A 225,022-nucleotide genomic window follows, 5' to 3' on the forward strand; every position below is an offset into this window, starting at 1 on the left:
ATAATCAATTTAATATATAATGAGAAAATATAGTACACTAACATAAAAAAAATAAAATAATGTAGTATTATAAATGTTACATATTAAGATTTAACAAATCGAATTTCTATCTTTATCTCTTAAGATTTGAGATATATCGATGAAAAATAGGTGAAGGATTCTTCACGGTTTAGTTTTAATTTTGATAATTGTTGAAAATTATAGTTAGAAATTAGTAGAAAAAAAATATTAAAAATAAATAATTACAAAAATGCTATTAAGGTTTTTAGGGTTGTCCAGCGTTTCTTTCTTCTGAAATGCTAAATCCCACACGAATTTTACCAAATCCTACACACAATTGAAACTATTTCTCCTTCTCTACCTTTCTTCTTTTTCTCTAACTTTTTTTCACAAAATCATACACTAAAAACGTCCCTAGCATTCCAAATTCGAATTTGAGCAAAATCTTCACGTGTCCAGGCTAAAATAAAGTTGGAATTTGAGAAAAAAAAATCGAATTTATATGAATTTGAATAATTAAAAAGGCTTAATGAAATTGAATAAATAATAATAAAATTGAACTCATTTTTTTATGATTATTCACGTAAAAAATTAATGAATTTTGGGTGAATTTGATAAAATTATCTTACAGAGAAGTTAAAAAAAATATGAGTATAGAGAGAATTTTTTTTAATTTATGTGTGGGATTTAATAAATTTTAGTGTGGGATTTAACACGCCCCTTCTTTCTTTTATATATAAGATTTCAAAGCTTTAATATTATTATTATTTACTATTTTCTTTATAATATATTATATTATAGATGTTATCAAATTTTATTTTTTTAACAAACAAAGTCTTTATTTTTAGGGGTAATTTAGTCTCTTCCAGTTTTCTATTCAAGGGGTTATGTACCTAATTTTATACCATAAGGGGGTCATGTGTAAATTGTCAAAACCACAAGAGGGTTATGTGACTAATTTCATACCATAAGGGGGTCATGTACAAATTGTCAAAAGGGGTTATGTGCCTAATTTCATACCATAAGAGGGTCATGTACAAATTACAAAACCACATGGGGTTATGTGCCTAATTTCATACCATAAGGGGGTCATGTGCAAACTGTCAAAGCCACAAGGGGATTATGTCCCTAAATTCATACCATAAAGGGGTCATGTGCAAAATATCAAACTACAAGGGGATTACATGTAATTTACCCAATTTAATATATGGTTGTTTTAGTTTTGAACTTTAATAAACGTTTTAGTTATTATTTAATTTCTTAAGTTTTATGAATTTAGAATAAACCAATTAATGTATATTTATAAATAGATCTACATACACAATCAATTAGACAATTGAATCACTAATCCATTTATCTTAGTCTAGTACCATCAATTAATATTTGGCATGTATAAATAATAGAGCAAATTACGGCCGACCCCTAAAGTATGGTCAAATTATGAAAAAATCTCTCATATTTGGATAATTACAACAACCTCCTTAACTATATGAATCTTCTTGCATATATATCATTATGGTGTCAAATTCAACATAATTTTCAATATACCGTGGCATGTTCTCTAGTTTGTACTCGTTTGTGCAAAAATGCAGTTTCCGATGGACCACAATCTAATATTTGCAAGCCAAGAGATACATCTTCTGATTATCTTGTTTTAAAATATGGAGCTCGAATGAGATAAAATAGATACAAACTGGTGAATATACAACATCGTCTAGAAAATTCTTAGAAACTTGACACTACATAGATAGACGTGTAAAAAAGTTCATAATTGAAAGGTATCCGTAATTATACAAACATAAATGAGGTTTTCGTAATTTAATTTTATTTCAAAGGCCGCCGTAATCTACACTTAATAATATTGAGATGAAAAAGGAAAAAAAAAATATATATATATAAAGTAGTTCATCACTCATTTTCAACGGTCATAAACACACACCAAATTTTAGTGTATATAATTGAATTAAGACAGCAACATGGGGTTTGACAAATGTCATACCATTGGTCCACTTAGCCACACACTACCCAGATTCCCAAAACTATGATACAGATAAGACTCCATTTTCCATATCTCCATGTTTCTTTTTTGTCTATTTAATGGTATCAAAAACCATAACCGAATAATGCTTTAGGTAAGTTATTTCATTAGGGTTGCAACGAACTATTAGTTTCGGACAGTGGTTGACATGGTTCTCTCGATATTTCTTGAATCCTTATTATTTTATATAAGATTTTTAAATTTTTGTCTACAGTAGCATTAACAGTCCCGCGAAAAAACAAATATAGTGCGTATCGGTCCCCAAGACATGAAATTTTGTCCTCTGATAATTGTTTTCATGTGTGTGGCTGTAATTACCAATACTACAAGGACCTTAAAATTATTTTAGCATAGCTAAAGGGTGTATGTGTAATTTACCATATATATTTAGGCTCAATACCGTTGCATATAATTCAGCTTTTAGGCCCACTAAAATAAAATAAAGTAAAAAAAAAAAATTAAAAAAAAAATAAAATAACGTCTCTCTTATTTTTCTATATGAATGATTCTCCAATCACTACCCACTGAAAGATCCAAAGAAGAAGAGGAGCAAAAAATGGAAGCCCTATTTACCGAATTCTCATTCCTCTCAGACGAAGCGCTAAACGACAAGAGATTCGATCCGTCCACCATTGAAGACCTGATGAAGCTCTTCGAGGTCGAATCGTACAAGGCGTGGGCCAATCTGGAGCTCGAGAACGACGACGAGGTCGATAAATCGCAGAACTACATGGACGCGGCCGAGGATTACCTCGATTCGGTTATGGACAGCGCCATGGCGGAATTCCACCAGTTCGAGGAGGAGATGAACAGAGTCTGCGAGGAGGAGTACGGCAGCTTGGTCGGCGCCGCCGAGAACGCTCGGAAATTGGGGAATAATTTGGAGAAGGCGGCGACTTTTGCCTCCAGAAAGTACGTCGAGGCTGCCGTCAATTCCGCCGCCGCTTCGATGAGATCTGCCGTCAAGGCCATCTCTTCCCACTCCAAAAAGGTTCACCCTTCCTAGATTTATTTAGATTCGGATTTTTAGATTCCGTCCAACCAACCCCTGTATTTTGATTTTAGTGTTACTCTCTCTCTCTCTCTCTCTCTCTCTCTCTCTCTCTCTCTCTCTCTCTCTCTCTCTCTCTCTCTCTCTCTCTAAATGTTATATATATATGATACTATGTTTAGACATGTTTCAGATTTTAATAAATGAATACAATTTCGAAGATTGAGTAAAGTTTCGGAATCAGTCTTGCTATTTTAGTTGCTGTTGATCTTTGCTTAATTTGTGACTTACCTGGCTTGTGAAATTGAGATCCCTTCGGAAGTTAGCCGTAAGTGGAATTTGTTGATCTGACGAAGACGAATATAATCGAATCGATTCAAGAAACGGACGAATATAATCAATTCAAGAATTGTATAGTGAATTAACATCTTGACTGTTGATTTATATTTCATTTTGTTCATTTGCATGATGAAATTGAGATCGAGTTCGGCATTTGTGGAAGATGTTGATCGAACGACAACACATATAATCGAATCGATCCAAGAATTGTATAGTAAATTGAGAGTTATTCGAGATCTGTTGATATCACAAAAAATGAATATAATCGAATCGATTCAAGAATTGTATAGTGAATTGACATCTTGATCACTGATTTACATTTCATTTTTGTTCGTTTGGGTGATGAAAATTGAGATCGTTAGAGATCGAGTTCGGCATTTGTGGATGATGTTGATCGAACGACGACAAATACTGATCGAATCGAACCTTCTGAAACTTGAATTAGACAATTGTCAGGAAATGGCCTGAACCATTAATCAATCAGATTTATTCCTTCTTTTATTGTCTAGGAAACTCCTATGTATGTAGTAATTGGATTCCTACAATTGTAGATATATAAATTTTGAAAAATTAATGGATGCAACCAGATGGAACTGAATTATTATGTATTAAATTAAAGATGGGCTAGACCAAGGGCAAAACTTTCACTTTTAAGTTTTTTATGAGCTCACGAGTCGGATCGATAATTTTTTTAATTATAATAATAATAATAATAATAATAATAATAATAATAATAATAATAATAATAATAATAATAATAATAATAATAATAATAATAATAATTATTATTGATGCTGCTCAAATGCTAATTGGGCAACCCAAGAGTCCTTGAGCCCACAAAGATAGAGAATGCCGTGAGTCCTTGCCACATGTCCGAGGTAGTCGAAGGGTCTGCTCCGTTCGTTAACCTACAAAACAATTGAAACACTAGATGACACGCCGGGTTTGGCCCGGCGATTATCCTCCGACGCTCAAGTCAGAAGATGTATTAATATAAGCAAATAATAGTAATTAATTAATTGCCGAATTAGAGTGTACATTCCTATGTGAAATGACACATACATTTATAAGTTGATGAATAGGTAGGACTTTTGTAAAAATCCGATGTGGGACAATGTGTTGTCATTTTTAAAGGTAAAAAGTAATCTAATTGAGTTTTGACACACAATTAGATTAATTGGGCCTAATCTTAATTAGGTTAATGGGCCTATTTATGATTAGACACATCATTAAGCCCCCACTTTCAAGTTGGGTCATGGGTTTGTGAGCCTAGTTGGAAGTAATATATAAGGCCTCCCACGCACTTGTAGGGTTTTTTGTTTTTTTTTTTTGTATTCTTGAGGTTTCTTCTTTCTGAATTGTGCTAGCGAGATCTAAGAATAATTGGCGAACTTCCAAAGGTATAAATATTTTTTGCAAATCCTCACTTTTTTATTCGAGGCCTTGTGTCGTTGGTTATATCCGTATTTTGTTGTTTGGAGCCTCGAAATTGCGTTTGATAAAGGCGTAGGAATTTAATGTCGGGTCTAAGGTTGTTGGACGAGTCTAGCGACGAACTATGTGGAGTTAATTCCGAATCCGATAATTTTGAAGTTGAGAATTCGAAAAATCCTGATAGCCGGGTTGAAAGAGGTCGAAATTTGGAGTCCGGGAGTACCAATTTTGTGAAATTCAGAGTTGTGAGCGAGAAGTTATGTGCGAAACAGTGTAATGGTTCGTTGTTCGAGGAAAATTCCAGTACTGGCGGCTATGGCATCAAATTTCGTGCCAGAAAGGAGGAGGTGACGTCAGCCCTGGTTGGCGTGACGTCACCGAGAAATCCGTGCAGCTGGGCGGTCGGCCGGGTCAACTCGGGCGGACCGAGCGAGTCGGGTGGGTGAGCCGACTCGGGCAGGCGGGTCGGACCGGTCGGCCTTTGCAACTCGGTCGGGTGAGTCGACTCAAGGGAGTGAGTCAACTCGGTCAGGGGAATCGGGCGAGTCTACTCGGGCGACTGGGTTAACTCGGGTGGAAGTGGAGTGTGACGTCACGCTGACGTCACACAGAGCGGGGCAAGGGTCTGCCGCGCGCGTGGCGCGCGTGGGCGGTGACCGGCTGGAGCGCGTGGGGCGCGTGGGGCGCGTGGGAACAGCTGCTGGGAGCTGTTCCGCGCGTGGGGGCGCGTCCAGGGCGTTTCCGGCGCGTGCGGAGCGCGTGCAGGGCCGTTCGGAGCCCATTTTTTCCGCCGAACACCGTGTTTCAGCTCCCAACTCTGATGTGGGCCCGGAGTTTCGTTCCGTGGAGTTAGAATGTAGCGATCCTGAGACTTGGGCGTGGTCTCGACGGATTAATGTTTTTGGGACGAACTTTTCTCTAAAAAATTCCGTGCTCCGTGGGTCGAAGAGAAGACGTGAATTCGAGGTGGACGAGAGTGTGTTGACCGATGAGGAGAAAGAATTAACCGATTTTTCCGGCGGTAGTGTTTCTGAGGAATATTCAAGAATATGTTCCGAATTAAATTTCGACTCTTCCTTTAGAGTTGGTCAACTGCCCGAGATTCTGGACTATCTACGTGTCGAGCATGCTATTGAGATATTGGTTCCGTGTAAGGGGGAGAGATGTTATGCCCCTCCTGATGGCTACTTTACGGTATTCCTTGCATCATTTTCGGTTGGATTCACTTTGCCACCTGATCCGGTTCTTGTTCAAATTTGTCGAGATGTCAAGGTAAGCCTCAGTCAATTAACGCCGAATGCATTTCTTTACTTCAAAGGATTTTGTCATCGCGCTGAGTCTGAGGGTTTTCCAATATCGGCGAATTTATTTCACTCCATGTTTCTTGTGAAGCCGCTGAGAGATAAAGCTCCTAATTTTTATTTTCATCCTCGGTCGAAATGCAAGTTTTTGAAGAAAAATGATAGTAAGTGGGGGAGTTGGAAGGAATGGTTCCTATACGTGCGGAATGATTGGAAAGTTCCTTCTCTATGGGGTGAAGTGCGTCCCGTTGAGTGGAGTAATGAACACTTTAGACTCAAAATGGATTGTATCGGAATGGGTTTTTTTGATTATTTCTTCGACCCTTTGACTTTATTTCTAAGGGTAGAGGAGTTGTGCTGTATTGATTGCTCCGTTATTTTTCTTTATAGTTTTCTTGAAGCTAATATTGTTGTATTTGCTGTTTTAGTGTTGTGCAGGTGAGACTATGAGCTATAATGATTTCAAACGTCGTTGCATGAACAATGGTTCCTCGAAGCCTGTGTCTCGAAACACACCGCCGGCCTCCAGGCCCGTGGCAAGGGAATCGGGAAGAGGCACTGCTGAGGATCGAAGTAGTGGGAAAAAACCAGTCCATGGGGTGGGACCGTCACGTGGTCCGGAGGTGGTTGTGAAGAAGAGCGCTGGAGCCTTGGATCCCAAATCCGCCGACAAAGGTCGTCTTGCTATTGTGAGTGCGTCTCCGCTGCCTTTGAGCGAGCTCAAGTCCCCCTCCGCATCCGAGGATACTCGTGTCGCTCCTATCGTCGCGCGTGAAAAAAGGCCTCGCACCTTAGGGTTTGAGGAGTTGGTGTTACCGCCCGTTAATGCATGGAAAGGGAATTTTGTTGCTGGTGTTGATAGGACGCAAAATGGCGGTTCGGTGTTTGACGTTCTTGATAGCGCCTTGGCCATGGAGAAGGTAATGGGTTTCCCGACGGAGTTTGATTCGACTCGTCTTGCCGGGAAACCTCTAGACGAGATGATCGAAGGGTTGGTGTCCTCCTTTGCTCGGGTTAGTATCGGATTTATCATGCACCTCTATATTTGATTTATTATTACTTTTAATAATAATAACTCCTGCCCCTTTTATTTATTTATTTATTTATTTTTTAGACTATGACTTTCGTGCCCTTGATTATTGATCGCGGGAGGGGCTTGGAGGTTGAGCATGCCAAGATGCAAGCAGAGAAGTTGAACGTTAATTCGTTGTATGCGGGTGTTCAGGGTGTCAATGCCTCCCTTCGCTCAGAGATTGAAGGTTTGAAGAAGTCTCTGGATGAAGAAAAAGGCAAGCTGAGTGCCTTGGAGAAGAAATGTCAGAGCTTGGTGACACGTGCGGATGATGAAAAATCGGCTCGTCTGAAGGCCGAAGCTAGGATTGAGGATCTGAGCCTATCTTTGAAGAATGAGAAGACTGACGCGCTTTCTTTCATGGAAGCCCATAAGGGGTCGAATGACGTCTTGAAAACGCCTTTGGGTTTGATGGTGGTGGACAAGTTCTTAGGGAGCGAGTCTTATATCGAGCTGCGGGATAGTTATGCTAGTGGGTTTTTTGCGGAGATCGTGCGGGATATCCGTGGTCAAGTTCGTGCTACAAAGCTTGTCCCAGAGGCTATCCTACGGGAGATAGAGCCGAGCGTTTTGGAACTTGAGCCAGAAATTGGGGCGGAGAAAATTGGCGCCCTGGTTGAGGGTGACGAGTTTGATGAGATGCCCGAGGCTGCTGGAGCTGAGAATGCTAGCGTTAACCCGACTGCCTAGTAGTGCAGTTGTTTATCTGTTTCTACTCGCTTGAGAGTAGTAGTATTTCCTTTATGACTTATTTTTAAGACTTTAGTCTTTTCTATTTTTTTTTATTTGCACGTTTTTGCTTTATAAATGGAATTTTATTTTTGTTTTATTCCCATTTCGCAATTTTCGTGCTTTTTTGGTACTTAGTGGATGATCAGTCCCCCAAGTTTTTATGTAGGGGCTCCGCAGTTTTGCCATTTTTTCTTGATTTAGCATTGCAGAGTCCTTGAGAATTTGTTTTCTCTATCAATTTAAGCTTTGGGGAGCGAGATAACAAAGTTCGAGTTGGCCAGACTCTTATGATCCTTGATATCTTCCCCTTTAGCTTTAATCAATGATATATTTTTTGTTTGAGTGTCGTTAGGTCACTCTTTGAAACAAGCACTGCATAATAATAACAAAAATAATAATGAAATTAAAATGGTATAAAATATTGAATTGAAATGACATAAAGTAGAACGGTTGGGATGGGCATTATGCCTCCACTTAAAACATTTTATTTATTTTTATGTGGCAAGCGATATGCCGCCAACTTATTACATAATTTAGAGCGTTGCGGCGAGCGGTATGCTCCCGACTTATTCCATAGTTTAAGCATCACAGCGAGCGATATGCTCCTGATTTATTATTGAGAGAAAAAAAGGTTGCACGCCTTAGGTGCTAAACGAAATACTTCTTCAAGTTCCCTATCACTTTTCTTTTGGAGGAAATCTACCAGTTTCGCCTCCGTTTCGGGCTCAAGGTTGGTTCCTACTCAGAATAGTTTATCTTGATCGCCCGGAATTAACTCTACGCTTTTCAGTTCTTCTACTGCCGTGAGCCTCGTGCCGCTGGCTTCTTGATTGGTCGAGGGGGTGATGAGGTTGTCTTTAACAACCATCACCCATTTTCTCTTTAGGAAATTGGGAGGGTCATCCCCCTCTCCCACTTGCTTTTTGTTCCGGAGTTGAGGTGCCCTCAAAGTATTCGCATAACACTCTCGAGCTACGCGTTGATCGCCTACGGCTTCTCCAATTCCGTTAGTCGTAGGAAATTTCAACTTCATATGATATGTTGATGGGATTGCTCTGAAGAGGTTCATACTTGGCCGCCCCAAAATTACGTTATACGTTGATGGTGCCTTGACGACCAAGAAGTTAACCGTGTTTGTTGCCCGACGTGGAAATGAACCCAAAGACAAGACTAGGGAAATTTCTCCCAAAGCTTCGACGGCGTGTCCTGCAAAACCCACTAGGGGTGTTTTCACGGGCGCGAGTTTCGCATTGGCTATCCCTAGCTTTTCAAAAGCGCCGTAATATATAATATCAGCCGAGCTACCGCCGTCTACCAAAATCTTCTTCACCAAGTAATTGGAAATTGATGCTGAAATGACCAACGCATCGTTGTGTTCACCACGTGGTCCTTCGAGATCGTCGTCGCTAAATGTAATCTCTGGGCTTGGGTGATGAACATGGTAAACATGTTCTGTCGGACGTTCTGTCGTAGAGTACGAGCCTCCTGCAGCCCGCATTGACGCGCGTCGTGCGCTGGGGGTATCACCACTCGAGGGTCCTCCGGAAATGACTGCAATTATTCCTTGAGTCGGAAGATTGTCATCCTCTCGATCTTTCCGATCGTTGGGATGTTCTCCTTTCTGCTGGAAGTGGGGTTTATTTTTGAATTTCTGGTGTCGCGGGGTATCCACGAATTCTCCCAGGTGTCCTTTCTTAAAGCATTCGTCAGTAGTATGGCCCTGATCTCGATGGTACTCGCAGTATTTTTCCGATTTTTGCCTTTTTCGTATTTTCTTTCATCTGTCTCGGGGGTTGGACTAAACCTTTCTGCTCCGCTACCATCCACACATCCATGAGTTTTGCTTTTAAGGGGGTGAACTTTGGATAGGTAGGGGCGGGGTTCGAGCGTCCTTCTTCTCTCCTTTTTGTATCATGGCGTTCTTCTTCGCGCCTCCTCTTCACGGGGAGCCCCATCTCTACAGCCTCCTCTATCCGGATAAATTTCTCCGCGCGGTTCAGAAGTTCATCCAGAGTTTGCGGGGGTCGGCCTGCGATGGATTCTTGGAAACGAACATGCTTCAAGTTATGTTGCAGTATGTCGGCTAGCAGGTCGTGGTTAACATTGGGCACCTCGTGTACAGCTTTGACGAACCGTTGTACATAATCCCTTAACGGTTCTCCTTCGCGATGTTTGACTTTGAAGAGGTATGATCCGGTTTTGACGTATCTCTTGTTGATGGAATACTGGCTAAGGAAGCGTTCTGATAGTTGGCTTAGACCATCCAAGGATCCTCCAGGTAGACCGTTGAACCAAGTTTGTGCTTGATCAGTTAAGGTAGTTTGGAAAATTTTGCAGTAGGCGGCGTCGCTGAGGCCGTAAAGGTCGATCTTAGCGAAGAAATTGTTAAGGTGATTCTGGGGATCTCTTGTTCCATCGAATTGGGGCAGATTGGGGATCCTAAATCCGAGCGGTAAAACTTCCTCCATAATAGCCGGAATAAAAAGGGCTTATTCGGGCGGGGAGTGTTCCAAACCGAGCGGTTGATCTTGAAGCTTCTTGTCGTGGGCTTCTCGAATTACGTTTGTTACCATTTTCGCGGTGCCTTCTCGTCTCTTCAGCCCGAGAGTACCTACTCCCATGTTCGTCTTGTGGGGAGTTGTCTCGGCGAAAGGAACGTCCGTGATGTCTATCGCCTCGAGGCTCATGGCGTGTAACACTCGGCCGAGAGGATCCACTTCTTCCTCGGTGGCCTCGCGCCGCTCTCTCCCTTGAAGGAGCCCGTTGCCTAAGGGGTCGTGGTGATCGACCGCGCGTTTCTCCTCGAGGAGCCTGGTCCGAGGCTGAGCTATGCTGAAGCGACCGGGGCTGGGCATACCTACGGGGAGCCCGTTCTGAAGAAATGCTTCGGTCGCTAAGCGATACCCTTTCCTCAGAGTCGTGGAGTTCTACGATGGGCGGGGTCCCGTGGACGTGAGCGGGTTCCGAGGGGTCGCTCTCTGAAAGAATCGGCTCTTCGAAATCACTATGGCCTTGGGCGCTAATGTACTGAGCTACTGCGTCCGCCGCTGCCCAAGCCGCTGCCTTGGCCGCGGTCTCGTCCATCATTGCTTGCAACTCTTCCGTCGTCATTTGGATGATTGGCACTGAAGGTCCCGCCGTGTTGGTTGCTCCCGCCGTCCTCTTTCTTCGAGGCGGATCCGGGATCCCACCGCCGGCTCCTTGCTGAGGCGGATTAAGGCTACCTTGACCACCTCCTCCAGTGTCACGTGATCGAGTTTGCATTCCCACAGACGGCGCCAAAATGATGCTGCTCAAATGCTAATTGGGCAACCCAAGAGTCCTTGAGCCCACAAAGATAGAGAATGCCGTGAGTCCTTGCCACGTGTCCGAGGTAGTCGAAGGGACTGCTCCGTTCGTTAACCTACAAAACAATTGAAACACTAAATGACACGTCGGGTTTGGCCCGACGATTATCCTCCGACGCTCAAGTAAGAAGATGTATTAATATAAACAAATAATAGTAATTAATTGCCGAATTAGAGTGTACCTTCCTATGTGAAATGACACATACATTTATAAGTGGATGAATAGGTAAGACTTTTGTAAAAATCCGATGTGGGACAATGTGTTGTCATTTTTAAAGGTAAAAAGTAATCTAATTGAGTTTTGACACACAATTAGATTAATTGGGCCTAATCTTAATTAGGTTAATGGGCCTACTTATGATTAGACACATCAATCATTATTATTATTATTATTATTATTATTATTATTATTATTATTATTATTATTATTATTATTATTATTATTATTATTATTATTATTATTATTATTATTATTATTATTATTATTATTATTATTATTATTATTATTATTATTATTAGTATTATTATAAACATACTACATATAAAATATAACAATAATAAATACATATAAAAAGATCAGTTTATTATGTTAACGTATAATTATTTTCGCCAAATCTACAAGGGTTGGCTCGAGCTCGACTCCATTACATTCTCATCCAATTTTTACACTATATAATATTGTATATGCTTATTTAGCTCACTCGATTTATATTATTTAGCTCACCAAATCATGAAAGAATTTCCACGAAATGAAAACTCAAAAGCTAAACTGTATTTTGTGCAATTATGGTCACTCGCAAGTAATTTGTGATGTCTTGCATGATCATATTTTGAAACACAACTTCAAAGCGTTTAATTAACTGTTATAGATATCTATTTATTTAGTGCTTTTTTTTTCTTTTTTCTAAATTTCCTCAAGTAAATTTTGTGATTAGGAGTGAGTCGGAATCTAAAAAAACGACCGAGAGAAGGAAAAGTGATGGTGATTATGAATATGGCGAAATCTAAAAAGACGACGAACAAGATGTTTTTACGGTATCTAAAACATAGAAGGTTTTCCATGATATGATAATCTTGTATACAAAATACTTCATTCATTTCAAAATATCTTTTATCTTTATAATTTTTTATGGTTTCATATTATTTTTTCACTTTAGAATATGTTTAAGAAATATTTCTTTATATACAAAATATTAGATAACAAAAGTCATATAATAAATATTTCTACAGAAATAGAAAAGAAGCCCAATACTCGAAAGCCCATAATCCAAAAAGAAGCAAATCAGAAGAAAACTAAATCTGACCATTCATTAAAATCAGCGATGAGGATTGAAAGGGGGCCCACCTGCTCTGTTTTCCTTCGTGTATCGCAGTCCCCATCTCTATCATCACCACATCACTAATTTATAAACCCTTTCTCGTCTTCTCTCTCTCTCCACATCTCTTCTCTCTCTACAAGCAAAGGATCTGACGACAATTCTTCTATCAGATTTCAGCGATAATGTCTGAGGTACTGTTCCTAATTCCTTTTATCTTCAGTTTAATTGTGTAATTTGATTGTTTTCTTCTCGAATTTCTCTCTTCACTTACCTTGTACTGCTCGATTTCTTAGCCGGTTTGATTGCTGAGTGGTTTGATTTGTTTTCATTAGTTCAATTGAGATTGAATTTTTCATGGTTTTGCTTTTGATGTGCTGATGATTTTTTTTTTTTGGGGGATTTTGCAGGAATCAAAAGCTCCTCTGGTTCCTAAAGGTGAGAATTACTTGTTACCAGATGTGTTTTTTATTTTTTTCTTTTCTATATGCTTATCTGTAGTGATTGGGACTAAATTTTTGATAGAGATTGATTAGAACCAAAGATGAAATTCTGAGTGGAAAATAGATTTTAATTTTGTTTTAAAAGAAGCGAAATATTCGACTGAGTGGTTTTTAACTATTTGAAAATTATGTTTCTGCTATTCAGAAGAGAAGGCTGCTGCGGGGAGTACGGCTTCAGCAGAGGCACCGCCTGCGCAGAGAAGAGCAGCTCCAGCACCAGCACCAATACCGCCAGTTGCCGGAATGCCAAATCCATTTGATTTCTCAGCTATGTCAGGATTGCTTAATGTATGTATTTTTCCTCTTTCATCTCAGGCTTTTATCCATAGCATGTTGAGCAACTCAGTATGTTGTATGCTGTTCATTCCATTTTGGTGAAGGAAAAACTGTGCTGGAAACCTTATTAAATCTCGATCACTGAGCTTTTGCACTAATGGTTACCTAAGAAAAAAGAATTGTTTGAACTATTTGCTCAGGTTTAGGTTTCTATTCTGTTTTTGGCAGATCAACCTGTCTAGTGCACTACTTGTTCTCATTAGACCTTCTAAACAGAAAAGATGACTTTTTTTTTTTTTTTTCGTTTCAATTTTATTTTCTGTTGTGTTGTTGTGTGATTGGTAAATTATGATCTCGTTTCAATTAGAATGACATTTATGTTTTCGACCCACATTAGCAAAACACATCGGAAAACAGTCTTGCCCTTTTCTAAAACATTTTGTATGTAAGAGAAAACAAGGGATTAAGTTTTGAGATGCTTGTTACACATGAAAGAATTGTAGCGTTATATTGTGGCATATAATATCACAGACCACTTCTTTTTTTATTCCTAAAATTCCTGTTTGTGTATACAGTTAAACCTCTATAAATTAATACAGCCGGGACTAGGGAAATTCGGGAAATTCTATTAATTTATCGAAATATTAAATTACCGAGTTAATAATTTAGCATGTTCTCACCAAGTTGGGACCGGAAGAATATATTATTTAAGCGAGGTTATCAATTTATCGAGGTTCTATTGTACTTGGCAATGATAGTCTGATGGTGCTCTATTCTCTGATTTGTTTTTTACCAGGACCCAAGCATCAAGGAATTAGCCGAACAGATTGCAAAGGACCCTTCTTTTAATCAGATGGCGGAACAGCTTCAGAAAACTTTCCAAGGTGATGCAGTTGAAGAGGGTATCCCCAGCTTTGACCCTCAACAGTATTATTCGACGATGCAACAAGTCATGCAAAATCCACAGTTTATGAACATGGCTGAGAAGCTTGGTAGTGCATTAATGCAGGTAGTTCTTTGTTTGAAATTCTCACCTGCTCTCGTGTAAAATATAGTATTATCTGAGATGTAAATGTCATTAGTAGTTTATTGTTCTTACTTTATCCACAGGATCCAGCCATGTCTGGCGTGCTTGAAAACTTCACAAATCCTGCCAATAAAGACCAACTTGAAGAACGAATGGCTCGTGTCAAGGAGGATCCATCTTTGAAGCCTATCCTTGAAGAGATCGAGAATGGCGGTCCTACTGCAATGATGAGGTCATACTTCTTTTATTGGTGTTTATAATTTGATATACTTACAGGGCGTATTAATTTCTTATGAGATAATAATTTGTTGGATAGTATAGTTATAGGACCAACCTAACTGTCTTGTATTTTTTTATCGGGGTTCTGTTCCATGTCAAAGACGTAAATATTCTTATGGTGAATTCTTACCTTGTGACGAACCTCTTTGCCCAAAGAATCCCATCCTGAAACATGACCTGATGAACTACTCTCTTGCAGTCCCAACTCTACTTTGTCAACATACAATTACAGAAATGCTAACCTGCGTTTTGTCGATGCTTATCTCACATGTTCCTACTTCCTAATTTCATAAGTTTAATATTTTCCTTTTTTTTCCCCCCAAACATTTTGTTCCCGTACTTATTTTATTTTCAGAAACGGTTTCCTGATTTTTTATTTCGAAGGTAGGTTGTGTATATTGGGTGAATGCCACATATCTATGATTCACTACGACTTTGATTTCGACTTATTACCCTAGCAGTATATGCATAAAACTGTATTGCATCTTTCTTGAAAAAAACATTAATCAAAATTTAATATATCATCTAAAGAGGTTCTGTAATTAAATCTTGAAGAATTCATTTTTGTGATCAGGTACTGGAATGATAAAGAGGTTCTCCAGAAGTTGGGCGAAGCAATGGGATTCGCAGTCGGTGGAGAAGGTGCCACATCTGCTGGCGATACTGTTGAAGACGAAACAGAGGAAGTTAATGATGAGGAATCCATTGTTCACCACACTGCTAGCATTGGTGATGTGGAGGTATGTCTTTGATTTATACTGCACCGAAATCACAAATATAAATATATATATATATATATATATATATATATATATATATATATATATATATATATATATATATATATATATATATCCTGGGTTACTTGTTAAGATCTGATATTTTCTTGGAAGTGTTTCTAATCTTTGACAAGTGTATTAACTCTTGGCTTGTTTTTATGGAACAATAGGGCTTGAAGAAAGCCCTTAGTGAAGGTGCTGATAAGGATGAAGAAGACTCCGAGGGAAGGACAGCGTTGCATTTTGCGTGTGGATATGGCGAGGTACTTTATATATTGGAAAACGAGTTCTATTTTTCATTTACTAGTACTATGTGGATTGTTGTTTTTAGTCAAGTATATGAATGATATTTTGTCCAAACTCAACCCCGATTATTACACAACCGTACAAAGCAATGCAGTAGAATTCCAAATCTCGAACACAAGATAAAACATGTTATATCCAATTCAATCAATCTTATCAATCCCGTCAACATTTTCAGGTCAAGTGTTCTCAAATTCTGCTGGAGGCAGGGGCAAAGGTGGACACGTTGGATAAGAATAAGAACACTCCTCTCCACTACGCAGCCGGTTATGGCAGAAAGGAGTGTGTCGAGCTTCTGTTGAAAAACGGCGCTGCTGTGTAAGCGTTTTTGCTTTTTTAGAAAAAAACTCATCCGACCTTTCTTTGAATATGAATTTGAATTTGAATTTGAATTTGAATTTGTGCAGCACTCTTCAGAACCTGGATGGAAAGACACCTATCGATGTTGCTAAACTAAACAACCAAAGTGACGTGCTGAAGCTACTCGAGAAGGATGTGTTTCTATAAGTCGTGATTAAGTCGCGTTTTTTATATTTATTTATATGAGCCATTGCTAACTTAAACCTTGTTTTCTTGAAATGATATTTTGCTGGTGTATGGTTTGCCATGTTTGGATTCACTTTTATTTGATTTCATTTCATCAGCTGTATTTCCAGGCATGTGTGGTGTTTGTGTTCACTTCCAGTCGATAATTAATTTGATAACCATAGTCGGAGTAAGATAAATTTTAATGAATATTAAAATATTATCTTAAATATTAAATGAGTATGTAATGATTCTATTTTGATGTTTAGCGCTGGAGTTGCTTGCGTGATTATATATAGTATGCACCATATAAATACTTATATATGTTTTACAACGACACAGATAGTGTACAAATCAGGTGGATCATATTGAAATTAACACTTAGAAAAAGAAAATCGAAAGTAAACACCAGTATAAATTCAGTTAAAAAATAAAAAAATAGGAATTTTGAAAATTAGAATAAAATCAGTAGTTCCAAAAATGTGTTTTTTAAATTGAAATTAACGCTTAGAAAAAAAATTCGAAAGTAAAAAACCAGTATAAATTCAGTTAAAAAATTAAAAAATAGGAATTTTGAAAATTAGAATAAAATCAGTAGTTCCAAAATTGTGTTTTTTAAGATCAAAATCGACGTAATTCAGATATATATATATATATATTCCAATAAAAAATTAAAAACAATCAAAATTGATTTTTTTTTATTCGATGGCTAAATTTGAAAAATTCTATTCCAATTTGACATCAATGAAAATAAAAAATATGTTGGACTAGAATTCTTCATCCCAAACAAGTCTTCTAGATATTGCAAATTCGTCCCTCTGCAATTTCTCAAAGCTTTTTTAGGGTTTACTTTTCGCGTCTTCCCAACACCGTGATTGCAGTGCACGAACGCCGATCTCAATTCCTAATTTGTTCGAAGGTTTTCTGAGACAATCGATTTAATTAATATATTATCCATTAATGCATAAATAATCGAAGCTTCAAAGGGTTCTGATTTTGTTTTGCTAATTTGATGTGCTTGTAAAAACAGGTTTCAGGTTTAATCGTGTTTTCTCGTATTTTGCAAAAGCAAAATTGAGATGGCTAGAGACAGGGAAATATCTCGGTCGCCGCCGTACCGGAGAAGGTACTCGCCTTCTCCGTCTCCGGTGAGGTATGGACGCCGGAGCCGGAGAAATAGAAGCAGATCCCCTTATTCTTATAGCAGGTGATACCCTTTTACTTACACCTGCTTGTGTGTGTTATGTAACAGAGGCTTGTATTTTGTTTACATTTGCTTTACAGGTTTATCTCTGATCTCAATTACTAACAATCAAAGAGTGTGTGTGTTAATCTGTGATTTATTAGAGGAATGGAAGTGAAGACTGAAAAAACCATGGAACAACATCTGCCCTAATTTTGTATCTATAGGTGGCGCTGCCGATGGTCTTATGTAAATTGATTCGACACTAACAGTAATTGTAATATGTTTAAGTTTTGTTAATGTCAATTATGTTGAGCAATAAGTTAATAGGAGTTTTAAGCTTGTTTTTCATTGTGAATTTAATGAAGATAGAGAGACTACTTAGTAGTGTAAGTTAATTAAACTTTAATTTTAATGGTGTCAAGTTACCGGATAAATTTGGAACATTTGGAGTTCAACACGTTAGGAAAGTGGAACTATATCTTTTCTGCCGAAACCTTTGTTAAGTAAACTATGTGGATCTGTTTGATGATCTCGAGTCTTTCTGGACAAGCATGACTTAAATTGTTGCAACATTGTATGTAATAACGCTCATTGTGTTGGTTTTATTTGTTTTAGATGATCTAGCAGATGCTTATGGATTGTGTAGCTTTGCTGTCCTAATGCCATGTTGCTGCATATGAGAGTTTTCGCTTTCCACAGCACTTTGATGTTCTACATGCTTATTATCGTTGTTGATTTGATGATCTGACATACTTTTCACCAGTTTTCCGAAGAAAACAAAATGCTAAATTGTAAATTATTATGCTCGAGATAAATCTTGACACTGGGAGTTTTTCTATGTATATAAATATAAGAATTCAAGATTATTTTCCTTAAAACTTACAGTTAATAAGATAGTCAAGTTCATTGATGTTCGAGAAAAAAAATAAAAAAAAAACAATGGCTTCCCTTTTGACTGGGAAGTCAGCAGGTGATAGGTGCCGATGGGTGTCATTTCACTGCTCGATTGTGATATTAGCGGTTTGTTATGGAGCACCCACTGTATTCTTTGCAATATATGAGGTAACTGTATGTGCTTTCAGTATAGATGGTGGGTTTGGAAACTGCAAGGCCAAGATTGGGAATATGGTAGTGCTCGATATGTCCATTTGAAACTCAACTATTTTATTGTATTTTACAGAGGAAGAAGTCGTTCATTATCTCCTCAACTCCGCAAAAGTCGCTCTCCCACTCCAAGACGTCGTAAAACTCGTTCTCCTGCACCAAAGCAAAATAAAAGACAGAGAAAAAGGAGTACCTCATCATCCCCGCTAAGTGCATCTCCGAAGGTACATGCTGGTGCAAAAGAGACGGAAAATGCGAGTGAAAAGTTGAAAAGAGAGGCAGAGGAAAGGCAAAGGTATAAATACAACCACAATTTCCTTTCGTGTTCTCCTTTTCCCCCGATGTGTTTTTTCTCTTTCTTATTTGATGTGCTTGTTCATTTGTTTGATTTGCTAAAATTCTGAATTGTTTATTATTGTGAATACAAATGATAAACCTCTAAAACGCCTGGAGATGCACAACATGGTTTATTTAGACTGGTGACAGATTGGAACTTCTTTATACGATTGTTTTAATGGTTGGATCCTGGCATAGGCTGGATGATCGTTTATATTTTAATTACTGACGAGATACTTGATACTTGTTGGCACCTTTTTTTACTTATCTATATTTTTCCTCTTTAGTTGTTATTTTTTAAAACCTGCTTGCTTTCTCGCCTTTCGTTTTCTTTTGTTATTTAATCCCTCTTTTGGCACATTCTGCATTCCGAGGTTATTTTTACTGTTCTTCTTAAAATTCAAAGTGGTGCCTTCTTTGTGGCACATAGAAAAAAGACTAAGTATTCAGAGAGGATGACTTGATAGTTTTTATGGTTGCATGTCTCTTTGATCTACATGTCTATCACAAAATTCAAGTTTGAATATTTTTTTAATTCTTTTTATTTTCTAGAGCATCAAAAATATTTATTGTTTCAATACCATCCTTTTGAGTTGTGTTATCGGAAACATTTCTGGCAACTAATAGTCCTGTACTTTAACTTGACCCGTACCTACTATTAAAGAAAACAGCTATTACATTATTACTTCTTCTTTCTCTCTCTCCTTTTTGTTTTTCTTTCAATATGCTTTGTCTGAAATTATGCGCTTATCTGCATTATGATTCCCTTTTTTCATTCTCTTTTATTTGATAAATTGTTATGATTGCCTTTTCCCTGTTCAACTCATTTTTATCCTGCATGCAAAACTACTACATGCTAAAGAAACTTGTTACTCAAAAATAACTTGGAAAGAGAGCTGCATTGGAATTAGAGCTTGTTTTCTTGATTTCAAAAGTAGCTTGTGCTGGAGAAGTAATTAAGTATGATTATTATAGCTAATCTCAACTAATTTGTGAAATAAGATTGTTGCCCACCCCAACTAATTGTGAAATAGGCTTGGTGGAGAGGAGTTTGGTTCGGTTTATTCCGTAACATTTTCATTCAGTGCACATAGAATGGCATTCAGGGACTTGTTATTGCAATTATGCATGTCAATGCAATTTCCTTTGTTAATATTTCTGCTACAGCAGCTGAAGTATTTCAGGAATTAGCATTAGAACTGCTGCATTTCACTTGACGCTCTTCTCCACAGGATTAATTGAAGGAAGTTTCTGATATTGTTTATTTTGATGATCCATTTGGGTGCCTCGTTAATCTACTCTTGATCAGATCTGAACTGAAATATTTTGGATCAAGAATCAGTTATTGGTATGCTTTAAAAGCGTAAGCATGTATATTGTATTGCCTTCTCCAAACTGGAGGTTAGTTGTCATTTATTTTGGTTATGAACTTAAGGAATAGAAGATTGTGGTTTGCTTTTGAGCACCTTTGATTCTCTTGAGAACTCAGTCTTTTGGTCAATCTTATTTTTTTCCTTTTTTTTTTGACATGTTGTACTGTAATTTCCAGGCGTCAAAAGGAATTAGAATTAAAATTAATCGAAGAAGAGACTGCAAAGAGAGTAGCAGAAGAGATTCAGAAAAAAGTTACAGAGAGGTTGAATTCGGAAAAGATCAAGCTTGAAATAGGTAAGCTTCTAGAAGAAGGCAGGAGGAAACTTGTAGGTGAAGTCGAAGCTCAACTTGAAAAAGAAAAAGAAGCAGCTCTTGTAGAGGCTCGTCAGAGAGAGGCTAGTACATCTATTCTTCTATTCTACTGTTAACTCGATTGACATTGTTGCAGTTATATTTCAGTTTTATATTATTGGTGTATTTTGGTATGCCTAAGAATTCTTGGGTTATTTTATTTATAATTATTTGATGTGGGCAATATGTATAATTACGTACAGGAACGAGCACAGAGAGAGAAAGAAGAGATGGAAAGAGTGATGGAAGAGAATAAGAGGAAGGTGGAAGAAGCTCAAAGAAGAGAAGCTTTGGAGCAAGAAAGAATGGAGGTCGAACGGTATAGAGAATTGGAGGAGCTTCAAAGACAGAGAGAAGAAGCTTTGAGGAGGAAAAAACAGCAAGAGGAAGAAGAACGAGCGAATCAAGTGAAGCTCTTGGGCAAGAATAAATCCCGGCCCAAAGTTTCGTTTGCCCTAAGTTTTAAATGATCGGTACTCGTTATTTCCCTCTCTCTTTTCGGTTGTATTGGTGTGAGAAGAATTTAAAAAAAAAAAAAAAAAAAAAAGTAAAAATCCTATCTATTGTCAGCAAGTTAATATCACTTCTGGTGATTGATAATATTTGTTATTGTTTTATGTCAATTTTTTCTTTTTTCGTTTTCTTTTTTGGTAATGCGTATTTCTTGCATTTCATGTTTTGTGTAAGATTATAATATTTAGGGTAAATTACGGCATCCCTCATGTTGTAAATATTAGATTGTGATGCATCATAAACTGTATTTTTGCACAAAATGAGTAGAAACTAGAGAATATTTCACGGAATATAGAAGATTATGTAGAATTTAACACAATAAGGATGGACGTGCATAAATAAGGATGGACGTGCATAGTTAAGAAGTGGTTGTAATTATTCAAACATTAGGGTTTTTTTCATAATTTAACCTTACCTCAGAGGTGGACGTAATTTACGCTAATATTTAACAGTGAAGTACTATTAACATTTATTAACTTAAATTGCATAAGTTGAATTGGATATTGTAGCTAGGTTAATATGTTTATCTTTTTTTAACGGTAACAAAAATATAGATAAGATAAAAAATATAGATAAGATAGTTTTAGTTAGAAATGCATTATATAAAAAATGGTGTGCTAAATTTCACAATAAAATTTACTAAATCCCACACATAAAAAAAAAAAAAAAAAAAAATCTCTCTACTCATATTCTCTGTAGCTTCTCTTTAAGATGATTTTATCAAAGTCATCCAAAATTCGATATTTTTTTACGTTAATAATCATAAAAATTGAGTTCAGTTTTAATTAATATTTATTCGATTTCATTAAGCCTATTTAATTATTCAAATCCATATCAATTCGATTTTTTTTCCTCAAATTCCAACTTTATTTTAGTTTGAACATGTGAAGATTTTTGTCAAATTCGAACTTGGAATGCTAAGAACTGTGATTTTGTGAAAAGAGTTAGGGAAAAAGAAGAAGGGTGAGGAAGGAGAAAAAAAGATTTTAAAGAGATAAATATTTGTAGTTATGTGCATGATTTAGTAAAACTAGTGCGTCTGTGCGTGATTTAGTATTTCGTATATATAAAAAATGTAAATGCATTTTGAATATTCTTACTAACTTAAGACAAAATTGACCAACGCATTTCCAAGGGACCGCAATATGTAATTAAATTCAGGCAGTTTCTTGTGAATTAGTGTGTTTGTGTGTCTGTGGTTGAGAATTTGATTATGGGCCCAAAGATATATGTAACAAGAAATAGTAATAAGATAAGACAAAGCAATTAAATGAATCAATGGAATCAAATGACATGCAAGAATTAGTGGCGTGAATGAGCTGAGTCGGCTCGATAAGAGCTTATGTTCGAAATTTTCAAGCTTGGTTTCTGTTTATAAAAATAATAATAATAAATAGTTTTAAAAAAAACCCAGTTCATTTTATATTTTTTTTATTATAATGTTGAAAAATGACATTATTAATAATAAGAAAAAAAAATCGAATGAGATAACGCTCGATCTATAAAAGAAAGCTCAAGAGCTGGAGCTCGTCAAATTGGACTCCAGCTCGAGCTCGAAAAATTTGGCTAACTCAACTCGAGATCAGCTCGTTTACATATCTAGCAATAATGACCTAGTTGATGGAGTAAAAGAAAGGTGATCTTTACTCATCCGATTTACTTTGTTATTAACAATATGGATCCAAAAAGTGATTACCTTTTACTTAATTGTAGGACAAGTTATTCTGTGTGTTTGCAAAAACTTTTGAAAAAGAAAAAAATATTTTTAGAGAAGTTTGTCCATTGGTTTTTTTTTTTTTTTTTTTTTTTTAAATATATTTTAGTTTAAAATAACTTAGAGAAGTAAATAATGGTATTGCACACCCTTCAAAAGTGATATTGAGCTAAAAAAAAAAAAGCTCAAAATCACTTTTTCAAAAGCTAAATATTTGACAATTAATATTTCAAAAAGTGATTTTAACAAGTAATCATAATTTACCATAAAATAGTAATTTATAACAAAAAAATATATAAAATTGACAATAGTACAGTTCAAAAAAAGAGAAGGAAAAAAAAAATAAAAAATAAATTCTGAAGTCTTGATTTTATAACCTAATTAGGTCCATAGTCAAATTGAACAAAAAGAAAGCAAATTCAGAGTCAGTCCTTTTTCATTTCTGATTTCTGAAACAGAAAAACAAACTGATAAATTGCCACCCCCCTCCAATTACACCCACCCCCCACCCACCTATACATACAATGTATACGTACACAAGAAACGACACTCATATCATTAAGACATGATTGCATGAAGTGGGACCCACTCCCCTGACCTTCTCCACATTCATCGATGTCGTCTTGTCCCCTCACATTTATTTGGGCCCCACCGAAGTTTGTTTCTGTGTGGTTTATTATTTATTTAATTCAAACCTAATACTATTATTTTTGAATTTTCTCTAATTGTGAAGTGTGTAAAATATTTATATTCATTGTTAAATTTTCTCAAATTATTTTTTCATATTTACAAATTGCGAAGCGTAACGAATAGTAAATCGTAAAAGTTTTATTTCTATATCACTCCGTAACGAGTAGTAAATACAATAAATTAATAACATCGATTAAATAATAGTTTCTCTCGGTCCCGACTCAGTGAAAACGTGTTAAATTATTAACTCGATAATTTTATAATTCGCTAAATTAATAGAATTTCCTAGTCCCGACTGTATTAATTTATAGAAGTTTAATACGTAATTTGAAATGTTAAATGCCGCTTCAATTTTACTAGTACCTTTTTGACCTCGAACGTGAGTTTAACCAATTTCTAATTTGATTTTAGCAAAAATCGAAGCGCATAAACTGTGTTCCTTTTAATTAGCTTTATATTTCAATTTGAATCAGCTATTGGATGTCGTTTTACAAAATTATGCATGAGCAACTTAACTTTTGAATTTTAGATGGTTCGTTAAAGTTGTGAGCATTGTTCATTAATTCATTCATATCTTTTTCATCCAACATCTAGTTTTGGTATTTCAAGTTGCATAAGAAAGCCAACTTAAAAAACCGCATAATTACTTATTTTGAATTTTGTCAAATTCAGCCTAGAAAATGGTCAGGCTCATGTTTGAAATTGAAACTATACTATTCAAATTGAATTGACATTTATCACGTCTCACAAGTTACTTGAAAAATACTTGTCGGGCCTAGGGACCCAGGGTCCTGAAGCGAGGAATTTCGACTTTTTGGAGAAAAACATATAATACGTTCAAAAATATATTAAATTATAATTATGATATATATATATATAAAAAAAAAATATGTGCAATTATTTGTGTATTTATTGTATTAATTAAATTGCATAATATACTACCTCACTATAGCATCTAACAAACAACCGCATTTAATCCCAACCGCTCCTCATCCAAAACCCATGCATCTCTTACGTTGATATCGTGACCCCAAACCAACCAATCACATTACGCTTTGACCGCTTTTTCCTCACTGACACGCAGTAATTACTGCTGCTTGTGCTGTGAGCCCTATATACTCACGCATGTACCACACGCGCTTCATCGTCTGTCTTACCCATTTTGGATCCCGAGCTTCAAATCAACGCGCCAATTAAACGCGTGGTTGACGAACTTGGAATCTTTGTTTGGGTTCTCGTTATTCGGGTAAATGGGTTTTTTGTATTCCGGGTCCTCCGGTGCCGCTGACAACCGGGTACGTTTTTTTTCCCTTCTTTTTTTTTTTTTTTTTTATAATTATATGTTTTTTTTTTTTGTAAATTTGGAGTGCTTTTGATTTTTTGGTAAATAGCATTTAACTCCCTGTAGTTTGAGTTTTGTGCACATGACCCCTATAGTTTTAACTTTCTGCACATTGACCCCTATGTACTTTTAATATAAACACATAAACCCCCTATGGTATTCCACTTGGTAAACAATCAACCTCATTAGGAATATGTAATTCTTGAAAGTACAAGGAGATTATGTGAGTATATTAAAATACAAGGGGGTCTTATGTTATATTGAAAGTAAAAAGGGGTCTTGTGCTATATTGAAAGTAAAAGGGGGTCGTGTGCAGAAATTTCAAACCATAAGGGAGGTAAGTGCTATTTATCCCTTTTTCTTTTCCTTTTCAAGTTTCAGTATGTCCAAACAAGCCCTTTAGTTTTGCTAAAAGCTGCTTATGTTGGGATAAATTGATAATTAACAATATTTATTTTTCTTTTTGTAATAATATTATCTTTTCAATTCAGCCCCCACAAACTTTCTCAGCGTAGTTTCAATAATTTTGCAATTATTGCATGTTTTTTTTTTCCCATAAATGTACAATTAGTTTTCCTTCTCTTTTCTCTTGTAGAAAGGATTAATTAATTAATGCTACTTCAATATTTCTCATTCGTTTACTTCTCTAATCATTGATAATATGCATTAAATAGTCAAAAATATATTAATTAAAATATTTCGGATTGTAAGAGATAGGTGAAAATTGGAAAGAGTATTTTTTAATTAACCCGATTTTGATTTGAATATTTTCAATTTTGGAGTTGGAATTTCTGAGATTTTGATCATTTTTTCCCGGTTTTTTTTTTGGATTGATATTGGAGTATACGTGTGAGGTTTCGTTTCCCGTTCGCCTACTCGAAAACATTGGATGCTATCAAATAGGAGTAAAGAGTGGGTGGGGCATGTAGCTCATTAATTTTTTAAAATAATTCCATAAAAAATATCGGAAAATTTGAACTTATAATATCAATATTATTATGTATTTTATATTATAGGTGAAAAAAAATGAAGCTGATTTCAATTCAGAAAATTTCGATTTTGGAACAACTTTAATTTTTACATTCCCTAATTCTAAAGTAATACCCGTGTCACAAAGAATTGCATAACGAATATAAAAGATCAACATTATGTGAAGTAACTAAAAAAGTTTGATCGGCCAAAATTCAAAAAAGAAAATATTAAATATTGAAATCATAGTAATACGTCACTCGGTTAATTCCATGTATACATCACGAAATAAAGAGACACAAATCATTAATTATAGTCCAACGCCCCATCGTCCGCGTACACAAATTCGTTAGATCAAAGCATTACACGTGTTAGAAACAATTACCTAACGTGTATAAAAAAACAACGTTATGTAAAATTCACCGTTACACAGAGTAATAAACTAAAAAAATGTTTATAAATCACCCAATATCAGAGTTTATATGAAATAAATAAGGCATAATTAATAGAAGAAAAAAAAACACTACACATTAATGAATTAATATATATATATATATATATAAAGATTTTTTTAGTCTATAATTATACTTGAAAAACAATATATAACTATCTAAATACAAAAATCTACTTATATAGTTAATTTGTACATAAAATCTTAAAAAAAAATTCTGCAGCAAATAAGCTTGATATATTGATAATGATAATAAATGATTTATTTATTTATTTTCTTGAAGATTTAATATTTAACGTCAATATTCTTATTTAATAATTAATATTTGTTTTAAAAAAATAAAAAATAATATGAGTTGGAAAGTGAGATGAATGGTAAATATGTATGGAATTAGTTATTAATATTATTGGGTAGTAGAATTAATAGAGAGTGTGTTTGATATGAACCACAATCAGCAACCACGTTGCACCGACCCCCACCCCCACACCCCCCGCCCCCGCCCCCCCTCGTCCAAGAAAACCATCAATTATCTCTCTCCTATAAATCAGCAAGTTTCTGCTAGGGTTTTCACCAGACAAATTAATACATTTATCATCTATGTATTATTAGCTAGAAAGAAAACCCCCCTCTCTCTCTCTCTCTCTAGATCTCTCTCTCTCTCTAGAGATTATATATGAAGGGAGAGTGGATGGATTGATAATGTAATAAAAAAAGGGGCCGGAAGAAGGGTTTGTGTGGGATGTTGGCTGGCTCGATGCACACCACAGTTTTATTCATTCTTTCTTTCTCTACCTAAACTGTGATTTGTATCGGACCAGGCTTCATTCCTCTCAAATCCCCTTTTCTTCCATCACAATTAATTGTGTTATATATATATATAAATATATATATATATATATATATATATATATATGGCTATATGTGTTCTTGGTTTAATATTCTCATTTCTGTGTGTGTGTGTGGATTTGTTTGTTTGTTTTTGATGAATTAATGATTAATTATATTCCTTTTTAGGTACATGGGAGTTTTCTTTTATTTTAATTCCTGTGGATATTGTTCTTGAAAATTAATGATTTGTGGTCTTGAAATTAATAATAATATTGTCAAAAGACTGGATTGATTAATTAACATGTTTTCTTGTGTTCTTTGTTTTATTTTTATGCAGGCCAATGGGATGTGATATCAGATATGTATATGCAGCAATTGATCAATGATTTGATTATTCTCAGATGCAAAGTCATTGCTGCTGCTTGAAATTAAATTATATATATTGATATATTAATTAATTCATTTTATTTTATGTTAATTATTGTTGGATTAAATTCAGTCAGTTTTGTAAAAAAACTTTTCATTTTTATTTTAGCATGGAATTCTGTGTTAAATTTGTTTCCAGGGTTTGAACAGGCAAGGGTAGTAGTAGAGTACTATACTACTAGTAGCTATATATATATATATACATATATATATAGTGGAACTAGGGTTTGAAAGAAAGATGAACAACATCCCTATATATCATTTCATTTCCACCTCTGTTGACTTGTTCCCACTTTTCTTTTCCACTATTCTTTTCACCCCCTCTCTCTCTCTCTCTCTCTCTCTCTCTTCTCTCTCTCACACACTCACACACTAATCACACACACACACACAAACACATCAAAGCCTTTTTAGACAAAACACACACACAGTGACACCAAGAAAAGACGTATATATATGTCATATTAATTAATTAATTGATTGTTTTCATCTCCAAGAAATACAATATTAAATTTTTTTTTTTTTGATAATTAAGAAATACAATATTATACTCCATATATATATATGAAAAAAAAACAATAATAATAAAAGAGGTTGATAGAAAGGGTAGGGTTAAAGAAGAGAAGAGAGAGTACTGAAACTGTGACACTACCTCTAACAAAACAGTAAATGCAATAAATGCATTTTTTGCATTTAAATCAATTTGGAGCATCTGATGCCCAATTTCTGTGACTTTTATTATTATTATATTGGGAACCTAACCCACCAATTTAATTCCATTTAATTTACACATTCAACCTGTGACATTATGTTACCAGCATCTTTTTCTAATCACCCTATGTATACAGAAAATTTCAAAAAAAAAAAAATTAAATAGGAAACACAGAAGTTGAATGCAAGAGTGATTCGAAAGTGTGACAAATAATTTAGAACAATGTTTCTTAAGTGACAGTTAATTTGAAACAGTTAATTAGGGTTTTATGTTTATAGGGTAAATTACGGATTACGGTCACCTCCTGAGGTAAGGTCATATTACGAAAAAACTATTTTGTTTGGTTAATTACAATCGTCTATCAAATATGAATCTTCTTACACGCCCACTCTTATAGTGTTAAATTACGGATTAGAGGACATTCTGTGAAATGTCCTCTAGTTTGTACTCATTATGTGCACAAATGCAGTTTCTTTTTTTTTTTCGAGAAAAAATGCAGTTTCTTATGCACCACAATTTGATATTTATAAGCCAAGAGACACATCTAGTAATTGTTTTGTTTCAAAATGTGGAGCTCGAATGGTGTAAAACGTGCATAAACTGGAGAATATTCCACATAATTTAGAAGATTCGACTAAATTTGAATGCAAGAAGATTATAGTTAAAGGATGGTTGCAATTCCCTGAAATGAATTATTTTTTTCTTGGTAGCCGTAATTTACTCTATATTTAAATAGAAGATATTAAAACTGTGGGACTAACATACAAACTCTCTTGTCCTAAGTGCCTGAAAATCTCGATTTCAACGACGAGTCTACAATTAACAAATCTTATACTCGAATTTTCAAATAATAAATTAATCTTTAAATTTCATCTTTTAATATAATAATTTTGGCCTAACGCTTCTATTTGTCACATTTATTTAGGCTTTTCTGAAATCTTAGCATCTTAAACATCATATACGTTACTTAGTCAAACATTAGCACGACTTCTTGATTTCTTCAAATATTTGACTTGCGTCTGTCTAAGCTCTTCAAATGAGCATTATTTTTTTTTTTTTTTTTTTTTTTTTTTTTTTTTTTTTTGAATATATGTTCAAACGGGCATAATTGATCGACACAAATGACAATATAAACGGACACACGCCCACATTTAAATAAGAAAAGAAAAGAAAATAAAATATATAATTTCGGTCACCTAGTTAATGAAATAATAGAGTGTGTGGTGTGTGAAGTACAAGAGTAAATTTACTCGGTGCACGTATATGTTTGCGGACTCAGTTTGTCGAACAAATAAAATGATAAAAACAATTTCAAATAACTGCTAGTCACATGAATATGTGATATCTCAATTTTTATGTTCTTCGTATGCATTTAATATGGGCCTCATTGTCCAAAAGCCCATATTGTATTAATAGTCGTATACAAAGCCCAAGAGCAGTTCAGGCTCAAGGTCGTCTCACCCATTCCAACTGCTAAAACCTACCAAATAGTTGCACATACGGTATGTATGTGGAAGTGGTGGATGTGACTACCTTTGGCACAATGTCATAAATATGGGCGGAAAGCCTGCACCGTGACGTGAACAAAAGAGGCCCACCAATCAACAACGAGCTCGCTTCGGATAGATAAGAGCAATCACGGAGCGACGACCCAGGTCTTAGTGAGAGGAAGCAGATCGTCTTCAGTAGGTAAAATGAGCTCGCAGCAAGTCACGTCACCATGCACGTGCATCGTAACTTGAGTAGAAAGGCGTTCTACACATTCCTATGGCAAGTATAAATACAAATGTGGAATACAAGGAAAAACAGGTTTCTTTTCTCCATACACTACATTAAATACACTATTCCGTTACCTCTACGAGAAAGAGATCGTGTTCCACTCTATCCGACTGACTTAACCGTTGGAATGCTAACACCGGAAAAACTCTCTTTTTTGCAGGTCTCCTAAGGCATCCTAGGGCAATTATACTCTCTCGATCGGGCTTTCCTTCGTCTTGAGCTTCTTTTTGTCCCCAAAGCCCATTCCATTTTATTATTATTGCTAGACCATTTAGGCTTCATCGAGATTTAAGATCCACAATAATAAATCCAACAAACTAATACGAATCTTCTACGTCACTTTACTTTCTTATCTATGCTCAACTTTTCAAATACATGTTCACTGCAGTTTCCATATGTAATCTCCAACACCACATCTCTCTCATAAACACATGTATAATATAAAAAATGATTCGAACGAAACGATAAAGACACATCCTTTTGTTTCTAATCAACCATTAGCATTACTAAGCTGAGAGATTAATTACTTAACCAAGAAAACATCAACTCAAGAATCGAACGAATCTCAAACACAGCTAACAATATGCAGACATAACATTGAAGTCCAGAAGTTACATATATATAGATAAGGTGCATATATAGATTACTTAACAATACAATTGCCAAAAAAATTACGCGTAGCGACAAGAAGGCAGGATGTGTGATAACTCTTTTAAGGTTGAATGGGAAACATTCTCTCTAGGAAAGTAACAAAACGTTTCGAATAAAAACTTGGCTCCACGGCAGAAATCGCAAGATGATCATACTTCAATGACTTACATGCATGCTCTATTTTCTTCTTCATATTGTATTCCTGTAATATATCGATTATGCCAAGGTAGAGAACAACATCGTACACCTCGAAGAGCTCAACTTCAGCCGAGTCTGTCTCGGCCTGCATTAGTTTGTGATTCGCCTGAGCTGGCATGTTCACTCCTAGTTGCACTCTTAACCTGAAATTGCAGGTCGTTTTCTTGATCATCGTAAAAGAATTACAAGTAGTGGTCAGAATATGGGTAATTTATCGAGGAATTTAGCACGGACGTGATTACCTTCCAGTACCAGGTAAAAGAAGATCGGCTTCTTTATTACCAATAGAGTAGGCTTTTAACGCATCTCCTCGTACGTGAGGGCCTGGAGCAGTACTGACAGAGGTGGGCTCGTGGGTTACTAAGAGCAAAGCCCTCGGAGGAATCAAGAGCTCTCCTTGTGAGATCACACCTTCAAGAATCAGAGTGAGTGATAATTAAGAAAATTGATACAAAATAATGAAACTTAAACCCGACACCACATTGCAAGACATTTTTCACCTAACAACACTCTGCATATGCATGCAGATAACCAGTCAACTGTACAACTGTATATACAAGTATAGTAACAGCTCATAGACGTGTTTTCATACAAATATATCATATGCGGTAGCTTAAATCGGGCCACGCGGTAGCTACCCTATCCGTGAAGCGATGAACAGAGATACATAAACACATAAAAATTTAATGATTAGTGTTGAAAAATGATATCGTCAGCTAAAATATACGAGTAGTTACTTCTTGTTCAAACTTCAAGCCTTAACATACACCACAGACTACACGGAGTCAAAACCAATAGTGCTATTTAAAAAGCGGTACTCACCGTCAACCATGTGGTTCGTATTCTCGGCCTGCTCTGCATCAGGAGGCTCTAAAAGCGATTTTAGATGTTCAGGAGCTCTAAAATGCAAACCCAGGAGAAGGCTATAATCTATGATTTGTTGAGATTCCAAAAACCCACAGTCTAGAGAGATTTGTCTGCAAAAAAAAAAGAAGTAGAATAAAAAGATGCAATCCTACTGTTTACACGGGATAAGCAGAAGATAAATCTTAACTAAACTCGAAGACGAAATATCCACAACTTTTCGCAGACTACATATACTACTTTTGGGAGACGAAGATCACTCTGTTTTATCAGCATTAAGAACACATATGTCGGTACAACAGAACCAACATGCCAAGCTTTTCAAATTAACTATCATAACCAATCATAAAATATCCCGTCAGATTTCTTGGTGACACGTGTAACTAGTTATCAAAGAAAATAGTAACTTGACTGAAAATAATTAGCCAAGAGAGAGAGAAGGAAGTTACTTAAAAAGTGAGTCGCGCAACAATCTATCCATATGAAACTCATAATTCAAATCAAGATCTTTCAGTGTAGTGCTCTCATCAATCTCGTCTTTATTTGTAAATCTCCCCTGAGACGAGCCCTTCAAATCATAACGACGATGTATACGTAATTCAGTGCAGAACATATTCCCCATGACTACAAAGCGGACCTGCACATTAAAATTATTACCATCCTAATGAAAAAATATCCAGACAAATCACAACTTTATAGTATATACAAGAAAAGATAAACTACTAGTAGGAAGAGAGTAGATTGCATTTAAGGATGGTAAACAACCTTTTTTCCATGTCTCAATTGTATCCTGTGTGCCCCAAAGAATTTAGTAATGAGGGTATTATCATATGCTTGTACATGATCATAATAGTGAGGCAGCATCTTCAATAACACCTATGCATCATTAAGAACAAGCACCATCACTTAATTTTCAAGGGGAATTCATTAAGCAAACTAATAGATTTATTATTGAAATGCATGAAAATAACGAATTCTATTAGTAAAATGGAACAGACTAACTGAGTAGATTTAATTGTATATAGCAATGATAAAATTCCATGCACTTTTCAGGATAGGTTTATAACAAGTTCTTGCGGAACGTGTGTGTGTGTGTGTGTGTGTGTGAGAGAGAGAGAGAGAGAGAGAGAGAGAGAGAGAGAGAGAGAGAGAGAGAGAGAGAGAGATAAACAATCAGAAGGAGATACATAGGATGAACTAATTCCATTTGTTTATACCTTCAGCTCAGATTTTTTCAACGTCTTAATCACAAATCTATCATCATGAGAAAGATAGAAAAGGCTTCCACTTTTTCCAGGTGACGAGAGCTCTCTTAGACCATCATCACCACAGATAGACATCATATAGTCTGCAGCATTTAGCTTGAACAACTCTCTCAGATTCCTGAAAATAAAATCCGGGCAGTGCAAAAGTCATTCCAAGCGTCTGACTTAAAAGTGAGAGATATAAATTCAGACATTCCATCAATTACCACTAAAGGTGCTGCCAGAACGCAGTTCACATAAAATAGCAGACAACAATCTGAGCGGGGATAAAACAACAACAAAGTCAAAATATGACCCGTACGCACAAAAGACAGATAAAAATGGCTGGGAGGAGAGCACATGAATATTAGATCTTACAAATTTTTCCATAACGAAAAAACTGAAAGACGACTCTTTATGGTCTAAAACGACAAAAAACTCACAAACTAACTTTTCTGGTTAGCAGGGTAAGAAATAGTTTAATATCCATCAAAGAGGATTAACAGAAATTTTCAACACAAGGCTCAAGAGATGAAATGATGTAATAGTCGATAAATACCTGAAGACCATGGGGCAGTAATCCTTCCAGTTGAAGTCGATAGAATTGTGTGGAGGAGTCAGTTGGGTACCCTTTCTTGGAAAAAACATTTTTATTCTAGCTTGCTCTCCAAAATCAGACGATCTGACTTCTCTCATAGGAACTGGTGTAATCTTTCCAACAGTATACCTGTCAACTTCATATAAGACTTAAGTAAGGTATTCCACTGCTAGAACATCAAATAGCAAAAGATTGATAGACGCAAGATCTTATTCTGCATACCTGATACCAAGTTGCAAGCTAAGCATCAGATAATGGCTTCTTTGTCCTCTATATATGTCCATGCATGATGTCCCTTTCACTTCTTTCGAGAATTTGAGCCGTTGCTTACTTTTGTGAGAGAGTTTAGTTATATTTCTAATCCTTTCTTTAATAAGGACTCCTTGCATATATTCTCTCTCATAGGCCAAAGTGCTATTATCTGCAAACTCGGTTCGGCCATCGACAGATACGACTTGTGTTTTCTCATCCGACGTAATTTCTCTCATAGAACCAGTGCGGCTAAGATCATCAGGTGATGTAGTTCCATGCGAAAATCGTGCGGAATCCCTCCTAAAGCTAGACGAAATCTTTTCAGAAAGGGTCCGGTTTACACTAGGTAAACCAGATTCCTCCGACTCGTTTGATAAATAACTGTGCAGCTGTCTCCTCCTCTTGACTTTGTGTCCTCCGAGATTAAGTTTGCTCAGATGCTTATTTCCAGCACGATAGAATGTTCCAGGTCCATCCTTCAGTCCTTTAGACCATGTTCCGAAATAGTAACTTCCATCACCAAATCTGTACAAGCCCGACCCGTGCCTCAACCCATTCGACCAAAATCCATCAAAAATATCTCCGTTTAACCATTTCATAATCCCTCTACCAGACATTCTTCCGTTTTTCCATGTTCCAATATACACATTGCCACTACTCCATGCATACCTACCACTGCCTTCATGCACTCCCTCTCTCCAACAACCGTCGTAAATGTCTGAATTTCGATACTGCTTCCTTCCAATGCCATGTTGAGAGTTCATCTTCCAAGAACCTCGGTAAAAGGACCCTTCAGAACCAGTAAAAGTTCCAAAACCATGAAGGTAACCCCCCGAAAAATCACCCTCGAATGTAGCTTGCGAAGGCCAATATATCTTCCCTTTTCCCGTCATTTTCCCTTCTATCCAGTCGCCCTCGTAAATTGTTCCGTCCAACCATGTGTATTTACCTTTTCCATGTGGAGTCATTCCCTTGACAGCACCAAGATATACATCTCCATTCAAAATAATTTTTTCACAACTCCTATAGATAAAAGTTACGAGTGCATTGTTATCTAGTCCACTATGAAAATAAAAACAAAATCCTTCATATTATTTGAAAAAACGACTACATAAAAAAGGTTTGCTGTTCGTACCTCTCCTCAAGTTCCATGACAAACGGCAATTCCTAGTTCATTTACCTGCAGAAACTTGAATGTGCAACAAAGACAAAATCAACGCAACTTCACTTATTTTCCCATATTTTCCTATCTATAGTGAGATACTGCATCAATAATGCATAAAATTTTCATGCGATATATCTAAGACTTGTTCAATTAAGTAATCGGCCAAATTTTATTTGATCGGATCAACTCATAAGAGATAAATTATTACCTGCCAAATTGCATTTCTCCCATGTTCACCGAAACCGACACCCAATACTCCACCTAATCCCTGATAGAGAAGTCAAACAACAATACTTCATGAAGCAACATTCATTAAATTACGACAAAATAATTACCGAATCCTTAACCCCACAAAAAGTACCAATTACCAAAAATGAAGAGTAAGGATCAAATGGTTTTTCAACATTGATACGCTCAATCAAACAAACAAACAAAAAAAAAAAACTACAATCTGTTCATATTAAAGCTATAATCCTGCCAAACAGCCCCTTGTACAAACTACGCACAGTATTCAGATACGAAGTTAAAACTTCTCAGAATCAAAAAAATCAAATTAACCAGCAAATTAATCACCAATTAACACTCGATTACTCCATCTCAAACGCTAATTATATGTATTAATTAATTACACGAATTAGGAATTGAAAAAAACGCTCACCGTAGTACAATCAAAATTCGATCTCCAGCAAACAGTTGCAAACTCCCAGAAGCGAAGAACTACTCTGTAGATTTGGTTTTGATTTTTTTTTTTTAATCCTTTTTTTCCCGAACAGGAAATTAATTAATTTAAGAAAATAAATAATCGAGTATTATTATTATTATTATTATTATTATTATTTTTTCCAGCCGTAACTAACGAGTGAAGAAAGGCTCAATAATTAGGATGAGGGCGGGATTTTATAGAATTCGGAGGGGGTGCAGACGTGGCAGACATGCAACTCGTGGGACCCACTACCTCGTGCCGTTATCACGTGGGCCCCAGTTGAGTAAAATGTTTTGCTTGGCTGGCTGTACCGACAGTAACGTGCGACGCGTTGTAGGGGATTAGTGTCTCTGTAGAGAAGTATCTACCACGTAAAGCATATGGTCATATGATATCGCCAGCAATTTCTTTAACTATTTAAATATTAAAAAAAGAAAGTAATTAAATCGGTGATTTTTTTTTTTTCTAATTATTGATTCCCACTATTCGAAATAATTCTCAATCATTCATTCATCCACCTAATAATTGGTCTAATATAAAGTAATAAGAATACATTAAATTATTTACAATGTTGATTCATAAATATATATTCATAAATGTTGAGTTATGAATATGTTTTTATTAATTTTCTATCTTGATTATAGGGAAAAGAATTATCATTTTTTTTAATTTTAAATTTATTTAGAATAATACTTTCTTTAAAATATAAAATTGTCCACCTAACCAATATATTTAATAATAGTTTCACACCCATGCATGACTCGAACGTAGTCTGAATAATTCATGACATGTCACATTTAATTAAGTTCATTTTAATTTCAATATTTAATTAACATGCAGCCATCCAGTAATTTAAATATTTATTTTTAATAATCGAATAATGAGTATGGTACGGAAATAAATGTCATATCATATATATATATATGATATGAAGATGAAGATAATGCGTTTGCTCTATCTCCGATGGGCAAACGCATGAAGATGAAGATAACGAATCTCAAACTTCGGAAGAAGTAGATAAGGTACGAGTTTCGGCAGCTGAAACTAACGTTCAAGCACTGGAATCAGCACCAAGTTCGAAGAAAAAAACTAAATCTCCTACTAAGACCAAACGAAGGCCGGGTCGACCGAGAAAAGAAATTCATATAGAAGCACCACCGAACCCCGTTGTTTCTTAATGTCTGTTCTTATCTGGAACATTAGAGGTGCGGGGAACCCGAAATCCCTTCTATATCTTTTAAAGATAATTACACAACGTAAACCACAAATAGTTGCTATTTTGGAGCCTAAACAACAAGTTAATAAAATTACAAAAATTGCACAACAGATTGGTTACAAGAATTATACTCATGGAAACCCTCTCAATCCTTATATATGGGTGTTTTGGAGAGACGAGGTGAATTGGCAGACGTTGGAGATTCATCCTCAATGCCTTACTGCGGAAGTGGTGATTCCAAATATTTTTTCTGGGAAGATGACCTTCGTATACGCTAAATGCAATCGGCAGGAACGATTACCTTTGTGGGATTACCTATCTCATCACAGTAGCACTTGTCATGAGCCTTGGGTGATTGGTGGAGACTTTAACGTTATCAAAACTCTAGATGAAAAGCAGGGAGGATCGAACGCACATATGCCGGGGATGCAAGATTTTAATGACTTTTTAGTTGATGCTCGCTTAACAGATGCAGGTTTCGTGGGTAATATCTTCACTTGGAGTAATAATCAACGGGGTCAAAATCGCATTTGGCAAAGATTAGATCGAATTTTGTTGAACGCAGAGGCTTTCACTGCCATTTCGGCCAGAGTGGATCATCTCCCGAGGCTGGAATCTGACCACTGCCCATTACTTCTCAATTTTGGCCAGCTGCAAACTAAGCCATCTCGTTTCTACTTTCAAAAAATGTGGACGGAGCACCACAATTACCAAGATTTTGTTGCCTCTTTTTGGCAACAGATTATTCCTGGCGGTCGTGCTAATTTTGAGAGTAAGTTGGCCAACCTTCGCAAGGCTCTTAGAAAGTGGAATTGGGAGGTTTTTGGGAAACTCGAGGATAATATTTCTTCCATGCAAAGTAATATAGCGGATATGGAAGCCCGTCTTTCCCATGCATGGGAAGATGATTTGTTCACAGAATGCCAAAAAACAAAAACGGACCTCGTTCAACAGTTAGAATGGGAGAATGCACTTTTGGCTACCAAAGCTCGAGTTAAATGGCTGGAGGAAGGAGATCGAAACACCAAATATTTCCACACTCGGATCAAAGAGAGAAAGAAAAGGAATCAGATTACCCTCAAGCTCGACGACGGTTCCTTCACGTCAGACTGTCAACTTATAGGGGCGAAAGCATTGGCCTATTTTGATGATCTTTTTCACGCTACTCCTTACCATCTTGATCAAGATCTGTTCTCACATGTAGAAGCTAAGGTTACTACAACAATGAATACTAAACTTTGTGAAATCCCAGACGAAGATGAAGTTTACAAGGCTATTAAAGATTTGTCACCGGATAGTGCTCCCGGGCAAGATGGTTTCACAGGTTACTTTTATGTTCGATGTTGGAGTATAATCAAGGAAGATTTTATGCTGCTAGTTAGTGGCTATTTTCAAGGGGACTATCTCTCGAAATGCATGTCCACTACTCTTCTCTTTCTTCTGCCGAAGGTTTCTAATCCGGAAAACCTTACTCAATTTCGGCCAATCAGCTTGGGAAACTTTGCTAGCAAGGTTATTTCCAGAATTATTGCTTCGCGATTAAACGCAGTCCTACCTCAGATAATTTCGGAAGAACAATCAGGGTTCTTGAAAGACAGGAGCATCCATGAATCGATTGCTATAGCGCAAGAATTGGTTTCGGATATCGACCGAAAAGTTGAAGGTGGAAATATTATATTTAAATTTGACATGTCTAAGGCCTACGATAGATTGGAATGGAGGTTTTTGCTTAAAGCCTTGCACGCCCTGGGATTTTCACACCCAGTGTGCGATCTACTATATAGATCATTTTCCAATATTTGGTATTCTATATTAATTAATGGGGAATCGTACGGTCATTTCAAATCTTCCAGAGGAGTTCGTCAAGGTGATCCCCTTTCTCCACTTTTATTTATCATCGCCCAAGAAATTCTCACTCTCAATATTAAACGATTGGAGGATCAAGAACGCAGTAAAAAGTATAAAGTCCGTCGAGGCTCGCTTCACATCTCCCATCTTTTTTATGCGGACGATATGCTTTTATTCACCAATGGCAGCAAAAAATCGGTCACGAGATTAAGGCACATGCTAAAAAAATACGAGGATTCGTCTGGTCAGCTGATTAATTTGGATAAGAGTGGATTTTACACATCTAAGAGGATCCGAGATACTAAAATTCATCTCCTTAAAGAATGGACTGGCTGCACCCATAATTCGTTGCCGTTGAAATATCTCGGGGTTCCAATATACAAAGGCCGTTGTCTCGTGAAACATTTTGATTATTTGATCCAACAGGTTCAACATCGGCTGGCAGGATGGCAATCGAAGTTACTATCGTTTGGTGGTAGAATTACATTGGTACGTTCGGTTCTTTTTAGCCTGCCCACCCACACTCTTTCATCAGCCGTGGTTCCCAAGCAAACCATAGTCAGAATGGAGAGGCTTTTTCGTAAATTTTTATGGGGTAAATATGAAGGATCTGGGATTAATTGGATCAATTGGACGACTATCTGTCAGCCGAAAGATGAAGGTGGCCTTGGTTTTCGCTCATTGCTAGACACTAAGAAGATTATGGCGGGTAAGTTGGCATGGCGGGTCCTCGAAGGTAAAACGCTTTGGGCTCGGTTCGCCAGAGCAAAATACGGGTATGACTTTCAAAGCCAAATTCCAGCTCATGCTTCTTTACTGTGGCGAGAATTATTCCCTCATCTACAACTCTTGGAGAATTATAGTAGATGGATCGTGGGAAAAGGGGATATCGATTTTTGGAGAGATCGTTGGATCGACAATGAAGGTCTTGATGAAACTCAATCTATCTCTTTCAGGGAGGCTAAGGAACAGCCGCAACAATTTACTCCTCAACTGCAGCCGGAACAACAAACGATCTTCGATCTTATTGAACTGGATGAGAGGGTTGAGGATAGATTAATCTTCACAAAATCGATTGCTGGGAATTTTAATGTGGCTGACTATTGGGAGTTGATCCGTTCCAAAGCTTCTCCGAATCCTTTGGCGAAAAAAATTTGGCATCCTAAAATTCCATATAACATAGGTGCATTTTTCTGGAAACTGTCATATGGAGCGATCCCGGTGGACTTGGCTCTTCGAAGGCGGGGCTGCATGACTCCATCCAAATGTCGGTGTTGTGCTGCTCCTAAGCAAGAAAGTCTTTCTCATTTATTCATTCAGTCGGATATTGCTCGTGGTGTTTGGAGTAATTACGCACGGATTTGGCAGAAACCTTATGTTTATGGATCTATGAAGCATCTAGTTCAAGTTTGGATGGTTGATGCTAGTATTAATACTCAAGACGGTTTTATGGAGCTTGGTACTCTCATGTTCGGTTGTTGGGAGATTTGGAAAAGTCGGTGCAGGGCAATCTTCGAGGATACTCCGATGAATACGACCACTATTACTCGAAGTATATTCTCACATCTTCGAGCTTTGAACGACGCTTTCTTGGGAAAACGCCCAATGAAACTGATGGGTCGCCTCATAATCCAACAATTAAATTTGGAGGTTAAGCCACCTCCATTGACTAGGGGCAGCTGGATAAAGTGGAACCCTCCGAATCCACTTCAAGTCAAGGTCAACGTGGACGGCTCAAGAAAAGGGGATGAATGTTCCGGTGGTGGGTTAATTCGGACTCATGATGGATCTTTTATTCGAGGTTTTTCTAATTTTTACGGTCAAGGTAATCACATTCTTGCAGAAGCGCAGACAATTCTCGATGGGTTGCGAATTTGTCATGAGATGGGTTTTACACAGGTTAAAGTGGAGTCAGATTCCAAATTAGTTATCGATATGATTTATCATAAAGCCATAGTTGCATGGGAGTTAATTTACGTCATCAGATGCATTAGAAGACTTCTCAAGGACGATTGGCACGTGATGCATATTTATCGAGAGGGTAATCGGGTGGCAGATGGGTTAGCTAAGTTGGCTCATGAGCACAAAGAGAGGAAGCTATTTAAAGTTGTAAACGAACTTCCTCGCTATATTAGACCTTTATTACTTCACGATAGGATTGGAATTCCTCAGTTTCGTAGATTTTCAAGAAGCAAATGAGGGCGCAAATTAAAAGCAAGGCAGGCTGGTGGAATTGGCAAGCAAATGCATTTTTACTAGCAACTTGGGTGGGGGTCATTCTTGCAATTCCAGCAAATATTGGGATAATGATGGTGAATAGGAAGAGCATTGTTCGTCAGGTGATAATGGAAGTTGGCAAAGAAGATATTTTGGATAATTACATTAGTGGCAACAAATGGGGGCAATTATGTTATTTTCGTTTTTTTAGCTTTATTAGGCAGCTTTATAGTTTATTTCATTTTAGCCCCATTTTAGGGCCTTTTTGTATTAGAAAGGTTAGGGTTGCCCCAGACTTTTTATTACCATTGTAGGGGTACTCTTTTACCTTGTGTAGGCCCACAAGGTTTTTAACGAGGCCCCAAGTCTTTCGATAATAATGGAATAATAAAGTTTTTTCGGCCAAAAAAAAAAAAAAAAAAAAAAAAAAAAAAAAAAAAAAAAAAAAAAAAAAAATATATATATTTATCAAATAATGGACGGCTGTGAATTAACGATGCCGCGAATATATTCTTAACATAAAACTACAAATGAATAACAACGTTAATTTTTTGCTCCATTTCTAACTTATTTATTTATTTTTTATTTTTTTGGTCAACCAATAAGAATTAGATCCTTACAAGATGAGCCAGTAGGAATTTTTTTTAGTTTATTTTATTTCCACTTGCCATTTGAAATATCTTGGTGGAAAATAGAATACATTTTCCTTTTAATATCAAATTACACTTTGTTCCAATTAAAACAATTCATCGAATTACACTATTCAATATTTAATTTAGGGTTCGTTGTCAAAATTTCGATTCTTTCAAAATAATTCAATAATGTGGCATCACAACGATAATACATAATCAAAGTGGTTTTCAATTTTCATTAATTCGACCTCTCACTAAACACTATGTAGTAGATATTCCAATACTATTTAAGTGCGACTTTAGGAATTTAAAAATTGAATTAGTTAACGTAATAAGTTAAACTTGAAACCTACATTTTCGTTAGGTCAGATACGAACCTCGTGCTCAAATTTGACTAAATTAAAAAAAAAAACATTATAAAATTGGTGCAAAAATATTAAATTATTCAACTCGATTTGTTTTTTGGCTTGGTTATAATTTGTTCGAAGTCAACATTCGACAAATCATTCAGCCAATTTCATTACATCAACAAATTAAAATTAATTCAAACAAACTTAAGCATTAAACTTAGGCCAAAAATCAATAAATTTAATTATAATTCTAATTCAATTAGCATATGAATTGGGATACGTAACTAAAACATGTAAAAGTTTGGTAAAATGGTGGTTGAATTGGTTTTGAGAAAAAAGGCAAAGAAAAAGACAATAGGACAAAGACACTCAAAGAATTTAATGAAAAAATATATATTAATTTAAAGTATATTTACTTTTTGTGACATAATTAATGTATACATATTTATAGTTGAGATGAGAATAATTTGAAATTGAAGATGGCACTGTGGAGTTATATTCCTCAAGCAAGTATTTAATTTCATCTGATTATTATTATTTGATATATTCTTTTTTTTTTAATGATTTTTAATGTAATCTTGGTTTATATGCATGCAGTATCTGGTTCCATCCTTTTCTTTGACGCTCATACCCAGATGAAAATGAACTATCATGTTCAAGTTGGTACTAAATACAATAAAATTAGAAATAAAAAAATAAAATAAAAAATAATAATAATAATAAAAAAAAAAAGACAAGACAATCAAATTCAAGGAAATAGATTTAGGCCCACAAAATAGATGGTCTCCTTATAAATATCTAAAAATTTGTAATAATTGAAGAGGGCTACTTGATAGTTGATCCATATATAAGGATTTTTGTGGATGGACTTGCAGATTGTGATTTCTCATTGATAGATTGTGTCGTGTAATTGATTTAATTGACTATTATGAATTACCATAAGATTATAATAATTAGTCCTACGACTCCGTTGGTTTTTATCCACCAATTGACTCATTACCGACCATATTTTTAGGTGGATAATCAATTTTTACTGACCCACTGAATCGGGTCAAAAATTTCAACCAACTCATCTATAATGGGTCGGGTGGTGGTTTCTAATAGTATCAGAAGTTGGTTGACCGATAATTATAGATCATCCAACTATATTATTAAAATTTTATTAAAAATATAAATAAAGGCCGTGTTTTCTTTAGTGGTTATTGAAATTATCAAAATAATTAGTATTTTAAATTTTAAAAGCAATCAATAAAGGAAAAATACCTAAATCTTCAACAGTTTCTTTATGCTCAAGCTTAAACAAAAAGTGCACATAACTCCACTAAATCTCTTGTACATGTTTGAAATTACTTTGAATTCCTAATTATATTTTTTCATTAAATTGTTATTCATTATTTTGAACTGATAAATGATTATCGCGCCGTGGCACTATGCAGAATGTGGATATTTTTACTCCAAAATTTTATTTTATTTAAATTAACTAGGTTGCGGGTATAAACCATCAACCGACCCATTCCGGAACTAAATATTCGGTTGCCAACCATCAACCGACCCACAAAGGTTAGGTCGGCAACAGTTTCCAAATTTGAGCAAAAATGGTTTGACGAATGGTTTGGTTTTTAGGCTAGTAACTGTTAAGTGTATATTTTTACACTTTATCGTATCTTTTTATTTGAGCTTTTGGTGTGTTTTAACGATAATTGGTGTTTAAAAAGTTGATTTATTGTATTTAGGTACAAATTGAAAAATTGGAAAAGTATGGGGTCAAAACTGCAATTTTGGCAAAAATATGGGTCAAAAGTGAAAATATCAAAATTCTGAAGATTTAAAGCTGAGACCCCGTCCCAGTTTTAGTTCAAATTGTGAGACCCCCGTCCGAGACTCCGAAGTTGCGCAGTAAAGGAATTTTAATTGCACAAGGAAACTGCCTTCTTCCCCAAGTTCTTCACCCTATATAAGATCAAGCCAAGCACACAATTAGGCATCTTTTTACGCAATTTCAAGAGCAACAAAGCAATAACGAAGACGAAGAATTCGAAGACTCCAAGCAAGGATTTATCGTCTATGATTTATTTTATTTGCGTTTTTGCTTTAATCATGCGTAGCTAAATTACTTGTTTCTAGGATTTTATTTGGAACCCTATGTGGGATTTATGAACCCAATTCTATGATTTTATGCAAATTTTAATTCCAGATTATTTCTTCTACTTGTTTTATTAAGTTCATGAAACTGGCCACTTTATGCGCTTTTATGTTATTGTTAATCGCATGAATCGGAAGATCGGGTTAATAATTAGAACTGTGGTAGAAGAGCTTTTGTGGTATTAACATAGGAATATAGTTAATCTCTTAGGTAGTCATTATTGAGATTTGTGCTTAATGCTGTGTTCTAGAATTAATTGCATAGGAATATAGTAATTGAATCTAGAGGATTAGAATCGTAATACACGCGGAAGCGGGTTATGATTATTTTAGCATCTCAGGTTAATAATCCGGGTTAATTGCTTGCATAATTGAAGGAATTGGGGGAGTAATAATCACACAGGGGGAAGAATAAAATCCTAGGCTTGCTTATCTTGATTAAATCTTCGTTTTAATTGCTTTCTTGTTTTTGTCTTTTTAATTGCTTTAGTTTAATTTAGTTTATTAATCTTTATTCGACTGTGTAGGGTGGGCTTGATAATAATTGGTAAAATTTAGCGTCTAGGATTAAGTAATTAAATATTCCCTGTGGGTTCGATATCCGGACTTAATTGTCCACTATATTACTTGTACGATACGTGCACTTGCGTGTAGGTTTTCGACCAACAGTAACCGACCGACCCAACCCAGTCCCAGCCTTAATAATAATTAATATGGGTAATTTGCTAACCATCTATGGGCACTATCTTAATCTATTAGGATTTTGCTCACATATTTACAAATTTGATTTGAGAGTGGAAAAGAATTAAAAATAATAATAATTTAAATAATTACGAAAATGACATTAGAGTTTTTTAGATTAACAATCAAGTCTATTCTCAATGGTAGTATTAATAGATCGTGGCATTCCACAAAACAAATTGTATTACATAATTTGTTTCTTTTTAAATGTTCGTTCTAACGATGTGTGTGTGTATATATATATATATATATATATATATATAAAAGAGAAAGAAACGCTGGGCAACCCTAAAAAACCCTAATGATATTTCTATAATTATTTATTTTTAATATTTTTTCTCTACTAATTTCTAACTATAATTTATTATTTTTTAACAATTATCAAAATTAAAACTAACTAGTAAGAATGCTACCTTATTGCTATTTATGTAATTATTTATTTTTAATATTTTTTCAGTACTAATTTTTTAACTATAATTTTCAACAATTATTGATTTCCTAATTTTCATCAATATATCTCAAATCTTAAGAGATAAAGCTAAAAATTCAATATAAATAATGCTACATTATTAAATTTTACTATATTAGTGTACTATATTTTCTTATTATGTATTAAATTGATTTTTTTTTCACTATTTAAGGGAAAATGCTAGTATATATAATATTCACAAATTTTCTTAGGTTACAATTTTAATGAAAACAACAAATTATTTTATCCGAATGTACATGACATTATTGATGATATGGGCCTAATTGCTTTAGAAGCCCACTTAATAAACTCGCACAAAAAAGAACATAAGCCTAGGCCCATGAAAAGACAGCGCATTCCCAGCTTCATACACATTTTTCATGTGAAATAGACGACAGCTGATATACGTGATTGCATTCGCAGTTGCGATAGAGGCGAAAAGCCTCCAGTAATGTAGATAGGAAGAACTCCCCCAAGAGATCCAAAGAAGGGCGAGCTCGACCACGAACTTTTCTCCCATATGCGAATACTCCTCTCATGAGCTAGTCCAGCCCGCAACGCTAAACGAAGGTTCGCCTCCTATAGGCAAACAACTCAAATAAGTCGTGTCACCCCCACATTGAAGTAGGGGAAAAAGAAGATGGTCTCACCGGCTCACCCATTGAGCATGTATAAATACAGTCTTTTTTTTTTTTTTTTGATATTATGTATAAATACAGTCTTGAGGTACAAGAAAGATCCATTACTATCAGCTTACTTTTCCCATTGCATATTGTTCCCTCCACTTAGATTTCGATTAACTTGATCGTCGGAGTGCTAAAGCGGGAGACTCCTCCCAGCACTCCCTTTTTGTAGGTCTCGGGGCTTCTCAACACTTCTAAGCTATTACCCTCCTCTATTTCTTATCTTGGCCATATATGCTACATCAACCGACATGTTAATGGAACGAGAAAGAGAAGAAAAGAAAATTCACAAATGGACAATTTTGTCATATAAAGACTTTCTCCCCCCAAAATTAGTAGTATTGAATAACTACTTAAACGTCACTTAAAAGAAAATAGAGACAAAAGTTATTCACTTATGTATAAATATAATAAATTAAATTAGAAGACCTTCCAATCCATTACATTTAATTAATGAAATAATGAATCAACATATTTGACAAATTGATGAAGTATTGGATTACATAATTGATTGAAAATTAGATACACATTTTTCGTCTGTTACCGCTATAAAGTTCGTTTAAAAAAATAAAATGAAATATACACAAAAAATAAGTTATTCAAGCTCGATACATATTCGACTCGATTAAAATTCGTTCGATGTTCGATAAAAATTTAAAATGAGTAGAACGACTATTCATTCGACTCGACTCAATTCGCTTATACTTCTGAGTCATAACTTATTATATTTCTAAATATATACAAAATTCCATTATCCCAAAATTATATTCTCAAAATTCCAGTTACCACTTCGCCATACTCATTTCTCTCCGTTTAAGACTTTCTTAGGTTATTATTCAGCTCTAATGGAGGTTTCCTTTGTGCTGGGAAACGGATTCCAACCCGTATCTTGTTTATCCACAACCCGACCCGCCAAAAATTCCAAACACATCCCCGCAACCACATTTGCATCGCCGCCGCCGCCGCCGCAAAGAGTCGCGACTCGTGCACCTCCGAACGGCACAGAAAAGCACAGTGGAGCACCGAGAAACCCGACGAATGCCACCAGAAACCTTCCGAAGAATCTATCCGCCTCACGTAAAGCGAGAGAATCAGCAATTACTGATATTCAGGATTCTACCGAATTGGCATCTGCTCTTTCGAGGTTTCGTTCTCTAGGGTTTTCCTTATTGAAATTCACTCCAATGTATAGTTATGAATTACTGAATTTGTGAAGATGCACATTGATTTGCTGTAGTATTGAGCAATGTAGGTTTTTGAATAGATTCATACTTGTGACGTCATATGTTGTTTGGTTCAGATATTGCATGGAATTTGAATTTTACTTCCCCCTTTTGGCTTGACAGATATAATAGGGTTATTTTGTAAATAAGAATTAAATTAACCTCTTTATGGATATTGAGCAATACATTGGACTAAAAGGAATGGGAAACGATAACTTTGTTTTCTGCTTGCAGATCAGGAGAAGTTTTGAAGGCGCAAGATCTGAATATCGTGTTGCGTCATTTCGGGAAGCTATACCGATGGAAGGATCTTTCTCAGGTTTCAAACGATTATCAACTTCTGTTATTTCTTTCCGTTATTTTTTCTTTTGACATGGTGTTTGTTGCCTATTCTAGTTCTCTTGTTATTGTGTGTGACGCATTGGGGTTTTATAAAGTGTAAGTTGCAATCTGTGTTTTCATCACTGTATGTTGCTAAGATATTTGCCCGTCTTTCTTCCTTAGTGGTTTTGTGTTGTGGCAAATTTTGAGATTGAAGTAAATTAGACCTTTGAGTACTTATGTATACCTTATGCAAATTACACAAAATTGATGATTATAATTCAGTTCAGAAGTAATTGTGTGGAGTGTTGTTCACTTAGTTTGGACAATATCAGTCTTTTGGTTAAGTTCAAACAGTCAACAGAAGCACAAGCTATTTTTAGGTAATTATTCGTATATGTTGTAGAACAGTTACAGCACATATCAGGCGTGTTTTAGCTTCCATTTAAATCTTTGAAGATCTTCTCACTATCTCCCTTAGAATTATAACCAGACTCATCGTAGTTGAACACCTTAGTATTCAACTTTCGAATGACCAAAGATTGGCTAATCTCTATAGAGAAAATGGATCGAGTTTGTTAACGGTTTTTAGTTCTAGGTATGGTTTAGCATTTTCACCTGATAGAGCAGCGGTGATCATGCAAAGTTATGTTGAAGCAAACTTTTATCCTCTTCATATCAATGCTTACTATTCAGTTTTTTTTTTTTAAAACCACAAATCACTTCCTTTTTATTTTGGTAATATTTTTAGATAATATATTTGCAGCTTTTTAATTGGATGCGGCAGCATGGGAAGACTAATATTGCTTCCTACAGCAGTTATATAAAGTTTGTTGGGAGGGATTCTAATGCTACAAAGGCTGTAGAGATATACAACAGCATCAAAGACGACTCCACAAAGACCAACGTCTCTGTTTGTAATTCCACTTTATATTGTCTAATCAAGAGTGGCAAGTTTGAAAGCGGCCTTAAGCTATTTAATCAAATGAAGCAAGCTGGTTTAGTACCTGATATTGTGACTTACAGTACGGTATGCTACTCCAATCTCGATTTTCTGAACAAAATATTTTGGCAATTTCGGCGGAACCACAGTTTGGTTTTTTTTTGGGGGGGTTTTTTATTTGTTCGTCTACAAAAATACATATATAGAGATGTTTGCAACACACCGACACACACATACACCTAGTTATTGTATATGGCCTTATAATTGTGATCTTCTGTATCTTAGCTACTTTCAGGGTGCACCAAAGTTAAGGGTGGTTACATCAAGGCAATGGAACTGGTTCAGGAAATTAAGTGTAGGAGGTTGCAAATGGATGCTGTAATATACGGAACACTTATATCAGTTTGTGCTTCAAACAATCAACGTGAAGAAGCAGAGAAATACTTCAATGAGATGAAGAGTGAAGGTCATTCTCCCAATGTCTTCCACTACAGCTCTTTGCTAAATGCGTATGCAATTGATGGGAGCTACAAAAAGGCCGATGCATTGATCGAAGAAATGAGATCTGCTGGTATAGAATTAAATAAGGTGTTTTTCCACTTCTATTATATGGAACTACTCAATGCTAATACTAAGTCACTAATATAGCATGATTGTTTAGTACATTTCTATATTATACGTCTTTTTTTATTAGATATGCATACTTCAATGGATATAAAAACTGCAAAATGTATGTGCTAATTATAGTTATAATTAGCTGGCACCTTTTCCTTTCTTTTAATCTGTACTTAAGAGTGGCAATGCATCTATTTATAAATATCCGGCGCACATCAGTTCAAATTGTGGAATTAATATCTAATTATAATTATTGTAGCATTTAGTCACCAAGTTTGTTGTGCATATAATTCTTTTTGCAGATTATTCTAACAACTCAGCTGAAAGTATATGTAAAAGGCGGCTTGTTTGATAAATCAAGAGAACTACTGGATCAACTGCAAGCTCTAGGCTATGCTGAAGATGAGGTAACCTTGCATCTACATATATGTTTCTGCTAAAACTTAAAATGATTACATATAGACCAATATATCCACATACACAATGCGAGTTTATTAGTGTGTCTGGCCTTAATTTTTTTTTTTTTAATTTTACTTGTCCTCTTGTATTATTAATTTGGTAACTAGTACAAGTTTGCTTCCGTTTGACATGGTCGGAATGATGAAGATGTTAATTAACTAAAATAAAACTTAAATATTAATGTTAATGCTGGTATTATTACGAAAAGTTATCAAAGGGTGTACTTGAACTCGTGTTTTTACCAATTCCTTGGAAGCTGCACTCATTTTGGTAGTTATTATATTTGACAAAAAAATATCAATTCTTCATAACTTAATATTATTTGTTTACTGTGCCATGTCTGAATTGATTGCCCAGTTAGAGTCCACCACGCGAACACCTTTTTGACGAAATATCAAACATTTTAGCTATTTATGCCAATATTTTTATCATATTACACATAGTAATAGTTGCCACATTTTGAAGTTTTTATGGTATCAAAAGTATGTGAAAATCAATACTATAGTCTTGCCAAAGAATCAGTACTGAAAATCAAGTGAAGTGTTGGAATATGAATCAAATGGGTGCGCGTACCTAATCCCTAATTCCTGCAGATGCCGTACTGTTTACTGATGGATGGCCTTGCTAAATCTGGGAAAGTTCCAGAAGCCAAATCACTTTTCGACGAAATGAGGCAAAAAGAAGTGAAAAATGGTATGCATTTCTTTACTTATCTTGTAGGTTTTGATAATTTGATCCTACTTAATAGTTTACTTATCATACTAATTACATTCTTTGCTTAAAACATGTGTAGACGGTTTCTCCTACAGTATTATGATTTCAGCCCTCTGCCGCAGCGGGCTCATCGAAGAAGCAAAGCAGTTGGCTTGTGAATTTGAGACCAAGTACGACAAGTATGATGTGGTTATCTTGAACTCGATGCTCTGTGCGTATTGTAGATCGGGAGAAATGGAGAATGTGATGAAGACGATGAAGAAAATGGATGAGTCAGTGATTAGTCCTGATTGGAACACCTTTCACATTTTAATAAAGTATTTCTGCAAGGAGAAGTTGTATTTGCTCGCCTATCGTACGATGGTGGACATGCACAAGAAAGGTCACCAGCTTGAGGAGGTAAAATAAATTGGATGCTTCATTGCTCAGCCTCGCTCGATCTTCTTATTATTGCCTTTTCGTATATTTGCTGTAGGGCCGGAAATATCACTTTCGGAAAAACTCCATTTTTTTCGGAAGTGAAACTAATTCCAATTCCTTTAAAAAAAAAAAACCGGAAAAATCAGAAATCACAATTTTGAGAATTGAAAATGAAAAACCTTGTTCCAAAATAATAAATTTTCGCAGCAGAATCGGCAGAATTTGAAGTTTTCAATTTTTAGTCACCCATAATATAACACACATAAAAATAATGATATTATAAGTGCAGTTTTTTTCTAAAAAAAAATCAGAATTTTCGGATATTAAAATCAGGATTGGAAATCGGAATCTAATGTTTCTTCTAATTTGGTTCCAAAAAATAAATATGGAAAATTTGGAAATCGGAACTTTCAGAATTTGGAATGAAGAATATTATTCCAAAATCGAAAATATTCAGATTGGAATCGGCAGAATTCGAAAATTCCTTTCCAATTTCTTCTGCCCCTAATTTGTTGTATTTTTTGCTTAAGATTTATTTAACGTGATTAGCTGATGAGGATGCTTCTTCCGTTTATATTACTGTTATTAGATTTTTGCTTCCTGGTGGAGTAATAAGAAAATCAACGGTCCATTTCTATTAGTAGGCGATTGTCATTTCCTATTTGCACCTGCAAAATTGGTATAATTGTATTTATCTGTTTAGTATCAACCAACCAAGACTAGTTTTTTTTTTTTTAATTATATATATATATATATATATATATATATATATATATATATATATATATATTGTGAAAATTACATGCATACATCCTTGCAATGCGTGGAACTATATGAATTTTTGATTCATGTATTCTGTTTGCTCGAGTGAAATAATTAATGGTCGAAGTTTCTAATAGGCTTTCCTTGTACAGGATCTCTGTGTTTTTTTGATCCATCATCTCGGTAAAACCGGTGCCCATGCAGAAGCATTTTCAGTGTACAGTATGTTGAAGTATAGCAAGAGAACAATAAACAAGACCCTTCACGAGAAGATTTTACATACTTTACTCGCGGGTGGGCTTTTTAAAGACGCATATGTTCTGGTGAAGGTATGATTCTGTCACGACAATTCTTCAATAGCTTATTGATTCCTGTTGTATATATTGATAAATTTATTGACATTCTTCAGGACAATGCGAAATATATATCTGAGTCTGCAATTAGGAAGTTTACAACTACCTTTATGAGAAAAGGCAATATAAACTTGATAAACGATGTGATCAAGTCTATCCACAGCTCTAGTTACAAGATTGATCAGGTAATCATTTAATTACTGAGCCCGTATAGTACTTTATTTCTTTTGATTCTGATTTTTGCATTCTATTTCAGGACATATTTCACATGGCGATTTCTCGTTACATTGAGCAACCCGAAAAGAAGGAACTGCTTCTTCATTTGCTACAATGGATGCGTGGTCAAGGCTATCCTGTTGACTCATCGACGAGGAATTTGATTCTCGAGAATGCCGAGTTGTTTGGACGCAATTCTATTACAGAAATATTGTCTAAGCATTATGCAGCGTCGAAGAGATTTTGAGAGTTTGGAGTTTCAGGTATGCACAAAGGCTATTCTCAATCCAAACCTTCAATCTGTGGACTTCGTTTTTTTTTTCGTTATCAAATAATCTTAACGTGTTATATCTTGTTCATACTGCCTTTTTTTGGTTGAACTGTGCAACAGATATATTCACAGTTTAATTCTGCCTACAAGTGATACAATATTCCTCTTGAAACGAATCCTCGATGAATTTGCTTGTGGTTGGGAATGTGGCCTTATCAAAGTCTCCCTTGTGAGCACAAGAGCTTTGGTCTCTGATTTAAGTTATTTTCACGCTAATTCTGCGCAAGGTACAACTTTCTTATACAAGTTGATATTTCAGAAATATCAACTTTCTTATACAAGTTGATTTTCCCTCGTGATCTATCTTTTTTTTTTTAATAAGTGACTGATCTATCTCGAGGATATGAAAAAAACTTGCTATTGTTTCTAAATAATCGAACTTCTTAATTATTTTTCAACTGCTTACTCTGCATTGCCTCCAGTTTAGGTACTGTAACAACTACGATAAAAAGTCGTCGCCAAGTTGAATTCTAGAGATGAACAGTTATCAGATCAATGATTTTGCATGGGAGAACAGGTTTTTCCCGACCTACAAACATATGCTGAAGATACAATTCAATATTGGTATTTAAGAACAAACTATATGTCACTTCTCTTCATTTTATAGGTTCTTGTAAAATATAGAAATATGTAAAAACTTCTCTATTTGTATATATTTGATTCAGCTATTACGAAGTGTTTCAGTTTCAGTAACGCAGACTCGGAAGGCAAAAATTAAAAGAGACCCGTTGATTTATCTCATCACCATTTGTTTTGTGATCATGTAAAGAAAGGAATTATCTTTCAATGGTTTTTTTACTTTTCTGTCAAAGATGTAAAATGACAGGTGAGATCCAACGGTCCACATTCAGTGATCAGCAACATCAGGTATCTCAACAGGGTAACTGTCTATACAATCTGACCAAGCATTTCTCACATCTGTATCAATTTCCGAAACACACTCCCAAACGGCACTGTTACATTTAAATCCACTCCCAAATCCAATCTGCCAGACCCTATCCCCGTTTTTCACCCTCCCCTTTGCCTCGAGATACGCCAGCTCATACCAAACAGAAGAAGACGAAGTGTTCCCAAATCTATGCAGAGTCATTCTAGAAGCTTCTCCATCCTCCCTGCTCAGCTTCAGTCGCCCCTCCACTGCATCAATCACCGCCCTGCCGCCAGCATGTATGCAGAAATGCTCAAACGCCTTCTTGAAATCAGGTATGTAAATCTCTCCTCCTCTCTCCCTATTCAAGAACTTGCACTGAACAACCGACTTTAAATATAATAACATCTCAGAAATCGGCAAAACCCTCGGCCCTAATTCTGTTATATTCAATTTCAGGGCATTGGCCGCCACATGCAGAAGTGACCTCGATAGAGAAACTCCCACTTCTCCAGTATCATCACTCTGCTGATAAACGGACTGGTAGGCCCTATCATTCGAACCCATATGTGTTCTGAAAAGATATCTGAGTTTGTACTTAGCCCTCGATTGATCTTGCTTCTTGTTGGATAACAAAACCGCAACACCCCCCATTCGAAACAGAGCGTTGGCCAAAAGCATCGACTTGATATTACCATTATACCCACTGGGGGTCACGGCCTCCATGCTCAAAACAAGAGCGAGCGAGTTTTTCGACACTTTTAACAAATCTTTAGCCAATCCAACGGCTACAAGGCCAGCCCCACACCCCATTCCAGAAAGGCTGAAGCTTTTCACGTTGCTTCGAAAACCAAACTTGTTTATAACAGTGGATGAAATCGAGGGTGTGGGGCAGAAGATGCTGCAGTTTGTTATGAGTATGTCAATGCTTTTGGGGTTGACTTTGTGTTTGTCGAGGATTTGGTCAACGGCGGTGAAGAGTACGGTTTCGGTTTCTTGGCGGGAGAAGGGGAGGGAGTTATCGAGCGGGATGCGGTGCAGGGAGAGTGGGAATGCGGACTCGTTTCCGATTCCCGATTTTTCTGCCATTTTGACCTGGAAGTCAATTGTGTCCCTCGGTTGGATGCTGTAGATTTCGAGGTGTTCGGCGAAGTTAGCCATGGAGACACGGAGGTGGGAAGGGGGGCGGTAGCAGATGAAGTCGATTAGGTAAACGGGGCGGGGTTTGGTGGAGAGGATGTAGATTAGTACGAGGAAGGTGATGGTGGCTGCTATTATGAGTGGAGGGTAAGTGAAGGTGGGGATTATTGAGTTTTCTGAAATGACTGACATTTTTTTTTTTTGATAATTTTTTTTTTTGAAAAGGGAGGTTGATTAGCAAATTTGCATAAGCAGGATCGTGTTATTTAATTTGTGTGTGATGGTCATGGATGTTGCATGTTGGGCTTTATTAGTGGCGTGCATTCTGGGTTCGTGTGCTGCTTCAAATTGGCGTCAAGCTACAAAAATGCTTGATGAACCTACTTCTATTTTCAACTACTTTTTTTTTCTTTTTTTTTTGAAAGAAATGAATTTAAATCATGCTACAAATATAACAAATTCAAGTTTTAAATTTTATTATCCAAACAAACTAGACTAATTTGTTATTGTTATATGAATTTCTTTTACATTTGGAAAAGTATTTTTCATTCCAATTTTCGATCGGATTTTAGATCCACATGTCTCGATTGTTTTTTGAAATATATAATTTGATTTAATAATAATATAATTTATATGTAATATATGAATACTGAAATGACAAGTAAATTATAACCTTAGAAAATATTAATCGGTACCAGAAATTCTATGTTGCATTTTTCCTGCGTAATCGCCGATGGAACGAACTGCTGGAGGTTCATCCAATTTCGATCCCCTAAAGGCAAGTGCGTAGGCTATGGAATCCCAAATAGAGCTCCTTTGGCTCTAAAAAGCTGTTGTGCTTTTATATAAATATATAGTATATACACCGAGGGTGCAGGTGCATTTTCGCTCTTTTGAATTTTCTTGCATTTTTCTATAAACTTTCGAAAAAGATGTAAAAATATTGTGAAGATTCGCTTTATATCCAAATTTGGAAAAATAGATTATAGACTAATGTAATTTCTAAAATTCTCAAAATTCATCGATTCCAAGGCGTTCCGAAATTGGAATGCTGCATTTCGATTTTTTTGGAATAAAAATTGGAACCTATTTTTTACTTTCAAAGATATTTGGAAATTTCTCCGGAAAAAAAAAAAAAAACATTTTCGATCCATTCTATCCGAATTCTAGTCCATAGTAATAAAATTGTACCCAATGTTACATGGGGTTGTCTAGGGTCCGAGAGGGTCGTACTTCTCGGACCGTAATCACCCAATAAGAATGTGCCACGTAGGATTAGTACGTACCCAGTAAAAAAAATACGATACCTGCCCTATAATTAAAATTACATAAAAACCCTTAATACTAAAATTTAATTATAAACTAATAATTAATAACTAAAAATGATTACAAGCAATAATGAGCATAAAATAATAACATAAATATTGTTGATTAACTTCTTCGTCAATGTTTCTGCGTTCATCCCTGTAAACCTTTCTTCCTCTCTTCCCGTCTCTCTTCTTCCGGGCGACGATTGAGCCGCTCTCAACATCTCTTCTCCGGGCAGAGACCCTTCATCCACAAAATTTATCTCAAAATTCGAGGCACCGCGTATGCCAGAGTGAGGAGGGTCCCTACGATTCAACCCTGAAATTGGTAACTACTGGATTGGTTTCCATTTGTTTAGTTATATCGTTTCCACAATTGATTTTATTATGTTTTGAAGAAAATCATTGTTTTTTATTATCACTTTCAAACTTTTGTACTCCGTTACTTAATTGATTGCGTGAATTTTTGTGATGAACGAGAACTGTTTGCTAAAAGTCCTGAATGAAATGGCCATTAAGTGGGCTGGAAAATATTGGGGTCTGCCTTTCTTGTTCAACTTGTTTAATTTCTCTCATATGTGCCCCATTATCTGCTTCATTCTTTATCCTCATCAACTACATTGGCCTTGTGTTCTCCTTCAACTTTTCTTCTCTTCATCTTATTGCATCACCTGCTGCATAGAGAATTCCTCATTTAAAGTAGCTCTTCAATTCCATTTTTTTTTTACTTTAGTATGAATCGAAGTATGATTGTTATTGTGTGGTGTCGAATATGAGTAATCAAATTCGATGTTGTTGTTTTGTTTTCTCTAAAGTCTATGAATGAGCTTAGGATCAAGATAACAACTAACTTTTCGTTTTCAAAATATATGTTGTTCTCTTTCTTACATGATATCTCTCTCATAAATGTATCTCTTCAAAATTCCATCATTGATGATATCTCCTAATATGGTAGAAGTAGTGAAGATAAAGGTGGTTTACTCTCATGGGAGCTTGTGAGAGAATATTACATATGGTTGGCACAACTGGTGATTGTTCCTCCCATGATGAACATGCAATCATTGTTTTCCAATATTGAATCGCCAAGGGAATACATATGTGATCAACAAGAAATTGAAAGGAAGATTAAGAATCACAATCAAGCAACTCCAAGACGATTGTTGCATAAATATCGAAGAGATGAGGTTGTGCAGTTTTAAGTATGGAGTAGTACTTAAGGGGATGTGATAAATTATCTGGTGATATAAATTGAATGTTATGATGTTAGATATATGTTAACCACTTGTAATTTATGAATGCTAATACTACGTCTGTTGTATTGATCATGCTGAATTGAGTGCTCACTTGTTCGAAAGTAGGGGCAAGAACATGCAACGTTTTATTTAATTTGTCTCTTTTTAAAAATTTATCTAATTAAATGAACTTATTGCATTACGTAAGATGCTAATTCATCTCAGAAAAAAATAAATAAGAAAAAGATACTAATGGATTTAATAAGCTTAATTCAGACTTCTATTTTCAAAGAAGAAAACTTATTGTTCTTCCTTCCATTATTCAGTAAATTTATGTGGCATCTGTGCATTTTTTAGTATTATTGTTCTCTTCCTTATTCAAAGAAATTTAGTCTTAGTTGTTGATAAAGTTAAAAATATAAATGAATAACTTGGTGTTTAAAATTTGAATACACTCATACAGTAAAGTACAACTCTCTACCTCAGTTCCTCATGCTCTTCTGCCTCACCTTATATAAAATCTTACTTGCAAAAACACATATACAATCGAGATCATAATAAATATTGCAATAAATCTTCGCAAAATGATGCATTTTCATGACTATATTTCTTTGATTATTCAAAACGCATGCATGTCATAAGGTTTAAGTTGTTCTACAAACTTTAATTACCAACAAAATGATTGATGATCAAGATGATGATAAACACATGATTCTATTAATGACTTTTTATAGTATTACACCGAGGGCAACAACTAGACGATTTTGTCAATCCTAATGCCCAAGATATTCCAAAATATAAATTAAATGGCGTGTGTATATATATATATATTCGAATCTGGAACAACGCACATCCTAATTCAAACCACATTTCTATAATTTAACTAATTAATCGGAATTTGAACCACATGAAGCATCAATGGTTGCAACCTCGAAATTCTCCATTCCTCCTAATAGGAGCAGAATATTTGAAGGTAAAGTTTTAGTAAAAACAAGCTACTTCATTTTCGACAGCACGAAATCAAGGGTTGTCATCATCCATGGATACCGAGCAAAATGGGCTTTGTTGGTGCCTCACCATCACAATTTTCCAATAGTTCGATTCTTCACTCCTGAAATAGTGAAATTAAATTCCACAAAATTAGTTATTGTACACGTACAAGTTCCATCAACGTTAAGACAAATTAAACATATTTTTATTTGAAATTTATTTGAAACCCAATACAAATTTACTTAATAACCAATAGAACAAATAACAGTTCTCAGGCCAAATAAAGTACTAGTTAGAAATGCCAACCAACATGAATTAACAAACATTATATTTATCACACAGCTTAAATATCCCTCCTTAATCAACAAGATAAGAAATCTTTGCACAAGAAGTCCGGGAAGAAAGAGGATTGGTCACAAAATTGAAAGGAATTCTGTTTTTTTTTTTTTTTTTTTTTTTTTTTTTTAAATATCACTCACCATATTTCTCAATAAATTTCTTGGTTGTCTTGGCTATCAAAAAAAAATCGAGAGGGGCGACGAAAACACGTAGCAGCGCGAAGAAACCCTAGATTCATCTTAATCTGATGACAGGTTCTATGGCGAGGTTGACGAAGGTTAATTAAGGAGAAAAAAATATCTAGATTTGCAGAAAGTTTGATTTTGATTTTGGGGAAAGACATTTGGGAACTTTTGATTTTATTTAACGTGTAATTTTGTTGATTATGATTATTATAATGTTATTTTAATAGAGATTTTAATTAATTTGTTTTAATCATATTCTTAATTCATTGATTTGAGAATATACATGGTTAATTAAGTAATTTATAGGAAGTACGATGTGTGCATAGGAAGTACGATGTGTGTACGGTGGTGTACGATGTGTTTTTACTAGATTCGTACTTTAATTTTTAAATTTCTAGTGTTGTACTAGGTCGTACCAGGATCGTACACAAAATCAATGGATGAGATTAAAATTTAATTATTTTAAACGCACCAGATTAAATATTTTATGGTCCGAGAAGTACAACCCTCTCGGACCCTAGACAACCCCATGTTACATTATAAGCTTATATTTACATTTTAAATATAAGCTTCAAGCCTTGAACACTGTGTTAAAGATTAATTCATCTCAATTTTATTGAAAGCAATCTCACAGTAGCAACTAGCAAGCACCGGCGCCGAAAAATGACCAGTCGTTACCCGGCGCCGATAACCCCGACCCGAACCCGCATAGGATGGATAGGCATCGGCGTTATGGGCGGTGCGATGGCCTCCCGCCTCATCGCCGCCGGATACTCCCTCTCCGTCTACGCCCGCACCCCCTCCAAATCCACCCCCCTCCTTTCCCTCGGCGCCACCCTTGCCCACTCCGCCGCCGACCTCGCCGCCTCCTGCGACATTATTTTCACCATGATCGGCCACCCCTCCGACGTCCAAACCCTAATTCTAGACACACTTATTCCGGCCATCACTCCCGGCACCGTCATCGTCGACCACACCAGCAGCCACCCCGCACTCGCCAGGCGAATCCACCTCTCCGCCCTCGAGAGCCGCTGTCACTCCGTCGACGCCCCCGTCTCCGGCGGCGACGTAGGCGCTCGATCCGGCAAATTGGCAATTTTCGCCGGCGGCGATGCTGACGTGGTGCAGTGGCTGAAACCCTTGTTCGATGTATTAGGGCAAGCGACCTATATGGGGAGTGCCGGGAAGGGGCAAAGCTGTAAAATCGCGAATCAGATCACCGTGGGTGGGAATCTAGTGGGATTGAGTGAAGGATTGGTGTTTGCCGAAAAGGCCGGATTGGACAAGGTTAAGTTCCTGGCGGCGGTGAGTGGCGGCGCCGCAGGGTCCGCTGCCATGGAATTGTTCGGGAAGAGGATGATTGATAGGGATTTCAGGCCCGGTGGTTTCGCGGAGTATATGGTGAAGGATTTGGGGATGGGGGTAGATGTGGTTTTGGAGGAGGAGGAGGCGGCGGCGGTGGTGGTCCTGCCCGGAGCGGCATTGTCGAAGCAGTTATTTTCCGGCATGGTGGCGAACGGAGACGGGAAGTTCGGTACGCAGGGCGTTATTACCGTTATAGAGAGAATCAACGGAGTTAATCACGATTAAGGTTAGACGGAAGCTCGGTAACGAAATTTTTGGTGTTGCATTTTCAGTTGAATGAATCTATTGAATTGTGTTTATATATTGCTAGAATGAATTGTTCATTGAAAATATAACTAGAAACTTTTGTTACTGCTGAAGATTTTTTTTTTTTTATTCAGATTCTTGTTGCATTGCGTTTGTTATTGGCAACTAATATGCTAGGCAATTAAGAAAATAATAGATGATATTTAGTTCAGAATCAAGCATTGATATTATACTATATTCATTTTTACATTTTGAAATTTATTATTGGGACAATTTGCTATACAACCATGTACTAGAATTTTCTTTCAAATAAGGGCAAGTCACATTCCGCATTAAGTTAACAGCCCCCGCCACCAACCATTTCAGTATTAATGATCGGACCAAAATTTACCTTTCGTAATTACTTGTTGAGTGACAATTATGTAATTACTTGATGAGTGACAATTCTATGATTATTATTGAATGGTAGTTCTATAATTACTTGGTGAATGACAGTTATGTAATTACTGTTAGACGACAGTTCTGTAATTGTTTGTCGAGTGACAGTTCTGTAACTACTGTTGAGTGGCAATTCTGTAATTATTTGTTGAATGGTGGTTATTACTGTTCAGTGGCACTTCTGTAATTACTGGTGAATGGCCCTTTTGTAATTACTAGCCCGAGTGGCAATTATGTCGAAATTTACTGAATGGTTGTTATGTAATTATTATTGAGTGACCGTTCTGTTATTATTTGGTGATTGACAATTCTGTAACAACTCGTTGTGTGGCAATGCTGTAATTATTGTTGAGTGATAGTTCTCTAATTATTTGATAAATGAAAACGACAATTCTGTAATTACCTGATGGGCGACAGCTCTGAAATTACATGCTGAATGGCAGTTCTATAATTATTTGTTGAGTGACAATTTTGTAACTTAAAAAGAAAAATATAATTTTTGGGATTGGTAGATGGAAACGAAACCTTGTCATTTCAGGAATTAATGGCACAAAGAAAAATGGGAAAGAAACTGGAAGCCCAAATACGCCGAATATGTATATACCCGACAAAATCAGCATCGGGAAATTTGAAGTCCGCAACAGAGGCGAGCCGTACGCGTAGGTGGCAGAAGCGGCGGCGTCGATCTCTGCTGCGGCGTGGCTCTATTGATCGCCCGTCTTGGACAACGAGCGGCGCGACGGTGGCGTACAAGCTTCAAGGGAGACAGTGGCGGTTTTTGTCGATAGAGAGGTGAGAGGAGGTGTTTGTGTGGAAAATGAAAAACAGTAAAAGTGGAAAAGAAATTCGCCCGCGTTACTTTTTGCTGGAAAACGAATGAAACGGTGTCGTTTTGGAGGCATTTTGGAAGGAAAAAAAAAAGAAAAAGAAATCGGAGAGTCGCTTTTCAGGAGCACGACTCGTATATAGTAATTAATTCATATGAGCTAATTGGATGGAACCCCTTTGTAATTTCAAATTGCTATTAAAAAAATTAGCACATACCCCCTTATGTTATCTTGTATAGAGCATGCTGCCCCTTTTGTTTTTTTTCAAAATTGGCTGTTGACTTACATGCAATGACTAATTTACCCCTACAAAGGAAAAAATGAAAATTAAAAAAAAAAGAAAAAGAAAAAAGAAAAAAAATAAAAAGAACACAAAAGAGGCTGCAAAAGAATGAAAAAGAAGACAATTCTTCATTTAAATCATCAAGAACACATTTATCTTCTTTGATTTTTAATACTTCTCAGTATTAATGCCTCACAACTCGCTAGAATCAAAGTGTTTGTCCGGAAAACATTTGCCCCTATCGAATCTACTTCGAACCAAGCCCCCACCTTTAGAACTTGCTGGAAGATTTGATCGGAAAACGTCTGCCCCCGTCAAACCTACCTTGGACCAGCCCGCACCCTTAGATCTCGCCGGAAGAACTTTCCCGCATTCGCCGTTCTCGCCAGAAAACCATGGTTGAAGGACGCAAGGGCTGAAAATCCTCCATTATCGACGAATGCCGGAGGGCTGGGATTCTTCAAGAACTTTGCGGTGGCAAAGAGAAATTTGCGATGGAGGAGGGGATAGTCATGAAGGCGAAGAGGGAATAACCTCTGCTATGGACGGTGTCACCGGCGAGAAGAGTGGAGGAGGCGATTGGTGGAAGGAAAGGGGAGGCGGTGGAAGAAGAAATTTGGGAAAGAAGACGACGTATTTATTACTTCAGATTTTTTCTTTTACTTGTTTGTTTTAAGAAATTTTGAAAATTGCAATTTAATCCAAAAGAATTAATTGTTTATATTAAGCATCAATTAGATTTATCTTTATTTATAAAAGAACTTCAGAAGGTATTTTTGACTTTTCATGTCAGAAAATACATTCTCAGTCGTACAATTCGCATGTGATCACAGGACATGTTTTCAGGGGCTTTTTGCTTTGACTAATTTTCATAGGGGGTTTATGCCAATTTTTTTAACATAAGGGTCTTTTTAGCCATTCTAAATTACACATGGGTGGTTTTTGCAAAATACTAAAATGCTATTCATAGAACATTTTTTACCGGCTTGCAGTGCGACTTTATTTCATTTGTAACTTTTCTTCAAAAAATTCAAAATCCTCTCAAACCCTATCCAAGGCCCTTTGAATTCCTGCGAATTAAACGAGCAATTCAACAACGATTTAAGGTAAAAATCGAACTCGAAATCTTTAATCCAATGTTTTGTAGTAGTATATTAACAAATTTCGTCGAAAATCTATACGTTTTCAGTATTTCGAAGAAATTCGAAACTTTTCTGGAAAAAAATTGCGTTTCGTGTAAAAAATCACGAAATTAAAGGGCTAATTTCGTGATTTTTTCCACGAAATTAGCAGGATTGTTTGTTTTTCTTACGTTTCGTGCAAAATCTTACGAAACAAAAGCTTACATTTCGTGTGATTTCTCACGAAATTAAAGCTTTTGTTTCGTAAGATTTTGCACGAAACGTATGTGTTTATGAAATTTTGCAGTTATTTCGTGGAAAAACACACGAAATTTGTGCTTTTATTTCGTGAACACAAACACAAAATGTAAGCATTAATTTCGTGTATTTTTCCACGAAATAACTGCAAAATTTCAGTTTTTTTTTTTAAGATTTGTTTTATTTATTATTATTATTTAGACTGACGTTAATAGTGTCTTATTTAACAGATGGCATGCAAAGGCAAATCAAAGGCAATTATGCGAGCAGTTCGTGAAGAGGCTGAGCATCAAGAGCTCGAGCGCGAGCGCATGACTATGTCTACAGGACGTAGGCGAGAGGCTGAGAGAGCTGGTGAAGCCAGATCATCGGTTGCACATCCCGATGTTGGGTCTTCTCGTGCTATGGAGGAGGAGGAGGAGGAGGAGGATGCTGTGGACCCCATTCACGAGACTGAGGTTGTTGCTCATGGAGGTCGTGGAGGTCGTGGAGGCCGAGGACGGGGACGTGGAGGTCGTGGTGGTCGAGCTCATACTCGAGTCAATCCGGATGTGCTAGATGGTCCATTTCCCGGTGGCCCGCGGGATCCGTCTTTGATTCCGAGTTTCAAGTCGCACGTAGCGGCATATATTTGAAGGGAAGAAGTAAGTTAATTACTTGTTTTAATTTTAATATTATAATTTTTGTATCTTATATTAAAATATTTTTATAGTTGATTAATTAATATGTTTTCTAAATAAATGATTGCAGGAACGTCCGGTTGGACGAGTGGAGTCCCGTATCAACTCCATGAACCAATTCAACTACGAGAAGATAGCAGCTGCCCTAGAAGACATAGATGTATTCGTAGACAAGCATTTTCTGCGGATGACCGGTTTGTATCCCCTAGCCCGATGTTATTTACCGCGCATAGATGGTCCGCTGTTGTTTGCATTCGTGGAGCGGTGGCAGCCGGAGACGAACAACTTCCATATGCCGTGGGGAGAGATGACTATCACGCTCCACGATGTTCAGATGATTCTAGGTGCCAATGTGGATGGACGGGTGGTCACGCCTAGGTACGACGAGGCCATGGAGCGGACAAATTGCGTGTATTTGTTGTCCGAGGTATTAAACCTCGATTTTGAGGAGATTGATGAGACATGGAAGCATGGGGCCCCCACATGGAGGGTGATACAGAGATAGTTGCTGATGCCCGACACGCCCATGAGACGTCGAGTTCAGATATATCTGGTGTTTCTCCTCGGATCGATTTTATTCCCCGACAAGACATGTGATAGGGTGAAGCCGTGGTATATGCACGTGCTCGAGGATTCAGTGCTTGATCATGTAGGCACGTATTCGTGGGGTTCGGCATGTTTGGCCAATCTATACAGGGAGCTAGGTATATGCAGTCGAGCACAGTGATGAGCTTGGCGGGTTGCACCACCCTTCTTCAGATAAATTTTAATATATTTTTGTACTTATTTTGTTCATAATGTTTTTAAATTTATATATTCTCTATGTTTATTTGCCTAAATATTTTTAAATAAATATTGCAGTGTTGGATATACGAGTATTTCCCGAGATTCCAGCCGCCGGAGGAGAGCGAGCGGTACCGCGAGTTTCAGCCTCGATGCAAGAGGTGGAACACGCCGCCAAAAGCGGGCACGGTCGAGCATATTCGAGGTTTACTCGACAATATGACAGCGGATGATGTAAGTTTTTTATATTTATGTATTTATATTTTTTTTAAATATGAATTTTTCGATTTAAGTGTTTATATTTTTTTTAAAGATGAAATTTTTCGATTTTATGTAATTGTAGTTTGTTTAAATATGAATTTTTCGGTTTATGTTTGTAGTTTGTTTAAATATGATTTTTTTTATTTATGTATTTATATTGTTTTTTGTTTAGGTCGAGTGGCTACCGTATGGTCGGGATATACACGAGAGTATCCCTCGTACGTTGTATCATGGCACGATCCAGTACATGTGCGTCGTAGAGCCGTATATGCCTGATCGTTGCGTCCGACAGTTCGGGTGGGTTCAGTATATTCCGCGCGGCTTGATTCCATCGATGGAGTCATGTTCACGCGGTCCCAAAGGAGGTGCATCGTACAAAGTCAACTACCCATATCCGGGTGGTATGTGGGACATGGTCCAGGCTCATTCCATTCGTGCCAACGTATACAAGACGGCACGACAACGGGGGAAAGTCGACGAGCACTACATGAGTGGTACACCGATCGGACTCATCTGAAGATCAACAACTCCGACGTAGGCCCGACTCCAGTGCATCGAGAGAATGTGAGGCCACCAGATCAACCGGCTTATTACTAGATAGTACGTGCATTGTACCCGATCACCATGAGCACTGGACCGGACTGGATGCAGCAGTTTGCCGATCTACGTGCCGACTTTGGAGATATTATGCAGCCCGCCGCCCGATATATTGGCATCGACTAGGACAACGACAACGACGACGACGATCATGAGGTGCAGTCGCCGAGGAGAGCGAGGCGGTAGTTTATCGGTTTTTTTTGCCAGTTATGTATTTTTATGAACTATTTAATTTTAAAGTTTATTTTTATTATTATTAGGAACTAATCATTTAACTAATCTTGTTTATTATTATTACGAACTATTTAATTTACTAGTTTGTTGTTTTGTATTTTAATTCACTAGTTTTATGATTTGAATTTAGAAACTACGTACAACTTAAGCAATTAAAATACACATTTAAACAACCTTACAAACAACCTTACAAATTTAATCATTCCAAACACATATGTTAAACATATAAAATGCAAAACACAACGCTACAAATTTAAATATTCCAAAACATAAATTAAACATTAAAATGCAAAATTAAAACAAATACAAATTTAAACATAAGTTAAACTTTCAAATACCCGGCAGATGGTTATGATTACCACTACTCACACTCAATCGCCATAATCCATCCTCCGTTGATTTTTTGCCAATTAACCTGAACGGACAAGAACGTTTCTTCAATAGTACGTGTCGTCCAGATTGATATCTTGCACAAGTTAAATTATGATATTTTTCTGATTTACAATGATTAATCAGTCGATGATTATGACTAATTGTTGTGTCTTTTGCCCACATAATTAACGCTTCTCTACTATCACACACAATACCACGTTCAAAGAAGTGACTATGATCGTGAGATTGTTCTTTTAGTTCCTGCATAAATATTTGAAATTAAAAGACACTATTTAAGGGATTTCGTAGAAAAAACATACGAAATAAGAGCTTCCATTTCGTCGGTTTTACTACGAAATGTAAGCTTTAATTTCGTATGCTTTTCTACGAAACAAACAACAAACGAGTTTAAGACATATTTCGTATAGTATTACACGAAATGGAAGCATATATTTCGTGTGTTATAACACGAAATGTCTAAAAACGTTGGAAATGAACAAAAAGCGTGTATTTTCACCTCAAAATCGAAGCCGTTGTCATCCATGTCAATAATACTTGTGCTCTAACTGATATTGGTCGAAAAATGACTGAATTTGAAAAATTTCAAGAATTAAAGGTTGAGAGTGTTTGAAAGGGGGTTTGGATAAGATTTGGAAAAGAAAAAAAAAATGAACTATTTTGCACTGCAAGTGGTAAAAACCGCACTGATAATAGCAAAGCCCATGAAAATATCAACAACTAGTACTAGTACTTGTAGTGGGTAATTCATTCACGTCCAATACATTTCAATTCACGTGCTCAAATGAGTTATGAGCTACAAAATGTCAAAAATCGAATATAACGTGGAAAAGTGTCTCAACTCCCAATATCGTTTTGTTGACACGGCTCTTTTTCATTATTTAATTCTTTTTATGCCAGAAAAATAATAATAAATAGTAATTAATCTTTAATTTGTTTTGCTATAAATAGGCATACCATCGTCAATTGCTTATTGTGTGTAATATATAATATATACATATATACAGTTAGTTGTGTTATTCCATGGAGTTGAATCTATCTCCCCAGATGGCTGACACAACCATATTCGAAGGAGATGGCGGCGGATACTACATTTGGACGGATGCCAAGTCGTCTCCGGCGCTGGTGGAGGCGGAGCTCGCCGCCGGAAAACTAGTTCTGCAGCCACGTGGCTTTGCTCTTCCTCACTACGCAGACTCTCACAAGATTGGTTATGTTGCTCAAGGTAATTTATGTGATTGGTTGGTCTTCTTTAGATCCCCGGTCAACGATTGTTTGGTATGATCGTTGACTTTTTATCGAGTTATATTCTACCATATAAACGTATGAATATATATATATATATATATATATATATATATATATATATATATATATATATAAAAGATGAAAAACTATCTAAAGTAATATCTAAAAGATCTACTGAAACTATGTTCGATAAGATTAAGGTGGTGTTTGCAAAATCTTTTAGAAATAGATTATGAGCTTTTTTTTTTTTCTCATATATATCTGTTTTAGGTGTTTGTAAAATCGATTTTAGCTTTTACTTCTCTTAAAATAAGTTGTTTTAAGCTATAATTTTAAAAGTAATTCATGTACCTGCTTTTTCTATATAAATTGATATCGCTACTTTTTTTAATTTATAAAAAAAGGCCCAATTGCATTTTAGAAAAGTCATAGTTGACTATATACATTTCGTACATAATTCAATAAGTTTTGATTAATACTTTTAGACCGCGTTTGGATTGAGAGATTTGAAATGAATGGATTTCGAAATAGTCGGAAGGATTTGAAATGACTTCAAATGTAAAAAAAATCTAAAAATCTCCACAATTACTAAAGAAAATAACTAAAAATATGAGTTATGGATCTAAAATTTCTCGGCGAATGATTAAATCGAAACCGAATCGATCAATGGATTTGTTGCTACGGATGAAATCCCTCCTTTAAAAAACGTTCAATGTAGGTACATGCACCGTTGGATTGGTATCGCCAACCAACTCCGAAGAGAAAGTCGTCATAATCAACAAAGGGGAGGCGATTCCGGTGTCCGCCGGGACTATTTCGTGGTGGTTCAACGGCGGAGATTCCGACGTAACCCTAATATTCCTCGGCAAAGGCAGCCAATCGTACAATCCAGGACAATTCAACTACTTCTTTCTCACGGGAGCCATTGGTTTAATGGGAGGTTTCTCGACCGAATTCATCAGCAAAATTTACAATTTCGACGAATCGGACTTGCAAAAGCTGGCGAAGAGCCAAGTGAATCCGTTCATTATCAAGCTTGGTCCGGAAATAAACATGCCCTCCGAATCCAATTGCACCGTTGGAGGATACGTTTTCAATTTCGAAAACGAATTTTTTTCCAACGCGAATACTATTGAGATGACGGCCGATAATTTTACGATGCTCGATAAAATTGGGCTTAGTGCCGGTGTGGTGAAAATCGAGCGCAACACTATTATGAGCCCTTCTTACAGCACGGATTCGGCACAAAGACTGTTTTACGTCACGAAAGGGAGCGGTCGCGTTCAAATCGTCGGCCTTAACGGGACCCAGTCGTTGGATGCGATTTTGGAGGAAGGTCAGATATTTGTTGTGCCCAAGTTCTTTGCTGTAACTCAGTTAGCTGGTGAAAATGGATTGGAATTCTTCTGTGTTTCGACTTCTCCGAGGTAAATCTTGTTCGTGCATGCACTTTTTAGCTCGAATTCGTTTGGCTAAGCTTATTTTAAATATCTGGTGATTTTTTTTTTTCAAGAGCTGATAAATTTTTACGTTTTATTTTTAAAATTATTTTTAAAAATATTTGGATAATGAATTTATAAGTTGATTTTACTCATCAAAAATGTTAAAATGAAAATGTATAACTTTTAAAAAAATATTTGAATAATGAATTTATATGTTGTTTTTACTCATTAAAAGTTCTTACAATGAAAAGTTGTAACTTTTTAACAAATATCTTATAGGCTCTCCAATAACTTATTTCTTGATTTGTTGAAATCATTTTTTATTAAATTAGGGCAAATTACGGTCACCTCTGAGGTATGGTCAAATTACAAAAAATCTCCATATATTTTGGTAATTGCAACCACCACCCCTTCAATTGTACATTGTCTTACGAAAATACCCCGAATTCAGTAGATAAATTTGACACGGCAAAGGGGAACGTGTAAGACAATACACAGTTGACGAGTGATTGTAATTACCCAAATAATAGGGGTTTTTTTTCGTAATTTAACCTTATTTTCGGGAAGTGAGCGTAATTTGCCCAAAAAAATACCACGCATATTTTTAAAAACTTATAAGCTGTTATACATCTTATACGCTGTTTTTAACAACTTATATACTTAGCTTAATCACACTTCACTATGTTGTTTAATTACCTCATTGCTCGCCAAGCAAGCAGTGAGTTTTAATAGATTAATTTACTTAGCTTTAAATCATATAAAAGTTTATGTAATAACAATTAAAGTAAGCGTGTGAGGGACCAGAATACCAATAAAAAACGTGTTTTTCGTTACTTGAAGAGAAAAGAAAACAAAAAACGTGTTTGATTGCAGGCCGGTACTGGGGCAGCTAGGTGGGATCGCATCGGTCTGGAAAGCGTTATCTCCACCGGTTCTACAGGCGGCACTCAGCATTTCTCCTGATTTCGTCAAAGATTTCAAGTCGAAGATTGAATAAAAAACGTTAACACGATTCTCTCGATCTTTCGGAGACACGTCTTTGTTAATTTAATTATTTTTAAATAAATTTATGATGAACCGTGGATTCTATTTCATTAGAAAGAGCATGTATTTGGGGAGGGTGTGTGTGTGAGGTATTTGAATTTTAGTATCTATTGCATGTAACAAATTTAGGAGTTATGCAGAAATTTTAAAAAAGATGAAAACAATTTCATCCTTGAAGTAATATTTGATTTTATTAAGGGAGGGATTTTTTAGACATTTCACGTGTAATACAAATTTTAATTTGATAAACAAAATGTCTTAATGACTAAATAATTGAAGTCCCGCGAACAATGTGCTTCAAGAAAACATTGGAAGGAAAAATCGTGATTTTAGTTGGTTGCCACCGGATTTGAATGTGGCCAAGGTAAGCTTTGATGCAGCAATCAATGAATCTAATGGGATTGTTGGGCTAGGGGCTATCGCTCGATCACATATGGGGTGAGTGTTTGAATTGGTCTTCGATTTGTCTTAGACAAACTCTTGATCCTACGTAGTGGAATTGACTGAGAATTCAAAGTTGTCATTGAAGGCGATTCCGACGTGGTTGTAGAAGCGATATTCATAGTGTGACAGACTCGTTTGAGACTTTTTTCGGCACGGCATATTAGGAGGTAAAAGAATAGAATTGCACAGAAAATGGCTCGACTTTCTTTAGAAGGTTCGTGTAATTTAACAAATTTAACTCATTTGGTTCTAAATATTGTACTAATGGAGGTTGTTTCTTGAATAAAAGATTCATGATAGTTCTCAAAAAAAGAAAAAAACATAGAATTTAAAAAACCTCATTTAATCAGAATTAATTCGATATAAGTAATCAAACGAGGCATAAATAAATAAATAAGGTTGGTCATGTAGTTGGTGTGCATTCCAAACGAGGGGAATATTGTGTGACCATGAACTATAAATTAATAGACATTAGTAGGAATATTTATTTCGTTCCATCCCCAATAATTGTTGCCTATTAGTTCAATAAGTGTTGGGCAATTCAACAACCGGTTTATTATATGCTACACTGGATTAATATATCGGTATCCGATAAAATTCACCAGAGTGTAGCATTTGTCGTTATTACTTATTTGTGCCACTAAACCCTTAAAGTAATATTATTCACTCTCCACAATTATTTGTCCCACAATCAATTAAATATTCGCCACCAAAATAACGTGCAAAATTGTCCCAAGATTTACAATATTCTTTTTTTAAATTTAATTATTGTCCTTCGTACCTAATAAATAGGCATATAATCGGCCAAGTACTTCCAAACACTAATTGCCATCTGAAATTATCAATTGTGCATAATTGAATATAATGGAGTTGAATTTATCTCCTCAATTGGCTGACACGACCATGTTTGAAGGAGAAGGTGGTGGTTATTACGTTTGGACGGCGGCTAAATCTCCGGCGCTTGCTGTGGCGGAGCTTGCCGCCGGAAAACTGGTTTTGCGGCCACGTGGCTTCGCTCTTCCTCACTACTCAGATTCTTACAAAATTGGTTTTGTTACTCGAGGTAATAAGTTTCTAACTCATAAAATAGGGTAATTTACACCTACACCCCTGAGATATGTTAAAATAACTTTAAGGTTCATGTAATGCATATTTGTCCCCATGATATGAAATCTTGGCTCCAATAATTGTTTCAGGGGTGTGTCTGTAGTTACCAATATTACAGGAACCTTAAAGTTATTTTAGCATATCTTAGGGATGTAGGTGTAATTTATCCCATATAATATCCTAAATAATTAATAATCACTATTCATAAATAATAGATTAAAAATATATCGCACAGTTATAAATAAATAGAGTGATCCTCCTAATCTAATTAATCAATTTTGTAACATTAATTCTGGATCTATGTATATAACAGGTACATGCACTGTTGGATTGATAGCACCAAATAGCCCACAATTAGAGAAAGTCATCATATCCATAGAAGGAGACGCCATTCTCGTACCCGCCGGAACTATTTCGTGGTGGTTCAACGGCGGAGATTCCGATGCCACCGTAATATTCCTCGGCAAAAGCGGCCAATTATCTCACTATAATCCAGGGCAATTCAACAATTGCACTGAATTTATCACCAAAATATATGGTTTAAATTTCAACGAAGCTCAACACCACCCGAAAAAACTGGCGAAAAGTCAAACAAATGCATTGACTATGATTGTTAAGCTTGGTCCAGAAATAAAGATGCCATGTCAATCCAATTGCAACATAGGAGAATATGTTACCAATCTTGAAAACAAAATTTATTTCAATGCTAAGAATACGTTAGTGGATGGATCAATTAATAACGGTGTCGTTCGTGCGAAAATGACAGCTGGAAAGTTCCGTTTGCTAGACAAAAGTGGGTTAAGTGCTAGTTTGGTGAAACTCGAATACGACATCGATGGTGTTATTAGCCCTTCTTCTTACGATACGGATTATTCAACACATCGAGTCTTTTACGTCACGAAAGGGAGTGGTCGTTTTCGAGTCGTTGACTTTAGTGGGGCCCGATCGTTGGATGCAATTTTGGAGGAAGGTCAACTATTTGTTGTTCCCAATTTATTTGGTGTAGCTCAGTTAGCAGATGAAAATGGGTTGCAATTTTTTTGTGTTTCTAGAACTCCAAGGTAATAATAAATTACAAATGGTAACTATTGAATGAAATAAATTTCAATTGATGCAAAATTGTACCAAAAAAAAAAAAGAAAAAAAAAAAAGTTGTTAATCAGTGTACTGTTGGAAGTAAGTGATTGAATGAGAGAGTTTTTATCGAAATAATAAACACAGTCAAAATTGTAACCGTAAATTATTACTTCATGTGTTGACTTTACGGGGTGGATTCGGGAATCCCAATTAGGGAATTCTAGAATAGAGTGAGGACGAAAATTGCATCGATTTGGCCTTCTTGTACTTTGGTTCGATATCACTTTATCCCATTCTACTCTCTATTCATCGATTTGCCTCCTTGTACTTTGGCTCGATATCACTTTACCCCCTTCTACTCTCAATTGCATGATTTTCCCCCCTGTACTTGAAAAATTATCTCAATGTGGCCCTCGCCGTTAGTTTTCAGACCTTTGACCCTTAACACCGTTTGATCTAAGTTTGAAAATTACAAAAAAGTCACCCCTCCCAGTTTAAATAATTATTAATAAAATAAAATAAACAAAAATAAATTGTGGCTGGCGTCATGGACTATGTTTTCTCGCTGTCTTGATTTTTTGATTATTTTATTTTTTGTTGTTTTTTGTTTTTTATTTTATTTTTTTATTTTTTTAATAATTATTTAAACTGGAGGGGTGATATTTTAGTAATTTTCATACTTAAATCAAACTGTGTTAAGGTCAAAGGTCTGAAAACTAACGGCGAGGTCCACATTGAGACAATTTTTCAAGTAGGGGGGCAAATCGATGCAATTGAGAGTAAAAGGGGGTAAAGTGATATCGAGCCAAAGTACAAGGGGGTAAATCGATGAATTGAGAGTAAAAGGTGGTAAAATGATATGAAACCAAAGTACAAGGGGGAAAAGCAATGCAATTGAGAGTACAAGGGGGTAAAGTGATATCCAGCCAAAGTACAAGGGGGTAAAGTGGAATTTACCCAAATATAAATAAACTTACTAAGAGCAAGACTGAAAATTACAAATATACCCCAATATTAATTTAGATATTATTAATTCAAATTAGGTTAATTGCTATTGCAAGTCCAAAAAAAATAAAAATAAAAATGAAAAAACGAGGGGGAACTCATTCCCCCAACAAAACCCCAACCTCTTCTTCTTCACCCTCATTTTACACATTTTTTTCCACAAAAAAATTTCCATATTCTCCAAAACCCTCATCACACAAAAACCCCTCAAATCTTACTAAAACTTGCAAAGAAGGACATTATGGATACACAAGATATAAATATGGAGGATTCTAAGGTCGAAGAACACAAAGGGGTAAGAAATATTGTACTTTGTGATCGTTTTTCTTGTTTTTCGCACCTCATTTCATGTACAAAAAATTCAACGTGTACATGTTGAAATATGCACCGAATATCGACACACCAGTGTCGAAAAATTCAACATAAATCGACACTCTTTAATGTCGAATTATATTGAATTTTCGACACTAGTGTGTCGATATTTGGTGCATATTTCGACACTGGTGCGTCGATTTTTCACTGTTACAATTTTGTAACCAAATTCCCATTTTTTCTTGCTTTTCGTGATTGTTGTAGTGGGGTTGGGGCAATAACAGTTGCAGGTGGGGAGGTTCTAGTGGTTGTCGACTGCAACGGCAGGAAAGGTGGTGAGCTTCAACGGCGATGGAGCGGCGGCGATGGGGTGGCGGCGAGTCTGCTGCAATTGATTTTTTTTTTTTTTTTCTTCCCTCCTCGTTTTTCAATTCTGCTTCTTCTTTCTTTATTTATTAATTTTTCTTTTAATTTGATCTTACAAAAGTAAATTGATAAAAGGGTATTTGTTTTGTTTGTATTTTATTAAGGTTATTATAGTCTTTTTATACTTAATTTGATAAAAAAATTAATTTGGTTTTGCCCTAAGTAAATTTTGTGATTGCAAATAGTCTCTTCCAATTGCAAAACCCACCCCATTGCCACCACTATATGAGATATGCAATTTAAGGGTGTAATTTGCCAATTTTAAAATTGAAGGGTCTAAAGAGACAATTTATATTATGTTAGGGTGGCAAAACGCAATTCAACCAAAAATTTCCTTCCCATTTGAATTTCAGGCATATTTTACTTGTCGATATCGGGTCAACCCGATCCATTTGAAAAAAACCCCGACTCACTGAGAAATTGAATTTCTCACTCTCAAGGCGGGAGAATTACCACCGCCCACCGGCCCACGAATCCACTTTCTCTGTAATCAGTCGCCGGAAAAGCTCGAACTCTTGGCTAGAACTCACATCAGTTTCAATCACCACCGCTGCAAGCGAATTGTGAAAAAAAAATGTCGAAGTTCGAGTACCCAAGGCTCCCCCGCCACGAGATCATTGCGGTACTGGCCGAATCCCAAATCGCCGCCGTGTCGGAGGCGGACCTCCTCCACCCCGACCCCGACTTCATATGCAACCTGTACACGCACATTTTCCTCCACATGGACGCTCTCCAGCAGTAAAATTCCCAAACCCTATCTCCTGCTTTTTTTTTTTTTTTGGATTCCTTAAATTGCAAACGATTTGTAACCACCGTAATCTCCAGGGAGGATCCGGGGCAGGTGGAATTCGGGGCGCTGGAGCAGCTTGAAAACCCGGATTACCATGCGCACTCAGTTCAGGTCATTAATTTGTACGAAAAAATCCGAAAATTTATCGCCGCCGTCAATTGCCCTAGAGCCTTCACTCCTAAAGACTTGATGAAGCCGGAGACTGAACGCACGGAGCTTTTTCTCGGCGCCCTACTCAATTTTCACCTCCACAGGTTAAATGCTTTACTATTTCGAGGAATTTGTTCATTTTCAGTAGCTTGAAATCCTGTGTGTTATTTGTTTTTTTTTTTTTTTTTGGTTAGACACACGAAACTGAATCTATTGAAGCCAATTGGGGATGATTTGGATGCTTTTGAGGAGAGACGAGTAGCCGCTGAAGCTAGAATATCACAGGTACCATTGGGAAACTGATTTTTTTTGCAGATACTTATGTTGGATAAGTTTTATATGCATTTACTTTTTGAATATCTCAGTTGAATGCGGAGATAGCAGAGTGTGAGGAGTTGAGAGAGAGTGAATTGCCGCTTATCCAAGAAAAAAAATCTCAAAACAAGGAACTGCATCAGACGGTTTCAGGTCTTAACAAGCATCAAATGAGCTTGAAGACTTCACTTAAACAATTGAAGGAAAAATGCAAAGAAATTGACGACAAGGTTTGCCTTCTGTTGGCTTGATGTTTTTCTTTATTAGGTTAAGATTTTCGACTTTTATTATAAATACTCTTGATTCGTTGACGTGGATTGTTGTTCGTTACTAATCTTTATAGTAAGCATTTGCCTTTTCTTATCAGATATCTAATGCTGAATTTGAATACGTTCAAAGTGTCCAAGAAAATGCCAGTTTACGTTCAAAACTTGTCCAGTCACCGGACAAACTTCAGGTATATTGTCAAATCTCTGTGAATTCTGCATAGGGATAGAAAAAACTTCCACGAAATGAAAGATAGTTAGTCTAATACGTTAACAAAGTTATTGCAAACATTTTGTTGTCACAAAGAAATATGCTGCTGTGACAGTAAGGGTCGTGCTGCTTCTGTGCGTTCCAGGATGTATCAGTGTTGAGACATTATAATTAACAAAGGCATGTGTTGTTAGGCACCAGAATGCATACGAATTTGCATCTTTACTATGTGTTTATGACTGTTTGTTGTCCCTGTAGGCATGATCTTTTTGACATAACTAAGCATGATGTATATAGTTCTTCGTTTTATAGATGTCTAAACTCTCTAGTTTTATCGATGCAGCGTTATTTTTTGGTTTGTATACTTTTTTACGTCATGAAATCCTGCAAGATGCATGTTTGTGACGAATTTATTTGCTGCTTTCTTGTCTTGGCGTTTATACTTTATTAAGTTCCCTTAGGTAGTAAAGCTAGGTAAAAAAAAAAAAAAGAGACCGTATTGAAACATTTATAACCTGACTCTGGCGAGCGATGCATCTGTTTTCCTGATTATTTTACAAATTGCAGAGGGCTTTGAAAGAGAAAAAATCGCTCCAAATTGAGAAGAAAAATGCTGAACGAGCTGCAGTACAATCTTTTCAGGATAAGACTGCCACACTTGAGGCCTATGCTAAGGTGTTCTCCCTGTAGAAATATCACATTGCATAGTTTGACCTTCATAGCAATTCATATCTTCGACAGCAGCAACTGTAGAAGCTTACAGATTTTGTCATTTTCTGTTGCTCCATAGATTTACTCCATTAGTTACATTTATGACCGTGCTATGAATGCATTCATTTAGTTATAATTATTTTTTGAAATTTTCTTTTCCCTCAGGCTTGCAAGAAAATGTCCAAGCAATATGCTCAGATGCAAGCTGTGCAAGAGCAGGTTTGTCAGTCAAAATATATATGCTTCACTATCTCGACTTCTTTCCCTTTTGGTTGTAAATTTTTTTATCAAAACAAGAGGGGAAAAGTATAATGGAAATAATTACGGATCCCTACTATCAAACAGGTAAATTCTGCAAAGTCGGTTGATAAAGATGTGAAGGTCCTCAAAAGTAAGCTTAGTGATGAAGGAGTTTTGATTAAGTCGCACGAAGCAAAACTTATGGAACTGCAATCAAAAGGTAGCCATAGTATCATCTGCTATAATAATTGCCTTTGCCCTTTCTACTCTGCTGTTTTTTCTTAAGTTCACTATATAAATCCAGCCGACAAGTTAAAAGAATTCAAAAGGCAGCTGGAAAAGGAGAGAGCTCTCCACCATGAGGAAGGGAGCAAAGAGTTAAATAATGTGAGATTAGAAGTGGAATCAAAAAGGCATGCATTAGAATTGAGTCAGAGAGAGGTGGAATCGATAGTTGCGGAGGTATTATTGATATTTCAATCGTTTTCACTGGTTTATTAGCTATCTGATTATCTAGTTTTCAGTTTAATATGCTCGGAACATTTTTTCAGGCGGAGGCTATAACTTCAAAGAAGAGAATTGTAAAGGAGGAGGGAGAAGCTAAAATGCTGCAATTAGGCCGTAAATTTGAAGAAATTGTGACAGAGGTACATTTATTCGTGTTCTTATTAACTATATCTAGTTCTCTTCTATTATTAAACGAATTTGCTTTATTCACAACCCTATAGTTTGTTCGCTACGTTAGGATAATTTTTTCTAGCTGATTTACTTTTTCTCCGAAGGTGTTGCGATATGACATGCAGTATATTATTCTCTTCATGAGTCGTAGAAGTAGACTTTCGTAGTATATCTGACGAGATATAGTTTGTATATATTATATTCAATATTCAATTATTTTACGGTTATTATTCGAGTATAGCTAAGCTGACAATTGTGATTACCTATGCAGTTCGAAAACTACTACAAGTCGATGAATAACTTGATGCCGATGAATGTACTAGACAAAGAAGTCGTTCGTGGAAGGAGCTGATTTTTTTATATGTGCACTTGGTTAATCTATCTATGGCTGGGCGCCCATGGTAGAGCTTTCACTTTACTATACCTCACTTCTGAGTTGTTATTTAACTTATTATGTAAGATAGTTTTTTTTTTTTTTTAAATTGATTTTGTGTGTTATTACAGCACATTTAAATAAACTGCTAAAAGAATCTTGTATTATATTGAAACTAATAGATTGTAATATATGTGTGACTGTTTGTGTAGTGTATTCAATCTTCAAAATTCTCAATTTTAGGCAAATAATTCAAATGTGTCATTAAATGAGAATTGTTGTCTTAGAAAATGGCAGCAACTTTCTTAGCCTTTATTTAGCTTCCAGGATCTAAACTAATTGCCAAAAAGCATATAGTTAATTTTGTCAATCATACTAAATTTATTTTCATTTATTCAGATATATTTTAATCACATAAATATGACCTTTGTCTCTCTACTTTATCTTTTTTTTCTTTATTTTTTTTTTTCTCTTTTCAGTTTGAAAAATAAAGCACTAAAATTAGTAAAGGCAAACAAGTAATGAACAAATAAGTATTAAAAATCTCAAAGTGTCTGCTGCTCCTTCCGCCGCTCCGCTCCGCCCTCCGCCGCCGTTCAAAATGCCAACAGAGCGCCTCCGCCTCATCCTACTAACCCTCACACTCTCACTCTCGTCGGCGGTTCTCGTCGGCTGCCACTACTTCCCCTCCACCCCGTCCGCCGCTTCCCAGTCCGACTGGAAATCCGCCCGCGCAACCTACTACGCCGCCGCGGACCCCATCGACGCCGTCGGCGGCGCGTGCGGCTACGGTGACTTATCCAGGAACGGATACGGCAAGGCCACCGCCGGACTCAGCACCGTCCTCTTCGAGAAGGGCCAGATCTGCGGCGCCTGCTTCGAAATCCGCTGCGTGGAGGACCTCCGGTGGTGCATCCCGGGAACCTCAATCATCGTCACCGCCACGAACTTCTGCGCCCCCAACTACGGATTCGACGCCGACGGCGGCGGGCGGTGCAACCCGCCGAACTCGCACTTCGTCCTCCCAATCGAGTCGTTCGAGAAGATCGCCATTTGGAAGGCGTCCAATATGCCGGTCCAGTACCGGAGGATCAGGTGCAGGAAGGAGGGAGGGGTCCGGTTCAGCATGGGCGGCGCCGGAATATTCCTGTCGGTGCTGATTAGCAACGTCGCCGGCGCCGGAGACGTGGCGGCGGTGAAAATCAAGGGCTCGGTAACGGGGTGGCTTCCGATGGGGAGGAATTGGGGGCAAAATTGGCATATAAATGCGGATTTGAAGAACCAGCCGCTGTCGTTCGAGATAACGAGCAGTGATGGAATCACACTTACTTCTTACAATGTTGCCCCCAAGAATTGGGATTTCGGACAGTCTTTCGAAGGTAAGCAGTTCGATTAATTCCTACTGAGTTTTTTGTGCGATATTTTTTTTGATGGGGAAGAAAGAGAGTGTTCTGTTCAGTTCAGTTCAAGTCTGGTAATTTATTGTATAATAGTAATATTGGATGTTTTTGTAGTGTATCTCTTATTTTCATTATTCTAATTGTCTAAAATGTGTTGGGGTTTTTTTTTGACATTTTTTTGGGTAAATTATAATCAACCCTGACCTAAGATTAAATTATGGAAAAAAAAAAATCATTTATCTTTGAGTAATTACAAGTAATCCTTTAGTTATGTGTTGTCTGACACTTTATCGTTACAATTTCAAATTTACCTATTTAACGAGGTGTTTTTTCATAAGACAATACATAATTGATGGGTATTTGTAATTATCCAAACAGTAATCTGGTCTTACCTCAGGGAGTTGGCTGTAATTTGCTGATTTTTTTTATTTATGGTTTGATCACTTGTAAAGTAAAAACTTGGCACAAATTCTTGGAATGGTTTAACTATGTAGCTAAGTTTTCACAATGAGACAAGGGCTCAACTTGGAATCTTCAGATGGATTAAAATTTACAAAAGTTAATATTTCATGAGGCTCATATTATTGATTCAACTGTTATTCCGTACTAGTGTGAATACCAAAAATAACACTACTCGTCAAAGTTAGTGTATGATACGAAAAACGAAAAACAAAAAACAAAAAACAAAAAACGAAAACTTTTAATACGATATAAAAAGTCATAGTGAGATGCATAGATGTAATTTAAGAAATAAAAATATGTTTTAGATAAAATAATCGAACGGAAACTTTTAATAATTGATATGTAATATGATATAATTCAAAAACTTAAAACTAAAATTCAAAGTACAAACATCAACAATTAAAAGTTTTTTTTTCTTTTCTACTTTCATGCTCGTTTTACCTCGTAATAGTAATCCGGATCGGCCATTGAAGTTGTTGTTATAGCTTGGCAACAAATTTGTCAAACGACCTTCAGATCTATAAATTTTGAATTTTTTGATTAGAGAGAGTTTCGATTTTTTTAGAAAAGTAGAAGAAAAAAAAACGAGACTACCGCAACATATAAACCAATTCCAATCTCAGTAAAAATCTCGTTGCAATAGCATTTCAATAAAAATAAGACAAGGCTACTTCTTTATAATCTCCAATTTTAACCGATTTTGAATCTAGTAAATAAAATTTTGGTCAAACTCGTGACAAATAACTAGTCTATTGTGTAGTCTGGTTTCAGTGCACTTTAGGTGACGAAAGTTGTCTCGACAATTAAAAAAAGAATATACAACAATAATTAACTAGTTTTCAATTCAATCATTGTTTACATAATAATAATTTCGTGTCTCAAAAATTCATTCAATTTTCGTTGCGAAAAAATGGCTGAATTACAAAAACTTCCCTGAGCTTAGGTTAAATTACAAAAAGACACCCCATTTATCCGTAATTACCAAATTCATAATTTCCCAAAAGAAATATATATATATCATCCAATTCATAATTATTCCCGCCATCCTCCCATTTCCATTCCCATCCTCTCCAATTCACAGACGCTGCGCAGTGGAAACTATAAATTCCTCCATGAAATGGGAAACCCAAGCTTCTGTAAAGCCGATCACGGGTACCATTTTGGAACCTTTCTTCAAACCGCCACAAATCCCAGTCCAACCCTCCTCTTACGCCGCCGTTTTCCGGGCATTCACCGGCAAAAGCCTCCTCAAACAAGGTCAGCAGCTCCACGCGCACATGCTCATCCGCGGCGTCAGCCCAACCGCTTTCCTCGCCGCCAAAATGGTCGCCATGTACGCTAGCTCCGGCGACATCTCCCCCGCCTCCCGCATCTTCCACTCCGTTCGAGAACCCACTACGCTGCTGTTCAATTCCATCATTCGCGCCTACAGCCTGTACAGATTTTCCGGTGAGACTTTGCAATCCTTTGCGCGGATGCATTCGTCGAGTCTTCGAGGGGATTATTTCACCTACCCGTTTGTTCTGAAGTCCGTCGCCGACTTATTCCTCATCCGTTTCGGAAAATGCACTCATGGTTTGATCGTGAAAGATGGGTTGGATTTCGATGTGTACGTGGGGACTTCGTTGATCGATATGTATGTGAAATGCGGTGAATTGAGCGATGCACGTAACGTGTTCGACCAAATGCCTGAAAGAGACGTGTCGTCTTGGAACGCGTTGATTTCAGGTTATATGAGAGACGGCACCTTCGAGTTAGCCCGTGAGCTATTCGACAAAATGCCAGTGAAGAATATCGTGTCGTGGACGAGTATGATTTCTGGGTACACTCAAAACGGGCTTGCCGACAACGCTCTGCAACTGTTCGACGAAATGTCGAGCCAAGACTCAGAAATGAAGCCCAATTGGGTTACGATTATGAGCGTCTTGCCAGCATGCGCACACTCATCCGCATTAGAGCGTGGCAAGAAAATTCATAATTTCGCCCAAGAAAAAGGGTTGGATTCTCATCCTTCAGTCCAAACAGCACTCGTCGGAATGTACGCCAAATGTGGCAGCCTAGCCGACGCTCGGTGGTGCTTCGATAGAATAAAACCGAACTCGAAAAACCTGGTTTCTTGGAATTCGATGATCACTGCATATGCTTCTCACGGGCTAGGCATGGAGGCAGTCCAAACTTTCGAGGACATGATAGAATCTGGTGTGGGCCCCGATGGAATTTCGTTTACCGGATTGTTATCCGGCTGTAGTCATTCCGGCCTAGTAGATATTGGATTGAGATATTTCGACTCAATGAGTTCGGTATATCTTGTCGAAAAAAAACACGAGCATTACGCCTGCGTAGTGGATCTTTTGGGGCGTGCAGGAAGATTAGTGGAAGCTTACGAACTTATCTCTCGAATGCCAATGCAAGCTGGGCCGAGTGTTTGGGGTTCTTTACTGGCTGCCGGTAGATGTCATCGTAATTTAGAGATAGCGGAATTAGCTGCGAAAAAGTTGTTCGTTTTAGAACCGGAGAATAGTGGGAACTATGTTATACTCTCGAATATGTACGCAGAAGCTGGTATGTGGGAGGAAGTTGATAGTTTAAGGGGCGTGCTTAAATCGAAGTGCGTGAAGAAAAATCCGGGGTGTAGTTGGATCGAAATGAACGGAAAAGCCCATTTGTTTCTTGGAGGCGATGCTTCTCATGCACAAACGAGGGAGATTTACTCGTTTCTTGAGGAACTTCCGGAGAAGATGAAGGCGGCTGGTTACGTACCGGATACTAGGTTCGCGTTGCACGATATTAGTGAAGAGGAGAAGGAGTTTTCGCTAACGACGCATAGTGAGAAATTGGCGATTGCGTTCGGGCTGCTTAATTCGAAGGGTGGAGAAGTTCTTAGGGTGACCAAGAACCTTCGGATTTGCGGGGACTGTCACACGGCGATTAAATTTATTTCCAAGATTTACGATCGGGAGATTGTTGTGAGGGATGTGAATCGTTTTCATCGGTTTAAAGAGGGGTCTTGTTCTTGTGGCGATTACTGGTGAAAGAAAATGGAAAGTCTGCAAATTTCGTGCGGGCATTGAATTTCGCCTATTTCGGTCGATTTTAGAACAATGTTTTTTCTTTTTGAATTGCAAACATTTTGATTTTCGAATTTCCGATACAATATTTTCTTGAAAGAAATTGCAAAAATTATATTTAACTCAAAACATATGACAAAACAAAAAGTAGTAATCATCAATTTATTATTTATTAGCTTCTCATAAAACAAAAAACAAATAATGCAACTAAATAAAATGAGAGGAGTAATAATTTTAATTTAATATAATTTAATTAATTAGCAGGGAATTTTACAAAGACAAGTATCTTTAACAGAAGAAGAACAGCCGCAGATAAAATAATATATGTTAGGACCAAAGGTGTCTAGGCATACATCTGCACAGTGTTTTGATTCACAATTTTGCATTGGTATTTCCTTTATGCATTCTTCTTCTGACTTCATACCTATAACCAAATTAATAAATTAAATTAAAAAAAAAAAAAAAACAATCTTGAATAATTTCTTATTCATTTTTAAATGGTAAAACCCTTGAGTAAAATTATTGATTTTTAATTAAAAAAAAAGAAATTGAGATTTTAAATTAAAAAAAATTTCAATTTTCTAATATAAACGAACATTCCTTCTCGCACATTAATATAAAAAAAAAAAAAAAATCTGGCTTCGCCACTGAGAAGCACAGATCTCGTATTTTGTTTAGATTCTGCAATGCAGATCGAATCATCGTCCGTCTTGAGAATAAAAATAATATTAAGATTGTATAGAAAAAAAATAATAACAAGAGTAGAAATAAAGATTATAATGTGGGATTGGCAAGAAATTAAAGCACAAAATATATTATAAAAAAAATTACTTGGCAAATTTGACATGATGATTAAGCAAACCATCAAAATTGTTGCAACTTTCATTGTTTTCTTCTTTATTTATTTGTTTATTTTTGTGTGGAATAATTGGTTTGTGTTTCTCATGTATAAGTACTAGAGAGAAATATTGACTGTTGAGGCAATTTAATTTCAAATTATATAACCTTAAAGGGAATTGCACCAATTTAAATATTGAGACTTTGACTAGCTAATACACTTAGAATGAACTTAATATAATTAATCATTGTGTAAAATTGCAGTAATTTGCTATGGGATATTATTTATACAAAGTAACTACGGTGTAGCGTGTGATGAATTAGGTGTTGGAGATATTAGTATTAAATGATACATTTGACTAATAATTTTAACAGTTCAAGTGTATCAGAGTTAGGCCAAATGAAATACAAATTAGACCTACATACAAATATATTTCCCCCTTCACAACTGAAAAAAGTACAAATCAAAATATTTTATGCTTAAGTAATATTATTTTTTTACCAGAGAAAAAAATTATATTTAAATTTTTTAAACCAATAATTTTATTTGCATAAATAAGATGTTTCTCTTAATTATAAAAAAATATATTCACAAACTTCTCTATTTCTTTTTTCTGAAAAAATAATATATTAATAATGTTTGTGCTATGTTTTTTTTATGCAAGGAACACCTCGTTTCTACCAACTGAAGAAGATTATCGAAAAATTATTTCAGCTCCTAAATATTTATTGCACGTTCAAGAATTATCTTGAGATGATTCGAGTTAACTTATTATTACCTGCATCAGATATGCACAATACCACATGTAACAAAGGTACAATATAATTTTTGGTAAACTAATTAAATATAATAAAATAATACTAATTTATTTGGTACCGATATATATTATTATTTGCAGGGCATTTTACAAAGACAAGTGTCTTTAACAGAAGCAGAACAACCGCAAACAAAATAATATATGTTAGGACCAAATTTTTGCAGACATAAATCTGAGCATTTATTGGATTCACAATTTGGCATCTGCAGTGGCTTTGTGCATCCTGGTTGTGAATTCATACCTAAAACCAAAAACAAATAAAAATATATATTATATGTTAAAATAGATATTCATTATAATTTATATATAATATTTATTCATTTTCAAATGGTAAAAATTCATTATTTATATTATCGCATAAAAAATTCGGATTTCAAAATTATGACTGTTTTAATTTTCAACTTTTTTTTTAGAGAGAGAAGTGACATGCAGTCAACTATATAGGTGCACTGGATAAACCTACAATCTCGTGTAAATCAGACTGTGCTAACCATATGTGATAATCAGATTCGAACTATAATAATACCTACTATCGAATTTTCTAGATAGCTATATAAAAAAAATCATATTAATAGGTAAGAAACAAACAAATTTGTTTATGAACATATATAAACATGGGATCAACAATAAATTAAAGCATAAAATATAAACAAATTACCTGGCAAATTGGCCATGATGACGAGGCAAAGCAACAAAGTTATTGCAACTTTCATTTTTGTTCTTCTTTTTTTTTTTCCAGAGAGTTGATTTGTGTTTTTGGACAATTAATTTGACATTATATATTATTGTATGGCGCGTGGGAAGTAATATTAAAGGAAAATTCTTCAGCGTGACTATTGGAAATATTTTATTTACTTTAATGTATCTGTTTATTCTTAATTTTAATATTTGTTTGATGTTATTTCCATCGTTTATATATTTAAATATGGAATTAACCAAGTATGGGAAATACTGTAAATCGATTCTATTGATTTTATTTTATTTCGATTATTTTCATTCTTAAAAAAAATAACAAAACCATATTTTGAATTGATTTAAAAAAATTAGCGCAAAATTTGCTGAAGCTGAATTTAGGAGAAAAAAAATTAATAAAACAAAAAAATAAAGCTGAATTTGGGAGGAAAAAAATAATAAATATGGGGTGAGAGAGGCTCGAACTCTCGACCTCAGGATCACTCAACAAGCTATGAGACCTACGCGCTAGCCAACTGCGCCACCACCCCATGTTGTTACAGCAACAGAGCTTTTCTAATTCAAATGTTTCATATTCGGGACTAACATCAACAAATTAAAGTAAGCACTTCTACAATCTCTTTCCTCTAATGGAAAATATAGGACATAAATTAGTGACCAACTTTTTGTATTAGCCAGTTGTCACATCATAATTGGAACTGGAGCCCCCTCGGACTTGTTGTTTGGTCGTTTACATAATTGTTCGATATTCACTTTTACTTTTATCCCTATAACGATGTTTTCGGTAATTTGAACGCCTTTTTGAATCATTTTATCCATCCCGATATAGATGATTTTGGCTCTTTTGTGTATTGTCTTGTTCTTTTAGCATCACAAACAATTGTTTTTGCCCCTATTTTGCATTAAAAAAAAACGAGAATTATTCAATGCACATACCTGATGTACGATTTTCGTCGATGAAACTTCTGTACAATTTCAGTACGGTAGCGTAGCATTCAGTGTATAGGGCATTTTGATAACAAAATCCTCCCCTAGCTAAGGTATGTACGATGGACTTAACCAAATACTTGGCTCACAAATGAAATATTTTTCAACAAATAGACATGCGACGATTCCTGCCTAAACGACAACAACGGGGCATAAAATTTCACATTCACTATTCGTCAGTGGAAAAATATCGAGACTTTCAACTGAAAAGTATTTGTCTGAACGAGGGTGCAGTTTGTTATAATGTACAAGTACTACTGTATTCGTAGTTAAAAAAGTATTAGTACTCCGGTAATTTCTACCTCTATCATATTTTAAGTACATTTCTTCCCCCACAGAAAATCGCTACATCTTTATTTTGATTCTTCCACAGGAACAACAGCATATGTACACTCGACATCCTCTACATTGTTGCCATTTTGTTTAACCTTGGTCCACGATATTCTCCATATCTGTAGTAGAGTGACCCTGTAATGAAAAAATGTTAAAAGAAACTCATCAATACACGAACCACGAAAAAAGGGCATCAATGGCAACAAGTTATAACATAAGCAATAAAATCCGGCATCTTCATTTTGTAGCTTAATTTGACTGTGCAAATTCCTTACGTGTGAAATTGCATACTTTAAGCTATCGTAGTTACAATTCCATAACTTTTCATTGCTCTTTCTGTTTGAGGAGAATATCTTTCAATTTAATCATTTCCATCACTACTTATATTAAACTCGACAAAAACTCGTCTTCTAGTAATCAAAAATTATTGACGAGCATCGTCACATAGTACATGTCACAGCACAGGGCTACTCAAAGAGGGCATCGAACAGGGGAAAAACGAGTATATACCTTTCTTCTGCAATCTCCCTCTTTGCAAGCATTATAGTCAAGAATACAGGAACCATAGCAGCACATAAATGCTTTATCGTGTGCCCGCTCACAATATGGAAAGTAAAATTATAAATAGGTTTGTCGGCTGCTTCTTCAATCTTAGCTATGAGATAGAACCCTGAACATAAAATCAAACCTCAATCAGCATGTCATAAACCCGTAACACGACTGTAGCATTAAACAATACAAACCTGCCGCCCAAAGCCAATATGTCGAGTGTGTGTACATAGGAGGCAGTAGTATAGCCATCGCGGGAATTACTATACACGGTACAAACTGGACCACAGCATAAGGACGAAGGTCGTCGAAAAACCTACAAACAAAGAGTAGCTAAGTAGTAGTGATGAAGAAATGTACTGTAACAATCTGTACGAGGTCTTTATTTCAAGTGTGAAAACCAGTTAACGACCTCCCGTTTTGTTAAAATTTGATATCATAAATAGGCTTAACAGCAAAATATGTACCGATAATATACTAAAATTTGTAGATTTCAAGAAAAACGAACCGGCACACTGCTTTACCAAATAAAATAAACAAGATCATGTATCATTACTGACAATGGCATCTTCTCGGATTATATAATCATGCTTACCGCCAATAAACAATGCTGACTATACCGGCCAAGATGAGGGGGACGATGGACCAAGTTCCTTTACGTTCATCCACTCTTTCAATAATAAAGATCGCGATAATAGATGTAAATGCCACGGTCATCTATGAACATCAATCAGATTGCAAGTGTCAAACATAGTTTATATCTAATAACTAAACACGATAAAAAAATATGGCAAGTAATGCAGTTCAGAGTGATGAAAGCACACCGGCAAGCGGTCCCACACAAGGCGAGCATCATTAGGCTCTAGGTGATAGTAAGCTGAACCAAAAGCAACTGCTGCCACACCGATGAAAAACACTGTCCAACCGCAAAGCTCACCCTGAATGCTTTATGAACATCCACACACAAAGAAAATTGTAACATCGAAAAATTGGTAATAAATGACCACAGAATTGAGCAAATTCGCCGTGATAAGTTTTTTTTTATAATTATACCTTAGCTTAAAGTAGTTCTTGTAATAGCAAAGTACAAGGCCTATTACACCAACAACCAAGAAGGGGAAGTTGGAAATCACATTCAGCGCATTCGGAATTCCTGAATAAAATCAAATGACAAACAAAAGCAGCATGGTTTAGTAACTACGACTTCCTTGAAACAGCTACAACAATAATTAACGACAATAACAAAAACAAATGACGTCAGAAACTTTCCCAAAAAAAAAGGAATCAGAGACGACAACAGAATTCGTATATTACGATTAGTGGACGGGTTGAAGGGTAGAATGGTAATTTCAAAGGAACACCTAGTTATGGGCAAAGAGTGGAGTAAGCTAGAATATATTCCCATATGTATCCTCATTTGGCAAGTGCACTGAAACGGGTTTGGTGTCTGACCTTATACAAATTTAGGGCATTCTAGTATAGGATCATACGTTCTTCTCGTTGTTCGAGCAGTTAACGGTTTTGCTGTTTCTACTTTTTTCGTCGTTAATTGTTGCTGTTTTGTTCTTTCGTTGCTCATTCTTGCAGTTTTGTCCTTGTTTTTCCTTGTTTCTCTATCATAGATGTAATCAGAAACCTCGATTTCCAAGTAATATTCACTTGTTGGTTTCCTCAATTGGTTCCTTGTTCAAGATTACTCAGTTGAATTGAACTCATATTCACAATTCATAAAACTCTCTGATCAGGAAAAGAAAATGGAAAAAATCATCTGCATATATCCTACATGAACATAGCAAACCCTTAAATAAAAACCTCAATAACCAAAATAAATAAGGCAACAAAACCTGACTACAGAGACAAACGGACTATAAAAAAAAAAAAAACTACTAAAAGTCAACGAAGAAATAAAAATGAGCAAAATAGAGTAATCAAAAAAATATGAAAGAGAGAGAAGTCGGAGACAGGAAAACAAAAAAAGTTACCGAGGAATTGACGCTGGTCGGCGAAATCGTGGTATTCCTGGGACTGAGGAATTGCCGGAGTGACTAACATTAGAACTACGAAGCAGACGATTGCGACGCCCCATACCAACGCCGTCCGTTTCCTCATCTCCTCCGAGAAGGTGAGAGAGCCGATCGCCGTAAATTGATACTGAGAAATTCTAATTTGCGAGACTGGTTCTTCTTCTTCTTCTGAGAAAGTGTGGAGAGGAAGGGGAAGAAGAGGTAATTTCGCGCTTTCGCTTTCGTCACGGCAGGGGATCGGGTTGACATAAAGTCGCTACTGATAACAGGTCATTGTTTTAGTTTTACTCAAAAGGCGCGTGACCCACCCCGTGTTGAACTTTGGGTTTTCGATAGAGTTCAAAAATCTCTAAACTTTGCATTTTTTTCACCGAATCTGAAAAAAGTTGCACGAGTATACTTGAACTCATTAAATTGTTGCATCCGTGACTAAGAAGTATATTTTAAGCTAAATTGGCTCGTAGATTGATTGCACACGTGAAAAATAAGTGGCGATTTCGCCAATTGACTCATTTTCGTTGAAAAATGAAAAATAAGGGGCAATTGCGGCAAAGAAAGAACCACCAGCCGGCGGAACAACCGGCATCGATTGGTCGGTGGGCAAATTTTGAGACCGGAGCACCGGCGAAAAAACCAGATTCTCTTGCCTTGTGGCTTGAAAAAGTAGGGGTTTGAGAAAATTGTTTGATACATGGGGGAGTGAAAGCCATTGATGGTGTATCGGTCGAGTGGTGTGCGTGCAGCCTTCTTGGTTAATTATCAACAACAATATGGCACGAAGAGCTAAAAACTCGATACTGCGGCTCCCCTCATTGTGGACTGCACCGATCCCAGGTTGTATCAAAATCAATATTGACGCGGCTCTCTCTTTGGTATAACTTTTCATGCGATGAAATTTTTGATTTTAAAAGGATGGACGACAATTGTTTATGAAGGCGATTGTTTAGAAGTTATCAGCGTCCTAAAGTTCAGTGAAATATCTACTATTTCATATAGAGCTTTTCTCAATGAGTGTTTCAATATTTTAGGTTCTTTTTCGAGTTGCACTTTTTGGTTTATTAGACGGAAAATTAATATACATATTTTGCTATTTGTACAAAAGTTGTCTGCTTCCTAACAATTTAGCTCCGCTTCCTCTTAAAAATGAGCTTACACAAATAATGGCTTCTTAAATAATATAGATGACCAATTATGAGTAAAGTGTTGAAGATGAAAAAATATATCAAACACTAAATCAGACGATAGAACAAATAATATCCCTCCATGCCATTTTAATTGCCTTTTTGGGTTAATTTACACACATATTAAGAAAACTAATAAATGTGCATGGATTCTAGAAAAATCATAATAAAATGACTAAAAAACCACTTTTGTTAAATGTTTAACCATTAATTCTCTTATTAGTAGCAAGGGCATAGTTGAGAAAACACAATAAATATTTCACTGGAATCCTGATGTGATAATTATTTTGAAATGAAAAAAAATCTATAGAAAGACAAATAAAAATAAAATGAGAGGGAGTACTACTAATGTTATTGGACTTAAAATTAAATAATATAATTTAAGAGTAGTAAATCCCTAAATAAAGCTCCATATGGGCCATAATTACAATTTTGGCATAATTACCCGCCCCAACAGAACAACCCCCAAAAACCCGTCCCCACAACTCCGCCCCCACTTCTCAGTAAAAACCCCGCCGCCGTCTACTCCTTCCTTGTATATAAAGCAAAGAAGGCGAAACCCTAGCCTCCCCCTCTCTGTCACGCAGCAAACACGCAGTGAGTGTGGCAATGGCGCAATCTCTGGAGCTTCTGCTGATACAATTTTTGATGCCGGACAACGACGCCCGGCGGCAGGCGGAGGATCAGATTAAGCGGTTGTCCAAGGACCCGCAGGTGGTTCCCGCCCTAGTCCACCACCTCCGCACGGCCAAGACCCCCAACGTCCGTCAACTCGCCGCCGTTCTCCTCCGCAAGAAGATTACCGGCCACTGGGGCAAGTTATCACCGCAGCTCCGCCAGCTGGTGAAGCAGTCGCTCATTGAAAGCATCACTGTGGAACACAGGTTCGGCCTCTGCAATCTTATTTCTTATCATTTTCAATATCACTGATTAGTTTATTATTCTCGTAAGAATTGTTTTCTGCGAATTGGTTAATTGGATCAACTCGTCACAGCCGTTGGATGGAATCACTCAATTTTTTGTTTGAGTGCTTCCTTTCAATTACTTAGTTGAAATTGATTCACTCTGAACTTGAACTCTGGTTTTGTTGATAAAGTCTGTTGAAGGCAAAATCTAAATTTTTAGCATTTAAATAATAATAAAAGAAATCCGTTCCGACTGCAAAAATCGCCGTGACGTCTACCAACCAATTTAGTACTACAGATAAATTGATGGAGATAACTTTCTGCATTTCTTATCCTTTTCAGATTGATAAAGTTGTGATCTTTTGTTTTTAAATGTGGTGTTACTATCGTAAATTTTTATATGTGGTTGGGGTCTGGTGATCTGAATGACTCATGTCTTACCGATTTTGGCAGTCCACCAGTCAGAAAAGCTAGCGCAAATGTGGTGAGCATCATTGCAAAATATGCTGTCCCATCTGGTGAATGGCCTGATTTGCTGCCATTTTTATTCCAGTGTAGTCAAAGTGCACAAGAAGAGCATAGAGAAGTAAGTTATCACCCTTGTGTTATTACGCAGACTTTCCTCTGAAGTCCCCCCTTTTTTTTGTTACACTACCATTTTCTTGTTCGTTGTTGTTTTGATGTATTAGTCTTCCAACTTATTGATGTCGACCTAGATATTAATATTAATATGTATATATATGTATTGTTGTCACCTTATGTCAACATGCCCATACGTGTTGATTTCTTCGAGCTTATAACTTATTCCAGATTTTCTCATTCATTTGTTACTCCTAGGTGGCATTGATACTTTTCAGCTCCTTGACCGAGACAATCGGGAATTCGTTTCGACCATATTTTGCAGATTTACAATCTCTGCTACTTAAGTGCCTACAGGATGAAACCAGTAATCGTGTTAGAGTTGCTGCTCTCAAGTAATGTTTTGCTTGAAAATTTGTTTGACGTTCTTAATTCAGTTGAAGATAATTGAGCAAGGTACTTACACATTCTGCATTTTGTGGTATCAGGGCAGTTGGTTCGTTTTTGGAGTTCACTCATGACGAGACAGAAGTGGTGAGTTACAATTTTCTCTGCACTGCAAGTTACTTTAGATAATGGTTATTTTTGTGTGTTCCTATTTGTGCTAGAATTGTATTTTGTTACTCCTACTAATAATTAGGACAATGGTCTTTGCTACCCATTGTGAACAATAAAATCGTACCTTAATGAAATTGAGGTGATAGGATTTTTCAGTAACATATTTTTCACTGTGGTATCTGGATGACAAACTATGGCTAATGATTGTATCTTACAGATGAAGTTCCGAGAGTTTATTCCCAGCATTTTAAACGTATCGAGACAGTGCCTTGCTTCTGGTGAAGAAGATGTTGCTGTGCTTGCTTTTGAGATATTTGACGAGTTAATCGAGTCTCCTGCTCCTCTTCTTGGAGATTCTGTTAAATCCATAGTTCAGTTTTCTCTTGAAGTTTGTGCAAGTCCTAATCTTGAATCTAGTACCCGCCATCAGGTTAGCAGCACCGGTTATAATATTTTCTGTCAATTTCATCGTTCTACTCTTTGAGGCTAATACTTATCTTAAAAACTGATAATGTACAAAGTGTTTATGCCTGATTTGTGGCCTGACTTTTGTATGATCCTTATTTGTTAGGCTATACAAATAATTTCCTGGCTTGCAAGATATAAATCGAACTCACTCAAAAAGTACAAGTTGGTTGGACCAATACTGCAAATTATGTGCCCGTTACTTGCAGAATCAACTGACCGGGATGAAGATGATGATCTTGCACCTGATCGTGCCGCTGCAGAAGTTATTGATACAATGGCTATAAATCTGGCAAAACACGTCTTTCCTCCCGTTTTTGAGTTTTCTTCTATAAGCAGTCAGAATGCGAATCCGAAATTCAGGGAAGCTGCAGTTACAGCTTTAGGTGTTATTTCAGAGGGTTGTTTGGAGTTGATGAAAGGCAAACTGGAATCTGTCCTTCGTATTGTCTTGGGGGCTCTTAGAGATCCTGAACAAATGGTACGCGGGGCAGCATCATTTGCACTTGGCCAATTTGCCGAGCATCTGCAGCCAGAGATAGTATCTCACCACAACATTGTTCTTCCATGCATGTTGAATGCTGTAGAGGATGCATCAGATGAAGTTAAGGTAAAGACGTAATTACAGCCTTTAATAGGTCTATATTGTATTCTCTCTTGCTTAACCTCATAAGAGCTTTTGCTCGTGTTTTCGAACAACAGGAGAAGTCATATTATGCATTGGCAGCATTTTGTGAGGACATGGGAGAAGAAATTCTTCCTTATCTAGATCCTTTGATGGGAAAATTACTCGGTGCTCTGCAAACTAGTCCCCGTCATTTGCAGGAGACATGCATGGTAACGCGCTTGTGCATTTTGCGATTTATTGTTTTCCAACCTGTTAGAAGTGTCGTAATTCTCAACATTTTCCTCGCTGTTATTGTAGTCTGCAATCGGTTCCGTTGCATCTGCTGCTGAACAAGCTTTTGTTCCGTATGCTGAAAGGGTTCTTGAGTTGATGAAAATCTTCATGGTGCTTACAAACGACGAGGACCTCAGATCACGAGCAAGAGCTACAGAGTTGGCTGGAATAGTTGCAATGTCTGTTGGCAGGGCAAGAATGGAACCGATTTTGCCGGCATTTATCGAAGCTGCAATATCTGTATGACCTCCGACATTTTTTAGTTTCCAGAAATTATTTTATTTTTTTGTTGTTGAATAAAATTGATTGGCTATTTCAGGGGTTTGGGTTGGAGTTCAGTGAGCTTCGGGAGTACACTCATGGATTCTTTAGCAATGTAGCGGAACTTCTAGAAGATGGGTTCACTCAGGTAGTTTTTTTCTTTCATAAAATCTTGCATGTATGTGCATAGAAATCCGTAACAGCTAATTAATTAATTAATTAATTAATTAATTTGATGTTGGAACAGTACCTTCTGCATATAGTTCCATTAGCCTTTTCGTCTTGTAACCTTGACGATGGCTCTGCTGTGGATATTGATGATTCTGATGGGGATGAAAATGTCACCGAAGTTGGTGGTGTCTCGTCCGATGATGAAGCGCACGACGAGCCCAGGGTCCGCAATATTAGTGTAAGAACCGGTGTTTTGGACGAAAAAGCTGCAGCTACTCAAGCTCTTGGCTTATTTGCTCTTCACACAAAGAGTTCCTATGCACCGTATCCTTTATGATTGATTTCATATGTAGTTAATATATATATATATATATATATATATATATATATATATATATATATATATATATATATATATATATATGTGTGTGTGTGTGTGTGTGTGTGTGTGTGTGTGTGTGTTTTCTGCAAGATGAAAACAATCATTTATATTGGATCCCTTGATTATAAATTAAGGTACATAGAGGAGACCCTGAAGATTTTAGTTCGACACTCGACGTACTTCCATGAAGATGTTCGTCTTCAGGCGATAATATCACTGAAATGTGAGTGATAATTATCTCTTATAGGTTCGATTATTTTTTTTTAATATCTTTGATATGGCATTTTTGCTGCAGACTGCAGTCTAATTGTGTATGTTATATTATATGCATGAGAATACAATATAATTGTCTTCACGGTTTAAGGATTAACACCAGACGATCATTTTATCAATGTCTCTTGAAGATTATTATCACCATTTCTGATTGTTACTGTTCCGCAGATTTACCAATAAATCTGTCAAATTTTAAGATTTTGTTAAGAATTTGACAGGTCAGTTTCCAAGTAAAAATATATGTGAAAGTTCGACTGCGATATGAATACGATGTTTTCAGTTGCAAGAGCTTCCTACTGGATATTTGAGTTTTTTTTTTTTAATAATATTTTTAATTTAATATGTTCATGCGATTGTATTTAGCTGTCAATGACTGTTATTGAACTCTTGGCCTTACCTCTGAGTTAATTTTTGTTTGGCAGATATATTGACAGCTGTACAAGCAGTTTTCCAGAATCATAATGTGAGTGCAGAATAACAACTATGGTCTCAATTGTAGTGGACTAGTGTCTGCTTTGAAATTTTACTTACATGATCATGAATTGAATTCTGTTTGCAGGAAGGAATTGCTAAGATAAAAGAGGTTTTCGGTGAGAATAATTATTTTTTTAAAAATAATTAATGTTTATGTATGTTCCATGCTAAACTACTAGTGAGGAAACTTATTCATGGTTCCTTCATCGACAGATACTGTGATGGAAATTTATTTAAAGACAATGTCTGAAGATGACGACAAAGAAGTAGTTGCTCAAGCCTGCATGAGTGTTGCTGACATCATGAACGATCTTGGTTACATGGCTGTTGAGCCTTGTAAGTTGTGAATTTGACTAGCTAGCTCTTATATATATATATATATATATATATATATATATATATATATATATATATATATATATGTGTGTGTGTGTGTGTGTGTGTGTGTGTGTGTGTGTGTGTGTGTGTATGTATGTATGCATATTGTATGTCTATTCTCGTGTGTAACAATCTTATAATCTGGATTTACTTTTCTCTACATTCAACTTCAGACGTACCTCGCCTAGTCGAAGCGACTTTAGTATTGCTCCGTGGAGAATCAACTTGTCAGCTGATAGAGTCGGACAGTGAGGCCGATGAGGACGACACTGAGCATGATGAAGTTCTCATGGATGCAGTTTCCGACCTTCTTCCAGCGTTTGCAAAGTCGATGGGCGCCCAATTCGCTCCGATTTTTGCGCAGCTTTTCGAGCCTTTGATGAAATTCGCGGTTAGTGAGCTGCTTCCTCTTAGTGCATGCTGTGCTTGAAATCAATCAATCCTCACATTTTTTATTCTAAATTAATTACAGAAACAGTCACGCCCGCCTCAAGATAGGACGATGGTTGTTGCAACCCTTGCAGAAGTTGCTCAGCACATGGGTGCTCCGATTGCTGGCTATGTCGATGTAATTTATTATGATTAAGTCAGGCTTTTTCTTTATTAATTGATTTTCAACATCGAATTGATTTACTGGTGACTACCTTTCAGGCTGTGATGCAACTTGTACTCAAAGAATTAGGTTCTCCCGATCCAACCAATAGGAGAAATGCAGCATTCTGTGCCGGTGAGATGTGCAAAAATGGCGGCGACTCCGTTTTGAAGTATCCTTTTTTGTAGCTTTAAATCTGTTACATTTGCAACACACACACACACACACACACAGACACACACACATATATATAGTATATATATGTATATGTATATATTGTTGCTTGTGCTCCTTAAATTGAAAAAAGATACTATACCGATGTATTAAGTCGGCTTCATCCACTATTTGGGGAATCTGAGCCAGATAACGCAGCGAGGGACAATGCTGCTGGTGCAGTAGCAAGGATGATAATGGCTCACCCAGATTCCATTCCATTGGCCCAGGTTGACTTTCTCGTTATTTTTTTAATCGAATTCTCTTTATATATTACCTTGGTCATATTTTTACTCGTTTTATTTGTCAGGTTCTACCTGTTCTCCTGCAAGTCCTTCCTCTGAAAGAGGATTATGAAGAATCTACCCCCGTCTATGGCTGCATCTGCAATCTAGTTTTATCATCTAATTCTCAGGTGCTCACTTAATTTAATATTAATTTTTTAATAATATATTTTGTGTCTGAATGTCAATCCTAATGATGATGTACTATGTTTGATCTGCAGATACTGGCTTTTGTTCCGCAGCTGGTGAATATATTTGCCCAAGTTGCAGTATCGCCGGTCGAAACTCCCGAAGTGAAGGTGCATATAGGCAGGGGATTCGCCCACCTGATGTCACTTTACGGCCATCAAATGCAGCCTCTCTTGGGCAATCTTTCGCCTGCGCATGCTAATGCTCTAGCGGCAATTGCACCTAAGAGCTGAGACGTATGCAAACCCTCCCCTGTGCAGTTCTCCGTTTGTTTAATGCAGTGAGCTTCTTCAAGTGTGCTTTGTCCCATTAAATGGGACGATTTCGAGGATTAGATTTGAAAGCAAGGTATTAAAAGTTTATCAATTGATTATAATTAAGTATTTTGCATGACAAATTGAAAATTGCGCATGAGTTTATGTGCTCCTTAAGGTATGCATTATATTTTTTAAACAGAGTATACGAACAAATTTACATAGTCAAAACTTCAATGTCCCAAAAACTAGGGATTCCGTTTTGTATACGTTGTTTTCCCTTTCTGTTTTTTTGTTGCCGGTTTGTTTGTTTAGTTTTTTGGAATTAATTAAATTGGATAGAATTATATTGTCCATGATAATGTAATGTGTAATTATATTTTTTATATGTTGAGATTTGTTAATATTAAGGGTTGAAGTTGTACTCAATGTTATTCATGTCCTATTTTAATCATGGGATTCAAACCTAAACCCAAACAACCCAAACAGCCGAGACATTTTAATTATATTGTCTATCAACTCAGGCCTAAATGACATTTATTCATGTAATATATAATTACTAATTGTTTGTATATAATTGTCCGTTGAATATTGATACTACTTTGATGGTTGCATTAATTGCTAATTGTTTATCTTGTAATATATAATTTCTGAAAGCTGACAAAGTCCTTTGCTTTTACGAGATCTTGCAGACATCGTTTTGGTTCCTTTGTGCTGCTGTCTCCAGTTTTCCGGTTAGGGATGTGGCATTCCGCCAATTTTTTTGTGGCATTCCCCCAATTTTTTGTGTACCCGAATTTTTTTTGCGTGTACTTGAAGTTTTTGTTCTCTGCCATTCTTCGAGTCTGTTTGGCAAGTGTTTGTTTCATTAATTATTTCAGAAGTGAGTCAAAATAGCTTGGAATCACGTATAGAGTGCCATTTATAGCAAATTTGTTACGGTAGAATCAGGTGTGCATAATGTCTTTTGCTCTTGAAAGTCTTAGAAATATAACATTTATATCATATTTGATTATTGGTTCTAATTCTTTCATGCACATTAATTTTATCAAATTTATCATGACTAGGGATGAGATACCAGTGAACTCGACAATGTTGTAGAAGTTTCGGGCTCATTTTGGGCAAAGTTGTCTGAACTCTTGTGAATCTTTAGACATTTAACATGCACGCTTACTTCCGGGTTAATTTTAATATATATCATAAAGTGGAGTATATAACTAGGGAATAAGACAAATTGTTTCTCAGAATTGATGAAGCTATTTCGGCAAAATGGAACTTTTCTGACATTTTGGCTTCTTATGAAATAATAGTAAACACCTCCTCTTTATAAGCAACCTTTCTAACAAATGGTTAATATTATGCTAACATATTTATCCAAGGGCTATAATTTATCCATAAAACGTAGTCATAGAAGTATCTAGATGATTTACTCTAAAATGTTACAATATTTTTTGCAGAGAAATCTTGTAAGTTTCTAGATGTTGGGGTTATTGAATTTCTAGACTTTTATTTTAAAATACATACCCCTCAAACCCAACAAATTTAATGTATTAAATCAATTTAATTTCAACCCCACAAACTTAATTTGTCATAGGGCAATGATCATCATTTCTTTTTCGATCATATTTCATGGGAAAAATGTAGTTTTGGTCCTCTATGTTTGCCGTATTAGGAATTTGGTTCTCAAACTTTGCAATGTTTCAATTTTACATGCTATAACTTTACAAGTATAATATTTTGCTCCCATTTTGCATTACTTTTTAAATTTATGATGTGATAAATAAGCATGACGAATTTTACTTATATATAGAGACGCTTAAACATTATAAATTCAACATCTTACTTAGCCTTGATCCCGGAGAGGACAAATATATATATATACAAAGTTAGATGAGTAATTATAATATAGTTTTTAAAGCATCCATAAAAATAAATTCCTGCGAATTTGTTAGCCACGTTATTAATCAACGTATAAAATTCAATGTTCAATTGAGTATAATAGGATAAAAATTGCAAAATATGTAAACTTATTGCATGTAAATTTAAAATAGGACTAAATCCTATTTTCTTTCCCTAATTATAACAATTCATTAATGTAAACAATTTCTACATAAAAGAAAATAAAAAATAATAATAAGAAATGAATTCAGATCCTAAGTATAGAGCAAGAGATCACCATAGATCATCTCAGCCAAGAAATCACCTTCTCACTCAGTTCTTCAATGTTGAACTCAGCTCCACTTGTAGTATTGTTTATCTGTTCCAAGTTAAATCATGTAAACTTCTTATTAGATGCATATAATTTAGGGTTGCTTCATCTAAAAAAAGTAAAAAAAAAAAAAAAAGAATTCAGGGTTGCAAAATCTTCATATATATATATATATGTATATATATATATAGGGTTATTGGCATTTTGCCCCCCGAACTTTGACGTGTTTTTCACGTTGCCCCCAAACTCTATTATTTGGAGCACCGTTCACGAAATTGGCTATTTTTGGCCTAATTATTGCCGGAATGGTCCATGTGCCATGAACTTCGATAAGTAGAAAATTAATAAGATAATTATACTGATCAATAAATATTACCTGGATGTGCAAATTATAGAAGATTAATCTACTTTCGCAAACGTGAAGTGTGGAAGCATTTTTGACGCAAATGCCCTCATCTTCTAAACGTTGCAACAAATTCGTGAACAATGACGGCGGATATCCATTTTGATCATCTTCTTCTTCTCCCGATCTTGCAATGCTAATCTGACCCGTTGCTTCTTCTTGATTAATTTTTTTGAGTAGAACCGCTGGAATTAATTGGCATTTCGAAGTGGTAATTATATTTTTGTTTTTCTCCGCTGAAATAATAATATTCGCGCTTTCCTTCTTCGACCTCAATGCTTCTATCTCACTTTTCAGCTCCGGAATATACTCGAGAACTCTATCAACTATAGCCGGTGCAGCCCATCTTTTCTGCAAGATTATATATATATATATATATATATATATATATATATATATATATATATATATATATATATATATATATATATATATATATATATATATGGTTGCCACAAAATATACCTTCATGTGAATAGCAAATTAAAAACCCTCATGTGATATATTAAACAAATACTATAATTAAGAAGAAAAAAACCTACAACACATTCGAATTGAACACAAATTTTTCGATATATATACTTACACTGCAATGACGGCATTTAATTAGTTAAAGACTCATTATCGAAAGGCATTTGTGTTCGTTCAACCGATTATATATATAATCATAGAAAGATTCACAAATATAATTAAACACCGCGAGATAAAACATAACATAATTCGAATACGTAATCGATCAATTAGGCGATCATCATGCATTATATTAATTAACAAAACTTGAAATCTTATAAACATGTACATTCTTTAATTTAATTAACAATATATAGGAAATCTGTAATTGTAGAAAATCAAGATGCTCAAGCTAAGGATTTTCAAGAGAAAATAATAATTGCAAAGTTTTAAACATAAGAAAAATATTAAAATGACTAATAAGTAATTAATTAGTATAATGGTACAATTAATTTTAATTACCTTTGACGATCTTCTGGAACGAGGCATCAATTCACGTAGGGCGAGATAAGATGCATTAAGCTTCATTCTTCGAATTCGCTCCTTTGCATTATGCTCCATCTTCTTTGCATCTTCTTGATCAATTCGACTTTGTTCAATAATTTCATTATTAGTTATTTTTCCGCAATTAATTATTCGTCTCTTTCTTATTTTCTTTATTGAGTTCGGAGTATTAATATTATTCAACTCTTGACGATTAATCTCTCGATTAATGATCATGTCATGATTTTGCATATTTTTCACACAGGAATATTATTAACTAATTTCGATCAAAATTTAAAAATAGAAAGTAAAATGGAAAAATAAATATATTTCAGTTAACCTTTTTTCCACACTTCCCTGTGCAGTAGTAGTAATCTCTTGTACTAATTGTACTGGTTGAGCTATATGAACATGGCATGCACAAATGAACCGGGATTCTCGGAGGAAATTAAACCCTAGTTTTAAAAAATTAAATAAAAATTAATGGTCCCCTGCCAGAACTTGATACTGACTCGAAACCCTAATCTTGAAAAGAAAACGAATTTCAAGAACTAATTTTTTTTCGTAATAAATATAAACATATGTAAAGAATTAAGCAGATGACCAAAGTACATGAAGTTAATTTCGATGCTGGAAAAGAATGAAATGGAGCAAAGATTACTTGAATCTGGAGAGATGAACATTTGACAAGATCGTATGAGAGAGAGAGAGAGAGAGAGAGAGAGAGAGAGAAACTAAAATTAATACTGCCCTTGTCATCTCCACTTAAATGTCACAAAAGTCAATTAGAGCAACTCCAATGGAGGCATTAAATGAGGTATCAAACTAAAAAACTACCATTTTGATGCTCTAAAATTAAAAAATCTTCCTCCAATGGAGGCATTAAATGGGGAATTATTTTGATACTCAACCAACCCGAGGTGCAAAAATAATCCCTGGAAAATGAGGTATCAAAAATGTAACCACTTCATTGACCTATCACTATTTGACACGTGGCATTTAATAATATAATTATTCATATATTTCAAATTTGATAATCTATTTGATACTTGTGGTTGGAGTGAATTTTTTTTCTAGAAGTATCAAAGTATTATATCAAGTATCAAATGAATGTTTAATGCTCCATTTTGATGTCTCTCCATTGGAGTTGCTCTTAGTAAACTTTATACTAGTTGTTCAAAATTTGTGGTACCCCTCTTACGATTTTTCGGGTTTTTTAAAATACTCGAGTATTGGAGAATTTTCGCCCTTTTTTTTTTTGAGACGGGAGTAGCGGTTTTCAAGGGGTATGGGTTCACATGTTTCTATATTTACAGAAATTGCAAAAATAACCCATAAAGTGTCCAAATAACCCATAAAGTGTCCAGCCTATGTCCTTGAGTATACGACACGAAACGCGTCCAAAACGCAGATATATATATATATGTTAGAAAATTAAAGTTTTCGTGCTACATAGTATATATGCTTAACATGAACTGTGAAGTAAAATATATAAGATGGGAAACAAGCATAGCTAATACAAATCATTCGTGCCCGAATTAATATATAATCATTAACATCGCTCGTAAATCTTCGATCGGCTGCTTCTTTCGTTTTTCTCTGCAGATTGATCGATCAACAATTACTAAAGCACAAGCTGTTATAATTTTAGTTATATATATGGCCAAAGAAAGAAATTAAACAGATATACAACCTTCATTGTATTTATTTATTTTCTGTGTATATATATATATATTTCTCTACTTCATTTTTGCAATAAAAAACAATTTCTAAATGAAAATAAAATATAAAAATAATTCCTAAATAGAGAGCAAGAGGATCGATCGTAGTCGATCATCGATCATCTCAGCCAAGAAATCACCTTGTCACTCAGTTCTTCAATGTAGTCACCCCCACTTGTAGTATTGTTTATCTGATGCAAAAACATGCCATAAATTAGGTTTAGATGACATAAATATAGAAGAGTAATTTTTTGGGTAAATTACGGTCGCCCCTGAGGTAGGGGTGGTAAACGAGCCGAACCGACTCGAAAAAATCTCGAACTCGAACTCAAGTTTTTTGAGCTCGAGCTTTCTGACGAGCCGAGCTCAAGCCAGTTTTTAGTTGTTCGTTAGCTCACGAGCCGGCTCGCGAGCCTTATTTATTATTTTTATTTTTTAATTATTTTTTATTTAAATAATGTACAATAATAAAAAATATTATTGAAATAAATAAAAATAAAATAAAAATATTAAAAAATATATATAATTACAATTTATTGTTTATTTTGTATTTTTTAAATAATTTTAATAATAATAATAAAATAATAATCTAAAAAATATTAAAAAAAAAAACAAAAACAAAATAAGCATGGGTTGAGCTCAACAAATGGACACTAGCTCGAGCTCAAGCCAAAAAAGAAGGAACTCGACGAACTCGAGCTCGACAAAATAGACTCGAGCTAGAGCCTGCCAAAAAAGGCGAGCTCGGCTCGTTGACACCTTTACCCAGAGGTAATGTCAATTACAAAAAAAACCCTTTTTGTTTGGATGATTACAATCGGTCTTCCTTAACTGCGAATCTATTTACAAGTCTACCATTGTGTTGGCAAATTTAGTGGAGTTTTCTAAATTATGTGAAATATTCTCCGATTTGTACCCGTTTTACCGCATTTCAGCTCCACATTTTGAAACATTTGGATTGAAAATATCAGATTGTAGTGCATCTAAAACTGTCTTTTTGAACAAACGAGTACAAATTAGAGAATATTACACGGAATCTAGATGATTCTGTTGAATTTAACACCACAAAATGTACGTGTAAGAAGATTCACAGTTGAAGGATATATGTAATTACCCACAGAAAAGAGATTTTTTCGTAATTTGACCTTACCTCGGCCGTAATTTACCCTATTTTTTTTATTATGTTAAAATTTACGGTTGCAATATCTTCAAATATTTTGCATGGCAATTTTGAACCTTTTCTTAATTAATTTGGAATTTATTTCTCAACTTTTGGCCAAAATGATCTCAAGGGGGAGAGTTAATTAATTTATAATTTGATTATATAAAAAAAAAAAACATAACTTCGATAATCAGAAAAAAAAAATGACAATTCAATATTAATTATGTTTAATTAATTACCTGGACGTGTAAATTGCAACAGATCCTCCTCTCACATACAACAAGTACAGAAGAACTCTTGATGCAAATGCCCTCATCTTCCAAACTTTGCAACAAATTCGTAAACGACGACCCTCGATTTTCTTCCGATCTTGCGATGCAAATTTGAATGATTGCTTCGTCTCGTTTAATTCTGTTGAGGAAAACCGCGGGACTTTCGTATTGTGAATTAGTGGGAATATTATTAGCAATAATAATCTTCTTGGCTTTAGCTGCTAATTTCGCCGTTTCTTTCTTGGATTTCAACGCTTTCACCTCGCTTTGCAGCTCCGGAATATAATTAAGTACTCTATCGATTATAGAAGGTGCACTCCATCTCTTCTGCAAAATGTAATAATAAACGGTATTCGTAATTTTAGTACCATATAAATCATTTCAGATATATATTAGTTTCCAATTTAACAATGTGTAGCTCAACATAACTATATAAAGATGCATGCAGTATAAATTTGGTTAAATTGACGACACTCGTAATTTTTTTGTTCTTTTTGAGCACCACTCGGGCAAATCGAGCAATGCATTCGTAGTATCAATATATATACACACACACACACACACACATGCACACACACACACACATATATATATATATATATATATATATATATATATATATATATATATATATATATATATATATATATATATATATATATATATATATATATATATAAGATAATAAGAGTATAATGCATGGTGTTCGATTACCTTTGATCTTCTTGAATCGGGCATCAACGATCGGAGGGCAAGGTAAGAAGCATTAACCTTCATTCTTCGGATTCTCTCCTTTGCATTATGATGAAGCTTTTTCGCAATCGAGGTTTCTTGATCATCTGCACTATCTTCCACCGTCGTTGCATTTTGATTGTCGTTATTATCACTAATTTTTCTCTTTCTGATCTTTCTCGTCGTCTTTGAGTTCGAATTAATATTAATATCATTACTAATAATTTTCGACCCCTTTTCGGATAATTGCGGTGCCACCGAATGTTGCCCCTCGACATTATTAATGATCGTCTGAGATTGTAGTATTTCTTGATAAAGTGACCATGAACCATCACCACCCAAATTAGGAATTTCATCAAGAGGGTTCAAGAATTCCTCAATATTATTATTATTGTATGGATCACTAATTAAGGGCCAATGTGACATGTTTAATTTTTTTTTAATTAGAGATAATTAATGAGTGATTAATTTCTCAATAATTAACAAGGGAACAGTGTATAGTACAACTTCCTAAGAAGTACGTACCGACTTATAGCTGATAGTACTCTAGTAGTTGTACTTCCCTTGTGCTCGAGCTTTCGACACGGCATGCATCGAGATCGAAGAAAAACCCGGGGGCGATGGATTACGACTTTTGGTACAAGATCGAGGAATCTTTGGTTGTTAGGTGGGCCCCACCAAAACAAGATTGCTTTCTTCCCCAATTTTTTGAAACCCTAGTTTGTTCTAAACCCTAGCAGATCAAGTTCAAAAAAAAAAAAGGATGAATTCGAAGCGTATATATTTCTAAATCGATCGGCCTTACAACATATGCACCTTAAAGCGATACGCGATTTATATACAATATAACTCACCTTTACGAAATCCGATCGAATTAGCGAAAATCAAAGCTGTATCCGAATACAAGCGTCTCCCGAATGTGTTGTGACTGTAACAAATGCACACAGTATGATGTAATTTTGCACACAGTGACTATATATATGTGTGTGTGTGTATGTATATATAAGCATATGATGATGATGAAGAAATGGAGGAATAAAGCATATATTGATGATGAAGATGACTCTGGATATATATTCTAGAGAGAAGGAAAATATCAAAGATTAAATTCTAGAGAGAGTTTTTTGGAGGTCAAATTATTAAATTTTTAGAACCGTCATTGTCATCTTCACTTATATATATACTAATTATTAAATAAAATTTTACTCAAAAATAGAAAAAAAATAAAAAATTAATAAATAAAATAAATATATACTGCTAATTATAATATTTAAATTATTGATAATTAATTGTATGTGTTTTTTTAGTACGTAAAAGTAAATACAAAAGTCAATAAATAAAGTGGATAAGCCTAATTTTAAATATGTGGGAGGGTGGCGTAGCTAGGTGAGCTCTTCATGACATAAATAAAGAATATATATTGTGTACGAAACAATTTTATTTAATTTTATTTTTATTTTTATTTATTTATTTATCTGCTGAGATTTTTCCCGAGGTTAATTAATTAATTAGCAAAAACTAATCACAAATGGCCCAAAATGAATGTATCTAAATTCTAATTATTAACTTGTTTAATATTTTCTCATTTTTTTATTGGTGGTCTCTCATATAGTACAAATAGTACATTGCTGCTTATGTTGAAGTACAAGCCCTTTTGAGTTTGCCCTAATTCTTCCTATCCACACACCCACACAATACACACACACACACACACACACACATATATATATATATATATATATATATATATATATATATATATATATATATATATATATATATATATATATATATATATATATATATATATATATATATATATATATATATAATATGTGTGTATTGATAAATAAAAGAATATAATCTCATATTTAACTTATATCTTACTTGTAATACTAGTGAATATTTTAAGATACAAAATCATATACTCCATATGTCGCTTATTATGTCTTTTTTGAGTATTTTTTCCATATATATTATTTGTCATTTTACAGTTTCAATAAGACATTGATTGCGTTTTTACCAATTTTGCACCGTATCACTCTTAATTAGTTAATTAAAAATTAATTAATGACAAGGGTATTTTAATATTTGTTATGTTATTTTTTGTATAATTTATGCATATTTATTGACTATCTTAATCTACGCATAACCATCCAAAACGACATATAATAATGGACGGAGGGAGTATAACTCATGTAACATGGATTTATCTTTTTGATTATTTCTAACATGGGGCAAATGCTAAAATTGTAGCAATGTAGATGGACAGAGCTAGATGGCATGAAAACGGGGCGGAGATTGATCATGACGTTTTCTTTTATTTTTTATCGTAATTTTGGGAATATTCAGACATGTTTAAGAACAATTATTACATGTATATATAAAGTGGAGAAGAAAAGGAAAATACAAAATCGTTTAATGAATGACAATCGAGATATTTCGGGTGTTTAGTAAGCTAACTGTAAACGGGAATTAAAATAGGGAGCGCAATATCCAAAGTATAATACTGTGATTGTATAGTATATGAAAATGAAACTAGCCAAAAATGATTTACGAACTAAAACTCCTAAAAAATTAGGCAAAATTACAGTCATTCCTTGAGATAAAGTCAAATTACTAAAAACTACTCCTCTTACTTTGGGTAATTACAATCATTCCCATCAACTATGAATCTTCTTACACGTCCACCCGTGCGATGTCAAATTTAGTGGAATCTTCTAAATTACATGGAATATTCTCTTAGGTATGTAAATATCAGATTGTGGGTGCATTCGAAACTTCATTTTTGCACGGCTACGGGCCAAGTTTGACCCGGACCCGACCCGAAGACCGTCCCACCCCGTTGACCATGGACCCGACAAAGTATGGGTCGGTTTCGGGTCCCGATATTTTAGACCCGAAACCCACCCGAAGACCGCCCCGCCCCGTTGACCATGGACCCGACAAAGTATGGGTCGGTTTTGGGTCCCGATATTTTTGACCCAAAATCCAACGGGTCTACCCGGCGGCGGGGGAGGACCCATCGGGGTCCACCCGGATTGTAAGTGTAATAACACAAAAAATGGTGACTAATTGTATAACTAATGTTAAATAAATTATTAATTGCCATGTTCATTATTAATATTAAAAATCTCCACTAATAACAAATGCATATATATTTAATTTTGAAAAATATACGATATTATGATTTAATTTAAAAGAAATATTGAATTTTGATTTTTTTTTTTAAAATTTGAAATTTTATAAAATTCTCAATTATTATTTTCGCTTACAAATACTCCTAATCCAATCTTCACAACTTTCATTTTATTTAGTTTATATTTCAAGGTCTTAATCGTTTCATTTTTTTTTTTAAATTGTTTAGTGTTTAAATTTTTTTTTTTGTAATTTTAAATTTAAAGTAATCTTAAGTTTTTTTTTTTCTTCTTGTAATTATTCAGAAAAAAAAAGGGAAAATCGGTTTAGACCCGGACCCGGGTGGACCCGCCCCGGACCCGGACTCGCCTACCCATGGGGCGGTTTCGGGTCCCAAAAAAGTCGGACCCGACCTACCCCATGACTGTGTCTAACCGTAATGGTGGACGTGTAAGAAGATTCATACGGTGGTGGTTGTAATCTACCAAAAAAATAAAAATAAAAATAAATTAACCCAATGGCCATTTCGGTAATATTTAGGCCACTCAGGGTTTGGTGGCCCAATAATGAATTAAGCTCCGTAATCCAAAATACAAAATCACACATATTCTGATTTCCAACTTCCACACTCCGTTAGTCGGAAACGGACTAATAAAAATGTATTCCCTCTCTGCTGCCATTTCTTGTACTTGCTCTCTCCGCCGGCGTTCACCCTACGCGCCGCCGTTTCACAGCCTCCGTAAAAATGCTATTTGGCGCCATCAGAAGAAGAACCACAATCAATTCTTTCTACCTTTCGCGTTGCCTTTCGACCTCTCCCCTCCTCCCATTGACCTCGATTTCGACCCCCTTGTAAGCTTCCCCCAACCCTCATCCCACCCCCCAACACACACACACACACACACACACACACACACACACACACACACACACTTACGTACATACTTACGCATATACATTCACTATCTAGATTGACACTGAATTCAGTGTTGTATTTGAATTTTTTTTTTTCTGAGCTAAGCTGCGGTTTATGTTTGGAATTAATTATTAGTTTCCAATTTGATTCGAGCTGTGATGAAATACTGTAAAGGTTGTTGGTTGATTAATAGAAATCGACAATTGATTGTCTGCATAATGAACTTGTTGAATAAGATTGTTTCTGCTGAACTCGTAATTTACTCCAAATCTCCAATTGAGTAATCTTGTATCCAATAAATTGAAGTTTGGGGTTGATTCTAGTAGTGGGTTATTGTTAAATAAAAATTAGTAGCCATCTGATGTGGTTGGTCAAGCAATTTGTCGACATCAGCAAGTAACTGATTCCGATAAATCTGTTTAATGCACACCGAAATGGATACATAAATTCGTGTCGATCATTTGTGCGAGTATCTAAAGGGGATAAATAGTTTTGATTCAGCCCGTATAAATGACATGTTAGTTATTTGAGCTTCCATTGTCGTGTTGCTTATTCAGCAAATGTTCGACCAACATATGTTCGTTTTCCTGCATTCTTTTGTATCCCAGTTTTCTTTTACGGTAGATTAAAGTTGGCTACTATGTTCTCGTTTTAAGAAATTGTTTGGGGAATTGTTTCGATCACTTTCAGGAGACAACAACTACTGCTGAAGCAGAAGTGTCTGAAGATGGGACAGCGATCACATATGGAAATGACGACGAGGCATTGGATGCAGCTGACAATGGTGTTGTGGTGTGTAGTTACAGAGATTTGAAAATTTATTATTGCTTGTCTTTGTAATAACTGAAGTACTAACTATTGTCAGTATCATCTATTCCCGAAGATTGTGTTCATTTACTTCTCTTATTCTCCATGAAGAACTTTTGCGTTCCGATTTACCTCTGGAAGGAATAAAGATAATGATAGATCTAATACAACATGTTAAATGCCGTATAAATATGCCGCAGGGGGAAAGAAACCAGAACACATGCGTGACAAATTGCACTTGATGTATATATGCTAAAGCTCTCGTCTATGATATGTGAACTAGTTGCTATTAGTAATCTCTGCCACATTCTTTTAAACTTTGCTGATTAATGTGTTAAAATGCTTGTTTAGGTTGTGGACCTTTCAGATTATGGCCGAATAAGAGGTATTTGCTCCTGTGATGCATCTATCTTTAATATGCTACTCAATTTTCTTTTTTCATGAATGTTGATTTATGATAAAGTCAGTGGGGAAGATCGAATTCAGTTTCTTCACAATCAAACTACTGCAAACTTCGAAAGTCTCGGTGAAGGCCAGGTAGTCCATAGTCACTTTCCACATTTTTTTTGTTTTTTTAATCTCTAGCTCAGGTAAGTTAATTTCAGGATTATGTTGACCATTGAATAAAATTTGTAGGGATGCGACACAGTTTTTGTGACACCAACTGCTCGAACAATCGATATTTCTCACGCATGGGTCATGGTAATCACAATTTAAAATTAGTAACAACAACAGTTTGAACTTTCAAAATCTTGTACGAACTCTTACACCATTTTATTCACTACCTTTTATGTGTATGTTACGTCAACAGAAAAATGCAGTAGTGCTGTTGGTCTCACCGATGACTTGTGGAAGCATAATTAAAATGCTGAACAAGTACGCTTTCAGATGTTTTCTTATAGTTTGCATCTGTCCCCATGTTACGCTTAATTTTCTGCCGGTTTTATTGATGATTTTAGTCCTTTTCGCTTTAGTGACCACTGCCCACCAATACCAGCTTTTGTTCACGCACACCCTTCTATGCTGCTAACTTCTCCTTGTTGATTTATCTAATATATTTCATATGTCTACTTTCCTCTTTAGTTTTGCTATTGCTTCTTCTAGGACAAACCCCCTTTTTTTTTGGAGTAGCAGTTCAATATCAATTTAGATATTGATATATCTTATTTATAATTTCTTGGAAGTATTCTTAACTGAAAGTGATACATAATATGTGGTCGAATGAACACTAATTGTTGTATTGCTACACCACTTAAGTTAACCAATGAGTCATGAATATTGAAAATGTGATCACTTATGTTCCCAGCTTGTAGATATAAAGACCATGATACATTTGTGAAGTATATCTGTCAAATCGTCGCTATTCTATCAACATTTAACAACTACACATAAATTCGAGTCTTAATTATTCAAACATCTTTTCTTCGTAGGTACATATTTTTTTCTGACAAGGTGGAAATTCAAGATATCACTAACCAGACCAGCATATTTGCATTATCGGGACCTAAAAGCAGCAAAGTATGTGTTTTAAACTTTTCGATAGATGAGTTCGTGCCTTCCATATTTATTGTCTCTGACCTCACACCTCTTCTTTGTGTGGAATGTGATTGTGGGGACAGATAATGGAGGACTTGAATCTTGGAGATCTTGTTGGACAACCATATGGCTCTCATAAACATTACAGTGTAAGTTTTGATGCTGTGAGTTACTGAAGAATTATCAAGTTCATTTTGCTTTGCCAAATAGAAACTAACGAGGCAGTTTTGTTGCTTGCAAGGTTTGTGTTTAAATATAAGTAGATGCCTTATGTGTTTAATGCTTACAAGGCCATGATAGATGATAGATGCTAGTTGATGTAGTAATTAACTTTATTAAAGAGCTATTATTTACGTCGTTTAACTAGCATAATTTATGTGATCTTTCCTTATGCAGGTTGGTGGTATGCCATTGACAGTGGCAGTAGGAAGTATCATCTCGGTTGAAGGTTTCACATTTATGATGTCTCCAACAGCAGCTAGATCAGTCTGGAAGGCTCTTCTAGCCCAGGGTGCCATTCCTATGGGCTCTAGTGCTTGGGAGACATTGAGGATTCTTCGAGGTCGGTTACTGTATCGTAACTGTTCTTCTTTTCGTCATACTATGCGTTTTGGCATATTTACATGTTAATTTTCTGCAATGTTTTGATTTAAAGCAACTTTTCCGTAAGTAAGCGTTATCATTTGAATGCTTGGGAGTGGGACAGTATGTATTCTCTTGTTGTGTCTCTATCTTTGGGTCATAACATGTTTGATATCTGCAGGAAGACCGGCTCCTGGCAAAGAACTGACAGACGAGTTTAATGTTTTAGAGGCCGGTCTCTGGAGGGCTCTTTCTTTGAATAAAGGTAACATCACATAAACATTTCTTTGTAGGGGAAAGGGTAGGGTGGTGGTCTGAGGCTGAATTCTTTGACAGGCTGTTATAAAGGACAAGAGACCATCGCAAGGCTCGTAACTTATGATGGAATCAAGCAAACATTATGGGGGATTCGTTTATCATCTCCGGTGGAACCAAGCACCATCGTTACAGTTGATGGGAAGAAGGTGATCTACAACATACTCTCATTATCATGAAAGTCTTTTTCCAATAACCACCTAAAAATTCGTGATATGAATAACAAGAAAGAAGAAGAAGAAAAATGCTACTATACTCATGCATGCATGCACTGCCACGTGTATATAGGCAGAGACCAAGGACGACTAATAAAATACATAATTTTTTTTTTCTTCGTAATTTTGTATCAAAACTTATGATGTAATACCTATAATCTTGCAGGTAGGAAAATTGACAAGCTTTACAGCTGGTACGAAAACGTCAGGGCCTTTTGGATTAGGATATATAAAGAGGAGGGCAGCTTCAGAGGGAGACTCTGTAACTATTGGTGACAGCGTAGTTGGGACACTGGTGGAACTTCCGTTTCTTAGGGATCAACGTCCACCATCAAAGGATTAGCTTAGTAGTGACTGTCAGCTTCCTTATTAAATTATTCAATGGTCCTCAAGTGATTGGTGTACCCTCTTATTCCTATTTTCTCTCTTCAGGTACGGCATACTGTCATCTTGTGTGTATACAGGATATAGCTAGTTTTAAATGTGTAAAAATTAAAATGGCCTCTTTTCAGGATTAATTCAGCAGGAAAGATGAAGAGCTTAATCCTAATTTGAGTTGGCCCAAAAGAAAATGAGACTTGGTCTTAAATCAAGCAATAATAGTAATAGTTAAAGGTTCAATGGTATTTTGTGGATTCTTCAAGATGTTCATTGGTCTTTTGAATTGTACGTAACTATAAGGCACTATATGTATCAGTCTTGTGGAACTATCGTTTTGTTGTATAGCAAATTGTCCATCTTTAATGAATTTAGAAGCAAGTTTTACATTTTTCTTCAACAAGAGACGCATGTATATACACCAGTATACAAAGTCTACTCACCTAAAACTAAAAAGGCATCATCATCTACATGGTCTGCCGCCCAGTCCGAATTTCTCCCTTTCAATGCAACAAGTCTGACAAAAAAAAAAGGAGAAAAAACTGAAGAAAACTGCAAAAACCCGAAATCTTCAAGAACATCCTTCTAAAATGCTAACTACTTCAGAGCGTTGTTCGTCGCTCAACTCAGCAGGAAACTCGACCAGGAACTTGAGTCTAAGGTCTCCTCTCTTGCCTTCTTTAGAAACGGGCATACCTTGTCCAGGTATGATCCTCTCGTACCCTGGATATATAATATCCTCTATCGACAGTGTTATTTGCCCTCCTCCTAATAGTGGCACAGGTACCGTGCATCCTGTGAGAGCTTGGACCAGAGGTACCTCAACTCCCAGCTCCAAATCGTCCCCTTCTCGTTTGAACAATGGGTGCCGTTTCTCGTCAATGGAAAATATTATATCAGCTGGTAGTGTACCTGGTCTCTCGTCTCCCTTCCCTTCAAACGTGATCTTCGTCCCTTTTTTCCACCCGGGCTTTATTTTGATCATAAGTATCTCTTCTTCTTCAACAATTAACCTGTCATCCAAGAATAGCAATTATCATGTAAGTGTCTTATATGCCATTTTCACTTATCCCATTCAAGTTGTTATTCCATGTTGTTCTAATGAGCAGCTATTATTATTTATTCTTCAGGGCAATTCATGGCGTTGGAAATGAATTTTTGTTGTTTCAATAAATCTGTTTCTTGCCAGAGAGAGAGAGAAAGAGAGAGAAGTTCGATTTTGAATATTTTCATACCCTGAGCTTGAGATAGCGTCCCTTGTGATCTTGATCTTCTTGACACATCCGAGGCAAAGCTCCTCAAGGGTGCACTCAAGCTTCTTCTCGATTGGCGGAGGTTTTCTCCGAACTGCAGACTGCGAAAAGAAAATAGGGGTTGTGGATCTTCGGCTTCCTACTTTAGAGAGAGAAGCAGGGTCTTTGGGTGTGCTTGGAGTCGTCGGTGTGTTTCCACCCGAAGAAGTTACCGGAAACGATGTGTAGAAATCCATAGGTATGGGGGTTGTGCTTCTACGGCTCGAACTGCTTGAGAAAGTCGGGCTTGGAAGTGGGCTCGTTCGGCTTGTGGTACGTGAAATGAGTATCGGTTTCGAAATTTGCATTTCTATTTCATTATCGTCATTTTTTTCTTCTTTCTTCTTCTTCTTGGGTGTTTTCGTTTCGTGATCTCCATTGCATGCATTATCTTCTTCCCTCTTCTTGATGCTAAGGGCCTGAATGAGAAAAAAAAAATTGTTAAAAGAGATAAACATGGTTTTATTTCACATGCTATCGGAAAAATAATTTTTTTCTTCTTCTTTTACGGGGAAAAAAAAAATATTTGGGTGATTACCCTATAGGCTTCGTTGATGGAAGTGAACTTGTCTTGGGCTTCGGCTTTGTTGGAGGGATTCCGGTCGGGGTGCCATTTCATGACAAGGGATTTGTATGCTTTGCAGACATCGGAGAGGGATGCGGTCTTTTGAATACCGAGAATGCCGTAGAAATTCGATGTTGGTGACTTTGAATGATCTCCCATCAGAGGGGAGAGAGTTGGTTGGGAGGGGGGTGTTGCAGAAAAGGGTAGAGAGAGAAAGAGAGGAGGGAGAGGTTGCAGATAGATAGAGAGAGAGAGAGAGAGAGAGAGAGAGAGAGAGAGAATGGGAGGGGGTGGAAGAAGGAAAGGTGAGGGGAGATTGTTTGAAAATGGATGAAATGCCAAAAAATGGAGATATTGCCAAATTAAGTGTTGTGAATTATGAGAGAACCAAACATGCCAGCACGAAGCGCTTTGTTAGGAGGCCTTTTCTTAGTCATCGATGCTATCTAGCTATTAAATAATTAAAGTCTTCTTCTAAAATCCTCAATTGAAGTTATATTTAGAAGAGGTCAATTATGTATTTTACAAAGAAAAAAAAAAAAAAAGTCATGTTGCCCCTTCTGTGGCATGTTTGGAGCTTTACCTTTTAAACTATTTTTTTTTTTCTCGTTTTGCATTAGAGATGACAATGGGCGGGCTGAAAATTCATAAAAACCGTACTCGTACGTCTATGCGGGTAAAGATCCGTTTGGTACCCATTTCCCTCTTGTTTGATAGCGGGTGGGTAATATTCGCTAAATTCAGAACGAGTACTTTGTAGGGATGTCAATAGGAAAGGTACCAACCCGTATAGCTAGATTTATAATCAGAATCGACCCGTTTGGGACGGTTTCGGATAAGGTTGTGTTTTCAAATTTTTAGAAGCGGCCGGTTCTTGGTCGAGTAATAGGTCTTTCCGTCTTATAGTAATCGACCCATAGTTGACCTTTTATCATAGTATATTTAACAATTATACATTATTTATTTCTAAAAAAAATAATTTAGAATTTCGACTTTTCTAAACTTTCACTTTTCATGTTTTTTTTTTCTATTTTCCCTCTCTTTTCGCCCTTTCAATGTGTGGAATTCATTTCTCCCGAGTCATCCCTACCACTTGCCGACCACCGTTGTCGATCTTGCAGTTTGAACTTTATTCAAAAGTAATGATATATTTGTATCATTCATTTGATTTTGAATTGTCGGTTGTAAATGTACGAGTAATATATTATGAAAGCGAAAAAATAACGGTTGAACGAGTCTGACGGATTGAACCCATTAAACTGGGTGTGGGTCGGGGTAGGTCTGGGTATATATTGAGGCAAATTGGGCCGAGTCTCGGGTTTAGTCACACTCATTATACATTATAATCATTTATGTGAAAGGATGCTATACAATATACACACATCAAAACTATGTTCTAATTGCACTACCATACAATGGCCTGTCAGGAATATCAGGTACATCAATATCCCCTTCCAACATTTTCAAAGCATCCAATATAGTAGGCCTCAAAGAAACCATCAAATGAGCACACAAAACCCCCACCCTCACAAATCTCTCCATAACTATCAAAGGGTATCTTCTAGAAGATTCTCCCCCACCCCCCGAGTCCAACCGAGGATCCAACACTCTCTCCACCCCGCCACCTTTCACCGCCGGCCAAACCCAATCCGTAATCAAGAACTCCGATGAAGAAAAATCGAGCGCCTTCCTCCCGCACATAATTTCAAGAACCACAATCCCGAAGCTGTAAACATCGCTCTTCTCCGTTAGTTGGCCGTAGAGAGCATACTCCGGCGCTAGATACCCGTGGGTCCCGCCTATTCGGGTCGTCAGGTGGGACCCACTGTCTCCCCCTTGTCTCGCGAGCCCGAAATCTGCGACCCGAGCTCTCATACGTGCATCTAGAAGTATGTTTGTGGGCTTGATATCTCTATGGTATATAGGTGGCTTAATACCATGGTGGAGGTAAGCTAGTGCATTAGCTACATCAAGAATTATGTTCTTCCTTTGAGGCCAACTCATTGGCTTATTTACAATTTTTTTGTTGAATGGGAATCTTTTGTCAAGTGGGAATAAATGGTCATTTAAATTCCCATTTGGCATGTAGTCATACACTAGATACTTCTGACCTTGTTCCGAGACACAACACCCTCTTAATGGGACAAGGTTTTTGTGCTTGAGAGTGCTGATAATCTCGACTTCTCTGCAAAAATCGGAATCCATTAGTTTCTTGACAGCAATAATGTCACCATCTTTCACTAATTTTCCTTTGTACACGGCTCCGAACTGACCTTGTCCGATCAAATTCTTGTCCGAGAATCTATTGGTCGCTCTCTCGAGTTCTCGAACCTTGTACCAAATCGAATCACCCTTCGGCCTCCAATTCAGCAACAAGTCATCCTCAAAATCAAATTCCGAATTCGTAATTTCCCGCCCTCTTGTCAACCAAAAACCAACCAAACAAGTCACTACCAAGAAAGCAGAACCGCCTCCGAACAAGCCGAAAACGAGAGCCCATTTCGACCCGCTCGTTTTAGGCAAGTTCAAAGGCAGCCCAAATATGCAAGAAAGTGCACCGTTACTAAAAGGACCATGCTCGTTGACCACACCCGCAGCATAAAGAATCGTGTAGTAGAAGCAACCCTTCGAGTGATTAGCATCCCCATCGAAACCGAGCAATTGCGATTGAACCCTAAATCCGGATAGCACACATGCATCACATGCGGAGAGATCCGACAGGTCTTGACTGCAGTCGTTGTCGAGAGACGTGGGCCCGTTTCCTAGAACCGCGAGCCAGTCTTGTTTCGTTTGGATGTTTGCACAAACGTTTGTTGTGTTGACAAAATTCTGTGGATCGAAGCATTGGGAGGCGAGATTCGGAGGGAGATTGAGGCGGTCAAGTTTAGTTTGGAAATTCGAAAGGCATGAGATTGAAGCTTGAAGACTTTTGAGGCGGAATAGAGAGGTCGTTTTCAGGTGTTGGGCGACGCCTACGCCGTATAGGCTGGTCAGGGTTTGGCAGCAGTTGGTAGTTACGTTGTTGTTTTTGTCGTTGTTTTCGCAAGAAGAGGTGTCCCATGGGATTGTTAGGACATAGTTTAGGTCAATAGGACACTGCGAAGAAGAAGCATAACTTTGTGACAAAATAGAGAGAAATGCAATACTTATGACAAGAATCATTTTTTTTTTCTTTCTTTTAAGACAAACACTCACCTACTTTGTCATGAGAATTGAAGTAATACATTACACATGATCAAGAATCATGTTTTTTTTAGAGAGAGGAGAGAGGAAAACACACACTGAGGTTTAGAGCTTGGTCAAGATTATATATGTATGTACAAAATATTGGAGGTTTCTTGGTTACTTCCTAGGCAAGAAAGTAGCAAGAAAGAGCCTTGATAAGGATATATGCACTATAGAAAATTTGAAGTCCGGCTCTCGGAAATTTCGACAAAATGTGGAGAGTTGAAACTTAGGATATATTTTGTGTGGGTGACAATGATTTATATGCTCAAAAGTCGCTTTAACTTTAGCTAATTATTATCATATGAACAAGTAGCAACAGATTAATCATATATATATATTTTGTAAATAATAAATCAAGATTCAAACTTTAGTAATCGATATTTATCTGAGTATTTGTTAATGAGATGAGATGATGGTGAAGTGGACTGTTTCTTGTAATATATATATTTGTGTGTGTGTGTCTAAGCTATAAACTATTTTTTTTTTTAAATTTATTTAAATTTGTTTTCATTTGGCTCGGTAGAGCAACGTGTTGGTAGGGACAATATAGTAAAAAAAAATCCACCCTTACTACTAGTTACGAGACCCCTAAATATTGAGGAACCGCGAGTCGATCGATGTCTCGGGACGTAACGGGCATATGGCTCCGTCATATCTATAGTTGTGTGTGGGATGTGTGGCGGTATCTATATGGTTCGTCTCCTCGGACCTAGCCATCGAACGCATAGGTAATAGTGGGAAAATCGGACAAAATAACTATGTTGTAAAAGTCTCCGACTACGCCGGCGATTGTAGAATCTCATCGTTTGGCCGTATGAGATCCTTATTAATGCATGGATGTCTTTGTAATTTTTTACATATGAACGTCTATATATAATTAGACATAAATCTCAAGGGATGACAATGTAATTTACTCAATATCAGGTTAAAAGTAAAAATAAATTCAGTAAAATCAACTCCATAAAGGGTTCAATGTTGACTGATATTCAACATGAAAGGAGGTATTCGTAATCTCCAAAAGCAAAGGAGTCGATTACACCAAACATCAGAAGAGAAAGATGTTTTTTTTTTCTATTGATAAGATAATCTGCAGCTACTCGAAGTGCATTGATTAAACTTCGCCCTCATGCAACAACATGCAAATCATACGAGAACATTTATGATTTCCCCTTTTAATCTCGTATAGAATACCATCTTCCAATTATGAATTGATTAATCCATATATTATTTGAAAAATCTTAAATATATTAATTATTATTAGAAAAAAACAGTATATGCATTACAACTTACAAGTATTCGAATCCTTATATAAAGAAAGGATCAACTCAAATTCATAAATCAATAAATAAAAAATATATTCCACTTTTAATACATTTTTCATACTATAGTTTTGAAAAATATTTATTTTCAAACATTTATTTCAAAGAAATCGAAGGAAATGGCCATACCATTACCATTTACCAACCATAATTGGTCAACTTCCTAAAGCCAGACTTCTATATAAAACTCCACGTCAACAACCAATGATAAAAGGCCACGTCATAATTTGTGACACGAAGGCAACTACCACTGTGAAACTACTAATATACCCTTCTATTTCCAAGTAAAAGACCAAAATACCCTTGTAAGCATTACGCAGTTCTGACAGGTGAGAACCCTATACCACGGTGTAGTAAATCGTAATCACACACACACACACACACACACACAGTGATTCAGACTGTAAATCCAAACCCAAGTCGTTCGTCTCCCTTCAGTGTAGAATTAATACACAGTGGTAACACGGAGAGAGAACCGGGGAGAAGGGAGAAACAATTTGAGGACCCATTTGAGAAATTGATCTTATTGGATGGAATGGTGTTTTGATATGATTCAATCTCGAACAAATTAGGGGTGGGAATTTGATCAAAGATTCAATAATGGGGAGATCTGGGTTTTGCTTTTTGATCCTTATAGTTTTCTGTATTTGTCTTTCCGGCCACTCGGTTTCTGCCCAGAACCGCAGCAAGCCCAAGAATGTGCAGGTGGCTCTTAGAGCCAAGTGGTCTGGCACACCACTTCTTCTAGAAGCCGGGTATGTGCTCTCTCTCTCTCTCTCTCTCTCTCTCTCTCTCTCTCTCTCTCTCTCTCTCTCTCACACACACACACACACACACACACACACACACACACACACACACACACACCATTTTCATTGCTTGTTTATTGTGTTTCACTGGGTATGTGAATTGATGTTGATTCTTCAGCATTTTGAAATTTGATATGTAGTGGGGTGTGCTCGTTGTTTCGTTGTCTTTTTCGTATTCGCTTTAGCACAATCTGCGTTTGTGTATGAAAGTTCTTGATCAAATGATAATCACTACATGTTAGGAGGTTTTAGACTTAGGTTTTTCGGGGCGATTAATCCTTAGTCCGATCAATTGGATGATTACAATATTCTAGTAGTAGCTTCTCAATGCGGGAGTTGATGACAGTGTAAGGACAAGAACGTAAATTGTTTGAATTTCAGGATACAACAATGCCTGCTACTATGAGTACGCAAATCCGATGTTAGAACTTGCGGTTTTACTCTGACTCGTCTGAAACATGCCTAGATTCACTTTGACAAGAATCAGTCAACTTTGTGGTGTTTTATGGCAATATGTATTTGTCGACTGACTTATTATTTCCTTCACAAAGCTGTCATCTTTAATTCACTAGGACAACTCGTTTTCGTGTTTTGCAGGGAGTTGCTTTCTAAGGAATGGAAAGACTTCTTCTGGGATTTCGTCGAATCATGGCTTCATTCTGATCATTTAGACACGGATTCTAGTACCGCAAAAGATTGTTTGAAGAAAATCGCGAAATTCGGCAAATCTCTGTTAACTGAGCCTTTAGCATCAATATTTGAATTCTCCCTCACCCTTAGATCAGCCTCACCTAGATTAGTGCTGTACCGACAGTTAGCAGAGGAATCTCTGTCGTCTTTTCCTCTAACCGATGACGTGGCCCCGAAAACAATCGAACAAAACGAAACTGCCAAAACGCAAACTTCCGAATCCTTTCTTTCGGGCAGTAACCTCAATAGTCCCGGGAATAAATGTTGTTGGGTCGATACTGGTGGTTCACTGTTTTTTGAAGTGGTGGATTTGCTGACGTGGCTGGATACTCCTAATGATTTGTAAGTCACATCAACTCAATCTTGAAAAAAAAAATCTTGTTGATTTTGCAGTTTTCATAAGCGTACTTTACTGTTTTTGTTGACAGAACGGATGGTGCTTTTCAACAGCCCGAGATTTTTGAATTTGACCATGTCCATCCCGATTCGACAGCTGGAAGTCCCACGGCAATTCTTTACGGAGCTCTTGGGACTGAATGCTTTAAGGAATTTCATAAAGCATTGTCAGAAGCTGCTAAAAAGGTTTAAAAACGTAAATTAATTATCTTCTAATATGCATGTACTGGAATGTGACTAATTATTAGGGTGATATTATGGATTGGAATCCTCATTTATGATTTCACATGATTTTTTTCGACTATCTGCTGATGGGAGCTTTTACACTCAGGGAAGGGCAAAGTATGTCGTCAGATCCGTATTGCCTTCTGGCTGTGAATCGAAAACTACATCCTGTGGAGCCATAGGTACGAGAGAACCTCCGAACCTGGGTGGCTATGGTGTGGAGCTTGCCTTGAAGAACATGGAGTACAAGGCTATGGATGATAGCACAGTAAAGAAAGGTAAGTTTTTTGTAGCATATGATTTCCATCATATGAAACAGAACAAAGCTCAAAGATCGGTCATAGTCAATGGGAATGACTTATAATTGACTTTCCAATCGGTTAAATTGCAGTTATCACTCTATGCAGTAATACTATTTTGGCTTAATATGTTTTTAGTTATTGCTAAACACTACCTTTAAAGATCATCGGCAGATTAGCATACGATACTGCTTTTCTCGAGTGATTGCTGAAGATTTTAACTTTCATACATATTAGCATATGATATAGCTTTTCTCGAGGGATTGTTGAAGATTTTAATTTTGATTCAGGTGTAACTCTTGAAGATCCGCACACTGAAGATCTCAGCCAAGAAGTCAGAGGATTCATTTTCTCCCGGATTTTGGTTTGTTTATTTTCTCACTCACTCGATGTATGTTCAAACTTATGCAGTTAATGTAGTGTTAATGTATGTTCAAACTAATGCAGGAGCGCAAACCGGAGTTAACATCGGAGGTAATGGCATTCAGGGATTATCTGTTGTCAGCTACTGTTTCTGATACACTAGATGTTTGGGAACTGAAAGGTAATTTCTCGTATCGTAACTTAAAACATTCATTATGAGATTAATTCAGTAACTATTTTACTTACATATGTTGCTACACTGACAGATTTGGGACATCAAACTGCACAGAGGATAGTGCATGCCTCTGATCCTTTGCAGTCAATGCAAGAAATCAATCAAAATTTCCCAAGTATCGTTTCTTCATTATCTCGTACAAAGGTATGGTATTTTGCTGCACATTGCTTCATATTGATCTAAGATCTTATCGTTTTTGCACTTCGAATGCGAGCGAATGAACGATTCACCAAACAGACGGTGTCATTTTGTCGGACTGATGTTGTGTATATTAATTTTTTTTGTAGCTAAATGATTCCATAAAAGATGAAATTATTGAGAACCAGCGAATGATTCCCCCCGGAAAGTCCTTACTGGCTCTGAATGGTGCCTTAATCAACGTTGAAGATATTGACCTTCATTCGTAATGCTTCCGTCTATGCTATTCTTTTTTCTTTCCTTTCGTTGGCTTTTATTTCGTTCTGAACTTTCCGTCCGCTCCTTGTTGGAGTAAAAATAGTTACATTATTAATTCCCTGATTATTTTACTCCATTAAATATTACTGTGTAGTTTATCTTGATTCCATTACATTTTAACAGCATATTTGTTTCGAGAGGAGTATTCGATCGAGTATGTTTGTTATCTTGATGCCATTCCATGAATGGGGTATCATCTCATTATCATAGATCAATTTAAATCTCCATGCTGTAGCTATTGAGGTGCTGTCGATTATGGGAGGATTAGTATAAATATTAAACACCGATTTGTAGTTAATCATGATTTCTGATTCGTCTTTCTTGATTTTTGTTTGCGTGGTAACTTATTTTGGTAGTTGCTCAAAGTTCTTTAAATGTTTGTATGAATATTGACCTGACAAAACTCCCGGTTCATGACCCTTCAAATTGTTGCATTTCCCAGGCTGGTTGACATGGTCCATCTGGAGTTGTCATTGGCTGATCAGTATAGAAAACTGCAGGTATAAAATTCTCGCAATCGCTCTACAAAATTATAAATTGTAGCAATTATCAATCCGTAAGTTATATATTTTGTAGAAATGCCACTCATACTGTTGGTTTTAGGGTTAGTTCGTTTGGTCTTGCATCCTTCCCCGTTTGCTATGTTTGACTTGATTGAATATGTTTCTGAATCTTAAACTACCGTTGATAAAAAAAAATCCCAGATACCTCCAAGCGGTGTGAGGAAATTCCTTTCGGTTTTGCCCCCTTCGGAATCATACGCATTTCGTGTTGATTTCCGTTCGCCCCATGTCCATTACATCAATAACTTGGAAGAAGATGCTATGTACAAGCGGTGGAGAAGCAACATTAACGAGGTATAATTATTTCTCATTCTGATTAGTGTATACGATCCTTCAACAAAATCACATGACTCACATGCTTATTTCCGTCTCGGATCTTAGATTTTGATGCCAGTCTTCCCTGGACAACTGCGTTACATTCGTAAAAATCTGTTCCATGCGGTTTTTATTCTCGACCCTGCATCTCTTTCTGGGCTTGAGGCAAGTTTCGATTGTCCGTATCATTTTTTTTTAATTTTTCTGTGCTTCATATCACTCTGACGCCTCTTTGTAAATTAATCTGAATATCGCAGGCGATTGACACAATCATTTCCTTGTTCGAGAACAATCTCCCTATGAGGTTTGGTGTAATATTGTACTCTGAAAAATTAGTCGAGAAAATTGAAGAAAACGATGGTGAACTTCCAGTTGCTCATTTGAAGGATGACCAGGACGACATTTCTAGTTTGGTAATTTCTTTAGCCGAAAGTTCGAACACCTTATTACATTCTTTAAAAACTTATTTTACATGCGAAGAGCTTCACGATTATTTTGAGTCGACGCGTAAAATAGGAACTATAACATGATTTTAGTATACTAACTTGAAAACGGAAAATAGATTGATGCTGGTACATCGAACGAATCGGAGAACTCTAAATGGTGTCTGGAAATCATTTATGTTTATGATCGAGACCTTTGACAATCTGTCTTCTATATGTTGATCATGTGTCGGTTTTGTTTCGACAGGTTATGCGCCTTTTCCTTCACATCAAGGAAAATCACGGGGCTCTGATGGCTTTCCAGTTTTTAAGCAACGTATGTGGTGTTCGATCTCTTTATTCTTAGACCTCTTTCCATTTTATTTCCATGTTAACTTGTGTGTATTGCGATTATAGGTAAACAAATTGAGAGTTGAGTCGGCTGCAGAAGATAGTCTTGAAATGCATCAAGTGGAAGGGGCTTTTGTGGAAACAATTCTGTAAGACTTTTTAACATTCACACACACTTCGAACTACAGTGCACAATGCCGTTTTCTTCGTTCGAGATCACTTGAAATTTATTACTCTAAATAATCTTTTAATAATTTCCAGATAATCTAATTTATGGTTTTCCTCTTCAGGCCAACTGCAACATCACCACCTCAAGAAACTCTACTGAAACTGGAGAAGGATCAAACGTTGAGTGAACTGTCGCACGAAAGTTCAGTGTTTGCTTTCAAGCTGGGTTTGGCTAAGATGGGATGTTCTTTATTGATGAACGGACTTGTCTATGAACCTAATGAGGTACGTCTTAAATTACATCTGTTTGAGATCCCGTATTTTATGTCCAGCTCGGCTTGAAGCTTTTATTAGAGAGGAAAGACAGTTAGCATTAACGTCTTTAACAAATCGATGAATATGAAAATTTAAAAAAATAAATAAAAAATCAATGATTACAATATAGGATCAAGCTCTCGAGATTTTTTTATTAACAGATGGTGTAAATAGCAGCTTTTAATTTGACATGATTTTTTTTATCGATCTGCTTTTACCAGGAGGCTCTTATAAATGCCATGAACGACGAGCTTCCCAGAATACAGGAGCAAGTCTACTATGGTCAAATAAATTCTCACACTGATGTTCTCGACAAATTTCTTTCTGAAAGTGGTGTTCAGCGTTATAATGCAAAGGTACATTTTGTTCGAAAGTGTCTCGATGAATGTGTACTTTTCGTTTTGCTTAACTTAGTAACACCCTTTGATTCTATAGATCATAGCAGATGGGAAGGTGAAACCGAAATTTGTGTCGTTGTGTGCATCAATCCTTGCAAAGGAATCGATACTTAACGACCTGTACTACCTGCATTCGCCTGAAAGTAAGTTCTTGTTAAACAAAAATAAAATAAAAAGATTCTATGTTTAAATTGATTGAAGTTCCTGATTTTAGCGTATGCAATTTCAGCCATGGATGACTTGAAACCCGTAACTCATCTTCTTGTTGTTGATATGACATCGAAGAAAGGGATGAAGTTGTTACGCGAAGGAATACGCTACCTGGTAATTTTCATGCTGCCATTGGTTGATTTTATAATAAAAAATATCCGATTCATTCTCTGCCATAACAAAATTGATCCAATGTACGTATCACATTCCTCAATATATTTTAACTCCATTTTCCCGAATTGTTCTTGGTTCATTTTTATTATGTTCTAAACAAATGTTTCGTTTTCTGAAATTGTAATTCATTTCCAAGAGTACCCTTAAAGTTCTGATTTTAGAGTTAGTGCCAATTGATTCTTTCGAGTCCATATGATTAAAGATACTCAAACTTCCACTTTTCTACCGTAGATTTTATTATAATTCTTGCTAACTTTGCAGATTAGCGGCTCCAAAATTGCTCGAGTTGGTGTGTTGTTTAACGCCAACAAGGATGCAACTTTACCAAGTCTCGTTTTCATGAAAGCTTTTGAACTAACCGCTTCCTCGTACAGGTTTGTCGAATTCTCCTCCATAGTTGCTGATTTTTTCACAAATAATTCTTGGTTTGGAATCTCGCTGTGATTAATGATATGTCGATTCTAATTCTCAATTCTTCCTTTATGTACTGTAATGCTATTTTTTTCACCAATTTTATACAAATAATTTATAATTCTATGATTAAGTAAAGCATTGTTTATATTTTTATTTTCTTCGTAATTTGTAGCCATAAGAAAGGAGTACTACAGTTTCTGGATCAACTCTGTTCATTCTACGAACAAGAATATATTTTGGCCTCGGGAGACACTAAAGGCTATCAGAAAATCATTGATAAAGTCATTCAGTTAGCAGATGCAAATGGGTTGCCATCTAATGCCTATGAATCTTCACTCTCTGGATTTTCTTCTGAGAATTTGAGGAGTTATTTAAATAAGGTTTGTTCTCAATCCGATGATAATTTATTCACGAGCAGCAAGTCGTCAGTTTGTCTCTTTGACCGACTTTCTCCATGTGAAGAACATCTGTTAGTCGAACCTCTATATTTGCACAAGAGTTGGGTCTTATTTCAGATTGTTGATAGGATTGATTAGATGGAGTCTGATTGTATTATCAATAATAAAATAATATGACCCAACTCTTGTGCAAATATAGGGGTTCAACTAATATGAGATTATTCCGTGTGTGGAATTTAGGATTATATTTAGGTCTGATAACTGAGTATAAGAAAGATTCATAGTTACATTTAACAAGTCTCAGGTGTAATCGTGTCTCTGGTTATAAGATAAGATATATATATTTCGTCGAAGTTAATCAAAGTGCAAAACTATAAATTTGACGATATTTGAGTTTTGATCAATGCATGTGCAGGCTGCCCAGTTTTTATTCAGGACAATTGGTGTTGAAAGTGGCATAAATGCAGTTGTTACGAACGGGAGAGTGAGTTTCTGTTCGTTCTTGATTTAATTCTTGGATTTGGAACTAATCGTTACTATATAGTAGTTTGTTGGATCTTTCTCGTTTAGCTGTGTAACACGGAATCGAAGATCTCTTAAGTTAATATTTGTGCTTTCCTGCAGCATGATATATAATGTTAATTATTGTATTTCCATAGGTAATCCAACTTCTCGAGGGAAGTACATTCTTGAGCCATGATTTGCATCTTCTTGAATCTTTAGAGTTCAAGCAACGAATAAAACATATTGCAGATATTATTGAAGAGATAAAGTGGGATGATGTAGATCCCGACGTATTGACAAGGTATGCCGAACAAATTACCATTTCTTAACGTCGTTGTGACATCAATTTGTAAATATTATGCTAAAGATATGTTTTTTTTCCAGCAAATTCATCAGTGACGTTGTTATGGCCATCTCTTCCTCGAGTTCAACAAGGGATCGAAGTTCCGAAAGTGCCCGTTTCGAAATTCTAAGCGCAGAATATAGGTACCCTTCTACTTCTTAAATAGTCAACTTTAAGCGTCAACTACTTAATTCAAGATATCGATCTTGAAAGTTAGTTAAAGGGTTATAGAATTTTCTACAGAGGATGATGCTCCAAAATTCAACTACATGCAATATTGGTGCAGTAGGGTTCCTATCATACATATTCGACTTCCCGTTTCTTTGAATTGCTAATTTCTGTTCCAATTTTTTTTTACTTTTTTTTTCTTTTTATTTTTTTTATTGGGGCCTAAAGGTTTCATTCACTAAGATCATTTATTTTTTCTACTGTTATTCCACTATTGGCAGTGCTGTTATTATGCAAAACGAACACGCAAGCATTCATATTGATGCTGTTATCGATCCCTTGAGTTCCTCTGGTCAAAAGCTATCTGCTCTTCTTCGGTTTTTGTCAAAGTACGTTCAGCCAAGCATGAGGCTCGTGCTCAATCCAGTGGTAAGTTTCTTCTTACTACATGGCTAAGTGCACGACAACATCCTTAAACTCGTGTTTGAAAAAAAAACTATTTGTTGTCTTCGTGGCAGAGTTCTCTAGCGGATCTTCCTTTGAAGAATTACTACAGATACGTAGTGCCTACAACGGTATATTCCTAATGCCACCGATCCAATCACCTTTTTTTTTTTAATTATTAAAATCTAGAATCATTTTCTTCATCTCAATATATTCTCGATTTTCAGGATGACTTCAGCGGTACAGATCATACAGTAAACGGTCCCACGGCATTTTTCTCAAACATGCCACTATCTAAGACACTAACTATGAATCTTGATGTTCCCGAGCCATGGCTAGTTCAGCCCCTAGTTGCTATGTATGTATAATAAAAAAATGTCTTTTTTTTTCAAATTTATTTTTCGTTCAGCTTTTAATCAGTGAGTGATTTTTTTATTTTTTTTGTGCAGACATGACCTGGACAACATATTGCTCGAGAATCTTGCTGAAACTAGGACGTTGCAAGCGGTGTTTGAACTCGAAGCTCTTGTTCTTACAGGTATTGTTTGCTATAGTTTGAAGTATGTGTAGAAATTGGAACGAAAATTCTGAATTCCGCCAATTCCGGCCGGAAAATGTCCAATTTTGGAACCATTTTTTCATTCTGATTTTTTAGGAACAGAATTGCAGTAGATATTAGATTCCGATTTTAATTTCCGAAAATTTCAACTTTTTTCCGGAATTACATTTATAATATCAATATAATCGCGCATTTTGTATTATACGGGACAAAAAAAATGGAATTTCCGAATTCCGCCGATATCGTTCCAAAATTTTACGAAATTGGATTTTTTTTAAAGTGATAATTCCAATCCAAGCCACCTAGGGGTCGCTCGATTAATGCTAACGAAGAAAAAACATTGACCAGGTCATTGCTCAGAGAAAGATCACGAGCCACCTAGGGGTCTGCAGTTGATTCTCGGAACAAGAAATACTCCTCATTTGGTCGATACACTTGTTATGGCAAATCTCGGTTACTGGCAAATGAAGGTCTTCCCTGGTTTGTGGTACTTACAGCTGGCTCCAGGTAGAAGCAACGAGCTCTATGTTATGAGAGAAGATGGTGAAGGTGGTCAAGATTCAACTTTGTCGAAGCGAATCACAATAGATGATTTGAGGGGTAAATTGGTCCATATGGAAGTCAAGAAGAGAAAGGGAATGGAACGAGAGAAACTATTGCTTCCTGTTGATGATGATGATAGCCACTCCACCACTAAGAAAGTAAGGACCGAATAATTTACGTTTTTATGTCTTTTTTTTTTGTATATAATGGGGGTTTATTGCATTCCGCACCACTGTGTTTATTCTAATTGTTAAAAAACTCCTCGAGCTATTAATATTAGCAAACACCCCCCAAAAAACTCACCATTTAGGGGGTTGTATGGTAAAAAGTATGTATTGTAGCGGGCGTTTTGCTAATATTACTAATACGTATAGTTTTTTAGCAATTCAATATAACACACTAGATGCAATGAAGTCGTATATAATGCATGCGTAAAAGAAGATGCTTTTACTGACTTCAAAGATGACAAATCTTGACTATTTTATCCCCGTAATTTCAGGGATCTCAGAATGGATGGAATTCAAATATCCTCAAATGGGCTTCTGGATTTATTGGAGGGAAGGATCAGTCGAAGAAGGAGGCAAACAGTTCCTTGGTAATTAATCTCTCTGTTTTTTTTTCCGATCGATGTTTATATATAGAAGCACAAAGTGGACATGCCGACATACTTGTTAACGAACTTTTGTCGTTTTCTTGTAGGAACCTAGAAGTGGCGGTCGTTATGGGAAAACAATTAATATATTTTCTGTAGCCTCCGGACACTTGTAAGTTTCTTTTCTCTTTTAATCTGCATTAAAATCAGTTTCAATTCTTTTTAACCGTCTCACAAACTTAATTGCCCGCAGGTACGAACGTTTCTTGAAAATTATGATTTTGAGTGTTCTAAAAAATACGCATCGGCCGGTCAAATTCTGGTTTATAAAAAACTACCTCTCTCCTCAATTCAAGGTTTTTTTTATACCTTTCAATTATAAAAAATACACATCGACCGGTCAATTATTTTCCCCCTTCTTTATTGTATTGTCTCTATATTTTTCGGCAGGATGTGATCCCGCATATGGCACACGAATACGGTTTCGAATACGAGCTGATCACGTACAAGTGGCCCACATGGCTGCATAAACAAAAAGAGAAACAACGAATCATATGGGCGTACAAAATCCTCTTTCTCGATGTCATTTTCCCTCTTGCCCTTGAAAAGGTAAATTCGAGTTTCGACTATGCAATAATATTTCGAGCCTATGAAGTGGATATTTTTATATAAATTAGTATTATTCGTGCAGGTTATATTTGTCGATGCTGACCAGATTGTGAGAACAGACATGGGAGAACTTTACGACATGGATTTGAAAGGACGGCCCCTCGCTTACACCCCCTTCTGCGACAATAACAAAGATATGGATGGCTATCGATTTTGGAAACAAGTAAAATTAATTACTCTCGATCACATTTTTTATCAATTATTTTATTTCCCTTTTCTTGTAAAAAAATAGACGTAAAATATGTGGGTTGGTGTTTTGACGTTGTTGAACAGGGTTTCTGGAAAGATCATTTACGAGGAAGACCGTATCATATTAGGTATGTGCATTTTTTTTTCGATTATATTTTCTCGTTCGTTTGGAAGGAGGACTTTTAACGAGATATGTGATGCTTGTGTAGTGCTTTGTACGTCGTTGACCTGGTCAAATTTCGGGAAACGGCAGCGGGAGATCAATTGAGAGTGTTTTATGAAACTCTAAGCAAAGATCCCAACAGTCTTTCTAATCTTGATCAGGCAAGTGAAATGTGTTTTTTTTTTCTTTCTTTTTTTTCGTATATTTTATTATGTTGCAAATATCTGAAAATTTGTGATTTTTTTATATTGGCGAATATTAATTCAGGATCTTCCGAACTACGCGCAACACATGGTGCCAATATTTTCGCTTCCACAAGAGTGGTTGTGGTGTGAGTCGTGGTGTGGTAATGCAACAAAATCGAAGGCGAAAACGATAGACTTGTGCAATAACCCGATGACAAAGGAGCCCAAACTTCAGGTTAATAATATTTCCAATTCTAGTTACTTTCGCCTACCCTTAGTTCTTGACTACCCTCGTATTTTGGGGGTGGAAATTGGAAGGTTCGGATCGGAATTAGCACTTCGAAAAGATTCCGATTTTTTTATTTTGGGAAATGAAATAGTAATTCTAATTCTGCTAAAAAAAAGGGAAAATTCGGATATTGAAAGGAAAAAGACTTGTTTCCAAATCAGAATATTCTGAATCGAAGAATTTCGGAGTTTGTTTTTTTTTTCTTTTTTTTTTTTAATATATATAATTATTTTGGGAATTGAAATACTAATTCTAGTTCTGTCCCAAAAAAAGAAATGGAAAATTCGGAAATTGAAAGAAAAGATACTTGTTTCCAAATCAGAAAATTCGGAAGCGGAGAATTTCGGAGTTTTTTTATTTTATTTTATTCCTGTCGTTGAAAATACATAATAATATAGATATTTAATTTTTATTTTTCAGAAAAAAAAAATTAAAATTTTTGGAAATATTTTCGGAAAGTGAAATCGGATCGGAATTCTAATATTTATTCCATTTCCATTCCCAAAAAATTGGAATCTGAACTTTAGGAATTCGGATTGAAAATTATTGTTCCAAAACCGGAAATACTCCTGATCGGAATTGGCAGAATCCGGAAATTCGATTCCAATTTCCATCCCTACTTGTATTACTTCAATCTCTTAGTGTCTTAATTAAAAAAAAAAATGTTTCTTTTGTAGGGAGCTAAAAGAATAGTTACGGAATGGCCGGATCTTGATTTAGAAGCCAGACGCTTCACCGCCAAAATATTAGGTGAAAATATCGAAGAACCCCAAGAGCAAATAGCGCCACCTCATCAAATCGAGAGCACAAACGAAGATTCATCAGAAGACAACGAGTCAAAGGCAGAATTGTGAGATTCTTTCGATTTTCCATGTGCTTTCGATTTTTCTGGTGTAGGATTTTAGTTACTCTATGTATTATTAGAGTGTAATGAAATAGCTGATTAATTTATGAGAAAAATATAAAACATTATTTGTCCTATGAAAATGGGACAACTGAATTTTGTATGCAACAGGGATATAAAAGTCATTATATATGAAGAGTACAAGTTTTCTTCAAGAGTAAATAGGATATTACAATTATTTTTTAATCTTAGAAATAATATAATTTATTCTTTTAAATTTGAAGAAATGTTATTAATGGCTCTATGTGCTAACTGATTTATTTTATTTAATCATATACTGAAAATAAATTTATAATCATTTTGGCATCCACATATTTATTCACAAGACAAGATACACATTAAGTAAAGTTTCACCAACCCTTCTGAAAAATATTGTTTTGACCATAAATTTTTACTAAGAGTGTTTATTGACTGTAATTACATTTGAATTCAATTTACACGTGAACGTACTAGGGGATGAGTTGACCGTTGACTTTCAAGGCTTTTAGCCACTAAAGAAAGAAAAAAAAAAGTTGTGATCAAATTTTCAACATTCACAAATTAGCTTAATTAGACTTTGAATAATTGATGCTAAGTAACTTATTACTACATGTGACGAACCCTCATTAGGAGAGTTGGTACCTAGCCTTTATTAATAGAGTAAAGGTCTAGGGTTCGAGTCCCCCCCTCCCCTACTCCTCCTTGTAATGGACTTGAATTTACTCAAAAAAAAAAAAAACTTATTACTACATGTGGAAACAGTGTTATTATGAAATCAAATAATGGAATAAAATAAAGAGTGTTATTATATATATTTCTCCTAATTTTATGATGTGCTGATTCTAATTTTTAGTCATATTTTTTATTTTTGGTTTTCCATTTACACATCCGTGTGTATTTGTGTGTGTCTTTTTTTTTTTTCGTTCGTCGGGTGAATATTCTGATATCGGCACTTCAAAATACACACTGAAAATGCTTCGAAAATACAATTTTCAGTTTTAAAAAAAACTGTCAGTTGAACGTTTATATTAATTTCGAAAATGAATTACGCATTTAATTATTTATTGAAAAAAAAAAAATGTCACTTGTAGTGAAAGATGTGTTCAACTAATCACTAAAAAAGCATGCTGATTTTTGTTGCTTCTATTCTAGGAATCAGGCACCGGCCTAAATATATTTAATTGGCCATTCATTATATGTATATATATATATATATATATATACACACACACACACCAAGGAATGAAAGATGTAGTTGTATATTCATCGGCTTTCGAATGTAACTTGAATCAGTAAAATCGTGGTTTAAATAAGAGAGTCATAGTTAAAACACAACGAACAATGTTACTCGAATTTTACTAAAGTACGTATAACATTTTATGTTACTAAGATGTCCGATTTTGACAATAATGCATTTTGAATATAAAAAAAAGCAAAATATAAATCATATAAGCTTTATTCGTTGGCTTTTCAATATTTCCACTTTAATTAGTCACTGAAATCGAAATTTAGATGAAAGAGTTACGGTCAAAATATCAATAAACCCTAGCTAACTTGGCTTAGCTTGGATTAATTCATCAATATATACCCCAAAACCTCATATTTTAATCAATAATTAAGAGTAGTACCAATATTTAAAGAGTGACCAACCAATATTATAATGGAATATGATTGTGGAATAAGATCATATCAAATCTAAAATGAATCATTGTTATATACATATACTTAAATATTACCTCATCGAGCATAATATAAAGCTACAAATTCAAGATTTGGTTCCACTTTTGCTACTTAGTGTGGTTTGATATTTAATTTGGAGTGATATTTAATTTAATTCAACTAATAGTACATATACATTAGCAGAGCCAGAATTTTAAATTCGACAATCATGAATGTATTAAATAAATTTAGATAGGGGAGCCATTAATTATTGTACACATCTTTTTAGTTTATTTTATTTTTTTTATATAAATTAATAGAGAGTTTGGTAAATATTAAGGGGCCATAGTCCCGTGGCTCTATACTGACTCCGTCACCACTGCACACATGCATGATGGCTTTTATTTCAAAGCAAGTTAAATTCAAAGCAAATTAAAACCTTATCATGACCATACATTGTACAAAGGACATAAAATATATATATATATATATATATATATATATATATATATATATATATATATATATATATATATATATATATATATATACCACACGTTGTTCATCCTTTTCTTTTCTTGGTAAGGTCAATTCCACGTGTAAACAAAATTCACATGCATCAATTTCTATTAGTAGTAATTTATTTATAGGGAAAAATATTATTATGGGTAAAATTAAATTTCATTGACCCATTTGTAATCACGCGATTTCCCTCATTTCTCATGTTTTGGAGTTTTATTTTAATTTGATCTCCTGTTTTTAAGTTAAAGTTGTTAGTCAGAAAATCATCTGTATCTTATTGCCCTTAAGGCCATAAACTCTTCAATATTGCTAAGTGGACCACAATTTTCTTGTAACTAATAATCGAAATTAGAAATATTATTATTCATGCAAGTGACAAATTAACTATAAGTGGTGACATGAAAAAAAAAAGCCTCAGAAATTAATTTAAAGATTCTTGATTTTAGACCAATTTATGAAATAATTAATAAAACCACATATGAATTATTCCTTGGCTGTGCATGCAATATATATTCTATTTTATTTTTTTGGCAATTTGTAAAATGTAACTTGGACAGAAAAACCTAACATTTTGATGAATCAATGGTTAGGCCAAAAGTAAGAGAATAAAACAAAAGGCAAAAACATCATAAGAATATATAGTGTATATATGTTAGAGAGGTGTGTGTGTGTGTGTGTGTGTGTGTGTGTGTGTGTGTGTGTGTGTGTGTGTGTGAAAGAGACAGACAAATTAAAGGAGGGGGGCCTCATGCATGGTGCAAGATTAGTATTAATTATTCTGGACCAAAAAAAATTTAGGATATATTACACGCACCCCTGAGGTAAGATCAAATTGCAAAAAATCCCTCATATTTGGGTAATTACAACTCCCATCAACTATGAATATTTTTATATTTCCACCTTTATGATGTCAAATTCAACAGAATCTTTTACATTCCAATGGAATGTTCTCTAGTTTGTAGTTGTTTTGTTCAAAAATGCAGCTTATGATGCACCACAATCTGATATTTACAAACCAACAAAGACACATCTTATGAACATCTTGTTTCAAAATGTGAAGCTCAAATGGGGTAAATTAAACGGGTACAAACTGATGAAAACTCCACATAATCTAGAAGATTCCACTAACAATGGTGCATGTGTAAGAAGATTCATAGTACAATTGAGGGATGTGGCTGTAATTACCCAAACATGAGGAGGTGTTTTGAAATTTGATCTAACCTCAGGAGTTGACCGTAATTTACCAAAAAATTAATTAAAAATAAAATAAAAAATATTGCTCCAAATGAAAACTTGTGAATTATACATAAAAAAAAAAAAAAAGGTTTTTATATATCAGAAGAAATGAATGAATCAAGATCAGGTGCTCCCACAAATTGGTCCACTACCCATATAGTACTACTTGAAAAGACCATTCCCACCATTATTATTATTATTGTTGGTTTAATTTAATTTATTTCTCTCCCTTCCACACCACATAAACAAGCTAGATAGTACTACTTATTCATCATCTCTTCTTATACTTGTTTTTCATCATCACTACTTATTAACTTCACACACTATTACACATACATATATCATTCTAGAGAGAGAGAGAGAGAGAGAGAGAGAGTAATGAAATCGGGTGAGGTAGAAGCGGAAAAGGCAGCGGTGATCAACGAAGATAGTACCGGTAGTGGTGGCGGTGGTTCATCGGAGGATCTGAGTTTAAAGAATCTATCAAAGATTATAATACCACCATTGGGTGTAGCTTCAGTTTATTACACTTCTCACAATCATTCTAATGGCAAAATCCTCTCTCCCATGGATTCCCGATACCGGTAGAACGACCTTTCCCGATTTCTTTTCTTTCCTTTATCCCCCGAATTTTCATACATACATCATATAGTTCATATATATATATAGTTATGGAGGTTTTTTATTGCTTTGCATGTGAGCAATGTTCAATTTCAATTACACGAACACTAGTATTAAATATGATGACTTTTTAAGTAGTTATATCTAATTCTAAGACATATATATATATATATGTTTATTTAAAGTAAATTCGGTGATCGTTCGATACATATTTTACACACAGCCACATGATATATAGCTAAGAAACTAACAAATGAGTTAAGACCACACAACCTAGCTCGTTAGGCGAGTCACTACCCGACTTTGATTATTGAAAATAATGTCACAGTTCAAATCATTTTTTCTCCAATTTGTAACAGAATTTGATTTTTTTTCTTTTTCTTTTCGAGAAAAAAAATTTATATACATATTTATATAACATTAATGTGGGTGACAAGAAATTGGAAGAATTATTGAATGGTTAATAAATAAATAACGTGCAGGTGTTGGGAGACATTGATGGTAATATTGGTGGCGTACTCGGCATGGGTGTGCCCTTATGAAATCGCGTTTCTAAAATCAAATCCAAACACGCCTTTATTCATAGCGGACAACATCGTAGACTTCTTTTTTGCGGTCGATATTGTCTTGACGTTTTTCGTTGCCTACATCGATTCCACTACTCAATTATTAATTCACGACTCCAGAAAAATCGCTAAAAGGTCAGTGCGTTTTCTCCAACCATATTCTCATTATGTTATTCGTTTCGGGTTTCGAGTTTCGGTTAATAAAATTATTTATTCAGAAGAATATGGCCGAAAAAAATACTGATTTTGGGGTCAATAAAGAGATTCCTCCTCTTAACCAAGACCATATGAAAAAAGAAAGAATATGTTGAATTTAGTCAAAGGATAAAAATATGTCACGAGTTATTCGAAAATTATTGTAAATCTTGTGTCAATATTCTACTTTTGTTATTAAAGATTTATGGAACCCATAAAGTAGAAAATGATATAAGCATATATAAATAGTTTTGTAGATGTTATAATCGATAAAATACATTGAATGATTTTAAATCATAGATCTGCATATGATATAATAATACATACACATTTATGTAAATATATGCTTCGTGCATGATTATTTGTATAGATCTACGGTTGAAAATCACCCAATATATTTCAACGGAGTATAGTATCTTATAGACCTATAGAAAATGTTTTGTACATGCTACATTCGATGAAATACACTGAGTGATTTTTTAAATCGTAGATCTGCAAATAATAACAAATACACACGCCCACGTATATATGTGCTTAGTAATTTGTTATTTGCATAGATCTACGATTTAAAATCACTGATATATTTCAACGAGTATAACATCTTATAGACCTATGGAAAAGGGCGATGTGGTCCAACAATACAAATGTCACTTTCAAGTGGACCTATTGTACCTTAATAAATCGTTTATTAGTTGTCTGAATAGGCCCATTTTTAAATTCCAACCACTACAATTATGGCACGTCTTAAAGTCGGATGAATCCGATAGGAATTAGCACTTACGGGAAAAGTTTTTAACTTTTTTTTCAGAAGACAAGCTAATCCCAGTTACTTTCCAAAAAATCTCGGAAACCGGAATTTCGAAAATGAAAAAACTCGTTCCAAAATCGAATTTTTCAGTCAGGACCGGCGGCAATTTTCCGATCACTTAAAATATAAAATGCATAATAAGTATACATTATAAGTGTGTTTTTTTTTTTAAAAGCGTCGGAATTTTTGGAATTATTTTCAAAAGTTAAGAAATCAGAATCTCATATCTATTTCAATTCCGATTCAAATAAATCGTATCATAATCAGTGGAAATCGAAAATTGCATGAATTATGCAGGTATTTGTCAACATGGTTCATAATGGATGTGGCGTCGACAATACCATTCGAGACCATAGCTTTCTTCATTTCAAGCGAACGTCACTCGCCGCTCACTTATTCCCTCCTCGGCCTCCTCCGATTTTGGCGGCTCCGCCGTGTCAAGAGTTTCTTTACTAGGTTTTTATTTTATTTTTCTTTTTTGAAATATGATATTTATATTATAGGGTAAATTACGAAAAACTCCATGAACTTTGGCTAAATAACGAAAAATACCCCCTCTATCCGTAATAATCAAAATCCCCCTATGATTAACTATTGGTCGAGTTTTTTAACAGAAAGTGTGTACAATTTATTATACATTTTGTTAAATAGGTTCGGAAAAAAAAAATATCTGAAAATATCAACAACAAAAAATTCGTGAAAAGTCACATTGTAGGGGTTGATGTAAGACGGAAACAAACCTTATGGGATTTTTGGTAATTACGAATAGATTGGGGTTGTTTTCATTATTTAGTCTAAGTTCAGGGGTTTTTCGTAATTTACCCTAATATTATATTAAGTTATAAACCGATTTTTTTTATTATATATTATGGTATTGCAGGATTGAAAAAGATATCAGATTTAGCTATTTCTGGGTCAGATGTGCCAGACTCTTGTTTGTAAGTAAACACTAAGCCTCGTTTGGTTGTCAAGATAAAATTAACTAAGATAAGACGAGAGCGTAAACAAATTACCAAACAAACTGCTCTTCTACTTATAAGTTAACAAGGGTTTATTGCATTCGACACCCGAAAGTATAGTTTAATTGCAAAAAACACACATTTGTTGTTAATATTAGAAAACGCACCCGTGTACTCGGGGGCGGACCCAATGTATTCTTCGGGGGAGCTGCCCCTAAAAAAAAAAAAAATCGAACAATCATACGGTAGGCTTGACTCGTTCGTTTGCACTAATGACTGGAATGTCTAGGCTTAATAAATCAAGATTATGCAAATTTAATCTGCAGGTAACACTATTACAAGTGCATTGTGCTGCATGCCTAGCATACTTGCTTGCCGACATATATCCGAACGGAGGGAACACATGGATCGGGTCGGCCATACCGAATTTCAGAGAAACAAGCCTCTTAATAAGATACATTTCGGCTATGTATTGGTCAATCACAACCATGACCACCGTCGGGTATGGCGACATACACGCGGTCAACGCCTTGGAGATGGTCTTCATTATCTTCTACATGCTCTTCAATCTCGGGTTGACCGCTTACATCATCGGTAATATGACTAACTTGGTCGTTGAAGGCACCCGACGGACCATGGAATTCGTAAGTCTTTTGCAAAATACATTTATACTCATAGTCATTCATGCATTGTGTGTATAGTGTGGATTAATAGGAACGTAATTTTTGAATTTCGTCGATTCTGATTCCAAAAAATTTCAAGATTTGAATATTTTCTTCAAAAAAAATTCTTTTTTTTTTATATATATGGAAGTCCATCCGATCACACATCTATCTAGAGGTGGATATTGGTACGGGATTTCTAAATTATACCTATTTCGATCTGAATATTTCTAATTTCGGAACAATATTTTTCATTGTGATTCCCAAAGTTCCGATTTTTCCTATTTTTGGAGCGGAATTGTAATACATATTATATTTTGATTTACGATCCAATTTTTATTTCCGAAAATATTTTCAAAACTTAGGATCATTGTTTCAAAAATTGCACTTATATTATCAATATCATAATGTAGTAAATACTATAAATGACTAAAAGAAGGGAAATTTCGTATTCCGCCGATTCCAATTCTGAAAATTTTCAATTTTGGAACAAGATTTTTAATCCAATTTCCAAAAATTCCAATTTTCAATTTTTTTTGGGAAAAAAAATTGGAATTACTTTTTCACTTCTGAAACAAGTTGGAATTTCCCCCGAACATACTATTTCCGGTCCGATCCTTTCCATTTCCACCTTTAGACCGATCCGATTTCTACTCCTACTCGTGTGAGGTTTAAAATCCCCCGTAAACTAAACGGTTCTCGTTTTGTTTTCTTGTAGAGAAACAGCATCGAAGCTGCATCGGATTTCGTATCACGAAACCATTTGCCTACACGACTAAAAGAGCAAATAGTAGCTTACATGTGCCTTCGATTCAAAGCAGAGAGCTTAAACCACCAGCAACTCATCGAGCAGCTCCCGAAAACCATATGCAAAAGCATTCAACAACACCTTTTCTTGCCAACAGTCAAGAAAGTCTATCTCTTCAAAGGCATCTCAACCGAAATTCTCCTGCTCCTCGTAAGTTTCGATTTTACAAACAATTTTACTATTAAAAGTCCCTTTTTCAAGAAACTGATTATTTTTTTTTTTTCAAAAAAATAATTATATATATCAGATTGCGGATATGAAAGCGGAGTATATTCCGCCGAGAGAGGACGTGATAATACAGAACGAGGCGCCCGAGTATGTGTATATTATAGTGTCGGGAGAAGTTGAAATGATCGATAGCGAGACTAACGAGGGAGAAAAAGCAGTGTGGTGTTTTAGGTGCGGTGATATGTTTGGAGAAGTTGGAGCTTTTTGTTCGATGCCTCAAAGCTTTACGTATCGAACGAAAACGCTTACGCAGCTTCTCAGCTTGAAGACGACTTCTTTGATACACGCAATGAAGACGAGACAAGAAGATAATGTCACCATGCTCAAGAATTTCCTTCAGGTAGATGATTAATTGGTTCTCGACTATATTATCGACTTTATCGAATTGCATCTTAACTTTTTTTTCTTTTTTTTTCTTTTTTTGTTTCTGCAGCATCACAAAAAGCTTAAGGATTTACGTTTAGGGGACTTATTTCTCGAAGGCGACGAAGAAGATTCTAACATGTCGATAAACTTGCTGACGGTTGCACGTACCGGAAATGCCGCGTTTCTCAACGAGCTTCTTGAGGCAGGGCTGGACCCTGATGTTGGAGACTCTAAAGGAAAAACCCCTTTGGTATATATATACATATATACATACATATAATTATATATGTGTTTCTTGAAAATATATTTAATTTTTTATTAATCATATATGTATATGTATATATGTATAAGTGATGCTAATGCTGCTTGTTGCACAACCTTCTCAGCATATAGCAGCATCGGAAGGGAACGAAGACTGCGTCGTAGTCCTTCTTAAGCATGCTTGTAGCTTACACCTCAAAGGTAAAAAAAAAAAACAAATTTAAAAAAATTAATTGTAATAGAATTTGCGAATTCCTCCGATTTCGAAACAATACTTTTCATTCTGAATGCCGAAAGTTCCGAATTTTCGAAAAAAAAAAATAACGAAATTATAATACATGTATTAGATTCAAATTTTCGATTTTGATTTTTTTTCCCCGGAAATTTCGGAATACACTTATAATAATACCAATATTATTAAATATTTTATGTTGCATGAAACAGATTTAAACGGGAACACGGCATTATGGGAAGCGATTGCATCGAAGCACCACTCGATATTCAAGATTCTTTACCATTGGGCTTCGGTATCCGATCCCTACGTCGCAGGCGATCTTCTCTGCTTAGCCGCCCGAAGAAACGACCTCGTAGTAATGCATGAGCTTCTGAGAAACGGGCTTTTCGTGGATTCGCATGACCGCCACGGAACGACAGCTGTACAAGCTGCGACGAACGAGAACCACATGGAGATGGTGAGGTTCTTGCTCATGAATGGATCGGAGGTCAACGAGTCGGTCATCAACAAGATTCCTTCGGAGAATTTGACCGAGATGCTAAAAGAACGAGAGGTCGGACATCGTATAGCCGTTTCCGAGATGGAAAACGAGGATGTTTTGAGACGAGTGAACGAAAACGACCGAAAGGGTGGTTTGGGAATTGGTAATAATAAAGGGAGTGTAGTTTTTTCGAGGGTGAGTGTGTACAAAGGTTGTAGTAACGACCGGAGGGAAGGTCGTTGTGCTGAGCCAGGGAAGTTGATTAGGCTGCCGAATTCGATCGCCGAGCTCAAGAAAATTGCGGGTATTTATTTAAAAAAAAAAATTGATGCCATAATTAAATAAATTTAATTTAAACTTCGTTTAAGGTTTGGTTTGTGTTCTTTGGCAGGTGAGAAGTTTGGATTTGATGCTGAAAATGCAGTGGTGACTAATGAAGAAGGTGCTGAAATTGATTGCATTGAGGTGATTAGGGATAATGATAAGCTGTTTATAGTTGAGAATCTTGATTAGTTATGTAATTAGGTCTGATAATTAATTGCATTAGGTGTGTAGAAATAACTGGAAATGATTGATTGGAAAGTTTATAATAATAAGGGGGACTTGATTGCAAATTTCCAATCTCTCCATAAATTCAAATATTGCAAACACATCCCATTTTTTTATAACTCTTCTATCCCCACATGATTAGCCATTCTTCTTGTGTCACAAAAGAAGTCGAAAATCTCGACCGCCTTTTCCTCTCTCGAAACTTCATGTCGATCAATTTACTTCAAGAAGTTTTCTCTTCGCTCGGATCATTCCATTCCCAACTAACCCTTTTGGAGAAAATACAGCTAGACGAGTACATGGACAAAAGCTCGAGACTTTGGGAAGCTCGCCACATGCTGAAATCGGGCATTTCTTCTATGGAGAATTACTATTCTTCCTGCACAAATATGCTATCTTTACTCGACAATCATTGCATTTTTAAACGCTCAAATTTCCGCCAGGTATATATATATATATATATATATATATATATATATATATATATATATATATATATATATATATATTAAGTTTCAAAAAAATGGTTTATTAACTCCCTGCTGAAGCTTCTCAAATGCTCTTATTTACAAACAGAAAAAACAGCATTTGGGTGAATATATAATTCTGTTTAATAATAATATCCATGAACAGTACAAACATAAATTCACCTCTAACATAAAATATAAACCCTAATCACCTAAATAGACAAGACAACAAAACTTCACTATGGTGTTTTTTCGAGCGGAAGTATTTCTTTTCCAAAACCTCCACGGCAAAAAATTATCCATCAATTCCCGGCATGGCGAACTGTGAACTGAAGCTTTCTACTCGTGCACGGAGTTCGACAATTTCTTTGTTGTTCTCAAGCCCCTTTAAGAATGATTTCGGCACTTTGCCGTGTTCTCTCTGCACGGTACTTGCAATCTGAGCAGCTCTAAGAAGAAATTCAGCCATCGTCTCAAAATCAGCCTCGACACAGCCTCTCGTTGTCATTGCAGGCGTACCTTAAAAAAATAAAAAATTAAATGAAAACCATCACTATTGGCCAATGCATAAGTCACTCAATAAAGTAAATAATTCATCTATTTAACAGCAGAAGACAAAAATGTTACATACCAATCCTTACGCCTCCCGGAGTTATATTGCCATTGTCATCAAATATTGTGACTTTATTGAGAGTAATGTAACACAACTCGCAAACCTTCTCCAAATTTTTACCTATACATCACAAATTGTACATGTGGTTAATACATACTCAAAGGCAGAAGCTAATGCTAACCAATACATAAACCAAATGAATCGTGAATTTAACATACTTCAAGAAATGCATGGATTCAAGACCTTGTTAACATAAATGCATTGCAGAAAAATAAACAAAGAAACAAATCACTGATACAACTAAAAATAATATTCAAAAAAAAGATTGGTCACATATTTATTCGGGTTTATTTTAGTCACACTTATAAGGTACGATATGAAACCAAAACATAGATATGTGCCAGGCTGCAGATAAGCATTTGGGCTGTCGTCCGACAAGGTATACATAATTTTTATTTTTTTTAACAGCAACAAAGTATACATAATATTGGTTAGGATAAATATTAGTAAAAATATTATTGGTTAGAATAAACGATACATCACACCTTTTCGAATGAAGTAAATGCCTACTGAGTTAAAATATCAATGTCCCTAATAGATGATAACTCGCTGTGATAGCTAACAAAATGTTTAATAACTCAGCAGAAAACTAGCATACAAAACCATTAGAACTTATCTTTCACAGTTCCAAGCATTACGAATTGATAAACTGGTAGTAGCCATAATGCATCGATATTCAAAAACCTAGATAACTTGAAAAAACCAATCAACTCGTAGTTAAACGGAGAAGTAACTTGCCTGTCAATCCAAGATTTCTTAGATCCCAAAGTAAGAGATGATTATCGGTGCCTCCAGTAACCAATCTGCAATTTCTTCTTAGTAAAGCCGATGCTAAAGCCTGAGCATTTCTCTTAACATGTTGCATATAAGTCTTGTACTCAGGACTAGCCACTTGCTTCAGTGCTATTGCCAATGCCGCAATGTGATTATTGTGTGGGCCACCCTGCAATGCTGGGAAAACAGCAAAATTTATTTTTTCCTCAAAATCGTATCGATCACTGGCATCTCCTTGAGTCAACAGCATGCCTCTCTTCTTCGGCTTTTGACCCTTCCTGAAAAAAATAATTCCTCCCCTAGGACCTCGAAGACTCTTGTGCGTTGTTGAGGTAACAATATCACAATAGTCAAAAGGGCTTGCACACTCCTGCATTAAAAAATAAAAAATAAAAACATAAAAAATTATATGTCGTCATATCAATAACTCAAATATCCAAGAAGAAAAACAACTTTGGCAAAGTACTTGAATGCAGGCACGATAACTATGTGGTAAGCAAACACATTGACAAACTCTCATTTCACCAAATTTTAATAAGCTCGAAGAATGGATATTTTTTTGCACGACACAGTAAATTAGTTCAAATGCAGAACTTGGAATGCGTTACCAATACGTGTGCAGCATGGTTTTAAGGTTAGAATCACGTACATTGTACACATTTTTATTTTCGAAGGAAATAAATTCTTTTGTACACGGGAATTAGCATATAAACATAAAAGTAGATTATCTTTCCAAAAGTTAATTATGAAACCATCACCACATCAACCAAAAAGCAGCAACCATGTGAACAAAGGTTAAGACAACCAAGCGTGACTGAACAAATGTATGGCATTAGCATAATAAACATACAGCTTAAAAAGGTCACAAAATACAGTACAAAAACCAAACCAGAACAAGATAAATTCAGGCAGAACACTATCAACACCACCACAAACAATTCACCAAGATTTTTCACCTTCGCAGCAATAAGTCCGCTAGTCTGAGCCATGTCACAAAGCAAAACCGCACCACACTTGTCCGCTATCTGTCTAAATCTTGCGTAATCCCACTCCCGAGGATACGAACTCCCACCACAAATCAATATCTTGGGGCGGAAATCGAGAGCCTTCTCCTCAAGCTTATCATAGTCCACATACCCCGTCTGAGGGTTCACCTTATACGGTAGACTCTCAAAGAATATAGATGCACCCGAAACTTTCCTCCCATTGGGCAAATAACAACCATGGCTCGTATTCCCTCCAGAGGGTGTGTCCAACCCCATTATCCTATCTCCTGGCAGCAAAATCCCAGTATATACAGCGAAATTGGCAGACGTACACGAGTAAGGCTGTACATTCACACCCCAGCTATCGGAATCGAGGCTGAAAGCAGCTAGTGCGCGCTCGCAACAGAGAGATTCAATCTGATCTATGTAATGATTTCCACCGTAGTATCGGGCACCGGGCATACCTTCAGAGTATTTATTAGTTAAATGGCTTCCTAATGCCTCCATCACAGCTTTGCAAACGAAATTCTCCGAGGCGATTAATTCGATTCCTTTGAACTGCCTCTGCTTCTCGTTCTCCATGATTTTGAAAATATCTGGATCGGCATTTTGAAGGGTTTGGTTCCCCCATAGCCTGACTGCGTTCCTCCGTGACTCAATCTCCTTCGAAGAAACCCTAACTCCCTTTGAGGAGGAACATGACGTCACGGTGGTGGAGGAGGAGGAGACTGAATCGGCGTCGCGCCTCCGCTTTAGAGTCATGGAGTGACCTAAAATTCGAAACTCCTCTTCCACGTATGCTTCCTCGTCCGCCTCCTCACGGTGGCGATTCTCCGTTTGCTGGTCCATCAATTGGAGTGGAGTCGACGGCGGAGGGTGGGAAGGTTCTCGAGACCTCGACTCGATCTGGAATGAAATCGAATCGTCGGCGATCCTCGCACCCCTGTTGTTATTCAACGGCGGCGGCGACGAAACGTGAGATAGAAACCCTAACGATAGACCGCCATTCCCCGGCGGTTGAGTCAAATCCATTTCTCACAACCAACAGAAGAAAGGGCAAACAGCTGATTTTAGCTCTCTCTTACCAACAGAAATAAAACCTAGAGAGAGAAAAAAAAATCCGACGAAGCTGAGAGAATCAACGGAGTCGACGGCAAACACAGGAAGACAAACAACGGCGTACGGTTGAACGACAAGAGCAAGCGGCGGCGGCGGCGGCGGCGGCGGTTATGGCACCGGCGACGGAAACATCCATGGAAAATACTAATATACTATGTGGCCGGATTTTTTTATTTTTTTTTATTGCTTGGGAATAATTGGGTTTGCTCGGAAATGTGAATATTTTATTATTATATGATGATATAATAAATTAATTAAAAAAATATAAATTGGGAATAATATGAGTTTTTATATGAGGAGAGGATGGGATGAAAGTGGACGGTGGGGGGAGATTCCCGGTGTGATGAAATCGATGATTAATACGGTGGGAATTGGCTGTTTGTGGACCCAATTGTAATTAGAATCATTTATATATTGATAAATTACAACCACCTCCCCAGGTAAATTTTTGTTACTCAAAAGCCCCTTTATTTTTAACAAATTACATACAGCCCCCTGTAACTTGTAAATTTCGTACATCTACCCCTACAAAAGGGTGTCAATATAATTATGTAATAGGAGGGATTTTTTTTTTTCTTTTTTAATTAGACCTTAGATCAAGGGGGCGCTTGTAATTTACCATTTATATATTTCCGGTTTTCAATTGTCTTAAGCACATATAGAGAATAATTTTCCAAAATACAGATGCTCAATATTTATTTTTTTATGTACAGTGTAAATACTAAATACTAATGCAGAGTCGCATTCATTACTTAACGAGTTTATTCGATTTTTTTTAAATTTAATAAATTGTATTTGAAGTTAGTTTGATTACTAATCGAAGTGGTTCGACTTTGAAATGAACTTAATGGAACAAAACCTAAATCGAACTCGAATAACTCAACTCTCTTAGCAATGAGGCTACATTCATTTATACAAAGTGACTCCAAACACCAACTTCTCACAAGACTCTCATATGTAATTCTCTACAAAGTCAAAAAGTTTCTAAGGTCAAAGTCAACAGAATTCTAAAGTCAAAGTCAAAGTCAACAGATTATTTTCAATCGTTCTGTGCCTCCAAGTCAACCATTTCCCTAACACGTCTTTGACGCCTTCCATGGAGATAAATGGCAGCCAAAGACACAATCAAATAGGCGACGAAGGCCGAGCGGTCGAACAAGAAATGGATGTTTCGTTCACCTGTAGTAGAACATAGACATCATAAGTTTGGATTAAAGAAAGAAACAAATGTACTTTAGCAGAATGTTTTAATTCTTAAACGATTAAAACGGAGTACTTTAATCGGATCGAAAGTACCTATTCGGAGGAAATCAAAGGGAATGATTGAGTAAACCGCTCCAAGGATCATCTGCAACATTCATTCAGAATCCACCGAACCAAAAGAAAAAATTAAAAGGAAAATCCATATCAGAATCTTGGAAAATCGTCTTATGAGTAATCGGTAAAGTACGTACGAAAAAATTGACTACAAAAACGCAATCCTGCTGTGGAAGAAGCATATGTGAAAACTAAGTCGTTGATGAACTTAACTGCAAGTATTCGTAGGTCATTGAGAAGAGCAAGCTGCCTTTCGCCATTCAATACCTCGCGGCACCTTCGCTTTATGTACAGTGGAATAGCCATGCGAAGTTTCTGTCGAAACAGAAGAAAAAGAGATGTCACATATTTTGGAGACGATTGAAATAGTAATGGATGTCAACAAAAAATCGAAGAAATCGAAAAATTACATAAGTCAGGGATGCTTCAAATTGTACATCATCTAAACACTATGCACATCAGTTATCCAAGACTTCGTTAATTATATCAACGAAAAGAAAATGTCGAACATCTTAAAACACAAAACGAGCATCGCGTATATTTAAACATTTCCAAGTTAAACAGTAGAGGGATATTTGATGCCAGCTAATACGGTCCACCATCATACTACTCAATTTCAGTTTGTGCACCAAAAAAAAAAAACAATAATTAAAAATACATCAACGTACCAGCATAAATCCAGAAAAGCCTCCGACATATAAGTTGTTATATTCATCAACACTCTGTAAGACCTTGCGAGTTTCGACTTCAAGCATGTCATACAGTGATGCCTCGGGAATCAATTTCGTTATTCGCTGGGAGCACATTGGACACTTGCACATCTGAGATGCATAACTAAAGTTCCACAGCTGCAAAATGCACTTTCCTGGAACACAAAAAACTATACTCAGAAAATTAAATTAAAAAAAAAAATAGAGAGTATAATAATGGGAATATTTTAAGGCATAAAACTAAAAGCCTCCAAGAATGACAAAACCGAAATTCCCTTTGCTTTTCACAAAATTCCAGAAATGACCAAAGAAGATCTTTTTTTCCAATAAAGACCACTGAGGTTAAAGAAATGAATGCAATACAAAGACATATATATATAAATATTTTATTTTATTATAAATTTCTCTTGATTTTACGAGCCTCTTCTGGTCTATTAAAACCATACGGATTCTTTCCACAACTTAAGCTCAGAGAAGATAGATATAGGAGAGCTTTTCTTGCTGACCAACTCCCCAGTTCATTAGGCAACACGATACGACACTAGCAATTGCTCTCTCACTCTCTCTAACACACACACACACACAGACAAACATCTTACTATACTCAAACTCACTAAAAGTTTCTAAATGAAATTCTTCCAGCTACATCAGTCAAACACAAGTCCATTACATGATGCCCTGCCCTAGTATACATGAATCACATAATTAAAAGTTAAAAAATTAAAAATTAAAAATTAAAAATTAAAAATTAAAAAGTAAAAAGAGAAAAGTAAAAAGAGAAAAGGCAAAAAAAAATCATCAGTAGGAACTAGGCAGACAAGACACGAGAAAAATATATCATGCGTTTTCCACCATAATATAAAGCCGCAGGCCCGCAGATGAGTCTACATAGCCTGCCGAATACGTCTAAAAGAAAATTTACTGCTCAGCGGCAATGCTCAATAAACCATAAACTAATTTAGCATAAAAAAATTTGATTGTCAAGTATACCAAGTTCAAGAAAGACTAATTGCATCAACAGCAGCATAGAGATGTTGGGTAAACGGTCTTCTAATATTTAACATTCTGTTCAATCCCAGAAGCAGAGAATAATACTAAGGATGCTCAAATTTAGTCCATTTGCTTTTAACAAAATTCAAGGAATGATCAATGAAAATCTTCTTCCAATAAAGGCATCTTTATACTTCAAAACCAATCAAGCTTCCATATTTTATTTTATTTTAACCGGATCTTACGAGCCTCTCGTGGATCGTGTATTAAACATACAGATTCTTTTCATGACTTTAAGTTCAGAGAAAGAATAGATAAGAGGGCTTTTCTTGCTGACCTATCCCAGAGTTCACGAGGCAACACAATACGGTGCTTGCAATTGCTCTCGATCTCTCACACAAACATCTAGCTATACTCAGCCTCATTCGTCGATACTAACAATTTCTAAGAGAATTTTAAACTTCAAATTTTCTAAAATTTTCCAGCTACAATATCAGTCAGAACACGAATCCGTTACATAATGCTCTGCCCTATTATACAAGCATGTAATTAAAATTTAAAAAAAAAAAAAAAAAAAATTAAAAATCATCACTACGCAGACAAAATTATGAACAGCAAACACAAGTCTGTAAAATACTATGAACAGTCTACAACTACAAAAAAAAAAAAAAAAAAAAAAAAATCTCACCGCAATACCAGTGGCCACACGGCGCCGTCTTGCATGGAACCTCAAAAATGCCGAAGCAGATCGGGCATACGTCATCGGCCGGGGGTTTCCCGATCAACGCCCCTTTCCTTTCTTCCTCGGCGAACGCCGCCGCACTCGCCGGCGGCATTCCACCTTTGGCAGCGGCAACTGTTTCTTCCTCAGTAGACGGAGCCGCCGTTTCTCCTCCGGTCGGGGTTTTCATTTTGCTTCGAGAAAATGAAATGGTGTGAATGTGGTTTTTGCATTGTACGGTAGGGTTTTGATCGATCGGCCGTTAAGGCACGATTAGCAGCCGTATTATTGTTAATCGTGTGATTATCACTGTGGATTAGTGGGTGATTATAACTGGTAATTATGCTGGGTGATGGTGGTTTATATAGCCGTACGGCAAGGAATTATAAACTTTAAATAATCACCCCCTTTGCGTTAGGCGCGTTTCCGATCATGTAACTAATTTAAAAATATTAAGATATATTTTGTATTTATATAATAATTAATTATGAAATAATAAAAATATAATTTCATATGACAATTAAAGCACGTGACACTTGGGGTCTCATAAAGTAAAGGAGCACGTTTCTTATTAATATGTATTTTTATAGTAACGAAAAAGTTCAAAAATAAATTTACACTCAATCACTACTTTTGAATCATGATAGCTAAATCACATAGTAGTGTTTGACTTTTTAATTAAAAAAATTAAATATTCTTTGGTTAGGATTGACATATGAACTCATGATGACATTACAGTCGGACATTTTAGTAAAATTAAAAAGCAAAAATTAAGCAAAACAAAACTAATTTTAAATGAAAATATTAGGAACATAAGGTAAAAAAATAAGGCACTTATAAACTCTCAACCCTATCACAATATATATATATAATCAACAAAGGGTAAAAATGGCATAAAAAAAGGCAAACACTGTAATGAATGTTGGTAATAAGAAAATCAAAAGGTGACATCAGTATATTTAAACATAATGCAAACAATTAAGAGTATATGGTACGTTTTGTAATTGAGGGATATAAACTGAACTTTGCCCTATATTTTTATAGTAACAATGTAAACAAACTAGTTTAAAAATAAATTTACACTCAATCACTAATTTTCATGATAGTAGTGTTTGACTTTTGCAGCATCAATTGAAATCGTTCCTAAAAAAATGTGTAATTATTAAAATTGTAAATATGCATTTATAAACTATTAAGATTCATATATATATATATATATATATATATATATATATATATATATATATATTTCTTATATATTTTGTATAAATTTATTTAAGTAAATATTTAATCAACTACTGATTTGCAGTTGATTATCAAAGCATATAAAGAATTAAATTAAAAAAAAAAACTAAAAAGTCTAATGATTTACTACCAAAGAGTAGCATTTCAATATTTTTGAAATTACAAAACTAGCCCAAAAAGTTTTGGTAGGTGTCCATGAGTTTCATGTCTAATAAACATTTACAATTATTAAATATTTAAATCAATTTACCAACCAACCACCTCTAATCTTGGAAAATTAATTTCCTCACCCATCAGACTAGACACGGGTCTGGGCCGGGTCCGAATCGGATTTTCAAAAAAAAAAAATTTATTTTTAAATATAAATAAACTAAAATTTGAAATCAGTTGGGCCAGGTCTGGGTCGGTTCCTGTTCGGTTCCGGGTCCACCCGCCAAAAGTAGCCGTTGGATTTAATAAAAAGATTGAATTCGGTCGATCAGGTCGGGTCCGGAATATAGCTGTTAATTTTTTTAAATTTGGGTGGTCGGGTCCGGGTCTCCGGGTTCATTGTCGGGTCGGGGCAAAACGGACCCATGGCCGTGTCCTCATAAGACAGTAAGCAGTCAAAAGAACAAAACTAATACAACAAAACTTCTACACAAAAATCCACAGTGCTCCAACATATATATATACATGGGCATACATTTGCTAATTTCCGAAACAAAAAGAAGCAACATTTGTAACTGTTACCGGAGATTCTCTTTCTACAAATTCGAAAACACAGATTTTTCGACATTCATTTGTACTAAGGCGACGTAAAAAAAAAAAAAAAACAAAACAAAAAACTCCGCATAAGCCAAAAAATCTAGCCATTTTTTTTTCTATTGAAGTGCAGAAACTTTTTCAATTGCGCTCGGCCTGCAAGTCAGCCAGTTCTCTAAGATTTCGGAGGCGCCTTCGACGAAGATAAAGGCGAACAAGAAACACCGTGAGTGTGAGTGCACATGCAGTACCCTCCAACACATAATTGACGTTTAGTCCACCTGTACAACATACACGCAATAAGAGATAAAGAAAGATAAGTACTTAAAGCAAAACATTAATTCTAAAACAAATTAAAACTAAGCGAATCGGATCGAACGTACCTATTCTGAGGAAGTCAAAGGGGATGAACGAGTACAGCAATCCAAAGAACATCTGCACAGAATAAAAATACCAACATTCACTAAGAATCCATCAATAACAAAATCTTGGAATGAACATATATATATATATATATATATATATATATATATATATTCTTTTTATATTATTTTAATTTATTATTATTTTTTTTTAAACTATTCGAAAGCTACAATCCAAGTATTTGATTTTTTTTCACATGTACAAAATTCCAATAGAAACCAGTAAAATATGTAACGAAAAATTGGGTACAAAAACACAAATCTTCTGTCGAAAAGCAAGTCAGTATTTCTTGTCCCTTCATAATTTTGCCAAATGTTAAATGAACTTAACTGCAATTAAGCGCATGTCACTGAGAATAACAGCAGGTTCGTCGTCATCCAACATCCGACGGAACCTTCTCTTCATGCACAATGTTACAGCAAAAAGAAGTTTCTGTGAAAAAAACAGAAGAAAAAAGAGATGTCAAAGATCTTAGAGAAGAGGGTTCATATGATACTACTAATCGATGCTATCGAAAATGTACAAAATCAAAATCACTTTCATTCAACAACACCACTTTCTTTACCAAAAAGTGTTCATTCCACTAATCCAATACTTTTGAAAACTTACGAGTTGTACCTGACGTTGTCGGAGTTGTACAAGTGAAGTTGACAACATAACAGCAATCACCAAAAAAGCATGTATTGATTACATATAAACAATTTCATTAATTTCACATTAGGCATAATAGAAAAAAATACGAGAACCGAAAAGCCATCTCTAATACTTTGCAAATATCTTCAAATCGGTTATTGATAGAAATGCATCTACGTACCGTCGTCAATCCAGAAATGCCTCCCAAATGTAAGCGGTTATATTCATCAACATTCTGCAAAATTTTACGAATCTCGACTTCCCGTTTCTGATACAATGACGCCTCGGCCGTCAACTTCGTTATGCGCTGCGAGCACATAGGACACTTGCACGGCCGAAACGAATAACAAAAGTTCCAGTACTGCAAGATACAATTCCCTATCGAACACGGAAAAATATATTATAATTAGAAAATTAAGAAAACGGAGGGTAAATCGCATAAGAAATTAATTTAATTACAATGTAGAATACCTAATTAATAAATAAATCAATAAATAGAAATTTTCACAACTAAGAAAAAAATCTCACCGCAGTACCAGTGGCCACAAGGCCCCCTGCACGGAACATCAAAATCCCCAAAGCAAATAGGGCATACGTCATCAGTCGGCGGTTTTTCCATCAACGCCCTTCTCCTCTCTTCCTCGGCCGCCGCCGCCGCCAGAGGCGGCGGCGGCATTTCACCTATCACGGCAACTGTTTCGGCGGCCGCCGTTTCTCGTCCTACACCACTCGTCTCTCCGGTCCGGTGCAAACTCGGTTCCGGATTCGGGTTGGCAATTCGGGTCCGGGAGAAGAACCGGGTCAGGGTTTTCATTTTTTTTTTCTTCGACTGAATTGAAAATTGAAGCGGTTTGTGATCAGAAAAAAAAAAAAAAATTGTGTGCTAGGGTTTGGTTTTCCGTCGATCGAATTCAAGGCACCATTAATACAATCCGAACTCCTCTTAATCTTGTCATTACCATTGTAGGTGAAAAAGAGAACTAAAAAAAAATGGCAGCTCTGCTGATTTGTGTGGAGGTTTTAGCAGGGAATAGCACCACGTTTTTCAAGAAAATATATTAATTTAAAACAAGCAAAATTGCGGAATATGGACAAAAATGATTTCGGATAATATTTTGCATTTTTTTTTTATTCTAAGGAAAAAAGAAATCGAAAAATTGAATTAAAAGTAGAAAAAATGATTTCTTGTTCATATGGACTAACTGTTGATATGGATTTTGATTCACGCAAAGTTGATGTTTGTGAGTGTGAGTAGAAAATGGGGCCGAAAAAATGACCTGAATCAAAGACTTTCGAAACACGTTGTCTTTTATCCTATTGAAAAAGAAAAAGAAAATAAAAAAATTAAAATTAAAATTGGAAACGAAAAAAAACAGTCGAAAAAAAAATGAAATCGGAAATCGAAAAATCGAAGAAGCTGGAATCCACATCTATGGTATTTTAGTCTTCGATTTCAAATCGATTGTGTTGGTTTTGTGTAGCACGGACACTGTAACATGGATACGATGAAACGGGAAACTTCGTTTTTAAAAAAGATGGATACTGGAACGTGGGGAAACATGTAAATAGTAAAAATATAGGCGTATAGTAATAATTTCTGAAAAATATTATAATATTATCGTCAATGATATATTTGTATAAACAAGTTATATATAGTTTGCAAGTTACAATCCGAATTATCATTTTCATTTCACAAATTACGTTTGGAGCATATAAATTTATTTTAGTATGGAATTAGTATCTATAGAAAATATTAAAAGAAAACAGGAAGTGAAAATGAAAACATAAGATTTAAGTTTTTTTCAAGCGCAAACAATTTCGAGTCTTTATTTAAACATGTTTTGAAAAGAAAAAGATTGTGGAAATGCAACTACTTTTTCATTATTATTATAGATGTCCCCGAATCTTTTAAATATTTATAGAAACAGCCCTGAAACGTTTCCGAAAGGTATCATGACATTTGGTTTCTGAAACGCTTTCAAAACGTGGAAACGCGTGTGTACAAAAGTTTCCGTGAGTCGTTAGTATTGTTAAATTGTTTAAATATATTAAAAATGCAAAATGCAAAATGCACAAAAGTATGATCAAAAGGTATAAAGTAAAATATGAACTCTACCAAATACAATGGGGTAAACCACACCCCATTCTGCTATATTTACATTGAACTTCCAATTTCTGCTTTGCTTCTTAAAGAGCATATATATATACATGCAGAAAATAGCGAAGTAACTCCTAATAAATTATATTATTAGAAAAAAAAAAAAAAAAAAAAAAAAAACCTCACATAAAGTGGAATGGCAAACCGAAAACAGCCTTTCACACCGAACCCATAACCAATTACGGAAGAGCAATTTATCGAGAAGTGGAGCCCACTCGACTAACTATCGGATGCTTGTAGGGCCGCCAAACGCCTCACGCGCCCTCTAAGCACCCATCTATAGCCGATACCAACGAAGAATAGACATAGAATAAGTATACTAGCACCCACATCGAATGCTCTTTGAATCCCGAATCCACCTAAGTAAGAAAAGTAAATGTTAGTTCGCTAACTGCAATCAAATTATCAAGTCACAAAAAAACACAAATCACAAAGAATTTGCTATATAAAAAAATCAAGAATGCTGAATCATGCTTCTTTTCTCTAGAAACTTCTAAAGTAAAAATTAGAAAAATACCGGTAGGAATAAACTCGAACTCCCCTTTCTCGTAGAGCAAGGCCAAACACAACTGCAATAAAAAAAAAGTTCGGAGATGGGCATGTATCAAACCTTTTGAACTCAATTCAGGAAGAACCCTCGATTAATTTATAAATAGCAACTAGAATGTACAAAAACGCGACGAAGATAGAGATTAATTAGTCGAAAATTATTAGTTTCGCTAGTAAATAATTAGTTAAAAGATTCATAAATCACATTCGAACAGGTCAACATAACGAACTTACCCCAAGAAGGCGCATTACATAGTAGATGCATCTCAAACCATCGGGATCCATCAGAATTCTTAATATTCGCCCCATGAATAGAGGCATCGCTACTATTATCTGCCAAAAACATCGATCAAATCGTCACCTTATGCAATTCAATTAAATTGAAAATCGAAACCCAATGTTAATTTACTATGTATTTGTAATTAGGGAATCGTACGTGGAAAGCGCCGACGACTCCGTTGATGTAGAGGCCGTTATAGCGGTCCACTTTTTTAAGGACCTCAGCCACATTATTATCTGCTGGTATTGTAATATGATTACGAGATGTCTCGGGTTTTAGGTTAACTATCCGACAACAGCACAACGGACATTTGCATGGTTGAACCGATGATCGAAACATCCAAAACTGCAATATGCAATTTGCTGCATAAAAGAAATAAAATATGAAAGATTGAGAAAACAATGATCACTGAAAAAAATTAAGTAATGAGTAGCAAATTAAATAAGATATGTCACATTTAGCAATCAAGAGTTGCAATAAAAGCTATCTCCTCCTTATAATAACATAACATAGGGGTAAAAACATATCGAAAAATAACAAATCTCTACATATAAAAAAAAAATAATAAATAAATAACAAGTTTCTTAGAAGCCGAAAGTTATCATAAAATTTGTAACTCGGTTTACAATTTGCACTCAGTTATTAATTTTTAGGGCAAATTGTACATCACACCTGTAAATTTCTAATTTTCGCATTTCACCCCTCAAAATTTTAAAAGTAGCAAACCTTTAATGGATTAACGATCGAAATTGAGTATTTTTATTGCATCGTAGTCCCTTTAACTTTGCCCCAGTAAATGTTATTTTTTCGCTACAGGCCCCTTAAAAACACTATTTTTTTGCGCGTCGCCCCTTTTCTAGGGCAAACTGCAACCAAAATAATATCGGGAGTAACCTTTTTTGAATTTTTAGGAGAAAAGGTGCGAAAATGAAAAATTCATTGGATGAAAGTGCATCTGTCCTAATTTTTAATATCATATATTTTCCAATTAGAATTTATAATTAATTCCATGTAACAACCTCAATATAAAAAAAAATCACAACATAAACGAAAACACCAAATACTAACTAAAGTACTCCCAGTGAATTCAAAGAAATAAACGTTACAAAATAAGTAAATTATAAAATAAAAGAAAAGAAAAGAACTTGCCGCAAAACCAGTGACCACAATTAGATCTGCATGGGATGGAGAATCTGTCGAAACAGATAGGGCAAACGTCATCAACCGGTGCCTTTTCTTTATTGTAACCCCCTCCTTTAATTCCCTCCTCCCTAATTATTACCTCTTCTTCTTCTTCTACCGCCTCCCAATAATCGAAATCAGAATCGGTATCAGTATCAGAATCGAAATATTCCGTTAATTCTTGGTGGGTCCCACCACCACTCTCTTCCTCCTCTTTCACCACCATCTCCGGTGTTGTTTCTCTTACACCAATGTTGTTCTTCTTGTTCTCCATTTTTCATTACAAGATTCTTCCTTCATTCCCAACCTAAACCATTTATTAATTTTTTTCTGGACACAAATATTACAAATGAAAAAAAATTTAAATGAATATGATTCTTTTGTTTTGTCAGTTAGTGACCGAAGGCGGCAATTCACCGCAGCGAGATTTCCACTAATGCACCATTGGTGCTGACACGTTGCATCCTACGTACGCCCTATTCCCATTTTCTTTTATATATTACAAATATATATTTTTTTTCTTTTTTTTTTTTTAGTCTCTTTTCTTGGTCTTTGGATAGGAACGATATCAACTATTAATTTTTGCGGTTTTGAACCCTATAAAAAAGTTGTGTTAAATATATCATTTGCACCCCCTATATTTTTGGGGAGTGTAACATTTACATGCTTAAGTATTTTTTTTTAACATTTATTCTAGCCATATATTTGGCCTCCCCTATATTTATTCGGGAGTGTAGTATTTACTTATTGGGTAAATTGAACTTTACATAAGCCAAAATAACTTTTAGGTTTATGCGGTATGGTATTTGTAATTAGACCATACTTCTGAAACAATTACCGGAACCAAAATTTCTTGTGATGAGGACAAAAATTTATAAATCTTATATAATATAATAAGGATTTAAGAAATTTTAGAAGAGTCGTGTCACCCTCTAACTTTATGTAGTCTCCACCACTGCCTGAAACTAATAATCCGTTAGAACCCTAATTGAATAACTTATTCAATGCATGATTCTATTAGGGTTTCTAACAATATTTCAAGAGTAATTGTATTACCGATACTACAAAGCTTTAAAGTTATTTTAACGTATCTCAGAGGTGTAGGTTTAATTTACCCTTGCTTGTTTAACAGCATCTCCACTTGAGAAGAATCATCGTGGAGCATTAACCACTCATTTAATACTTGATATAATACGAAATAATTTAGAGAAAAAAAAAAAGAAAGTAAAGGCAAACCACAGCATGATAATAATAATTATAATTAGAGTTGCCAAGAGAGTAACCCAGTAAACACTACAAGAAAATGACCTACAGTTTTACAAAGTACCATTTATGCATTAAACATACCAATTTTCCCGCCAAGAACAAACCATTTCAAACACCAACCATGGTCCTCACTTCCCATTGGTTGACCATGAAGGTAAAGCTCTTCCACCACCACCCTGGTCAACTTCACCAACGCTAACATCGAATAAATTGTCATCAAAGTCGATATCTTCGAGTCCGTCAATTAAAGAACAATCAATAACCTCGGGACTTTTATTGCGATTCTTCGTCAATCTTCTCTTTGACCGACCGGTGCTCTCAGTGAAATCGTCCTCGTTCGAAACATTATTAGCGACATTTCTTCTCTTCTTCGATTCACTGCTGTCGTTACTGCTGCTGCTGCTTTTGTCTTTGTTGTAATAATCCCTGATCGTAGCTTCGATTGTCTCCAGTACACGATCTCCGTATTTGGTGATCTTTGCCCTGAAAAAAAATGATGGTGATAATGTTTGGTGAAATTATTATTTGAAATGAATTGTTTACAAATTGGAAGATTTTTGTTTCGTCTGATGTAGTTGACTCACTTGCCAATACCGTTGATCTCTAAAAGTTCGTCTCTGTTTCTTGGTATTTTCATACTTATCAGCTGCAGTGTTGCATTTCTAACCATAAGAGAGAAAACAGCAACTTCAGTAAATGGTTTCGAAATTTAATGCAATTTTCATGCAATAATATATAAACCAAGATAGTCATTCTTTTAAGGAGAAAACGGAAAGTAGGATAAGAAAAGGGAACATAACCATACCCAAAAATGTGATATGCGCTAAACCCGTCTCCTGCTTCCTTGAGAAGAACAATTCTAAGCATTCGTAATGAGTTATATAATTTGGCTGAAAGGTTCTGCACAGACAAAACGGAAAAAAGTGAATAAATAACTGCACATATTTATATATATATATATATATATATATATATATATATATATATATATATATATATATATATATATATATATATATATATATATATATATATATATATATATATATATATATATATAACCCGTGACTTTAAGTAAGCCAGAAATATATATAACTAGTGTCATACCAAATCGACTTCAGAGGGAGGTTGGGCTGGAGTATCTATCTGTATAGGACTTTGCTTCTCTGATATCATAGAGCCTTTTGCTGGAGTGGCTTCTGTTCGACCTGGCTTAGATGCTTTAGGAGCAGATGGGAATCTGAAGGTTAATTTGACCAAAAAATGGTGTCAGTACAACGCAATAAGGAGCTGAAGACACTTGTCAGATAATATTTTTTTGGAGACAATAGAACGAACTCTCAGCTTTGGAGGTATTTTGTAATATAGCAAATCAATACGAGTTTACCATTCGAAACTCATAGCTGATTAGCCAAGTGTTCGACAAAGCAACAGAGAGAACTTTATGCTAGTCATTCAGAATTTTTTTCGGGATTTTATGTTAGCTTCAGATAGGTCACAAGGATTTGAATGCATGCCTTTGATGATTGCCAAAAGCTTGAGTTGTTAAATGGGGGTGGGGGTGGGGGATCATCTCCAAAAAAGTGGGAGTAACATACTATAATCACAGAAAGGGGAATAACCTTAATTTAATCGTCTGGGCTCCAGAAAAGAGATTGTAAGCCTTGGATCCATTCACCTGAGATGAAGGGACATATGCCAAAGGCAATTTTTTTAATATATAAATCAGCATGTAAAAAAATGAGAGTTTTGGGGGAAAAAAATGTTATACCTTCACAATTGAGGATACTGATCCATATAGATCACTCTTTTTCACATCCTCAACGAGAATATCTTCAATGACCAAATGGCGGAGTACACGAGATGCTTCACCCTTGGCCAAATGTTTTCCAGCCCCATGCAAGCTCAAGTTCTCGTGTCTATGTTTCTTGACCTAGGTTTTTGCATAACAACGTTATCAGATTACGTGCATTGGACATAAAAAAAAAAAAAAAAAAAAAAGACATGAAAACACTTCGGATTATCAGGACGTACAAACTGGCTTAAGGACCCTCTGTAGACCTCCAACAGATGGGCAGCCGAAAACTGCTGTCCTGTTGTCTTTACCAATTCAACCTGCATAGAATATTGCATAATGTTTTATCGACACTGTAACTAGACTATATTACACATCCAATAAAAGATTATAAGAAGACATAGGTACTACGACAGAACATATTCCCTAAGAGAAGAGAAAATAATAAACTTGAGAAACGGGAACAAATATGAATGTCCTAACCAACTGCCTTGCTGTCCCAGTCACGTCTTTCTCCACACAGCTTTGATTTTTGGAACAATTGTCGCATGTTTTCTGGCAGTTTAGAGAATCGAATTTTTCTCCGAAATGAACTAGCTGTAGGAGACGTCGACAGTCGACATCATTTTCGGAATAGCTAACCTGAAATTAGTGCCAGTTTATTAAAAGACATTAGCAACTCAACAATTATAATAATAAAAGGACAATAACAAAATATCTTTCCAGTACCATTCTTAGGAGATTCTCAGTGTTTGTCTCCAATAACCTCCCTGACTGTCCCGTATTTGTACGACTGTATCCCGATCCAAAGGGAGTTTGCTCAGCCGCTCCTTGACTAATCATGTGCTTCACACGAATCTGCAGAAAAGAGAAAAGGGATAGACAGTTGAAAAGGTTGACATAGGTCAGAATATTAATGTGAGCAAGAAGTGCATGTAGCAATCTATGATCAAAGGATGGAGAAGATAGACTATGATTTTGGAGCTCACATAATCACTATAGCTGTAGTATAACACGCAAGATGAAGGCTGACCATCCCTACCAGCACGACCACACTCCTACACACAATAAAGTAATGTCCAACAAGATTAAAATATATTATTATCGTTGATTTACAATAATTAGAGAATTTGCAAAGATAAAATGAGGACGAATGTGCTCCGGAGACTACCTGATGGTAGCCTTCGATGGATTTTGGAAGAGAATGGTGAATGACAAACCGAACATCAGGCTTGTTGATACCTAAAAAGTACTCGTGTTAGTGGAAATCTGTTATAAGCTCCAAAGGGGAGCAAAGAGTAGGAAATCGTACCCATCCCAAATGCCACTGTTGCACATATAATATTGACCTCATCCTTGCTCCACTGTCTCTGAACCATTGAACGTTGAGTACTCTCCATGCTGCCATGGTAAAAGGCTGATTTGTGTCCATACTCCTGAAAAATGCATATGTTTCCAACGTAAATCCAACAAAGACTAAAGAGCACATCCACTGTATTGGTGTTGCAGTGAAGGCATTACTTCTGCCCCGCCTTTAAAACTCATTACGCAAAAATTCAAAAATCTAATGCCATATAACTTGCTCATGTGCATTGAAAAGAATAAGAGCTAAAAAAGTTCATGAGAAAAATACATGGGGAAATAATAGGTTATCTTTCAAAATGTACTTTAAATATGTTATATGTTCTTCTCCAGAAGTACTACAATTGTACATTAACTCGGAACTTCTCCCTCAATTCATCATGAAAATGACTCTAATTTTAATGAGTCATAAAACAGGGCAGGGCGCAAGATTGAGGCCATGCTTTAAGGTGCAAAATCTAGAATGACATTTAATGTTATCAACATGCAAAAGGAAAGAGATTCATTTGCTTTCACTGGAGATTGATGACCTATACAATGGGGTTGTCACGAGAGATGAAAATATTCAAAATAGTTGAGAATTAGTTAATAACAATATCAGTGGAAAGCTTGAGTCATATTCATTACTGCATCTTTACTATCATCAAGTCAGCGGAAAGATCAATGTAAATGGACAAACCTGTAACTTTTCGGCGACTTTTTCACAATCCATCCTAGAAAGACAGTAAATGATTCCACATTCATCGAAATGATTCTCTCTGATAAATTTGTCAATATCTTCTACACACTTCCTTGTCTTGGGAACGACAGAATATCTGCAATAGCGGCAGCATAAGAAATTGCGCTGAGCCATGTAAATCTTAATTACAACTTACCGTAAGTTTGGACGATTAAAACTTTGCCGAAAAACTATGCAATTCACTAGACCAAGAGCTTGGACAACATCTTCCTTCACACTAATAGTAGCAGTAGCAGTTAAAGCCAACACAGGTATGGTTGGGAACTTCTGTTTCAAAATACCGAGACCCTGCACATATAACACACTCAGTTTAGATGAATCCAATCAATTAGAAAATAGAATTTGTGGGCTCTACACAGGCTTCAACACGTCAAGAAAATGTTAAAAACTTCAAAACAATTTTCAAATCCGAGAGGGAAAAAAAAACAGTTCGAATAGCTATTAGTTTTGCTTGGAAGGTTATGAATCTATTTACAAGTCCAATCCCAATTTGTTGATTTCTAGTAGCAATACAGTGTGTGCCCATATTTATATCATCAGCTAATGCACGACCAATGTTGGGATAAAAATCATTTCTGGCATCATCCCTTCCGAGGTGTTTGAGCAAATAAAACACATGTTGAGATCAATAAAGCATGGTATACACAATCATTGAGTCGTGACTATAAAGGATAGGCCAGTCAACTCTCGGACTACTGAAATAAAATATTAAAGCTTAATATGAAGCTACAAACATACAAAACCTGGTAATCTGGTCTAAAATCATGTCCCCATTGGCTAACACAATGAGCTTCATCAATGACAAACCGAGCAAGAGACTCACGAGCATGTAGGTTCTCCAACTGACGGAGTAGAACATCACTCCTGCAGAACCAATGAAAATTGACTACTTACAATTGCACAAAAATGATAGTGGCACATGCATGCTTCAGAAAGGCATTATGGTTCATCCAAATAAATGTGACTTTAACAGTCTGGACAAACACGCAATTAGCTTCGTGTATTTGATTCCTTCAATGGATACCAGTTAACTGCAGCTTGATGTGCTATACAAATACAAATACAAGTGTATATATATATATATATATATATATATATATATATATATATATATATATATATATATATATATATATATGTCTTGCAACTTATACTTTGAATAGACAGTAAAGTTAACTACACACTCCAGGCAACATAATTGCTGATACATTTTTCATTTTAACATATTCGTCTCACAGTCCATGTATCACATTTCTCCAAGAACACGGCTTGATTTTTCACAACCTAACTGATAATCTGCAGCATTTGTTCTGCGAGTGAAAACAAGCCTTTGTGGACGGGTCTTAAATATCAATGGGTGGATTAGTGCAACCACCTAAAAGCATTTGTTAATCTCCATTTCTCTTATAGTAGTTTCATAGAAGAAATAGCAGTTAAAGGCACAAGCAGGTAAGTTTAGATTAGAATATGTTGTTGACTTATCAACCACCTAGTATGCAAACATACATAACCAAAACAAGCAGGTAATTTTGAATATGGAGTTTTAGATCTTTAAGAACCTTTACTCACTTAGCAACTTTCTCTGGTGTGACATACAACAGCTTGTATTTGCAGTAATCTGAGCTAAGCTCTCTAAAAATCTCCTGCTGCTCACTCCACTCCATGTTGGCACTTAGATATGCAGCAGGTATGTTTGCCTGGTTGTAGTTTTGTAGAAATAAACAAGGTTAGATTTTACCAGTGTCACTAAGCATTTACCGCAAATTAAGTGCACGATAACATATCATTCAAACAATGTTATTGAGGAGATTACCTGAAGTAGATGCATTATTTGGTCTTGGATAAGAGAAACAAGAGGTGAAATGACCAAAGTTATGCCTGGGCATACAAGAGCCGGCAGCTGCAAAAAAACAGCATTCACACTACATCAACGGTCAGTTTACAAAGTGCTGAACAAAATAGAATTGCAAATTGACTTGTAAAAATCCAGTTTACACCACTGGCTATGTAACTATCACAGTCTACTAAGTCGAAATCAGTTCCCGAACAAATCAGTGAATGAGAAAAATTATCATCAGGTTCGAAAACATATAAACTACAAATCTAACTCTACATGATTTCCGAATACAATACTGCATTTTGTGTCTAATAATATTCAATTGCATAATCTCTTTTGCTGATCTGATCACCACTTATACTATTATCACTACAGTCTATGTTCAAAATTTTACTCTCTTCTAATTTGGGTAGAATTCACGACACTCACCTCAAAGTTGAAATAAAGGTATCCTGCTGAATTATTCATTAGTATTTAAACTTATCAATAATAAAAACTATACATGATAAATATAATTCTTAAAAAAGCTACAGATTTTGTACATCTAATTTGAATATTGTAATTTCCAGACTAAGATGAGGGTAATCAGCAAAGATAACTAACTATCTTTACCAAAATACTGACATTCAGCTTGAGCTAAAACAAGAAGATATGAAAATAATATAGCTCAACAATTCCTAAATAAGACAGATTGCATCACTAAGAAGCTGGACAAATACAAAATGACAAAAACACATAAAGAACTTATTTAACCTGATAAGTCAGGCTTTTCCCTCCTCCAGTTGGCATTAAAACAAAGACATCGTGTCCGCTCATTGTAGCATTGATCACCTCTCTCTGGTTTGGGCGGAAGGAATGATTTCCAAACACTTTCTTGTTGTTGACCTGACATAAGAACAGATGAAAAGAAAATTAGAATGCCAACTCATGGCATCTGCAACAAGAGACGATAGCCAATAAAAACCTCTAGCTCCTTTGTCCAAGAAAATTCCCGACTACTCCATTTTTTGTCATTTGAACCATCTATGTAGTTGATATCAATATACTTTGGAACATATGGTTCTCTCTCAAATGGGGCAGTTGAAGTCCCAAACCCATCCGCGGAAAATGAAGTGGAAGATGAACCCCATCTATCAAACCCATAGGGCTCATTATTTGCTTGGAACTGGGTATCAAGCCTTCTGGGATCAATTCTAAATGGCATAGTTGAAGGTGTATCAGACTGGAAAGCCCTAGGGGCTGTTGTGGATGCAGAAAATTGTGACATGTTTCTTTCCTCGTTGACTGATGTAGTGTTAAGATATTTCTCAAGCTGCTGAACTTGTTTCTTCAACTGCTGCCTAAAACAGGCAAATATGATAAATTTTAGATGATTTAGTAAACTACGTCAAAGAAAATATCCTAAATTTCAAGCTTGTACCAAGAAAACAATTGAACATATAAGTACAAGCAACTAAGAGAGACAATCAAACCTTTCTTGACGAAGGGTCTCTACTTGTTCTGGACTCATCTCATCAACATTGTCTATAAGATCATTCGATATGGCTATTAGGCTATCTTTCATAGCTTGCAGGTGATTTGAAGCTTCAGGGCAAAGTCCCAGCTGCACCAATATTATTAGAGTCCAGTTAATAATCCAGTAGTAAATTTGGATTACGGCAAGGAATATGTTAACTAAAAGATTACCTTATAATTGTGATTGCACATCACACACAACTCTGAAGGCAAATTTATTTCTTCGTTGAGAAAATTGTCTTTCTTTGTATGAGGAGTAATCGGTGGGAGTTTAGAGATTGATGGTTGAGGTGTTGACTGGTAATGATCCGAAACTATCCGATCCACATCAATATTCTGAAGAACAGAAGTTAGCTGTCAGATGTATCATTTATGTCCCACACACCACTCGGGAGGTTAAAGCCGACAATTCAAATAAAGCTCATATTGTAAACCACTGACATGAATTACCTCCATAATGTCATCTTCATCAATGCCATCAAGCACAGTGGGGCCATTCCTTGCACTTACGTGCACGGCTGATTTACCGGCAGTGGAATTGATGGTTTGCCTTTGCGATGTGTCATTTGTCGATGAGTGTGAACCCTTCTGCCCGAACATCCCCTGTCTGGCTTCCTTAGCCTCGAAAGTGTTGGGTGTAAAAGAACTGTCCAAGCTCTTATTGGATTTACTGGTTTGTACATCACCATTACTAAAGCTTTGATAAGTTTGATTACAGACTGCAGCTGTGCTTTTCGAACCAGGTAGGCATTGTTGAGTTGTCCGTCTTGAGCTTTGAGATGTGAATGCATTGACATCTTTGGATAGAGGAAGAGTTTTTCCAAGTTTATTATAATTTCGAGAAGATAACTGAAGCTTGGAAAGAAGCTGCCAAGCCTGCCAACATTATCATTTGACGAAATGAGAAAATATGAATCCAAGTTAAAATGGAAATCAAGTTGTAAGCTGAAAATTGATTGCTTCGGCAGCTTGAGGAGGTGGCAAGACGAGATAATTCATTCTATCAACAGATCACTTAATGATATAATTGATTTAGAGTGAAGTGTCCAATCTATAGACTATAGAGAAAGTAATATCATTTTGGTAATGGTGCATTACAGGACACTGGGCCCACAGCAAGCCACATCTTAATAAAGGGATAATAGAACAAACTATAATCCGGAAATAACAGAGGTACGCATGCTCATATTTTTTTTAATGTTTCACCTTTTCAAATTGCACATTCTGCGTTCTGAAGTCTCGAACTTGACAAATCACAGACCTGAACATACAGAAAAAAACAATTTAAGGAAAAGGAAACAGAGGTACTGCAAAATGGTGACCATTATAATAATACACAGTATGCTTTCAATCAGCATGAACATATTCAACATCCTAATTATATAGTAAGAATAAATGAAGATGATTGGGAAGATGGTCAATCTACAAAGAGAAGCAGTATATACTATTTTTTTAAATACACACACACACACACACACACACACACACACACATAAGGCCAATATATATTGGCCTTATAAATGGCCTGCAACACCTTACCCAAACGGAATTGAACCATAGACCTATTTCTACCTTCCCCGCCAGGCAACGCCTTTGTGGTGAAGCAGTATACATACTAGAGTTATTTTACATAGAAATTTCTCTCCATAGCAATCCTATTCGAAGTCATCGACTAGGTTTTACGTTCAAGTAAAAAAAACTCAACTGAAGCCTTCATATCATAAAGCAACTTTCAGAACATGATAGAACATAAAATGCATGGCTAATATATTGTATAATATACCATGCATTAAAACCACTATTATTTTTCAAACGAAAAAAGTGGTTGGTTGTGCTGTACCTGGTACCCATTGCTTCACCAATTTGAGGTTTCTGAGTAGGCAACGAGAAAAGGAAGTTGGCACTCAAGAATTTATCTTGGCTCGAAAAATTATTGTGTGCCTTGGCATGGTCCGACCAATTCACTTTATGCAATTTGTTGCTACAGTTCATATCTCTAACAGAGTCGCTTCCCCTGCATTGAAGGATAACTTTTTGACCAAAAGTCGAAGGAAAAATATGTTTACAGATCGAAAACGAAATAAAAATGAAATGAACTAAAAGTCATGTTCATAGTCCTTGCCTCACATGCTTTTCCTTCATCATTAGTTAACATATTCTGTTAGGTTTTCTCTGAGTTGTCTTGTTCTCAGAAAACCCAACCCAATTAACCTAAACATGTGAGACCAAAATTCTGTAAGAATCCACAAAACAAAACAAAACACGCGCCCAAAAAAGATACTAAACAAAATGGAATTCAACATTTCATGTACACAATTTCCGGCCAAAAATTCTCTCTACAGTTAGTTACCTAAATACTCAAATGAGGTGAGATTTTCAAACAAAATTTCATAAAGGCGCTACAAATCCAACAAATGCACTCAAAATTAAATGAAAAAAACTAACCTCTATGAACAGTATTCGCCGGAGATTAATAGAGCAACGCCGAAGAATTGACACGCTCGAACAAACTCAGCAGCCGATTTTTAATTTTTTAATTTAGTTAATGCGTGTGTGTGTGTGCGCTTCCGTCTGAGAAATGAAGAGAGAGAGAGAGGCTTCTGCCTTCAAATCGAAGAGAAGATATCAATGGCGGGATATAACAACAAGTGCAGCATTTTAGGGATGGCGCTCGAATTTGAGTTTTTTTTTTTTCTTAAAAAAGTTAAAATATCTTTTCCTTTTTCAAACATATATATTCAGATTAAGTATTTTTAATTTTTTATTGAAAAAATGCTGCTTAATTTCACTTTGCACCCCCGAAAGATAGATGTTTGACACTTTGCACCCTCGAAAAAAATTAATAGCAATTTGCACTGTCAAAACACAATAAATCATACATCATGCACCCCAAATGAAAGTTATGGGCATGATTTTTGTTTTCTTGTACTTTGTACGCTCAAAATTAGATTGGATGTTGAAGAAAATAATAATTTAATTTATTATTTCGCATCCTATAAGTAAATAATAAAAAATAAACAACATATGAAATTACTCTCATTATATTTTAAATATTCAATTTATGGTGCATTGTGAATGATTTATTAAGTTTCGATGGAGCAAAGTGTTATTAATTTTTCTCAAGGATGCAAAGTGCCAAAATATTATATTTCAAGGGTGCAAAGTGAAATAAGCCAAAACATGTTGCATCAATATTCAATAGTAATGTTTCCTTATTGACAACAATTTTTTGAATTTTTTTCTCACTTATTTTCCAAATAAATATTTATGTTGAATTTTGTAATTCTATGTTTAATATATGAAATTGAATATGTATGTGTATATATATTATTATAAATAATTAATTAATTAGTAAGTAGGCAATTATTACAATTCTATCTAATGTAAACTCAAACGGCTAAATTTGTAGTTTTTGTGGCAACATTGAAATAATATATGGGCAAATTACGCCCCTCGATGTAAGATCAAATTACGAAAATATTCCTACTATTTGTATAATTTTAAGCACCCACATCTGCTGTGTATTTCCTTACAGAAAAAGCTCTCTAGTTGATAAATTTAGGAGCGTTCATTCGCTAAAATTGTACAAAATTACGGTATGCCAAAATTTCAGTTTAATGTTTGGGTCGTTAAATAATCGAATTACCAAAATTTTATTTAAAATATTTCAAATTTTGATTTTTTTTATTAAGTTTAGTTTAAATACTATTATTACATATATAAAATAAAATTAAACTTAATACCACACCGAAAAAATGGTTCGGTAATCGTCATGTACGAATTTTTGTTCGGTTTACCGACCGGATGAACACCCCTAGGTAAATTTGATATTGTGAGGGTGGACATGTAAGACCATGTATAGTTGATGGGTGGTTGTAATTGTGCAAACAAGATGCATTTTTTCGTAATTACGCCTTACCTTAGGGAGGTAGCCGTAATTTGACCAATAATATATTATATCATATATTTTTTGGGTTAAATACAAAAACACCCATGTACTATGAACTTTGTATTATATACCCTATGTACTACATATAAATACAAAAACCCGCATCACATTACATTTTTCCCAAAATATGACGAAAATACCCCTACTCAAGCGCGCGTGTGCGCGCGCGCGCGCACACACACATGCATATATATATATATATATATATATATAGCCATTTTCCACTATATATTTTACCATTTTCAGTCAATTTAACGTGGGAAATTTTGGTATTTATATTTTTTTCTCCAAAACATCTAATTGCTTAGATTTTTTTTTTTACAATTTTCTGAATAAAACATTTTATTTTTGTCATTTTGAGTTTCTTCATTTTTTTTCCCTTAAATGTCATCCTATAGTTCAAATATCCTAAGATTACAAACATTTTTACAGTCCTGTTATGGTCGAGAATTTGAACTATCGGAAGACAACTTAAGAAAAAAAATAAAGAAATTCAAAATGACAAAAATATAAGGTTTTATTCGGAAATTCAATGGTTTGAAGAAAAAAAATAAAAATATCAAAATTTCCCAAGTAAAATTGACCGAAAATGTCGAAAAATATATTGAAAAATGGCCCAAACGAACCCTTATATTTATAGGCTTAGCAGGGGTATTTTCGTTAGATTTTGAAAAAAAATATAACAGTATGGGGTTTTTTGTATCTATGTGTAGTACAGACTACAGAGGTATATGATACAAAATTCATAGTACATGGGGTCTTTTGTATTTAACCCTATACATGTATTCAATATTGGAATATAAAGTTACAACAATATAATAATTGAGAATCAAATGACTGTGAATGTGTGGAGAGAGTAAATTGTATCTGGGAATAAGGAAAAGATTAAAAACACACATAATTTCATCAGTTCGACAGTTTTCTTCATGGGGTTTCATGTGTGTTCACAGACGCTTTACTCTGCTCCTACCCACCACCAATTCATCAACTCCATTTCACGAGGGTTTCACAGAATCAAAGTCTCCAGTCCGCGAGCAATGCAGCAACAAGAAGAAGTGCATACAGTGCGGGTTCCGCACGTGCTGACTGTAGCTGGCTCCGATTCCGGCGCCGGCGCCGGAATTCAAGCCGACTTGAAGGCTTGCTCCGCCCGCGGCGTCTATTGCTCCACTGTTATCACCGCCGTCACAGCTCAGAACACCGTCGGTGTTCAGGTGAGGCTTATATTTCACGCTGATAAAAAATAATTGTCTTTTTCTGATACATTGAATTTATAAGAAGAGTTGCTCTGAAGAATTTCCCTTTAGATTTTAAACGAATAGAATGATGTAATAAGTTAGCGAATTCAACATGGATGGTCCTAAAAAAAATTTTGCAACCAAATTAATTACGAAAACTAAATTGGGAAATGAATGGATCAGGTTGTGTATTTAATTTTTAATGTCTTGAAATAAGTTTGCATTTGATGTTATTAGGGAGTGGATATTGTGACGGAGGATTTCGTTCGAGAGCAATTGAAGTCGGTGCTGTCCGATATGCGTCTAGATGTTGTAAGTCTATCGAAACATCAACTCTTGCAGAATGTTTAGTATTTTTCGGTTCAGTGTAAGTGATGATTTAGTTGCTGGAAATTACAGGTGAAAACCGGTATGCTGCCTTCGCCCGGCATAATCAAGGTCCTCTGTCAAAGCCTCAAGGAATTCCAAGTTAGAGGTATTCCACCGGAGATATTTCGAATTCGTTGCCGTCACTTTTGTAACATGATTCTGTCAATCTTAAATAGTGGGTTATCTGTTGACATTATTATTTTTGTGAAGGAAGCTTTGGTGGTTGATCCTGTTATGGTATCTACAAGTGGTGATGTACTGGCCGGTCCTTTGATTCTGGCCACCCTTAGGTATGTTTGATACTAAATATTTCCCTTCAATTCATTAAATCGTGTTGTTTGTCACCACTCGTCTAAAATAAGAACGGCTGCATATATGGCAATAAGTGGGTGCCACTGGAAACAAACAGTTATTTATTCAGAAAATCTATTCTCGTGTTTGCTCCATTTCAATCTTGTTGATCGAACATAGAAAGGTTTCATTGACGACACAGTAGCTACCGTAACCCGTCCAATGTTTCCAAACGGAAGTCTATTATTTTGTTTGATTTCACTAGTAAAATTAATGGATAGGAGCCACTAAAAGTTGTAAAGTAATTCAAGTGATGGACATGATAATCTTCCTATTTAAATTGACTCGTCGACCATCAATATAAAGTGAAACCATGAAATTGATCGTATATGATTCACAGCCAAAACTCTTTCCATTTGTTCATTTTCTGCAAGTTTATCTGGTGATTGTATCTGAACCTGCACTTTTTATGAATGTTATGGAGAACGATCTTTAAGTTGTCTGTTTTCAGTAATGCACAGGTGCCAAACAAGATTGAATGTAGAGAATTACCTTTCCCGTTTTATATTCATTAATCTATATCCTATTTTTGTATTCTATTCCTTCACAATAGGGAGGAGCTTTTTCCCCTGGCCGATATAGTCACTCCGAATGTAAGAGAGGCATCGGCTTTACTTGGTGGCATACCAGTGGAAACAGTTGCTGACATGCGTTCTGCTGCAAAATCTATACATGATATTGGCCCTCGGTTAGCTCTTGAAAAACTAATAAATCATTTAATGCTTTAAATTTTGCTTATGTTACTGCTCTTAGGTATGCTTGACATATTTTCCGTTCTTAACAAAACAAACAAAATACAGTTTTGTAATTTGAAGGCGAAATTTTATAAATCTGAGATTTTGTCATTTCTGTTGTCAGAAATGTACTTGTGAAAGGAGGTGACCTTCCTGCATCCTCAGACGCTATCGATGTTTTGTTTGATGGTATACTTCACATATCTTTTGCAGTATGCTTCACACCATGTACTTATTTTATTTTTATTGAAACTGATATAATTATATGATTTGACCTTCTAGGTAAGGATTTCTATGAGTTCCGTTCAGCCCGGATAAAAACTGTGAATACACATGGAACTGGCTGTACTCTGGCGTCATCTATAGCTGCCGAGCTAGCTAAGGGCTCTTCAGTGCTCTCCGCTATTAAGGTATTGAGCATCTTTTGTTATTCTGTTGTCAAAGCATCTATATATGGATGATATTCAGCATACTGAAGTTCCACATCATTCCCATCTCTTTGCCTCCATTTACTCACTTAGACATTGAGTTCGAAAAGGAAACTAATTATTTGCCGTGCTCAAATATGATTATGCACTATAGAATATCTCATAATATCCTTTTGGTTGTAATGGTATTATGTAACTCTAGCACTTCAGCCCTCATGTCAGTGTGACTCGATGCTATTCACTTAGCATATTACTGTTCAAAAGTGGGTACATCTCTCTGGCAGATGACATCAAATCAAGAACCAAGCCACGATAAAAATCTGTTGATGTAGTAACTCGACGTGTCTCCTCTCAGTTAACTGTTAGCTGGCAAAAATAATTTGCTATCAGAATATGCCTAATTTTCTCGTTACTATCCTGCAAAACACTGGAAAACATTCTATATCTGCCTTTTGTTATTTAGAGTTTGAAAATTCACGACACTTTTTGACCAAATCAGCAAATACCGGGCATGTGTTTTAACAATCGACTTCTTAGACACCATGTATGCTTGTTAATAGTCCCAAGACATACAGGTAGAAATCAAGTTAGCACCACCTTCCCTTCCCAGTCTTCTAATTTTCCTTCTATAATAGCACAAATATATCGAGAAAGAACTACAAGTGAAATTTCTTTTTGACTGTGGATGCTACTACTATGGCTAGATGCGTTTTGTCCATTTTGATTTGTATTTCCAATGCTATCAAAATTCATAGAATCTCATGGGATTTTATATATTGCTGCTTTCAGATTGCCAAGCGTTATGTTGAATCGGTACTGGGTTATAGTAAGGACATTCGTATTGGAGAAGGACAACAAGGTCCCTTCGACCATTCAATGAAGCTTAAGAACAATACTCCGAATCTATGTGCGCGTCGACCATTTGATCCGAGCGATCTTCTCCTGTATGCTGTCACAGACTCAAGAATGAACAAAAAGTGGGGTCGTTCCATGAGTGATGCTGTGAAAGCTGCCATAGAAGGAGGTGCCACTATAATTCAGCTGAGGTTTGTTTTAAACCCATTCGCCTCTTTTCTTTTTATTCTGCATAATTTTGACGATGAATTCGATTTCTGGACAGTGCATCATGGAAAAATTTGATCATGGACAACTAAGCGCTAATTTCGCCTTAAAAACTTGGAAAGAAAATTAGGGGAAAAAATGAGGAGAAAAGAGTTTCTTTTTATATTTTCTGGACTATATACTACAAGCACACTTCATGCAGAATTTTCTTCCTATCTCATTTTTTCGCATTTTTTTTGTCATTTTTAGAGAAAAAGATTCGGACACTGGAGACTTTCTCAAAGCAGCCAAAACATGTGTGGAAATATGCCGGCCCCACGGTATACCTCTACTGATAAACGACAGAATCGACGTTGCCCTTGCTTGCGATGCCGATGGAGTTCATATTGGGCAGTCCGACATGCCTGCCCAGACTGCCCGGGCTATATTGGGGCCCGAGAAAATCATCGGTGTATCTTGCAAGACACCCGAGCAAGCTGAGAAAGCATGGATTGGTGGTGCCGACTACATTGGCTGTGGCGGTGTTTATCCGACAAATACGAAAGAGAACAACGTCACCGTGGGATTGGAAGGGCTGAGAAGAGTGTGTTTGGAGTCAAAGTTGCCTGTGGTTGCTATTGGAGGGATTGGCAGTTCGAATGTGAAACATGTGATGGAATTAGGCGTACCGAATCTTAGAGGAGTTGCGGTCGTTTCTGCTCTTTTTGATAGGGAGTCTGTTTCCGGTGAGACGCGAAATCTGATGACACTGATTAAGGATTCGACCAAGGTGTTGAAATGAGAGTGTGTTCTGTTCTGAATATGAGGTTTGTGTGTAATTTATGTATCCAATTGAATACACAATGAAGAATAATCTATTTGTGAACTAGTTGTTTGAAGGTTTTGTAGATTCTACACTTTGTCAGATTTACTGTTTAGTTTTACACCGTTGATCTACACATAGTCACACACACACACACATGGATGTGTGTATAAATGCGTAGTTGACGAATAGATGTTTATGGTGAGTTGCACTTGGTGAAGTTCATCAGAGTGTAGATTTGAATGAACTATTTTTTGAGGATTGAAATTTCTTATATTTTGTCCAATGTTGATAAGAATATGTATACTTTATAAAATATATAAATTTAAATTCTCGATCAAATTAGTTTTACAAAATTTGGCCAGTACGAATTTACAAACATTAATTAAAAAATATATACAAAAACTAAAAAAATAAAAAATAAAAATAAAAAATGATGAAAGAAGAAAACAAAGCATGGGCAGTGGGGGCACGAAAAATAGAAAATGCCTAATAAAAATGTCAATTTATGGGTCATTTTTTTCTTCTCCAACTTGGATGGGTCTGCTGTCTAGTCACGTGCCTCCAATAATTCAATTACATTATTCAATATTCAATTCATTGCACTATTTATTTTTTTATTTATTTATTGTGGAAAAATTCCTAGGACTCATTTAATGATTGATTATTGATAATGGAGTCTATCGTGTTGGTAAGAATTGTGACGATATGTTGATCATGAGATTTCAAGCACTATAGATATTTTTCATTATAAAATGATTATCAATTTCATGTTATATTAATTTAATTTTTTATTTATTATTTGAGTTACATATATTTTTAGAATCCATTGTATGTATGATGAGTGATGACTCTTCAAAATTCCTCAAAATGAATATATTAATGACCACTCCTAAATTTGAAGGAGCAATTCCAATACCACATAAATAGGGGTGGAAATCGGGCTGATCGAATCGGAATTGGCACTTTCGAAAAAAAATACAATTTTTCCAGAAATCAAAAACTAACTCTAATCCCATTCCAAAAAGAAAATCGAAAACATCAGAATTTCAAAATTCAGAATGAAAAATATTGTTCCAAAATCGAATCATCAAAATTCGAAAATTCAGTTCCAACTTATACCACTACGCATAATCGAAACCTTGGTTTTTCGAAACCAAATATGGGTCACCATCAAATACAACACTAAAACAAGAATGTTGCACAAACCTCAAAACATGTAATAACTCACAAGAACTAATTTGACCACCGCCGCCACCGCCACCACCACCACCACCACATGTTCTATGCAAACAAAACACTCACAAACATCACTACATAGCCTCTTTACAGCATAGAAAAATGCACACAAGCCTCTTTATCACAACACAACATCAAATTTACATACTTCCCAAAATTTAAAAAAAAAAAAAAGAAACCCGACCACGGTCATAACATTAACAAACGAAAAAATCCGATCTTTATTGTACACACAAATGCAAATATAGGTTTCTCAAGTGAGACGAACTTCTCCACTCGCATGAGCGGCTTTCACTTGCTTGTCATATTCGTCTTCTAGTTGTTCTTCTCCTTCTTCCACCACCACCTCCTCCTCCTCCACATCTTCCTCTTTAACATACTCTTCCTCCTCCCCTGCCCACCCAAACCCGCTAATCGAGCGGGAGGCCGGCGGGGGGGTTTTCGCCTCCTCCACGATTTTCATTATCTCCTCCACCGTTTGAAGTGAATATGTAGGGTTTTCTCTTCGGTAGTACGCCGCTTGAGCTACATCCGTTAATTCCCTAGGCAGATTCTTTAGAAACCACGGGTGTGATTTTATATCTTTGATTGTGATTCTCTGCACCAGATAATTATAATCACACACACACACATATATATATATATATATATATATATATATATATATATATATATATATATATATATTGTGTGTTTTCCACTAAAAAGTTAAAAATTGACGGCTATTATATAATTAATATTGAATCGAGATGATTTCGAAAATCGACTTCGCAAAATGTGAATATAATAGCTTCAGTATCATAAGAAAACAAGATGCAAACATGATCATTGTATAGAGAAAACCGTACCCTCGCAGCATTGGCAACAAATATGCGAGAAAGAAGGTGCCTACAATCTTGGGATATGTGGACGTAGTCGGGAATCTTATATTGAACAGCCATTATCCTCTGCGACAGATTTATTAAAAAAAAAAAAAAAAAAAACATACATTAGGAACAGATTTAATGGTCGTCTACACATAATAATCAACTATAAAAGACCGTAATCGAGAAACAGGCTTACTTGAATAGTTTTCCTGAAGTTCTTTGGATCTTCTTGATCTTCAAAAGGATATGCTCCGACCAGCATAACATAGAGCGTTACGCCACACGACCATACATCAGCCAACTGTACGAAAAAAAAAATGCATACACGTAGATTTTTATTAAGGGAAAAAATCGAGGCTTGAAAACGAAGCTAAAAAGAGTTACCTTTGCACAAACCAGATAAAATAATTTACCGAATACATTCGCAATCATTAAAAATCATCGACGATCTCACCTTTCCGTCGTATTCTCTCCTGGATAGAACTTCGGGAGCAATATAAGCAGGAGTTCCAACGGTTGATTTGGGCCTCGAATGAAGTAGAGATGACTAAGAAACGGGAAAAAGGAAATAATTAAAAATTAAAAAAATGGCAAGTACATTTCGAGTAACCGAGAAGAAATTCAGACATACGCGCTCTAACCTTTGAGTAACCAAAATCGCAGATTTTCAGGCGTGGAGCAGGGCTTCCATCAAGAAGAGTGTTCTCCAGTTTCAAGTCGCGGTGGCATATTTGCTGCAAATCGACGAGCAATTAAAGAAAACATAATTTCAACAAAAAAAATTAATTAATTAATTAATTAAAATGTAACCATATATGTGTGCTGACCATGGCATGGCAGTAGTTGACTCCAGAAATAAGCTGCTGGAAGAAGTACCTAGACTGAAAATACAGCGAAGAAATACCGATCAAAAACTCGACGCGTAAACTACTATTTAATTCCCATTTTATGAATAAAACATGGTGTAATAATATTAATACCTCATCTTCGCTAAATCGACCGGCATTGCAGATTCTCTCGAACAGCTCTCCGCCTGCCGCATACTCCATGACAATGGCTAGATGCGTCGGTGTCAAAACCACCTATATACATATATATCGAAAACGCCAATTTGAAATTCAGCACTAGTATAGAGAGAGAAAAAAACTCCATCGAAAACGTAGAATTATCACTCACCTCTTTGAAACGAATTATGTTAGGGTGCCGAAGCGATCTATGATTTATGATCTCACGAGCCACATTTTCGTCGATCTACATCCAAAAACCACAAAATGTGCCTCAATTCTCGGCGAAATTCAAATGCATATTCAAGATCTCACAAAATAGAGAAGCCACACAACACATATTAGAGTCTAATGATTCACACACACACACACACATCTCACACACACACACACACACAAACACACACACAAACACAAACACAAACACAAACATCTCACACACACACACACACACACACACACACACACACACACACACACACACACACACACACACACACACTTGTGATGTGCCGATATAAGTTGGGGAAATTCAAATATGCAAATTAGAGATCTCACAAAATAGAGAAGCCAACACATGTTAGAGTCTAATGATTCACACACACACACACAAACAACACACACACACAAACACACACACATGTTGATGGAAAAACCTTGTGTCCTCTTTCAATGTATTTCATGGCGACGAGCTCTTTGGTCTCCTTGTTTCTCATAAGCCTAGCAACACCAAAATTTCCAGACCCTATATCCTTCACAAGTTCGTATTTATCCATTTTTTTTTTCTTTCAGATCAATCTCCTTAAACTGAAGCCCACCAGATAATATCCCACAAAATTCTATTTCAAGAAATCAAAAAGGGCCAAACTCCAAAAACTAAAGATTCAATCTTTATTGATACTCCTCAAACAAACTTATCAATCTTCAAAAGGGATCCCATCGATTCGGCAATTTAAAAAAAAAAAAAAAAAAAAAAAAAAGAAACTAATTCTGGAAAAATACAAGTAATTAAAGGTGCGAATAAGGCGATGATCCAAATTGGCAAGAGGGGATTCAGAAAAGATGCTATCTTTCTACAGAAATCGAAATGGGTTTTCTCTCTTCTGAGTGGGGAACAGAAAAAATAAAGAGATGTGATTTCATTTCATATCTGGGATTTGAAGAAAAAGCAAATTCGCATTTGCTATAGTGGCTTTGTCGACAACTGTGTGTGTTGTTTGTCGACAACTGTGTGTGTTGTGTGCATGCGGAAGAGAGATTCGTATGGGAAGAATTGCAGATTACTGCTACTTTTTTTTTTAATGATTAAATAAAAAAATATGCAGAAAAAAGGAGGAGAATTTTGGGGGAGTAAATATATATTTATTGCAAGTTGGGGAAGAAACAGAATAAAGAAAGAAGGAACAGAATTGCGTTTTGATTTTGGTTGAGAGTGATTGATGTGCCCCAATCAGTTCTTTTTCATTTTTTTACCATCTATTTTTATTAGTGGTAAAAAGAAAAAAGATGAAAAAAATGTATGCTATATTTAGTTTTTTTTTTTTTACTTAAATTTTTATTTATTTTATTTCATTTAATTTTTTTTATGATAAATTATTGATCTTGTATTCATCCATTGCAAATTAAGTGATGTTTATTTTTTATTTTTAGGGAACTAGTTAAGTGTTGTTAATCCAAATATTAAAAAAAAAACTAATAAATATAGGATGTGACTAAAATTGTGATTCTCACTCGTCTATGATTATTAATATTTGAAATGATTTATGAAATAATAGAAGACAAATTTGAAGGAGGTAATTAATACATCATTGATATTATAAAGTTGCAAATAATATGGAATGTATTTTTTTTTAGAGACGTGCTAGTTCGCCTTTCAAAATATCTTATTTCGCTACTAAATTACATATATTTTCTATTTTACGCATTTATTTCTCTTTCACCCACATCTCGTACAAATTCGTAAATTATCCACCATCAAACTAATTAGAATATTCAAAAAAAAAAAAAAAAAAAAACTCTACCCATTTTTCACTATAATTTTACATCCCACCATCTCCATCTTAAATGAAGGGTTCCGTCTTCAGAGCAAAGCACCCGAATGTCAAAAAAAGAGCATGAAATTCACGTTCTTAGAGAAATAAATTTAGAGTGCATGTGTAGGGAAAAAAATGCAAATATTTTTTTGGTGAATTAAGATTTGAAAAATAGGTTACATTTCATTCAAGGCAAACTACTTCAACGCAAACTATTTTTTTGTATTGAGGTGTTGGAGTGTGTGATGGATGTTGATTGAACAATAATACATAAATAAATATATATTAGAATAAATGTTTGTGGTGAAGTACTATGAATAATTTGGTGGGGTTGAAATAAATGTATCCAAAAGAATATTGATATAAATAATTGGGTCAATTTAATGGGACTACAATTCTTTTATTTACTGGGCTACAAATCAAATATTGAAGATCGCTAACACCGAGATTCAATCATCTTTAAGTAAGGTTTGAGCCCGACAATCTCAACTAATGTATAAATAAAGGTTTGAACTCATTCCTTCGTCTTATTATCTGAGCAATAGTACCAACTGTATTCTCTGAACTATTTCCACTATCCGCACATCTAACTTGAGCGTCGGAGGGGTTTCCACCGGATCAACCCCGGCCTAGTTCACGTGTTCTATGATCGCAGGTATCTCAAGGTCATCAACCTCGTGAGCCAGTAATTCACTCTGCTCTTCCAACTCATCCTATCTCAACTCCCTGAGGTGATATACCTCTAGTATCATCGAATATATATCATTAGAACCCAAAATTATAATAGAGAGTTGATTAAATTAAATATAAAGCCAATGCACCACTATAATTGTAACATCATCTTATAATGTTATTTAGTATTTAGTATTTACACTAATTAAGGATCATCTAAAAAAGTTTAACACAGAAATCAATATTCACGCGAAATAGAAATCATTTTACATCAATAAGTAAATTAAATTAAATAAAGTAGATGGGCCGACTACAAAACGAAGAGCCCATCAGTTGGACACAAGCCATGAGTTGGCCCATCAACAGAAGATTTATCGACTACACTTTTAACATTTTTTATTTGTTTTTAATTAATAATCAAGTTTAGTTAGGGGTAAGAACTGGAACGATTTTTTTTGGTTTATGTCGATTTCGGTCCGAATATTTCCAAATTCAGAACACTCCTTTTCAATCGAATGTAGATTTTTTTGAAATATTTTGAATTAGAATTGGAATATATATGATATTTTGGTTTCCAATCTGATTTTAATTTTCCGAAATTTATGTCGAAAAATTACACTTGTAATATCAAAATTCTCTTTTATTTGACATTTTAAGTTCCTAAGAACTAGAATTTTCCAATTTGGGAACACGCTTTTTCTTTCAATTTCCGATTTCTCCGTTTAGTTTTTTGAACGGAATTTAAATTACTATTTCACTTCCGAAGAAATCAATTTTTTTTTTTTAAATAAGTGTTAATTCTGATCCGATCAAATTGGTACGATTTTCCACATTCAATGACATGATCATAACATATTTACATTACCACCCAAATTGAACAGTGGTCTCTAAATCTTACTCCTACAACATTTCCAAACCCAGTCAGGCCCATTGTTAAGCCCATATATAGCTTGGGCCCGATCATATATTTAATATTTGTTTGGTTATATTTCGTATTTCCAATATAGAGAATGTCATAATTAAATAGTTATTATATTAAATAATTAATAAATAAACACCTACCCAAAAAATACACACACTCACTAGAACCAAGTAAGAAATGGGAGGCCCAAAAATGGAAGAGAAGGAGCAAATACACACCCAGTGATGATAAAACGATAAAACGAACCATAAGATCTCGCCACGTGGCGGATAAATCCCCTCCCCCTCCACACTATTTCCACAAGCCCTCTTCATTTCTCCACAGAAACCCTCAACACAGATAAATCAAACCAAAATTCTCTCAATCCAAAGAAATTAAAACAAAAAACTAATGGCGAGCCTCTCCAGCACAATGTTCAGCACCGCCATGCTCCCCCGCAAGCCGGCGGCGGCGGCGGCGGTGGTTTCCCTACCCAGCTTCAAGCAGGCGGCGCTCTTCGGCCTGAAGTCCGCCCCCTCCCGCCTCACCTGTATGGCGACGTACAACGTGACGCTCATCACCCCCGAGGGTGAGGTGGTGTTCCCCTGCGACGACGACGTTTACATCCTCGACCAGGCGGAGGAGGCCGGTTACGATCTGCCGTACTCCTGCCGCGCCGGGTCCTGCTCCTCGTGCGCCGGAAAGGTGGTCAAGGGCGCCGTTGACCAGTCCGACGGAAGCTTCCTGGAAGACGAACAGATGGAGGAGGGGTGGGTGCTCACCTGCGTCGCCTACCCTACCGGCGACGTCGTCATCGAGACCCACAAGGAGGAGGAGCTCACCGCCTAATTATTTTCTCTCTCTTTAATAATGCTTTTTTGAGTGTTTGATTTTCTCTCTCTCTCTCTACTATAATTTGTTATTGGAACAAACAATTTATATTTCTAATATTTTGTTATGGTTATGTCATATGTGGATGAATTGAATTGACCATCTTAAGTTTCTTAATTTTTTTTTAGTTTTCATCAGCATTATGAATTATCACGGTCATAGTTCATGTTTATATATGAAAGTTTACTTTCCTTCTTTTGATTTTTTTTTTCTTTTAAAAAACTAGTAGATAATATTTTAAAAATGAAATTTATAGATTTAGAAGAGCAAACTCATTAAAAAAAAGAATTACAAACTAAAAATGCTAGAAAATACCAACTGAAGAATTGGAAATAAAAAAAATAAAAAATATATATATATAATACAAAAATGCGGTCAGGATTTCTTTTGGATTTGCAGGGTCTCAGCTTTGCTACACTATTACTGTAGATAATATGTCATCATTTAATTAAGACGCAAAATAAGTGGATAGCCACCCACTACAACAAACCATCTTGAACAGACTGCAACAAACCATCTTGAACAGTGTAAAATATAGATCTTCAAGCCCTGTTGGTAGGAAAAAAGTTCTTCCATTCCAAATGGCTGGAACCAAAAGCTAAAGATTCATAAGGTAGTTGGTCATTAAATAAACAATGTACAAAACGCCAATTAATAACCATATGTTTTTTATTTTTTCACAAAACTTTTTATGTACTTTTTATAATATTTTTTGACTTGTTACGGATTGGGATATATTAGATTTTATCATATGAAAAGATTCAGATAAGAAATTCCATGGTTTTCAATCAAATTAAAACAAATGATTCAAAATATAATGTAGTTTCTTTTTGCAATTGACCATAATAGAAACGGAGCCACAACAATCCTATTTAAACTAAGCAACCTCACTAAGTAGGGAGTAATGGTTAGCCCGGTTAGGATTATCTTAACCCGATGGTTGTGATTTACGTACTATAACTATTTATAAAAGTATACATATGTTTCGAATAAATTAAATATCTCAAATATTTTTCTAATAGAAACTTAGACAAATTTTTTAGAATATTGTCCAAATAGACCGCTCATTCTAGAATACGGATTAGCTGCTCTAGAACTTGTAGAATATGGATTCGAGCTGCACGATGAAGATCTAAGCAACTTGATCTTTGGATTAATCGACTTAATTTCGCTCTGCATTCTTGAAATATAGTATTTTGATTAGGGCTGGCAATCGGGCCATGTGAGCCGAGCTTGAGTCGGCTCAAATTCACATACCATCGGGCCTCGTTACTATAGGCTCAAGCTCACATGTCATCGGGCCTCATTAGAATAGGCTCAAGCTCGGCTCATGTATTTTTTCGGGTTTCGGGTTTATATCGGGCCACATTACTATATAATTGGAATAATTAAATTTTTTTTATAAAAATAAGTGATGAACAAGATTTACCTCCATTGAAGCCAATAAAAAAACCCCAAACGATATTTGAAAGTTGTTGGAAAAACTTGAAAATGAAACCGAAAGAAGTAAAAAAAGATTAGCAACTCTTATTATTGGAAACATTTTATATTCTGAAATCTCGGCGATATGTTACATTTGATTCATATTTAACTTATTGCCACCATCACAACTTAATTCATTTTATTTTGACTTTTTTCTTCGCAAAATTAAATAATCTTATACGGTCATAACTTGTATCTTGAGTCATAGTATTAAAATAATAAATATATTATATATTTTATTATTATCCTAATCGGTCGGGCCTTATTCGGGTTGAACCATAGTTGGCTCAAACTCGGCTCATAAATAAATCGGGTTTAGTAAAATGGCTCAAACTCGGCCCGGCTCACTAAAAAGTAGGCTCGGCTCAAATATAATCGGGCCGAGCCATCGGGCTTCGGTTAGGCCCGGTTCAATTGCCGGTCCTAATTTTGATACTTAACACCCTTAAAATAAATTAATAGCACTTTATACCCTCGAAAGACAATAAATGATGCATATAATGCACCCCCGAATTAATTTTTAAAGTTTGTAAATATATTTTTATATTTTTAGCGGTATTTTATTAGGATGCCAAATGTAAATCATTTTTTTTCTTCATAAAATATTTTGAAACTATAAAGTGCAAAAAAAATAAAAAGAATCTCATCAACATATTTAAAAATTACATTATCACAAAAAGATATTTTACAACAAAAGCTATTTCGTTATCATATTTTCTTCTAAATATTTTTACTAATATTTCCACTAATTACAATGAAGATATATAATCGAATAATTTAGTGATATAAATTTATTTTATTTAATTTTGTAAGAAAATATAATTTTTTATTTTGCACCCGAAAAAAGAAAAGCCAATAAAAAATGAAATTGCTTTTATTATTCAATTCAAGTGCACTGTCAATGATTTAATCGAATATAAATATAATTTAATTTGATTTTGAATCTTATTATTTCCAAATATGCTGACCGACCCGAACCGCGACTGAACAACCCAACCCGAACAATCCAGCTTCCATATTACAAATGAGTTCATCATTTCTTAAACCCCCAAAACCCTAGTCATTAATCTCTCTCTTCGCCACCACCACCACCGACCACCGTCGCCGATGGCCTTCCACTGCCTCCGCCTCCGCCGTGTTCTTTCTGTATCCTCTTCCCTCTTGCACCACTCTCTTCATCAACCGAAACCAATCTCGACAATCTCCTCTCATCTTCTTTCCGCCCCCACCGCCACCTCCGCCCTCACCCCTTCATCCGCTCAATTGGCGCGGCCGTTCACTTCGACAACCACCCTCTTCCGCAAGACATTCGATCCCGAGACCGATGAAATTGGGCCCGACACTATCCTCTTCGAAGGATGCGATTACAACCACTGGCTGATCACCATGGATTTCCCCAAGGACGCCAATATCACCCGCGATCAAATGATCGAAACCTACGTCAACACGGCTGCCCAAGTCTTCGGCAGGTCGATAAACCCTCGCCCTTCATATTAATTTTTGTTATGTATATGCGATTTTCTCTTTGCTTGTGAATTTCTTCGGAAAAAATGCTGTATACCTAACTGTGAACACATTTTTTGAGCAAAATAAGTTTCTAATCTAATTTTGCTAGTATTAGTCTCGATTGGGTTTACGGTTTACCTGCCTATGTTGTTATATATCATTTTTCTTTACACGGAGTGCGCGAAGGGGTAAGGCATTCGATGCGTATACATTCGGACATATTTTGCATTTCGTTGCTGAGATATATGCTCAAGGATTATATGGTTAGGATTTCGATAGATTTTGTAATTTGCATTTGGTTTCTTAAGAATATGCTCTGTTTGTTTTGTTTTCTTTTCTTTAACTCTTACAAAAGTTAATTATTTTTTAGTTTTCGATTTGAAACGATTACTCTGGACATTGGATTTGATAGTGAGAATCATTGTCTTTTGGGCCAAGGAGATCTATTATGAATATATTGAAATTTATTGCACTTGCGTATTTGGTGTTGTATGAATTTTGTTGAACCCAGAGAGTTCGTAATTTTTGGGGGTTGGGCATGACGAGGAATCATTTAATATTAAAATGGTTCAAAGAAGACAACAAGAAATTGGAATTGGTTATCCTTTATTATTTTTGGTTTTGTTGAGTTTATAAGCCAACAGTTTGCCGTGAACTGTTTGTCTATCTAAGTTTTTTCATCCTAAAAGTATTTTTATCTTGTTGTTATCACTTAAGTTGATTGGGGCTTTATAGAAATGCCAAGTATTATACTGACTTCTCTGTACTTGCATGCTTTGTGGTTTCTATGTTAATTTACTTCGACTTACAATTTACAAGTGCAGCTTTAATATTGACATGGGAAGCTTGATCGTCAACTTAATTTTTCTGTTAATTAACTTTTGTTCAGTGTGGAAGAGGCAAAGAAGAAAATATACGCATTAAGTACAACAACATATCAAGGTTTTCAGGTTCTGTGCGATGAGGACACGTCTAAAAAGTTTGAGGGTATGTGTTCATCTTTGCTTTCATGATAACTGCACATTACATTACGAATTTTTAACCAGTATTCACTCTGAAATTTTTTGCTGTCACTAGGTAAGCCTGGGGTTGTATTTATTTTGCCAGATTCGTACATTGATCCAGCAAACAAGGAATATGGAGGTTAGATATTTTCAATCAGTCCTTATCACAAAGTCGACTGACTGTATGAATGCGTTTTTTTTTTTTTTTTGTGAATTGAAGTTTTTCTTGGTTTTGGTTTTGGACATGGGCTGTTAAATTGCAGGAGACAAGTATGTCAATGGAGAAATTTTTCCTAGACCACCCCCAGTTCACTATGGTAGACGTAACAACAATAGACCCCCTCAGCAAAACTATGGCCGACAACAACAGCAAAACTACGGGCCTCCACCACAACAAAACTACGGGCCTCCACCACAGCAGAACTATGCCCCTCCAGCTCAGCAGAATTATGGCCCTCCAGCTCAGCAGAACAACGGGCCTCCACCTCAGCAGAATTATGGCCCTCCACCTCAGCGGAACTATGGCCCACCACCACAACAGAACTATGGCCCACCACCACCACGTCAAAACTATGGGCCACCACAGCAGAGCTATGGACCTCCACCACCAAGGCCGAATCAAAACTACGGACTTCCACCACAACAGAGCTATGCGCCGCCACCTCAGCAAAGTTATGGGAATATTCCAAATTCGCCGCCTCAACAAGGTTATAATCCACCGGGACTAGGGGAAGGAAGAGGCCCTATGCCGCCAAATAATGCTTCGGGACATGGTGAAAGAAATCCAATGCCTTCTTATCAGGGTAACTTCAATCAAGCAGAGCCACCGGTGAACCATTTTGCTCAAGGGCAGAGAGATTTCCAACAGAGCCACATGCCACACGAGCAGAAGGCATTTTCGCAAGATGCTGGTTATGGAAATTCACAAGGGGGCCAGAGGAACTTTTCGTCCGTGCGAAATGATTGACCAAGTGAGATAGTTTTTTGCATTCTCTTAAGCACATCGATCATGGTTGAAGTTTCACATGAAGGTTTATGTTTGTTGAAGTACTACATTTTCCGTTATTCTGGCAATAGGAATCAGTCGTTTGATGAACTACTACATTTTCTTATCACGAGTTATTTATTGTTGGTTTTTAGTTTGCATATAATTTTTTATGTTTGTGTTGTCTTTCGGTCTGATCTATGCTTTATCCGACTCTGTTACAATCTCTAAAGCATAAGCATATATGTGCACGTCACTGTGGTCGTGCATCTGCCAGTGTTTTCTCCCTGTGAGCTAAATATTTCTAGTATGATGGTAAACTTAGAACATAAATGAATTGGATAAACAATAATAAAACCGAAAATCTTACGATCAACCACACAAGATAGATAATGCCGTCCTACGAGTCACCCCTGTAGTTTCTTTGTCTCAATTCCCGCGTGTTGACTATTTTAGATTGGATAAATCCTGTAATTCTCGTTCTTGTTTTAACTTATGTTCTTGGTGCATTTGCATAGCTACTGCGAAATAAGGTGTGATTTAGTAGTTTTTGATTTATTTCGTGGCTACATGTTGCCAATTTTCCCATGTCTTCGTTAAATCTATAATGTGTTCGAGGCACTTTGATTAGTGATGGTTTAATGAGTAGATGATTGCTGATATTTCTTTTTTTGCTCATAATACAGGTTATATATATGTATCAAGAAGCAGTTTTTACTTTGAGATATTAATTTACTGCAAGAACGATGGCTGCTCGTTTTCTGAGATGTGCTTAGTTTGGCTTACTCGACTTTTTCAAACCTAGAAATAATAGGAGGAGCATCTGCAGAGTCACTACTAAAGGATTGGCTTGTACCATTTGGGTTTATATGTTGAAAAAGCCTATCGACTTTTATTGTAATGGTAAATAAGTATTTTCATTGCCTAGTTTTTTTTTTTTTGAATTGGAATCTTAGCACGAAGTTGGAGTTTGAACATGCCTCTACGATTTTACTGCATTTATCACTTCTCGAGGTGGTTTTATTTGTCGATAACTGAATTTGAGAGGAAGTGATTTTTTTTATTTAGCTCTGTTGAATATTTTTAGTTGAATTTAGAAGACATTATATATTAAATTATTTTTAAGTTTTTCTTTCTCTGCCTTTGGATTGTGGCTTCCTTTTATCGTTTATATTCTAAGGTTTTATAAATGTACGACTTTTAGTGAATATCGGACACTTCAAAGGAAAAAAGTTCAAAATTTTCCGGTAACTATTTCAACAACATTATTAACCAACAACAAATATATGTTTTGTTGAATTGGGAGCTTAATTCGGATGAAGTTGGAATAGATATACAACTTTTTGTCGCACATTGTGCATTAGTTTGAGTTCAAAAAATGTGCAATTGCGTTTCAGTCAAGTGCATATTGCCATATTTTCGTTTGGTTATGAGTAGCCGTTATTCGCGTCTAAATTTTATTGAAGATAAGTTATATTGTGAAGGCGGAATTGCCTGTTTTTTTTTTTTTTTTTTTTTTTTTTTTTTTTGTGGTTGTAAACGAGAACGTTCGAGACTTCGAGAGATGACAATAGATGGCACATCGTTAAAAATTAAAATTGAAGAATTGTCCGATATTTACCAAGATTATCTTGGTAATTAACTATACCCTTTAACCAATACTTAGGTTATTACTCAAAAAAAAAAAACCAATACCTAGGTTGATAAGTGTTTAATTATAGTTGGGCTATTCCAGTTTCATTTTCGTTTAAATTTTGTTTCCATTTGCATTTTCGTTTAAAACATGGGTTAATGTAAATGTGTTGCTTTGATTAGATTATTTGTCAAAACTCTTTGTCCAAGTTCTCAGTCATCAAATGACCGCATAGCGCAGTGGATTAGCGCGTCTGACTTCGGATCAGAAGGTCGTGGGTTCGACTCCCACTGTGGTCAATGTTTTTGCTATTTATTCCAATAAATATATCACGCATTATTCTTACTTGGGGTAAATTACAACCACCCATGAGGTATGATTAAATTACGAAACCCCCCTCTTGTTTGGATAATTACAACCACCCCTGAGGTATGGTCAAATTACGAAAATATTATCAACTTTTATAATCAGCTTTAAATTTAGTGGAATCTTCGAGATTATATGGAATATTATCAACTTTTATACCTGTTTTATCCGATTGGAACTTCACATTTTGAAGCAAGATGATCATACGAGATATGGTCAAATTACGAAAATATTACGAAACCCCCCTCTTGTTTGGATAATTACAACCACCCCTGAGGTATGGTCAAATTACGAAAATATTATCAACTTTTATAATCAGCTTTAAATTTAGTGGAATCTTCGAGATTATATGGAATATTATCAACTTTTATACCTGTTTTATCCGATTGGAACTTCACATTTTGAAGCAAGATGATCATACGAGATTATATAGAATATTATCAACTTTTATACCCGTTTTATCCGATTCGAACTCCACATTTTGAAGCAAGTTGCTCATAATATGTGTTTTTTTGGCTTGTATATTTACGGCTTTAACGATTCGAACTCCACATTTCGAAGCAAGATGACCATAATATGTGTTTTTTGGCTTGTATATATGAGATTGTGGTGCATCAGAAACTGTATTTTTACACAATACGACTACAAACTAGAGCACATTCCACGAATCTAGATGATTATGTTGAATTTGACACCATAATGGTAGATGTGTAAGAAAAAAACATAGTTGATGGTTAGATGTAATTATCCAAACGAGGGGTTTTTTCGTAATTTACCCTTCTTACTTATTTGCTCCTTTTTATAAAATTAAATTCGAATTACCGTTTCTTTTTGCCTTCTGCTGTCTTTTTCTTTTTCCTTCTTAAAAGAGAAAAAAACGAATTAATATATTTTTTTTTAAATTAAAAGAAAAAATGAAAACATTATAAAATCTAAACTCACACTAAAACCCCAGAAAGAAAACAGGCATATTCCATACACCCCCGACAATGAGCTAATTTTATTTTTAGCAGCATCTCCCAATTAGGGCTTTTCTCCACAAAAAAAATCAAGTTTCGTACCCTCCATTTTCCCCCCAATTCTGGCGCAGGTGGATGTAAATCACTCGCCGTAAAGTAGTTTCGGCATTTGAATTTGTTCGGATTTCTTCATTAAAATGGCTTCCACCGGACAACCAGCTTCTTCATTAAAGAGAGCTTCGTCCACTTCCAGTGAAGGCGACGAGCTTATAATAACACCCCTCGGCGCCGGAAACGAAGTCGGCCGCTCCTGCGTTCACATGTCTTACAAGGGCAAAACTGTCATGGTACGCCATTTTTTAGGGGTTTCTAATTTTTAATTTTTTTTTTATTTGTGTTTCTTCGTTTAGTAGTTGTTGAACTGTTTGATTATATGAATTGTTTAATCGTGTTTTCCTTTTTTTGTTTCGATTTAGTTTGACTGCGGTATTCACCCTGCTTTCTCCGGCATGGCTGCATTGCCTTACTTTGATGAAATTGACCCTTCCGCTATCGACGTTCTTCTTGTTACCCAGTACGTTTTCTTTTTCCGCCTTTGTTTGTCGTATTTCTTAAGTGTTCTTGTTTAGTATGTTGTTTCTTAACTGTGTTTTTGTAATATATATATTTAATTTGGAGCAACTCTAGTGTATCGTCAAAATGGTGTATTAACGACCATTTTGATGTTCGTAAAATTAACAACCATTTGATGCCTATAATTGGAGCAAATGAATTTTATAAAGGTAGCGATAAACTAACCATGAAATGGACATTTCATAGCGATACACATAGTTGGAGCAAATGAAATTTATAAAATGAATATTTGATACTATAGTTTGGAGTTGCTCTTATATGCCTCCTGACCTCGAAAAAGTTGGAAACTGAAATTATGAAATGGCCCTGCATCTAAGACGGATATCCTTCCATTCTTCTTTTGTTTTTAACGAGGCCCTTTTGAGCGAACATTTGTGGTAGTAGATTGATGGATGACATTTTTGAAGTTCTGTTGCAAAGAGAAAGTCGGGATGCTGATCCACACAGTTTTCGAGAGATTACAAATTGCTCTTGAGCTATACAGACTGATTGGGGATTGACGTTGTGATTTTAGTTCTTGTGTTCAAAATTAGAAATTATGTTAGTGATCCTTTTTTCCCCGGTACTTTAGTGGCTACATACAGTGTTCGTATATTATTCATCGAAGAGAATATTTTAGGCAACAGATTTGGTTCTCTGAACTAGTGTCTATTAAGTTCTTAATTATCTTTCAAATCACGAAGAAGTGCCTTTTAGGGAGAAAAACATACAATAGTGATCTTATGATTGAAATCTTGGATAAAATGTATTATTGCTTTCATCTCGTTCACTACTTTGACTCGGTTATTTAACACTCTTGCTTGAAGCCATGCATTTGGGCAGCTAGAATTGAAAGCAACCAGATAGTCTTTACTTCCGATTCTTGCTTGCCTTTTTTTCTTACACACGCTTATATCACTTTTCTGCAGCTTTCACTTGGACCATGCTGCTTCGCTTCCATATTTTCTGGAGAAGGTTTGTTCCTTTGAGCATGACCTTCTAAGTTGCTCATGGGCTTAACTAACCCCTCCATTTTGTGTTCAGACCACTTTCAGAGGACGGGTTTTTATGACTCATGCAACCAAAGCTATTTACAAGTTGCTTCTATCAGATTACGTTAAAGTCAGCAAGGTCTCAGTTGAAGATATGTTATACGACGAACAGGACATACTTCGCTCCATGGATAAAATCGAGGTTTGTTTATTTACTCATATTTGAATGTACTTCCTATCTGTTTGCTTCAATGTGCTTCGTATTTGTTCTCCAGGTTATTGACTTCCACCAGACACTGGAGGTAAACGGGGTCCGCTTCTGGTGCTACACTGCGGGCCACGTCCTGGGTGCTGCCATGTTCATGGTGGACATAGCCGGAGTCCGGGTCCTCTATACCGGAGACTACTCCCGCGAGGAGGACCGCCACCTCCGCGCCGCCGAGCTCCCCCAGTTCTCGCCGGACGTCTGCATCATCGAGTCAACCTACGGGGTCCAGACCCACCAGCCCCGCCACATACGCGAGAAGCTCTTCACTGACGTCATCCACTCCACTGTCTCCCAGGGCGGCCGCGTGTTAATTCCCGCTTATGCCCTCGGCCGAGCCCAGGAATTACTCCTCATACTCGACGAATACTGGTCCAACCACCCGGAGCTCCACAACGTCCCCATATACTACGCCTCCCCTTTGGCCAAGCGGTGCATGGCCGTCTACCAGACCTACATCAACTCCATGAACGACAGAATTCGTAACCAGTTCGCCAATTCGAACCCGTTCGACTTCAAACATATCTCCCCCTTGAAAAGCATCGACGAGTTTCGCGATGTGGGCCCCGCAGTGGTCATGGCCAGCCCGGGTGGGCTCCAGAGCGGGCTCTCGAGACAGCTGTTCGATAAATGGTGCTCGGATAAAAAAAACGCGTGTGTTATACCTGGTTATGTTGTAGAAGGCACTATGGCGAAGACTATTATAAACGAGCCGAAGGAAGTTACTCTTGCGAGTGGTTTGACTGCTCCTCTCAACATGCAGGTTCACTACATTTCATTTTCAGCCCACGCGGATTATATTCAAACGAGCACGTTTCTGAAGGAGCTTATGCCGCCGAATATAATATTGGTCCACGGTGGATCGATCGAAATGGGAAGGCTCAAGCAGAAGCTGGTCTCGCTCTTTGCAGACGGCAACACGAAAATCATAACTCCGAAGAACTGCCAGTCGGTGGAGATGCACTTCAACTCCCAGAAGACGGCGAAAGCTATCGGAAAGCTGGCAGCAAAGCCGCCAGCCGCCGGAGAAACGGTTAGCGGCTTGCTCGTCAAGAAAGGGTTCACCTATCAGATAATGGCGCCGGAGGATCTCCATGTCTTTTCTCAACTATCCACGGGTAATGTTATCCAGAGGATCACAATCCCTTATTCTGGTGCCTTTGCTGTGATAAAACACAGGCTTAAACAGATATACGAGAGTGTGGACCCCACAATCGACGAGGAATCTGGGGTCGAGGCTCTGAGGGTGCACGAGAGGGTTACGGTGAAGCGGGAGTCGGAGAATCACGTCTCGCTGCACTGGGCGGCGGACCCCATTTCCGACATGGTGTCGGATTCGGTGGTGGCTTTGGTTCTGAACGCGAGTAGGGATTTGCCTAAGGTGGTGGTGGAGTCTGAGGAGACGGGCGGTGAAGAGGCGGCAAAGAAAGGGGACAAGATTGTGCACGCGCTTCTCGTTTCTCTGTTTGGGGATGTGAAGTACGGTGGGGAGGAGGGGAAGGTGGTGATAAATGTCGACGGGAATGTGGCCCACCTCGATAAACGCAGCGGCGAGGTGGAGAGCGAGAACGAGGGGCTTAAGGAACGTGTTAGGACGGCTTTCCGGAGAATCTCCGGTGCCGTTAAGCCGATACCTCTTCAAGAATCTTAGTACCTCTAACCTCAAAAAGTTGTAATCTTTTTCTTATGTACGAACACTTTCTGCCTGATTTTAACTTCAATTATCTTTATACATTTTGGTTGAAGGTCCAGTTAAATATTTGACAAATGACTTAATTTTTCTTCTCTTATGCGCTGACGTGGCAGTATGTCAATTTATTTGTTCAATTATTATGCAATGGGTACTAAAATGTGTACCAAAATTTTTCCCACCAATTTAAGGAAAACGAAATGAACCCAATTTATTATTATCAATTGATTTTCTTTTACTTATTTTCCAGAATTGGATTTCATTTTTCCAATTTGAAAAAAATAAATAAATATATAAATGCTCCTTCCGGGCAAAAATCCAATGAGGTGCAAAGGAAATTTCACATCCACCCTCTCAATTCACACAATTTCTCCATCCCCAACTTTCTCTCTCTTCTCTCTCTCTCTCTCTCTAACACACACATCACACACGCAGACCTCGCCCTGAAGCATTGTTCACACGAGAGATAGCCCCAAAAATTGATATCGGCGTTTTCTCGGAGTGATTGATCAGTGGCTTTCAGCCTTATTTAGGGAGGATCTAGGGTTTCTTTTTTCCCTCGATTACCAAGTGGAGATTTCAGCTCTCTACACGGAGAGGTAAGAGATTTTCTTCTGCTGCGATTTGTTTTCGTTTTTATAAAAGCATGCGACGAGGTAGAATGTTGGATTTCAGCTCATTTGTAATAATTAAAATCAAAAAAATGATTAGGCTCTGTCGCTTTGTTTGATTACATCTTTCTGCAAATTCGATTTGATTGTTTGTTGTTTGTTTGTTATTATTTCTGATTTGCTGCCGCAATCAGATTTGTTTGTTTTTTTTATTCTTGCCTTGTACTAATTTATTTAACTGAATTGAGAAGTGTTTAATGTTGGTACATACGGCTTACATTTGACATTTGTGCTTACCTGATGGTTTCCTTAGTCAAATATGTATTTGTGGATTTCAGAGTATGAAGGAGATAAGGGCCGTTTGGTTATCTGATATGGTTCCATAACGGTGCTTGACGGATGGTAGTAATGTTTTATTTGTCAAGGAGATAAAATTGCTTCTTTCTTTTTTTGTCTTTGTTTATTTATCTGTTTGTCATCCAGAAGTTTGTTGGAAGTTGACATGTGTTTTTGCAACATTGAGCGTCACAATTGCTAAGATCATGCCCATATAAGTGATGTGTCGTAAATGAATTGTGGCGGATCATGGTTTGGTTTCATGATTTTAAGATATATGCCACCCTAGATATCTTTAATGTTGTTTGATTCTGTAACTGAATATTTTCTAAGTTTCTTCATAAATTAGCATTTAGAGCTCAAAGATCGCAAATCTTACCGTTTTCCATTTGTTTTGGGAGTTTAGGAATGAAGAGGACGGCATACTACAGTGCTGTACCTCAATTGCAGGACCAGTGGCCTATAAAGAAAGCGTTAACATTTTCCGATGTTGACATCACCCATCCTTTTCTTACGTTGTCACGGCAGCAAGTTGAAACACATATTATGGTGTACATGACACCTCAGCAGCAGGAACATTTAAGAGGCGAAGGTCAAGTGGGGTTTAATGCACAGGATGATGATACGGGTGAAATGTCTGTGATGAAACTAAAATGGCGTGGGAGCTATTATAATCTCATTGGAAAGTGGGGAAAAGTTGTCCGAGAAAAGGGACTCGAAGTTGGGCAGGAAATTAAACTACGATGGTTGAACGGTTGCTTACACTTCTCGGTTCCACAAAATCAGATTGTAACAATGCCACCACCAATCAGAATGATTGCAGCACCCCTAGCGCACGACCACTGGCCTATTCGAAAGGTCTTGACATCGTCTGATGTTGACCCTAATCACCCCTTTCTTCCGCTGCCTCGTAAAACGGTCGAAGAGCATATTCTAGTGCATTGGGTGCCCCAAGAAAGGGAAAGACTGAGGAAGGAGGAGCAGGTGTCGATTAATGCTCGAGACTATGATTCGGGCGATACTCATGGCATGAAATTGAAGTGGCGAGGGAATTATTACAACCTCATTGGGAAATGGGGGACCATAATTAGGCATAAAGGACTTGGTGTTGGGCAAGAAATCAGAATACGGTGGACGAACGGTTGCTTGTATTTCTCTGTCCCGGACGAACGGTTTGTGGCTGCAGCGTCTGGACATGATAACTGGCCGATCAAGAAAGCTCTCACTTTGTCAGACGTGGATACGAATCATCCGTTCCTTACTTTGCCTGGTAAAGCAGTGGAAGATCATATTCTCTTCTACTGGACACATCAAGCTCGGGAGCAGCTGAGGGATGAACATCAAGTCGGTGTAAATGCACGTGATGGAGATACTGGCGATGTGTATGTAATGAAGTTGAAATGGCGTGGCAGTTATTATAATCTGATTGGTAAATGGGGCAAAATCATTAGAGAAAAGAGGCTACAGGTAGGGAGAGAGATCAGAGTACGCTGGGATAATGGATGCTTGATCTTCTCAGTTCCTCAATGACCGTGCCCTTTTTTATGCAGATATAGGTATAATTTTTCACCCCATCTAAAATAGGTTCTTTATACATTAATAAAATTGCAAATTGTATAGTGTACTTTTGTTTCTGATTTTTGTGATGGTTTGCCTGTCAAAATACAGAAGTCATTTTTTCCAGGGCCCGGTAGTGACTGGTGCCATATTTTTAAATGACTTTGCAGAGTCGTTACTGAAAATTTTCAACTTTGGGTCATTCGTGGAGTTTATGAGTGCATGCGATAACTTTGCTTCATATATGGAGTTATGAGTGTTAGCTATTACCTTGGATCGCGCATGGAGTTTACGAGTGCATGCTATAACTGTGGTTCAGAAAATGGAGTTACGAGTGCTAATTTTTGTCCGTTAACTTTATTCACCTTCCAATTTTACTTTTGAAACTGCCCGCCTTTTTTTATTTTAAACTTGATGGTGAACCTGCTTTTGTTGAAGCATGTCCTGAGTATACTCCATTATTAAGTGGTACTTGTCTTGAATTTAGCCTTCTTTAGTCCTAGCAACTACGATTTAGATTTATGCTTGTAGTTCTTCTTTACGGCTACTTTACTTTTATATGTAACTTTTAACATCGGGCTGAATCGAAATGGTTAGAGATAAGATAACCAAAGTAATTTGTTGCTTTTGCAGGCCATTGTTTCCCATCGGAAGAGCAAAAAACGTTGACTTTGAGTTTGCTGGGAGATATGGTGGATTAGTCGAATATATGCGATTCCCTCTAGAAAGTGGATATCAATTTGCCGAGGTTGTGAGATTTTCGCTGTACATATAGATTTTCTAGTCAATCGCTATTTTGGAACGATAAACTTTAGATTTATAGGGGCGGGCTATATGTGCTTTTACAATATTAGTGCAATGTCTACAGACCATTATTAAAAAAGGTAGGGGATAAGCAATTGGATTTGCGAACGATTCAAGATTTCTTCACTTGTGTACATAATTTCAGGTAAGAAATCATCTTCTTGAAAACTCTTGGGGAATTGTGACAAAGTTATTTTCTTTTTGGGTGGAGGGTGTTCTTCAAGTAGAGTTATTCTTAATATCCTACTTGTTTTGAATATGTATTGAGATCGGCACACACGCTAACACACTTTTCACGCACACTGACATTCTTTTTAAACACTCGCACACACTTTCTCTCTCACATACACACGCGCGCACACCAGGGTCGATTGCCTTCATTTAACTTGTCCATTATGACGCATCACTTAATATACATATATCCAAGGAAAAATACCATCAATTAAGAATTGTGATGGTGAACTCGGCTATACCAACCATTTCCCCCCGGTAGATTAGGTTTGGTGAAACCATCATCCTCATCGAACGGGTCGAAACAATGCAACGTTTCGAAGGTGAAAATATGTATATGGAAGAAAAACCCATACGCTTATGTCATTTATGAATTTCGGGATGTCATCTTTGTGATGATCGTACGGTAAACAACGAATGATATACGGATACTATCTTTGTTCTCGATCATACAAAAGTGATAGAACTTGAAACACTTGTAGCATAATTTTGAATTATGGGCTTGGACTTGAAATACTTGTTAATGGGCCTCAACGACCCAATTAGCATAACGTTTCCATCCAGTATATTTCACCAAGTGCAATATCGGATAAATCTCAATTCTTTTATCCTTACTAAAATTCAAATGTAACTACAATCTATGCACATTTCAATTAGACATTCGAAATCACTATCATAATACTGGCAAGATGACTTTTTACCTCTCATAATTATTTAGCCTCCAAGACAAAACTGACTAGGTCAGAACCAAAAATACATTTTATTGTTATTATTATTATTATCCAAGGAAAAATACCATGAATTAAATAATAGCAACTAAAAATGAATATAGCATTAAAATTTCCAAAAAAAAGAAAAAAAGAAAGAAAAACTATATAAGAAAAAACCAAAATAAATTGATGAATGAGCTGTAAAAGTAGTGTCATGTACCACACCATTAGAGAGGCCAGCCTAACATATATATATGTATATGACTGCACTTGAATATTATTTTAATTAATGGGCAGAGTAAGTAAAAACAATAAAGATCCTCTTTTTTCATGTAAGAAAAATAGCTGTCATGAGTTGTTACATAATTTTACAAAAAAAAAAAAAAAAGTTTAATTAATTCAAATTATTCGATTTTTATTTGGGGACCAATTCCCTTTACCATAATGCCACCTTTTTTTGGGATGTTCAATTTTGCCTAACTTGACTTACCCCACTAAAAAAAGGAGGAAAATAACACTGCCTAATTATAAGAAATTAAAAGATGTTTAAGAGCTTATAAGCTGTTTTAAAGTGTTCGGTAGTTTTTTTTTGAAAAATATCTTAAAAATGTATTAAAAGAAATTATAAGATGTTTAAGAGCTTATAAGCTGTTTTAATGTGTTTGATAGTTTTTTTGAAAAATATCTTAAATTTTTCAAAAATAAGCTGCTGGAGAGCTTATAAAATCTTTATAACTAAAAATAGTTCAATAGCTCATTATCCAAACATTTTCAAAGTTAATTCCAAAAAAGACGTAACAACTTATCAACTCTTAAAACAACTTATCAGACATAATAACTTATCAGTCATTTCAAAAAAAATTCGTATTGTAAGTTAAATATTAATAAATAATCTCAGAATACTTTATTAAATTTTAGATTTGCTAAAACCTTACATGTTGCTTACATCAACAATAGAAATGATGCAATTAGTACAAACAAGGATGAAAATTGGAACGAAACTTTCTAACTCAGTTGCCAACGAAGAGTTTTTCGATTTTTGGGACAAATTTTTTCACTATGGATTCCAGTAATTCGATTCCAGGCTTTTCCCAATAATTAGAATTGGGATATATATTATATAATATGAGATTCTGATTCTAATAGAATTTTAATTTTCGAAAATGATTTCATATGAAAATACACTTATAATTTCAATATTGGTATGCATCTAATAATATAGTTGAATAAAACCATCAACAAAAAATCGATCATGAAACAAGTTTTCGAATTCCAATTTAAAAAATTCCGATTTTTCATTTTTCAAGTTTTTTGAAGGACACAATGGAAGCGGTTACAAAAATAAATTTTCTTTTTTTGTAAAAATGATAATTGTGACCAATCAGTCCAATTTCACCCCAACTCAACCAAAATAGTGATCAGTTTGTTCTACAATGGATGATCTAGCAGTTGAAACAACTGACCCTATGTCAATTGACCCAAATTCGAATTCCATTGCCAACGGTTGCTAGATCGAGTTTGTCACACGTGGTTAACCTAGTGTGGTTTACGTCTCTAGTATGATTTGCGATCTATTATACGAGAGTGTAGATTTACGCAGTGCACTAACACCTCTTAAACTAATGACATTTGGTTTACACACACAAACACGCATTACACACACATAAAATTGTATGGTGAAATTGAGATCAAGAATGGAAAGATGGAAATAAAATCATTTGATCAAGTTAATAATAATAATAATAATAATAATAATAATAATAATAATAATAATAATAATAATAATAATAATAATAATAATAATAATAATAATAATAAAATAATTGATCTTATTGAGTATTATGAATTATGGTTAAAATAGGTAGAAATAAAAAGAAGAAAAAAAACATGTCATATTTGGTTGTCAAGTAAACTCTAATCCAAAGAACCAACCTTGTCATCATAAAACGTTTATGTGCAAGTGGTATATAGAGAGAGAGACGCAGAGAGAAAGAGAGAGAGAGAGAGAGAGAGAGAGAGAGAAAACCCAAGAAGAAGAAGCCAACACAGAGAAAAAGGAGAAGAGGGGTTGTAGAATAAGAAGAAGAAGAAGCCCTAAATCAACAATTTATTGAGCTCTGATTCTCTCGGTTTCTGCCTTCGTTCTATAACACATTGCCAAGATCTTTCTTCGCAATTATTGAAGGTTAGCGTCAATTTTCCCCCCTAATGTATTAATCATTCGTGATTAACTGCGCGTGCCCAAGTTCTTTTGCTACGGTTTTTTAATTTTTTTTTTGTGATTGATTTAATGTTGATTAGAGTTTCAGAAGAAAAAAAAATTGTTGGGATTTTTTTTTTATTTGGTTGAGGTTTTGATAGTAATGGAGGTCTGTGATTTTAGTTGGATATTGGCAATTAGGCATTGTTTAGAGCTGGACTGCAAAATGTTCGAGCTTTAGTCGAGCCGGGCTAATGCATTTTCGAGCAATTGGTTGTGGAAGAATTTCGCATATTCGTATATTAGAAGGGTTATTAATCGTGCACGTAGATTTTTAGAAAAAGATTCACGGTGATGAAGTTTTATGTCCCCGGTTTTCCTATTTTAATGTTGGTGCGAAACGGGCTCGTCGTTGATTGGTTCTATCAGTATCCGAAAGCTGTAGCATTAGTACTTTGGGATAATGATTTTACGAGGAATTCGAGTCGAAGTATAATGTTGGCTTATATATTCATGTTAGTTGTTACCATTTGAGAGTGGTATTCTATATACGGTAGCAACTTTAAAATACGCATTAAATGGTGTAATGCTGCCGTAAAGGTCGAGTCACAATCATTGAATTGCTATGTAGTAATAGTTGATGAAATAAGAGTTACTTTTTTTCGTCTCTGCAAAAATCTTAGAAATGAAAGGAACCGTGTTTTCTATCGTATTCTTAATTTAGTAACTTGCAAAATATTTGTGATCATTGTTTATCGAGCAACGATGTGTGTTGCACGATTCTATGTGTACATTTGTATGTGGGGGAGATGAAAGGGTTGTGGGCGAGTGAGACCTATGCACTTAAATGCTGGTGTACGAGAATCTTCTTACGCATGGTTTTTGAAATATATATGAAAACCGGCTAAAAAAAACAAAAAAATAAAAAAATCTCATGGTGCGTTGTCAAAAACCACTAATCCGAGAGCCACGCAGTTTACAGCCTATGATGCCAGCAATGTGCTAGTAGGTAGAGAGCGGAAAACGGGGACATAAATACAAGAAGAAAGGCATTATAAAAGGGGGGTTTCTGTGGAAGAAGGGAAAAAGGAAAAAAAACACACTCGGTAAATTCACTTTGTGGACGTCGTCAAGATCTATAGTTTTAATTTTTGACGGTGAGTAGTCTCGTTTACTTCTATGTCGGTAAATTCTTGATGAATTTCTTGTTTCGATTTTGAGTTTTTCATGTGTTATGCGAAAATGTGGGTGGAGTAAAGGGGTTGAGTTTATCATATCTCTATGTGAACATTTATGAACTGGTTGAGAAGGGTTATATTGGGGATCTGAATCATCCTTAATTTTGTGAAGTTTTTTACGCTCGATACAAGACAACAAGAATTGTGTGTGTGTGATTATTATTATTTGATTTTCGTATTATTATTAGATTATTGCTTTAAATGAAGTTAGAACGGTGATTTTCCATTAGATCTGCCCAGGCTCGTTCAGTTTTAGCAATTTGGGCAATCCCGGTCGGTGATTTTTACTCGATAATTTCGGGCTTCGCTTACAAACGGCTAATTTAATGATTTCGGTGCAACTTTTACCTGGATCTATTTTTTTTTTTTTTTTAATTATGTTTAGGATTACGTTTTTGTGAGTTAAATCATAAATGGTGTTCGTGATTAGATGCTGGGTTAAATTTTTCGTATCTTTGTCGAATTACATCATTTCCAATTATTTTTAATTATTAATATATTAAACATCTATTTATTTCGAGACTTTTTTTCGAGTAATAATCGTGTACATTCACTTCACTCACCTACATTATCTAATCTTCGATTTTAGCGAACCTAATAACTATATAAGCATTGCTATGCCTCAATTCATTTCGACTTGTTTCGTAATATTTCGTAATAGTGGCACTTCTTTTGTCTACATTTCTTATGTTTGCATGTTTGATTGTAAATTACAGGAACTGGTTTCTTCGGCTTATGGCAAACTCGAAGGGACCATCTAGTACAACCATTCGAAGCATGATGTACAACGGGAAGAACCCTTTACTCCCGCCCAAAAGCCCGTTCCCCACCATTTCTCCTTCCTACGCCGAATTTATTCCCAGTTCACAAATCCCTCCAAAAACAACGTTCCAAAATCCGAGAGACACAATAAATCACCACCAAAGAACTTCCTCCGAGAGTTTCTTGATCGAGGAGCAACCCTCTTGGCTTGACGACCTTCTAGAAGAACCCGAAACACCCGTTCGGATGAGAGGAGGAGGAGGTCATCGTCGATCTTCGAGCGATTCTTTTACATACGCTGACCTGGCAAATGCAGGGAACTACGTATCCCAAGATGTTAATAGGTACAACAAGAATATGATGTGGGGTCCGCAGGACTTTGATATTTACAGGGAGGCCCGCGAGAGCTCTTTCTATGCGGAGCCGAATCCTTTCGGTAAAATCAAGAACAAGACTGTTGCGCCTCCTCCACCTCCACGGGGGATTCCTACCCCTAGGGGCAATAACGTAATTCAGAGTGCACGATCGTTGAGCGCTTTGCAAGATGCGGATAGGAATCATCAACCTCTGTTGGCTGAAAGGAGTCAAGCACCGCCTGAGAGAAGGGACTTTTCTCATGTCAATTATTCAGAAACCGACAAACGTGCCAAGCAGTATGTCGATTCACTCTTTTTTGTTATATTTTATTTTATATACACTATGGTCATCGTAAATCCGAGCATGAAATAATGTCTTGATTATTCGTTTGCTTTGCTTTTACACAAGACACGTAGTCTTTCAAATATAATTTAAGATGACAAGATGAGAAATGTTAACAGAAAATAAATTCTAAACGAAGCCATTTTTATCGCCTGATTTCGTATGATTATTTTTTTTTATTTTTTTTTATTTTTATGTGGAAGCTGGTAAACCGAATATATTTTGTGGGTAATGCAGGCAATTTGCACAACGATCGCGGGTCCGGAAGCTCCAATACATATCTGATCTTGAAAGCAGTGTCCAAGCCTTACAGGCAATTAATGATATTTATCTTACTCTCATAAAAAATCTACATGGAATTTTATTCGACTCTTGGAACTAAGTCGGTTTTTCTGTAATTTTTGCAGTCAGAAAGTACTGAAGTTTCAGCCGAACTCGAATTTCTGAGTCAGCAAACCATGATCCTAAGCATGGAGAACAAGGCACTGAAGCAACGTTTGGAATCTCTAGCTCAAGAGCAGCTTATCAAGTATTGTAAGTAACAAAACATTTTTTCGCTCGTCGTTTTCTTTTTTTTCTTCTGAAAATTGATCGATTATTTGCAATTAAAAAAAACCCGAATATTTTTGCGTAGTGGAGCACGAAGTGCTGGACAGAGAATTAAGTAGACTGAGGAACTTGTACCAACAGCAGCAGCAGCCGCCGCCAATAATAATGCCGTCTAGCCATAGACGCTCGAAAAGCCGAGATTTTCTCGATCAACAATTTGCTAATCTCTCTCTAAAACAACCCAAAGAAGCCGCCGCTGCTACTAATGCTGCTGTTCGTGAGAACTCTCACGTGTCGGGCCAACTTCACATGTAAGAGTTAAAATCTTACTTAGCTTGATCTTTTTACCGATATGCCCCTATCCCGAAATAGCAGTTAGCTATTGTTTTGGGTGAAATAAGCCGGACCTGCCCTTTTTCGTCCTATGCTATAGCTTCACTCGTTTTTTTTTTCTTAATTGTTGTTGTCGTTTGTCAGTGACCGATGAATTTTAAATCTGCTGAGTTTTCTTTAGTACCGTGTGCGCCTGGTGGCATATGCCGTAAAATTTGCTAGTAGTTTTTGGCAGTGACTCACCCGAGGTGGTTTTATCTTTAAACTTTTAATGATCTCAGCTAGTGTTCTTTGTTTTGTTCAAGTCTTTTTTAAATTAAATTATTTCGTTTTACGGTTTTACCGTTTTCTTTATCTCTGTAGTTCTTCGTATAGCTTTTGATTCTTCTAAATAATTCAGTCGAAATTTGTGCTGATTAACATAAATGAAATCGGATAAAATACGAACAACTCCTGAGAAATATTTATTTATTACTTCATTTGCTGCTTCTCTCTACCACCTTCATAAGATTTAAGGGTGTATTAAGCTCGAGCTCGTGTCGAGCTCGAGCTCATCGATTTTTTTTAATTAAAAATAGAAATGAAAAGTTCGCTAGCCATTTATGAGTTTTCGTTTGAGATTACGACGAGCCGTTACTTCAAAGGGGTAAATATTCGAAAATTAAAGTAGAAATTTCGTAATTTAGGTATTATTTCGGGTAGTTGTTTATAATTTACCCTCAATTTATAAACCGAACGAACATCGCATTTTTTATTCATTATTTTAGCTTGCAAATAAATTTTCAAAAACACAACAGAACATTATTCATGTAATATAATGTTTAGATTTCAAAATGAAAATATGATTGTAACAAGAAACAAAAGGACACAGTTCCTTATTTTCAATTAATCCTTTGAATACAAATCATAAATAATAATATCATTATCCATTAAAAAAAAAAAAAAAAAAATAAAATAAAAAAAAATCATCCACTATTTTGCTCGAAAACATTCAAGACAACACATTCATCAACAACATTAACGACACCAAAAGAACCAAAGAAGACGAGAAAAAAGTCGTCTGCGCATTAAAATGCGCTTGATTTGGCGACCTCGGATAATCATCCGGTTGAGGCATCACACATTCATCGCCGTTAAACGAGATCTTCCTAGGAAAACCCCATCCTCCGTTAAAACTGAATTTCGTACTACTGTCTTTCTGCATCAGTAATTCCGACTGAACATTCCCACTCTCCCCCGATTGCAAAAGCATGTCGTTGTAGTACTTAATCCCGTAGAAAACCCCCGTGTCATCTACAACAACAAACGTTTCACTTTTAAACCGAATGCAAGAAAAAAAAAAAAAAAAAAAAAACGGGACGAGAAGTAATTTATACTTACTTATGTTGCCATAAATGTTGAGAGGCTTATAGTTGAAACTGAAGACTTGGGTTATGTTATCGAGATTGGGGTGTAAGACGACCAAGTCCCACTGGCTGTAGTTCCTCGCGTGATTTAGATTCGTCACCGTGATTTTGACTCTCCAGTACTGTGTGTAGCTCTGTTTTACGTGCCAGTGGACTTTTATCGGGCACATATGGCTACTACAATCCACCACGGGCTTTGGTACTCCGTTATGTCCTAGATGAAGTACAGGTGGCGATTCTCCGGGCCTGTAGAATTTTTGGGAGCAAGAACGGAGTTTTTCAGTCGAAAAAGAAAAAGAAAACGAGGTACATAAATATTAGGTTGATATCAAGAAAAATCAAGAAAATGTAACGTAAGGGTAAAATTGTCATTTATTAATTTCGGTCGGTTTTATGAAATTGGAGCAAACCATAGAGAGGAAGTTTAGGTAAATAAAATTTATCTAAAAGGTTAATGAGCTTTAATTTGACCACCTAACATACTCACATATGAGATTAAACTCGTTTTTTTAAGGTCGATTCGTTTAAACTTATAATAACCTTGCACGAATCATAGTTACATGCGTGGAGAGGTCGATTCCAAAGGAGTTTCATTTTAATTTTGAATAAATTAAAGAATTAAACAACACAAAGGGAAAGAACATGGCACATGAGTTCAATTTCGAAGCAAATTATCACACTGTCACACTACATTTAAAACGATTGTGAGAAGATCGACTTACTTTACGCATTTGGCCCCGGTTTGTCCTTGGCATGCACAGCTACATTTCGGGCAGTCAACAATCGTGCTATTGTAAAAAGCGGACAAAGAAACACAACACGTTGGAACCGACGAAGCCTTGTACTGCGAATACGAGCACGTCACATTCCACGTCGCTACACACACAAAAAAGAGAATTTTTACTTCAAGATTATCCCAACATGCAAAAATAAAAATTAAAAAGAAAATAAAAAATTGTTTTTTACCAAATGCTTGTGTACTTCTACGACCATGATCTTCGGGAAACTTAGTTGGCGGGACCCTAAAAGGGTCTCCACACGTATATCCCGGGACTCCGAGGGTGAAATTTGTCGGCAAAGAAATGTTCAAATTAGTATCGGCGCTTCCAATATTCATCTGAAAAGCCGAGATGTAATTGACAGAATCTTGCAGCATGGATGAGAGAATTCCGCTTCTGCAACAATTGGAGACTTGTTTGTTAAACGGGGCGTTAGGCAAAAGGTCGATTATTACGGGCTTCTTTTCGCAGCAATGTGGGAGACTGCCTCCTGTGAATTTAGAACAATCTCCTTGTTCGGTTGTCTCTGCACCGGTTATAGACCATATAACCTCTTCGTTTCGCCACGTCCAGCTTAGTTTCCAACCGGGAAAATCTATGTGGCGGAATAGTTGGTAGTTTACTATCGATAACCGTACCTGTAATAGAACAACAATTTTGATATACTCACTAACTTAGAAACAAGTAAAAATAACATTAGCATATTGTCAATAGAGTGAAGAACAAGATTTTTAAGACCTTTTTATTGCAATTACTAGCCCTTATGTTATATAGAATTGCTAAAAAACTACCATATATTCTTTTATTGGCAAAAACCCCCTAGTGATTTAATTTTTTTTAGCAGTTAGTACCCTTGCTTAGGGGGTTGTGTGCTAAAGAAAAATTGAATGGTAGGGAGATTTTTGCCAAGAAAATAACACGGGGTGGTCTTTTTAGCAATTTGATATAAACGAGGGTACTAATTGCAATAAAATTCATTTCCACATGTACGAACTTTTTTTATTAGAAGGGATCCATTTGAAAACCTACAAAATGTGGCTATAATTCAGCTGCCATATGAACACAACTTAAAATCACTGAAAAAACCCTATTCAAATTCACTCATCAAGAATCGACACGCAGATAAATTACGCCTAGCAACACAAAATTACGAGTCGTCCGAAATGTTTTTTTTTTCGTTTTCCCTTTATTATATACACAACATCAAATGAAAGGTGATGTTAATTATAACTAAATGATCATATACAAATCATATATATATGTATATCAAATCGTACAAATTTGTATTCGATTCGATATGTATATATATCGATATACTTACATCGTGATGAGCGTCGGCTGGTTTTTGCAAGACATCCCATCGGATAGTGATGTTTCCATTAGGATCCAAAGGATCATAGCCACCTGCATTACAACTGAATTCTTCTTCATCAGAACTTCTAAATAAACCAATAAAAAAAATTAATTAATTTCTTTAATTTATTTTTGTGCTAAAAAAAAACAGAAAAAGAAGGCTATGCTCACATGCCGGTGATACAAAAAGGGTGCTGCCCAATAGCATCACAATCGTCAACGACGAAATCAGATCCATTCTTGGAAAATCCTTTGATTGGCTGACGACGAAATTAAAAAAAAAAAAAATTTAAAAATTATTTGGTTTGATTTTCTTTATATGTGAATGACAAACATAAACCCTTCACAGTTCATGCATTTCTGTATGTATATATATATAAAATATGTGTGTGTGTGTGTGTGTGTAGACAGGTATATAAAATGAAAGCAAGTTTTGAAACAATGTTTATCTATAGTGAATATCTGAGAAAAATGAAATATGGAAAATCAGAGAAAAAGATTTTGGGAAATGGAAAATGAAAAAAGAATGCAATAAATGTGTTTACCAAAAACTAAGGGCGGTTTAGCATTTCGTGGGGGTGCCGTTTTGATTACTTTTAATGCATTTTTCCCATTTCTTCAAACTCTTTTATTATTTTTACACTATTTCCTCTTTTTGAACTTTTTTTTTTCAAATTAATTATCTCGATATTATCTGTCATTTTTTTTTTTTAGTAATTATCTGTCTTTTAAAAAGACTTAATTATTCTTCTACATATATATTTGCCCTTATTAGTCAAAACTCTCACAAGTAGAGAGAGAGTAATTAATAAATAAATAAAATAAAATGTTAAGTATATTTAATCTTTTACTATTACATATTTTTTTCTTCCCTAAATCAATACATATTTGTTATTTTTTCTTAATACATGTTTCGAAACTTAAAATCGTAATTATTTTAAAATGAAGGATTTTTTTTTTTTGCTTTTTTGCATTATATTAAATGCTACACATAAATCATCATAATTCATAATCCTTTCTAATTTTGTGTTTGACTTGTTCTCTCTCCATTTCATACCAAATGTGGTTAAGGTTGTTGCACACTGATTAACATTTTTTTTTAATATTCCCTCCGTCCCAATTTAAATTTCGTTTTGGGTTGTTTTGCACATATTAAAAAATTCAATAAATGTGCATAGATTATAGTAAAAGAACATATAAAATTACTAAAATATCCTTGACATTTATAGATTCTCAACTAATTAATTAGGAGTGATTAAGGGTAAAATTGAAAATAATGCAATTAATGCTTCATTGAAAATATAAAATGACAAATAATTTGGGACAAAAGACATATAATATGGGACAGAGGGAATATTACTACACTAAATGATTGAACTTAGCTATGATTAACTATATGACTGAATTTATGTCTCATTTGGTTGTCAAAATAAAATTAAAATAATTAAATAATTTGATGAAACCCAATTATATTATTAGACATTCGATGTTTCAAGAAAAAACATGCCTGCAAGTCAAAATAAACAATGATAACATAATATTTGACGGTCGATCCGACAAGTTATCGGGAATACCAAGCATCAAACAACGTCCTTTTATTTAGTTAATCATTGCTAATCTCCCCAACCAAACGAGGCCTTAGTTTGATGTTTAGTATCCACTATCCTCAATAACTTGCTGAATCGACCTACAAATGTTATGTTATTATGGCTTATCTTCAGGAATAATTTCTTATTGGATGAGCGAATGTCCAATAATATAATTGAGTTTCATTAGATTTTTTTAATTTTATTTTGACTAATTTTATGTTGCCAACCAAACGAGTCCTAACACTACAATTCTTTTCGGGTAAATATTGTTACACCATATTACTTAGCCAATGTTTCTAATGTTTGGAACGCAATTTAATTCCATTTTCCCTTTCTTCTACACTTGTATTCCCCAAACGACGGCGTTTTAGGTTTTTTTTTTTCCTTCCTTCCTTCGGTGTCAGCTTTATTCTACGTTTAATTTTGCTGGATTTCTCTTTACTCATCTGTTGAATTTTGAAACATAAAACTGTGAATTCGCTGCTCGGGGTCCAAAATTTGGGTGCCGGAACCTCATGAATATGCTCGTATAACTTAGTACTATATATACTCATATGCCGGTGACATAAGAAGGGTGTTGCACAATAGCAGCACAACCATCGATATGAAATCGGACGATCCAACAAACATAAATGAAACCCGATCCATTCTTGCAAAAATTCTTTGATTGAGTGATAGAATAAAAATAAATATTAAGTTCTCCCTTAGCTTCTTTCTTTTGGTTTGTTTTTTCTTTTGGTTTGTTTCTTTTAATTGAAATAAAATGCTTGTGCATAATTATATTTCCCAAAAAATGAGGGTGGCGGGAAGAATGCGTGCATGCAGGGATTTTCCATATTCAAAAATCTTGCATTTGGTGGATGCATTTTTCCCATTTCTTCAAACTCTTTTTATTTTATTTACTATCTTCTCTTTTTTAATTTTTTTGCCAATTATTGCATTATAGTATATTCTTTTCTCTTCAAATTAACTATCCGGATTTATTTTCTCTTTTCAATATTATTTGTCATTTTATAATCTTTTATAGTGCAGAAACTATCATGCACAAGTGCAGATTGTGCTTCCTTTGCCAAGAAGCAATTAATCCAAATGATATTTTCTATAAGTAACTAAAGTTTAATATTTTTAGTTTAGTGGAATAAATGAGATGTGTGTATTATTGGAATTACGTGGAAATGTTACGAGTGTGGTAGAATAATTCTATCATGAATTATTTATTTTGTGGATATTTTCTTGCTTTCATATGTAAGTTCTTGAAATGGTTCTTGGTAATATTATTACACTACAATCTTTTTCAGGTAAATATATATTACTATTACACCATTATTAAGTAGGTGGATTGGGGAAAGGGGTAAAAATAGGCCGGATTTAAAAATTCTTTTGTTTTTAAATGAAAATCTAATTCTAGTTTTGTATCAAAGAAAAAAAAATAACTAATGTCAAAAGTTTGGAAATTTTCATATCAAAATTAATAGAATGAGGATATATTCAATTTTGTCACCTATAATATAAAATACATAATTGTATTGGTATAAGTGTAATTCTCGAAAAGAAAATCCAATTTTTCCAAAATATTTTCTAAAACTAAAATTTGATCGAAATTCGAAATCCATTAAGTATTCCAATTCATTTCAAAAGGCATTCGAAAACTGGAACTTTCAAAATTCGTAATGAAAAAATATTGTTTCAACAAATCGAAATGGGCGGAATCCAAAAATTCCGTTCCAAATTCTAACTATAGGTAGGGGTGGCTAAATTGGCTTACTTCAATCCGATTTCCTTGAATTTTATTTTAATTGTTTATTTTTCAAAACAAAGGCTTACCTAAGATATAATTGAAGGGTATAATTGAGAACATGTAAAATGGTAGAGTGAAATGAAAATTTTGATATAATTTTGCTTTTATCAATAAGAATTCTCCTTATCAAATTTACTAAATGTGTACTAAATTTACATATGACATTCGATTATTGAGACTTTGATTTATTCAATTTAACGCAATACTAATTTTTTTTAGTTAAAGGAGATTTTCATGAGATTAGAAAATAGAAAACCAAATTCTATCTTTTCTGTATTTGAATTTCATTACAAATGTAAGACAAATGGTCCCAAGTAAATCTCCTTTCATTCTTTTCCCCATTTTCAATTTCATCCCCAAGTAAAATCATAGGAGAAAAGTAAATCAACCGAATCAACTCATGAACATCGTGTGCCGACTCAACTCAATAAAAAATCTCAAGTTCACGTGTTGGTTGTTAAAATAAAATAAAAAATCAATGTCGGAGACCAGCCGGAAAAAAAGTCCTGGAAAGAAAATTCAAAAAAGAAAAGAAAAAGTCAATGCCGGAGACCGGCGGTCAACGGCAACAACTGGGCGGAAAAAAAAGTTCAGTAAAATAAAAAAAGAAACATTTTCTGAAACAAAAAAAAAAGTATGAATAATAGGTAATACTAGGAAAACTGGCCCGAATAAAAATGAAAAACGGTTTAATAATTCTTCAAATAATTTCTTTAGGTAATTAGTTCCTCAGGAGAACAGAACCAGACATTCAAGAAAAAGGAGATAACTTACTAATATTAATTTTAATGCCTGCGCCTCTTGAAATTGCTGAACGACTCCCAGTTGTTGTGATCGAGGGCGCTTAGGTCATTGAGCTCAGCTATATCGAGCAAATACTGAGTAAGCTTTACCAGTTCTTGATCGGTATCTCTGTTAGCATGCGCTCTTCTAAACGGTTTTATGGTCAAACCATTTTGAGGGTTCATCACAAAATTCCTCCGCAGATCATCAAACATGATTGTGTTTTTCTCGCTGTAGAACTGTACGTAATATAAAAAAAAACGCGTATCAATTAAAAGGCCGGTAAAATAAATTAAATTGCTAATTCCCTATTTTTTTTATTATAATTACAAAATGACTCTCTAAGTTTGATGCCTCAAAATATACACAGAAGTCGTGAATTGACCGGTTGCCTTCGACTTAAACAGTTATCAAATTACGGACTTATTCCGTACGTAACAATAACTTTAATAATTTTTTTTTAATATTTCAACCCTAAAAAACTAGAAGTACTAAAATAAGTTAATTTAATTTGACAAATACAAGAATCATTGATAGTCGTACAATGTTACTTTTTCGCCTAACAACTAATAGTTTTCCGCTGTCCTAGAGAACCAATTCTAACTAAATATATATTCTTTTTGTAGATATGATTCATAAATATCGAAAATGAGAAAGAAAAATAGTAAGTTCGAACCTGAGGAAAGTGTGCCCAAATTAGGCCAAGTGGTTTGCAATCAAAGACGCCACGTGTATCTGATCTAACGGTGATCATTGCCAAATGATCAATGAGAGCTGTAATTTTATAGTTGGGATGATTCAGTACCCCAAGCTGCCCCATCTTCAATTCGACCCACTTCATGCTGCAGAAATGAACTAAATTCATTTAATTGAGTGGCAATTTACAAAAATCGAAGCCCTTTTACACTGTATATAAAAACTATTAAGCAATGCAGGAAAAAAAGGGTCAGCATCCGAATACAAGAACATAAATATCAAATTGTTATTTGATCATTAATCAAGACATTGAACGTATCAATATCAGAACTTGGGCATTGGAGATTTTATTATAAGAAATGGAATTAAATTGGTCTCGCTAATCAGGATCACAGTTCAGTACACAGAACTTATATGCCAGTAATTATATACGAGGATCACACGCGCAAATTATCATTCGAGTTCAACCGAAGCAAAACTATAAATCGCATGATTAAATTGATGGCAATTGGTAAGGAGTAAAAATTGTAACCTGGTTGCAGACCATATCATGATATCGTATTCAGCATAGGCGGCCGAGAGAAATTCATGAAGATCTGTGCAATCAATTACTAAATTAATAACATGATCGATATAAGCAGTGAAAAAAAAAACATTTTTTTTTTCTCGCAATGAACACTTACAAGGCCGCATAAGTTGTAATGGATTCTCTGCTGGAGACCGATGGTCAAAGAGGGTGTAATCGATATCGAGAACAAGCAGTTTTTTGCCTTCACGACAGGGATTTCGGATTTCAATCTAGAATGAAATCCAAAAAAAAAATAACAATCATCTAAAAGAACTAATTAAAAATTAGTGACCCAACAAACATTCAGTGTGTATATCGAATAGGATAGAGAATTACTAACTTTGCACTGCTGAACACGTCGTCTCAATTTCTGTTTATTGACTTCTTTATCTTTGATGTCCACAACTTCATCTTGACCAAGTTCAAAATCATCAATTACCTCTTGGGATTCCACTGGATCTATATATATATCATCTTCAACTGTACTGAAAAATTCAATAAAAAATGTCAAAATTATCTGCTTTATTCTGATACTAGTATAATCAAGTAATCAACACCCCTAAGATATTTTTTTGCGGAAATAGACACCATACGATCGACATCCATTTACATGATAATTGATTGAAGGAGAAGCAAACATGCAGGAACTGAATAAAACACAACTACTAAGACGTAACGGCTACAAAATATATTTAGATTTTATTCACATGTAAAGATCATGTTTTAAGACATTAACATGATATCTATATTGCCCAGTTTTCATCGAACAATTTGTCTCTCTTTTTTAAGGTTCGATAAAGTGAAAACTCGATGAATGTTTTAGGTTGTGATGACGGAAAATTGGTTCTTCATTCTTCAACATTCATGCAACAATTATGTGGTTGAAGAATAATCCAGCAGCTAAAACAATAACATATCTCCCCTCGTCGAACCGAAAAGGTCCCGTTCAACTATCTTCATCTAGGCCTATCAACTATTCGTATTGGAGCATTCGAAAAATGTCTAACATCAATTTGCAGAAACATTTGGTGGTAAGATTGCACACATAAGGAGAATTCTTTCACATAAACATGCTATTTGATAATTAAATACATATATTTATATATATATATATATATATACTCAATAATTCACAGTAAGCATAACTCGACAACAGCAACACAGTGACCTAAACCAATGTAAGAGATCATAAATTCATAATGCAAATGCAACACTTCCATAATGTATGAAACTTGAATTGAAAGGCAACATCTAAAAATCTATTTTTTTTAAGGCAAGCATAATTTGATTGGATCATTGGATTTCTAATAATCTCCAACTAAACCTTTAAAACTGAATCCCAATATTTAAAAATCAAAGCTTTTTTTTTTTTTTTTAATGGAAAAAAAACAATTTGATTGGATTTCTACTAATTCCCAAATTAAATAATACTCAATACGCGAACACATAAAAATTGGGGGGAATAATAAAATTACCCAATCATAGTCAATTTGAGAGAGGATTTCAACGGAATCTGAGAGAGAAGTAGAGATTCATCGGCGAGCTTCGAGCCGACTTTAGGGTATAGAAGCTTTTGCCGTTTGGGGAGCACGTTTGTTGCCTCGCAAATCCGCCGCTTGAGTTCCCCCACCGTATCGTCGCCGCACACTCTAACGGTGTACTCTTTTCCGCTCCACTTCACCGTTAAAGTCAGCTCCTCCTCCGTCAACGGAGAAACGGCAAGCACGGCGGCCGAGGCCGACGACGACGACGATTCGTCCGCCATTCAGAATAAATAATAGCGGCTTGAGCAGCGGGGGGTCGTTTTGGAGTATTTATGTAATTATAAAAATAAAACCAGGGGTAATTCTGTTCAAATGAAAACAGAGGAGTAATTTATATATATATATATATAATTTATTATTTTAATTAGGAAAAATTATTTCAACTCTTTCTCAAATAAACTCACTCGTTCCACGTGTATTATCAGCAAAGCAATTATAACTAGTAACTCACCCGTGCGATGCACGGGAACCAATTCTAAGTTCAATTTTTTAATGACTAAAATACGCCGATAATGTAAATCAAACATGTTTATGAATGAAAAGAGAATGCTAATGCGATGCATATGGGAAATAAAAAAAAATAAATTAAAGATATGTTTTAGATAAGATAATCGACAGAAAACTTTGAATAGTTGATAATAAGATATAATCTACAAAAATTAAAAACAATAATTGAAGTACCGAGATAAACAAAATAAATGTTAAAAGAAAATATAAAATACGAAAATTATGATATAAAAAATAAGATACATTATCTGACCCAAATGGTACAACTATCTCGTCCAATACATTCAGATCCTTAACATGAAATGTAATTATTAAAGTAGTGTTTTACAGCACATGCATTGACATCGTCTATAACTCATCTAATACCTTGCGAGTAACATACACATTTTTTCGTTGTTCAAATGTTATCAATGATACACTTTACTGAAACATAAATCACCTAACAGTGTAAGAAATAAGTACAATTTATAAATTACCTTGATTTAAAAAAAAAACTTTAGTAGAGTCGACAGTTTAATTAGCATAAAATGCAAATAAACTTAACACGACAAAATAATTATACATATAATAATAGAAACAATAAATGTATATTTGAATCACAACATACAATTATTATGACATACATTCATATTCCATGAAAAAAAAATTTGTAGACAACATTGCAAGTTATGTTAATCGTTTATTCAGCCTTGATGAATATCTTTATGTCACCTCTAATACTAATACTAATAACAATACTCATATTAATGCTCATACTCATATTCATATTCATACTCATACTCATACTCATACTCATACTCATACTAAGACTAATACTAATACTAATACAAATACTAATACTGATATTGACATTGATACTGATATTGATACTAATACTAATACTAATACTAATACTAATACTAATCCTAATATTAATACCAATAATACTACTATTAATACTAACACTAACATTATTACTTACTATTACTATTACTATTACTAATATTAATATTAAGTTTAATCATAATATTGATCGTAATACTAATTCTATTCATAATCATAATCCTAATACTAATACTAATAAGTATCTTAATTCTATTCATGTTCCTGATCTTAACTATAATCTTATTGCTAATCATAATCATAATATTAATATAAGTACTAATTCTAATTCTAATACTAATTGCAATTGCAATCATAATACTAATATTTATTCTAATACTGATAGTAATACTAATATAAATATTGTTACTAATATTAATACTAATTATAATCTTAATTAATCATAACTCTAATCTCAATCATACTCATAATTCTAATACTAATATTAATTCTAATTGTACAATAATAATACTAAAATTAATACTAATATTGATACTAATACTAATCATAATCATAATTCTAATCTAATTCTGAATCTTAATATTAATAATAATCGCAATCCTAATACTAATTTAATTCTTATCCTGAGACTAATAGTAATACTAATACTAATACTAATACTAATACTAATACTAATACTAATACGAATATTAATACTATAATACTAATAGTAATAATAATAATAATAATAATAATAATAATAATAATAATAATAATAATAATAATAATAATAATAATAATAATAATAATAATAATAATAATAATAATAATAATTATAATACTAATATTAATAATACTACTATAATACTAATAATAATAATAATAATAATACAAACATTAATACTAATACTATAATAATAATATTAGTACTAATACTAATACTAATACAATAATACTAATACTAATACTAATACTAATACTAATACTAATACTAATACTAATATTAATACTAATACTAATACTATAATACTAATACTAATACTAATACTAATACTAATACTTATAGTAATACTAATACTAATACTAATACTATAATACTAATACTAATACTAATACTAATACTAATACTAATACTAATACTAATACTAATACTAATACTAATACTAATACTAATACTAATACTAATACTAATACTAATACTAATACTAATACTAATGCTAATACTAATACTAATGCTAATACTAATACTAATACTAATATTAATAATAATATTAATACTAATATACTAATGTACTAATACAAATACCAATAGTAATAGTAATAGTAATAGTAATAGTAATAGTAATAGTAATGGTGTAGTCTATTATAAATTATTTACGTGTTTAAACATCTATATATTGTATTAAAAGAGGATCTATACCCTTAATGATTGACATGTGGTAAATGTTGATGTCATACCTCCAAATTGCTTAGTTAGAATTCAATTGATTATGTGGCATCTCAAATTGATTAATTGGCTTTTCATGTTTGGTATTGTTTAAGTTATTTCCTATTTAATATTTGCACAATCATCTAAACATTACCACATACGCATATATTCGTTAATGCAATTAATCTATATATAAATTCGAAAAAATATTTATGTTATTTGAACTTTTAATTTTCGAAATATATTTGTTTGAATGTCCATTTTCTATGAATACTCAAATAAATTTCAGGATTTTTTTCGTTATAATAATCGACTAATTTTTAATAATAAAAACACATTTTATTTTATTTTCGTAACTATAAAATTTCGGAATATGCATTCAATAAATTATATATTTTTTTAAAATACAACATATACATATTTTTATTACTTCGTTATTTTATTTTATAAAATAGCCTGTATACTCTCTCATAAAACCGCCTTAAATTATCCATTAGCGTGAATTCTTTTTACACGTAATTTGATACAAAATACTTGTGATGGTGTGTACATATAAAGATCTTCGTTGTTCAGGTTTTTATTTTATTTTATTTATCAACTTTGTTGAGAACTTTAATACCTGATTTTTAACTAATAAATATTGTTACGTGGATATTTTATTTGAGAAAGGTAGATTTTCGAAGTAATTGAATATGTGATCACTTAATATACTTATTTTAACTAAAATATAATGTATTTTTCATTTATAAATGTACGAATTTCTAGAAAAAGACAAATTATACAAAATTTGGCTTTATTGGACTTTAATCAATTAAAATTGAATGTTTTTATTATTTTAAATATTGGTTACACTTGGCAATTAAATTGTACATTTAGGGTAACTATAATCAATATGGTAAATCAAAAATTCATATACATCAAATCAAATTATGTATTTCAGGGATTAATCAATCATACATTAATTCGTTTCCATTTTAAATGTATCCCCAAAATCATGCAATATTATAACAAATTAACTATCAAATAATTAAATCAATTAGTTTCAAAAGTCTATAAATTTTTAAAACACACTGCAAATTGTTTCATTCGAAAATTACCAATACATACGTGAAACAAATTTCACGTAATTTATTATGATATATGTATATAATTCATAACAAATAATGTGGAATTTAAAATAAAGTGCCTTTATATACGTCATAAATTAAATGCATTGTTAGATATTATATTAATGTAAAATTTCAAAAATTACCAACGAATATAAAAATATATAAATATGTATGTCTATTAATGAACTGACACAAGCCTGAATTATGTTTCTTTATGGTTTATATGACAAAACTGATACGAAAAATAAAAAGTACGTACAAAATAAATGGCTATGTACAACCCAAATAGAAAATATTTTTTACATATGTTGGTAAACAAAATTGTATATTCAATAAAACACCAAAACTAAAGATTAAGAACAAATAAAAATGAAAGTATTAAAGCAACCACTAATCCAATTTTTCTTGCGTTGTCTTTTTCAATTGCTTTAAATGCTAAATCGGGATATCATCTTCCTGGGAATCCTAATTCCACTCATCGAATCTCTTCAAAGGAGTAACTTAATCTAGAGAACAATATAGATATAAAACAATGTAATACTAATTAATTAAGAATAAACAAACTTTTAATGTTATGAGAAAAGACAAGGATCATTATTGTCATTCACACTCGTACATGGCCAACCATTATTTCCTTGCTACATTAACATATTAGAACGAATAAACTTTAAATATTTGTTATCCAAACATAAAAAGATAATTATTTCAAAAAATATTAATTTTAGGGTTAAATACAAAAACACCCCTGTACTATGGACTTTGTATCATTTACCCCCATGTACTACACATAAATACAAAAAACCCCTGCTATTACATTTTTTCCAAAATATGACGAAAATACCCCTGCTAAACCTATAAATATAAGGGTTTGTTTGAGCCATTTTCCACTATATTTTTTAACATTTTCGGTCAATTTTACTTGGGAAATTTTTTTTTTTTATTTTTCCTTCAAAACATTTAATTACTTAGATGTTTTTTAAAACATTTCTGAATAAAAACCTTTTATTTTTGTCATTTTGAATTTATTCATTTTTTTCTTAAATGTCTTCTGAATAAAAACCTTTTATTTTTTTTTTCTGAAAAAAAATGTAAGCTATTAGATGTTTTGGAGAAAAAAGTATAAATACCAAAATTTTTAACGTAAAATTGACTGAAAATGGTAAAATATATAGTGGAAAATTGCTAAAAATATATATGAAGGAATCTTGAATTAAAGCTATTAGTGTTTTATTTTTTTTTTACCATTGAATTTTGAATTAAAGTGTAAATTAAATCAATCAAAGATGATATGAAGGAATCTTGGAATATTAAAGACTCGTTTGTATTGGTGATTTGATATTTTAAATATGTAATACATGATAATTTCAAATAGTAAATATAATGCATAATCTAGTGTATAATTCGAAACATATTATATATTAAATAGTGTATTCGAAATATATTGACAAACCTACTGCATTTAGATTGTTAAAATATATTGCATTTAAATTGTTAAAATATACTGCATTTAAATTGTTAAAATTTCAAATTTCAAAATATTGCATATTTATTAAATAGTATAATTATTTTTAATTTGAAATATGGTATAATAAAAATTATATACAAAAAATATTTTATATTTATTAAATAGTTCAATTAAAAAATAAAATAATTTTTTTATTATTATTTTTAGTGGAATGGATAGTCAAATATTCCAAAATATTGAAAAAATTTTTTAAAAAAAGAAAACAACAACAACAACACCATATTCCTTTATTTTAATATTTTAGTATTTAAAAAAAAGTTTTTTTTATGAAAATTATTTGAATATTCGTAAAAAAATTGAGTTTCATGAATTTTTTAAATAAATATATTTTGAAATAGTGAAAATATAAATAAGATTTTTTTTATTTCGAATTTATAAAATATTAACTTTGGAAATAATATATATATACATGTGGTAATTATTTAATGATTGTGTAAATGTAAAATAGGAAAGAACTTAAAAATCTACCTAAATAAAAATGCCACATAATCAATTGAAGAAGCCACCTCATCAATTGAACTCCAACTAAGCAATTTTGACAAATGACATCATCATTTGCCACATGTCAATCATTGAGGGCATAGATCCTCTTTTTATATTATATATAGATATTTAGGGGTTTTTATGCCCAAGTCCCCAACTAAGCATGTTCATTATTCTAGGTTCAGGGGATATATCTCTTTGACGATTTGTTCGACCCTACACCCGGTGAAAAACACCGGGTGGGTCTTCTGCTGCCACGTGTCTCCTGTTTTGTATTTTATAATAAATTCTCCGCTAGGGTTTACCTTTAGCTTTAGGGGTTTTATAAAAATAAAAAAAAGAACACGTGGCAGCAGAAGACCCACCCGGTGTTTTTCACCGGGTGTAGGATCGAAGGAAGCCTCTTTGACCAATAAGCCAATCCCTTCATTTATTATAATAACTAAAGGAAACATTCATGTATATCTCAATATTACCCTATCATTTATACACAATTCTTAATTATAACCCCAATTTATCAATTTTGTCCACATAAACCCAATTTCGACCACAAAAATTTAATTTTGACTTTTTTTGGAGCATAATTTAATATGCTTCAATTTTATCCTTAACTTAATTTAATCTCAATTTGACCCCAAATTTCACAAATTATTCAATTTTGACCCAAAACTTTTTTATTTCAAAAAAAAAAATTTCAAATTTTTTTTTGCCACCGGATTCAGGAGTTGACCGGCGGTCAACGCCGGTCTCCGGCGTTGACTTTTCAAACTTTTTTATTATTTTTTTTATTTTTTTTGATTTGTTGACAAGTCAACGTAATTATATTACTGTCGTTGACAGTAAAATAACTGTAAACACAATAATATTACTATCAACAACATCAATATTATTATTTTTTTGGGGGTTTTGGTTTGTTTGAATTATTCTCGGAGTAACGTAATAATATTACTGTCTATTATTGTAATATTACTATAAACACAATAATATTACTGTGGTTGACGGTAATATTACTGTTGTTATAGTAATATTGCTGTCAACCACATCATTATTATTATTTTGTTTGGATTTTTTGTTTGTTTGAGTTATTCACGGAGTAACGTAATAATATTACTGTTGTTGACAGTAATATTACTGTTGTTATAGTAATATTACTGTCACTTACAGTAATATTAATTCTTTTGGTTTTTTATTATTATGTTTACATTTGTTGAACGATCAACATAGTAATGTTACTTTATTACACAATAGTAATGAGTTTTGTTGTTTTAATATTAATGTGCTAGAGACTAATATAGCAATATTACTGTGTTAATCTATAGTTTAGTTAATTTTACTGTGTTTAACAGTAATATAGTTAATATTACTTTACTGTCAATCACAACAATATTTCTGTTTAAACGGAAAAAAAAAGTTACAGAAAAAAAAAAAAAGAAAAAAAAAATTCAAAAAAGTCAACGCCGGAATCCGGCGAAAAAATCCGGAAGAAAGAGAAAAAAAAAAGTTGAAATGTCAATGCCGGAATCTGGCGGAAAAAAAAAGTTTTTGAAAAAAAAAAACTTTTTTGAAAAAAAAAAATTTGGGTCAAAATTGAATAATTTGTGAAATTTGGGGTCAAATTGAAGTTAAATTAAGTTAAGGATGAAATTTGAGCATATTAAAGTATGAGGGTTATTTTAGTCCTTTACAAAAATCTGGACCATGTGTGGACTTATTGGTAAAAGAGATTTTTGTCTGGATCTCTTTATGAATAAGTACCCATTGATGGGCTTATTTGTAATATGCCCTAATATTTAGGGCAAATTACGGCCAATACCCAGAGGTAAGGTCAAATTACGAAATAATCCCTCTTGTTTGGATAATTACAGCCGCCCCTGCTTTTAATTATTTTCAATAAAATTTACGTAATTCGGTTATTTACCGAACCAAATCGTATATTCGGTTCGGTAACGGTATGAAATGTTGGCGTACCGAATTTTCGGTTCGGTATTTTAACATCCATGAATTTACCTTTTGAGGGGTATTTTCGTAAAATAATATATAGTTGAGGGGTGACTGTAATTATCCAAATATGAGTGGTTTTTTTATAATTTGACCTTAATTCAAGGGTTGTCGTAATTTGCCCTAGTATTTATTACAAAATTAACTCCTTCATGATGTTAAACGCTAATCACCCTAATTTCACTAATTCAATAATTTTAACTCCTAACCCAATTTTAAATTATCATTGTCGATCAGCCGACACATCCACTCACACAATAATATTATTATGTCGGCGGTTATATGCAAGTCCATTTTTTTATTAGTTCAAGACCTCCAACATAAAAATACTAATTTACCCTTAATGAAAATTAAAATCAAATAAAAAACACAAAACATTAAAAAATAAAAAAAATCATTTCCTTTGTGCAAGACCAAATAAAATATATAAATCCAGAAACTCTTCTTCCTTATTTCACGACTTAAAACTCTCCTTCTTCTTCACAAACCCACCAAGAAATCTTACACACCAAAATTATCAAATACATACCAAACATTCATGATGGAACCAAAAACCAATGATATGGTGGTTTACGAGGGTGGAGAAGACAATGAAATATGTTTTAACCGTTTATTTTTGCTTTAGGGCCGTTTCTTTTTTGTTGGGAAAAAAATCGACGATACAAAAAATCGGTCTGCAAATACCGATTTTTGTTACTAAAGTCGGTAACCACATTCCGATTATTTTAATAAAAATCGGTACTTAAAAACTGATTTTTGTAGTAAAAATCGCCATGACAACACCGATTTGTTTTTATATTATCGGTATTGTCATGCCGACTTGTAGTACAAAAATCGGTTTTTAAATACCGATTTTATTATCTGTATTTTTTTAAGACCGTTTTCTCATACTTTCGTTCATCAACGAAAAATAATAAAAAAAAAATAATTTCAATCTCAATTTTTTTTTCAAAATCGGCCAAATCATTGCAACCCAACAAGAAATAAGCATAGATTAATGTTCATTCATACATATGTATCAAGAATCGATGTTCGATTAATGTTTTCGAATTTACAAATAAAAATTTAGTAAAAAGGACATCGATGCTCGATTAATGTTTTCGAATTCACAAACAAAAGTTTAGTAAAATGGACTTACTTGTTGGTGGTGGTGCGGTGGGTGGGTCGCTGGTCATCGCCGGTGCGGTGGAAGTCTCGCTGGTTGGCAGTCGTGATATTTCTTTTTTGTTTTGTTTTGTTTTTTTTTTTTTTTTTTTGATTTTTGGTCTTGAACAAATTAAAAATAAGATTTATTTGTAGTAGAGTATTATTTGTGGATAAGTGTATATTTGTCATCTTTGGTCTTGATGTAATAAAATTAGATTAATTTACGGGCTTGAACTAATAAACTCCTTTATGTAGTTTTGAACTAATAAACAAATGGGCTTGCATATAACCGCCGCCTATTATTATTTCAAATTTTTTGTTGGGTTGACCGGTGAATACAGTTCATCGTCACTACCAAAAACAAACTTTTAATGCAACCAATTTTATTACAAAATTGATGAAAATTTGTCACAAATAAACTTTAGTGAAGGTGTCTACGTCTGTCAGGAAAATCCTCGTCATAAAATAGTAACATATGTTTTAACTACCTCACACGGTTTATAACAAAAAAATCATAATGAGAAATCCAAATAGCATCAACGGAAAATGTCTATTTTCCTTTCTCTCACGAGACGTTTGATATATAAATGGAAAATTTATGTTGTCTCTAAGTAAGAGAGCAGGAGATGAGAGGCCATCGTCATGGTCAAACAGTTGTATCGACGAAAAAATGTCAAGAGACATTCAACGTGGTGGTACGAACAGATAAGATAAAGAGATATCACATATCAAATTTGGGATTGTGAGATAAGGAGAGGTGTAACCTCGAAATGAATCGCTTGGATCACTCGGTGGAAATCAAGGATCAAGACTCGGTAATGATGTTGGGCCACTTCTGATGGAGATGATTAAATGGGCTGATTATTAATGATTCAATTGGGCCCAACAAAAGGCCAATATTTATTTAGTTTTAACTTATATATATAGTTTAGTTAATTAATTAATTAATTAATTAATAATAATAATAATAATAATAATAATAATAATAATAATAATAATAATAATAATAATAATAATAATAATAATAATAATAATAATAATAATATTATTATTATTATTATTATTATTATTATTATTATTATTATTATTATTATTATTATTATTATTATTATTATTATTATTATTATTATTATTATTATTATTATTATTATTATTATTAGGGGTCTTAGTATACAAGTCCCTGGTGACAAACCTTATTAGAACTAAATGACGAGCCTAATTAAAATTTGTTTCACATCATTTATTAAAATTTATTCCAAAAAGGTCCTTCTACTCACAAATTCGAAATTACATCAGATTGTAAATATTCTATAATGTACTATGGTATTATTTAACATATTTTATTTGTTACGTGGACTACGTATATTTTTTTGTTTTTTTCATTACTATACGAATCAATTTTTTTCTACATAATATTAAAAATTATGATTTTTTTTTCAAATTTTATTCCGGTCGTAGTAATCTGCAAACACCCGTAATTTCGTTTTTATAATGCATCAGATTTTAAAAAAATACTATAGTATGCTATGGTACGCTATGGTATACTACGGTATACTGTGCTGTACTATTCCGAACTATATCATTCACCAACTCCTAGCCGCCGCCAAACCCTAAATTCCAACATATTCCAGCCACCGTTAAATTATAGCCGCCAACAAATTTCAGCCACCACCAAACCCTACCTGCAAAAACCTAGTCGTCCACCAACCCTACATCGAATATGACTATATATAACTATAATTAATTGTAGTCATATTCTTTCTTTTTATTATCGTTTGGGCCCTCATTTTAAACTAACAACTACGTCGAATATGACTATATATAACTATAATTAATTGTAGTCATATTCTTTCTTTTTATTATCGTTTTTTTACATTTTCAACTGAAAAAACATTATGCGCGATTACAAAGTGTCGTATAATCATATATAGACATGGCCACGGGTCGGGTCAAATCCGGGTCGGACCCGCCGGGTCGGACCCGCCGGGTCCATGTCCGACTTTCAGGGGACCCGAAGCCGACCCGTGGGGAGGCGGGTCCACTTGTGTCCGGGTCCAAACCGTTTTTTCAAAAAAAAATTATTTTTGTATTTAAAGAATTACAATAAAGGAAAAAAAGTAAATTGAAACTTGAAAAACTTGAGCTTAACTTTAAATTCAAAATTACAAAAAAAAAAAAAAAAAAAAAGGAATTTATAATACTAAAGAATTTTTAACTTCAAATTATTATTGAAAAAATTATCCACGTTTAAACCAAAGCATTTTTTTTTACATGCATTGCGCGCGTGTCGTCCAATGATTGAAACATG

At 35.2% G+C, this 225,022-nt stretch overlaps 35 protein-coding genes, 2 long non-coding RNA genes and 2 other non-coding genes across 50 annotated transcripts; 23 read left to right on the forward strand and 16 right to left on the reverse strand.

Annotated features, from left to right (window-relative positions):
- Positions 1–2,458: 2,458 nt before the first annotated feature.
- MEE9 (maternal effect embryo arrest 9) lies at positions 2,459–3,260 on the forward strand. The gene has a single exon (XM_012994798.2). The coding sequence runs from the start codon at positions 2,541–2,543 to the stop codon at positions 3,042–3,044; it is 504 nt and encodes a 167-aa protein (XP_012850252.2). The 5' UTR covers positions 2,459–2,540; the 3' UTR covers positions 3,045–3,260.
- Positions 3,261–12,597: 9,337 nt separating this feature from the next.
- On the forward strand, positions 12,598–16,380 carry LOC105970017 (ankyrin repeat domain-containing protein 2B). The gene is made up of 9 exons (XM_012994797.2): positions 12,598–12,764; positions 12,981–13,008; positions 13,219–13,361; positions 14,146–14,358; positions 14,460–14,608; positions 15,230–15,395; positions 15,605–15,697; positions 15,916–16,055; positions 16,145–16,380. The coding sequence occupies exons 1-9, from the start codon at positions 12,756–12,758 to the stop codon at positions 16,242–16,244; spliced, it is 1,041 nt and encodes a 346-aa protein (XP_012850251.1). The 5' UTR covers positions 12,598–12,755; the 3' UTR covers positions 16,245–16,380.
- A 586-nt stretch (positions 16,381–16,966) lies between these two features.
- LOC105970097 (arginine/glutamate-rich 1 protein) lies at positions 16,967–21,255 on the forward strand. Its single transcript, XM_012994887.2, has 5 exons — positions 16,967–17,181; positions 17,293–17,469; positions 18,629–18,847; positions 20,438–20,657; positions 20,817–21,255. Exons 2-5 carry the CDS (start codon positions 17,342–17,344, stop codon positions 21,081–21,083), a joined length of 834 nt encoding a protein of 277 aa, XP_012850341.2. The 5' UTR covers positions 16,967–17,181; positions 17,293–17,341; the 3' UTR covers positions 21,084–21,255.
- A 9,329-nt stretch (positions 21,256–30,584) lies between these two features.
- Positions 30,585–35,882, reverse strand: LOC105970073 (phosphatidylinositol 4-phosphate 5-kinase 1-like). 6 transcript variants are annotated; one of them, XR_016034183.1, is made up of 11 exons: positions 35,668–35,880; positions 35,218–35,277; positions 34,980–35,024; positions 33,815–34,867; positions 33,554–33,721; positions 32,968–33,133; positions 32,516–32,626; positions 32,200–32,387; positions 31,514–31,863; positions 31,129–31,425; positions 30,585–31,029 (listed from the first exon to the last, which is right to left on the reverse strand). XR_016034183.1 is itself a non-coding variant. In XM_012994855.2 (11 exons), exons 3-11 carry the CDS (start codon positions 34,994–34,996, stop codon positions 30,750–30,752), a joined length of 2,307 nt encoding a protein of 768 aa, XP_012850309.2. In that variant the 5' UTR covers positions 34,997–35,024; positions 35,218–35,277; positions 35,668–35,882; the 3' UTR covers positions 30,585–30,749. The 6 variants fall into 6 exon arrangements, 5 of the variants coding, with proteins under 5 accessions (XP_012850309.2, XP_088681215.1, XP_088681220.1 ...); XM_012994855.2 differs by having other exon boundaries at positions 31,129–31,297; positions 31,709–31,863; positions 35,668–35,882; XM_088825089.1 differs by having other exon boundaries at positions 31,129–31,297; positions 31,709–31,863; positions 34,980–35,033; positions 35,668–35,882.
- Positions 35,883–46,481: 10,599 nt separating this feature from the next.
- EMB3103 (Pentatricopeptide repeat (PPR) superfamily protein) lies at positions 46,482–53,154 on the forward strand. 2 transcript variants are annotated; one of them, XM_088825108.1, is made up of 12 exons: positions 46,482–47,154; positions 47,468–47,552; positions 48,321–48,584; positions 48,783–49,085; positions 49,415–49,519; positions 50,165–50,264; positions 50,365–50,684; positions 51,620–51,796; positions 51,877–52,005; positions 52,077–52,299; positions 52,428–52,594; positions 52,795–53,154. In XM_088825108.1, exons 1-10 carry the CDS (start codon positions 46,856–46,858, stop codon positions 52,281–52,283), a joined length of 1,989 nt encoding a protein of 662 aa, XP_088681234.1. In that variant the 5' UTR covers positions 46,482–46,855; the 3' UTR covers positions 52,284–52,299; positions 52,428–52,594; positions 52,795–53,154. The 2 variants fall into 2 exon arrangements, with proteins under 2 accessions (XP_088681234.1, XP_088681228.1); XM_088825102.1 differs by having other exon boundaries at positions 46,740–47,154; positions 52,790–53,154.
- Positions 53,078–54,661, reverse strand: KCS7 (3-ketoacyl-CoA synthase 7). The gene has a single exon (XM_012994848.2). It carries the CDS (start codon positions 54,565–54,567, stop codon positions 53,215–53,217), a length of 1,353 nt encoding a protein of 450 aa, XP_012850302.2. The 5' UTR covers positions 54,568–54,661; the 3' UTR covers positions 53,078–53,214.
- Positions 54,662–55,823: 1,162 nt separating this feature from the next.
- On the forward strand, positions 55,824–57,068 carry LOC148772135 (uncharacterized). Its single transcript, XR_016030053.1, has 2 exons — positions 55,824–56,010; positions 56,638–57,068. It is a non-coding gene; the product is annotated as an uncharacterized LOC148772135 (long non-coding RNA).
- A 1,917-nt stretch (positions 57,069–58,985) lies between these two features.
- On the forward strand, positions 58,986–60,168 carry LOC105969956 (putative 3-hydroxyisobutyrate dehydrogenase-like 3, mitochondrial). Its single transcript, XM_012994727.2, has one exon. It carries the CDS (start codon positions 59,092–59,094, stop codon positions 60,016–60,018), a length of 927 nt encoding a protein of 308 aa, XP_012850181.2. The 5' UTR covers positions 58,986–59,091; the 3' UTR covers positions 60,019–60,168.
- Positions 60,169–66,874: 6,706 nt separating this feature from the next.
- On the forward strand, positions 66,875–69,859 carry LOC105970205 (11S globulin seed storage protein 2). The gene is made up of 3 exons (XM_012995011.2): positions 66,875–67,136; positions 67,878–68,586; positions 69,475–69,859. Exons 1-3 carry the CDS (start codon positions 66,935–66,937, stop codon positions 69,596–69,598), a joined length of 1,035 nt encoding a protein of 344 aa, XP_012850465.2. The 5' UTR covers positions 66,875–66,934; the 3' UTR covers positions 69,599–69,859.
- A 1,022-nt stretch (positions 69,860–70,881) lies between these two features.
- LOC148772136 (glutelin type-D 1-like) lies at positions 70,882–72,335 on the forward strand. Its single transcript, XM_088825155.1, has 2 exons — positions 70,882–71,152; positions 71,510–72,335. Exons 1-2 carry the CDS (start codon positions 70,954–70,956, stop codon positions 72,259–72,261), a joined length of 951 nt encoding a protein of 316 aa, XP_088681281.1. The 5' UTR covers positions 70,882–70,953; the 3' UTR covers positions 72,262–72,335.
- Positions 72,336–74,391: 2,056 nt separating this feature from the next.
- On the forward strand, positions 74,392–77,980 carry LOC105970129 (kinetochore protein). Its single transcript, XM_012994926.2, has 11 exons — positions 74,392–74,754; positions 74,842–75,060; positions 75,151–75,241; positions 75,322–75,501; positions 75,639–75,728; positions 76,316–76,423; positions 76,625–76,678; positions 76,805–76,919; positions 77,004–77,161; positions 77,251–77,346; positions 77,649–77,980. The coding sequence occupies exons 1-11, from the start codon at positions 74,591–74,593 to the stop codon at positions 77,727–77,729; spliced, it is 1,356 nt and encodes a 451-aa protein (XP_012850380.1). The 5' UTR covers positions 74,392–74,590; the 3' UTR covers positions 77,730–77,980.
- Positions 77,981–78,225: 245 nt separating this feature from the next.
- Positions 78,226–79,300, forward strand: EXPA13 (expansin A13). The gene has a single exon (XM_012994927.2). The coding sequence runs from the start codon at positions 78,352–78,354 to the stop codon at positions 79,144–79,146; it is 795 nt and encodes a 264-aa protein (XP_012850381.2). The 5' UTR covers positions 78,226–78,351; the 3' UTR covers positions 79,147–79,300.
- A 1,314-nt stretch (positions 79,301–80,614) lies between these two features.
- LOC105969923 (pentatricopeptide repeat-containing protein At2g29760, chloroplastic) lies at positions 80,615–82,827 on the forward strand. Its single transcript, XM_012994694.2, has one exon. It carries the CDS (start codon positions 80,725–80,727, stop codon positions 82,642–82,644), a length of 1,920 nt encoding a protein of 639 aa, XP_012850148.2. The 5' UTR covers positions 80,615–80,724; the 3' UTR covers positions 82,645–82,827.
- A 2,645-nt stretch (positions 82,828–85,472) lies between these two features.
- TRNAM-CAU (transfer RNA methionine (anticodon CAU)) lies at positions 85,473–85,558 on the reverse strand. Its single transcript is given in 2 exon segments — positions 85,473–85,508; positions 85,521–85,558. It is a non-coding gene; the product is annotated as a tRNA-Met (tRNA).
- Positions 85,559–86,212: 654 nt separating this feature from the next.
- On the reverse strand, positions 86,213–89,237 carry SAG18 (senescence associated gene 18). Its single transcript, XM_012994997.2, has 7 exons — positions 88,880–89,237; positions 87,951–88,050; positions 87,722–87,842; positions 87,493–87,614; positions 87,092–87,213; positions 86,859–87,018; positions 86,213–86,483 (listed from the first exon to the last, which is right to left on the reverse strand). Exons 1-7 carry the CDS (start codon positions 89,004–89,006, stop codon positions 86,369–86,371), a joined length of 867 nt encoding a protein of 288 aa, XP_012850451.2. The 5' UTR covers positions 89,007–89,237; the 3' UTR covers positions 86,213–86,368.
- A 1,291-nt stretch (positions 89,238–90,528) lies between these two features.
- Positions 90,529–98,006, forward strand: LOC105970071 (ARM repeat superfamily protein). Its single transcript, XM_012994853.2, has 21 exons — positions 90,529–90,986; positions 91,461–91,593; positions 91,845–91,981; positions 92,075–92,120; positions 92,362–92,574; positions 92,716–93,219; positions 93,312–93,446; positions 93,535–93,750; positions 93,830–93,919; positions 94,019–94,266; positions 94,459–94,547; positions 95,020–95,060; positions 95,157–95,187; positions 95,285–95,407; positions 95,623–95,840; positions 95,922–96,017; positions 96,101–96,213; positions 96,349–96,484; positions 96,565–96,669; positions 96,760–97,075; positions 97,674–98,006. The coding sequence occupies exons 1-20, from the start codon at positions 90,712–90,714 to the stop codon at positions 96,958–96,960; spliced, it is 3,150 nt and encodes a 1,049-aa protein (XP_012850307.2). The 5' UTR covers positions 90,529–90,711; the 3' UTR covers positions 96,961–97,075; positions 97,674–98,006.
- Positions 98,007–99,163: 1,157 nt separating this feature from the next.
- On the reverse strand, positions 99,164–100,838 carry LOC105969921 (transcription factor bHLH160). Its single transcript, XM_088814861.1, has 3 exons — positions 100,566–100,838; positions 99,567–99,944; positions 99,164–99,238 (listed from the first exon to the last, which is right to left on the reverse strand). The coding sequence occupies exons 1-3, from the start codon at positions 100,836–100,838 to the stop codon at positions 99,164–99,166; spliced, it is 726 nt and encodes a 241-aa protein (XP_088670987.1).
- A 1,385-nt stretch (positions 100,839–102,223) lies between these two features.
- On the reverse strand, positions 102,224–105,622 carry LOC105969998 (transcription factor bHLH160). Its single transcript, XM_088825156.1, has 4 exons — positions 105,328–105,622; positions 104,456–105,206; positions 103,709–104,068; positions 102,224–102,498 (listed from the first exon to the last, which is right to left on the reverse strand). The coding sequence occupies exons 2-4, from the start codon at positions 104,897–104,899 to the stop codon at positions 102,427–102,429; spliced, it is 876 nt and encodes a 291-aa protein (XP_088681282.1). The 5' UTR covers positions 104,900–105,206; positions 105,328–105,622; the 3' UTR covers positions 102,224–102,426.
- A 2,570-nt stretch (positions 105,623–108,192) lies between these two features.
- On the forward strand, positions 108,193–112,730 carry LOC105970075 (Glycine cleavage T-protein family). Its single transcript, XM_088825148.1, has 13 exons — positions 108,193–108,463; positions 109,218–109,319; positions 109,686–109,719; positions 109,798–109,871; positions 109,971–110,036; positions 110,146–110,210; positions 110,765–110,852; positions 110,954–111,019; positions 111,267–111,432; positions 111,634–111,717; positions 111,789–111,916; positions 112,149–112,414; positions 112,495–112,730. Exons 1-12 carry the CDS (start codon positions 108,269–108,271, stop codon positions 112,323–112,325), a joined length of 1,245 nt encoding a protein of 414 aa, XP_088681274.1. The 5' UTR covers positions 108,193–108,268; the 3' UTR covers positions 112,326–112,414; positions 112,495–112,730.
- LOC105969920 (uncharacterized) lies at positions 112,696–114,376 on the reverse strand. Its single transcript, XM_088825166.1, has 3 exons — positions 114,191–114,376; positions 113,596–114,071; positions 112,696–113,373 (listed from the first exon to the last, which is right to left on the reverse strand). The coding sequence occupies exons 1-3, from the start codon at positions 114,374–114,376 to the stop codon at positions 112,932–112,934; spliced, it is 1,104 nt and encodes a 367-aa protein (XP_088681292.1). The 3' UTR covers positions 112,696–112,931.
- LOC148772138 (uncharacterized) lies at positions 113,785–114,453 on the forward strand. Its single transcript, XR_016034199.1, has 2 exons — positions 113,785–113,925; positions 114,297–114,453. It is a non-coding gene; the product is annotated as an uncharacterized LOC148772138 (long non-coding RNA).
- A 1,083-nt stretch (positions 114,454–115,536) lies between these two features.
- On the reverse strand, positions 115,537–117,554 carry LOC105970074 (putative receptor-like protein kinase At1g11050). Its single transcript, XM_088825142.1, has 2 exons — positions 117,417–117,554; positions 115,537–117,313 (listed from the first exon to the last, which is right to left on the reverse strand). The coding sequence occupies exons 1-2, from the start codon at positions 117,441–117,443 to the stop codon at positions 115,607–115,609; spliced, it is 1,734 nt and encodes a 577-aa protein (XP_088681268.1). The 5' UTR covers positions 117,444–117,554; the 3' UTR covers positions 115,537–115,606.
- Positions 117,555–118,929: 1,375 nt separating this feature from the next.
- EBS1 (EMS-MUTAGENIZED BRI1 SUPPRESSOR 1) lies at positions 118,930–131,679 on the forward strand. Its single transcript, XM_012994809.2, has 37 exons — positions 118,930–119,519; positions 120,171–120,605; positions 120,692–120,845; positions 120,991–121,162; positions 121,474–121,547; positions 121,631–121,727; positions 121,813–121,925; positions 122,069–122,184; positions 122,680–122,737; positions 122,942–123,094; positions 123,182–123,280; positions 123,373–123,528; positions 123,806–123,874; positions 123,955–124,037; positions 124,179–124,341; positions 124,593–124,727; positions 124,807–124,912; positions 124,999–125,093; positions 125,415–125,527; positions 125,740–125,947; positions 126,381–126,449; positions 126,625–126,770; positions 126,854–126,955; positions 127,262–127,409; positions 127,499–127,555; positions 127,652–127,782; positions 127,874–127,962; positions 128,332–128,684; positions 129,026–129,121; positions 129,226–129,290; positions 129,372–129,474; positions 129,569–129,727; positions 129,810–129,950; positions 130,061–130,104; positions 130,186–130,300; positions 130,407–130,559; positions 131,291–131,679. Exons 1-37 carry the CDS (start codon positions 119,365–119,367, stop codon positions 131,465–131,467), a joined length of 4,902 nt encoding a protein of 1,633 aa, XP_012850263.2. The 5' UTR covers positions 118,930–119,364; the 3' UTR covers positions 131,468–131,679.
- A 3,329-nt stretch (positions 131,680–135,008) lies between these two features.
- On the forward strand, positions 135,009–141,717 carry KT2/3 (potassium transport 2/3). The gene is made up of 11 exons (XM_012994854.2): positions 135,009–135,497; positions 136,017–136,235; positions 137,401–137,559; positions 137,984–138,041; positions 138,389–138,706; positions 139,443–139,682; positions 139,780–140,100; positions 140,194–140,376; positions 140,513–140,588; positions 140,832–141,407; positions 141,495–141,717. The coding sequence occupies exons 1-11, from the start codon at positions 135,292–135,294 to the stop codon at positions 141,614–141,616; spliced, it is 2,478 nt and encodes an 825-aa protein (XP_012850308.2). The 5' UTR covers positions 135,009–135,291; the 3' UTR covers positions 141,617–141,717.
- A 448-nt stretch (positions 141,718–142,165) lies between these two features.
- Positions 142,166–146,052, reverse strand: LOC105970117 (serine hydroxymethyltransferase 7). Its single transcript, XM_012994910.2, has 4 exons — positions 144,523–146,052; positions 143,531–143,936; positions 142,751–142,852; positions 142,166–142,638 (listed from the first exon to the last, which is right to left on the reverse strand). The coding sequence occupies exons 1-4, from the start codon at positions 145,582–145,584 to the stop codon at positions 142,415–142,417; spliced, it is 1,794 nt and encodes a 597-aa protein (XP_012850364.1). The 5' UTR covers positions 145,585–146,052; the 3' UTR covers positions 142,166–142,414.
- A 463-nt stretch (positions 146,053–146,515) lies between these two features.
- On the reverse strand, positions 146,516–149,743 carry LOC105969961 (uncharacterized). 2 transcript variants are annotated; one of them, XM_012994730.2, is made up of 5 exons: positions 149,377–149,743; positions 147,657–147,853; positions 147,202–147,303; positions 146,968–147,019; positions 146,516–146,850 (listed from the first exon to the last, which is right to left on the reverse strand). In XM_012994730.2, exons 1-5 carry the CDS (start codon positions 149,597–149,599, stop codon positions 146,711–146,713), a joined length of 714 nt encoding a protein of 237 aa, XP_012850184.2. In that variant the 5' UTR covers positions 149,600–149,743; the 3' UTR covers positions 146,516–146,710. The 2 variants fall into 2 exon arrangements, with proteins under 2 accessions (XP_012850184.2, XP_088681299.1); XM_088825173.1 differs by having other exon boundaries at positions 147,126–147,303; positions 149,377–149,729.
- Positions 149,744–151,288: 1,545 nt separating this feature from the next.
- LOC105969954 (uncharacterized) lies at positions 151,289–153,738 on the reverse strand. The gene is made up of 5 exons (XM_012994725.2): positions 152,983–153,738; positions 152,636–152,832; positions 152,152–152,253; positions 151,782–151,833; positions 151,289–151,679 (listed from the first exon to the last, which is right to left on the reverse strand). Exons 1-5 carry the CDS (start codon positions 153,266–153,268, stop codon positions 151,540–151,542), a joined length of 777 nt encoding a protein of 258 aa, XP_012850179.1. The 5' UTR covers positions 153,269–153,738; the 3' UTR covers positions 151,289–151,539.
- Positions 153,739–154,481: 743 nt separating this feature from the next.
- Positions 154,482–157,101, reverse strand: LOC105969919 (uncharacterized). Its single transcript, XM_012994691.2, has 5 exons — positions 156,591–157,101; positions 155,598–155,803; positions 155,396–155,494; positions 155,130–155,181; positions 154,482–154,971 (listed from the first exon to the last, which is right to left on the reverse strand). The coding sequence occupies exons 1-5, from the start codon at positions 156,895–156,897 to the stop codon at positions 154,832–154,834; spliced, it is 804 nt and encodes a 267-aa protein (XP_012850145.1). The 5' UTR covers positions 156,898–157,101; the 3' UTR covers positions 154,482–154,831.
- Positions 157,102–157,848: 747 nt separating this feature from the next.
- RECQ4A (DNA helicase (RECQl4A)) lies at positions 157,849–167,993 on the reverse strand. Of its 2 annotated transcripts, XM_012994814.2 has the most exons (26): positions 167,583–167,993; positions 167,260–167,348; positions 166,978–167,151; positions 166,344–166,398; positions 165,588–166,013; positions 165,309–165,473; positions 165,095–165,225; positions 164,587–164,962; positions 164,376–164,507; positions 163,599–163,685; positions 163,355–163,482; positions 162,529–162,649; positions 161,922–162,073; positions 161,726–161,861; positions 160,997–161,120; positions 160,856–160,926; positions 160,674–160,742; positions 160,414–160,542; positions 160,168–160,326; positions 159,924–160,004; positions 159,661–159,822; positions 159,512–159,567; positions 158,997–159,129; positions 158,695–158,789; positions 158,474–158,551; positions 157,849–158,372 (listed from the first exon to the last, which is right to left on the reverse strand). In XM_012994814.2, the coding sequence occupies exons 2-26, from the start codon at positions 167,280–167,282 to the stop codon at positions 158,018–158,020; spliced, it is 3,618 nt and encodes a 1,205-aa protein (XP_012850268.2). In that variant the 5' UTR covers positions 167,283–167,348; positions 167,583–167,993; the 3' UTR covers positions 157,849–158,017. The 2 variants fall into 2 exon arrangements, with proteins under 2 accessions (XP_012850268.2, XP_088681305.1); XM_088825179.1 differs by lacking the exon at positions 167,260–167,348 and having other exon boundaries at positions 167,583–167,843.
- A 1,890-nt stretch (positions 167,994–169,883) lies between these two features.
- TH1 (thiamine biosynthesis protein) lies at positions 169,884–174,204 on the forward strand. Its single transcript, XM_012994815.2, has 9 exons — positions 169,884–170,300; positions 170,562–170,636; positions 170,724–170,799; positions 170,908–170,983; positions 171,598–171,732; positions 171,903–171,967; positions 172,061–172,188; positions 172,996–173,252; positions 173,518–174,204. The coding sequence occupies exons 1-9, from the start codon at positions 170,013–170,015 to the stop codon at positions 174,047–174,049; spliced, it is 1,632 nt and encodes a 543-aa protein (XP_012850269.1). The 5' UTR covers positions 169,884–170,012; the 3' UTR covers positions 174,050–174,204.
- A 1,012-nt stretch (positions 174,205–175,216) lies between these two features.
- Positions 175,217–178,672, reverse strand: LOC105970147 (serine/threonine-protein kinase SRK2A). Its single transcript, XM_088825195.1, has 9 exons — positions 177,836–178,672; positions 177,352–177,426; positions 177,156–177,257; positions 177,003–177,056; positions 176,817–176,909; positions 176,630–176,722; positions 176,372–176,476; positions 176,158–176,256; positions 175,217–175,907 (listed from the first exon to the last, which is right to left on the reverse strand). The coding sequence occupies exons 1-9, from the start codon at positions 177,953–177,955 to the stop codon at positions 175,563–175,565; spliced, it is 1,086 nt and encodes a 361-aa protein (XP_088681321.1). The 5' UTR covers positions 177,956–178,672; the 3' UTR covers positions 175,217–175,562.
- A 2,239-nt stretch (positions 178,673–180,911) lies between these two features.
- Positions 180,912–181,793, forward strand: LOC105970077 (ferredoxin-A). The gene has a single exon (XM_012994860.2). The coding sequence runs from the start codon at positions 181,197–181,199 to the stop codon at positions 181,632–181,634; it is 438 nt and encodes a 145-aa protein (XP_012850314.2). The 5' UTR covers positions 180,912–181,196; the 3' UTR covers positions 181,635–181,793.
- Positions 181,794–184,137: 2,344 nt separating this feature from the next.
- On the forward strand, positions 184,138–187,784 carry LOC105970143 (uncharacterized). The gene is made up of 5 exons (XM_088825204.1): positions 184,138–184,627; positions 185,554–185,651; positions 185,742–185,807; positions 185,932–186,639; positions 187,340–187,784. Exons 1-4 carry the CDS (start codon positions 184,266–184,268, stop codon positions 186,633–186,635), a joined length of 1,230 nt encoding a protein of 409 aa, XP_088681330.1. The 5' UTR covers positions 184,138–184,265; the 3' UTR covers positions 186,636–186,639; positions 187,340–187,784.
- A 727-nt stretch (positions 187,785–188,511) lies between these two features.
- TRNAR-UCG (transfer RNA arginine (anticodon UCG)) lies at positions 188,512–188,585 on the forward strand. Its single transcript has one exon. It is a non-coding gene; the product is annotated as a tRNA-Arg (tRNA).
- A 956-nt stretch (positions 188,586–189,541) lies between these two features.
- Positions 189,542–193,248, forward strand: CPSF73-I (cleavage and polyadenylation specificity factor 73-I). The gene is made up of 5 exons (XM_012994819.2): positions 189,542–189,958; positions 190,088–190,185; positions 191,153–191,198; positions 191,268–191,417; positions 191,491–193,248. Exons 1-5 carry the CDS (start codon positions 189,809–189,811, stop codon positions 193,129–193,131), a joined length of 2,085 nt encoding a protein of 694 aa, XP_012850273.1. The 5' UTR covers positions 189,542–189,808; the 3' UTR covers positions 193,132–193,248.
- Positions 193,249–193,386: 138 nt separating this feature from the next.
- On the forward strand, positions 193,387–196,646 carry LOC105970041 (uncharacterized). 2 transcript variants are annotated; one of them, XM_012994818.2, is made up of 3 exons: positions 193,387–193,769; positions 194,524–195,673; positions 196,308–196,646. In XM_012994818.2, the coding sequence occupies exon 2, from the start codon at positions 194,526–194,528 to the stop codon at positions 195,645–195,647; it is 1,122 nt and encodes a 373-aa protein (XP_012850272.1). In that variant the 5' UTR covers positions 193,387–193,769; positions 194,524–194,525; the 3' UTR covers positions 195,648–195,673; positions 196,308–196,646. The 2 variants fall into 2 exon arrangements, with proteins under 2 accessions (XP_012850272.1, XP_088681339.1); XM_088825213.1 differs by having other exon boundaries at positions 193,494–193,769; positions 195,845–196,494.
- Positions 196,647–199,321: 2,675 nt separating this feature from the next.
- LOC105970160 (uncharacterized protein At4g06598) lies at positions 199,322–203,542 on the forward strand. Of its 3 annotated transcripts, none has more exons than XM_088825232.1 (6): positions 199,322–199,604; positions 200,344–200,804; positions 201,574–202,272; positions 202,556–202,631; positions 202,726–202,852; positions 202,953–203,542. In XM_088825232.1, exons 3-6 carry the CDS (start codon positions 201,593–201,595, stop codon positions 203,180–203,182), a joined length of 1,113 nt encoding a protein of 370 aa, XP_088681358.1. In that variant the 5' UTR covers positions 199,322–199,604; positions 200,344–200,804; positions 201,574–201,592; the 3' UTR covers positions 203,183–203,542. The 3 variants fall into 3 exon arrangements, with proteins under 3 accessions (XP_088681358.1, XP_088681354.1, XP_012850413.2); XM_088825228.1 differs by having other exon boundaries at positions 200,344–200,776; XM_012994959.2 differs by lacking the exon at positions 200,344–200,804 and having other exon boundaries at positions 199,323–199,604.
- Positions 203,543–204,010: 468 nt separating this feature from the next.
- On the reverse strand, positions 204,011–207,281 carry COBL6 (COBRA-like protein 6 precursor). The gene is made up of 6 exons (XM_012995023.2): positions 206,910–207,281; positions 206,707–206,789; positions 205,573–206,023; positions 205,329–205,482; positions 204,581–204,852; positions 204,011–204,493 (listed from the first exon to the last, which is right to left on the reverse strand). The coding sequence occupies exons 1-6, from the start codon at positions 206,974–206,976 to the stop codon at positions 204,192–204,194; spliced, it is 1,329 nt and encodes a 442-aa protein (XP_012850477.2). The 5' UTR covers positions 206,977–207,281; the 3' UTR covers positions 204,011–204,191.
- A 3,492-nt stretch (positions 207,282–210,773) lies between these two features.
- On the reverse strand, positions 210,774–214,026 carry LOC105970188 (ubiquitin family protein). Its single transcript, XM_012994991.2, has 6 exons — positions 213,648–214,026; positions 212,513–212,657; positions 212,288–212,402; positions 212,137–212,200; positions 211,585–211,750; positions 210,774–211,147 (listed from the first exon to the last, which is right to left on the reverse strand). Exons 1-6 carry the CDS (start codon positions 213,935–213,937, stop codon positions 210,911–210,913), a joined length of 1,017 nt encoding a protein of 338 aa, XP_012850445.2. The 5' UTR covers positions 213,938–214,026; the 3' UTR covers positions 210,774–210,910.
- Positions 214,027–225,022: the final 10,996 nt, after the last annotated feature.

The sequence above is a fragment of the Erythranthe guttata genome, chromosome 2 (genome assembly GCF_056151865.1).
Source record: "Erythranthe guttata isolate IM_541 chromosome 2, IM_541, whole genome shotgun sequence".
In the NCBI taxonomy this organism is placed as follows: domain Eukaryota; kingdom Viridiplantae; phylum Streptophyta; class Magnoliopsida; order Lamiales; family Phrymaceae; genus Erythranthe; species Erythranthe guttata.

Coding starts and splice junctions, on each gene's coding strand:
- LOC105970188 (XM_012994991.2), bottom strand. CDS start 213,937: ATGGCGGACGAATCGTCGTCGTCGTCGGCCTCGGCCGCCGTGCTTGCC. Junction 212,201..212,287: donor ATTACAACTTATGCGGCCTT/GTAAGTGTTCAT, acceptor TTGATTGCACAG/ATCTTCATGAATTTCTCTCG. Junction 211,751..212,136: donor ATGATATGGTCTGCAACCAG/GTTACAATTTTT, acceptor TCATTTCTGCAG/CATGAAGTGGGTCGAATTGA.
- LOC105970160 (XM_088825232.1), top strand. CDS start 201,593: ATGGCAAACTCGAAGGGACCATCTAGTACAACCATTCGAAGCATGATG. Junction 202,273..202,555: donor ACCGACAAACGTGCCAAGCA/GTATGTCGATTC, acceptor TGGGTAATGCAG/GCAATTTGCACAACGATCGC. Junction 202,632..202,725: donor GCAGTGTCCAAGCCTTACAG/GCAATTAATGAT, acceptor TAATTTTTGCAG/TCAGAAAGTACTGAAGTTTC.
- KT2/3 (XM_012994854.2), top strand. CDS start 135,292: ATGAAATCGGGTGAGGTAGAAGCGGAAAAGGCAGCGGTGATCAACGAA. Junction 135,498..136,016: donor CCCATGGATTCCCGATACCG/GTAGAACGACCT, acceptor AATAACGTGCAG/GTGTTGGGAGACATTGATGG. Junction 141,408..141,494: donor CGAGCTCAAGAAAATTGCGG/GTATTTATTTAA, acceptor GTTCTTTGGCAG/GTGAGAAGTTTGGATTTGAT.
- LOC105970075 (XM_088825148.1), top strand. CDS start 108,269: ATGTATTCCCTCTCTGCTGCCATTTCTTGTACTTGCTCTCTCCGCCGG. Junction 111,020..111,266: donor GCTCTCATAAACATTACAGT/GTAAGTTTTGAT, acceptor TTCCTTATGCAG/GTTGGTGGTATGCCATTGAC. Junction 111,917..112,148: donor TTACAGTTGATGGGAAGAAG/GTGATCTACAAC, acceptor ATAATCTTGCAG/GTAGGAAAATTGACAAGCTT.
- EXPA13 (XM_012994927.2), top strand. CDS start 78,352: ATGCCAACAGAGCGCCTCCGCCTCATCCTACTAACCCTCACACTCTCA.
- EMB3103 (XM_088825108.1), top strand. CDS start 46,856: ATGGAGGTTTCCTTTGTGCTGGGAAACGGATTCCAACCCGTATCTTGT. Junction 50,685..51,619: donor AAGGTCACCAGCTTGAGGAG/GTAAAATAAATT, acceptor TTCCTTGTACAG/GATCTCTGTGTTTTTTTGAT. Junction 52,006..52,076: donor CTAGTTACAAGATTGATCAG/GTAATCATTTAA, acceptor ATTCTATTTCAG/GACATATTTCACATGGCGAT.
- LOC105970073 (XM_012994855.2), bottom strand. Junction 33,722..33,814: donor AGCTTGCAACTTGGTATCAG/GTATGCAGAATA, acceptor TGAAGTTGACAG/GTATACTGTTGGAAAGATTA. Junction 31,298..31,708: donor TACGAACCACATGGTTGACG/GTGAGTACCGCT, acceptor TGATTCTTGAAG/GTGTGATCTCACAAGGAGAG.
- KCS7 (XM_012994848.2), bottom strand. CDS start 54,567: ATGTCAGTCATTTCAGAAAACTCAATAATCCCCACCTTCACTTACCCT.
- LOC105970077 (XM_012994860.2), top strand. CDS start 181,197: ATGGCGAGCCTCTCCAGCACAATGTTCAGCACCGCCATGCTCCCCCGC.
- LOC105969961 (XM_012994730.2), bottom strand. CDS start 149,599: ATGAAAACCCCGACCGGAGGAGAAACGGCGGCTCCGTCTACTGAGGAA. Junction 147,020..147,201: donor ATGACCTACGAATACTTGCA/GTTAAGTTCATC, acceptor TGAATGTTGCAG/ATGATCCTTGGAGCGGTTTA. Junction 146,851..146,967: donor CTTTGATTTCCTCCGAATAG/GTACTTTCGATC, acceptor GTTCTACTACAG/GTGAACGAAACATCCATTTC.
- TH1 (XM_012994815.2), top strand. CDS start 170,013: ATGGGGTTTCATGTGTGTTCACAGACGCTTTACTCTGCTCCTACCCAC. Junction 170,984..171,597: donor TTGATTCTGGCCACCCTTAG/GTATGTTTGATA, acceptor CCTTCACAATAG/GGAGGAGCTTTTTCCCCTGG. Junction 171,733..171,902: donor ATACATGATATTGGCCCTCG/GTTAGCTCTTGA, acceptor TTCTGTTGTCAG/AAATGTACTTGTGAAAGGAG.
- LOC105970143 (XM_088825204.1), top strand. CDS start 184,266: ATGGCCTTCCACTGCCTCCGCCTCCGCCGTGTTCTTTCTGTATCCTCT. Junction 185,652..185,741: donor CACGTCTAAAAAGTTTGAGG/GTATGTGTTCAT, acceptor TGCTGTCACTAG/GTAAGCCTGGGGTTGTATTT. Junction 185,808..185,931: donor AGCAAACAAGGAATATGGAG/GTTAGATATTTT, acceptor GTTAAATTGCAG/GAGACAAGTATGTCAATGGA.
- LOC105969954 (XM_012994725.2), bottom strand. CDS start 153,268: ATGAAAACCCTGACCCGGTTCTTCTCCCGGACCCGAATTGCCAACCCG. Junction 152,833..152,982: donor TTGTGGCCACTGGTACTGCG/GTGAGATTTTTT, acceptor CGTGTTCGATAG/GGAATTGTATCTTGCAGTAC. Junction 152,254..152,635: donor GCATTTCTGGATTGACGACG/GTACGTAGATGC, acceptor TTTTTTTCACAG/AAACTTCTTTTTGCTGTAAC.
- LOC105970205 (XM_012995011.2), top strand. CDS start 66,935: ATGGAGTTGAATCTATCTCCCCAGATGGCTGACACAACCATATTCGAA. Junction 67,137..67,877: donor GATTGGTTATGTTGCTCAAG/GTAATTTATGTG, acceptor CGTTCAATGTAG/GTACATGCACCGTTGGATTG. Junction 68,587..69,474: donor TGTGTTTCGACTTCTCCGAG/GTAAATCTTGTT, acceptor GTTTGATTGCAG/GCCGGTACTGGGGCAGCTAG.
- CPSF73-I (XM_012994819.2), top strand. CDS start 189,809: ATGGCTTCCACCGGACAACCAGCTTCTTCATTAAAGAGAGCTTCGTCC. Junction 190,186..191,152: donor GACGTTCTTCTTGTTACCCA/GTACGTTTTCTT, acceptor ACTTTTCTGCAG/CTTTCACTTGGACCATGCTG. Junction 191,199..191,267: donor TTCCATATTTTCTGGAGAAG/GTTTGTTCCTTT, acceptor TTTTGTGTTCAG/ACCACTTTCAGAGGACGGGT.
- LOC105969919 (XM_012994691.2), bottom strand. CDS start 156,897: ATGGAGAACAAGAAGAACAACATTGGTGTAAGAGAAACAACACCGGAG. Junction 155,182..155,395: donor ATGTAATGCGCCTTCTTGGG/GTAAGTTCGTTA, acceptor TTTTTATTGCAG/TTGTGTTTGGCCTTGCTCTA. Junction 154,972..155,129: donor GTTCGAGTTTATTCCTACCG/GTATTTTTCTAA, acceptor TTTCTTACTTAG/GTGGATTCGGGATTCAAAGA.
- COBL6 (XM_012995023.2), bottom strand. CDS start 206,976: ATGGATCTGATTTCGTCGTTGACGATTGTGATGCTATTGGGCAGCACC. Junction 206,790..206,909: donor CCTTTTTGTATCACCGGCAT/GTGAGCATAGCC, acceptor GTTGTAATGCAG/GTGGCTATGATCCTTTGGAT. Junction 205,483..205,572: donor TAGAAGTACACAAGCATTTG/GTAAAAAACAAT, acceptor TTGTGTGTGTAG/CGACGTGGAATGTGACGTGC.
- LOC105969923 (XM_012994694.2), top strand. CDS start 80,725: ATGAAATGGGAAACCCAAGCTTCTGTAAAGCCGATCACGGGTACCATT.
- LOC105970147 (XM_088825195.1), bottom strand. CDS start 177,955: ATGGATAAATACGAACTTGTGAAGGATATAGGGTCTGGAAATTTTGGT. Junction 176,723..176,816: donor GCGATTTTGGTTACTCAAAG/GTTAGAGCGCGT, acceptor CCCGTTTCTTAG/TCATCTCTACTTCATTCGAG. Junction 176,257..176,371: donor ACTTCAGGAAAACTATTCAA/GTAAGCCTGTTT, acceptor AATCTGTCGCAG/AGGATAATGGCTGTTCAATA.
- LOC105969920 (XM_088825166.1), bottom strand. CDS start 114,376: ATGGGAGATCATTCAAAGTCACCAACATCGAATTTCTACGGCATTCTC. Junction 114,072..114,190: donor CCATCAACGAAGCCTATAGG/GTAATCACCCAA, acceptor TTTCTCATTCAG/GCCCTTAGCATCAAGAAGAG. Junction 113,374..113,595: donor GACGCTATCTCAAGCTCAGG/GTATGAAAATAT, acceptor CTTGGATGACAG/GTTAATTGTTGAAGAAGAAG.
- LOC105969956 (XM_012994727.2), top strand. CDS start 59,092: ATGACCAGTCGTTACCCGGCGCCGATAACCCCGACCCGAACCCGCATA.
- MEE9 (XM_012994798.2), top strand. CDS start 2,541: ATGATTCTCCAATCACTACCCACTGAAAGATCCAAAGAAGAAGAGGAG.
- LOC105970041 (XM_012994818.2), top strand. CDS start 194,526: ATGAAGAGGACGGCATACTACAGTGCTGTACCTCAATTGCAGGACCAG.
- EBS1 (XM_012994809.2), top strand. CDS start 119,365: ATGGGGAGATCTGGGTTTTGCTTTTTGATCCTTATAGTTTTCTGTATT. Junction 121,163..121,473: donor TGATAGCACAGTAAAGAAAG/GTAAGTTTTTTG, acceptor ATTTTGATTCAG/GTGTAACTCTTGAAGATCCG. Junction 123,095..123,181: donor GGAGAAGCAACATTAACGAG/GTATAATTATTT, acceptor CTCGGATCTTAG/ATTTTGATGCCAGTCTTCCC.
- LOC105969998 (XM_088825156.1), bottom strand. CDS start 104,899: ATGTCACATTGGCCCTTAATTAGTGATCCATACAATAATAATAATATT. Junction 104,069..104,455: donor CCGATTCAAGAAGATCAAAG/GTAATCGAACAC, acceptor TACATTTTGCAG/AAGAGATGGAGTGCACCTTC. Junction 102,499..103,708: donor GTTGCAATTTACACGTCCAG/GTAATTAATTAA, acceptor TTTTTGCATCAG/ATAAACAATACTACAAGTGG.
- LOC105970097 (XM_012994887.2), top strand. CDS start 17,342: ATGGCTAGAGACAGGGAAATATCTCGGTCGCCGCCGTACCGGAGAAGG. Junction 17,470..18,628: donor TCCCCTTATTCTTATAGCAG/GTGATACCCTTT, acceptor TGTATTTTACAG/AGGAAGAAGTCGTTCATTAT. Junction 18,848..20,437: donor GAGGCAGAGGAAAGGCAAAG/GTATAAATACAA, acceptor TGTAATTTCCAG/GCGTCAAAAGGAATTAGAAT.
- SAG18 (XM_012994997.2), bottom strand. CDS start 89,006: ATGAGGAAACGGACGGCGTTGGTATGGGGCGTCGCAATCGTCTGCTTC. Junction 87,214..87,492: donor GTCAGCATTGTTTATTGGCG/GTAAGCATGATT, acceptor CTTTGTTTGTAG/GTTTTTCGACGACCTTCGTC. Junction 86,484..86,858: donor AGGGAGATTGCAGAAGAAAG/GTATATACTCGT, acceptor TTTTCATTACAG/GGTCACTCTACTACAGATAT.
- LOC105970129 (XM_012994926.2), top strand. CDS start 74,591: ATGTCGAAGTTCGAGTACCCAAGGCTCCCCCGCCACGAGATCATTGCG. Junction 74,755..74,841: donor CACATGGACGCTCTCCAGCA/GTAAAATTCCCA, acceptor CGTAATCTCCAG/GGAGGATCCGGGGCAGGTGG. Junction 75,061..75,150: donor CTCAATTTTCACCTCCACAG/GTTAAATGCTTT, acceptor TTTTTTGGTTAG/ACACACGAAACTGAATCTAT.
- LOC105969921 (XM_088814861.1), bottom strand. CDS start 100,838: ATGCAAAATCATGACATGATCATTAATCGAGAGATTAATCGTCAAGAG. Junction 99,945..100,565: donor GTTCCAGAAGATCGTCAAAG/GTAATTAAAATT, acceptor ATAATCTTGCAG/AAAAGATGGGCTGCACCGGC. Junction 99,239..99,566: donor TCTATAATTTGCACATCCAG/GTAATATTTATT, acceptor AACTTGGAACAG/ATAAACAATACTACAAGTGG.
- LOC148772136 (XM_088825155.1), top strand. CDS start 70,954: ATGGAGTTGAATTTATCTCCTCAATTGGCTGACACGACCATGTTTGAA. Junction 71,153..71,509: donor AATTGGTTTTGTTACTCGAG/GTAATAAGTTTC, acceptor TGTATATAACAG/GTACATGCACTGTTGGATTG.
- LOC105970074 (XM_088825142.1), bottom strand. CDS start 117,443: ATGTATTACTTCAATTCTCATGACAAA. Junction 117,314..117,416: donor ACTTCAATTCTCATGACAAA/GTAGGTGAGTGT, acceptor TCTTCTTCGCAG/TGTCCTATTGACCTAAACTA.
- RECQ4A (XM_012994814.2), bottom strand. CDS start 167,282: ATGATGAAGGAAAAGCATGTGAG. Junction 163,686..164,375: donor GGAAAAGCCTGACTTATCAG/GTTAAATAAGTT, acceptor GTTTTTTTGCAG/CTGCCGGCTCTTGTATGCCC. Junction 159,130..159,511: donor GCCCAGACGATTAAATTAAG/GTTATTCCCCTT, acceptor ATTAACCTTCAG/ATTCCCATCTGCTCCTAAAG.
- LOC105970017 (XM_012994797.2), top strand. Junction 15,698..15,915: donor TTGCGTGTGGATATGGCGAG/GTACTTTATATA, acceptor CAACATTTTCAG/GTCAAGTGTTCTCAAATTCT. Junction 16,056..16,144: donor TTGAAAAACGGCGCTGCTGT/GTAAGCGTTTTT, acceptor GAATTTGTGCAG/CACTCTTCAGAACCTGGATG.
- LOC105970117 (XM_012994910.2), bottom strand. CDS start 145,584: ATGGATTTGACTCAACCGCCGGGGAATGGCGGTCTATCGTTAGGGTTT. Junction 143,937..144,522: donor GCGGACTTATTGCTGCGAAG/GTGAAAAATCTT, acceptor TTTTTAATGCAG/GAGTGTGCAAGCCCTTTTGA. Junction 142,853..143,530: donor AAGAAATCTTGGATTGACAG/GCAAGTTACTTC, acceptor TGTGATGTATAG/GTAAAAATTTGGAGAAGGTT.
- LOC105970071 (XM_012994853.2), top strand. CDS start 90,712: ATGGCGCAATCTCTGGAGCTTCTGCTGATACAATTTTTGATGCCGGAC. Junction 96,214..96,348: donor GGCGGCGACTCCGTTTTGAA/GTATCCTTTTTT, acceptor AATTGAAAAAAG/ATACTATACCGATGTATTAA. Junction 96,485..96,564: donor ATTCCATTCCATTGGCCCAG/GTTGACTTTCTC, acceptor TTTATTTGTCAG/GTTCTACCTGTTCTCCTGCA.